The sequence below is a fragment of the Sus scrofa genome, chromosome 14, assembly GCF_054392235.1.
Source record: "Sus scrofa isolate SSC_HxYL_T2T_F1_AM1 chromosome 14, Sscrofa_HxYL_maternal_Yorkshire_Landrace_v2.0, whole genome shotgun sequence".
Lineage (NCBI taxonomy): Eukaryota > Metazoa > Chordata > Mammalia > Artiodactyla > Suidae > Sus > Sus scrofa.
In genome coordinates, this window is record NC_139396.1 from 27852682 (window position 1) to 28110158 (window position 257477).

General features: G+C 48.3%; 7 protein-coding genes and 4 long non-coding RNA genes across 67 annotated transcripts; 5 read left to right on the forward strand and 6 right to left on the reverse strand.

Moving 5' to 3' along the window:
* The first annotated feature begins 3456 nt into the window (after positions 1 to 3456).
* PPP3CC (protein phosphatase 3 catalytic subunit gamma) lies at positions 3457 to 90686 on the forward strand. Of its 25 annotated transcripts, XR_014828286.1 has the most exons (18): positions 3457 to 3814; positions 36681 to 36878; positions 37221 to 37345; positions 45526 to 45637; positions 52532 to 52677; positions 54358 to 54497; positions 57739 to 57816; positions 57903 to 57997; positions 61870 to 61995; positions 62983 to 63054; positions 73044 to 73070; positions 73971 to 74052; positions 74665 to 74762; positions 83354 to 83383; positions 84502 to 84808; positions 86980 to 87118; positions 88899 to 89040; positions 89993 to 90686. XR_014828286.1 is itself a non-coding variant. In XM_003483381.5 (15 exons), the coding sequence occupies exons 1-15, from the start codon at positions 3766 to 3768 to the stop codon at positions 84726 to 84728; spliced, it is 1605 nt and encodes a 534-aa protein (XP_003483429.1). In that variant the 5' UTR covers positions 3457 to 3765; the 3' UTR covers positions 84729 to 90686. The 25 variants fall into 25 exon arrangements, 4 of the variants coding, with proteins under 4 accessions (XP_003483429.1, XP_005657294.1, XP_005657293.1 ...); XR_014828285.1 differs by having other exon boundaries at positions 86980 to 89040; XR_002338570.2 differs by having other exon boundaries at positions 88899 to 90686.
* LOC146396440 (uncharacterized) lies at positions 90662 to 97417 on the reverse strand. The gene is made up of 2 exons (XR_014828314.1): positions 97245 to 97417; positions 90662 to 94987 (listed from the first exon to the last, which is right to left on the reverse strand). It is a non-coding gene; the product is annotated as an uncharacterized LOC146396440 (long non-coding RNA).
* Positions 94353 to 122604, forward strand: SORBS3 (sorbin and SH3 domain containing 3). Of its 8 annotated transcripts, none has more exons than XM_021073000.2 (21): positions 94353 to 94456; positions 99492 to 99648; positions 99917 to 100034; positions 101878 to 102071; positions 103216 to 103279; positions 106679 to 106717; positions 107417 to 107510; positions 109405 to 109495; positions 109747 to 109833; positions 109924 to 109977; positions 110815 to 110901; positions 111401 to 111447; positions 111864 to 111997; positions 112182 to 112234; positions 112376 to 112422; positions 112595 to 112709; positions 115622 to 115747; positions 118057 to 118365; positions 119004 to 119107; positions 120194 to 120300; positions 121782 to 122604. In XM_021073000.2, exons 1-21 carry the CDS (start codon positions 94353 to 94355, stop codon positions 121841 to 121843), a joined length of 2193 nt encoding a protein of 730 aa, XP_020928659.2. In that variant the 3' UTR covers positions 121844 to 122604. The 8 variants fall into 8 exon arrangements, 5 of the variants coding, with proteins under 5 accessions (XP_020928659.2, XP_084853717.1, XP_084853715.1 ...); XR_014828282.1 differs by lacking the exon at positions 94353 to 94456 and adding an exon at positions 96348 to 96767 and having other exon boundaries at positions 112321 to 112422; XR_014828283.1 differs by lacking the exon at positions 94353 to 94456 and adding an exon at positions 96348 to 96767 and having other exon boundaries at positions 99962 to 100034; positions 112321 to 112422.
* Positions 122605 to 125558: 2954 nt separating this feature from the next.
* PDLIM2 (PDZ and LIM domain 2) lies at positions 125559 to 140032 on the forward strand. Of its 6 annotated transcripts, none has more exons than XM_084997619.1 (10): positions 125559 to 125776; positions 127699 to 127793; positions 128531 to 128682; positions 130822 to 130891; positions 130969 to 131120; positions 131244 to 131322; positions 135853 to 135926; positions 136170 to 136315; positions 137877 to 137994; positions 139440 to 140032. In XM_084997619.1, the coding sequence occupies exons 2-10, from the start codon at positions 127701 to 127703 to the stop codon at positions 139615 to 139617; spliced, it is 1062 nt and encodes a 353-aa protein (XP_084853745.1). In that variant the 5' UTR covers positions 125559 to 125776; positions 127699 to 127700; the 3' UTR covers positions 139618 to 140032. The 6 variants fall into 6 exon arrangements, with proteins under 6 accessions (XP_084853745.1, XP_084853744.1, XP_084853747.1 ...); XM_084997618.1 differs by lacking the exon at positions 125559 to 125776 and adding an exon at positions 126223 to 126714; XM_084997621.1 differs by lacking the exon at positions 125559 to 125776 and adding an exon at positions 126223 to 126632 and having other exon boundaries at positions 130590 to 130891.
* Positions 140033 to 140346: 314 nt separating this feature from the next.
* On the reverse strand, positions 140347 to 141162 carry LOC146396441 (uncharacterized). The gene is made up of 3 exons (XR_014828313.1): positions 141046 to 141162; positions 140664 to 140758; positions 140347 to 140474 (listed from the first exon to the last, which is right to left on the reverse strand). It is a non-coding gene; the product is annotated as an uncharacterized LOC146396441 (long non-coding RNA).
* A 439-nt stretch (positions 141163 to 141601) lies between these two features.
* Positions 141602 to 145075, reverse strand: LOC146396442 (uncharacterized). 3 transcript variants are annotated; one of them, XR_014828307.1, is made up of 4 exons: positions 144861 to 145075; positions 144028 to 144343; positions 143913 to 143955; positions 141602 to 143658 (listed from the first exon to the last, which is right to left on the reverse strand). It is a non-coding gene; the product is annotated as an uncharacterized LOC146396442 (long non-coding RNA). The 3 variants fall into 3 exon arrangements; XR_014828308.1 differs by lacking the exon at positions 144861 to 145075 and having other exon boundaries at positions 143372 to 143661; positions 143850 to 143955; positions 144028 to 144232; XR_014828309.1 differs by lacking the exon at positions 144861 to 145075 and having other exon boundaries at positions 143536 to 143661; positions 144028 to 144167.
* Positions 144568 to 150101, forward strand: C14H8orf58 (chromosome 14 C8orf58 homolog). Of its 2 annotated transcripts, none has more exon segments than NM_001444561.1 (7): positions 144568 to 144741; positions 145889 to 146400; positions 146908 to 147087; positions 147195 to 147303; positions 147431 to 147543; positions 147767 to 147849; positions 148378 to 150101. In NM_001444561.1, coding segments are annotated over 7 exon segments (1161 nt in total). In that variant the 5' UTR covers positions 144568 to 144689; the 3' UTR covers positions 148490 to 150101.
* Positions 150102 to 151315: 1214 nt separating this feature from the next.
* On the forward strand, positions 151316 to 165855 carry CCAR2 (cell cycle and apoptosis regulator 2). 9 transcript variants are annotated; one of them, XM_084992907.1, is made up of 21 exons: positions 151316 to 151966; positions 152261 to 152356; positions 152633 to 152724; positions 153133 to 153224; positions 153429 to 153543; positions 153708 to 153837; positions 154020 to 154116; positions 158563 to 158682; positions 160302 to 160524; positions 160616 to 160729; positions 161003 to 161166; positions 161606 to 161777; positions 161864 to 162094; positions 162218 to 162436; positions 163015 to 163159; positions 163295 to 163374; positions 163824 to 163970; positions 164120 to 164231; positions 164324 to 164512; positions 164598 to 164803; positions 165026 to 165855. In XM_084992907.1, the coding sequence occupies exons 2-21, from the start codon at positions 152299 to 152301 to the stop codon at positions 165068 to 165070; spliced, it is 2751 nt and encodes a 916-aa protein (XP_084849033.1). In that variant the 5' UTR covers positions 151316 to 151966; positions 152261 to 152298; the 3' UTR covers positions 165071 to 165855.
* Positions 165856 to 166067: 212 nt separating this feature from the next.
* BIN3 (bridging integrator 3) lies at positions 166068 to 219409 on the reverse strand. 8 transcript variants are annotated; one of them, XM_084997595.1, is made up of 11 exons: positions 218809 to 219409; positions 218260 to 218525; positions 187855 to 187903; positions 180656 to 180696; positions 180196 to 180257; positions 176791 to 176927; positions 176250 to 176290; positions 169863 to 170004; positions 169606 to 169740; positions 167378 to 167575; positions 166068 to 167125 (listed from the first exon to the last, which is right to left on the reverse strand). In XM_084997595.1, exons 1-11 carry the CDS (start codon positions 218821 to 218823, stop codon positions 166730 to 166732), a joined length of 1482 nt encoding a protein of 493 aa, XP_084853721.1. In that variant the 5' UTR covers positions 218824 to 219409; the 3' UTR covers positions 166068 to 166729. The 8 variants fall into 8 exon arrangements, with proteins under 8 accessions (XP_084853721.1, XP_084853724.1, XP_084853722.1 ...); XM_084997598.1 differs by lacking the exon at positions 167378 to 167575 and having other exon boundaries at positions 166068 to 166876; positions 218260 to 218528; positions 218809 to 219076; XM_084997596.1 differs by lacking the exon at positions 218809 to 219409 and having other exon boundaries at positions 218260 to 218625.
* On the reverse strand, positions 200963 to 208125 carry LOC146396443 (uncharacterized). The gene is made up of 2 exons (XR_014828315.1): positions 207210 to 208125; positions 200963 to 205234 (listed from the first exon to the last, which is right to left on the reverse strand). It is a non-coding gene; the product is annotated as an uncharacterized LOC146396443 (long non-coding RNA).
* Positions 219410 to 234938: 15529 nt separating the features above from the next.
* EGR3 (early growth response 3) lies at positions 234939 to 240563 on the reverse strand. Of its 3 annotated transcripts, none has more exons than XM_021072993.2 (2): positions 239987 to 240563; positions 234939 to 238704 (listed from the first exon to the last, which is right to left on the reverse strand). In XM_021072993.2, exons 1-2 carry the CDS (start codon positions 240138 to 240140, stop codon positions 237695 to 237697), a joined length of 1164 nt encoding a protein of 387 aa, XP_020928652.1. In that variant the 5' UTR covers positions 240141 to 240563; the 3' UTR covers positions 234939 to 237694. The 3 variants fall into 3 exon arrangements, with proteins under 3 accessions (XP_020928652.1, XP_020928651.1, XP_084853748.1); XM_021072992.2 differs by lacking the exon at positions 239987 to 240563 and adding an exon at positions 239732 to 239961; XM_084997622.1 differs by lacking the exon at positions 239987 to 240563 and adding an exon at positions 239540 to 239919.
* Positions 240564 to 257477: the final 16914 nt, after the last annotated feature.

The following is a 257477-nucleotide window of genomic DNA, read 5'->3' on the forward strand; positions in this document are numbered from 1 at the left end:
ATACCTAAGAGTAGATTTACTTGGTCATAGAGTAGGTGTATGTTTATTTAATTTTATAAGAAACTCCCAAAGTAGTTATAGCATTTTTCTTTCCCACCAGCAATGTAGGATAGTTCCAGATGCTTCCATCTTTGCCGACTCTTAGTATTGAGTCTTTATCTTTTTTTTTTTTTTTTTTTTTGCTTTTTATGGCTACACTCAAGGCATATGAAGTTTCCCAGGCTAGGGGTCCAATCGGAGCTACAGCTGGCGGCCATAGCCACAGCCACAGCAAAGCCAGATCCAAGGTGCATCTACAACCTTCCTCACAGCTCATGGCAACGCCAGATCCTTAACCCACTGATTGAGGCCAAGGATAGAACCTGTAACCTCATGGTTCCTAGTCAGAGTCATTTCCGCTGTGCATAATGGGAGCTCCATCTCTCTCTCTCTCTCTTTTTTTTTTTTTTATGATTTTAATTTTTTCCATTGTAGCTGGGTGATATCTTAATATGGTTTATTTTACATTTCTCTGATGAATAATAATGTTGAGAATCTTTTCATTGGTCATACATACATCTTCTTTGCTTGATACAGCCAAAGCCCTTTCCAGATAAATCGTACTCATTTATTTCTAACAACTGCATCACCTGTTAAAACTCTTTCCTAATTTTCCGGAGTTCCCATTGTGGCGCAGTGGTTAACGAATCCGACCAGGAAGCATGAGGTTTCAGGTTCAATCCCTGGCCTTGCTCAGTGGGTTAAGGATCCGGCGTTGCCGTGAGCTGTGGTGTAGGTTGCAGAGGTGGCTCAGATCCCCAGTTGCTGCGGCTGTGGTGTAGGCCAGCAGCTATAGCTCCGATTTGACCCCTAGCCTGGGAATCTCCATGTGCTGTGGGAGCGGCCCTAGAAAAGGCAAAAAGACAAAAACAAAACAAAAAAAACAAACCTATTTCCTAATTTTCTATGTGAAAAAAAAGGCATCTTGGAGTTCCCACTGTGGTGCAATAGGAGCTGCAGGGTTTTGGGAGCACTGGGACGCAGATTTAATCCCCAAGCTCCACATAGTGGGTTAAGGATCCAATGTTGCCACAGCTGCGGCTTGGGTCACAACTGTGGCTTGAAGCTGATCCCTGGCCTAGGAACTCCATATGCCATTGGGCAGCGGAAAAAAAATTTCATTTTAATTCTCAAATTTTATTACTTATGAAGTTGAACGTTTTTTATTTAGCGCCTTGCTTTTTTTTTTTTTTTTTTGTCTTTTTTTTTTTTTTTTTTTTTTTTTGCTTTTTAGGGCAGCACCTGCAACACATGGGGGTTCCCAGGCTAGGGGGTCTAATCGGAGCTACAGCTGCCAGTCACAGCCACAGCCACAGCAACACCAGATTCAAGCCACATCTGCAACCTACACCACAGCGCATGGCAACGCCAGATCCTTAACCCACTGAGCGAGGCCAGGGCTCGAACGGGCAACCTCATGATTCCTAGTCAGATTCATTTCCACTGAGCCATAACGGGAACTCCTGTCTTGTATTTCTTTAAATGAATTATTTATTCATGACCTTCGCCCATACTGAATTGTAGAGCTCTTCTGTGGAATAGAGATAGTTCTTTATTTTCCTGGTTTGTGCCTAATTGTGTTTATCTTTTTTGCATAGTCAAACAGCATTCTTTTGTGATTCCTTTTATTACTTTTGAGCTTAGAAAGCTCTGCTCTGAGTTTACTAAGTTGGTTTTGATCTGATAAATACGCTTGTGGGGAGAAGGGATGTCACCATTTATTGGCATCTAATAGCTCTAGAATTGCCACAATTATCCAAGTAGGATAATTTCTTCATTTTTTTCTAGACTTTTTCTTTCATTTCTAACAGGTAACACTTTATCTTGATGCTTTTGAGGCTCCCATTCAAAACAGTTAATTTTTCTGCTACTGCTTTTGAATAATCTGTCTCTTCACATTGGTTTGCAATGTTTTCTTAAACTCTTTGTTTTCAGTCATCTTGTTATGTTCTTCCAGATGAATTTTAGCCTCTGCTACACTGTAGGAACCAATTTGTTTTTGACCTTTAGAAATTTGCCCTGGGAGTTCCTGTCCTGGCGAAGCAGAAACGAATCCGACTAGGAACCATGTGGTTGCAGGTTGGATCCCTGGCCTCACTCAATGCGATAAGAATCCTGCGTTGCCATGAGTTGCTGGCTCAGACCTGATGATGTTGCTGTGGCTGTCCTGTAGGCCTGGCAGCTGCAGCTCCCATTTGACCCCTAGCCTAGGAACTTCCATATGCTGTGACTGTGGCCCTAAAAAGCAAAAAAAAAAAAAAAAAAAAAAAGAAAGAAATTTCCTCTGTTTAATAAAAGTATGGAGCTCTGATTACTTTTTCTTTTTTTGGCTGTACCTAAGGCATGTGGAAGTTCTCAGAACAGGGATCCAACCTGCACCACAATTGCAACCTGTGCCACAGCTGTGGCAACGCTGGATCCTTACCCAGCTGCGCCACACAGGATTTTTTTTTTTTTTTTTTTTTGCTTTTTTAGGGCTACACCTGTGTAAGTTCCCAGGCTAGGGGTCAAACCAGAGCTGTAGCTGCCTATGCCACAGCCACAGCAACCTGGGATCCAAACTGAATCTGTGACCTAAGCAGCCGCTTTTAGCAATGCCAGATCTTTAACCCACTAAGCAAGGCCAGGGATCAAACCCGCATCCTCATGGATACCAGTCGGATTGGTTTCTGCAGCGCCACAAGCGGAACTCCAGTCCTCTCCCTTTCTTATGAGTGGAAAGTAGACGGGGCCCAAAGGAGGGTCTTATCCACCCACTAGGAAAGCGTCTCTTCTCTGCCCCTTATTACTGAATTGGAACTAGGATGGGCGCGAATGGCCTTCTTACTATACCAACTGCTCTTGACAAGTGTGACAACTTAAATCAGGGGTTTAAATGGGTTTGGTGAATGAGGGCTGGAGCGTGGTCAAATGGATAAAGATTCCTAGAGAGAGAGTATGTACGTGTGTGTGCGAGGGGTGGTGTGGATACCCAGAGGACAGGGAAGGAGACCTCCGGTGGGGAAGGTCAGGGAGGTCAAGGGCTCTCTGTAAGGTGGCCCCAGGGGGAACAAGGAGGTGCACAGGTCAATCGAGCCGCTGCTGGCTCGTTCGGGCCGAGTCACAAAATGGCCGCTGCTCCGCTGGGACCTTCGGTGCGGGACAGAGGGGCTGGTGGTAGGTGCTCCAGGCCCAGGCGGCGCAGGCAGCCGAGGACGCAGGGGCAGGGAGGGCAGGCTAGAGAAGGGAAAACCGACTGTCGGAAGCTGGAGGACAGGAAGGAAGAGCGCGTGAGCGCAGGGCGGCCTCGCACACTGAAGTCCTCCCGACGCAGAGTAAAGCCGGGTCGTGGACTCTCCGGGGGTGGGAGGTCAGGCGGCAGCGCGCCCCCTCCGCACCGCGGCGGTGACGGCGGCGCGCGGGCCGCCGGGAAGTCGGGAGGACGCCGGGCGGGAGCGCGCGAGCGCGCGCACGCGGGGCCGGGCCGCTCGCTGCCGCGGCGGCCGGGGTTTCCTTCTTCAGCAGCGGTCGCCAGCGCCCCGGACGCTGTGCCTCAGGAGCGAGCGGCCAGAGGGCCGGCATCCTGTCCGCTGGGCTCGAGGGCGGGCTGCCGGAGCTGCCTCCTTCTGGTGCCTGGGCCGCCCTGAGGAGCGGTGCCAGGCCACGGCGGGCTGACCGGCCCCAGGGAGCCGAGACCGGAGGCGCACGTCTGGCGGTCTCCTGTACCGGGAGGAGGCCGAGGGGACCATGTCCGGGAGGAACCTCCACCTTTCCACCACCGAGCGCGTCATCAAAGGTGCCGAGCGGGCCGGGCCTTCCAGTCAACCCGCGGGAAACGGCCCAGGGCCAGGCGAAGGCTCGGGGCCAGAGGGAGGGAGCCGAGGACAGGAGGCAGGAGGGCGGCGGGGTCCCGGGCAGCGCCCATCCCAGAGGAGGATCCGGAGGGGGTGTGGGAGACGCGAGGTGGGGATCCCCACCCGGGCTACCCCGCGGGGGCGCCGGGCGTTTTCTGTTGCACCTGGACTAGTAGCTAGCTGGAGATTGCTGGTTTATCTCCTGTAGTGTCAGATTTCCAGGCTGGGTGGGGAATTTCTTCTCCTACCACCCTCAATGGGCCTGGATCCTTTTTTTTTTTTTTTTTTTAAAGAAACGATTCCTCTTTTCTGGTCTCTTACCTGGGGAAGCCATCTAGGGCGATGTGGGCAGGGAGTGTAGTAGACTTCCAAATCAGACCTTTCCACCACTTCCCTTCTGTACAGTCAGGTCTTTCTTGCCTCTTCCCCACCCTTTTTTAAAGGATGGATGACATACACCTTTTTTAGCCCACTTTCTCCAGATCTTCACAGGCCACTGCTGTTATTAAAATAAACCGTATCGTGACATAAATACAAATAAATCAATTTTATGATATTTGAAAGCTATCTACAGTTCTCTTGACATGATTTTTGGTGTTTTATTTTCCTTTTGGCCATGGAGGCTTGGAGAATGAGCTTCTCTAATTCAGATGTCCAACTAAAACTAAAGTGTTTCTTACTAATACTTGCAGGGTTTTACATGGTAGCTGTCTCTGCCCTTAAACTAAGAATAGTGGTTTAAACATAACCACTAATTTATGTGCTTCTTTTGTTCAGCCATAAGACTTATTAAGTACAACTCTTCTCTCTGAGTTTCAACACTCTGGTTTGAAAGCACTCTTTTATAAGATGGGAATATACCTAGACCAGGTGTATTAGTGGCCTCTGGATAAAAGGCTGTAAGTTAGTTGTAAGTGGGGAAAACTATTAAAAGACTTTTATTTTTTCGTTTTGGTAATTAGAAAGGAAACCAAGATTGGTGACAAGAAAACATTTTTTTTTTAATTGGAAATTATTGACTGTTCAATGAAGGGAGATAATTTTATTGTTCAGGTTTTTTCCCCCTTAGAAACATAAAGCATCATAAATGTTGATTGTCTACACTATGTAATTTGGGTGTATAATGTAGTCCCCCCCAGGAAGTCATTATCATAAGTGTTGATTATAAATGCTAATTATCTACAGTATATAATATTTACTAAATATAATGGGGTTTTTGAGATTTATCAACTCAGACCTGTCTGGTATCATTAGGGGTTGAAGGAACTTGTTCATGTAACTGACAGCTCTTTAACTGCTTAATTATTTTGGCCATTTAAATGTCAATTTTTATAGTATATAACCCATAAAGAATATAATATATAGTATGTAACTATAGTTATAATATAATATTGTATTAGTATATAATATGTAATATATAACTTTCTTTGAAGACTCAGAATATACTAAACATAACCTTTTTTGATAAATCAAGGTCATCATTATATACATTAATTTTTGTCCTGTGCAGTTAATATGGCCGGTGCATTCTGCTGTATAAGGGTGTTGGCAGTTTCCTCCTGTGCTAAAAAGACTCTTCCCTGCTATACCAGTTTAGTGCTTTTGTCTGTTTTTAGTTTATTTCCTCCAGTACTGTTCTCTATCTGTCAAAATACGCCCTTCTAATCTGTCACTTCTAAGCTGAAGTAGGCAGGGAAACCAGATAAACCAGAATAGTGTGTCAAGTCAGAATAAATAGGATCTGAGTGAAGCTTAGTGGCAGTCCTCAGACCTTCATGAATCTCAAATTCTGATCGCCATTGTAGCATGTAATTTTCACCATAACATGCCATAAGATACAAAGGATACTTTAAAATGACCCTTTCACACTCTTAAAAAGACTGGAGTAAAGTAAAATAAAATGCAGTTAAAATGCAGGTGCTGGCTTATTGCTAGGCATGCCTACAGTTAAGCAAACGTCCTCATGGTCTGTATGATTCAAATTTGGTTTTTGGTGAAATTATATATTACTGACTGTTGTTATAAGAGTACTCTTAAATAAATGAAAGAGAAAATGATTTCAGGCTCTTACAATATGTAGATTTATCTTGTATGTAAAAACTTTGGTATGAGAACCTGAACACAGCAATTTTGGCTTCTTGGTGACTTACATTGCTTTTTTTCTGGGTTTTCCTGAGTTTGAAATATTAAGGTTTATTCTAAGAAAGTAAGGTGTCACTATCTGTACAGCTAAGGTCCATTGTATTGGGTACTAAATCCTGATCTAATGTTATTTTGTCTGGCCAGAGTGGTTTGCATTTATTCATAGCTGGAAATCTTTTTCAGAGGTGAGACCACACCCCAGTTATTTTTGGTTCTGTCATTTCCTGTTAACTTTAAAGTCTCTTTAATTGTTTTGCTTGAGCAAATCTTGGAGAAGAGTAGGTGGGTGGGAGTGATTTGTATTTTAAGTGTCTTTTAAATAGCAAGTTTCCTAAAATGAAGAAGGTCTGAACTGGTGGTTTTACTCCTGCTTCTGAATCTCATTGTGACCTTGCCTTTTTTTTTTTTTTTTTTTAACCTTGCCTCCTTTTTCTTAAATTCTCTCTCTTTTTTCTTTTGTTTTTTTCCTTTTTGCTTCAATTGTCTCATTTGCAAAATAGGGTTAATATTACCTTCTTTGTCAAGCATCTCAGCCATGCAATGAAATAGGAAAAGCTTAAGATAGTATTATGAAACATGATAGTAGTTTGATACTAATCAGCTACTTTACACAAGTGGTTAGTAGAGAAATCATTATTAACATTTAAAAATATATTAGAATTAGAAAGTATATGAAATTACAACATAAGTTAAGAAGCTGTTATCAGAACAATTAAATACCAGAAAAATACCTCTTCTACAATATAAAGGATATCTAGGTGGCATTCTATGGGTAGCATCATAGAGACCAGTAATTGTCTACTACTTTCCTAGCAGCTGGTTTCTTTTCTAGCAGTTGAAGGTATTTATTTTGTGTTTAAAAACATAAAAATTCTTATGATTTCGCTCATTCATTAAATGTTTATGGAGAGCCATCTGCAGTCAACTCCCAGTAGGTGCTCATTTGCTTCTTTGTTTAAAAGCCTCTAGAACAATCCATATGCACTGCGGCATCACTACTGGTATCTAGAGCAGAAAACTAGAAACTCAAATAATTGAATTATGAAAATCTTTCAGCTTTATTTATCTATTTTTTTGTCTTTAGTTTGCGAGTTTCTTCTCCTGTTTGAGGGAATTTTTTTTCTTTGACAGTGATTTTCATAAAAACAGTTTATTCCTTTGGGCTGAATCTTTTCAGAAGCAACAAGGAAATTTCGCTAGGAATTACAGGATGGATGTGTAGAATCCATTGCCTAAGTTTGTTATTTGGGCTTTAACAGAAAACTCAGACTTTTTTTCAGGAAGATGCTGATACAGTTCTCCCATCCTCTTGGAATTCAAATATATTGTATAGTCACAAAATGCACTCTCATTCGTAGCACGCATTGGAAGCTCCTAGTTCTTTAATATCCTGGCACTGAGAATAGTGTGGCTATGACTTTGTTAAAAGGTTTTAGGAAGAGTGGTATGGACAAAACTGGCTATTTCTACAAGTATGTGCTGAACCCCATTTCAGTCTCTGGTACCTATACCTCATTTATTTCCCCTCTTGTCCCATCTCCTTTTCCATATTATGAGAATGAATTTACCAAGGGCTTATGCATTTTTTTCTTTTAAATATAAGCTTAACCTGGTAATTATAAAATTTGAAAGGGAGAAAGGAAGAAAACAAAGCCTTCCTTCCAGAAACCACTGCTCTTAATACTTTTACATGGACTTTTCATGACCCTTGAACAACATGGGTTTGATCTGTGGGGGTCCACTTAAACGTGGATTTTTTTTCAGCAGTAAGTACTAATGGTACTACGTGCCCTTAGGATAGTTGAATCTAAGGATGTGGAACCAAGGACAGGGAGGAAATTTGGGGATAGAGGGACCACCTGTGTATGGACCTACACCACAACTCACCATAACGCCAGATCCTTAACCTACTGAGCAAGGCCGGGGATTGAATCCACAACCTCATGGTTACTGGTTAGATTTGTTTCCACTGCACCACAACAGGAACTCCAAGGACGCCTTAATTAAAACACTTAAAAATTTTTTTTTAAACAGAAATAAGGTGTTCTTTTTTTACCTGTATGGTAATGGTTGTGATTGAAGCTTTAACTATATCAAACATTTGGTAATAAAGCTTTCTTCCATGATGTAACATCACATTTTACTGTAAAGTTAAAAAAAAGAAAAAGAGTTTGGTCATTGGAGAGACAAATACTAAGCACTCATTACTTAAAGTGAATTAAAGATTTAATTAAAAACCTTTTACTAAGCAGTGCTTGGTAATAGAAATAGAGTATCTTTCTTTTTTTAAATTATAGTTGATTTGCAGTGTTTTGCCAATTTCTGCTGTACAGCAAAGTGACTCAGTCATACATATATACATTCTTTTTATGGGGGGGGGTCTTTTTAGGGCTGAACCCATGGCATATAGAGGTTCCCAGGCTAGGAGTCCAGTTTGAGCTGTAACCTTTGGCCTACTCCGGAGCCACAGCAACTCGGGATCCAAGCTGCATCTGCGACCTACACCACAACTCACAGCAATGCCAGATCCTTAACCCACTGAGCGAGGCCAGGGATCAAACCCACATCCTCATGGATCCTAGTGGGGTTCATTAACTGCTGAGCCATGACAGGAACTCCATTTTTTATATGTACTGTTTTCCATCGTGGTCTATCCCAAGAGATTGGATATAGTTCCCTGTGCTGTACAGTAGGACCTTGTGGTTTATCTGTTCTCAATAAAATAGTGTGCATCTACTAACCTCAAATTCCCAGTCCATCCCATTTCCGCCTCCCCCTTGGCAACCACAAGTCTGTTCTCTGTGTCTATGAGTCTGTTTTTTAAATAGGTTCAATTGTGCCATATTTTAGATTCCACATGTAATTGATATCATGTGGTATTTGCCTTTCTCCTTCTGATTTAATTTCACTTAATATGATAATCTCTCATTGCATCCATGTTGCTGCAAATGGCATTATTTCATTCTTTTTTATGGCTGAGTAGTATTCAATTGGATATATGTACTACCACCTCTTCTTCTTCTTCATCTTCTTTTTTTCTTTTTTTTGGTCTTTTTAAGGTTGCACCCTGGGCATAAGGAGGTTCCCAGGCCTGGGGTTGAATTGGAGCTGTGTCTGAGACCTACACCACAGTTCATGATAACACCAGATCTTTTAACCCACTGAGTGAGCCCAGGAGTTTAACCCTTGTCCTCATGGGTACTAGTTGGGCTCATTACTGTTGAGCCACAATGGAAACTCCTGTAGCACATCTTCTTAATCCACTCATCTCTAGATGGACATTGAGGTTGTTTCCCTGTCTAGGCTATTGTGAATAGTGCTGCTGTGAAGAGAGGGGAGCATGTATCTTTTTGAATTGTAGTTTTGTCCAGATGTGTACCCAGGAGTGGGATTGCTGGATCATATGGTAGTTCTATTTTTAGTTTTTTGAGGAACTGCCAAAATGTTTTCCATAGTGGTTGTACCAGTTTACATTCCCACCAACAGTGAAGAAGGGTTCCCTTTGGTCCACACCCTCTCCAGTACTTGTTATTTGTAGACTTAATAATGATGACCATTCTGACCCATGTAAGGTGGTACCTCACTGTAGTATTGATTTGCTTTTCTCTGATAATTAGTGATGCTGAGCATCTTTTCATGTACCTACTGGCTATTTGTATATCTTCTTTAGAGAAATGTCTATTTAGGTCTTTTGCCCATTTTTCAATTGGGATTTTTGTTGTTGTTGTTGAGTATGAATTGTTTGTTTATTTCGGAGATTAAGCCCTTGTTGGATACATCATTTGCAGCTGTTTTCTCCCATTCCCATCATAGAGTTGTCTTTTCTTTTCTTTTCTTTTTTTATGGTTTCCTGTGCTGTGTAAAATCTTGTAAGTTTGATTAGTTTCCATTTGTTTATTTTTGTTTTTTTATTTCTATTGCCTTGGGAGACTGACCTAATAAAATATTTGTATGGTTTATGTCAGGGAATGTTTTGCTTATGTTCTAAGAGTTTTATGATAATCATGTCTTATGTTTACGTCTTTAAGCCATTTTGAGTTTATTTTTGTGCATGGTATGAGAGTGTTCTAGCTTCATAGAAATAGAATATTTTTACATTAAAGTGACATTTTGGGAAAAAGCTAATTTTTAGACTATATCTATGACAGACAAAATTATTCAGCTAAATCTGGTATTCGTAGTCATTTAGGGGCTTTGCTGCTACTTAATTGCTAAAGGACAAATGGAAATAAAGGATATCTTTTTTGGGTTTTTTGTTTTGGTTTGGTTTGGTTTTTTGTTTTTGTCCTCAGCATGGATCAGCTTTGATGTGGGATCTCAGTTCCCAGACCAGGGATTGAACTCAGGTCACAACAGTGGCCTAACTACTCACAAGGAATATCTTTTAATCATTATCATCCTTTGGTGCAATCATTAATAGACTCTAAGACTATTTTAAAGTTTTCATGTCAAATTTTAGCTTCATTTGAAATTGCAGAACTAAGGTCTAAAAATTTCAACCTAACCTAAGTGATATCTGACTTAGTTATCTTTATAAGCTACCTAATTATTCAGATGTATGCAGAGGGAACTTTTAGTTCCCTATATGCAGTTTATTTTGTTGGTAAACTAGATTTTTATCATGAAATCTTTTGGTTTCTTGAGTTTTTCTTTATTATTAGAAGAAGGTATAACTGTGTAACTTGGATCTCTAGGTTGGGTGACAGAAAAGTATGCTGTATTAGCTGACCATGGAAATGTGTATCTTTGATGACCATTAGTAGATTTATTGAATACTAACAATTCATGATGTTTTTGTGCAGTATCTAGACAATGTCAGCCTAAGAGAGTGAAATTCTAAATGAAGTAAACACTAGGAGATAATTTTTAAGAATTCATTCAAGAACTGCCTATGTAATCCTTGCTAAAAATGTTTAGCCTATATCTAGTTATAGTAAATAATCATACAGATCCAATTTATGGGACTTTCCATAAGATAATTGGTCTGAACTCTTCAAAACTATTGAAGTGATGAAAAATTGAAAAGGCAGGAGGACTATTTTAGATGAGAGAAGATGAAGGAGAAATGACGGTTGAGTATAGTGCCAAGCTTGGGTTCGGAAGATAAAAAGCCACAGAGGACATTTTGGGGACAACTGGGGAAATTTCAATATGGAGTATACATTAGATACATCAATGTTAAGTGTCCTGGGAGTGTGATATGGTATTGTGGTTATAAAAGAGAATGTTCTTATTTTTAGGCAATACCTGATGAGATATTTAGGTTAAAATATCCCAGTATCTGCAATTTGTTTTCAAATGGTTCAGGGAAAAAAAAAAAAAGTGTTTTGTCAAGAGAGAAAGCAAAAGTGGTAAAGTGTTTATTATGTTGATTATGGGTAAAGAGCAAATGGATGTTCATGTTACTGTTCTTTCGCTTTTTGATAAGACTTCAGTTTTTCTTTTTCTTTTTTTTTTTTGTCTTTTTGCTATTTCTTTGGGCCGCTTCTGCGGCATATGGAGGTTCCCAGGCTAGGGGTCTAATCGGAGCTGTAGCCACCGGCCTACGCCAGAGCCACAGCAACGCGGGATCCAAGCCGCGTCTGCAACCAACACCACAGCTCACAAAAGGCAACGCCAGATCGTTAACCCACTAAGCAAGGGCAGGGACCGAACCCGCAACTTCATGGTTCCTAGTCGGATTCGTTAACCACTGCGCCACGATGGGAACTCCAGACTTCAGTTTTTCAAAATGTAAAGTTGGAGAGAGAAAAAAGAATACAGTTAAGAAATGCCTCAAATAAGTAGGCTTGGGAAAAGCCCATCATATCCCAGGATTCAGTGGTGTCTTACTGAAGGCAAGCTAAAAAGAACATGAGTTTTAAAGTACATTAAAGTTGTGGAGTGGAGGCAACTTGTTTAGTAGGAAAAGAGGTTGTTGCAGCTTTACAGTGGGGATTGGAAGAACATGCTGAAGTAAGGACAGAGAAGCAAGGTGTACTTGACTAAGGGGGTGAGAGGATGAGTAAACCAGAAGTGTCAGAAAATGGGAAGAGGTTAAATAAAGTGAAGAAAAGGAGGAGAAAGAGGGATTGCTAAAAACTGCTAACAGTTGACAGTGATTCTGTTAAGGAACACAGGGTTCCTGTTGTGGCTCAGTGGGTCATGAATCTGACTAGTACCCATCAGGATGCAGGTTCGATCCCTGGCCTCACTCAGTGGGTTAAGAATCTGGCATTGCTGTGAGCTGTGGTGTAGGTCACAGACGTGGCTAGGATCCTGCATGGCTGTGGCTGTGGAGTAGGCTGGCACCTGTAGTTCCGATTCGATCTAGCCTGGGAACCTCCATATGCTGCAGCTGCAGCCCTTTAAAAAAAAAAAAAAAAAAAGGCAAGAAGATAGCAAGATTATTTTGATGTCTATGTGTTTAAAAAACAAACAACTGAGGCTTAATCGGTTTATGAATATAATTCAAATATTAATCAGAGTGCAGCCACCAGCTTACACCACAGCCATAGCAACACGGGATCCGAGCTGCCGTGTCTGCAACCTATACCACAGCTCATGGCAATGCCAGATCCTCAACCCACTGAGTGACGCCAGGGATCAAACCCTCGTCCTCATGGATGCTAGTTGGGTTCATTAAGCACTGAGCCACATTGGGAACTCTGCTTTAAAATTTTCTTTGAATATTTTTATGTTCTTTATTCATTCTAATTTCTAACTAAAAATTCATTCTAATTCATTCTTTATTCTAAACTGTTCTCTTCAAGTGCAAGAACTGCATACTCTTAGTGCTAAATGCAGTGCCTCACACATAGGTGCTTGGAAAGTGTTTAAGTAAGTGAAAGCATAAGAAGCCTTTTTTAAATTGGAGACAGTGTAGGAAAGAGCACAGGCTCTGCTAATTACTAGTTGTGTGACTTTTGTTATTTTCCTTGCTTCAAGTTTAAAATAGGAGATAACAATACCTACCTCAGAATTTAAAGATTGTATTTCATATTATATTATGTAAAGTGCTTAGCACAGTAGGTGCTTAATAAATGTTAACTATTCTTTATTAAATGAATTCTTCTTGAATTTTGGTGAGATTTGATAGCAGATCTATTTGACTTTAAGCGGCATAGGTGAAATGATAGTTTAAGAGTGTTATGTTTTATATTTTCCAACTTTAATCTCCTTAGCTTTTGAAAGGATTTAAAAGTGCTTAATAAAAATGGTGAAAATTTCCTTTTCTGTAGCGTGGATAGAATTTTGGAAATAATGTATTCATAAACAGATATTTGATGAATTCCTACCTCAAGCAACAAATTTCTGGTCATACTCAGAAGCTTAAATACCATATTGAAAAGTACCCATTATAGCATATGATAGCTTCCCCAAACTGTAACAGAAAATTAGAACTTTGGAGCTTCCTATGACTAATACCACCAGGAAAAGCAGATGACTAAACTGTAGACTATATCTGGTATGAAATTGTTTGCTTCTTTACTCTATAAATTGATAACCCTTTCAAGTTTAAACTTTGACTGTTGATAAGTGGCCTAAAGAGGTAAAACTTAATTTTTTTGTGTGTATATGCCTAGGTACATCTTATTCTTGTGATCTAAGGCTTTGTAGAAGTTTAAAAATAAAATAAGTTGGTTTTGGAGTTCCTGTCGTGCTGCAGCGGAAGTGAATCTAACTAGGAACCATGAGGTTGCGGGTTTGATCCCTGGCCTCGCTCAGTGGGTTAAGGATCTGGCATTGCCGTGAGTTGTGGTGTGGGTCACGGACAAGGCTCAGATCCGGCATTGCTGTGGCTGTGGTGTAACCCAGCAGCTGTAGCTCTGATTAGATCCCTAGCCTGGGAACCTCTATATGCCATGAGTGTGGCCCTAAAAAGAAAAAAAAAAAAAATTAAAAAATAAATTTAAAAAATAGGATGGTTTTAATGAATGACCAAAGTAATAAAGGTAACTGGTGGATTTATTCGTGAAAGCAAGTTCGTTGTTTTTTTACTATTGTACATTGTTTTGTTGAAAACATATGAATGTCACTATAAAGTTATTATTCCTGTCGAACTAATGAATTCTGTGACTCTCAAAAAATGTACGGAGATTTCAAAGAGCTACTTCAGATTATTGAAATAAAATTCTTTGTTTTAGTTGGTTGTGAAAGGATCCGAAGGGTGCATATGACTTTCACTAATAATATTTAATATAAACCTCTTAAGCAGTGTTTAACTGGTTCATGATTAGAAAGGCAGGTGAGTCGATTAGGAAATAAGTCTGCAAAAGTAGGGCAGGCTTGTTGGCTTAAAATAGGAATGGAAGCAGGGTTATTTGTTGTGAACAGAGATAGCTATTTAGGTAAATCCTAGTGTCCCATGAGGGTAAGACCACACAATAATCTAATAACTTATAGGCCAATAACTTTTAAGGTTTATCTTTTATACTTACTGTAGGATTAAAGTGGTCATCATGTGGCTTTTCTCTTTTATGCAGATCCGCCTCAGATGTTAGGCATATGAAAGTCATTTATGTAGTGGATGTATATTGTATCAGTATACTGAATTGAATTTGACCCTGAAAAGGCTGCAGAATTTCTTCAGGGTACTTTAGGAGCTTAGTTTTTAAAGATTTACTAAATTTTTATGTTGATAATTATAGATTCACAGGATGTTGCAAAGAAAGGCACAGGAAAGTCATTTACACCCTCCCTTAGGTCTCTTCCACAATGTCAGCATCCCACATCATGACAGTACTGTACCAAAACCAAGAAGTTGTCTTTGGCACAATCCAGAGGGCTTATCTCAAGTTTAATCAGTTACACGCAGATATTCAGTTGTACCACCACCACAAGACTCTTGTGTAGTTCCTACCCCTTCACAGCTATGGCCATCCCTTTCAGAAACTCATTTTTATAGTTTGGTTATTGTTTTGAATCAATATTGTACATGTATGAATAACTGGGTTACCATGCTGTACAGTAGGGAAATAACTATTAAAAAATTTTTTTAATGTAAAAAAATATCATTAGCTATTGGAGAACTGAAAATTAAAACCACAATGGACTACCACCACACACCCATTATAATGGCTGAAATTAAAAAGACAATTACCAAGTTTGACAAAGATGCGGAGTGATGGGAACTCTCATGCCTTCTCTCTCATGACGGGTATGTAAAGTTGTAGAACTACTTGGGAAAATTACTTGGCAGTTTTTCATATGTTAATTATACATCTGTCATACTTCCCTGGCATCCCACCCTTAGGTATTTACCCAAGAGAAAAGAAAACAAGATTTGTACACAAATGTTGTAACAGCTTTAGTCATAATAGCCAAAACCAGGAAATACTCAACAGGTAAATGGGTAACCATAATACAGTATATCCTCACAGTAGAGTACCACCCACCCAGCAATAAAAAGATACAAACTACTGATATATGCAGCAGCACAGGTGAATCACAAAACCATTGTGCTTATGAAAAATACCAGACTTGACAGATCATTAAATGCTGGGCAGATCATTCATATAAAACTAGAAAGTGGAGTTCCCATCCTGGCTCATTGGAAATGAATCTGACTAGCATCCATGAGGACGCAGGTTCGATCCCTGGCCTCGTTCAGTGGGTTAAGGATCTGGTGTTGCCCTGAGCTGTGGTGTAGGTCACCGATATGGCTTGGATCCCACGTTATTGTGGCTGTAGTGTAGGCCAGCAGCTATAGCTCCAATTCGACCCCTAGCCTGGGAACCTCCATATGCTGCACATGCAGCCCTAAAAATACAAAAAGACAAACAAAACTAGAAAGTGCAGTTTTATCTGTAGTGACAGAAAGCAAATCAGTGGTTGCTTGGTGCTGGAGGCAGAGACCAGGATCTTTGGGGCAAGGGAAATGTTTTATGTCATGATTGTGGTGTGGTTTAATAGAGATATGTCAAAAATTTATCACATTATACACTTTTGCGGATGTATTTTATTGTACCTAAATACCCCTCAATATAGCTTATTTTTTAAAAAGAAGTTATGGAAGCTATACTCCATAGTGCAGATGATTTACTTTGGCTAAAACGAGATTGCAGGTTAATAGGCTACTACAAAATTGAATTGAAAGCTGAAAAGAAGGAAATAAATGAAATGGAGACATCCTTTGAACTAGGGATTAGTAGTTTACTTTAGAAGGATACAATTTACTTTGAAATATGGCCTGGAGGTGAAATGCCTCCTTTTAAAAGTAGGCTTTAAGGGTAAAATTTTTGCACTTTATTGTCAGTTTTAATATGTGGGGGTATTTTTAGTGGGTTTTTTTTTTTTTTTTTTTTTTTTTTTTTTGTGGTTGCAGTCACAGCATGCAGAACTTCCTGGGCCAAAGTTCGAACCTGAGCCACAGCAGTAACCAGAACCATAGCAGTGACAATGCCAGATCCTTAACCTCTGAGCCACCAGGGAAGTCCTTTTTTTTTTTTTTTTTTAGTCCTCTTTTATACTTACTAAATAACTGTAGATCACATATAAAGACAAAAATAAAAATGAACAAAGGATATAATGTTTGTAAATATTTATAAATGAATAAATTCGGGAGTTCCCGTCGTGGGGGAGTGGTTAACGAATCCGACTAGGAACCATGAGGTTGCGGGTTCGGTCCCTGGCCTTGCTCAGTGGGTTAACGATCCGGCGTTGCCATGAGCTGTGTTGTAGGTCGCAGACGTGGCTCGGATCCTGCATTGCTGTGGCTCTGGCATAGGCTGGCAGCTACAGCTCCGATTAGACAGACCCCTTGCCTGGGAACCTCCATATGCCATGGGAGCCGCCCAAGAAATGGCAAAAAAAAAAAAAAATTATTTTCTTTTTTTGGGGGGGGCACATTCGTGGCAATATGGAGGTCCCCAGGCTAGGGGTGGAATAGGAGCTGCAGCTGCTGGCCTATGCCACGGTCACAGCAAGGCAGGATCTGAGCCGCATCTGTAACCTATACCACAGCTCAGGCAGTGGCCCTCTGAGCAAGGCCAGGGATTGAACCCATGTCCTCATGGATGCAAGTCAGGTTCATTAACCACTGAGCCACGACAGCAACTCCTCTTATTAAAAAATTATTTTGGGAGTTCTCATTGTGGCGCAGTGGAAACAAATCTGACTAGAAACCATGAGGTTGCAGGTTTGATCCCTGGCCTTGCTCAGTGGTTAAGGATCCGGCGTTGCCGTGAGCTGTGGTGTAGGTTGCAGACACGGCTTGGATCTGGCGTTGCTGTGGCTGTGGTGTAGGCCAGTGGCTACAGCTCCGATTAGACCCCTAGCCTGGGAACCTCCATGTGCATCATGTGTGGCCTTAAAAAGAAAAAAAAAAATTCTTTTGCATTGAGTACATAGTATTTTGATATAGAGAAATAAAGAGTAGTCTGAAGATTAGCAGAAGGTTGAACATTGATAATACATGAGTGTTATTGCTGTTCTTTTTATTTTTGTAAATTTTATGTTTGAGAATTTCAAAAAAGTTTTAGAATAGCTTGAAAACCTTTGCATTATTTATAGCACTGTAGGAGGCATATTTATCAAGCATAGCTCCATTTTTGAGGCTGTTTAAGGCAAATTAAAGGGTCTTTAATTTGATTTTAATAAACACATAGTATAATACAAATTTGTTAACATTGAATACTTTAGTACCCATGAGTCCCTGAGGAGTTACGGTCAGATCAGTTAATCTATGGTACTGGAACATTATGAGTTAATGTTTTTTTGGTTTTTTTGGTTTTTTTTTTTAAAGAGCTTAGATGGTCTGTAATGTACATTGTGGTGTGGTGTGGTTTGGTTTGGTTCAGTTCACTGTCTGACTCTTAAGTTGTAATTTTTTCTGAACATTTGGGAGCAATTTATGGTTTCTGTTTGAATTTTCACTCTTGGCTTCTGACCATTTGTTAACTAAGCTGGAAGATTTATCATTTAGGGGAACTGATCAATCAAGATGTATACCATTGTTGGATAGGTTGTGAGTGATTATCAAGCTTTGTAGTCATTTTGACCTCTACATACACTGAACCATTTTATTCTTTTTCTTAGATGATCTTTCTTGAATCACCTGTTATGATAATGGCTAATTGCAGCATTTAAGACTCTGGAGACCACACATATGATATCTGTAATAGACAAAACCTCAAACAAGAATTACTTTATTTACTTGTTTGTCTTTTTAGGGCCGCACCCGTGGCATAAGAATTACTTTTAAAATTGGAAATAATGTCCCATAAATCTCACGTCTATTTGAACCTTCTTTTGGTAACCAAGTCTTTTTTTCCCCTTTAATTTGAATAGGGATTATTCACCTTTGTCAGTGTCTTTCAAACATTAGTGTCTTTCAGAATTAGTCCTGCATTTGGTTATTTTTTTGTGATAAAGATCTTGGCAGTACTAAGAATAAAGGGCAGGGTGTTTATTGATGGTCTAGAATCTTGAACCAGCAGAGAGAGAAGAAAATAGCTTAGCAAATAAAGGGCAGGCCGTGCAAAGTGCATGGTAATCAGTGGCTTCTGGCATCTGGGAACTTGTGTTCTGTTGATCTTGGATGTAAAAGGTCTATTCGCATTGTCTTTTGCTTTTGGACCAAAACAGTTGTGGAAATCCTAACTCAGATAGTGTCTGTCCAGAGCAACGATGTTAGTAACAGACATTATTTATTCTCTGTAGTATTAGTAGTTATAAGTACATGATACAGGAGTTCCTGTCGTGGCGCAGTGGTTAACGAATCTGACAAGGAACCATGAAGTTGCAGTTTCGATCCCTGGCCTTGCTCAGTGGGTTAAGGATCCAGCGTTGCCGTGAGCTGTGGTGTAGGTTGCAGACATGGCTCAGATTCCGAGTTACTGTGGCTCTGGCGTAGGCCGATTGGACCCCTAGCCTGGGAACCTCCATATGCCGCAGGAGCGGCCCTAGAAAAGGCAAAAAGACAAAAAAAAAAAACAAAAACAAAAATAAAACAAGTACATGATACATACCTTCTTTTGACGTGTTTCCTCGAGGCTCAATTCTTGATCTTTAGATTGTGGCTGGGAACTTTAGGTGAATGTAAGCAAGAAGCAGAAACTGCTTTTGGATGTTGAGTCTATAGACTTTAGTTATTTTATTATATTAACCAGCCTTATCAGAATGGAAGAGAGTGGAATCTAGTATTAAATTACACAATTAGTTTTATAAGGAGTCAGTTGTTGATTATTCTGGAAGTAAGAATATATTATGAACAGAAAGGACGCTGACAAATCTCCAGGCCTTTGATTTATCCTATAACATGTATTTCACCAATACAAGCTTATTTAAACCTAGAGATAAAATCTTTTTGTAGGCAGCTACTGTGTCAATCTTTGTATATAAACGTGTCTTTAACCTGAAAGATACACAAACATTGAAGCATATTTACTTTTAACACATTTTACATGATTTTACATTTAACGCATTTTACATGACTAACTTAGAAAGGCTGAACTCTTTGTCATATATATATATATATATATATTTTTTTTTTTTTCCTTTTTTGGCCACACCACAGAATGCAGAAATTCCAGGTCAGGGATTAAACCCAAACCACAGCAGTGACAACACCAAATCCTAAAGTACTAGGCCACCAGGGAACTCCCAGATTTTTTTTTCTTTTAAGCCAATTTTAATAAAGCAAAGAGCTTTCACAATAGTTTCGATTTAATTAGAAGTTGGAGAATGCCAAATAGAGCTAATAATTTCTGTAATCCTTCAAAAATCTTTTTAATAAGGTAAAGGATCAAATCTTTGTGTTACCTAATGATCATTTAGTATAAACGCAAAGGTATTGTAGTTGTGAGCTGATGTAAGCCTGATTTCTTCATAAATGTTCTTATTATTCTGGGGTTTGGGAAGTTTTTCAGGGAGGCAGTTTTAGAATTTAAATTGCATTTGGAAGCCTCCTCACATTAAAGAATGCAGACCATTGAATATTCAGAATTCTGTTTCCTATTTTGTTATAAGGTGCCTCTCAAACAATCTTGTTCACGTTAAAAGTTCCCCAGAAGGCCATTTGTAATTCAGTTTTTTTCCTTGGTGAAATTCTACCATTATTGAGTATATTCGTTATCTGAAAATGTAGAGGAAGCAGATAGAGGAGGCACAGAGGAAACAGATTCAGACAGAGAAAAGTCCATGTGACCTGCAATGATTGTTAAGGATGGCACTTTTTTTTTTTTGCTTTTTAGGGCCACACCTGCAGCATATGGAGGTTCCCAGACCAAGGGGTCTAATCAGAGCTATAGGTGCCGGCCTACGCCACAGCCACAGCAACATGGGATCCGAGCCGCATCTGCAGTCTACATCATAGACTTAACCCCCCGAGCAAGGCCAGGGATCAAACCCACAATCTCATGGTTCCTAGTCAGATTCGTTTCTGCTGTGCCACGACAGGAACTCCAAGGATGGCACTTTTTGCAACCACATATCTCCAGAAGACATGAAGTGACATCAAAGATAAGCTATCATCAGTTGAGAGAGCTGACCAGAGCCTTGGCTGTAGGCAGACAGAACTGAGCAAAACACTTCTCAGGAAAGACCTTAGGAAGTTTTAGAAAAATCGACCCAGTGCAGTTTGTCTAAAGGTACTGGTCTAATGGGACCTGAACCTGTCAGACTTTGGGGCTGGCTGGAAGATAGACTTATTAAGTTCTTGTCTGTCCTCTACCTGTGGACTTTCTCTTATAGATAAATGACACTTAAGATACCAACAGATGATAGGAGTGCTATTAATTAGGTAGAAGTCAAATTTCTCTCTCAAACAGTACAATATGGTAAGACAGAGGGCCCAAATATTACATTGGTTCTGAAGTACACAGCAAAATTATTAAAGCTCAGGTAAAGTCACTTTTGTAGACAGAGTGCCCCTGAGCAGGTGGAAGTCAAGTGGTCTCAAATATGCCCGCTGTTACAAATTTATGGGTCTCCAAAGAAACAAGGTCATCTAAAGGATTTACTTGTAGTTAAAGAAAAAAAAAGTTAGGTTTATTTAACTTGTTGCAATAAGCAGAGAGAACCAGAGGAACTAGGGACCTTTTCCATAGGGCAGGCAGTTAGGAAAAACTCCATTTTGGATGCTGTTGGACAAGGGACTAGTGCTGGATTTTAGAGTGGAAGTTTGTAATCTGGACAAGGACTAGTTAGAATTTGTAAACTTGATTACTTGCTAGAACTCATGAAGTTCTACTTTTATTTTTATTTATATATTTTTTTTGTCTTTTTGCTATTTCTTGGGCCGCTCTTGCGGCATATGGAGGTTCCCAGGCTAGGGGTCGAATTGGAGTCATAGCCACCGCCTAGCCACAGCCACAGCAACAAGGGATCCAAGCCGAGTCTGCGACCTAGACCACAGCTTACGGCAACGCCAGATCCCCAACCCACTGAGCAAGGCCAGGGATCGAACCCGCAACCTCATGGTTCCTAGTTGGATTCGTAAACCACTAAGCCACGACAGGTACTCCATGAAGTTCTACTTTTAAATCAGATCTAGTATCTATACAGAGGTATTGTTAAATTGGTCTGCCTGAGGTCTTACCTTGGAACATATGGATCTGAAGGCTTAGGTGTCAAAAAAGAGTTGATGGCCCGTGATGCATGTTGTGGTTTAGTTTGGTTCAGTTTATCTCTTTTATGAATCATAGTACAGTTATAAGTTGTGACTTCTGTTTTGATTCTAATAGGCAGGTCGTATTAGTTTGTGTATTATAAAAATGTATCTATAATTGTTGAAACAGCTTAGGAAAAACCTTTGACTTTGAGAATTGAGTATTAGTTTTCTATTGCTATGTAACAGATTGCTACATACTTAATGGCTTAAAATAATGCCCATTTTTTAGTTCATAGTTCTTGGATCAGAAATATATTCATGGCATTGGAGTTCCCGTCATGACTCAGTGGTTAACGAATCCGACTAGGAGCCATGAGGTTGAGGGTTCGATCCCTGGCCTTGCTCAATGGGTTAGGGATCCGGCGTTGCTGTGAGCTGTGGCATAGGTTGCAGATGCGGCTCGGATCCCGAGTTGCTGTGGCTGTGGTGTAGGCTGGCACCTATAGCTCCGATTAGACCCCTTGGCCTGGGAACCTCCATGTGCCATGGGAGCGGTCCTAGAAATGGCAAAAAAGACCAAAAAAAAAAAAAAAAAAAAGCTGCTAGTGGAGACCTCTACATCCTCCTCTCCTCTTTTCTCTTGGCCTATACTGACTATAATCCTAAAATGTTTCCTCTAAAGTGCAGACTGATATTGGGCCTCAGTGCAATATTTCTCTGCTGAAATACTGATAGTTTTTTGTTTTTATTAATTTCATAAAAACATCTGGATCTTATCATTTTCAATGCTGTGCTTTTTCACTGAGTGTCTGAGATGGTCTTCTCTTTCCCTTGCCATGTAGAACTTTTGTCTTTTTTTTTTTTTTTTTTAACTGATGGTCCCAACAGCCCATTCATTGTTTCGCGCATCGCTTACTCTTGAACGAGGTGAATTATACCTGGGCTAAAATTCCTCAAAGCCTCGCTTAGCTGGGATTATTGACTAGCTACTCTGTTGGAGGACAAGGATTCCAAGAGACCAAGGCAGAAACTGAAAGTCATTTTTCCTGAAGTTTGTTGGTTAAAGCAAATCACTAAGGCTAGGTTGGATTCTAGGGTAAGGGAATTAGACTCCACTTCTTGATAAGTGAGGGTCGAGCTCACATTGTGGAAGAACACATGGAGTGGCAAATTTTGCTGCAGCCATTTTTGGGAAATAAAATCTGCTGCAGGAGTTCTCTGGTGGCCTAGTAGTTAAGGATTCAGCGTTGTCATTGCTGTGGCCTGGGTTTGATCCCTGGCCCAGGAACTTCTACATGCCACGGGTCTGATCCAAAAAAAAAAAATCTGCTACAGAAATGTAACAGTAAAATACCTAAAGTTTAACTGAGATTCCAAAAAATTAGAGATTGGTTAAATAAATGATAACATATAAGTAAGTAAATTATGATATCTACCTGTGAGGAAATATTTTGTGACTTTTTTTTAAAGGTATCTCTGTGTGTACTTGTGCATTAAGATATTGTCTTGGTCAAGGAGTTCCCATCGTGGTGCAGTGGTTAACGAATTCAACTAGGAACCATGAGGTTGCGGGTTCGATCCCTGCCCTTGCTCAATGGGTTAACAATCCGGCATTGCCATGAGCTGTGGTGTAGGTTGCAGACACGGCTCGGATCCCGTGTTGCTGTGGCTCTGGCTTAGGCTGGCGGCTACAGCTCGGATTTGACCCCTAACCTGGGAACCTCCATGTGCCGTGGGAGCGGCCCAAGAAATGGCAAAAAGACAAAAAAAAAAAAAAAAAAAAAAAAAAAAAGATATTGTCGTGGTCAAAATGTTTAGGAGTTCTCTTGTGATTCAGCAGGTGAAGGATCCAGTATTATCACTGTAGCAGCTTGGGCATTGCTGTGGCTTAGTTTCCCCTGGCCCAGAAATTTCCACATGCCACAGGTCAAAACCAAAAAAACCAAATCTTTTTAGTAGCACATAGGACAATACTTAATACAAAGTAGCAGTTTGGTGAAAGTACTTGAGTGAATACCTTGAAGATATTGGTTGAGTTGCCAATCCTTCATAGTTTTTGTTGAGAGTTGTTCTGTGTCTTATTTTCATATGTATTTTAGTTAAAAGTTAATAGGTATTACATCAGGAGTTACTAGTCATTTTAAACTGGAAACCTGACATTTATTTCAAAACAAGTGTTTTTAAGGCATATGCTTTATTTATATCAATGGTTTATTTTCTGCATTTGTATCCTTTCTGTTTATTTAGAGGGACAAATCGAAGTTTTTTAACAACTGGCAAATGAGAAAATATTCAGTTTATATGACTTCTCATATAGCATCCTAACTTATTTTGAAACATTTGGGAAGATATCAACTTTAATGTTTCTCTGTAAAAGGTGAATAGATATTCTCATTTTGTATTAGCTTGGAAATAGGATGACCCATTTAAAAATGGGCTCTGATTTAAAGGTATTGTTAGAGGCATTGGCGACTTTGCTTTTTCCCACTTTTAAATAAAGTTAACAGATTCTGTTTTCAGGGAATGGCCAGAGAATATTTCTGCTCTCATATGCTCTGACACAATTTTGCTACTCTCCATCAATAGGTAGACACTGTTTCTTATTCCTTGACACACTAGGCAGACCTCTAACTGCTCCAACCAGTTGAGTATGGTGTAAATGATACAGTGTAACTTCTAAGGCTTAAATATTAAAAGGGTACAGGTTCCTCCTGGCTTTCTCTTTATTTCTTCGAACTCCTGTAAAGAAGTTCAGCCACATGAAGAAGCCACATGTAGATATTCTCACCCAAGACCTGAGCTTAAGCCTCAGCCAATAGCCAGCAGTAATCACTGGACTACTGAGAGAGTGAGCTTTTGGGTGATTCCAGCTCTTAGGCTGGTGAGTGTCCAGAGGAAGCTCCCAGACGCTTAGAGCAGAGACAAGGCAGCCCCACTGTTTCCACTGTCTGAATTCATGGTTCACAGAATCTCTGAGAGATAATAATAATAATTGTTGTTTCAAGCCATTAAATTTTTTTGGGGGTGGGGAGGGTTTGGCTGGGTCCATAGCATGTGGAAGCTCCCCCACCAGGGATGAAACCCATACCATAGCATCCAAGCCGCTGCAGTGCCAACACTGGATCCTTAATTTGCTGTTGTGTTAGTTTCTGATGTATAGCAAAGTGATTCAGTTTTACATATATTTTATATTCATATTCTTTTCCATTATGGTTTATTATAGGACATTGGATATACTTCTTTGCACTGTACAATAGGACTTTGTTGTTTATTTTACGTATGTTGGCAGCATTCCATTGTATGTATATACACCACATTTTATTTATCCATTCATCTGCCAGTGGACGTTTATGTTGTTTCTGTGTCTTGGCTATTATAAATAAGCTGCTATGAACTTTGTGGTGCATGTATCCTTTTGAATTAGTTTTCTCTGGATATATGCCCAGGAGTTGGATTGCTGGATCATATGGCAACTCTATTTTTAGTTTTTAAAGGAACCTTCATACTGTTTTATGTAGTGTCTGCACCAATTTACATTCCCACCAAGAGTTTTTTTTTTTTTTTTTTTAACTTTTTTCCATGTCATCTCCAGTATTTGTTATTTCTAGACCTTTTAATGATGGCCATTCTGACCAGTGTGAGGTAATACCTCAACGTAGTTTTTTTTTTTTTTTTTTTTTGTCTTTTTGCCATTTCTAGGGCCTCACCCGCAGCATATGGAGGTTCCCAGGCTAGGGGTCCAATCAGAGCTGTAGCCGCCGGCCTACACCTGAGCCACAGCAACTCGGGATCTGAGCCGTGTCTTCGACCTACACCACAGCTCATGGCAATGCCAGATCCTTAACCCACTGAGATAGGCCAGGGATCGAACCCGCAACTTCATGGTTCCTAGTTGGATTCGTTAACTACTGAGCCACGACGGGAACTCCACCTCATTGTAGTTTTGATTTGCATTTCTGTAATAATTAGCAATGTTGAACAGTTTTCACGTGCCTATTGGCCATCTGTATGTCTTTGGAGAAATGTCTAGGTCTTCTGCCCATTTTTTGCCTGGGTTGTTTTGGTTTTTTGTTGTTATTGAGTTATATGGATTGTTTGTATATTTTGGAAATTAAGCCTCTGTCAGTTGCATCATTTGCAACTATTTTCTTCCATTTTGTAGTTTGTCTTTTCATTTTGCTTATGGTTTCCTTTGCTGTGTAAAAGCTTGTATGTTTGATTAGATTCCATTTGTTTATTTTTGCTGTATTTCTGTTGCTGTGGGAGAGTGACCTAGGAAAACATTGGTACAATTTATGTCAGATAATGTTTTGCCTGTTATCTCTTCTAGGAGTTTTATGATATTATGTCTTATGTTTAAGTTGTTAAGTCGTTTTGAGTTTATTTTTGTGTTTGGTGTGAAGGAGTGTTCTAACTTCATTAATTTACATGTGGCTGTCTAGCCTTCCCAATACCACTTGCTGAAGAGACTGTGTTTTCTCCATTGTATATTCTTGCCTCCTTTGTTAAAGCTTAATTGACTACAGGTGTGTGGGTTTATTTCTGGACTCTCTATTCTATATCATTGATCCATATTCTGTTTTTGTGCTAATACCATGCTGTTTTGATTACTGTAGCTTTGTAGTATTGTCTGAAGTCTGGGTTACTAAGTTTTAATGTAATTTGTTGCACAGCAATAGATAAAATTAATACATTCAAGTTCTAGAAGTCTATAATAGAGAAATAAAGATTTGCACAAAGACTTATGAGAATGTTACACTGCAGTATTACTTATAATAGTAGATAAAAAAATTTTTAAAGAAAACAGCCCTAAAAAAAAGAAAACGTTTAAAATATGATGTAGTCCCGGAGTTCCCGTTGTGGCGCAGTGGTGAACGAATCCGACTAGGAACCATGAGGTTGCGGGTTCGATCCCTGCCCTTGCTCCGTGGGTTAACGATCCGGCGTTGCCATGAGCTGTGGTGTAGGTTGCAGACGCGGCTCGGATCCCGCGTTGCTGTGGCTCTGGTGTAGGCCGGTGGCTACAGCTCCGATTCGACCCCTAGCCTGGGAACCTCCATATGCGCGGGTGCGGCCCAAGAAATAGCAACAACAACAACAACAAAAATAAAATCAAATAAAATAAAATATGATGTAGTCCCCTCCAATAAAATTTTAAAAAGATCATGATACACCCATTATTTCCGTACAGAAATTGTTTCTTATATTTTCAAAAAGAAAATTTAAAGAATTATTATAAGTCAATTCTATTATAATGGTTATCATAATTCATTGAATTATATGCTTATATAAAAATGTTTAAGAAAAAAAGGATGTATCTGTTAAAGGACATGCCCAGAATGTATAAGAACTTAACTTTTATCAGTCAATGGAAAATATATCTTGAATAAATTTTTTTTTGCTTTTTAGGGCTGCAGCTGAGGCATATGGAAGTTCTCAGGCTAGGGGTTGAATCAGAGCTACAGCTGCCAGGCTACACCACAACCGCAGCTATGCAGGATCTGAGCTGCATCTGCAACCTATACCACCACTCATGGCAATGCTAGATCTTCCACCAAGGGATGCTGGGAATCAAACCCGCATCTTCAGGGATACTAGTCAGATTCATTTCCACTGCACCACAATGGAAACTCCTTGAATGAGTTTTTAAATAGATGAAAGAATTGATTGATTAGGCATGTCAAAAGAAGATAGCCAGATGGCCAATAAACAAGTGGAAAGGGGCTCAGTATCACTACTCACCAGGAAAGTATAAATTGGAACCACAAAGAGATACAAGTAGACTCTCAGTATAATGGGATAAAATTTAAAAGATGACCAATACTAAGTGTTGACAAGGAGTAATTGGAACCCTCACACCTCACTAATGTGAGTAAAGTGGTATAAGCTTTTGGTGAACTGTTTGGCAATACCCGTGCCTCCCCTAACCCTGCAGTCCTAGTCCTGGGTACATACCCAAGAGAAGGGAGTGCTTACACCCACCATAAGATAGGCAGAAGAATGTTCACAGCAGTGTTATTTATAGTAGCTCAAAATTGGAAAGCTTATCTAGTAACATGTTTTGCTGCCCCAGCCTTATTATTAATGCAGTAGTGCTTAGCATGTAGCTATCTGCTTTTCATTTACTATGTACCGTAATGAAAATTTCTATAGAGTTTTCCCCCATTTTCTAATTTTTAAAACATTTTCCAAATTTTTTTTTTCTTTTTGTCTTTTGTCTTTTGAGGGGCACACCCACGGCATATGGAGGTTCCCAGGCGAGGGGTCCAATCAGAGCTGTTGCCACCAGCCTACACCACAGCCATAGCAAAGCCAGATCCAAGTCACGTCTGCGACCTACACCATAGCTCATGTGCCACGACGGGAACTCCCTCCAAAATGTTTTACAAGTTTTTTAAGGAAAAACTTTTTTTCCTTAAATCAGTTCAATTTTAGAACACCAAAAGAAAGAATTTGTTGTAGTTCCCTTTGTGGTGTAACGGAAACAAATCCCACTAGGAACCATGAGGTTGAGCGTTTGATCCCTGGCCTCAGTCAGTGGGTTAAGGATCTGGCATTGCTGTGAGCTGTGAAGTAGGTTGCAGACGTGGCTTGAATCCTGCGTTGCTATGGCTGTGGTGTAGGCCAGCAGCTGTAGCTCTGATTTGACCCCCTAGCCTGGAAACCTTCATATGCTGCAGATGAGGCCCTAAAAAGCAAAAAAAAAAAAAATAAATAAATAAAGGAAGAAATTTGATGCACAGATTGCCTAGGGCATAAATTATAAAAATGACAACTTTTTGGTCTGCATTCAACCCAAATATTCTTGAATTTCGTTAATTTTTGTTCTAGCTGCACTCGCAGCATATGAAAATTCTTGGGCCAAGGATCAAATTGGAGCCGCAGCTGTGACCTGTGCCATAGCTGTGGCAATGCTGGATCTTCAATCCACTGTACCAGGCCAGGGATCTAACTCTTGCTGCCACAGGGACAGCACCAGATCCTTAACCCATAGTACCGCAGTGGGAACTCTGAGTTTTGTTAATTTTTAACTGCTTTTAGAATCTTACACGTGAATTTACCTATTTGAATAGTGGATTTATTTATTTATTTATGACACTGTGCTGGTTGTTTGCTCAGATTATCTTTTTTATGCTTTTTTTTTTTTTTTTTTTGAGTAAAATACGCTAGGGTAGTGTTGTTCACCATAGCTTTCTGAATGGATGGAAATGTTCTATATTTGTGCTTTCCAATATGGCAGTCACTGGGCACACAAAGTTATTGAGCATTGGAATGTGGTCAGTGCAACTGAGAAACTAAATTTTAAACTTTATTTAACTCTAATTTAAATTTAAGTTTAAATAGTCATATGTGGCTAATGGCTACTTCAGTTTCGACAGTATAGCTAAGGATGAATTGAGAAAAATAGAAGAACTTAGAATGAGATGAAATTAGAGGGAAAATATATTTAACATGATTAACTTAGAGCAGTGGTCCTCAAATTGCACATTAGGCTGCACATTAGAATCACCTGGAGAGGAAGTTCCGTGTTGTGGCTCAGCAGGTTACAAACCCTACTAGTATACACGAGGATGCAGGTTTGATCCCTGGCCTTGCTCTCTGGGTTAAGGATGCAGCATTGCTGTGAGCTGTGGTGTAGCTTGCAGACATAGCTCAGAGCTGTTGTTGTTGTGGCTGTGGTGTGGGCCAGCAGCTGCAGCTCTGATTAGACCCCCTGGCCTGGGAACTTCCATGTGCTGCAATAAATAAATAAATAAATAAATAAATAATCACCTGAAGAGCTTTTTGAAATACCAGTTTCTGGGTCACTAATCTAAAACCAGTTGAAGCCAAATTCCTAGAAATGGATGAGCACATGATATTTTCAGCAGCTTCCTAGGTTATTCTAATGTATAATCAGGGTTAAGAATCAGTAAATTAGAGCAGTGCTTTTTAATGTGCATCTGAGGATCTTGTTAAAATGCAGATTCTGTTTCAGTAGATCTGAGCCAGGGCTATATATTCTGCATTTCTAACAGGCTTCTGGGTGATTTTTCTATTTTTTGATCCTCCAGACTACACTTTAAGTAGGAGAGAACTTTAGGATGAAAGGTTGAGCAGGAGTCTACCATGTCCGAAATGAAAATTTGGTGGCGTAACTGCAGAATTCAACAGTTTTATCTGGCTCAGACTGTTTCTATATGTCTTAACAATGAGAGTACACGTAATATATACCTCAAAGTACTCTGTTGATATTAATGAAGAGGAGTTCCTATCATGGCTCAATGGTAAACAAACCTGGCTAGCATCAGTGAGGATGCGGGTTCCATCTCTGGCCTCGCTCAGTGGGTTAAGGATCCAGTGTTAGTGTGAGCTGTGGTGTAGGTTGCAGACACAGCTTGGATCCTGCATTGCTGTGGCTGTGGCATAGGTCAGTGACTACAGGTCCGATTTGATCCCTAGCCTGGGAACCTCCATATGCCATGGGTGTGATCTAAAAAGACCAAAAAAAAAAAAAAAAAAAATTGATGAAGAACCAGATCGCTTCTGCCAGACAGTGTTTAGGGAAGAGGTTTGGTTTGGTTTAGATAAAATGGTTGGGGAAGAGATTTCTGAAGAGTTAACATTTGAGCAGAGAATTGACAAACTTTAGACTGAGAAAAAATAAAAGATTTAAATAAATTCAGAAATGAAAGAGGAGGTGGTACAACTGATACCAAAGGAATACAGAGGATCTTGAGACTACTGTGAACAGCTATACACTACAAACTGGATAACCCAGAAGAAATGAATGAACTGCTAGAAACATACAATCTACTAAGACTGAATTATGAAGAAGTAGAAAAATCTGAACAGACCAATAATAAATAAGGAGATTGAATCAGTGGTCTAAAACCATCCAAGTAGATGTTAAGTAGGCTGTGGGATTTAAGAGTCTAGAGTTCAAAGGAGAGTTTAGGCTCATCAGTTTTTAGAAGATTTAGGATGAAACTCTTGGCTGTAGTTGTATTTGTACAAACACCTCTCTATAGTGTTGTGTTACAAATCATGTTAATTGCAAAATAAAGTCATTTTTATAATTCTTAGTTTCATTTTTAAAGATAAAATGCTAAATTATTTCCCCCCAATATTTACTGTGAATGTTTATTTATTTTATTTATTTTTTTAGGGCCGTACCCACAGCATATGGAGGTTCCCAGGCTAGGGATCAAATCGGAGCTGTAGCCACTGGCCTATGCCACAACCACAGCAATGCAGGATCCAAGCTGTGTCTGCAACGTACGCCACAGCTCACACTAACACTGGATCCTTAACCCACTGAGCGAGGCCAGGGATGGAACCCGCAACCTTATGGTTCCTAGTCAGATCCAACCTGCATCCTCAGGGATGCTAGTCCTCATGGATGCTAGTCCTCATGGATGCTAGTCAGATTCGTTTCCACTGAGCCACAACGGGAACTCCTTGTTTTGAGACTCTTTAATCCGTTTGTTAACCCTTTCTTGTTGGTTAGGATTGTAGTTTATAAAATAAAAGGCCTACATTGAATATGAAGGAACCACTCCAAGTGACCATATGAAATAACCAATAAAGCAGTAACTTGAGCACTGACACTACTGACATTTTTATTCTTTCATTTAAAAATGCCTAATTTGGATAGTGTAATTTTTTTGAACAAATTAAATGTCTGAAATCACTTTTTAGCTTTGTAATCACTGAGTATCTTTTCTTTGAAATTTGAAATGTTGTGCTGAGAAATGGTTTGGAAAGAGGACAGCTTTATGAATGGAATATTTAAAATGGCAATGCATAGCCACAGAAATAAAGAAGGGAAACTTCCTTGAGTGGTGGTGAGTGGTTTATTTATAATCTGAAAGGATGCAAGAACCAAACCTCTAGGTACTTCATAGTTTAAAGCTTGGATTAGTTGTTAGAAGCTTCAACTTTAGAGTCCAAGTGTTTAGGTTGTATTTTTTATTAGTGAAATCCTGTGTTCCCTTAAAGACAGTTTGAAATTAACTTGTCAGAGATTTGGGTTTAGAAAAAGAGTTATCCACTGTGAAGTGAGTAGTGAAGCCAGCTGAACATTATCTTTTGTATACATTAGACATAATAAAATCTCCAAACTAGTGCTTGAAGACGTATGTATACATAGTAGTCATATTATATATAGTATTTAACTCCACTCTTTTTTTTTTTTTTTTTTTTTTTTTTTCTTTTTGTCTTTTTGTCTTTTTGCTATTTCTTGGGCCGCTCCGGCAGCATATGGAGATTCCCAGGATAGGGGTCGAATCAGAGCTGTAGCCACCAGCCTACACCAGAGCCACAGCAACTCGGGATCCGAGCTGCCTCTGCAACCTACACCACAGCTCACGGCAACGCCGGATCGTCAACCCACTGAGCAAGTGCAGGGACCGAACCCACAACTTCATGGTTCCTAGTCGAATTCGTTAACCACTGCGCCACGACGGGAACTCCTAACTCCAGTCTTATCCTTGTTCCCCTAAGTCCATATTTATCCAAACTAGTGTTACTCAAAAGTGTGGTCTGTGGACCACTGTTAGTCCCTGAATTGTTACTAACTGAAATAAATACAGAGATCGAGCATTTAAAAACTTTCATAGCAGTTTGACATTAGTACAACATCTGTGCATGTGATCATTTTTCTAGTTATTTATTTTTATTGCATTTTACAAAGTATGATTTTCCACATTTTGGTGCTAGGATGGGGAGAGGTTTCCACAGGTAGTTTACAAAGCACTACTCTACATCATCTTTTTTCACTCAGAAATTCTAAACTCCTTGTATCCCTGTGGCCACATAGGAGCTGGGGGAAAGGACATGAGGATCAGTAAACTATGATACTGTATTTTAACTGGTGATGAGAGCGCTGATTATCTGTTCGTTTGTGTTTTTACTTAGAATTCCCTTTAACCATTTTCCTTTAACACCAGTTTTAGTGTGCACAAAAGTCACCTTGGGCACCTGTGCGGATGAAAATGCCAGTGTGGATCTCCAAAGGTCCTGATTCCACAAGTCTGAGGCCCAAGAATTGGAATCAGTTGATTCTGATTCATGTTGTTCCGGGATAGGTTGTTTAAATCAGGATACTTGAGGGTAAAAGGAAGCACTATAATAATTACATCAGGACAAAGAAAATAAACTGGGTTACAGATGGTCACTGTATATCCAGGGCGTATTTTTTTAAATGGAGGTTTAAAGTTTAACTGGAAAGTTTCTACTATTTCCTTTCATTAACAGACATAGCTAGATTTCCTTTCATCTTCTCAGGGCTGTTGCTGTTCCCACTATTGTGAATCAACCTCCACTGTAGTGTTTATAGAACTATCCAGTAAAAGAAGGGAAGAGGAATTCAGGGCTTATAAACGTAGCGAGGGGTAACTTGAAGGGAGATAGGACCCACTCCTTTAAAGCTAAGGCTTCTCTTTTCCTGATTTGAAGGATATTGATTTTAAAAATAACTCTTACTGAAAAACTTGGGACTCTTCTGGAACTTTATGTCATGCATGTTGTCCCAAGTCAATCTTAATTCCACTTAGTGTTCCTGGCTCAGCTGCATCCCATTTCTCTTGTTTTTGCTTTCATCTAAGTGACTTGTTTACTTGTTTTTGATTTTTAAATAAATAGCAACTGAAGCATTCTACCGAAAGAAATAATATCTTTCCAAATTCCTTCCTCAGGAGCTCTTTAGATTATTGTCACCTCTACTTACGTAACTTTTATGATATGTATGAAAAATGGATTTCCTATTTTGTAAAGTGTTCTCAGATTACAACTAACACTGGAGGAAACATTTTTATTAGTAACTAATAGTACGGCTGGTAGAAATTGAATAATATCTGTAGATCTCTTATCTCTCATACTACTTGTTATGATACTTTTTTTGTCTGTTCCAACATATTTGATTTTGCATTATCTCACATTGTTTTTGGTTTTTGACCCATTTCTTTGACTTACAAAGTGGGCAATTAAAAACAAGCAGGGGTTCATTTCATATCTGGGAAAGGGCTGATTAACTAGCTGGAAATTGAGAACAAGAGTTTGAAAACCAAGAGAAGGTAAAATTTAGGTATGAAAGGGTAATGGTTAAATCTTCCATTTTTGGAAATGGAAAAAAAATTATTTTTTTGGATTAAGATTTTAGAGGACCTTGGTGGTTTTCTGAAATCATCTCTAAGAAATTAGATTGAATGTAGCTCTTGATTGAGCCTCACGTAAATTTCTGTAAAGAAAGTTTCTCTAAGGCTTATACTCTTAGTTTTAGTAATTCTTTCTACTTTTTTATTACAGGGATTTTTAAACATTACAACAGAGGAGAAAACAGTATTACAAACTTCAAGTAAACATCACTCACCTTCAACAGTTAACTTATTACCAGTTTTTTTCATCTATACTACTGTCCTCCCATTATTTTGAAGCAAATCCCAAATAGCATAAACTTTTGTCTGAAAATATTTCAGTAGAATCTCTACATTTTTATTGTTTAACACAGCCATAGTGCCAGTACCATTAGTATTTTAGTAAAAGTGTAAGTAAACTTGTTCAGGACTAACCTTCACTGTGTCTTATAGACCCACCAGACCAATAATTAAAAGATTCATCATAATATTTTATTTCTGTTTTACTTTATTTTTATTTTTTAAACTGTACTTGTAACATACAGAAGTTCCTAGGGCCAGGGATTGAACCTGAGCAACAGCAGTGACAACACTGAATTCTTAAAACTTCTAGGCCACCAGGCAACTCCATATCTTTGGTTTATTTTAGATGTAGATTATCCTATTAAAATAGTATATTGATATTCCATGTGAATTACATAAATTAAGACTAATTTGTCCTTCAAATTGAGGTCTTTTCGAGAGTGAAAGAAGGACACTATTAAGTTATGCTAGGAGAGAAGTTGAAATATCTAGTACTGTCTTGAGTAAACTGGCGTCTATATCATCCCCTGTCTCAGGGTAATATTGGCTGTTCGGATAGCTACTATGATTTTTTTTCAATTGGCTTTGAATAGTCAAAATGTGTCAATCATAGCTAAGAGCATTGTGAAACTTACCATAGGACTTTCTTTACCTGGAAATAATACAGAATGGTATATGGCTAGGTCAAATCAAAAAATTTTTAAGTGTCTGTAGTTTTCAACTTTTTTTTTTTTTTTTTTTTTTTTTTTTTTTTTTTTTTTTTGCTACACCTATGGCATATAGGAATTCCCAGGTCAGGGATCAAACCTGCACCACAGGAGTTCCTGGCTTGGTGTGGCAGAGTGGAAACGAATCCGACTAGGAACCGTCAGGTTGCAGATTTGACCCCTGGCCTTGCCCAATGGGTTAAGGATCCAGCGTTGCTATGAGCTGTGGTGTAGGTTGCAGACACGGCTTGGATCTGATGTTGCTGTGGCTGTGGTGTAGGACAGCAGCTGTAGCTCCAATTGGACCCCTGGCCTGGGAACATCCATATACCATGGGTGCAGCCCTAAAAAGCAAGAACAAAACAAAACAAAAACCCTGCACCACAGCAGTGACCCAAGCCACAGCAGTGACAATGCCAAATCCTTAACCCACTGAGCCACTAGAGAAGTCCCTCAGTTTGGTTTTTTTGTTTGTTTGTTTGTTTTTGGTCTTTTGTCTTTTTAGGGCTGTACCCATGACATATGGAGGTTTCCATGCTAGGGGTTGAATCAGAGCTGTAGCTGCCAGCCTATGCCACAGCCACAACAACACCAGATTCCAGCCACGTCTTCGACCTACACCACAGCTCACGGCAACACCAGATCCTAAACCTGCTGAGCAAGGCCAGGGATTGAACCCACATCCTCATAGATACTAGTCGAGAACTCCCTCAACATGGTTCTTAATAACACTTCCATAAAGCTAGAGATGGAATCACCAGACATAAATAACAAATTAAAATAAACCCCTCCTTTAAAATTTATGGTTTATAGACTTGTGGCTATTAGATCACAGGGAATCTAAAGTAGACTACAGGGAATGCCTGATGGCTCAGTGGGTTAAGGATTTGGCATTGTCGCTGCTGTGGCTCGAATCATGGCTGTGCCTCGGGTTCAATCCCTGGCCCACGAACTTCATGCCGTAGATGTGGCCAAAAAGTAAATAAATAACGTAGACTACTTTTAAGGTAGGTAAGCAAAGAGATGGCAGCCAGTTTTAAAATAGCAAAAAAATTTTTCTGTTGAAGTTGCTAATTTACCATGTTATGTATAAACTTTATATCCATTATAAACTGAAGTTAGCTGTTAGCGTTTCCAGATTAGGAAATACAACTAGACCTCCTGTATCTGTTCTTCTCAAGTTTTTGCTCTATTACTATAGTAAGTTATTCTCTGGAAGAGCTCCATCCTGTTAGTGGTATTCCTGTTATCAGTAATATTTTAAGCAACTACTTTTTAATAATAATAATATATACATACATACATAAAAACGTCTATGGGAATTCCCATTGTGGCTCAGTGGTCATGAACCCAACTGATATTCATGAGGATGCAGCTTCAATCCCTGGACTTGTTCAGTGGGTTAAGGATCCAGTGTTGCCATGAGCTGTGGTATAGGTCGCAGGTGCAGCTTGGATCTGGCATTGCTGTGGCTGTGGTATAAGCCTGGAAACTTCTATATGCTGCAAACAAACAAAAACACCTATGATTCCCCTGATCAGGAACTGAGGTCAAACTTCCAAGACATGGTTTCATTAGGTCTGCTCTTTGGAAGAAATAAATGCCCATTTAGCGTTGTGATTTCTTTTCCTTAATTTTTTAAAACCATAGTTTCATTTCTAACACCTTTTCCATAGATGAAAGATACTCATATCGTCTAGTCCTCGTCTCACTCTTAGCTTATTTGCTGAACAACACCTAGTCTTTCATGTTTATATGTAAAACATTATAATTTATACACACACATATATCTTTTAAATACCTTTGACTTAACTGTGGCCTTTAGAAAATTAGAATTGATCATCTATAATATATAGTTATTTAGATTATTTTTTCCCCTTGTGGTTCTGGTGCTGTGGATGTGAAATCATGGTGATGTATTAGGTTTTATTTGTTACATAAAAGAAGTGTGTTTATGGTTATTCTCTATACCATTAACTGTTTAAGTTGTTTTTCTCTCTCCTCCCAGCTGTCCCCTTTCCTCCAACCCAGCGGCTTACTTTGAAGGAAGTATTCGAGAATGGAAAACCTAAAATAGATGTTTTGAAAAACCATTTGGTGAAGGAAGGGCGACTGGAAGAGGAAGTAGCCTTAAAGATAATCAATGATGGGGCTGCCATCCTGAGACAAGAGAAGACTATGATAGAAGTAGATGCTCCAATCACTGGTATGAGAAGTATTTGCATGGTGGTACTTAGATTTGAGCTAATTTGAGAAATGATAGCTACAAATAACCAACTAAAATGTGTGATGATTATTCTGGGAATTGCAAGCAGTCTTAGAATTGTTTAGTATGTTTGTTATTAATTGAAGAAATACAATTTACAATGTCTAATATTTCCAGTAGGACTCTTCAGTATTGGTAGATGGACTGCAGTTATTGAGCAGTCCAGTCAAAAGCTGGAGTGATTTAAGTTAAAAGTTAAACTGCGGTCCTATTGGTGTAATGCCCTTTCTCTTCTGACATCATTTTTCACCTTACCCACCCTACGTCCTTTTTTTTTCCTAGTATGTGGTGACATTCATGGACAATTCTTTGACTTGATGAAGTTGTTTGAAGTTGGAGGTTCACCTAGTAACACACGCTACCTCTTTCTGGGAGACTATGTGGACAGAGGCTATTTCAGTATAGAGGTAAAAATTAAACTACATGTGTTGGAACTATCATATTGTCTTTAAATGTTTTTTCCTTTCCATTCTTCAGTAGAAGAAATTAAAATAAGAACACTGGCAGAATTTATAAACTTTATTACTTTCAATAATTAAAGTGATAGAGATACGTTTTAATTGATATAAAAAATCTATTCGTTTTGTTAACCACTAAAAATCTGGCATATAGAAGGCTTTATTAACCCAGCTTTGCAAATAAGTTAAGTGTTTACTAACCTTTCCTCTTTGTAGATTTTATATAGGCTGTATATAAATGACATAAATGGCTATTTACCCTAAACAGGGTTTGGATTAGCTCACCTTAATTATAAAACCATAAGCTGCTGGGCTACATTTAATACTTAGATTAACTGCCAGTGCTAAATAAGCAGACACTTAGCATATTTTAGGAATAATTTCTGATATTATTGCATTTAGTAAATGCTTGATAAATGTTTATTGAAAGAAAAAAATGATTATGGTTAATGATGTTAATGAAAACTCACAATTTACTTTTATGTATTTTGAGAATTGTTTGATGAAAGGAAAATGGTTAGAATTAAGATAAAGTATAGGCATTTATGTGTAAAAGATAAAACTATTTTAAAACCTAATGTAAGGACTTGAGTACAGTGGAACCACAGCACATTCATATTTAATAACCATTGATTCAGCTGTACATGCTTGGCAAATAAAAGAGAGGTAACATAAAATAGTGCAGGGAATCTAGAGGATAATGAGAGCAAAAGAATGTATGTATGTGCGACTGGGTCACTTTGCTAAAAGTAGGAAAATTGATGGAACACTGTAAACCAACTATTTTGGAAAAAATAAAAATCATTTAAAAACAAAATAATATAGTGCAGGAATCAAATTTATAACTGTGAGGAGTAAGCATGAGATGAGAAATTGAGTCTGCTTGCTGTTCTTGCAGTCTTTAGTTCTGCCTCTCCCTTGTAGTGAGGGACTCTCCTGGTACCAAGTGTGTTTCTGGAGGTTCACAAATTATTGTTCATGCAGCGTCACTCCTAAATACAAGTCAGCTGTATTACCTGATACTCAAGAGAAACAGCTGTGGTTCTAAAGCTGCCAGAAAAGTAAAGGACAAGAGAAATACAGCTTACTTTTTATTTAGATAGGCAGCCTAAATTCATGACTCAGCAACATTCAGTGTTACCTTGCTAGTGTCTCAAATTCATTTAGTGTCATCTGTGAGGATGACAGAAGCTAAGAAAATAAGCTCATTTTCCCTGCTGCTCTGTAAATTCCCAAGATGTCTAAATTGGTACCTAAAAGGGGTAGAGATCATACCTACAGACAATATCATTAAAAGCTTCCCTGTATCTATTCACATACTGTTTCAACAGACAGTATGTCAAAAGTATGGGTGTTTGAAAGTCACTCTAAATGCTTAGTTCTTTGAGTGTTTTAGTAGCATGAGGAGGTTTCAGAGGCTGAAGAGAAAAATACAGTGCTTTTAGTTGGTCATTTTACTTAATGAGACAACTTTTAAAATTATAGTTGTAAATCATATTCTCTTCCATCATGTTCCATCACGAGAGATTGGATATAGTTCCCTATGCAGGACCTCCTTGCTTATCCACTCCAAATGCAATAGTTTGCCTCTTCTAACCCCAAACTCCCAGTCCATCCCACTCACTCCCCCTTCTCCTTGGCAACCACAGGTCTTAAAACAACTTTTAAAATGATAAATATTGTGCCAAATCATCATCTAATTAACTCACACACTTTTTTTTTTTTTTTTCTTTTTGCCATTTCTTGGGCCGCTCCCGCGGCATGTGGAGGTTCCCAGGCTAGGGGTCGAATCGGAGCTGTAGCCACCGGCCTACACCAGAGCCACAGCAACGCGGGATCCGAGCCACGTCTGCAACCTACACCACAGCTCATGGCAACGCCGGATCGTTAACCCGCTGAGCAAGGGCAGGGATCGAACCCGCAACCTCATGGTTCCTAGTCGGATTCATTCACCACTGCGCCACGACGGGAACTCCAACTCACACACTTTAAAAATCATTTCAGCACATCAGTATCTTCACAATACAGACATAGTCTACAATAATTTTAAATATCTTTTTAAAAATTTATTTATTTATTTGTCTTTTTGCCATTTCTTGGGCCGCTCCCACGGCATATGGAGGTTCCCAGGCTAGGGGTCTAATCAGAGCTGTAGCCACCAGCCTGCACCAGAGCCACAGCAACTCGGGATCCGAGCCACGTCTGTGACCTACAACACAGCTCACGGCAACGCCGGATCATTAACCCACTGAGCAACGGCAGGGATCAAACCCGCAACCTCATGGTTCCTAGTCGGATTTGTTAACCACTGCGCCACGACAGGAACTCCATATGTATTTATTTTTGCTTTTTAGGGCTGCACCCATGGCATATGGATGTTCCCAGGCTAGGGGGTGGAATCAGAGCTACAGCTGTCAGCCTGCACCACAGCTCACAGCAATGCCAGATCCCGGACCCACTGAGTGAGGCTGGGGATTGAACCCACATCCTCATGGATACTGTTTGGATTCATTTCCGCTGGCCACAACTTGAACTCCTACAACAATATTTGCACGCACACACCATATTCAGAGTATTTTGCATTACATAATTTTTCCCTCACACATCAACAAATGTTTCCTGAGTGCCAACTTTATGGTAGGCTCTGAGGATAAAATAATGAATAGGATTCATGGTCTCTAAAGGAGCTGACAATCTAATAGAAAAGATACACTTATGAATAGATTGTTCTGTATAATATGAAAATACCTGTTTAATTATTAGCGATATTCTTCTTTTTTTTGTCTTTTGTCTTTTTTGGGGCCGCACCCACGCCATATGGAGGTTCCCAGGCTAGGGGTCTAATCAGAGCTGTAGCTGCCAGCCTATGCCACAGCAATGCAGAATCTGAGCTACATCTGTGACCCACACCACAGCTCATGGCAATGCCGGATCCTTAACCCACTGAGCGAGGCCAGGAATCGAACCCGCAACCCCATGGTTCCTAGTCAGAGTCGCTTCTGCTGTGCCATGACAGGAACTCCAGCAATATTCTTCATATTAGGACTGAGCACATATTTGTATTAGTATCTGACACATAGGCACTCAATGTTTGTTGATTTGATGTTAATAAATCATAGTTTGTATTTAGCTTTATCCAGTTATTTGATGTTTGGCTAACTTAGAGCATTTTTCTGGAATAGCTTAAGAGATGAATGAATCAAAACTTTAAAGTGACAATGCTAAATAGTAACTGAACTGTAGGATATATCTCTTGTTAGTTGAAAGACACTTACTTATAAACCACTAAGATTATAGATTTTTGTAAGCTACAGCTTAGTCCAATATGATACAAATGTATACTTGAACAATAATTTTTATCAATGTCCTTGATAAATGTGATATTTTGTCAAATGGAGGGAAAAAAGGTAATGGAACCCTATTACAATTTTTTGTTATAAATAGTCATTTTGGATAGAAAAATTGGGGAATGCAGTATCTAAAAAAACAAAAACTTTTTTTGGTCTGTTTTTTGCCTTTTGAGGGCTGCTCCCGCGACACATGGAGGTTCCCAGGCTAGGCGTCCAATCGGAGCTATTGCTGCCAGCCTATGCCAGAGCCACAGCAATGAGGGATCCGAGTCACATCTGCAACCCACACCACAGCTCACGGCAATGCCAGATCCTTAACCCACTGAGCAAGGGCAGGGGTCGAACCCACAACCTCATGGTTCCTAGTTGGATTCGTTAACCACTGAGCCATGATGGGAGCTCCAAAAACTTTTATTTTTCTGTTTAAGAAAATTTTTTTTGTGGCCTCACATGCAGCATATGGAAGTTCCCAGGCCAGGGATTGAATCCAAGCCGCAGCCGTGACATATGCCACAGCTGTGGCAATGCTGGATCCTTTAAGCCACTGTGCTGGACAGGGGGGTTGAACCTGTACCTCAGTAGTGACCGAGCTGCTGCAGTCAAATTCTTAACCCATTGTGCCACAGTGGAAACTCCACAAAAACTTTTATGAGATAATTACCTTTAACATTTTGTTGTATTCCTCAGCCTTTTTTCTTCTTTTGTGTGTGTGTGTGTATAATTTTTTTAAAAGAAAGTTGAGATCATTTTGTGCTTTATCTTGTAGTCTTTTTTTTTTTTTTTTTTGGAGTCTTCCCCCACTTGCACTCAACATTATATTGAGAGCATTTTTCTCTATAAAAATTTCTCCAAAAGCATGGTTAATGATATAAATGCCATAACTTATTTCACCATTTTTCTGTTGTTGGAGATAGATTTGTAGCAGGTACTACTTATTGGCTGTCTTTTCTCTCCTTTTTCCCTACTCACAAAGTCCCGTTTTGTTCAGATAAATGGGATTGGGGGTTCAGGGAGAACTTTTAATTTAAGGAAGGGAAGGCCATTATCCCAGTCCCAGGGAATGAATTCTGGTTGGTCTGAACCAGGCATGGCATTCTGTCCCCTGTCACCAGTGATTTGTGTAGGGTAAAAGTGGGATTCTCTTTCACCCAGTGATGTATAAAGGGAGCAGTGTTGTTGCCATGTGTGCTTTTGAAAATTTTTCTTTCCAGATGTAAAGACTCTTGCAAGGTAAAAGTTTTTGGACCCCCATCCCACTATATCATTTGTTCAAGTGTGAGTGTGTGTATTGTAGCGGCTACTTTGTGATCGTGAGGAGGTGCTGCAACTAAGAATGAGAAGCAGACCTGCTATGAATTGCAGATGTAGAGAGGGCATGATTTCTTGTTGAAGATGTTGAACTAGTACACTAAACCTGTACATCTTACCTCCAGACTGCTTCTTTTCTGAGATAATTAAATGTCTTTATAACTTAAACAACAGGTACTATAAGTGGACAACATTGTTTTCCAGTTATTTCCATTCTGCATATTGCTGCAGTTAACATATTTTTGAACACATCTTTAATAGCATTTTTGATATTTCCTTAGGCTGGATTCTTATAACTAAGAGAGCTGGTTGAAAGAATGTGAGCCTTTTTAAGATGTTTGATACCAGTTGCCAAATCATTTTCACAGAACTTTATTTCACTTTTTTTCTTTTCATACTTTAATAATTTCTCTTTCCCTAAGCCTGTTTGAGAGAATCAAGACATGATGGGTTTTTTTTCACCCCAGAGCAAGCACTGATCTTTCCTGAATCAATGTGGGCTTTGATTAGTACAACAAGGATTGAAACAGATGTCACTGATAAAACAGAATAGTAAAGTTTCACTTTTTTCTGAGCCTTTTGATGTTTCTTCTTCATTTCTACCCATTATTGAAGTACTTCCTCTGTGGTAGGGTAAGCTAAATTTTAGTTTCCTTTCACTGATTTTGAAATAAAAGGAAGGATTAAAAGGAACATTTTTAGCATAGAATATGTAATACTAAATGTGCAGAAGCCACCAAAGAGAAAATGTTGTCAGATGTCAATGTGATGTAAATGTTATCAGGTGAGCCACTAATGAACAATTATTGACATATAGAAATGATTCTTGAAGTGGAGTAAGAATTCTTTTCATAGAAATCCCAAAAGTAATTGAGTATCTGGACAGATCTTCTGATGGTCATGACCTTAATTGGCATGTACAAGAATCGCAGGAGTTGCATCCAAATGTATAATATAAGGAAATAAAACTTGAGATTAGAGGCGGAGAACTATATCAACCAAATAACACTGTAGCATGGGTATGCATAGTGCTTTCATATCTCATTACTTCAGAAAGGTTAGTTGGTCATTTCAGGAGGCAGAAATAAAGACCCTAAGGAAAGATATATCATGTTGGGACAGGTAAGTATAGAAAAGACAAAATGCTTTCTGTGTTTATATGTGAATTTAGTGTAATTTTTCCTTGGAATATTTTGCGCAAGTTGATATGTTGACAATGAAAGTCTACCAAAAAAAGAAAAAAGCCATCCAAGTATATTTGTATGTGTCTATTTAGATTTTATGATGTTTATCTTGCAATGTCTGTCTCAAATAAAATGTGTATATTTTTTATCCTATAATTTTATTTTTAAGAAACTATACTGCACATGAACAATGATATGTGAATGACAATAATATTTGTCACAATAATTGAAGAGTTCTACTGGCATTTAATGAGCAGTGTCCAGGAATACAATATATCTTGCAACAAAAAATTGTGCTTGTTAATTGTATCTGTGTTGAGAGACATTGTTAAATTCTGGGGATTTGGAGATGAACAAGCAAAGTCAAGTCCTGTTTTCTAGTAAGAGAGACAGCGTCTTTTTAAAATTGTTTTTTAATTTAATTTTTTTGCAAGCACATGTTGCTGGACTGTAAAACCCCCAGAGGAGAGCAAGATACCTTCAGACACTAGTGCTCTCCTCCATGTTTTCTTTTTTATTTTCATTAAAGTATAATTGACTTACAATGTTGTGCCAATTTCTGGTGTACAGTAAAGTGACCCAGAAATACATATATATACATTTTTTTTCTTATATCTTCTCTCAAGGTCTATCCCAAGAGATTGGATATAGTTCCCTCTGCTGTACAGTAGGACCAAGAGAGACATCTTATATTTTAGTGTCCATGAAAATCAAATCAGGGTAAGGGCTGAGGGGAGACAGGAGTAGCTAATTTAGTTGCAGATCCCCGGAAATCCTAGCTGAAGCAGTAACCTTTGAACAGACACTTGAATGATCTGAGGGAATGAGCCATGCATAGATGGAGGCAAGGAAAGTACATTCCAGGCAGAGGATATACCAAGTATAACCCCCTTTTTCAGTGTCTTTCTGGCTATTTCCTGGCTGTTCTTGAATGTTTGTTTTTCCATATAAATTTTATTATCAACTTGTCTAACTCCATAAAATAGCTTACTGGGTATTTTTATTGGAACTGTGATGAGTTTATAAACTAGAAAGAACTAATCTTTTCATGCTGAATCATCCAGTCTGAGAACAGGGGAATGTCTTTTCATTTGTTCATGACTACTTTTGTGTCTTTTAGGAGTGTTATAAGTTTTTCCTGGTATGAGTTTTGTACATTTCTTGCCAAATTAATTCCTGTGTATTTAACCTTCTTTTCTGCTCTTGTAAATGGAGTTTTGTCTATCATTGTGTCCTTATTGTTTATGTACATGAAAGTACATAACTTTCAGGGTTTTGGGGTGTTTTTTGTTTTTGTTTTTGTTTTTTTGGCTGTGCCTGGGGCATATGGAAGTTCCTAGGCCAGGGATCAAACCCTCACCACAGCGCAACCTCAGCCACTGCGTGACAATGCTAGATGCTTAACCCCCTGAGCCATATGGGAACTCCTGAGATTTTGAATGTTAATTTTATATCCTATCATGTTACTGAATTTTTTATTAGTTTAGTTAGTTGTGTCATTGATTTTTTTGGGAGTTCTTCAGGTATGCCATTATATTATCTGCAAATAGAGATAGTTTTATTTTTTTACTCATTTTTAAGCCTCTAATTGATTTCTTTTGTCTAATTCAATTGGCTAATACTTTTAGTGCAATGTTGAGTAGTGGCAGTAATAATGGATATCCTTGCCTCATTCCTGATTTTTAGTGGAAATATCTCTCATGTTTCTCCATGAAGTAAAATGTAAGTTTGAGAACTAGGGTTTGTATGTAGATGGCCTTGTCATAGAGTTCTAGATATATGGTTAGAACACAGGAACAGAAAGTAAGAAGAGATTCCTATGAAGGCTGCTGTTTTGTGATCTTTCAAATTCTGGGGCAACAGCCAATCTCATTCAAAAGCTGGAATTCTTGGAGTTCCTATTATGGCTCGATGGGTTATGAACCCAACTAGTATCCATGAGTATGTAGGTTCAATCCCTGGCCTCTCAGTGGGTTAAGGATATGGTGTTTGCCATGAGCTGTGGTGTGGCTACTCGGATCTGGCATCGCAGTGACTGTAGTTCTGATTCAACCCCTAGACCAGGAACTCCATATGCTGCAGCTTCAGCCCTAAAGAGGGAAAAAAAAAAAAGCTGCAATTTTTCAGCTGTTTGAACCGAAACTTTGAGTTCAAACTGAACTTTTAATTGTTTCAGCTTGGGAGTAGCAAAGAGATTGTGCCATTACAAGTCATTTGAATTTATATAAACTGTCTTTATGTGTTGTGATCAAAAATAAAAATTTTTTTCCTTGTGTTTGTCTTGTAGTGTGTGCTGTTTTTATGGAGTTTAAAGATTAATCATCCCAAAACATTGTTTCTGCTTCGAGGAAATCATGAATGCAGGCATCTTACAGAATATTTCACCTTCAAACAGGAATGTAAGTATAATCACTTCTCTAGAACTTGTGTAGTTGCCCTTTAGCTAGTCCCAAAGTGAATTAAACACAAAGAAAAAAGAAACTTAGGAAGGAAGGAAGAAATGGACCTCAAATGCTTCCTGTTCTTTTTTTTTTTTTTTTTTTTTTTCTTTTAAGAAGCTACATTCCACCTTTTAAGACATTTGTTTTGAAAATAGTTTTTGAGTTTCCCTCTGCGTAATACATTTGGGATATTTGGAAAACATTAAAAAATCCAGAGAAGATAAAAATTGTCCACAACCACACCACTTTAAAATAATAACTATTATCTCACTATTTGGGATACAGTCTTCTTTTTTTTTTTCTGTATACTTAAAAACTGATCATGGGAGTTCCCGTCTTGGCTCAGTGGTTAACTAGTCCGACTAGGAACCATGAGGTTGCGGGTTCGATCCCTGGCCTTGCTTAGTGGGTTAAGGATCCGGCGTTGCCGTGAGCTGTGGTGTAGGTTGCAGAAGTGGCTCAGATCCCGCATTGCTGTGGCTTCTGGTATAAGCCAGCGGCTACAGTTCCGATTGGACCCCTAGCTTGGGAACCTCCATATGCCGCGGGAGCAGTCCTAGAAATGGCAAAAAGACAAAAAACAAAAAACTGATCATGAAATCATTCAAATATATTTACATCTATATAGTCATTCCTTGATATCCATGGGAATTGGTCCACGACCCCCCCCCCCCATCCCCGCAGATACCAGAATCCACAGATTTGCAAGTCTCATACAAAATGGCTTGGTATTTTCATACAACCTTCCAATATTCTCTTGTATACTTTACATCATCTCTGGATTACTCGTAATATCTAATACAATGTAAACACTATGTAAATAGTTGTAAGTACATTGTTAATGCTATGTATTAGTTACTGCCCTGCTGCAAATTTAAGTTTTATGTGTTGGAACTTTTGGGATTTTTTTTTTTTTTGGGAATATTTTAGATCCACAGTTGGTTGAATCTGTGAATTCAGAACCTGCAGATATGGAAGGCCAACTGTATATGTTTTTAAAATAAAATTGAGCTCTTATTATATGTACTAATTAATAATTGCTCTTTTCACATTGTATAATAGCATTTTTCCATATCATTAACTTTTTTTTTCCTTTTTATGGCTATACAACTGGCATATGAAAGTTCCTGGGCTAGGGGTTGAATTGGAGCTGCAGCTACCAGCCTTCACCAAAGCCATGGCAATGCCAGATCCAAACTATAACTGTGACCTACACTGCAGCTTGCAGCAACACTGAATCCTTAACCCACTGAGTAAGGCCAGGGACTGAACCTGCATCCTTACAGATACTCTGTCGGGTTCTTAACCCACTGAGCCACAACAGGAGCTCCTAATTTTTTTTTTTTTTTCTTTTTTGACTATCCTGCAGCATATGAAGTTCCCAGGCCAGGAATTAGATCCAAGCTATGGTTGTGACCTAAGCCACAGCTGCAGCAACACCGAATCCTTAACACACTATGTCAGGATGGGGGTCGAATCTATGTCCCAGAGCTCCCAAGATGCTGCTGATCCCATTGTGTCACAGTGGGAACTCTTCCTAAATATTTTTAACATGGTTTTAAAATGTTACTTTAATGCTTAGAAGTGTTCCAGGAGGAGTAACCTGGCGCAGTGGTTAACGAATCGGACTAGGAACCATGAGGTTGTGGGTTCGATCCCTGGCTGTGCTCAGTGGGTCAAGGATCCAGCATTGCCATGAGCTGTGGTGTAGGTTGCAGACGCGGCTTGGATCCCACGTTGCTGTTGCTGTGGCTGTGGCGTAGGCCAGCAGCTACAGCTCCGATTAGACCCCTAACCTGGGAACCTCCACATGCTGCAGGAGCAGCCCAAGAAAAAGCAAAAAGACGGAAAAAAAAAGTATTCCAGGAGGGGAGTTCCCATTCTGGCTTAGTGGTAGCCAACCCAACCAGTAACCATGAGGATGTGGGTTCGATCCCTGCCCTTGCTCAGTGGGTTAAGGATCCAGCATTGCCATGAGCTGTAGTGTAGGTCCCAGGTGCAGCTCAGATCCCGAGTTGTTGTGGCTGTGGTATAGGCCAGCAGTTTCAGCTCCGATTCAACCACTAGCCTGAGAACTTCCTTCCATGTGCCGTGGATACGGCCTTGAAAAGCAAAAAAACAAAAACAAAAACAAAACCCCAGGATTTCCCACTCTGGTGCATTGGGTTAAGGATGTGGCATTGCTGCAGCTATGGCATAGGTCACAGCTGTGGGGTTTTTTTGTTTGTTTGTTTGTTTGTTTGTCTTTTTTTTTTTTTTTTTTTGCTATTTATTGGGCCGCTCCCGTGGCATATGGAGGTTCCCAGGCTAGGGGTCTCATCGGAGCTGTGGTCTCCGGCCTACGCCAGAGCCACAGCAACGCTGGATCCAAGCTGCATCTGTAATCTACACCACAGTTCACGGCAACACCGGATCGTTAACCCACTGAGCAAGGGCAGGGACTGAACCCGCAACCTCATGGTTCCTAGTTGAATTCGTTAACCACTGCGCCACGATGGGAACTCCACAGCTGTGGTTTTGATTTGATCCCTGGCCTGGGGAACTTCTACGTGCCATGGGCAGGGCCAAAAAAAAAATAAAAAGAAAGAAAAAAAACTTTATTGCTCATATAATTGATATTTTAACCATGGATTTTTATTTTATTTTATTTTGTTTTGTCTTTTTTTGCTATTTCTTGGGCCGCTCCCGCGGCATATAGAGGTTCCCAGGCTAGGGGTCGAATCGGAGCTGCAGCCTCCGTCCTTCGCCAGAGCCACAGCAACACGGGATCCGAGCCACGTCTGCAACCTACACCACAGCTCACGGCAACGCCGGATCCTTAACCCACTGAGCAAGGGCAGGGATCGAACCTGCAACCTCATGGTTCCTAGTCGGATTCGTTAAACTCTGCGCCACGACAGGAACTCCTGGATTTTTATTTTGTGTCACATTCATATTTCTCTCCAGATTATAGTGTATTTGAAGTTTTATTCCCAAAAGAATATTCGAAGTTGTAAAAAACTTTTAAATTTGGAAAGCAGCTATGCTCCCCACTATACCATCAATGCAGAAACTTTTACATTTGTTATCAGAAACTCAAGGTTTATTCAACACGCCACAAAATCCCTTTACTCACAAGTGGATTACAGTGTAACAGTGTTCTATATGCTCATATTAGCTCTTGTTACCAGTAGCTTTCTGCATTGGAGTTGGCAGTCATGGTGACAGCCTTCCTTCCAATAGAGCCTAAAGGAAAGGTTGTTCTTATTGTAAGAAATTTTAGACTGTGGAACACCTAAACTTTTCCCTCTGAGAGAAAAGTCAGCTACAAGTGGGCAAGATATAGATCATTCCAGGCCCTGGAATTTATTGAAATAAACTCTTTAAATTAGTGAGTAATTAGTCAGGAAGTTTAAAAAGAATTAGATGTACTGTTGGTAAGTGTTTAAATTAGCATAAAGTATTTGAAGAGTAATTTCAAATATCTGTACTTATATTTGTATTTTATAGGAATATCTGTAAAAATTTCTGATCCAGCAATTTGGCTTCTAGGAATTTATCATGCAGATTGTATTTTTTTTTAAAGGCTGCATAACTGTCTAAAATAACACATTTATTATCTCACAGTTACTGTGGGTCAGAAGTCCAGGCACAGTGTGGCTGAATTTGATGCTCAGAGTGTCAGTGATCAGTGAGTCAAAATTAAGGTGTCACCAGGGCTTCAGTTCTCATCTGGAGCTTGGTGTCTTCCAGGGTCGCTAGTTGTTGGCAGTCCTGTGACTCGAGGATTAAGGTCCCAGTTTCCTTCTAGCTGTTGACTAGAGACTGCCCTCTGTTTCTAGCAACTGCTTGCAGTTCCTTGCCACAGAACTGCAAGCAGTCTCTAGAAACTGCTTGGGTAGTTCCCAGCCTGGATATTTGCTTTCTTCCAGACAGAGCAAATGCATCTGTCTTCCTCTTCTGTGAACAGCCAGCTGGAGAAAATACTCGGCTTTTCAGAGGCTCACCTGATTAGGTCAGGCTCACCAGGAGAATCTCCCTTTTGCTGTAATGATGCATAATCATGGGAATCTCAACATTTTTGCAAGTTCCACCCATTCAAAGGAGCACGAATTATACAAAGGTATAGGTCATTGCAGGTCATTTTAGAATTTTGCCTACCACTCTATGTACTCACAACAAAATAATAAAATTTGGATGTAAGGATGTATATTATAGTGTTAACTACCAAAAAAAAAAAAAGAGAGAGAGAGTCAAAATATCAATAAGGAACTGCTTACATAAATATTAGTAGGCATTCCGGCTGTGGAACAATGGGTTGAGGATCTGGTGTTGTCTCTGTGGTGGAATGGGTTCCATCCCAAGACTGGCACAGTGAGTTAAGGATCTGGCCTTGACACAGCCACACACAGCTACAGCATAGGTCACAGCTTCAGCTTGGGTGTGACATCTGGCCTGGAGGTGTGGACAGATGCTGTGGTATGGCCATATGCTGTGGGTGTGGGCAAAAAAAGAAAAAAAAGTGATAATACATCTAAAAAATGGAAGGTTGGGCAGTTGTTGAAAAATCAAGGCAGATCTAGATGTACCGATATAGAGAGATGTTCAAATACATTGTTAGGTGACAGAAAGCATTTGCAGAATATGTATAGTGTGACATCTTTTGTAAATTAAAAATATATAATGTGCAGAAGAAGTTGGTAACAGTGATTACCTGTGGGGAGTTGGATCAGGACTTAATTCAATTTTTTGTCTTCCCATAGGACTGCTTGAGTTATCTTTTTATTGCCATTATATAGTACTATTATAACAGTTTTTTAAACTGGTAGTTTTAAAAGTATCCAATTGGGGCCTAAGCATTTAAAAGGCTCTTTAAAGCATCCTGACTAACTCTGCAGCATGCTACTGGCTAAGAACACCTAGAGGCTTGGAAAGAATCTATTTTTTGCCATTTGAGAACCATTTTATCAAATAGTATAACAATTGGAAATATTTTACATTGTTTTTCTAAGCCAAATATTGGGATATTCCTCATTACACCTCTCTTTCTTTACTTGGGAAAACTAAATAACGCCTATCAAGCAGTTAACAAAGGCCCTGGAATGCTCAATATTTAGCACTAGGTAAGTAATTGTAAATGCCTCTGTTTGAATTAGGATTCAGGGGTTTTTTTAGGTAACATTCTATCTAATTCTTCCTCTGTTTTTTTCAGATTTTTTTTTTTAATGGTAATATAATTGGTTCAGATTGTCTTTAGAAGATGGAGCAGTAGTCTTGGAAAACATTTTAAGTGTCATTTTGCGCTGAATTTCTTATCTCAGGCTTTTATTTGCTTTTCATATGCTTTAATTTAGGCAAATCGGGTTTCTTTTTCTCTTATCTACCAAGATACTCCTGTTTCATTCTAATGCTGCATCATAAATGTAAATAAATCTTGGAACAAGCACACAAATTCAAGTGCAATTTTACATTTCATTCCTATATAAGGAAAGAGCATGTGTGCATTTTGCATGGGTATTTTTACTGATAAACAGATCTTTCTCTTTTTTTAAACTGATATCTCTTAAAGGGCCACAATGGCATTTAGAATCAGCACCTTATAATTACCGTGATGCATTGCTAAGTGATGCTTAGTTCCAAATTATGCAGCTGCAATTTTGTTAATATATCTAAGGGGGGGGCAAGTGGAGACTTTTCTTTTCTTATATCAGTTTTTAAAGTGCTTTGTATTGCAGAGATTTTTTTTTTAATATTTCTTTCAAATCCAGAAATAATTTGAGGATCAAAGTATAGCAGTTCATTTTTGACATATTTATCTCTGCAAAAAACAAGTGAGTTGTTCTCTGGGTTCTATAGGCTTTGACTCATCTTCACAGAATCTTAGAAGAGAAGAAGCTCACAGTTCTGTAGGCTGCCTGCCTGACTTCTGGCCTTCTCTACCAGCATGTACCTCCTTCATTTTTTTTTTTTTTTTAAAGGGCTGCACGTGCAGCATATGGATGTTCCCAGGCTAGGGTTCGAATTGGAGCTACAGCTGCCAGCCTACGCCACAGCCACAGCAATGCTAGATCCTAACTGTGTTTGCAACCTACACCACAGCTCATCCTTAACCCACTGATCGAGGCCAGGGATTGAACCTGTGTCCTCATGGATACTAGACGGGTTCATTACTGCTGAGCCACAATGGAAACTCCACCACGAGGAGGTCTTTTTTTAGACCCAACAAAATATTCAGACTCACAAGAGGCCCATGGGGTGTACTTGGCATCCATCCTAGAAGAGTACAGTCCAGGAAGGGCAGCACCAGGTATCCTTTTTTATGGAGTAGCTTTAATAGGAGTGCATTCAGCTCTCCAGAAGTTTTCTGCCTTTTCTTCTCCTAGTCACAGCTCAGGATGCAAGGAAACAATATCCACATTGAGCAAACTAGGGAGCCACCCTGGCTTAGAAGCCTCATGCTTCACAAGTGCCAGTATCTCTTGTAAAAGCTTTATTGGCATAGTTTCCAGGGTCCCACAAGGGACATTCTTTATGAGTCATGGTACTCAGAAAAGCCCAAAGCTATAGCTTCCACAAGATTATTGGGTAATTTTTACCATAAGCAATGTTGCCTAATAACACAGCTGACATTCACCTTATCAGGTTTCCAGGACAACAGAGCTAGAAAGTTAGTCCAAGGTCACACTTGTCTTTAGAAAAATATGGAGATTTTGTTTGCCCTTTATTGACAACTTTTCAAAACTATCTTTTACAAAGATGATTGTGTTGCCACATAAGTGGCTTTGAAGTAGCTTCATAATCATCTGCCATCAATCCTTCATGTGTGATGAATTTTAACTTTTCTTCCTTTGACCATTTTTCCCACTTTGATAGGTCGAATCAAATATTCTGAACAGGTGTATGATGCATGTATGGATACATTTGATTGTCTTCCTCTTGCTGCCCTCTTAAACCAGCAGTTTCTGTGTGTACACGGAGGGATGTCACCTGAAATTACTTGTTTAGATGATATTCGGAAAGTAAGTAAGCTTTCATTAGTCTCATGGAGTAAATTTGCTTTTTTGTCTGTTACTGTAGTCAACTTACATGTCTTTGTTGCTAAAAATGGTTAAATACAGATAATTAAAAGTAAGAAAATGGAAATCATCTATGATCTTTTTATTGGGCAATAACTGCTATTAACACTTCCCTATATATCTTCCAGAAAATGTGTATAATAATTTTTAATGAAATCTGTGCTTCTGATAACTAGAACCATAACATATTTTGAATATAGACCTGACACTTTAAATTACATAGCAATAAGAAAGGAAGAAAACGAGTTCTCATTCCTATTCTACCATTAATTTTGTAAACTTTACCAAATTACTAAATCTCGTAGATTTTCTCTGTAAAATGAAGAAGTTGAAATGGATGGTCTGAGGACTCTTCCAGCTTTGAAATTCATTGACTTTGGTATTTCAGATGATAGAGATTAATTACTATGTTTCCCTGGCTATTATTTTCAGGATTCTGTATCTTCATAATAAAAAAAAAAAAAGTGATCCATCTTTTTTAACATATATTGTTACCTGTTACCATCTTCTTTTCTCTTTGTATTCTCATACCTCTCTTTTAAACCAAAGAGTTTTCTGTTTGTAAAACTGTTTTCTCTGAAGTAAAGTTACTCTTCTCAGGGTAAGGAGGGAATGTCTCTGTATGCACTGCCTCTCCTGCTGCCTTATTGCTATTAAATAACCAACATTTCTCTTTTACATAGTAAGTCTTGAATTTTACAATTCTGAATTAATTGTATTAATAAAAAGCTCCCCTTTCACTTAGTAGAAGTCCTTTCCTTGGCAATCAGCTATTCTAGTTACTTGTTTTCTCTTGCTTTTCATGCATTAACCAAAACAGCAGTGACTAAAGGCTTGAGTTAATAACATGTTGAAATGCCTCCACTGCATAGAATGGAAGGATGAAAGCCCTTTGCAAAATAAAACTAGCATTCTTTAAAATAAAGAAATCTCCTTTGGAATGAAGTAAACAATGAAAAGAACTATTGCAAAACCCTTCCTGCTCTCATGGTAACATTGGCTCACCTTGGCAGTTGAAAAAACTTTACAGGGTCTTCCTAATTAATTGTAGATTTCTGTAGTGATTGATTTCACATTCAAATTAAATGAGTAATTTAAGATTTTAAGATTTTTCTGGAGTTCCCATCATGGCGCAGCAGAAACGAATCCAACTAGGAACCATGAGGTTGCGGGTTTGATCCCTGGCCTCGCTCAGTGGGTTAAGGATCCAGCATTGCCATGAGCTGTGGTGTAGGTCATAGACACGGCTCGGATCCGGCATTGCTGTTGCTGTGGCGTAGGCTGGTAGAAACAGCTCCAATTAGACCCCTAGCCTGGGAACCTCCATATGCCATGGGGGTGGCCCCCAAAAGGACAAAAGACAAAAAAAAATTTTTTTGTAAGGGGGTCCTTTTCTACTGTAGGGATAGGGATATTTATTAAAATGTATTACCAAAAATGAATAAAAATTATGTATCCAGATTTATGTTTGTTTTCTTCCTAAAGGAAAATTCTTTAGGGGCTTATCACCCACTCTCCTAATAATTCTTGTAGGTGGAAGGGTGTTTTTTTGATCCATACCAGTTTCTAAAAGCTCTTTTGCTTTCATGGTTTTTCTTCTTTTGGCTTTTGCATGTCTTCTAGTTAGACAGGTTTAAAGAACCTCCAGCCTTTGGGCCAGTGTGTGACCTGCTTTGGTCTGACCCCTCAGAGGATTATGGCAATGAAAAGACCTTGGAACACTATACCCACAACACAGTCCGAGGGTGCTCTTATTTTTACAGGTAAACTAATCCTCAGAGTTAGAAAATTAGAAAAAGAAATTGTAATGTATTTTATCAAATTATTTTTAACTACGTATTTTATATCTTGAGTTTGTATAGCTCAGGGACTTATATTTAATTTTATGATTTATAGAATGTAGAAAACTCTGTTTTGTTTTTTATGTTTTATTAAGTATTATACCCTAATAAGTATAATATACTGAACATGATTGAACAGAACATTTTGCAGTGCTTAAATGTCATTGTCTGACTCTAAATGATCTAGTTTTTTTTTTTTCCTTGACATCATCTATTAACTTTTTTAACTTTCTTGGCTTTTCTCACAAAGATTCTGATTCAACAGACATGAGATTAGGGAATCCTGTTATTTTTTTAAAAGCTCTCCAGCGTTTGGAACCACTAGTATAGACAAAGATATAAAAAGAACAGGACATTGTGAACTAAGCCCAGGACATTTCCTGGAACTTGGTCGTTGTCTTAAATCTATGTGTGAGTTTTTATTGTGCTTTGCCACTCCAAAATAGAGAGATTCAGGGAAATTTGAAGCCTAAATTAAAAAAAGAAAAGAGAAAACTGATGCTTTATTCTGTTAAATAGTATCTGTATTTTTTACCTTAAAACTCTGATAATTGCCCTAAGATAATGCAGTAAGAAGCCTCAATTTTGCCAGTTTTAACAATTTTCTAAGTAACCTTTTTTCATTCTGCCAACTTTAGCACTAATGATGAAATCATTTAAATTTTACTTCTCTTTACATTGGTTAAAATAAAGAACATAAGACTTTTTTATTTTAAAAAAACCCCACAAAACTAACAACAACAACAAAACCAAACCTTTTTTATGTTTAACACAATATAAATTGGTACAGTTTCTATGGCAGTCAGCTTAACAATATCTCTCAATTATAAATGTCCGTGGCCTTAATCCAGAAGTTCAACTTCTAAAATGTAAGCCTAGCCTGTATAGTCGAATTCTCATTAGTCACAAATTCTGGTTTGCAAATTTGCCTACTTGCTAATAAGATTTATTTATAACCCCAGAATCAATACCCACAATGCTTTTAGTCACTCACAGACATTCATGTGTATACAGTAATTGAAAATCGAGTACCACATGCTCGTTCCAACTGTTGAACAAGCAGTTTTCTGCCTTTCTTATTTCAGCTCTTATACGGTAAGCAAGTATTCTTTTTGTGGTCTATTTAGTGCAACATTTCCCACATTTTTGTTGGTGTTCTGCTGTTTAAAATGGCCCCAAGCATAATTCTGAAGTGTTGTCTAGGGGTCCTATATGCAGGAAGGCTCTGATATGTTATATAAGCTTCATTCAGGAATGAGTTATGACACTGTTGGCCATGAATCCCATGTTAATGAACCAATAGCATATTATTAAATAAGGTATCTTTACACAGAAACACACATAAACAAGGTTGTATGTTGATTAGTTGTGAAAATGTTGTGACCAGTGGCTCACAGGACTCTAACCCTCTATTTCCCCTAATTCACTAATTCAGTTTTTGTAGTAGCTTTTTAGAACATTGCTACTGCAAATAATGGGAGTCAACTGTATTTGAAAATGTGTAAAAGGCATGTAAAAGGTTATTCGTTGCTGCATTATTTATGATGAAAAATTTTAAACAACCTAAATGTTCAATAGAAGACTAGTTAGATAAATGGTTGTACATCCAGACCATGGAATGTACCAGACAATTCAGTGAGGCTGTTTTGTTTTGTTTTTGGCCGTACCTGCAACATTTGGAAGATCCCAGGCCAGGGATTCAATCTGAGCTACAACAGTGACAATGAACCACCGCAGTGACATTGATGAACCCTTAACCGCTAGGCCACCAGGGAACTCCGAGACTGTTTTTTAGAAATGAAAATAAACCCCTTATATACTGAATGGGATAATCACTAATGTAAAGCGAAAAAAAAAAAAAAAAAAGAGCTACGTGTACCATCTGATAACATTTCCAAAAGGGTAAGGGGTGTGTTTGTGTGTTTATACACGTAGAATTGGTTGAAATTGAATAGTATGTCTCTGAAAAAGCACGCAGAGAAATCAAGAACATTGGTTGCTTCCAGGATAGCTGAAATGTTGAAGTAGTAAGGAAGAAGACATTTCAATATATGACATTTTATATCTTTCAATTTTATGCCACGTGAATGTGCAACCTACTTTATTTTATTTGGCCACGCCCACAGCATACGGAAGTTCCCAGCCGGGCATTGAACCAAAGCTATAACAGTGACAATGAACCATAGCACTGACAATACTGAATCCTTAACCACTAGACACTAGGGAATTCCGCAACCTATTTTTTTTTTTTTTTTTTTTTGTCATTTTGTCTTTTTAGGGCCACACTTGTGGCATTCTGCAACCTATTCTAAAAGTTAATTTTTTGTGGTGAACATAATAAGAAACGAAGATTTAAACACAAATCAAATAATTAACACCTGGGTAATTCCAGGATAATTTTGTTTTCTGCAGTTCTTCCTATCAGATATTTGCCATTCAGAAAGATACTAGTACTGTCGTTCCTGTTACAGCTCAGCAGAAACGAATCTGACTAGCATCCATGAGGACGCAGGTTTGATCCCTGGCCTTGCTCAGTGGGTTAAGGATCTGGCGTTTCCGTGAGCTATTGTGTAGGTTGCAGACGTGACTCGGATCCCGTGTTGTTGTGGCTGTATTGTAGGCCAGCAGCTACAACTCCCATTGAACCCCTATCCTGGGAACCTCCATAGGCCATGGGTGCACCCTAAACACACATACACACACACAAAAGAAAGATATTAGTCCTAAAAGACTATGATAGGAGAGTTGCAAGTATCATACCTTTCATTAGAATAAGGTTGTGTGTAATACTTGCTTTGGTTCCTGAAATAGTCCTGCATAACATCATCTTGGTGTTGATATCATCTGTGAAGCTAACTTTTCTAACAATTTGAAAATTAAAAAGTTTTGGTGTGTTTTTTTATGGGTTAAAAAAATTGAAAGATGAGGAAGCTTTGTTTTTGTCCTGTTGTCTGTTTTTTGCGTACTTGACCTAGAATGAGGTATATCAGTGACATGGAAAAATAAGAGTGATGATTGCTAAGCTATAAATTAAAGTTCAGTGGTGATGAAAATGTATAATTTTGGAACAAATTCAACTCATTTCGTCTTGACTTTTCCCCCTTCCTCCTATTAAAAAATAAATGTTTTAATTCTGGATTTGTTTTCTAATTCTCTTTTTCAGTTACCCTGCAGTTTGTGAATTTTTACAGAACAATAATTTGTTATCAATAATCAGAGCCCATGAAGCCCAAGATGCTGGGTAAGTTATATTAAAATTGTACCAAGCAGCACTGCAGAGTTATTGCCTGTAATATCAAGATAGATGGGCTGTCATCTCTCTTGCAGGTATCGAATGTACAGGAAGAGCCAAACGACGGGCTTTCCATCACTCATAACAATTTTCTCTGCCCCCAATTACCTAGATGTCTATAACAATAAAGGTAAAGGACACCAGCGATATTTGAGTTTGAATTTGTGAGTGGGGAAATGTGAGCTCTAGTTTAATCATATGTATGTGCATAGGTATTTTTTTAAATCTATAAATTTTAAATAATAAAAAGAGAAGTCAACTGAATCAAAGGCCAGTAAACTTGGAATTTAGGCTGCTGCTTGGTTTTCCTGTCCTAAGGCTCTTTGTGAATATAAATAATGATTATAATAGGTCTGATTTGTGCTATTGAATCAAAATATAAGATGAATAAATTACTTCATGAGTTCCTGCTATGACGCAGTGGTTTAAGAATCTGACTGCAGCCACTCGGGTTGCTGCAGAGACATGGGTTAAATTCCCAGCCCAGCACACTGGGTTAAAGGATCCGGTGTTGCCACAGCTGCACCATAGGTCATAGCTGTGGCTTGGATTCAGTCTCTGGCCTGGGAACTTCCATACGCCACGAGTGTAGCCATAAAACAAAAAATTAAAAAAAAAAAAAAAGAATAAATTACTTCAGGTTCTAGTTAGAATAGTCAGTATAAATTATTGGTTTTGGTGAATCTAATTTATTTACAGTAGTACCTTATCAAAATGTCACCATTAGTATTTTAATGTTTGTCTGTTATTTCATGAGAAATGATACAAATAGAATGAAAACTGTACAAAAAGTCAGAAAAATCTTCATTTTAGTCTAAGCCCTGCCAGAAACAAATAGTGTGACTTTAGGTAAATCGCATAATCTTTCTTAGCCTCAGTTTCCCATATAAAAAAAGAGAATTGGGTATACATGTGTCTTTTGATCCAGAAATTCTACTTTTGAGAATTTTAGTCTTTTTTTTTTTTTTAATTTAACTTTTACGATTCCTAGTTCATAAATTTTGTATCAGGTCAGAGTGGTCTACCTAAAAATTTCTTCTGTAACATGCCTCTATGACTATAAAATAATAGAACTTTTAAACAAACATGCCAGAACAAATATATCCAAGTGAGTATTGTCCCTTCAAAGTAGTTACCTTGGGAGGTTATACACTTATTCAGACAATGCTGCCATTGTTCAAGACATTTTTGGAACTCCTCTTTTGGCATTGCCTTCAGAGTCTGCGACAAATTCTTTTGATTATCCTCAATGATGGGAAATCTTCGTCCTTTGAGGGTGGATTTGATTTTTGGAACAGCCAAAAGTCATTCGGAGTCAAGACTGGTGAATAAGGTGAGTGATCAAGCCAGACAATACCATTTGGGTTCAGAAACAAGGTCTGATTATAAGGTAATGAGACTAATTTTTCTTGTGTTGCTTATAAAACGGCTCTGAAGGCAATTCCAAAAGAGGAGTTCCAAAAATGTTTTGAGTAATGGCAGCATCTTTGGATTAAATATATAGTAGGGCAGCAAGGTATATTGATAAGAGCACTAAGCCAGGAGTCAGAAATCCTAATCTAGGAGTTCCCATCGTGGCGCAGTGGTTAAGGAATCCGACTAGGAACCATGAGGTTTCGGGTTTGATCCCTGGCCTCGCTCAGTGGGTTAAGGCTCTGGTGTTGCCGTGAGCTGTGGTGTAGGTTGCAGACGCGGCTCGGATCCTGTGTTGCTGTGGCTGTGGTGTAGGCCAGTGGCTACAGCTCCGATTAGACCCCTAGCCTGGGAACCTCCATATGCCGAGGGAGCGGCCGTAGAAAAGACAAAAACAAACAAACAAACAAACAAAAAAAAGAAAGAAATCCTAATCTAGTCCTGCCTCACTTTTAAAGGCGCAGTTAATAAGATACTTAGCTTCTCTGAGCCTCAGTTTATCTTGGAAATAACTGTCATATAGGGTTATTGAAGATACATTGGAATAATCAATATGAATATTAAAAGCGTTGGTCAAAGTGTGAATTGCTACACTACTGTTACATTTTACTGTTATTGTGCCTGGTGTGATTACATCAGAGGACCACACTCATCTGATATATAAGGTCTGGTGTGTTTGTAGTTGGTGGTTTCTTAAGTCTCATTACTTTATAGTCATATCTTGTACATGCAGTTGGGGAAAGTAGTTTAAAAGAGGTCCACAATATACTTACTGTTTCCTCTGTTTCAAAGTAAACTATGAAATAGCACATCTTATTTCAATCTGATTTGAATTAATTATCTCTGGATGTCCTTAGTGACTTGCTGTCCATTTTAAAAAGGTATTTCTTTTTAAAGTGTCTTCCAGTCTTATGTTTCCTTTTTGCTTCTCATCCTTCTTTTCTGAGTCTTAGCTATCCTCCAATACTCTGCTTCTCCCTAACTCTATTCTTTCTTAATTCCTTTTTCCTAATATTTCCAATGTATTAGAGAGATTTAGTTTTTGTTCTTGTTTCCTCCCTTATCAATGGTATGTGCCACTTGTGTCATTAAATTTCCTCAAGGACAGTTAGTGTCCCTAGTCCTGGTATTTGTGATGAAGACTTTCCCTTCTTACTCGCTTTTTTAACCTTACTATTAAAAATGTCTATTGATGACCTAGTGAATTTATCAGTATGCTAGGCTGAAACATGTCATCTAAATCAGCAATCACTTTATTAGCTTACTAACTGCCAGCTCATTCTTTGCCTCTTTTTAATCTGGTCTTGTTCTTGATTATTCCTTTAGTAAACTTTTAAAGTTACAGTTGATTCTGAGCTTTTTGTTTGCTTTGACATAATTGGTAATGTACTTTACTTTGAAACAATCTTATTTTCCTTGTTTATTTCTAAAGCTTATTGTTGGTGGTGGGCGGAGGAAGAAAACATGGCATCTGAAATAATCTCTGGTGGTACTCAATTTTTCCCCATACAAGTACCTCTTTTCTTAGAAAAACAAGTCTGTCCCTCTTTCCTTCTTCTCTTTCTTCTTCTGTTGCTTTTCTTTCTTGCATACTCTTTCGACTTATCGGCACCAACAGGTATTAGTTCCGGTTACATGAAAGACCTTGAAGTCATGATTTTTAAAGATACCTATTCCTATTTTTGTGTCCACCTCCCACCTCTTTTTCTTGTTTAGATTGAAGAAATTGTTGAATATTTATGTATTCATCTAACCTAAGTAAAATGCATATACATGGAAATAATGGGACCTATACATGGTAGCCAGTGTTAGGTTTTTAAAAGCTAAAAATCTTATTTTCATATATCTTCCTTATAATCTATAATATAATTTTAGACATTCACTGACTTAAATTTTTGAGAATACTTAAATTTTCAATAAGCAAAGAAACAGGAGCCAGGAGATGACCTATATATACGAACTGGTTAATATGAAACATGTATAGAGTATGAGCAATATACTGATGGTGTATAGGAGAGATAGGCACTTTTTTGTTCACATACTGTGTGCAGAGATGATTTAACCTACTTTGAACCTTGTTATGTTGCTCCAAGTTTACCATCTATTTGTATCCCCCACCGTGAATTAATAATTGCTATAAATTATTATAAATTTATAGGAAGTTTATAAAACCCTTTGGCTAATGACTAGCAAAACATGTTGTGTCCATTTAATGAGAAATATTTGCCTCAAAGAAAAGTTGTAATTATAACCATTTGGCCTATAAAGGGAAATTATGATGAAATTTTTCCCTTGTGGAATCTGAGATTCCTTTACTGTCAAGGCCCTTTGAAGTTTCAGAGTTTAGTTTCTTTTGTATTTTTATTATAGAAGTTCTTCAGGTAACTTTGTTCCTTGGGATAATTCTTAAAAGAATGGACTGTATAACATGCTTTAAGATTTTCCATCTGCCCTTAAATACTGCGTCCTGAATTTATAAGTGGAAAGCAAATTCCTGAATTCTGTGTAGTAGGTGCACAGCTGTACAGTGCATACTGGCTGCCATGTCATGTTCGTCTGTGCTCAACTTTCCTTCTTTTTCCTTTTTAGCTGCTGTATTAAAATATGAAAACAATGTCATGAATATTAGGCAGTTTAACTGTTCTCCACACCCATACTGGCTTCCAAACTTTATGGATGTTTTCACATGGTCTTTGCCTTTTGTTGGGGAAAAAGGTAAGAGAACTAAAGCATCTGGACCATCAGTTGTCCTGACCAGTGACTGAGCACCCTTATATTTGCATGAGTCTCCCGATGGTTCAAAAGTGTTTCTCTTAAAAGTTCTCAGAAATGGGGAGTTCCCACTGTGGCTCAGCAGGTTATGAACGCAACTAGTATCCATGAGGATGCGGGTTCAATCCCTGGCCTTACATAGTGGGTTAAGGATCCAGTGTTGCTCTGAGCTGTGGTGTAGTTTGCAGATGTGGGTCTGATCCCGAGTTGCTGTGGCTGTGGTGTAGGCCGGCAGCTGCAGCTCCCATTTGACCCCTAGCCTGGAACTTCCATATGCTGCAGGTGCAGCCCTAAAAAGCAAAAAAAAAAAAAAAAAAAAAGTTATCAGAAATGTTTTCTGTTTTTCATTGTTCTCTACAAAGATTTTTAAGTGGCACTTAATTGATTGAAATCAAAATTCTAGTCTAAATGTCAATTTAAAATAATTGCCCTGCTATGATCAAGATGTTAAAATAAGTAACAATAAAATAAAATAACCATTCCTTCAGTCATTTCTTCAGCAATAAAGAAATTTAATATTGTCCTTAAAATTTTGTTTTTTCGTCTCTACAAATCAGCTGTGCAAGTATGGAATAAGCCTTTTGTACTTGGGACTTGTGGTTTAATTCCTTTGTAAAATGAGAAATCTTTTCATGTGTATTATCAGTGAGGAAAAGGCTCTGGGCAGCAGTCTACTGAAATCAAGTAGTTAAGCAGTAGAATCTTTAAAAACTCCAGACTTTAACTGGAGCAAGTAATCTCCCTAAAATCTATGTTAACCTGAACATCTGTACTTAATGCTGCTAATTATAGCCACTCCAAATAGCAAAATGACAAATCATTTTTACCTATATCTATTTAACATGCATGTTTATTTATATAGCCCCATCATTTTAGAGAAAGTACCTTACTAATTATATAAACTTTGGTTTATTTTGTCTTATCATCTAGTCACAGAGATGCTGGTTAATATTCTCAACATATGCTCCGATGATGAATTGATTTCTGATGATGAAATTGAAGGTAAACTTGCCTTTTCCTTCTTTGAACTAGAAATGAAGATGTTTTGGTCTTGGTCTTTGTTTTGAATAATTTTCTTTGTCTTATTAAAAAAGAATTGTGTTCATTGTAGAAACATAAAATGTGAAAAATACAAGAAACCATAAATTAAAAAAAAAAAGTCACCCATAATCCTACCATCTCATAGATACCACTGTTAACATCTTGATATAAATACTATATTAGTGGAATTCTCTTGTGGTGCAGGGGGTTAAGGATCTAGCACTGTCATTGCAGCATGTTGGGTTCACTACTGTGGCTCGGGTTTGATCCCTGGCCTGGGAACTTCCACATATTGTAGGTGTGGCCAAGAAATAAAATACTGTATTAGCTGAATTTTCCTCCCTCTTTTCTCTTTAGCAAAAATGAAGTCATGACATTATCATTGTAAACATTTGCTGGTTTTTCATAGACTAATTTTTAATGGTTACATAGTTGTCCATGTTGATCATTTTTTGTTTTAACCACTCCGCTGCTGTTGGATATTGGATTTTTTTTCAACTTTTTTCTTTTAAAACCTCACAGTTTTGAAAATCTTTACGGATGAATCTTTGAGTGTTCTTCTGAACAGCTAATATTTATTATTTGCCTTAAATATGCCAAGAGCTGTATAGGTCCTTGCTCTCAATAAACTTATATTCTAGTGGCAGGAAAAACAAACAAACAATAAATATAAGTCAATTGTTGATATATGGTGAATATAGAATATTTCCAACATTAGGAAATTTTATTGGTTATTTCCATAGGATAAATTTCTAGAAATTGAAAATCTATGTCAATTAGTACTTACAATTTTGAACTGAATAGAAAGTCTGTAACAGTTTACATTTTGTATGTGTAGATACAGTACTGTCTCTAATACTATTTATTATAATTTTTATAGTCTGGTGTTTTTTTAATTTAATTTTTTTCTTTTTTTTCTTTTTTTTTGCTTTTTAGGGCACCCCTACAGCATATGGAAGTTCGTGGGCTAGGGGTCGAATTGCAGCTACAGCTACAGCCACAGCCATAGCCACAGCCACAGCAACGTGGGATCCGAGCTGTGCCTGCAACCTGTACCACTGCACCAGAGCTCATGGCAATGCAGGTCCTTAACACACTGAGCAACCTCGTGGTTCCTAGTTGGATTCGTTGCCGTTGGGCCATGACGGGAACTCCCTATTTTTAGTTATATGAACAATTTTTCTTGTGTTTATTGGGCACCTTTATTTCTTTTTTGTGAATTGTCAATTCATATCTTTTGCTCCCTTTTATACTGGACTATGTTTGTTTTTTTCTTCTTATCAGCTTATGATCTTGATATAGTAACATTTTGTAGTGTATGTAACCACATATTTTTTTCCTAGTGTGTTGTGGGAGGTTTGATTTTGAAGATAGGACTTAACCCATCTGAAAATGCACAGGATTCTGAAAAGATAGTAGCACCTTAGCACAAACCTCTGACTGTCTCATTCTCTATGAGCTTATGCCAAGGTGATTCACTCAACTGTTAGGATGAACTGTCTACATAGTGGAGAAAGCCTAGCTTACTTTGAGAATATTGATTAGAGTCTTACACATACTTATGCATCAGATTCCACATTGAAGATGCAGAGCAGATGGAACATAGCTTGTGTTTACCTTTATGAATGGGATAGGAAATCAGTTCAAGGACTAGTTCTTTAGGAAATAGTGCAGCCACGTGGAATTTAAAACAAAAAATTTAAGTTAGGGAAAGATGAAATATGTAAGAAATAGATCTAATAAATTTTATATTTAATCTAAGTGGAAATGGAAATTATTGTAAAAAAAAAAAAAAAGAAAAAAAAAAAAGGGAGTTCCCGTCGTGGCGCAGTGGTTAACGAATCCGACTAGGAACCATGAGGTTGCGGGTTCGGTCCCTGCCCTTGCTCAGTGGGTTAACGATCCGGCGTTGCTGTGAGCTGTTGTGTAGGTTGCAGACTCGGCTCGGATCCCGCGTTGCTGTGGCTCTGGCGTAGGCTGGCGGCTACAGCTCTGCTTCGACCCCTAGCCTGGGAACCTCCATATGCCGCGGGAGCGGCCCAAGAAATAGCAACAGCAACAACAAAAAAAGGCAAAAAGACAAAAAAAAAAAAAAAAAGAAAGAAATTATTGTGAGCTCTTTTGTATGTATTAACTCTATTGTATGTATTCTTAAGGATATGTTTACTAAATTATGCCAAAAATTATATATGGGAATATTTATTGAAGTAACACCTGTAGTAGCAAAAGATTCAAACAATCTAAATATCCCTCAGTGGAGAGCTGGGCAAATCAGTTATGATATATCCACATGATAGATTCTCTACATGGAAGATTATTTCCCTTTTATAAGCCTCCTTTCTTCTTCATTTCTCCTCTAGTTAGGTCCCATTCAGCTTATTGTAACTTGTCATGGAAAATATTTCTGATCTTCTGGACTAGATCCAACAGCCCTGCCATGCTCTTATATCAATGGTGTTAACTGGTTAGCATTTGACAGAATACAATTTTACATTTATTTATGTTGTCACAAGATTAATATATTTATATTGTTACAAATCGCTCAACTATAAACTCACTGAGTGCTGGGACAAAATTTTGCTTACCATTATTGCCTTAAAGCCAGATATTGTGCAGTGTTCATAATAGATAAATATGTTGAAATACATTGAATTGTATGAAGTACAACTATTAAAAAAATAGAGCTATTGGTGTTGATTTGGAAAATGTATTAGATGTTAAGTATAAAAGTGAATGGATAGAATCCTCTCATTCCCATTTTTTACAGGGTGTGAAGGTATAAACTGATACAGGCTTTTACAGTTTTTTTCTGCAAGGAAATGAAGAATAACTTTTCAGGTTAAGCTGGAGAATTGAACGCACTTCTAATTCCATTCCTCCCCGAAACCACACCAAAACTACAATACAATGTTGGTTTTATTTAAGTGACATAAACTAAAGATTTTCACTGAAGTAATGCCACATTAGTTTACATTCTTAACAAACTAGAAAAGCTAGACAAAATATTTCAAAAATTTGCTTCAAAGGCATTCAGAAAGCTAAAAAAGTAATAAAGAATTAGCAAGTAGAGATCTGGAAAAAGGCATAAATCCAGAGAGGTAAGACATTTGGGACTAATTCTCTCCTAAAGACATACATGAATTTCAAAAGAGGAGGCTAAGAGATTGACGAGCCCTCTCGATAGAAGCTAAAAAAGTTGGGACTCGTGGCTTACCAAAGACGAATTGAGTGCTAGTAAGCTTCTGCTCATTAGTTTGGGACCCCTAAAGGTTGCATCCATGTAAGAGTAAGAGTGAACTGGAAATAGAACAGCCTGAAAGGTACCACAGCCTACCTTCAAATCATTTCAGTCTCTGAAATCTGAATAAGGCAGTCCTAAGCATCTGGCAAAAGCAAACCTCTCTAGACTGAGATGGCATTATATAGGACCTTAAATTACTGCAAACAGTCTTTCAAATGTAATGTGTGGCTCACAACTGAAAATAACTAGAACTTTCATTGAGTAATAAAAAGAAAAGGACCTTTGAAGAGCTATAATGACATGAATAAGGACCACCAGAAGGAGTGAAAAAAAAAAAAAAAAACCAACCCCCAGGTTCTCTCAACATTGGCTTTATTAGACAAAACTTTAAAATAACTGTGCCAAAAAATCAAAACATTGCTGCGTTCAAGACCATCGAAGACTAGATTAAAATTTTTGGGAGTTCCTGTTGTGGCGCAGTGGGAAAAAATCCGACTAGGAATAATGAGGTCACAGGTTCCATCCCTGCCCTCACTCAGTGGGTTAGGGATCCAGCATTGTCCTGAGCTGTGGTGTAGGTCACAGACACTGCTTGGATCTGGCATTGCTGTGGCTCTGGCGTAGGCCAGCGGCCACAGCTCCAATTAGACCCCTAGCCTGGGAACCTCAATATGCCACGGGGTTCGGCCCTAAAAAGGACAAAAAAAACAAAACAAACAAAAAAAAAAATTGGGGGAGTTCCCCTTGTAGCTTGGTGGAAACGAATCTAACTAGTCCATGAGGATGTAGGTTTGATCCCTGGCCTTACTCAGTGGGTTAAGGATCCGGCGTTGCCGTGAGCTGTGGTGCAGGTCGCAGACATGGCTCAAATCTGGCGTTGCTGTGGCTGTGGTGTAGGCCGGCAGCTACAGCTCTGATTCAACCCCTAGCCTGGGAACCTCCATATGCCGTGGGTGTGGCCCTAAAAAGACAAAAACAAAAAAGGCAGAGAACTGTGAGTTATAAAAAGGGATATAGCAGAGTTGATAAAATTCCAAAAGAAAATTCTAGGAATGAAAAATAAAACAAAAATTCAACGGATGAATTTATTACAGATTAAATAAAGCTAAATAGAGAGTAAACAAACCAGAATATAGGTCAGAGGAAACAACCTAGTATAAATCACAAAGAGAAAAATAAAATACCAAAAAAAAAGGCAAAAGAGGCATGGAGGGTACAATGAATAGGTATCATCTGTGTGTTTGGAATCCTTGAGAAGAGAGAGAGAAAGGAGTAATACCAGTATTTGAAAAGATATTGGATAAAAGTTCTCTAAAACTGAGAAGTTATGCCATAGATTAAACAAGTCCCCAAAAGTAAAGCAGAATGAATTCAAAGAAAAGAACATCTAAGAAGCACATCATAGTAAAAGTTCTTCAGATGAAAGAAAACAAACTCTAAAGCAGCCAGGGAAAAAAAAAATTACTATCATAACAGAGCAATTAGACAGTAGATTCTTGGAGTTCCCACTGTGGCTCAGTGGGTTAAGAACCCAACTAGTATCCATAAGAGTGTGGGTTTTATTTGTGGTCTTGCTCAGTGGGTTAAGTATCTGGCATTGCCCTCAGCTGTGGTGTAGGTCACAAGTGGGGCTTGGATCCTGTGTGATGTAGGCCAGCAGCTGCAGCTCTGATTCGACCCTAGCCTGGGAACTTCCATATGCTGCATGTGCAACCCTAAAAAGAAAAAAAAAAAGACAGTAGATTCTTTTCTCTTTTTTTTTTAATTGAAGTAAGGTTGATTTAAAAAGACAGTAGATTCTTAATGGAAATAATGGGAGCAAGAAACCATGGAATATCATGTTCAAAGTACTGAAAGATAATAATTGCTATACCTAGAATTCTCAACATAGTAGAAATATCCTTCAAAAATGAAGAAGAAGTAAGCATTTTTCAGGTATCTCTCCCTGTAGTAAATATTCTAAGGGAATTACCAGGAGACCTATGGTAAATGAAATTCTAAAGAATATTATTCAAGCAGAAGGAAATACCAGATGGAAGCTTGGAGATTCAGGAAGAAATAAAGAGAACAAATAGTAGGAAATACGTGTGCTAAATACATCAGCAATTTCATTAAATATAAATGAATGAAAATTGTCAAGTAAGACTTTTTTGGGGCAGCACCCATGCTACCAGATACTTAACCCACTGAGAACACAAAAAAGTTCTGGGGCCAGGCATTGAACCTGCGCCACAGCAGCAACCTGAGCCACAGCAGTGACAATGACAGATCCTTAACCCATTCAGCTACCTGAGAACTCTATTACCATAAAATGTTTTTTAAAAATTTGGAGTTCCTTGGTGGTGCACCAGGTTAAGGATCTGGCAGTTAAGACACTGCTGTGTCTCGGGTAGCAGCTGTGGCACGGGTTTGATGCCTAGCCCGAGAACTTCCACATGCCACAGTCATGAGCAAAACAAAAGACAAACAAATAAAAACACTCTATGATGTTTTATAAGAGATGGATCTAGGTGTTCCCTGGTGGCCTAGTGGGTTAAGGATCTGGTGTTGTGACTGCTAAGGTTTGGGTCACTGCTGTGGCATGGGTTCAGTCCCTGGCTTGAGAACTTTCACATGCTGTGATCATAGCCAAAAAGAGAGAGAGAGAGAGATCTAAAGCAAAAAGATACAGAAAGTTTGAAAGTAAAAGGAGAAGAATAGATATATTATCCAGAATAAATATATTACCTATGTCACAGCTGGGAGTAACGCTGGATCCTTAACCCACTGAGCAAGGCCAGGGATTGAACCCGGATCCTCACAGAGACAACATCAGGTCTTCAGGTCCTTAATCCCCTGAGCCACAATAGGAACTCCTTCTATGCTACCTTAACAACTTTTCTGTATATCTAAAACTATTCTAAAGTAAAAATTTTTAAGTCAATCATCATAATTCACTGCATTACCAAAAAAAAAAAAAAAAGAAAGAAAGAAAAATCATTACTTCACCACGTGTAGGAATGGCATTGGATAAGGTTCATATTTCATTTACAGTAGATCTCTTAAACTAGGCTTACAGAGGTATTATTTAATCTGCCGAATGTATCTATGAAAACTCCTATAGCAAATATATGGGGAAATGTTGATAGCTTTCCTCAGTGATTAGGGACAAGGATACAGTATCTGTATACAATATCATTATTTATAGATAATGTGACTATGTATAAAGAAATTTTAAAGAGTATATAGATTAGGAATTCCCATCATGGCTCAGTGGTTAACGAACATGACTAGTAACCATGAGTTTGCGGGCTTGATCCCTGGCCCCACTCAGTGGGTTAAGGATCCGGCGTTGCCATGAACTGTGATGTAGGTCGCAGACGAGGTTTGGATCCCACATGGCTGAGGCTGTGGTGTAGGGCAACAGCTATAGCTCCCATTAGACCCCTAGCCTGGGAATCTCCATATGCCATGGCTGTGGCCCTAAAAAGACAAAAGACAAAAAGAAAAAAAAAAAAAAACAAATAAAAGAGTCTATAGATTATCAGAATCAAAAAGCCTGTGTAGCAGAGGTACTGGATACTAAGTCAAAAAGCAAAAATAATTCATATTCTATTTACTAGCAACACGCAAAATGAAATTTAAAAATTATGTCATAGACAATGTCATTCCTAACAATAAATCTGACATAGGATATGTGATACTTCTCAGCAAAAAACTGTAAAACATTGCTTGAGAAATTAAAGGACATCTAAACAAATAGGAAGAAATATCTTGTTCATAGATTATTGGAAGACTCAATAGTATAAAGATATGTTATTCCAGATTGATCTATAGAATCAATACAAAATCAAATATTAAAAGTTTGAGGAGTTCCTGTCGTGGCACAGTGGAAACGAATCTGACTGGGAACCATGAGTTTGCGGATTCAATCCCTGGCCTCTCTCAGTGGGTTAAGCATCTGGCATTGCCGTGAGATGTGGTGTTGGTCGCAGGCATGGCTCAGATCCTGTGTTGCTGTGGCTGTGGCATAGGCTGGCTGCTGTAGCTCCAATTGGACCCCTAGCCTGGGAACCTCCATATGCCACTGACGCAGCCCTAAAAAGCTAAATAAATAAATAAATATATAAAAATACATAAATAATAAAAGACAATTTGAGCCTAAAATTTATATAGAGATGCTAAGGATAGTTTCTAAAATAATATGGAAATAGCTAGAGTCTTGAAGAAGAATAAGGTGAGAGGATTTGTTCTATAGGATGTCAGGATTTACTATAAAGCTACGGTAATTAGAATTATTAGTGCAAGAACAGTCGAGCGATGAATCCAGAAATAAATCCACATATATATGGACACTTGATTTACACCAGAGGTGGCACTGCAGAATATTGGGAAAATGATAGTATTGGTATGGTTTATGGATATCCGTTTGAAAAAAAAATTAAACCTGACCCCTGTCATATTCCGAACACAAAAATAAATTCCAGATGGATTAATACATTCAAATATGAAAGGCAAAAAATAAATCTTCTAGTATTTATAATATAGAATGTGTTCATGACCTTGAGGTAGAGAAAAAAATTCTTAAACGGAATACAAAAAGCACTAACAATACAGGAAACTGTTGGACTATATTAAAAATAAGAACTTCTGGAAAAAAAGAAGTACTCGTATTTATCAAAAGACTCTATTAAGAGTGTGACGAGATAAGCTACAGAGTAGGAGGGGATGTTTGCTACACAACCAACAAATGGCTCATTTGCAGAATATATTAAGAACTACAGATGAGTCAGATGAGACGTCACAAAAGAGGATATCCAAATGGCCAATAAAAATATCAAAACTTACTCAACCACATTAGTCATCATGAAAATGCAAATTAAAACTGCAATGGATGATTCTACACACCTACAAAATTGGCTGAAATTAAAGGTGAATAACACCAAGTATTGTCCAGAATGTAGCAACAGGAATGCTCATATACTGCAGTACAAATTAGTATATCCCCTTTAGTAGATAAAGCCAAACAGTTACCAAAAGTTGAAAATGTACATACCCTATAACTGAGCACTCTAATTCTAGGAATATACTTAGCAGAAATATGTGCAGCAGAGAGTAATACACTGGAATATTCATAGCAGCTGAATTCAGAATAGCCAAATATTGGAATCAGCCCAGATGACCGCTGACAGTAAAAAAGATAAATTGTGGCATATTCATATAGCGGAATTATATAAATAACAACAAACTGCAGGAACAGGGAAAACATGGATGAATCTAACAAACATCATGCTGAGTCAAAGAAACCAGACACAAAAATATATTATTTGTTCCAATCCATAAAATTTTTAAAAATTAAAACTAGTGCTTGTGGATACAGGTTTACATGGTAAACTATAAAGAACAGCAAGAAAGTGATTTCAGTAGAAGTCAAGAGAATGCTTTTCTCTGAGAAGAGGGAGACTATAATTTTTAGGAGAGGCCAAAAGGGTGATCTGGGGTGCTGGCAAGGTTCTGTTCATTGACCCAATTGGTTATGTAGTCATTTGATTTTTAATAAATCATTGAGTTATACATTTGCTTTGTGTACTTTTCTGTATGTTTATCATACTTCACAATAAGAGCTTTCTTTTTAGTTATAAGCGTACAAAAATGTGGAGATTTTGGCAGGAATTTTGGAAGCTGGAAAACAAATAAATTAGTGTTACTGACTTGGCTGAGTCAAGAAAACTAAAGCCCAGCTAGCTTAGACTGAGGAATGCTGAGTTCCAGCACAGAATCCTTACAGAGCAAAGGAATTGGTAGCCTACACCAGATGCTAAAATTGGGAACTGTAAGTTGAGGGGAGGAGGGAGACAGGTACTGAGCTAAAATAAGTAAAGTAGGTAAAAGCTGCTGTTTGAAAGGCAGTTTAAAGTTGTAGCTGCCTCTTCTCCAAGACTGGAGGCTAACCTCTAAAAAGTGTAAATGAAAGAATTTTGGACAGGAATATAATTAAGGGCATCAATACTTTGCCCCAAATGTGAATTAAGTGGCCATATGCATTCTCAGTACTGAAACAGAGAATTCCCTAACACACGCCCACCCCAATCACTCTGAATGGAGGGTTCCAAGTTGACAGTCCACCCACCACTCTGAAACTTTCTGATCCATCATTTTTAATCATGAGCAGACACCAAGGATTATGGGATTCCTCAGGAAAGTCTCTTAAGAGAGACAACAGCAAAAACAACAAAAAGCAACTTGAATGAACTGGAGATTCTGAAGAAAATATGAAACTTAAAAAATGGAAAAACTATAATATCTCCAGAAAGATATGTCACTGAATCCATTATGCAAAAACTTGATTTTCTTCTTAAGAGATTTGTAAGCTGTTCATTCTGTTCTTTGTTTTTGTTCATTGGTTTGTTTTCAGCATTATTTGTTCCACAAATAATACATTTTTCTTTGTCTAATTGTATTTTCATGATCTGTGGGGATAGAATATGTTGAAGAATAATGAATGTGAATTAATATAAAACTTTTAAGAAATAAATGACTGGCAAGAAATCTGTAATTTAATATTTTATCATACACCAAAGATATCTCTTCTGAGCTGATTTAGATAATAGCCTGCTTCTCTCATTGCATTTTACTTTGATTTTTTTTTTGTCTTCCATGCAAACTTAAATTTCTCTTCCCATATTTCTATTTTCATCTCCTTGTTTATTGGTGTCTCTTCTCCCTGAAGATCACTACATTTCAAGCTATCAGAAAGGTATCTGACCAAAATGTGCTACAAGCTTAATACTCGCTGTCTGTTCCACCACAGTCTATTAATTAGACTCTTTTAGTTGTAGCTGGGTAATTTCAGACAGGCTCTCCATCCTCCCTTTCTGTTTTAATGTGTATGTTTTCTCTGGACCCTGCTGTAAAATCCTGCAGGATACTGATAGCTGGGGGGTGAGGAGTTTCTGACTTCTGAATGCGGTCACCTGATGCATGCCTGAACCGTGGCTTCTCATGTGTGAGCTGTTTCCTAAATCTTAGATGAGAACAGGCCATAAAATCTTATGTTAACTTTGTTGATGTTGCTTTGTAAAATACGTTACCTATCATCATAATTTGCATTGCACAGTCATCTACTGTAGGAAATAACTCACTAGTTTGTAAATGAGGATTATAGAATGAAAGCAGCTCTCACTGAATTCAGGAGGGCTAGCTGTGTGTTGTGTTTACATGTAGAAAGCAACTGCTCAAATCATCACTTGCCATTTGGCAGGCCAAACCCTGCATCCTAAGGTGGCCCACAGCATTCTCAAAAGAGATCTTTGCTGTAGCAGCTGTCTTTGTTTATGTGTGTGTATTTCATCCTTCACTGTGTTCTACATCTCGGAACCACAAATAAGTTCCTACTTCCATAGATCTGCTCAATCTGTCTTTTTTTGTGGTTCCTCCACTTTTTCTTTCATCTTTTTTCCCTGTCTTCTGGATTATTTTTTTTCTCTTGCTCCTTAGAACTTCCTGGGATTTTTGTTTGTTTAAACAAACCTAGGCCTTGGTTTCTTTTTTAAAAACAACAGTTTCTTTAATTTAGAAAGACACTTCATCTTGCATTTTAAAAAAACTAACCTGCTAACATATCCCTTTAACATACTTATTCTTTGTATTCTCTAAGGAGGCACTACAGTTCGAAAGGAGATCATCAAGAATAAAATCAGAGCCATTGGAAAGATGGCACGGGTCTTTTCAATTCTTCGGTAAGGATAACTCTGTCACTACGTTGTGGGATAAAAGCATTTTGAGAGTAATTTAGAAGGTGATTTCTGAACAGCTCTTTTAGAATTAGAATTTGATTTTAGAACTGTAGGTCTTTGGGTTGTGCACAGATTGAATCAGCCCTACATGGTAAAGTCACTAGAAATGTTCTAGCAAACATTTAATTGGGATGAATTTAGATATTGTGCAGTGAATGCAGTGATTCAGTGTGGATTCTAGAGCCAGATTGCCTGTGTTCCCATCCTGCTCTACATCTCAGCTGTGTCGTCTTGCACCTCATTTTCCTTGTCTGTTAAAAAATCAAAATAGCAGGATCTGCTTTACAAGGTTACTAGGAGGATTAAATAGAATAATTCATGGAAAACATTAGAGCAGCACCTGACTATTAAGTGGCTCTAGTTGAAAACCTGGCTAACTTTAAAATTGGAATATCTACAGAAAACTTCCCTTTCTTTGAGTCAGGGAAGGAGTAGGGCAAAGGAGAACTTGTCCTCCATCTCTGTGCATCTTTTCTTCACCTTTTCCCAGTATCTTTGGGTTGCTGAGTTTTGGACACCCTGGCATTAACCCAGGGCTTTGATCTTCCTTTGCAGGGAAGAGAGTGAGAGTGTGCTGACTCTCAAGGGCCTGACTCCTACTGGTACACTCCCTTTGGGTGTCCTTTCAGGAGGAAAGCAGACCATTGAGACAGGTGAGTATGAAACATGCTCCTTTTGTGGAGGTGTGCGCCTGTTACCTAGCAATCTATGTAAAATTAAAATTTATTTAATTTTATTACCTGAGTTCTCTTGTGGTGCAACAGATTAAGGATCTGGTGTTGCCACTCTAGTGGCTTGGGTCGCTGCTGTGGCTCGGGTTTGATCCCTGGCCCAGGAGCTTCCATATGCCGTGGGCATGCCCCCCCCCAAAAAAACAGAGAAAATTAGAGCTTCTTTCAATGATGATGCTAAAGCAGCTGGATATCATCTCTGGGGGAAAAATGGATCTTGACCCTTCTCTCCACACATAAAAACTAAATCAAAATGAATTATAACTTAAATGTAAAAGGTAAAACAATAAAATTCCTAGAAGAAAATATGGAGAGTAAGCATTGGGGTAGATAAAGGGTCCTTAAATACAACACAAAAAGTTCTAACCTTAAAAAAACTAATGAATGAGTTGTGTTAAAATTAAGAATGTCAGAGTTGGAGGAGTTACCGTCGTGGCGCAGTGGTTAATGAATCTGACTAGGAACCATGAGGTTGTGGGTTCAATCCCTGGCCTCGCTCAGTGGGTTGGGAATCCGGTGTTGCCTTGAGCTGTGGTGTAGGTCGCAGACACTGCTCGGATCCTGAGTTGCTGTGGCTCTGGCATAGGCCAGCGGCTACAGCTCTAATTAGACCCCTAGCCTGGGAACCTCCATGTGCCGCGGGAGCGGCCCTAGAAAAGGCAAAAAGACCAAAAAAAAAAAGAATGTCAGAGTTGGAGTTCCTGTAGTGGCTCAGTGGCAGTGGTTAATGAACCTGACTAGTATCCATGAAGATATGGGTTTGATCCCTGGCCCAGCTCAGTGGGTTCAGGATCCAGCGTTACTGTGAGCTGTGGTGTAGGTCGCAGATGCGGCTTGGGTCTGGTGTTGCTATGGCAGTTCCAATTCAACCCCTAGCCTGGAAACTTCTATATGCTGCAGGTACAGCCCTAAAAAAGAAAAAAAAAAATTAGGAATGTCTATTCGCAAAAACTTGAATAGATTAAGAAAGGGAAAAGGCAAACTATAAACTAGGAAAAGATTTTTGTAGTACATATATCTGACAAAGGACTTATATTCAAATTATATAAGGAACTACAACTGAATAAGAAAAACACGACCAATTTTTTTAAAGGGGGCTAAAGGGAGTTTCCTCTGTGTTGTGTGGGTAAAGGATCTGGTGTTTTCTTTGCAGCAGCGCAGGTTTGATCCCTGGTTAAGTAAGGATCCAGCATTGTGGCAGCCGTGGCGTAGGTCACAGCTGTGGCTTGGGTCCATCCCTGACCCAGGAACATCCATATACCACAGATGCAGCCAAAGAAGAAAAAAAAAAATTGTCAAAAAGATTTTAACAAGTTTTTCACAAGATGGTATCAAAATGGCCAAAAAGCATATGAAAAGATGCTTAAAGTCGTTACTCATCTGGGAAATGGATATCGGAACCACAGTGAGGAGTTCCTGTTGTGACTCAGTGGGAACGAATCTGACTAGTATCCGTAGGCATACAGATTCGGTCCCAGGCCTCGCTCAGTGACCATGAGCTGTGGTGTAGGTCACAGACATGGCTCGGATCTCATGTTGCTGTGGCTGTGGTGTAGGCTGGCAGCTACAGCTCTGATTCAACCCCTAGCCTGGGAACCTCCATATGCCATAGGTGCAGCCCTAAAAAAAAAAAAAAATTTAAAACAAAACCACTTTAGCTTTATTCATAATAGTCCAAAATGGAAAACAACCCACATTTCCATCAATAGTAAGGTAGGAATTCCCTGGTGGCTCAGCTGGTTAAGGATCCAGCATTGTCATTGCAGTGGCTTGGGTCACTGCTGTGGTGCTGGTTCCATCCCTGGCCTAGGAGCTTCTGCATGCCATAGGTGCAGCCAAAAAAATAGTAGGATAGGCGTTACCATCATGGCTCAGCGGTAACAAACCCAACTAGTATCCATGAGGATGCGGTTTGATCCCTGACCTCGCTCAGTGGGTTAAGGATCCAGCATCGCATTGAGCTGTAGTATAGGTCACAGATGTGACTCAGATCTGGTGTTGCTGTGGCTGTGATGCAGCCCAGAAGCTGCAGCTCCAGTTAGACCCCTAGCCTGGGAACTTCCATATGCCACAGGTATGGCCCTTTAAAAAAAAAAAAAAAAAAGTAGGATAAATAAATTGTCTTATATTTATTCAATGGAATATTACTCAGCAGTAAAGTGTAACATTATCAATACATGCAGAAACATGATTGAATATCACACACATCATGATAAACTAAAAAACTACACACAAATGGAGTTCCCGTCATGGAGCAGTAGAAATGAATCCAATTAGGAACCATGAGGTTGCAGGTTCAATCCCTGGCCTCGCTCAGTGGGTTAAGGATCTGACATTGCTGTGAGCTGTGGTATAGGTTGAAGACGAGGCTTGGATCTGGCATTGCTGTGGCTCTGGCGAAGGCCAGCGGCCACAGCTCCAATTAGACCCCTAGCCTGGGAACCTCCATGTGCCACGGGTGTGGCCCTAGAAAAGGCAAAAAAAAAAAAAAAAAGGAACAGGAAAACTAACACTTCTGGGTGGGACCAAATTGAGCAGCAGCTCCCATGGCAGCTGTGGCATATACGGGCCTCTCATCATGATGAGTGTGTCATGGGGCTTCGTCAGCTTCCTTGGAGCCCTGATTCATCCCTGAGGGTCTCAGCCTCACTGCTGCTAGCTCTTATCATGAAGAGAATCCCTCCCTCTGTATGTAAAATCACCTCCATATCCAGTCTACCTTCCTTGACTCACCTCTTTTGGCCATCAGCTGCCTTAAACATTCACATCACAATTGAGTATCTTACACTGCAATGCAGTATTTTTTTCCTTTTACACTTCGATGAATTATGTGCCTACTTAACCTAAACCATGCTGACTCCATGAAATGTTCACACACCCTTCTGAGATAGAAAGTGCTATTCTTGGAGTTCTTGCTGTGGTGCAGCAGGTTAATGATCTGCTTGTTTCTATGGAGATCCCTGGCCCTGCGCACTGGGTTAAGGATCTGGCATTGCTGCAGTTGCGGCGCAGGTTGAAGCTGCAGCTCAGATGCAGTTCCTGGCCCAGGAACTTCCATATGCTGTGGATGCAGCTGAAAAAGAAGGAAGGAAGGAAGGAAGGAAAAGAGAAAGAAAGAAAGAAAGGAAGGAAGGAAGGAAGAAAGAAAGAGAAAGAAAGAGAAAGAAAGAAAGAAAGAAAGAAAGAAAGAAAGAAAGAAAGAAAGAAAGAAAGAAAGAAAGAAAGAAAGAAAGAAAAGAAAGAAAGAAAGAAAAAGAGAAAGAAAGAAAGATTCTCTTCTGAGAAATATATTATTCTCTCCTTGGTCTTGTGGATTTGAAAGTGGCTCCTGCCTGCTCACAACATGGGAATCCCCAAAGTGTTTAAAAACAGTTCCAACACAGGAAGACCCCATGGGGCAGTCAGGAGGAGAACTTGCTCAGAGGGAAGATCTGTCCCACTGGAATGATGCCAAACTATATTTTCAAGATGGATTTATTTCCGCCATCTTTTAGGATAAATTATTTTTCTGCTTTCAAAAAAGGTGGGGGGAGAGAATGGACAGATTAATTAATGGCAAAAGAAGTCAGAGTGGTGCTTCCTCTGGTGGGAGAACATGGACCCAGAAGGGGCGCAGGGTGCTTCTGGAGTAGTGGAAATGTATTGTGTCCCTATCTGGGTGGTAGTTACACAAGTGTACACATATATAAAAATATATTAAGCTGTACACTTCAGATTTGTACACATGTTATGACTCACTTGTGTATGTTGTATACCCTCATGTGGGGGGCTAGAGTTTTTCACTCAGAGAGGGAGTTTGCCTCTTTGCCTGCAGGCCATATCCTACAACAGTGCCACAGTCACCTCCTTACCACAGAGCGTCTGCTCTAAGAATTGTGTGGGTGCTGACTCTATGGAACCCTGGAATGAAAAGAACAATGTTGGTCAGAATAAACAGCCAAGCAAGGGGAAGAGAAATGAGATCAAATCATTGGATGACTATTCCAGGCATGAAAACTGGAGTTGGAGTCCCCCCCTGTGGTGCAACAGAATCAGTGGTGTCTGTGTAGTGCTGGGATGCAGATTCAATCACTGGCCTGACATAGTGGGTTAAGGATCTAGCGTTACCCACTTGGCTCTGAACCCTGGCTGGAGAACTCCATATGCCATGGGGCAGCGAAAAAAGAAAGAAGAAAGAAAACTGGAGTTGAAGCATTGAAAGTTAGAGTTTCACTGCTTTTTTGCCCCCTTGTTTTTTGAATTGTTTCTACTTAACTTTTTCTTTTTCCTTGTCATCCTGACACAGGAATTCTTTGTGTTTTGTGAACGTTCCAGTGCTATTGATTAATAGGAACCACACCTCCTCCCCTCTTTTTATAGGATTGATTTCCTCCTCTTTCAGATTGAATACTGAAATATTAGAGGTTAGCAATTTATAAGGAAGAGAGAACATTTTTTCCTAGGAAGTACATAATTAACTTTCTTCTATAGTTTGATAGAATCAATAAACTGTTTCAGATTGAATTTTTCTCTCAAATGCACAGTTTCTTGTGAGCAAAATGCTTTCCCCCCCTAACTTTGCTGCTAGTCCTGTGAGATATTCCAAGAGCAGCTCTGACAGGGCATTTTAGAGTTGATAGGTAATATGGAGAAAGAAACACTGTGTCCTTAGCATCCTTTCTTGAAAAGTTCCAAAAATTTGCTGATCACAAAGTTGTTATTTTAATCTCAACCAAATTCTTCTAGACCTTGATTGGAAAGAGTAAATCTGCAAATCTGAGATAAGTAACGAAAAGAATTTTATAGATGTGTAATTTGGAGATTTGTTGTTTATGATCCTTGGGTTGCCTTTGTTCTCAGTCCCAAATATATCTAGTTTCTCTTCATTCTTAACTTGAATATGAGTGCTTTAATCAATATAGGATTGTTTATTGATACCTCCCAAGTTGATAGAAATCTTAGGAATGTGTAAGAACAAAACTAAGGTTGCAGCCAACTTTTTAAAGCTGTTATTCTCTCTGATTGGCATGAACTGAGTTTATTTTGTCATTTTCCCATCAGAGCCTCTGTTCGACAGGTTCATTGGCAAAGTGGAACATGAGCTAAAAAGGGCCTTTTATTTTTTATGTAACTTTACTTGGAGAGCTTTCAACCACCAATATCCCATCCCATGCGGCCTTATAGCCTACATTCATTTATGCCCCACCTTGTTCCAAGAGGGATTTGAGTAAGTTACAGCGCACATACAACACAGTGAAGTGAAATAAGTATGCTTGGAAATTGGAGCACAAAAGGAAAACATAACCAGTGAAAGCCAGTAGTCAGCCACAGATTTGACTCCAGGCTTCCTAGTAGCCAAAATGAAGAGGAAAGACTGTAAGATAAAAAACAGGTCAATTATAAATTGGACTACATCAAAAGTTGGAATCATCAATAAAGTGAAAAAGGCAACACACAGCATAGATGAATATATTTACAAATCATACATCTGGTAAGAGACTAGTATCTAGAAAATGCAAAGAACTCTTATAACTGAATAATAAGAAGACAAATAACCCAATTAAAATGGGTAAAATATTGAATAGACACTTTTCCAGAGAACATATAAAATGGCCAATAAGCATATGACAAGGTGTTCAGCATCATTAGACATTACCCTCAATGAGATACTACTTTAAACCCACTAGGATAACTGTAATTAAGAAGACGAATAATAAGTGTTGGTGAGAATGGAGAGAAATTGGGACCTTCTACACTGCTGGTGAAGACGGAAAATGGAGCAGCCCTTTGGAAACCAATCTAGCAAGTTTCCTAGATGATTAAACATAGAGTGAATCTTGCGACCGAGCAGTTCCACTCCTAGTCATATACCCAGAGATATGCAAACATTCATGCAAAAACGTGTAAGCAAATGTTCATAGCAGCTGCTTTGTAATAGGCAGTGTAAACAATACAACTGTCTATCACCTGATGAATGGATAAACAAAATATGGTATATGCATACAATGGAATAGTATTCAGTCATAAAAAGGAATGCTGTAATGATACAATTCTCAACATGAATAAACCTTGAAAATGTTATGCTAAGTGAAAGAAGCCAGTCACTAAAACCACATATTGTATGAGTCCATTTATACGAAATGTCTAGAACAGGCAAATCTGTAGAGACAGTAGATTAGTGGTTGACTGTAAGGTTAAGGGGAAGGGATGAGGGATGGAAATGGCTTTTTTGGAGGGTGATGAAAGTATTCTAACCATAGAATACAATCATTGAATTGTATGACATAACAAGTGAATTTTATTGTGTATGAATTATATTGCAGTAAAGATTTTTTGAAAATTATCCATGAGGATACAGGTTTGATCCCTGGCCTCACTCAGTGGGTTAAGGATCCAACGTTGCCATGAGCTGTGGTGTGTGTAGTTTGCAGACATGGCTCGGATCTGGCATTGCTGTGACTGTGGTGTGGGCCGGCAGTTGCAGCTCCAATTAGACCCCTAGCCTAGGAACTTCCAAATGCCTTGGGTGTGGCCCTAAAAAGCAAAAAGCAAAAAAAAAAAAAAAAAGTTTCTCAGTTTCATATGACTGTTTCTTTTTGTTGTTGTTGTTGTTTTGCCTTTTCTAGGGCCGCTCCCACGGCAGATGGAGGTTCCCAGGCTAGGGGTCTAATCGGAGCTGTAGCCACAGGCCTATGCCAGAGCCACAGCAACGTGGAACCCGAGCCAAGTCTGCAACCTACACCACAGCTCACGGCAACGCCGGGTCCCCAACCCACTGAGCAAGGCCAGGGATCGAACCCGCAACCTCATGGCTCCTAGTCGGAGCCATTAACCACTGCGCCATGACGGGAACTCCGAATATGACCGTTTCTTATAAGGAATCCTCAGTGCAGACTGATATCTCCCCCACCCCCGTCTTTTCTAGGGCCGCAACTGCAGCATATGGAGGTTCCCAGGCTAGGGGTCGAATTGGAGCTGTAGCTGCCGGTCTACACCAGAGCCTCAGCAGCTCTGGATCTGAGCCACATCTGCAACCTACACCACAGCTTACGGCAATGCTGGATCCTTAACCCACTGAGCGAATCCAGGGATCAAACCTGCAACCTCACGGTTCTTAGTTGGATTTGTTAACCACTGAGCCATGACGGGAACTCCAAGACTGATACCTTAATACCCAGTGCAAAAAGCAATTCTAGGAGAACTCAAACAGTGTGGTACTAGTATACATTTTACCACAGATATAGCTTTTAAACTCTAATTAGACCAACATTCTGTATACAATTTCACATATTGCTTTGTTCTCCCGCTTCCTAACAGTTGCTTCAGTGATATGTTCTTTGAAGGCACTATCATTTTGTTGTAAGAGTTTATTTGTTCTCTTTGAGGAGATTTGAGAGGATGTGACATTGCTTTAACACATGCCTATGAATGGTTGACACATGTAAGCACTTGATAAGTTGATTCCAAGTTTCCATTTTTCACATTGTGTTGGGAAGTTAATTTTCACTTCTTCCAGTTTCTCCTCTCTGATTGATATAAAAAGCCCCAGGAACAGCAAACTTAGTGTTCATTCTTCTTCCTTGCCTTCTTTTTAAAAATTAGTATGGGAGGAACTGACAGGGCTGTCCTGATAGGATCTTTCTTACTACAACCTGTAACCTTTTCATGTATTAGGGCTTTTACTATCTTAGAAAGAAAATGCAAGACAGTTTACCTGTTGGTACTAATTTTTAATTTTAGCTTCCTTTTCCATCACTGAAGGAAAATAGCACCTTCTTAGTAATTGGCCTGCTCTCTCACACAGCGAATGGAAGCCATATGGGTTGGAAATGTCAGCCTCTGCTGTGTCTCAGATCCCAGATGGTACATGAATTTGTATTTGGAATTGAATAGCTTTATGCCTTTGGCAGCTTAGCATCCCCCCTCCCCGAAAAGAAATAACCCCTCACTTATAACCCATTTTTCTCTACTTCCAAATACCAGTCTGTTATTCAAAGGCCACCCTTTTTTATTAAGTAATTCTAAAGGACATTTGGACTCCACACAAGTTTACTTGGAAGCATTAAGAAATAGTTTTAAATAACTTTTTTTAATAGGACACAGCAGCAGCTCATTCAACACCATCTGAACTATCACAGACTAAAGAACAGTTGTAATATTGAATGATTTGACTTGACATATTTTGACATGTGAATGCCAGGTTGTAAATTAGCAGCTGGCTATTTAAAATAAGGAAAGCGACATAGCTCTTGGTTTCCTCTAGTCCCCATTGTCTTAGCTATGGATGCCATTAGCTAAAAGGTTCTCATGCCACTTACAATGTTAAAAATAATAGAAACTCCACACTTCATACTCCCCGCCCCATTTAGTTTTTTAAGTGATCCTCTCGCTTCTCTAACTAGTTGACTTTTATTGTGGAAGTGAATAGGCCATAAGGTGGGACCTTGGGATATCTGTGCTGGCAGCAGTGCTGTTGGTTTACTCACTCTTTTTCTGTCTTCATTTTTGCATGCCACTGCTCCTGCCTCTTACAGCCACAGTAGAAGCGGTAGAGGCCCGGGAAGGTATGGCCATATTCCTCTGATAGATGTGATCATGTGTCTGTCTACTAGTTTTAAAAAGCTTTGTCAACAGTTGAAATCTTTTATTATTGCATCACCAGAACTGTAACAGTGAGGATAGGAATAGATATCTCCAGGCATGCTCACAAAGTGTTTCCTTCGTGTCGTGTATTTGTATTAATTTAAATGACCCTCTCCACAGCTAAAGGCCTTTCTGGGCCCTATCAGTTTTAATGCAAGGGCTGAAGCTTAAGCAGCTGGTCATGAGGGGTCAAGTGATATCATCTCATAGCCCTTCTGCATCCAAGAGGCATCCATTTGGTTATCAGAGATTCAAGCCATCCGCCTCTTTATCTAATGATTCCAAAGCATATCAAGAGTGGAGACAAAAGTAGATGGGAATTTGATTTGTTTCTGAAGTTTCCCTAAGTCAGTCAAACTAAATTATCTTTGTCTCTATGAAAGCAAATTTAAAGTAACAAATTGTCTATAAATCTGAGGATAAAAACCATTGGACTTCATAAACTGGTGTCATCAATTTAATTGTTCTGTGAGATAAGGTGGTTCACAATGCGAATGCCTTTCCTTGGTGATACAAAAAGTTCAGTCAGAAAGAAAATATCTAGAATTGATCTTTTAGATGGCTTTTAACTTATGTTCAGCTCCTGGTTGTGCAAGATAAAACACTGTCCTTCTAAGCAAACAGATTCGCTCTTTTGTTACTTTTTTGTGTGGTTGATGTGATGTTTGTGTTAGAGTAACTACTCTGCTTGACTTGTTCTACTGTTCTAGTGTTGCCTTTTTTCTCTCTCACTGAGCACGTTTCTGGCCCATAAGAGACGCTTTCAAATGTACTGGGGCTTTTTGTCAGGTTTACTTTTGCTGTGATTAATTGTATTGAGCTTCAGTGAAAATTACTTTGACAGTTTCAGTGGCCCTTTGGGCTTTAAGGAAGCAGTAGCTTCAGCCAAGGCTAATTGAAATCAAATATTGCCCATTCCTTCACCAGACATGTGCTCCACAGCCACCATTCTATGTTTTTCTCTAGGAGGTTCGTATGCTAAGAACTTAGAGTCCCTTTGCTGTCTAATTGAGCTCCTCCTTTTCCTGTTTTTCTGTAGCCATCAGAGGGTTTTCGCTTCAGCACAGGATCCGCAGTTTTGAAGAAGCCCGAGGTCTGGACCGAATTAATGAGCGGATGCCACCCCGCAAAGATAGCCAATACTTTGATGGGCCAGTGAAATTGGTAACCCCTGTCCAAGCAAACGCCGTGCACAGGAACGACAGGGGGAGAAGAGCCAGTAATGACTCGGAGCCCAGCAGTGGTACAGGAGGATCCAAAACTTAAGAACACATTTTACTTATTTATTATTGGGAAACAAAACAAAAACAACTTAAACCTGGAGGTGCATTTATCCTGTAAGAAAGGTGACCGTTTTGTAAATTCTTTTAATTTATGTTGAATATATATAAAAAGTGCATCTGTTTTGTTTTTCCCTTTTCCCCCTGATTTTTAGGAACTGATCCGATTGCCTGATACATATGTGAAGTCTTGTGCTATAAAGGGGACCGTCCCCTAATAAAAGGGCCTTGGAAACCTCCACCCTGGGTTTCTGACTTGAACAACTAGCCAGCCTTTTCTCTTGTTTTTGGATGCTAAAATCTTTCATTTCAGACTAAGCGCTTTTCAAACACAGAAGGGTTTTTTCTTTTTCCTTTCTATAGGGTACCACTGAAGAAGATCTCTTAAATTTCAGTGGCTAGAATTTCTCTTCTTACGGAAAACTTGATTATAGAACTTCTAAGTGAATAACCCAAATGCAGTGATTTTAAAGGGCCAAGGGAAATGTTTTCCATAATAACCCACTTTTCTCTGGACTCAGTTATTCTGACTGTATTCTAGTACACCAAAATAAAAAATAATGAGGGGTTTTCCTAGAATTACTTAAAATTTGTTCATCTAACCATGAGCATGATTGATTGAAACTTCCCTTAGAACTTTGGAGGTTTCTTAAATGTTGCCACATCCTTTTGCTTTTATTTTTGAACCCTGGGTGACTTAGTCCATCTGCAAAGGAAGCAACAGTTCTAAATATTTTATAAATGCCCTGTGTAGAACCTTGAACGGTCAGACCGTTCTGTGTGTATACCCTTCTGTGTTACTGCACCAGCTCCCACATCTATTCTCCTCAGCATCCATCTGTTTTTCTGTGTCAGCATTTTTGAAACCAACTAGGGTAATGGAAACTGACTAGGTTAGAATGGTCCCCTTGCCAACTGGAAGTCTTGCTGAAGGGCATTGGATGAGTGAGGATTTCCTGTCCATTAATTACTGGGATGTTTCTCCATTTCTCAACACTCATTAGGTTGAATTGTGTGTCAGTCTCTGGCAGCCTGTTTTGGAATATGGAAACAATTGTTCAGATACAATATTTGAATAATCTTCCTTTAGTTTTTCAAATCACAATCAACCCCATCGTGGCTCAGTGGTTAACAAACCCGACTAGTATCCATGAGGACTTGGGTTTGATCCCTGGCCTGCTCAGTGGATTAAGGATCTGGCATTCCTGTGATCTGTGGTGTAGGTCGAAGACACAGCTTGGATCCGGAGTTGCTATGGCTGTGGCATAGGCTGGCACCTGTAGCTCCAAGTCAGCCCCTGGGCTGGGAACTTCCATATGCCATGAGTGTGGCCCTAAAAATACAAGACAAAAAAAAGTGAAGGAAATTTCAGGGATCCTTAGGCTCCCATTTGTGGTTTAGCCTGGTGACAAGTGCCATGTCATAATACTCATTGGTCAGCTTTACATTGAGTGTACATGTCTGGGCGACACCACATCAAAGTGCATACTGTGGGATTAATGTCATTTGGCACAGGTGTCCGGCATTGAGGCAAGTATCTCAGAAAGTAGTAATTTATGTTTGGAGCTTCATGGACACCATTTTCAAAACCGTAATTTCATGAGAAGAATGATTTAGCCCATCTATCTCTGTTTCCTTCTGCCTTGCTAACAATTCCTGATTTGTTTATGACTGAGATCAAAGCATGTGGGGATTAGAATCTGGTGGCATAGTTTGTTCTGTTAATCAAAAAGGTAGGATATTGGGAAGGAGATGGAAGATCTCTTAGCAGTGTGTGAGTAAAACGTTTGAAAGAAAGGAGAAAAAGTCTCAAGCAGTTGTCTTTACTGACCATCATTTCTTTATAACCAAAGAGGAATTCATCACTTGCATATCCTCATACCCCTCCCTCCCCCAAGCCCAGTACAGAAACGGCTGCTGCTTTGGAAATCTCACTAATGTGCAGGTCAGTTCACGGGACAGGTTTGACGGACAGGACTCCCTGATCCCTTTCTCTTTCCATTGAGGCTACTGCTGTACATACACACGCACAAGGAGAAGCCCTGAGCTTCACTCTTAAGGGCTTCACTCAGCAAGGCACATAGTGAAATAGTTATTACAAATCTTTATAAGCAAAAAAATGTTTTAGTGAAAAGGATGATTACTTAATTGGAAATCACCTTCATTGTCTTTTCAAAATGAAGTAGTACGGTAAAGCAGTTTTCCTTGACAGCCATGTGAAAAGATGTATTTTATAGGTATCCTTTGAGCTGTTGAAGGATCCGCTGGAGTACAGAGTTAAGTTGTCATGATTCAAGAAAATTGGAGAGGGCTCACAAGGGCGCAACAACAGCTCTTGAAGGAAGTTAGGTTTGGAGATCCCGTTGAATGCTAAAGGTAAAGGCATTTCGTATGTTCTATTGAAAGCTGGGGTGTATATTTCAGCACTTTAGAAAGTTGTGTGGTGAGTGCGTCTATGACACACGTAGCTTCTTAAAGCCAGACCAGCAATCAGTGTATATATATATATTTGCACCTGTGATTCAGGACAGTTTAGAAGGCATGAATCTTAGGAATATATTGTAATAACAGTATTTGTTCTTCACTTTAGACTTCATTGGAGGGTTTTAACATATCATTTAAGGTTTTAATCTAAACAGTAGCTCTTGAGATGACTGGGTGACCATAGGACTACCTGAGGCCTGATAGTCTGCCTAGGGCCCTCATATCAAACAAACCTTTTAAACTGTCAGCATTCTGCAGTGTTGCTGTTTTCAAAGCCTCTTCTGTTTTTACTAAATCCTCCTCCTGTATGATCTAAAGATACTAAAAATACTTTTCTCTTGTTCTCCTTCACTTGAAGGTCCACAGAGACCTTATGCAACTTCTCTCATCTGGTGGGGGGGTTGGGGTTGACAGGGGACACTTCTCACGTCAGTTCCCTAGACCTATCAGAGGGCCCCTTTGTAAACTTTTCTGAAATAACTTTTTGTTTTTTGAGGGCCGCTTCCAACAGCATATGGAGGTTCCCAGGCTAGGAGTCTAATGTGAGCTGTAGCCACCGGCCTTCACCAGAGCCACAGCAATGCAGGATCCGAGCCATGTCTTTGACCTACACCACAGCTCACAGCAACTCTGGATCCTTAACCCACTGAGCGAGGCCAGGGATCAAACCCACAACCTCATGGTTCCTAGTCAGATTTGTTTCTGTTGGGCCATGACAGGAACTCCCTAAAATACCGTTTTAGAAATGATACTTCCCAAGGAGCAGTTTTCCCAATTTTGTTACGTTTGTATCATATGAATTTTTTTTTTCTTTCTGTCTTTTTCTAGGGCCGCACCTGCAGCATATGGAGGTCCCCAGCCTAGGCTAGGGGTCAAATCAGAGCTACAGCTGCCGGACTACACCACAGTCACTGCAACGCCAGATACGAGCTGAGTCTGTGATCTACACCACAGCTCACTGCAACGCCGGATCCTTAACCCACTGAGCGAGGCCAGGGATTGAACCCGCAACCTCATGGTTCCTAGTCAGATTTGTTAACCACTGAGCCATGACGGGAACTCCCATATCATACAAATTTCAAATTGATTAGATGACAGTTCTTATTAGGAAAAATTTTAAAACTCATCTAATGCAATTTCAATCTCTGTTTTGAATATTTAGTGCAAAAGCAAAACAATAAACTGTGTGTGTGTGTGTGTGTGTTTGTGTGTGTGTGTGTGTGATGGAATACTAAAACAAAAGTAGCCTGTTTTCTTTAAAACCTCAAGGTAACACTTTGAAGATGGGTATAGACATTGCTGATTCTTGCATTTTTTGACTAGCTATTGACCAGCAAAGTGAAAATGGCTTGTCACACTGATGAGCTTGATACGGTTTCTTGCCTAGAGATAGAAGAAGCCAACTCTCCAGGAATATCAGTATTTTTCATGTCCTTTTATCTGTATTTACATTGCCTTTTCTGTTCCTACAGAAGAGTTGCAGTTCAATGAAGCAAACTTTTCTCAATAGCAAAGATTTGCTCTCTTATCTGGATTACTGACTTTCTGACACTGTTCAAAGTCAGAAAAGGTCTTGTTTTGTAAGCAGGATATTATTATTTAATGTCACTATGGAGTAAGGGTGAGATTTCTTACAACTGGATAACTTTGCGGCCTTGGCATTGTCTCCTAGATCATCTTCTGAGTAATTTCAGAACACAGAGTTTGAGGCAGCTGCTTTCTATAAGAAAAATATTATAAACCATGCCTGTGTGAGACACAGCCGAGCTCACTGCTCATGGCCATTACTCAAGATATCTCTCCAGCTTCTCAGAGTGAGTAAGGCTGAAATCTGTTCCCTCTACCTTCCCTTGTTTTATGTAAATATTAAAACTGATCTCCAGAATTTTTGACTACACCATGTCTACAAATATAAAACTCAAGCTCTTGAGAATTAAGTTTGTCCTGCCCAATCTAGGTGACCAGTCAGTTAAAATGGCTTAGGAAGAGCTTGTACCAGATTGACTAGTTCATGGGTTTTCTTTGTATCAATTGTCAAGTTCTTTCCTTCAGCTTTTGTACTGAAAATTATTTCTGCACCCATAAACACTTATTGAGATATCATTCTAGAATCTCCAATGTTTATTATACTTGTTTTAGTAACAGTGGAACCCAAGTGCTTCTTAAAACATTATTCAGCTTTCCCAACACAGGCTGGAGGGTGGGTGAACCCAGAGCCCCAGTTGTGGGGAGAAGGCTCCAGTTTCCTGAATTTGTGGTTATCATCATGGATACCACCTTGTCTGGCACCCAGGTCCACATCTTTTCTGAAAACTGCTGTAAGAGCGAGTACAGGGCAGCCTAGGGAGCCCCAGCAGCAGCAGCAGGAGGGTTCAGTTTACCTGGAGGGCAGTCCCCAAGCGTTGTAATGCCATAGCCTGTCCTCAGCACTGCTGTGATCAAAGGCTCGTAGCAAAGCCCTAAGAGAGCAGATGCTTATAGAGGAAGAAAGTTGTATCGGAAAAACAGGGTTGTTACTCTTGAACAATAGAGCTTCGTGCCATTGACAGAGTGTGAAAGAGGGAACCTGCGTTCCTTTGAAACGTGTGACCTGACCTGCCAGTGTCTAGCCAGCCAAAGTGAATGGGGTCAGAGTTACCTGCCTTCTTCTATGCAGTCACAAAGGTGAAGGTGATCCTGGAGAGTATATTCCCTCCCGGGAGGCCATGGCCTCATGCCCCAGCAACCTTGGCAAGACTTGCTAAAGAACACCTTTGTCCAAGACAGGGTTATCCATCTTCTCCTCTTCTCCACCCTCAAGACAAGTCTGGGTGGCTTAAGATCAAGAAGTGAGGACATGGATGTGGACCATCCCTCTGAGCAGCTCTGAAGGAGGGCCATGCACACTGCCTTCCTGTAAGTTCTTGCCCAGATTCCCTTCACTCCCTTAACATAGCGATCTCCAAGTAACTTCTTTTTTTGCATGTTAAAGTGCATGTGATAACAAAGAGGTCTACTGTAGATTTTGACTTGTGGCAGTAAAGATGTGGTTTTGTCTGTCAGAGAACCTTTCTGAAGATGCCATCAAGAGCACCTGACTTCTCCTTTCTCAGAGCACTGTGACCAGCAGCTATGTTTCCTAACAGAAATGTCATTCAGTGGGCACTTTCCAAAAAAGGGTCCTAAAAGAGGTGGTCAGATGCATGAGACTAGCTGGTGGCGTCATTTTTTAAAGGCTTTTCTGGATGATGGATTATTTGCTTGTACTTAGAGGTTACTTGCTCTTTCCTGCTTTCGGTTATGTTAAAGCAAATGGTGGAAATGTTATTTGTTGGCAGAAATCAGTTAATAAGTCTTTTTTTGGTGTGTGAACGAGAAATTAACTTGTTAAAACTTTCTTACTGTAAATTGGAAGTCATCTTGGAAAAAAAAAAAAGAAGAAGAAGAAAACACTCCTAAAATTAAAGATAACTTTATTGGCTTCCTGTGTCTTTATTTCCTTTATTTCCTAGTGGAGACACTTGTATTTGGCTCTTACCCATTTAGTAATTCCAGAGCTCAAGGGAAAGCCTTAGGTTCCGTGTCTGGTCTGGTCTCTGATAATGCCTAGGAACTGGCCTCTCAAGGAAAGGAAACCCATCACAGTAAAAGGAACCTCTTTTCTTCGCCTCTTCAGCTCCCTAGTTTTAAATCTGCTTTGCTGGCTGTGCTGGTGTTTGTTTCTCCCACTCAGAATCCATTCCCTTGCCCTGGCCTCCTTCCTGGCACTTCGCCCACCACAAACTCACGCTCAAGTCCCAGCTCCTTCCGTGGCTTCTCCAGCAGAGGCCGCTACTCAAAGAAAAGGAAGACAGACATCCCAGAAAACGCTGTCTTTACAAAAGATAAAAATAAGTTTATCATAGCAATTTAATAACTCTGCATGTGGTCCTAATAGTAGACACAGGTGAATTCCATCATGGGAGAAGTGGAAGAAGTCAGAGAGGAGTTGAAATGGAGTTGAACCCCCAAGAAGGGAAGTGTCAGGCCAGCCTTTGGTTCCTCAAGAAAGTAGAAATACCACGAGGTGCTGTGGATCTGTAAGGAAAAATAACACACCTCGGGGCAGGCGGGGGGCTGAGGGGTAGGCTCTTTAGAGATGAAAATGTGTCAGTGAGGGGATCCTATCAGCTTCAGCAGTAGAGGTTGAAAGTCTAAATCAGTTTCACTCTCAGTGCAGCCACAGCAAGGGCCACAGTGCAGTTTACGGGCTGGAAAATGAGCCCACAGTTCTCATTCCAAATAAGCTACATATACATTTGGGGATCTTTCGTATCCCAATAGCATCCTCACTTAGCAGTGTCCTTACACTTCAGCTAAACCTTCAGTAAAATGAGGTAATACTTGCCTTTATTTCAGAGTCATGAAAAAAAATTTTTTTTAGGCCTGGAAATTAAGAACTCAAGTGCAAATTCATATTTACCTCTCACTCCATCTAGGTCCAATCCCTGCTCTATTGCCTGCTGTATGTAATTGCCAGGTCTTTTGGGGGTTTTTTAAATCATAACTTCCAGGTTTTAGAAAGTCGGTTCAATTTTGATACAGTGGATTAGTAATAGTGGTATGTTAGCCTTTTTAATGTTGCTGCAGTTCAAGAGAAGGTTCATCATAGAATTCAAGGAGGTGGAACGACAAGGTCATTCTTTTGTTTGGAAGCCAGCGCTCTGCCTGGCAGTATCCACTGGCCAGAAAACCAGCCCTCTTATCTTCCTTATCTCAGTTTACCTGCTGGGACGGGGTGACGCAGACCTAGTTTTCCAGCTCCTGGTCTGTGTGCCCTGCTTTAAGGCTGAGTTAATTTGGCCGGGTTTTCCCTCTGAGGTCATCATTTATTTATCTTTCCCTCATAAAATCAGCTTTCTGAAGAGCTGACAGCCACTTGCTCTGTCTTTCTGTCCTGAGAACTAAAAGAGGTTCATCCAGTTCAGTCTTTCTCAAAGACACCCCATCTGTGCTTGCCTGCTCATCTATAAAAGGAGGGAGAGAGAACAGTCGTTGGCATGATGTCAGTGGAAAGGCCTCCCCGAAGACAGACTAGGTAATTGGATGGACAGAAGGCTGAGCTCTCTCCCAGCCTCCCGGGTTTGGATGTGCTTGACTCTCAGAACCTTGACTTACGTCACATGTGTGCTATGGAAATATCTGTGTCAGCCAGGCCTGAACCCCTCACTCTCTATCCCATGGGGATCCACTCGCCCTGGCTGCCAGGTCCCAACACTGGCCGCACTTGACCTGTAATGGGTTTCTTTTTTCACTCACAGAGATCCCTGACTTTACAGCAACTGAACCAAAACACTTGGATTAAGCCGAGGGTCTTCCAAGTGTCCCAGTGAGTCACTTATGTTCCCCTTCTCCCACTCCTGTTCCCATGAGTATTTGGCCTGATGAGGACTTTTAGTAGAATTGGCTGGCGACCTTAGCAAGAGCTAGAATCAGGAGAAGGGGACAGAGCCCAGGGGACGAAACAGTCCAGAATTGTGCTCATGTCTTTGATGTGCCTTGGTTTCAGTTCCTCGCTTTAGAATTACTGTGGTCTTCCCTTCTAGAGAAGTCCAGCTCCTCAGAAGGGACAGTGCTTTCTTTGCTAATCCACTCCATCTGCTTGCTCGGTTTCCTTGGTGGGAAGAAAACACTCTTCCGAGAGCACAAATTAAAAACCTGTTGAGAGCCCAAGTAAAGAATATACCAGAGTTCCTTCCTATGGAGAAGAGAGGGATCAGCAGCTGCCCTTCCTTTGTCTAATGTGGGGGGGGAGCAAGGGTGTTGTGCTGAAGCACAGACTCGGGGAGCTCCTTGGCTGCTCTGGGTGGACTGAGTGACATTTGAATACCAGACTCCCAGTACTGGACACAGATACTCCTCAAGAACTGAGAGTTCAGGTTCATGTCTTCTGGGATCCCTGGCTTCCTTTTTCCTGCTGGAGAACACTGAATTCTCACTTACAATAAACAGCTACTTAAGTGCTCTTTCCATTCATCCTTCCTCTTGGTGACAGAAGCTGGGTTCAGAGTGACCTGAGTTCCCCTCCCCCTCTGTGTGAAGAGCCACAGCATCTATTGGTAGGCTCTTGGGTAATCATCCCTTAGTCTGGTGGGCGTGGACAGACCTCTGTTGACAAGGGGGCCATTGGGGGATAATCCAGGGAACGAAAGGAGGTGGCCTCAAGGAGCAGGGTGGGGGTGGGGCACACTGCCAACTGGGATCAGATAGCCAGGGAAAACAGAGCAGTTATGTAACAGTGTTTACTATGGCTCAGGTGGCTCTGAGAAGGCAGAGGCTGCCCCCTGACAAAAGGCCATGCCAGAGATGGGGAAGAGTCACAGGGAGGGAGGTCCCTGTTAGATGATAAGGGAGGAGATAGTGCCTTGGGATAAAAGGAATCTGCTCGGTTGACAACAGCTAGGTCACCCAAGACAGCCTTCCCTATCCTCAGCTTCTCCCTGAGCCATGCCAGCTATCTGCGGGGTCAGGCCAGCAGCAGATAGAGCTGAGGCTGGAGGGAGAAATCAGACACCTGGGTTTTGGCGGAATCTCCAGACTTCAGTACCTTTTCCCCTTTAATCTCTCATTTTTCAAAGGGGTAGGATTCTTCTCCCTAAATATGGGCAGAAAGGGAGGAATCAGTCCAGGTTCCTTATGCTCTATGCTCCCATCCTGTCTTCTGTGAGGCTGGATGGGCACCGGGGAACATGTTGGAGGGATCCTGCCACAGCTCCTCCCAAACACATTGCTGCTTCTGACTCTGGGAGAGAGAGCTATTGCCACTGGTGCCAGGGCAAAGCAGGTTCTGACCTGAGAGAGGAGATCAACCCAGCAGGACATAAGCAGACAGGCAGAAGTCAAAGCAGCTCAGGAGGAAGGCTCAAGTCTCCAGCTGGGCCTTCCCTGCCCCCTCCTACAAAGCTGTTTACCGGATTCCCCATTCCCATAGAGATGAGGCTGCTAGCCAGTCCCCAGCTCCTTGCCCGTGGCTGCCACCTCCTCTTGTGAGAAACAGGAAGTTGGGACCTTTGTCGGCTCAGCTGCACCCTCTACATTAAATATTTATCTTGGAGTCCAGGTCAGAGCCCTAGAGAATAAGAGAAGCTCGCTGCTGGTGAGAGAGGGTATGGCCAGGATTCTTGGAGTTGGAAGAACATCGGCTTCACCATCTTTGGAGAACAAGGAAGAGCATGAAAGAGATGTGGTCCTTAATCAACAGGATGCTGACAGGTGGGAAAAAACAAACAAACAAAAAGTTGGTAACGAGGGAAACAGGCACACATTTTTCCCTGAGGGAGGGAAGAGGGTGATACATAAGGGATGGTGACCTCTGGAGGTTCCCAGGTTAGGGGTAGAATTGGAGCTGCAGCTGCCTGCCTAAGGCACAGCCACAGCAAGGCCAGATCTGAGCCACGTCTGTGACGTACACCACAGCTCACAGCAACTCAGGTCCTTAACCCACTGAGGGGGCTGCCAGGGATCAAACCCAAGTCTTCATGGATACTAGTCGTGTTCGTTAACCACCAAGCCAAGATGGGAACTCCTCCATCTTCTTCTGATGCTGTCCATGGGGAGGGGCTACGTGCACTCAGTGGTGCCACTTCTGCTAGTGCAGCCATTCTGTTCCACGCGGCACTGTGCAGACACTGGAAGCTAGGGGCATGCCTCTCTCTCAGCCTTCTCAACCTAAGCCTCTTCTTCTGCTGTTCCCATGTGAGATCGTTTCCACTTGGTTCACCTGAACGCCAATAGCACTTTTAACTGAAGTGGGAAAAGATGTAGCCGATAGTGTCAGTGATGGCAGGGAATTAAAAAAAAAAAAAATTGTTTTTTAATTATTTTTATTTTGTTTTTTAGGGCTGTACCCGCAGCATATGGACATTCCCAGGCTAGGGGTCCAATCGCAGCTGAAGCCACTGGCCTACGCCAGAGCCACAGCAACACGCAATCCAAGCTGCTTATGCGACCTACACCACAGCTCACAGCAACGCCAGATCCTTAACCCACTGAGCGAGGCCAGGGATCCAGCTCATGTCCTTATGGATGCTAGTCGGGTTTGCTAGCCACTGAACCACAACGGGAACTCCCAAGACTTTTAAATACAATTTAATCCTTCTCCTCTTTCTTCCTTCTCAACTTGTGAGTTGGAAGATGAGCTCGGAAAATACTCTGAAGTACATAGTGGCCTAGAGATACCAATCTTACACCCAGTAGATATGCAATAAATGTTTTCTATTTTCATAATTTATAATTGACCACTACCAAAAGAAATCACAAATTGCCCAAAAATTATTGGCTGTCTGCTTGGTTTGGGGCTTGGGGTCCCAGAGCCAAGCCAAGGACTAAGAAGTACCCCAGAATCTCTCTACTGGCCATAAACACTCCATAAGTGCCCTCACTATTACGAGTCCTATGTGGGCACAGAGCTTAGGCGAGAAGAGGGGATGGTCAGAGAGGTCGGGTTCCCATGGGCACGCGGGCTCTTGGGACCGGTGTCAGAGCAGGGGGAACAGCGGAAAAGCAGCAAGATCAAAACAATACGGTGTATGGGAACACCAAGACCCTGGTAACCCCATCCCCGCCAAAAGGACCCCGCCCTTATCCTCTTCAGGGGCGCGGCAGGCCCAGGGGGCCGCTCCCTTAGGCCGATTTCCTCCAGCGGCTGCCCTCCCGCGGAGGCTTGCACGTGTGTGAGCATCCGCCCGTTGCCTGTGCACGCGCACGTGTGTTGTTTGCACCCGCCTGGACGCGCGCTCACTCAAGAACAAACTCTCTCCCGAAGTGGGGAGGGAGGCGGCGGGGCCTTAACTCGGCCCGCTAGGCCGCTCTGCCAGTGCGGCGCCCTTATCTCGGCCACAGCCTGTCTGCATCCCGGTCCCGTCTCCGAGGCCGCCAGTCCGTATCAGTTGCTGGCTGGGCCCGGGTTCTTTAATCATTCCTGCCCTCTGTCCTGGCTCCGGCGTGCAGCGGCTCCCTTCCCACCCGCTGGAAATGTCGCTGGAAACTCTGAGTGGAGCTTGCCGGCCCCCGCCCGACGCCAGTCCTGCGGTGGGGGCCAGGGGAAGCAGCTGGGAAAGCGGAGCGGGCTCCCCGGGGACACTGGGCGGTCCCTCCCGGCGCCGCCTCGCGACCAGCCCGGCCCCCGGCAAGGTCCTCGGTGTCCCCGCGCCCTGACGGGGGGCACTCGCACGCCCCCGGCCGGCGGGCCCGAGCCCCCGCCCTCCACTCCAGCCCGGCCCGCGGTGCGGATCGCAGCGAGACACACTCCGCCGCCCGCCAGCCAGGGCGCCTCTCACGGTCCTTCCTCCCCGCGCGCGCACTAAGCCCCAGCTCCCGCCCCGTGGATCCCCCTCTTCCTTCTTGGGCGCGCAGCCTAACGGAGCCAGTCCTGACCCGGTCACGAGGGCGAACGGCACGACTCGGACTTCTCCCTGCCCGCCCTCCCCGAGGGTCCGCTGTGGCCGCGCCAGGCAGGAGCCGCGCAGAGATGCTCTTGCCCTCCCGGGCGTCCTCAGTCCCCGCCACCTGCTCGCCTGGGAAGGTAGGTGCCGGGAAGGAGAGGCTGCGGAGAGGAGGCGGGGTGGAGTGCGGGGCCGCTGTCGGGGAAGGGCCGGCGCCCAACACCAGGGGAAGGCAGGGAGCCCCTCCCCCTGGGGTCCTGTCCCAAACTCTGGGGAGGAAAGAGGTGAGATGCCCCCCTCAATCCAGTTAAGGTGAAAATCGAGAAAACCTATTCCTGCCCACATGGACTTGTAGCTGGAAAATACCCTGGAATGCGCCTACCCCAAGCCCCCAAGGTCAGGGCAGTACTTAGAAGGAAGTAGGAATCTGCCAACTATAGCAGGGTGACTTTGCCTTCTCTAGCCCATGGGAGCTGGCTGCGGGGGTGAAGGGCTGCCTGAATTCTGCAGGGACCCCAGGAATTTCCTGGCACCCCCTATCCTCTGCTAGCTGGGAAACCCATTGCCCCCCCACACACACACACCTCACCTCCATCCTCCCTATGAGGTGTTCTTACCGTCTCCTGGTACAGCAGTCAGAAGGAACACTCAGTCCACCCTTCCCCTCCCACCCCTGCATATCCTGGGGAGGCGGGGTGCATTGGGAAGGGTCAGGCTGGGCCACTCAGAATCAGCAGCCCCTGAAAAATCGGGTGGTGTGGGCAAGACCTCCTGCCTGCCCTTTCCTACTAGAGGGCAGTTCTCAGCACAGCAGGGTGAGCCCCAGGGAGAGGGGAGGAGGTGGGGTCAGCTGATGGCCTGCCCAAGCTGACCTTGCAGTTTGGCCTCCAGTGGTCAGCTGGCTTGGGAGGGGTTGCTGCTAGGAACCAGCCTGCCCTAGCCCTCTGGATGGCTCTCTCTCCCCTGCCTCAATTTCCCCTGCAAAGGAAGGGAGAGCAGCAGGAACTGGGGTGTGTCTGCATGTTTTGCTTTTGGTAGGAGTCCTAATTGGATCCAGCTGGTGAGCAGCCCCTCCTCCAGCCTCAGCCCTCCACTCCCCCCACAGCTAGGGGTGGCGACAGAAAAGCTGGGTCCCCACTAGGTCTTTTTGAATGTTAGAAGGAATCTTCTCTCAGACCAGAGTCAGGGAGCTGCCCCCAGCTCAGTGCGTACGCTCCAGCCCCCCGTGGCTTGAGCAAAACCTGGGTACAGCAGTAATCAGAGATCCCATTGAGCCTTCATCCCCTCTGGTCTCTCCCATGCTGTTCGTATGACCCCCCCAGTGCACACCTCGCACCTGCTATTCAGCTGATACCTTTCTGTACTCACACGCCCCCATGCTGCTTGCATGACCCCACCCCGTGGTACGCTCCCCTAAGTCACATCTGCAGCTCTGTGCTTACACTCTACTAGGCACACAGCACCTACAAGGCCCTTGAAGCCCTCCCGTGAGCCCCCAGCCCCACAGGCACACGCAAGCCTTAGCTGAACAAAAATGTCAGCATTGGTCCAGCACCAAAGTGTGGCAGATGTTGGCTCAGCTTCTGGCCCTGTCCAACCGGACAGGTGAGGCAGGGTGGGCTGGGCAGCGCAGCTCTCTGGTAGAAGAGCCCTGTTGGACAGTCCCACTGCCTCCCGGATGCAGGGAGCCCTCTCCTCTGACCCTGCCCTCCCCTCTGACCCAGCTGGCCGGTCAGGCATAGTGCTCCCAGAAAGACCCTCGGTTCAAAAATCAGACTGGATGGAGGTGCTGTCCTGGCTCAGTGAACAAACCCAACCAGTATCCATGAGGATGCGGGTTCGATCCCTGGCCTTGTTCAATGGGTTAAGGATCTGTAAGGATTTGGTGTTGCCGTGAGCTGTGGTGTAGGTCACAGAATTGGCTTGGGTCTGGCGTGGCTGTGGCTGTGGTGTAGGCTGGCAGCTGTAGCTCCGATTTGACCCCTAGCCTAGGAACTTCCATATGCCATGGATGCAGCCCTTGGAAGAAAAACAAAACAAAACAAAACCAAAACCCAGCCTGGAGGTGTAGGAGAAAACGAGTGTGCACTGCGTGCGTGTGTGTGTGTGCACGGCCCTCAGCACTACCTCCCCAGAAGCATGTCTAACTTTGTACTCACCCACTGCTTGACTCTCCACCCCCAGCCCTTACTGGCACTCAGAGCCCTCTGAGGCTTCAGTCTGGGCAAAAAGTCCAAAGAAGGAAGCCGATCCTCCTTTGAGCTCAGGAGGGTCCCTGGGGCCTGGAAATGCCTTCACGCTCTCCCCTCTCTCAGGAACCTTGGCCCTGTGGGACAGTGGGCGGGCGGGCTTGCTGTTGCCCAGGGCCTCGCCCCCAGCCTGAGCCTGAGCCACCCCTTGTGCCCGCTGGCAAGCAGATGCTCACGTGGGGCTTGGGGAGGCAGAGGGAACTGAAACAAAGTCCCAGTGCCCAGGCCTCCTCTGCCAGCTGCCCCAGTTCCCTCTGCCTTCCCTCCTGGGGAGCGGGCCACACTGTGCAGTGAGAGCCCCAGAGGGGCTGGCCAGCAGGTCTGCTCCTGGCCAGCCTCGCCCCCACCCCTCCTCTCCTGGCCTCCCCTCCCCCACTCCCACACGGAGCTCCTGCCCTCGGCCTAACAAGCAGCCCATTGTGCCTCTGGGAGCCGGCACGGGCAGCCTGCAGGCGGGTGCCCACAGTGGCCTGTTTCCTGGGTCCCTGAGCTCCCACCCAGCTGGCCCAGCCCCCTCCCACAGCAGTCATCTCCTCCCCAACCCAAGGTCAAGCCCAGAGGGCACAGGCAGCTGAGACCCAGCCGGGCTTTTCCTTCCTCCTTCCTTCCCCACAGAGAGCACGCAGAGAAGCAGCTGGTCCACACCAAGTCCTCCAGCCTTGACCCGAGCATGCAGGCCCCACCCTGCAGCCTCCCAGCTGGGCTCAGCCTGGATGACTTCATCCCCAGCCACCTTCGGGCCCATGCACCGTCAACCTCCCGGGGGACACGGGTAAGTGAGACATCGAGGGAGAGCTTACTGTGGACTGGTAGTTGAGGGGGGCCTCTTGGGACAGGTGCGGGACAGGAGAATTAAAGGAATTAAAGTGGGGTGGGGGATGGAAGATGGCTCTGGAGAGCCTCACTGGTTTCCCCAAAATGGGTCAGGCTGGCCCTCGAGCCCTCACCACAGGGTATGGCTCTGCGCTCGTAGCCATCCCTCTCTTCCTTCTGTGGAACCTCCTGGGCCTGAGCTGCCGCTCCTGGCCCCTCCCCAACAGGTGCCCGTGATCCGGAATGGTGGCTCCAACACCCTTAATTTCCAGTTCCATGACCCTGCGCCCAGGACCGTGTGCAATGGGTACTTCCCACCGAGGAGAGAGGCTCCCAGGCAGCCAGGTGGGTCTGCTCAGGAAAACCCTGATCCGGGAGCCCCATGGGGGGGTGAGGGGTGTCAGAGCTTCCTGGGCCCTGCGTTGCAGCACCTCCCTGGGGTGAGCTGGAGGGGCGGGAGGGGTTGAGGGCCTCTCGAGGTTCCAGGCCAGTGAGCTCAGCGAACTGCCCCTCGCTGTTAATGTGAACATGCTGGCCTGTGAGAGTGAAACTGCCCATGGAGAAAGCAGGCTGACACATCCCACCCCTCCTTCCCACCCACGCAGGGGAAGGAAGTGTGGGGTGACATCGGTTTAGGGTCCAGGGGACCTCCCGCAGGCCAGGGGATGGCTTGGACTGAGGTGGAGGACTGTGAGCCTATGTCAGCTGTATGGGGCCTGATCCCACGACAGTCCCTAAGGGCTGCTCTGGTCTGTATTCATCAACCCAGCAGAGGGTTGGAAAGGCAGCTCTGGGCACCTGCTGGCTCCTGGGCTCCTGAGTCAGCCCAGCCTGGGCCACAGGGTCTGCAAGATCCCGGGACCTCTGGGGTGCAGGCCCACCCTGAGGGCCCCTCTCCTGAGGAGGGTAGCAGCCTTCTTGTAGCATTCCCTTGAGGCAAGCACTGTGTCAAGCAGTTTATTCATTTAACAAAGTTAAACAAAAATTAACAAATAATTGCTCCTGCTGTGGTGGGTTAAGATCCGACATTGTTTCTATGGCAGCTCAGGTTCGATCCCCGGCCCCATACATTGGGTTAAGGATCTGGCATTACCACAGCTGTGGTGTGGGTTGCAGTTGTGGCTCAGATTTGATCCCTGGTGTGGGAACTTCCATACGCCACGGGTGTGGCCAAAAAACAAACCAAAACAAAAATAAAAGACTGTTAAGCATGTAGAACATTCTGGACACTGTAGACACTGGACAAGCTTTATCTCACATCATCCCTCAATAGCCTGGCAAGGTAAGGTGTGATTATCAACATCTTCCCAGTGAGGAACCTGAGTCTGAGATGTTCAGTCACAGAGGCCGAGCTGAGATTCCCATCTGGTCTATCCTGCCCTGAAGCCCTTATGCTGTTACACTTGGGGGCTGAAAGCTCTGGTGAATGAGTTTCTATCCCTTGCTCCTTCTTCTTCTTTTTTTTTTTAAGGGCCACACCCATGGCATATGGAAGTTCCCAGGCTAGAGGTCAAATGGGAACTACAGCTGCAGCCCTACACCACAGCTCACAGCAACACCAGATCCTTAACCCACTGAGTGAGGCCAGGGACCAAACCAAAGTCCTCATGGATACTAGTCGGGTTAGTTAACCCTGAGCCACAGTGGGAACTCCTGTCCCTTGCCTCTTGACTATGTGTCAGGCCCTGTCCTGAACATGGTCACACACCCTAGGTCTTTGCTATGACCGCTCTCACTGTACAGAAGTGGAAACTGAATCCCTGAGAGGTTGATTGCTACGCCCAAGGTCACACAGCCAGTAGGTCTGGATTCAGGTCTTCCCTCCCAGGACTGGGGTCTCTTCTGCCACCCCTGCTGCCTCCCCAGGCTGTCTCTCTCCAGCATTCTCTACAAGTGATGATTCCAGCTCTCATTCTGAAAACTCATAAGACATCCCTAGCAAAGCAGGGTGGGGTGGGATGGGCACATTTCTCAAAACAAAATCCATTTTCATTCATTTTAACTGAAAAATGAACAGAGGCCTGTAGTCCTGCTGGGGATGGGGACATTCATAGAACGTGTGTCATCAACTCAGACAAACAAGGAGATACTGAAACTTTTGAACCCACAGGGATCAGTGTTCCGAGGAACTAAGGGACAAGCAAGCCCAGGCGCCCTTTGCCCATACTCCCCTGCATGTACCTCACAGACCTTGCTTGGTATCAGACCTGGCCAGCCCCTGGGAGCCGGCCCTCTGGGAACCAGAAGACTCCTGCCTCCCAGCATCCCCAGAACTGGTCAGCCACGTGGACCAAGGACAGCAAACGTCGGGAGAAACGCTGGGTCAAGTATGAGGGCATCGGGCCTGTGGATGAGAGCGGCATGCCTATTGCACCCCGATCTGTGAGTCCAGGGCTGGGGCCCCTAATGGTTGGGACCCAGGGACCCACACCGAGCTCCACCTCTGACCACAAAAGCTGTACGCAAACCATGTCAGACTAAAGCCAGAGTTCAGCCAGGATGGGTTGGGGGGGGCTCAAGAGCCCCATAAAATTATGGCGTTTGAGTTGCACAAGTGGTTTTGGGGGGGATCCAGACTGCCCCCCAGGCTCTCAGTGGTAGAGAGCCACTACTGAAGGGCTGACTGTGGCAGTGGCCTCGGGGCCTGGCATGGGCCTTGTGAAATGGTTGCTGAGTAAGTGACTGGCTGAATGAGGGAGAGTCCTGGGTGAGGAGGCTTCATGGGGCGGCAGGTGTGGGAAGATCGAGGTCCCAGGCTCGGAGGGGCCCTGACCTTCCTCCACCCCCAGGCCTGTCCTGAACCAGCTACCTGCCTCTAGTTCTCCACTTCCTTCCCTGAAACTCAAGTTAGTCATCTACCCTTTGGTCTCCCCGGGGTTGTTTTGTGTCACAGGTGAGGCAGAAAATGTGAAATAGCATTCCCACCCCACCCGCCACCGATGCTGTTACATTTACTTTGCATTACAGAGAAGCACATGCTTTTGGAGAATCATCAGAAATATAGAAAAGCCAAGAGACAAAAATGGGAACCACCCCAAATCTCCCAGCTTAGGGGTCATCACTGGTGGAGATCCCTCAATAACTCTTGTCCAAACGTAATATGCCACATGAAGTTATTATTAGTAAAGAGATCATAACAGGAGTTCCTGTCGTGGCGCAGTGGAAACGAATCCAGTCAGAAACTACGAGGTTTTGGGTTCGATCCCTGGCCTTGATCAGTGGGTTGGGAACTGGCATTGCCGTGAGTTGTGGTGTAGGTCGCAGACACGGCTCACATCCCGTGTTTCTGTAGCTGTGGTATAGGCCGACAGCTGTAGCTCTGATTCGACCCTAGCCTGGGAACCTCCATATGCTGTGGGTGCGGCCCTAAAAAGCAAAAAGCAAAAAAAAAAAAAAAAAAAAAAAAAAAATATCCCAACAGCCCACATACTGAGCTTTCAAGGATGGCCAGGGAAGAGACAGTGAGGAGAGACATCTTCAGTTTGCTCTTGGGAGGGTGGCTTGACTTTGCCTTCTCTGTTCCCAGAGCGTCAACAGCCCCAGGGACTGGTACCGGAGAATGTTCCAGCAAATTCACCGGAAAATGCCAGGTGAGACACCCCTCCAAGGCCCCTCTCTGCCTGCCTGGGCTCAGGCCCCTGGCACTTGGGGAACAAATGAGGGGCAGAAAAGGGAACTTTTCTGCTGAGGAGGTCTCCCCACCCACCCCAGGCTCTGTGGTAAGTGGTTGCTATCCCAGGCCAAAGGGGTGGGCCTCCAGTCTCCTCCCTGTCCTCAGGGACAATGACCACTGTTCCCAGTGTCTTCTGAGGGCCTGAGAGGCCATGATCCACTCATCCATTCGGTCAGTCTCTTAGCCTTCTGTCGGGCACTTACTGTCGTGCTGAGCACTCTTCTAGGTGCTGAAGATAAAACAGGGACCAAAAAAGAATGTCCTTATCCTAGGGAGGCCTAAGACAGAGGGGCACAGACTCTCTGTTATACTCACAGATAAGTATTTAATGTGGCAGACAGAGGTAAGGGCCAGGAGGGAAAGGCCAGGGGAGTGCCCAGGCAGGGAGGCTGCCCCCTCAGGCAGGCCAGTCAGGAAAGGGCCCTGAGAAGTGGCATCTGAGCAGACAGCTAAGGGTGTGAAGGAGCTGGCTCTGCAGGGTGGCAGGAGGAGCCTTGCAGCACGGGGAGCACTAGCGCCGAGCAGGCCAGGCATGGTCAGAGAGGCTGGACCGCAGCAAGAGGGCCCGTGGTGGCAGAGACATCACAAAGGTGATGGGCTAGGGTCACCAAGGGCCTCTGGGGGCCATCATAAGGACTTTGGCTTTAACTCTGCAAGAGCTGGAGAGCCACGGGGATGCTCCTGAGCAGAAGAGTGAGTGCCCTGCTTTGACAGGTGCTGGCTGAAGAGGCTCACTCTGGCTGCCAGGTGGGGAAGAGATGGGGCTGGGTGGAGGCAGGGGACCGGCGGTCAGGAGGTCTGGCTTGAGTCCAGGCTGGAGATGACAGTGTCTTGGACCAGGGCAGTAGCAGCAGGTCTGGCGGGATTCTGGAGGCAGAGTCATGGGAATTTGCTGATGAATTGGATGTGGCATGAAAAGGGCAAGTCAGGAGTTCTCGCTGTAGCACAACAGGATTGGTGGCATCTTGGGAGAGTTTAGATGCAGGTTCAGGTTTGATCCCCGGCCAGGCACAGTGGGTTAAGGATCTGGTGTTGCTGCAGCTGTGGCTTGGATCTGATACCTGGCCTGGGAACTCCATGTGCCATGGGGTGACCAAAAAAAAAAAGAAGAAGAAGAAGAGGGAGTTCCTGTCTTGGCTTAGTGGTTAACGAATCCCACTAGGAACCATAAGGTTGCAGGTTCGATCCCTGGCCTCGCTCAGTGGGTTAAGGTTACAGCATTGCCGTGAGCTGTGGTGTAGGTTGAAGACGCGGCTTGGATCTGGCATTGCTGTGGCTGTGGCATAGGCCGGTGACTACAGCTCTGATTGGACCCCCAGCCTGGGAACTTCCACATGCCACGGGTGCGGCCCTAGAAAAGACAGAAAGACAAAAAAAGAAGAAAAGAAAGCAAAGAGGCAAGTCGAGGGTGACTTTAAACCTGAGGGAGTCGACAGACTTGCTACTTCTAAATGCTTATACATGCAGGGAAGGCTGCGGGAGGTACAGGTCTAAGAGGCATTCAGTTTTACATCCGGTTCATCCAAGCAGCAGTTGATATACTGAAGTTCAGGGGCAAGGTCTGAGCAGCAGATGGAAATACTCACGTAAAGAAGTTTTGACTTAGGAGTTCCCGTCGTGGCGCAGTGGTTAACGATTCTGACTAGGAACCATGAGGTTGCGGATTCGATCCCTGGCCTTGCTCAGTGGTAAGGATCTGGCGTTGCCGTGGCTCTGGCATAGGCTGTTGGCTACAACTCTGATAGACCCCTAGCCTGGGAACCTCCATATGCTGTGGATTCGGCCCTAGAAAAGGCAAAAAGACAAAAAAAAAAAAAAAAAAAAAAAAAAGTTTTGATTTAAATCTCCCCCTGGAGTTCCCGTTGTGGCTCAGAAGGTTACGGACCTGAGTGTATCCATCCCTGGCCTCGCTCAGTGGGTTAAGGATCCAGCATTGCTGTGTAGTAGATGTTGTGGTGTAGGTTGCAGATGCAGCTCAGATCTGGCTGTGGTGTAGGCTGGCAGCTGGAGCTCTGATTTGACCCCTAGCCTGGGAATCTCCATATGCCATGGGTGCAGCCTTAAAAATAAAAATAAAAATAAAAGAAAGCTTCCCCCACATAACTCTGGTATGTTGCTAAGGTTGTGAGCCCCTGGAATAAGAGTGTTTTTTTAAGGCATAGGACAAGACAAGATGACCTAGGAAGGTGGAGAAACAGAGGCCCAGGGGCTGAGCCTTGAAGCACTTGGTTCAAGAGATGAGCAGGGGAGTTCCTGTCATGGCACAGTGGAAATGAAACCGACTAGGAACCATGAGGTTATGGGTTCGATCCCTGGCCCTGCTTAGTGGGTTAAGGATCCAGCTGTGCCATGAGCTGTGGTGTATGTCACAGACACGGCTCAGATCCTGCGGGGTTGTGCCTGTGGCTTAGGCCGGTAGCTGTAGCTCTGATTAGACCCCTAGCCTGGAAACTTCCATATGCTGTGGGTGCGGTCCTAAAAAAAAAAGGAAAAAAAAAAAAGAGAGAGAGAGATGAGCAGGATTCAGCTATGCAGACGGGGAGGTGCAGCCTGAGAGGTAGCAGGAACACCAGAGTGGCCTCCCTGAGGCTGAGTGGAACAGAATTTCAAAAGGAGGAAGTGATCCACTGTGACAGATGCTGCCAGTGGTCAAGTAGGACTGACATTTGATTTGGGGAAGTCACTGGGGTCCTTGATGAAGGCAGCTTAGGCTGAGAGCCTGGGTTGGAGTCAGTGAGGTCGTTATGGTCAGTGGTTTGCTGCAGAGGAGAGCAGAAAAATCCAGGAGCTGGATGAAGATGTGAGGTCCAGAGAGAGGTGTTTAGATTTCTTTTTAAGGTCAGCGCTGTTGTCCTGGGTCTGCGTGCCAAGGGGAGAAAGTCCGTAGCTTTTCCCCAGAAAGTCCCATCACCCTGGGGAGGAGGTCTCTGCAAAGGGGAAGGACAAGCATTTAGGGAAGGCTGCAGAAAGGGAGAGGGGCAGTAGAATTCCCCAGACTGACCTGGTGGGGCAGGTCTGCAGAGGGCAGGGAGAGGGTGTGTGTGGGAATGCAGGGAGGAAGGGGCAGGAGGGTTTGGGCCAGGCTGCTGCCCAGGCTGGCTCGCCCAGGCCCTCTGTCAGCCAGAAGCACTTTCAGGCCCTCTTGAGAACTGCCCTTCTAATTCCTTCCCTCCCTCAGGACATTCTTCAGGCTCTGACTCAGCCCCTCAGCCCCTGCTGTAGGCAGGAGGGGGGCAGGGAGCCACCCCGCAGCTTCACAGGGCACCCTGTGCTCGCCTACTCCCCAGCCCTGACCTGCTCTTTTCTGCTCCCACAGACCTGCAGCTGGACTGGACCTTTGAGGAAGCACCCAAAGGTGAGGAGGTGCAGGTGGCCCGCCCCAGCCTGGCACCTGCATTTGCCCTTCACTGCAGCAGTGCCTGGCTTTGGGGCTTCCTGGTTGGCTTAGTCCAACCTGAGAAGTTTGTATAACCCATCTCTGTGAGCTCCACATCTCCTGGTGGATGATAACTAAGAGCCTCAGCTTCACTGCCCAGTGAATGCTGAGCCCTGGCTGTGATTCCTCTGGGCCCCTCTTTCCTCCCTGTAAAATGGGAACAACACCCCAGGAGATGTCTTAAAGGTTTGGGGAGTTCCCATTCTGGCTGTTCCGGTTATAGACTCCACTAGTAACAGCGAGAATGCAGGTTCGATCCCTGGCCTTGCTCAGTAGCTTAAGAATCTGGCATTGCTGTGAGCTGTGGTGTAGGATGACCTGGATCCTGTGTTGCTATGGCTGTGGTGCAGATCGGGCAGCTGCAGCTCTGATTAGACCCCTAGTCTGGGAACCTCCATATGCCGTGGGTGTGGCCCTAAAAAGCAAAAAAAAAAAAAAGGTTTGATAAATCGTATAAAGCTCTTGGCACCAAACCAGTATTTACAAGTCTGGAGTGTCGCCCCTGGGTGGATATGGGCACCAGAACTTCGATGGTTACCCAGATGTTCTCAACCCCAGATCTCACTTCCTTCCTTGCCCCCACCCCCACCACCCCTGCTTGTTTTCTCCCACTTTCAGTGGCTTCTTCCAGTGCCACCTCGGCAGATTCAAAGCATCCAGGGCCCCAGCAAAGACCTGCGGCTAGGCCAGGCCAGTCGTCGACTCTGAGCGGGTGAGCCATCCTGGGGAAGGGTCTCAGGGCCGCAGAGGTGGGGTGCTGGCTTCCTTGAGGGGACTGGCACCCCCTGGTGGCCACAGCTGGCACAGCCTCGGAGCAGGCCCGCTAGCTCCGGGATGGCTTTGCCCCTTCTCCCCAGTGCTCCAGATACTCCCCTCCCTACCAAAGGGGAATGGCAGGCCGGGGTGGACTTTGCGCCAGTCCTGGTCAGGAATGCCTTTGATGCCTCTGTGGTTGGCAGCTGGAAGATATCACCTCCGGATCCACATACCAGATGGGGTAGGGAGCGGGGCGGTGCTCAGCTAGGCATGGCCACCTTTGGCCATCCATTCTGAAGCCAGAGAGGAAACAAGGGGTGTAGAGGACCCCAAGCTTCCTCTCAGATGTCGCTGAGAGAGGCACACTCCAGAGAGGTCAAGGATGCAGTTCCTTTTCTAGGTGCAAAGCACACAGGCCCAGCCCCTGCTGCCAGGACCCTGTAGGGTCTCAGTCCAACCTTAGGAATCAGGAGCATCTCTGTCACAGAACAATCAGTGAGCTTCTGATTCCTCTATGGGGAGGGGCATGGCCTTAACTAGGCTGTGGCTCCTGGAATCCTCAAGAAGGTAGGCACTAGGAGCTCAAGATTTGGACCCAGAGTTCTGGATTCAAGCCAGTGTGCTGCCACTAGCCATGTGACCTTGTGCAACGGAACCAACCTAAGCCTCACTGGCCCCGTCTGTTACGGGGGGATCAGAGGCTGGTTGTGAAGATCAAAGTACATTGCAAGTCTCCTCAAACTTATTAATATACAAGCTGAATTATGACTTGAGCTCCCTAAATTAAGAGCAGCTTATTCCATTCTCGTTATCACTGTTATTGCTAATGTTATCTTTAAAATGGAGAATAGAGGAGTTCCCGGCATGGCTCATTGAAAACAAATCTGACTAGGAACCATGAGGCTGTGGGTTTGATCCCTGGCCTCGCTCAGTGAGTTAAGGATCTGGCATTGCCATGAGCTGTGGTGTAGGTTGCAGGTGCGGCTCAGATCTGGCGTTGCTGCAGCAGCTATAGCTCTGATTGAACCCCTAGCCTGGGAATCTCCATACGCTGCTAATGCGGCCCTAAAAAGCAAATAATAATAATAAATAAAATAAAATAGAGAATAGAGTCCATAGTTATAGCCTACAGATCCTGACCCACCCGTCAGACATTCCACCATTTGATAAGCTTGGTACAGTGGCTCCACTTGATAAATATTCAAACTCAGCAGAGGCTGGGACGTTTCAGCCAGCAAAGAGGGGAGCCCTGGAGGGGATCTAAGGCAAATGTGACAGATGACATCACCCACCTAGCACCTCAGGGAACTGGGGCCCTCGGAGCAGAAGTAACTTGCCCAGAGCTCCCAGGTCAAGCCAGCAGGCTCTTTCTCTTGCACTAGGTTTTCTCGGGACTAAGATATAATCCCACACCCTTGGGCATGGGTGCAAGGTCACTTGGGCATGGTGCCCATCTGCATTGAAGCTGCACAAACATACACTTGCAGTCACAGGGCAGGCAGAACACAAGTGCGGGCAGCAGGAAAGGAACGGGCCACTCCTGGAGCAGACACGTGTGTCAGCCGTTCTCCTGGGTGTCTCATACATGTTCCCTCACCATACCCTTTAGAAGGTGGGGATCATTCTCTCACAGTATAGGTGCTGAATCAAAGGCTCAACCACAAGGTGACAAAGCTAAATGGTGGGGCTAGGATCTGAACTTGGAGATTATAATGTTTTACTGCTCAACACTGCTTCCACAGCCCGTAGCAGGGAGGGAGGGGGTGCAGCTCCCTCCCCAGGGCTGTGTGCTCACAGATGCCTCAGGTCCCCTAAAAGGAAACTGAAAAGATGTCCTTCCCTTTCTTTAGAAGAAGCTGGGATGTCTCTGAAGAGTTTCTTAGAAGCACCTTCAACTGTAATTCTGGAGCACCCTCCTCCCTGCACCCGACCCCAAATCAGGTAGCCCCCCCAGCACCCACCCAGCATCCTCCCCATGCCGCCCCCGGCACTGGGCTCTTTGGCCAGGCCTGCTGCTGCAATAGACCGGATTTTTGTCAGCCTGGACCTGTGCAGCGAGGAGGGCCTAGAACCCTTAGGAGGGCACTTAGAGGCACAGGGGTGGGACAATGGCCTTTTGAAAGTCTGCTTTTTGTGCCTAGCCAGTGTCCCAGTCGCCCTACTCAAGCTGCTCTCTACCCACCTCCATGCAGGTGCCTAGACGCCGAGAGAAAGTGGACAATGTCTGGACAGAAGAATCTTGGAACCAGTTTCTACAAGAACTAGAGACTGGTCAGAAGGTGAGTGTAGGCCTAGTCCTCAGACACCCCTCAGCTAGTGCATTTTGGGGGAGCGAATCTATACCCTCCGACTCACTCTTCCCACTTTAGCCCAAGAAACCGCTGGTGGATGAGCCTGTTGAGAAGACCTCCCAGCCCATTGAGGTAGGTGCTGCAGGGTAGGTGTATGGGGGGAGACAGCATGTTGGGTGACCAATGAAGAAGATTCGGGGTGGTGCTGGCCCCAGAGACCATGGGCAAAGGCCACAGACCCAGAGCTCTGACCCTCTCCGGTCCTATACAGCTTATTTCTGTATCCCCAGCACCCAGGACAGTGCCTGGCATATAGGAGGCACTGAGTAAGCGTGTGTTCATCAAAGCAAGAGCTGAGAAGCGAGTGGTCAGCGTGGACTGGAATTGTCAGGAAATATTCTTGGAGGTGGAGCCTGGAGGCCAGGCACAGAGAGGGTGCTCAGGATGGGGGAGACACAGGCAAAGGAGAGAGAAAGAATGTGTGTGTGTGTGTGTGTGTATAAAACACTCAGCTGGCTGGAGGGGCAGAGGGAGGGAAGCAGGTTGGATACAGTGAAGCCAGGCTGTGGAAGCCCATAGAGGACTTGATGGGAGAGGAAGTAGGGAGCCAGGGAGGCTCTTGAACAGAGAAGTAACAAAAAATGGTGCCAAGGCACTATCAGGAAGTGCTAGAGGATTAGCATAGGAGTAGTGTAGGGGACAGGTGGGGTGAGCTGGGTCAGCAGGAAGGGCCGGTGAGAGGCTGTGGCAGGGTCCTCCTGACACCCTGAGACACACCTCCTGGCAGGCCCAGAGGGAGGCAGCCTGGCCTGGCCCTGCGCCCTGAGTCTGCCCTTTACCCGAGCACCCTGCGCTTTGTCCTGCTGTCCACTGGGCTTCTCATGTCTGACCTTTGACCAGCGCCCCCCGCGGTGCTCTGCCTCCCCTTCACCCCACCGCTGCCCGAGTCTCTCCCTAACCCGCCCTCAGGTCCTGCTGGAGAGGGAGCTGGCCAAGCTGAGCGCAGAGCTGGACAAGGACCTGCGGGCAATTGAGACCCGGCAGCCGTCCCCCAAGGTACTGGCCTCCCAGTCCCCTCCACGGGCCGCCGGCGTGGGTGGGAGGGGCAGGCGGGTGAGAGCCTCCAGCCACACTCAGCGACCTTGGGTAGACTTCATCTCAGTCTGCTCTCTCCTCCCTAAAATGCAGGGCGTTCACTGTTCCTAGTGACCCCTAGAACCCTCCCCAGGCCAAGTCCACGTCAGCCTGCCCTCCGGGAGGGAGCTGGAGGGGCCCTCCCACCCCGCTCCAGGGAGTTCAGCCCGCAAGAACCCCAACTCCTACCAGGAGCCCATTTCCCGGCCTCCCCTCCCCCTTCCGCACCCGCGGTTCCTCCCCCTGCTCCTCGCTCCTCCCGCGCAGGCGACTCTAGGACCCCGCGTCCCTCCCGCCCCTTCCCTCCCCTCCCTCTCCCCCTCGCGCTCCCTTCCGAGCCGCAAACTTTTCCGGAGGCGGCGGCCTCGGCGGCAGCGGGGACCGGCGTCCCGGGCCCTGACCGCGCCCGTCTCCCGCACAGAGCTCGCAGGCGCCCCGACGGTCCCGGGAGCCGCGGCCTCCAGCGTGGTGAGTGGCGGCAGAGCGGGCCGGGGCGGGAGGGGCGTCGGCGGGGACGTGGCGCGGGGTGGCGGCCGCGGACGAGGAGGGGGCGACGGCGGGAGGAGGGGCCCTGAGCACGGAAAGTGGTCGGCGGATCGCCCCTCGCCACCAGCGGGGCCGTCCCTGGCTTGCGGAGGGGAGCCTACCCCCAGCTCGGGACTTGGGTCGCGAGGGGATCTCGCGCTCTCCCGCCTCCCCGGCGTGGGGCCGCACCCTTTCCCGGCCTTGACCGCTGGGGAAGTAGGACATCCTGCTGAGATCCCGGGACCTGGGAGAGGCCTTGGGAGGAGGCAGCAGGAGATGGGGGGAGACATTTGGGCGGTCGGGGGCCCGGTAGGGTGTGAGGCTCCAGGCAGGTGGCTCACTTGCTGTGTCCTGCGCAGCCCGGCCTCCACCTGGAGCGCCAGCTCCCCGAATGCACTTTACCAGGGTTCCTCCCTGAGCCCCCACAGGATGGCGGATGGAGGAAGCCCCTTCCTAGGTTGTAGAGACTTTGTCTACCCTTCCTCAACCCGAGGTAAGGACCAGATCCTGCTCTTTTTCTCACCCTGACGCCCACCACCACCCACCAGATACACGGGTGCCCCGGCGGCAACCCCATGCCACCGGTTGCTGTCCTCGGCGGGAGGGGGCGCTTTACCCCATCCTAACCCTGCCCCCCAGACATGGCCTTCCCAGGCTGAGGCAGTGCTTCTCCATAGACCCTAGTGCCTCGGAACGAGGGGCCAGCCCAGCCAGGAAGGAAGAGAAGAAGGTAAGGGGTGGGGGGTGGGAGCATCAGGGCCAGGGCGCAAGGAGGGCCTGGGGTGGGTCCCAGCTATCCCCCGTGACCCCTTCCAGAGCTGCAACCTGCATGACTGAGGTAACCCCTCCTCTGCCCTCTCCCCCTGCCCAGAGGAAGGCCGCCAGGCTCAAGTTTGACTTCCAGGCACAGTCCCCTAAGTAAGTGCCCTTCTCTCAGCTCTCCTTCCTTCTGGGGCAGCCTCTGGGAGGACAGGGCTGCAGTGGGCCTCCCCAGAGGGTGGCGGGGACTCTGAGGGTGCTGGACAGGGGCTGAAGGGAAGGGGCACCGGGAGGACCTCAGCTTGCTGAATGTCCTTGTGTTGGCCTTCAGGGAGCTGACTCTGAAGAAGGGTGACATTGTCTACATCCACAAAGAGGTGGACAAGAACTGGCTGGAGGGGGAGCACCATGGCGGGCTGGGTATCTTCCCTGCTAATTACGTGGAGGTGAGCCCGGTAGCAAGCAGGGGCCTGGCTGGGAGGGTGGGTGGGTTTGCAGAGACTTACAGACTGCATAGCCCTCTCACCAACCAGGGCCCCTCTCTGGAGTTGGCTGCTCCCTCACATCTGGCAAGTTTCCTAAGATGTAAAACTGTGAGCTTGGGGCAGGGGCCAAGTCTCAGCCTCATTCATGCCCTCAGGAAATGTTTGTTAAATGAGGGCTAAAGGTGGAGCCCAGCCCATAGGGAAGAACCAAACAACTCTATTCCTGTACAAAGGCCCTGTCAGCATCCCGACTTTCACCACTCAGAATCCATCTCTCGGAATTCCCTTCATGGCACAGTGAGTAAAGAATCCAACTAGGAACCATGAGGTTGCGGGTTCAATCCCTGGCCTCGCTCAGTGGGTTAAGGATCCGGTGTTGCCGTGAGCTGTGGTGTAGGTTGCAGATGCAGCTTGGATCCTGCGTTGCTGTGGCTCTGGAATAGGCTGGCGGCAACAGCTCCCATTAGACCCCTAACCTGGGAACCTCCACATGCCTCTGGTGCAGCCCTAGAAAAGTCAAAAAGACAAAAAAAAAAAAAAAAAAAAGAATCCATCTCTCTCAAGCTGTCTTTGGGAAAAGCCCTCATTGCATCTGGCAGAAGTGTGCGAGTGTTCACAAGTCACATACCTGCCTCTTCTCCTTCCTGTGTCTTACCTCTCTTGTTCCCCTCATTTAACCTGGGAAAGTAATGGATTAACCCCATTCTACAGATGCACTTGCTGAGGTTCAGAGACAAGTTGTTAAATACAAGGTGTAAACTTTGAATCCAGAGACAGGTTCTAGATTTGATCGATACAGAACTATTGGTTCTTTTTGGTATTTGCATCTATTAAGGAATTTCAGATTAATGTGCGGGCATAAAGTTGTTCATAAAATTTCCTTATTAATTTTATTGATCTTTTCAAAGAACCAAATTTTGATTTCATGGCTTTTTCCCCCCTCTATTTTTGCTTTTTTCTTTTTAAGTTTCTTTTTTTTTGTTTGTTTTTTGGCCGCACCCATGGCATGTGGAAATTCCTGGGCCAGGGATCAAACCCATAGCACAGCAGTGACCCAAACCACTGCAGTGACAATGCAAGGTCCTTAACCCACTGTGCCACCAGAGAACTCCTTTTTTTTTTTTTTTTTTTTTTCTTTTTGCTTCTTCTTGGGCCGCTCTGGCGGTGTATGGAGATTCCCAGGCCAGGGGTTGAATCGGAGCCACAACAGCGAGGGATCCGAGCCGCATCTGCATCCTACACCACAGCTCAGAGCAATGCCGGATCCTTAACCCACTGAGCAAGGCCAGGCATTGAACCTGCAACCCCATGGTTCCTAGTCAGATTCATTAACCACTGAGCCACGACGGGAACTCCGAGAACTCCTATTTTTGTTTTTAGTTTCATTCATTTCTGCCTCTTCATTATTTCCTTCCTTCAGCTTGCGTTATGTTCTTCTTGTAGTTTCTTAGATTATTGATTTGGAACCTTTTTCCCCAATGTAATTTAATGCAATAAATTTCTGTTTAAGCACTACTTTAACTGTATCCCACAGATATATAAATATATATATTTATGGCTACACCTGGGCATATGGAAGTTTCCTGGCCAGGAACTTGAACCTGTGCCTCTGCAGCAACCTGAGCTCCTACAGTTGGATCCTTTTTTTTTCTTTAAATTTTAATTTTATTTATTTTTTTCTTTTTTGGCCACCCCATAGCATATGGAGTTCCTGGGTCAGGAATCATATTTGAGCCACAGTTGCGGTGCTGCAGCTGTGCCAACATGGGATCTCTTAACCTATTCTGCTGGGCCAGGGAATCAAACCTGTATCCTGGTGCTGCAGAGATGCCACCAATCCTGTTGCACCATGGCAGGAACTCTAACAGTCAGATTCATAATCCACTGCACCATAGCAAGAACTCTCACAGATTTTGATATTTTGGGGGCTTTTTCCATTCAAGTTGAACTAGTCTCACTTCCTTTGTGACTTTCTCTTTGACCCACGGCTCGAGTTGTTTAATTCAGGCTCTTCATCTCATAGGCATCAATAGGCCTCTTCTACCGTCAGAACGTTGTCCCTGATCCTGAAGTTCCACAGAGTATATACAGTATTTCATGTCATCAGTCATTTACACCTTAGTATGAAATAGTTTATTAGCAACTTGATTTTTCTGAGTAGGGTGAAATGAAGAGAGCATTGGTACTCTGGGCACCTGGTGTGGTAGAAGAGGAGAAAGAAGGTTGCTTGGTTCTCAGCAGTAGTGGAATGGTAGATCCTCACTTTTAGAACAGGTCACCAGGAGTTCTCCTCTGCTTGGAACTCCCTTTTTCTTTCTGTGCTCCAATTTAAACTCTCTCGGAGTTCCCTTTGTGGCTCAACAGAAACACATCTGACTAGGATCCATGAGGATGCAGATCCCATGCCTCAACTTGCTCAGTGGGTTAAGGATCTGGCGTTTCCGTGAGCTGTGGCGTAGGTCACAGATGCAGCTCGGATCCCGCATTGCTGTGGCTATGGTGTAGGCCAGCAGCTGCAGCTCTGATTCAACGCCTAGCCTGGGAACCTCCATGTGCTGTGGGCGTGGCCCTAAAAAAAAAAAAAAAAAAGACAATTTAAACTTTCTCATCTCTGCACTGCCATTGTCCACTCTAGTGATGCCCACTCCATATACCTCTGGTGGAAGTTCTTCCTCCTGGAAGCGTTCTGGGACTAACCATCCCCTTGGCTGTGCACATCTGGCTACCCCCAGGCTTTGTCCGTCTCCTCTCTGGCCTGGGGACAGATCATGCCCATACTACCCTCTCTTTGTGACCTCTACCCTCCCAGGAGCTCCATGTCTGTGCCAGCTGATGCCCAGGCTGAATCTTTCTCCTGACCTCTCTTCCTGCAGGTGCTGCCTGCAGATGAGATCCCCAAGCCCATCAAGCCTCCAACCTACCAGGTGCTGGAGTATGGAGAAGCTGTGGCCCAGTACAACTTCAAGGGGGATCTGGAGGTTGAACTTTCCTTCCGAAAGGTGCGGCCAGGCCAGGCGGGAAGTGAGGGGCAGGGTGGGAGGAGGGGGCAGATGTAGACATAGGTAAATATATGGAGTAAAAAATTTGCATAAAGAATCAAGTGTCCCCATATTCACCTAGTATTTCATATTTTTCCAGTCTCTATGGATATATTTTCCCTTAATTTAGCCCCCCTGTTTTTTTGGTCTCTTTAGGGCTGCATCCACAGCATATGGAGGTTCCCAGGCTAGGGGTCCAATCGCAGCTGTAGCCGCCTGCCTACGCCAGAGCCACAGCAACGCAGGGTCTGAGCCGCCTTTGCAACCTACACCACAGCTCATGGCAACGCCGGATCCTTACCCACTGAGTGAGACCAGGGATCGAACTGCATCTTTGTGGATACTTGTTGGGTTCATTTCCACTGAGCCATGACGGGAATGCCTAGCCCATTTTTTAAAAGTTCAAGAAACTTCCCTTTGCAACGCAGTTGTGGCACAGGCCAGGCTGCAAGTGTAGCGCAGGTTTGATTCCTGGCCCAGGAACTTCCACATGCCATGGGTGTGGCCAAATAAATAAAGTTCAAAACTTCCAGAGTGGTTGCGCTATTTTCAAATTGTAGGTTGGGGAGTTCCCGTCATCGCTCAGTGGTTAACAAACCTGACTAGTAACCATGAGGTTGCATGTTCGATCCCTGGCCTTGCTCAGTGGGTTAGGATCCAGTGTTGCTGTGAGCTGAGGTGTGGGTCACAGACGTGGCTCAGATTCCGTGTGGCTGTGGCTGTGGTGTAGGCTGGCGGCTACAGCTCCGATTAGACCCCGAACCTGGGAACCTCCACATGCCGCAGGTGTAGTCCTAAAAGGGAAAAAAGACAAACAACAACAACAGTAACAACAAATTGTAGGTTGGTGTTGTAGGTTGGTAGGCTTTGAGGATCGTAATCAGCATTTTTAAACAAATAGAATGGAGATCTTAGAATGCTTTGCACATAGAAAGGGTATTTTATGAAACTTTTAGGCAGTTTATGGAGTTCCCATTGTGGCCCAGCAGGTTAAGAACCCGACATAGTCTCTGTGAGGATGCGAGTTGGATCCCTGGCCTCACTCATGGTTTAAGGATCTGGCGTTGCCACAAGCTGCAGCACAGATCGCAGATGTGGCTTAGATCCGACGTTGCTGGGGCTGTGGTGTAGGCCTGCATCTACAACTCTGATTCAGCCCCTAGCGTGGGAACTTCCATATGCCACAGGTGCAGCCGGTAAAAAAGGAAAGAAAACTTTTAGGCAGCTTTGTGTATATGTGTGTGTGTCCTGGATTATCATTGTTTTTGTTTGTTTAATTGTGTGGGGTTTTTTTGGTTTTGGTTTTTTGTTTTTTGTGGGTTTTTTTTTTTTGTCTTTTGCCATTTCTTGGGCCGCTCCTGCAGCATATGGAGGTTCCCAGGCTAGGGGTCGAATTGGAGCTGTAGCTGCCAGCCTACACCAGAGCCACAGTAACGCAGGATCCAAGCCGCGTCTGCAGTCTACACCACAGCTCACGGCAACGCCGGATCTTTTAACCCACTGATCAAGGCCAGGGATCGTACCCGCAATCTCATGGTTCCTAGTCAGATTCGCTAACTGCTGAGCCAAGACGAGAACTCCTGGTTTTGTTTTTTGGCTGCAGCGTGCAGTAGCTCGATGTGGGATCATTTAGTTGCCAGACCAGGGACTGAACTCAGGCTGCAGGGGTGAAAGCACCGAGTCCTAACCACTAGACCATCAGTCCTAATCACTAGACCCTGTACTGGATTGCTGTTAAAACATACATATATTTTTACTACAGATCATGGTCCAGGAAGCTTGAAAAATGTTGTCCTAGAAAGCAGGGAACTGACCTCCCTTGGTTGATTTGGGGGACAGAAGCCGTGAATGACCCTAATAAATGGTTTCCCAGAAGAGCTGGCCCAGGGAGAAGGGGGATAGAGGTGGTTGGATTTGGCAGGGGTGTGGAGGGGGGGAGACCAGCCTTCCCAGGGCATCCGTCAGCATGCAGCCTTGAGGACATGCCAGCTGCTCTCAGGGAATTTATTTTTTGATGCAGTGGTGATAGGATCCCCCAGGGCAGAGGCAGGGAAGGGCCAGTCATGGCACTGGTGGCTGGTGCCCGCCTAGAGCTTCTTACCAGCCTGTTGTTGAGCTGTGTGACCTCTGCATAGCCTGCTGACCCTCTCCCAGCCCGATCCCTCTAAGCAGGATGTTAGGTTTAAAGGAGACCCCCCCCCCAGGTCGGCACCCTCTGTTGTGTCGTGCCCAGAGAGCTCTGCAGACACTAACTCCCTCTCTGCCACCAGGGGGAGCGCATCTGCCTGATCCGCAAGGTGAATGAGCACTGGTACGAGGGCCGTATCTCCGGCACCGGACGCCAGGGCATCTTCCCTGCCAGCTACGTGCAGGTGAGCCGGGAGCCCCGGCTCCGGCTCTGCGAAGATGGCCCCCAGCTGCCTGCGTCCCCCCGCCTGAATGCCACCCGCCTGGCCCATCACCACAGCTCCCCGTTAACGCCGCACAGCCCAGCTGACCCCACCGACTGGGGTGGCCGGACCTCCCCCCGCCGCACTGGCTTCTCCTTCCCTGCCCAGGAGCCCAGACCCCAGACTCAGGTACGATGTCCTGCCTCAGACAACAGAGCTGAGCCTTGCTGCCAACACTGTATCCTCCATTCCTAAGACTCTGAGCTTCAGAGTCCCTCCCAGACTGCCAAGGACAGTTTAGTGGGATGACTGAGCAGAACCTTGTGCTGCAGCCCAGGCAGGCGGGGCTCTCTGGGGGGGACCCCAAAGCCAGTCCAGGCCTCCCGACTTTCCAGAATCCACTCTTGGGATTTACCTGCATCTGCCTCTAGGACAGTGTGTGCCCAGAGTTAGGGGTCTGCCACGTACCTGCTGTAGGACCTTGGGCCAATGAATTACCCTCTCTGAATTTGGGTTCCCTCCCCTGTAGAGGGGGGTTAGGCATTCCCGCTGCAGAGGGCAGTTGGCAGATGGTAGCTGGAGGGTCAATGATAGTCAGTGGTCGTCATGGTGACACAGGCCCCAGGAGAGCGCGTCCACCCCTGCGTGCCTCCATTCACTCAGCAAACAGTTATGGGCAGACCCGGCCAGCGCGCAGGACTCCTCTTGCCGTGGGGTGGTAAGCTAGGACGAGGCAGCCTGGGAGGCTGCTCCCAGTGAAGTGGGTGGGCCCGTTCCCTCCTCCTCCCTCATGCTTGCCTGTCTGCCTTCCCTCCTGTGGACCGCAGAGTCTCAGCACCCCTGGGTCAGCTCTGTCCCATCCCGGAGTCTCCAGCCGTCCCCTGGACCAGGGGACCTCTTCCCTCAACACCACTCAGATACACTGGACCCCGTGAGTACCCTCTGGGGTGCTTGATCAGGGGTGGGGGGCTTCCTGGAAGGCAGTGCTGAGCACATGGACCCCACCCACCCACCCTTCCCCCACAGGGTGGATTTGGTAAATTTCTACCAAGGAGTGCTTGTCCTTTTAGGGCTAATGGGTGATTTTGGGAGGGACGCTTGTCTGCAGTGTTCCTGACCTGTCCCTGCCAGCCCTGAGCCTTAAAGCAATTTTCTCACACTGGGCCCCTCGGCCTCTGTCTCCTCACTGGGTTTCCAGCCCTGAGGTTAGCACGTGTGTGCGCAAAGTGTGGGAACTGGTAGGACAGATTTGAAGGCACTGGGAGCTCAAAGGAGGTGGGGTTTGGGCGATAAGGGGCTTAGAGGGCAGACAGCAGGCCTAGGGAACGATGTGCTAAAGCCAGACACAGTCATCATCCCGGGAGGAGGCGGGGGGCAGAGGCTAATGGGAGCATGGAGGGACTCTGGGAAATCCAGAGGATGTAGCAACCTCGGTTTTATTAATTTACTTATTTTTTGCTTTTTAGGGCCGCACCGGCAGCATATGGAGGTTCCCAGGCTAGGGGTGCAATCGGAGCTGTACTGCTGACCTATGCCACAGCCACAGCAATGCCAGATCCGAGCCGCATCTGGGACCTACACCACAGCATGCTGGAACCGTAACCCACTGAATGAGGCCAGGGATCCAGTCTGTAACCTCATGGTTCCTAGCTGGATTCATTTCCACTGTGCCACAACAGCAACTCCAACTTTGGTCTTATTTGTATTTTTATTTTTAGGGCTGCATATGGAAGTTCCCAGGCTAGGGATCAATTTGGAGCTACTGCTGCCGCCCTACACCACAGCCACAGCAATGTGAAATGGGAGTCGCATCTGCAACCTAAACCACAGCTCAGGGCAACGCCGGATCCTTAACCCACTGAGTGAGGCCAGGGATTGAACTTACATGCTCATGGATACTAGTCAGATTCTTAATCCACTGAGTCACGATGGGAACTCCATAACCTTGGTTTTATTCAGGCCTGGTCTGAAGAAGGGGCGAGGGCTCTGGTGGTTGCTATGATGATGTTTCCTGCAGGTACCGGGCGATGTACCAGTACAGGCCCCAGAACGAGGATGAGCTGGAGCTGCGGGAGGGGGACCGGGTGGATGTCATGCAGCAGTGTGACGATGGCTGGTTTGTGGGTACGTGGGCCTGGTGGGTAGGCTGGGGGCAGGTATATCTCAGGGTTCTAGGTGGATGGGTTGGGGGGCAGGCCAGAAGGGGTATCTCAGGATTCTGGGGGAATGTGGGTGCCTGCCAGTGCTAGTTCAGCAAAGGTTCTCGAGCTGACCAGCCCTCACCTACTTCCAGCCTGGCGCTGGCTGCTTCCCTAAAGCCAGCGCTTTTGTCATCTGCCTTCATTCTCTGAATAGGGGCGAGGCCTGGGAAGAAACCAGAGAAGCTCAGGGTCACTGATGAAGTCAGTTGGACTCAGGGCAGTGGACTTCCCGACCCCCAGGCCTCTACTTCTGGGGCCTGGACCTTCCAAGACCTCTGTCTCCTGAGACACTAAGCTCCTGATGGAAAGGACCATGTCTCACGCCTGTGTATCCCCTGCTCCCTTCTCTACCCCCAAAAGGAGACAGCAAAGAAAGATCCCAGCCCTCAAGGCTGGCCGAAGAGCAGCTCAGGCAAAGGACTAAAGCAGGAAGCCCTAGGTTGGCCTTGGCCTGGTTTAAGGTGACCAACCCAGCAGGCTTCACATGGCCCTTTTTCCCAGAGTGGGCAAGCCATGTCCATGCCTCCGCTTCAGAGGACAGGGCTGTCCTCGGATAGCAGTGGACATCCAGAAGCTCCCGCTCCTCACGCCGCAGGGCCTGAAGGGCTTGGAGGGCTTCTTGGGCAGGAGTGGCCATAGGGGTGGTCCCTTGACCTGGCAGCCCACCCTTTCTCATCTGAATCCCAGCACCTCACGACTGACCAAGCTTCAGACACACCTGGAAGAAGTAGGGGAGCTAGGCCTCTCAGAACAGGGGAAGGAGTTGGGGAGGCAGAGAGGAGAAAGAAGGCAGTTCAGGCAGCAGAAGGGAGGTGACGCCTGGGGGCGAGATGGGCCTGGGCTGCTCAGAAAGAAGCCAGGATGGCCACCTGCAGAGAAAAGAAGCCCTAGGGCTTTACTTTCATTTTATATTCCTGTATCTTCTAGCCTTTCCTCTGCCACCCCAGGACACAGGTTTCTTTGGGGTCGTGGCAGACAGGGAAGCCTCTGCCTAAGCAGCTGAGTGTTTTGGGAGTATCATTCAGCCTGCTCTTAGGCCTTACCTGCCTCACCTCTAAAATGAGGAAGTCATACCAGACCAGTGAGATTCCTCCCGATTTAAGTTCTATGATTCATCCTCCTGCTTTCTTGCTTTCCTGAGGACGGGTGGGGTTGTTCAGTGCTGTGTGCAAAGTTATACACAGATGTTGAGTGCTCAGATTAGCCCATCATTATCGAAATCCGACATGTGGTTTGGCCCCTCCAAGCTTCTGCCACTAGGGGCAGGAGTGAGGCAAAGCAAATCCTCCCGCCCCGGGACCGGGACTCCACCTGCAGTTCTGGACACTGCCAGCAGAGGGCGGGACTCTCGCCTCCACATCTCGGTTTAAAAAAAAGTGGGGAATGCTGTCTTTCCTCTTTCAGGTGTCTCCCGGAGGACTCAGAAATTTGGGACATTCCCTGGAAATTACGTAGCCCCGGTGTGAGTGGTCTCCGTGGCAACACAGAGCCCAGCCAGGATGGGGCGGGGAGCAGTAGCACTTATGGGAGGGAGAGAGGACCCCTCTCTCCCACATCCTCCTCCCCCAGGACCTGAGCTGCTGGCATCTGCTGACAACCCCGGCAGCCTTTCCCGCGGAACCTCCCTCAAAGCCCCCTGGACTGATTCCCACCCACCACTCACACGCATTCCTCTAACAGCCGTTTTATTTCCTGCCCTACCCCACTCCCCAAATATAGAGGTCTGCTTTGAAGTGGAAACTGTTTCCCGGCCTTATTGAGACCAGACCCCCCTCACCCCACCCTGCTATGGCGTTTCCTCTAACAGGGATCGGCTCCCAGCTTCACCCCCGTGGGGTTCCTCTAACAAGGACCAGCTTCCTAACCAAAGGCCGCCTGTGCCCAGAGGGGATTCCTCCCCTTTCTCTCCAGCTTGCCTGCTGCAGTCCCCTTTGCCTTCCTGCCTCCAGCTGAGCCTGGGAGCGAAGTGGGGGATGGATGCAGCACTTTCTCAGCATTGGAGGCTTCCGGGCAAGAGGTCTTGCCCCAAGGCCCCTTCTTCCCTGGGCCTGGGCTGTGCTTATTGTCTTGCTGCTGTTGTGCCCAGGAAGGGTGGGGCCTCCAAGGACTGGCCTGTCCCAAATGTTTTCCAGGGTGGCTGATGTGTGCTGTCCTCCTGCCTGTCCAGCTCCCCCCAACCCCCAAGTCCCCTCTGGAAGAGAATGTAAAATAAATCTGGCTACAGAGACCTTGCTTCCTGTCCTTTCCCTTGGGGGTGGGAGAGGAGGACTCCTGTTTAGGATTATGGGAATTCTTTCTGCAGTAGGCTGGGCTGGGAATCAGGTGGGAGAGTGTGTGAGTGTGTGTGTGCGCGCGTAAGGGGAGGCTGGAAGAGCACCATTATTATCTCTGAAGATTTCAGCCCTTAGGTCTCAGGCAGGATTGGGCAGCCGAGAGGACTGGGCAGCTTCTGGCAGGCAGTGCTGAGAGAACTAACGTCACAGGGACCAGGGTAAAGCGTGACTGTGGGGAGAAACCAGAGATGGGAGCTGAATGTGGCCTTGTTTGTGGGCTGTTTGGTTCTGGAACTGCTGTGGGGTTGCTGAACTGGATGACATTTCTCTTTGTTCTGTTCCTAATGTTTTCCTTCTGTGAGCTCCACTTACACACCAAAGCTCTCGTGTGTGTGTGTATTTACTTTCTTTTTGGGCTGGGTTTCTGAGCAGTCAATCGACTGCAGGAAGCTGGGAGTGGTGGGGCACAGCTAGCCAAGGCAACTCTTCTGGCTCAAGGGCAGAGTCCTGGGGCTTGGTTCCTGCGGGGCCACAGTGGTGGCACAGTCTGAGCCTGGCTGCTCTAACGAGGAAGAAAAGCTCCATCCCTTGGTCGCTGCTGGGAGGTGAGCAGGGCATAAGGTGCTACCCACATGTTAGCTGAAGTAAGCATCCCAACAGGCAGGTTATGAGTCCATTTTACAGGAGGAGAGTCTGAGGCTGAGAAATTAAGTCATCTGGGTCACACCATCATAGAATGCTGGAGTCAGTTCTGATGACTACTGCCGCCTCTGCACAGTCTACCAATGCCTGGGCAGTCCTTGTCCAGAGGCCCTGGAGAAGGAAGGTCAGGCATGAGGTCAGGGGCGGCCCCGGGCGGGGCCTCTCTGATATTCGCCCTGGCAATCCTGTCATCTAGGCCTGTCACTTAGGGCACCGCCATCCAAGGTGGGTGGGAAGAGGTAGTGGTGCCCAGTTCTGTCAGGAGAGGTGGGAGAGGCCTGAGAATGACAGGGCTGTGGCTGGTCCCTGGCAGGTTCCTTGAGCCTGGGTGTGGCCCGGGCCCCACTGGTGGTTAAAGAGGAGCTTGAAGAACAAGACCTACTCTCTCTCCTCCATGCATTGCAGTGCTCACCACAGCCTGCTGCTAAGGTGGCAGGTCCAGCCTATCCTGTGGAAGTGACCATTCTTCAGGAACCTGCTAGCCTGCTCCTGATACCCTCCTAGCTCCTCCCAGCCCGATGCCCTCAAAAGATCTAAGGGCTGAGACTTCCTTTCCTGGAGGCAGAAACCAAATCCACACCCTCTCTTTGGTGGGGCCCCAGAGCCTCTTCAGCAGGTCGCACCCTGCCTGGACATGACCCCTTCTCTGCCTTGACTCGGCACAAGGAGGGAAGAGTGAGGGGAACCAGGGCATCAGAGCCAGAAAGGACCTTAGGTCCTTGGGGATGCTCATCCCAGTGGGGTACGTGACATGCCTGGGGCCACAGAACAGTATGCCCTTCTGATCCAGGGGGTGTGTGCTGAAGTCTGCTGCCTTTGTCTTTTGTGACTGCGTGGGGCAGAAAACCTGCAGATAAGGTGTCCCCGCTGTGGCACAGTGAGCTAAGAATCCCTCCTGCAGCAGCTCAGGTTGATACCGAGGTGTGGGTTTGATCCCTGCAGGGCGCAGTGAGTTAAAGGATATAGCATTGCCACAGGTGAGGCTCAGATTCAATCCCTGGCCTGGCAATGTCCACATGCTGCAGGCGTGGCCATTAAAAAAGAAAGAGGAGAGAAAAGAAGAAAGGAAGAAGAGAGGGAGGAAGGAAAGAAGAAAATCCTGCAGATGAACCTGCAGATTTTTCTAGAGGCTATCCAAGTCTGAGCACAAAGGGGCAAAACTGAGTACCTGCCGCAAATTGGTGAGGTGGGAATGAGTGGCGAGGAAAGGGAAATTAATCCATTCATTCAAACAATATCCTTTCAACGAAATTTAATTGAATGCCTGCTGTGGGCCAGGCCCTGTGCTAGGCTCTAGCAATGGAGCAATGAACCAGACTAGAACCCACCCTGCCCTCCAAGGAAGCACAGCACAGATTTACACCAGGGATGGGAGGGGTGGAGGGGATGGGAAGCAATGCATACAGCAAGAGGGAAAGCTATGCATCATGCCCAGTTTACACAAGGGAAACTGAGGCCCAGAGGGGCTGAGGAACTTGCCTGGGGTCACACAGCCAGGAAGAGGCAGAGCTGGTGTTTGAGGCTAGGTCTGTGTTCTCCCCAGGCAGTGCCTGCCCTAACTGCAGCTTCCTGCTCCCTTGGGGGCTTCCAGTCTAGTTGGGGAGGCAGAACAGGTGAATCAGGCAAAGAGGCCTCACCCGGAGGCCCGGGACTTGTTAGTGGGAGAGTGGCTTACACACAGGGAGGACAGAGGCTGTTGGAGGCGAGGGACAGGGGAGGTAACCGTGCTGGAGACGGGCAGGTCTGGGAGTCCAGAGATGAGACGGCATAGGTAGGCGAGAGAGGTGGTGAGGGCACTCCTTTGCAGAGGGAACCCGGAGGGAATGACTCACACCTGAGGCAGGCAAGTTACAGCTGTGCCCACAGGTGTGCTCCCCTGGAAACAGGCCAGCCTGGCGGAGGGTAAAGTCGAGGAGACCAGTGGGAGATGCGAGAGCGGCTCTGGTGGGCCCCCAGGTCCCCAGGGTGAGGGTTGCCAGGTTTGGCTCTGGGGAAAACCATTTGCCAGATGGTTCTGAGCTGGGGCCTGGGGCCTCTCCTTGGCAAGTTCTCCCCTGATCCCTAGAGTAGGGGTTCCAGGTGGTTGGCAGAGGGCTAGGCACTCGGGACGAGGGCCGGTGGTCGTTGTTGGGAGTGGCTGGCCCCGGGCAGGGCGGCAGAAAGGCTGAGTGGAAGGCAGCCAGGAACGGAAAAGGCCTCAGCCCACAAGAGTGAGGGAGGTCCCGGAGGGCGCCGTGTCACCTCTCTCCCGAGTCTCCATCTCCTCCTGGGCCTGGCTGGTCGACCTGAGTGGAGCAAGCTCGCGGCGCATCTCAAGCAGGGAAGCTCTGCGCAGCCAGAAGAACCGCAGCAGTCCGCGGCTGCCGCCCAGCGAGCGCGCCGGCCGGGCATGAAGGCGGAGGGGCGGCCCCTAGTTTGGGATTTGTGGGTGTCGGGGCTGCATCCGCGCCAGCGTCGGAGCCTGGAGTGGGCGGGGGAGTCGCGCAGACCGCAGACAGACCCGGCCGGCCCGTCCCCTCCCCCGCCCGGCCCCAGGCTGGGGGTAGAGGAGCTTAGGGCCCCTTAGGAGAAGGGGTGGGCGCGGGCGACCTGGGCGAGCTTCGGGGGCGGCAGCCTCAGCTGTCGGCGAAGTGTGGCCCGGCGCCCGTCTCCAGAACTCCTCCCTGCCCTCGGGAAGGTGGGGACACCCCGCAGCCTCTAGGGGGCTCTCGGGAGAGTATCCCCGGGCCTCGAGCCGGCGCCGGCCAGGTGGCAGTGGAGGGGCTGGGCTGCGCGGAGGAGGCGGCCTCCCCGGCCAGGGGCGGCGGCAAGGGCGGCCCCGGGATCACATGGGCGGAGGCAGGTCCCGGAGCCCCGAGCGGGCTCTCCCCAGAGTCGGACAGACCGCGGCGGCGGCGTCTCCTCGCCTCGCTCCTAGCCTTCCTTTCGCTCCCGGGCCTGGCCGCCCAGCCCGACAGGTGAGCGGGAGCCCGGGGAGCGCGCCCACCTGCGCGCCGTCCGCACCGCCGGAGACCTGCCGGGTCCGGCGCCCTCGCTGCCCTGCGCTCCCGCGGCTCGCTCGGCGCCGGGACTTCGCGAACGGCCGCTCCCCGCAGCCTCGTCTGCGGTGGGCGCCTCCCGCGAGCTGGGCTTTCTCGTCCCGGGCGCTCCTCCTCCAGCCCCTCAGCCCACGGGTGCTTTAGCTTCGGAGCTTAGAAGGCGCCAGAACTGGGCGAGCCGGGCCGACGAGCCGGGCACCTCCCGGCGGCCCCCGGCGCGGAGTCCACTGACCGGCTCAAAGGTCTGGGAATCCAAGGCATCTGCGAGCTGCCAGCGCCGACCTGGGGCCCGAGGGAGGGACAGAGACTGGGCCTGGTCAAAAGGTGAAGCCTGCCCTGCGCCCCCTCCCCAGGCCCCGAGACGCGGGCCGTGGTCCCCGAGTGCTTGAGAAATTTGGGCAGCACTTGTAGTCTGCAGGCCTCCCCAGGGGCAGCCCCAGGGTGGGTGCTGGGCAGGGTGGTGGCCCAGCTTGGCACTGCAGCTTCCTGCCTGGGTTGGCTCCTGACTCCAGAGCTCGAGGCTCAGGAAATCCTACGAGGGCCTGATCTGCAGAGACACTCCCTTACCCAGCCGAGGGGCAGTGGATGAGAGGCCCCGTGGCCCCGGCTCCCAGGCAGCATCAATCAGCTCGCCCTGCTGGCCAGTGCCCAGCGGGGTGGGTGTGCCCAGTTCGGCAGATGAGCCGGTCCTTCTTGCTGGAGCCGCTGGGAGGGCAGCAGGCCCCTGGGGGCGGTGGGAAGCCGCGTCTTGCCTACCTGGACCACATTGCCCGGGACCGCAGGCAGCGGGGGAGGCCCCTCTCCTCTGAAGACCCTGGCCCCACCTCGGCCAGCTGCCCCGCCCCCCACCAGCCAACTACTTGAAAGTCTGAGGTGGTGCCACCCCTTTCTGTGCTGTCACTTCTGTTCCTAGAGCAGGGAGGAAGTACCTTGTGCTGTCGGTTTGGGGGACAGGAAGCAAGTGCGAAGGGGACTTAGCCTTGAGGGTGGAGGAGGGGGAAAGGGAGGAAATGCTGATTTTTACCACCTGCCAGCCCTGCCTGCAAGCCCCCGTCTAGCACCCCGACAGCTGCCTCCAGGGAGCCGCTCTGCTGGAGATGGCAGAGGGGGAACTCAGAGTCTGACTTCCCAGGGTGGGGGGAAGTGAAACTGGGGCATGCGGGGCGGGAGTTAGTCACTTCCTCTACCCACCTCCACCCACCCCCAGCCCCTGACTGGCTGCTCTAGGGACCTGTCACCCCCTTCTCCTGCCACCTCACAGCATCCCTTTGGGTGGCAGGCTCCATCTCTCCATCCTTTCTCCTTCAGGTATGGCGCTGACAGTGGATGTGGTGGGGCCGGCGCCCTGGGGCTTCCGCATCTCCGGAGGCAGGGATTTCCACATGCCTATCACAGTGACCAAGGTAAGTGCTAGTTCCAGGAGATCGGGGGGTACTCCCGCTCCCCCGAAGTCAGGGTGGACACCCCCCCCGCCCCCCACCATCCACCCGCTCCTCACAGACACTTCTTTTTTGCTGTGAAGCCAGAGGCCTGCTCCTGGGATTGTTGGCCCTGGGAGGGCTGGGGCCCCATTGCCGTGGGGATGTGGTGGTCACCTCAGGAACAGGCTTCTAGGGTGGGAAGGGAAGGGGAGCTGGGCCAAGGGCAGGGCCTGCTCCTGTCTCCTTGGTCACCAACCCTGAACCTGCTGGCAGCCATTTTGGGTGGTTGCTCCAACAGGAGCCCCGCACTCTTGGCAGCTTTCCCCTGACCCAGGCCCAGGCCAGGCAGTGTTCACGCAGAGGGCCTGCGCGCGGGCAGCACCTGCATGATTTGATTTGCACGGGCAGGGCTCTCTATCCGAAAGTATTTCCAAGCACAGCTCCTGAAATTCTGCCATTACACGTTTGTTCTTAGGGAGGCCCCTTAGGATGCCAGTGCTGGGGTGGGGGCGGGGTGGGGGGCTGCCACTCCAGCTTTCGGAGGGGATTAGCTGGTTAGCTGGGTGGACACTAGTTGGCAGGGAGAGAGATATTAAAGGCGGATGCAGGCCAGCTTGGCTCAAACCAGCCCCTGCGTTTCCTGGGCAGGACCGGAAAATCCCTTCTCCTCCATCCCTACCTAAGGGTCACCTCAGACTCCCTGATCCTCATCCCTACAGGTCACCGAGCGGGGCAAGGCCGAGGCTGCCGACCTCCGGCCTGGTGACATTATTGTGGCCATCAACGGGGAGAGTGCAAAGGGCATGCTTCATGCCGAAGCCCAGAGCAAGATTCGCCAGAGCCCCTCACCCCTGAGGCTGCAGCTGGACCGGTAGGCCCTCCACCTCTGCTGGGCCTGCCAGCATTCTTCCACCAGCTCCCTGCACAGTGGCTGCCCTCAGCCCTGCCCTCCGCTCCACCTGGCCTTCCCAAGCCCTTGGGGCTCATGTGCGAGAAGGTCCCTGTCCCTGGGGCTGCAGCAGGGGGGCTGAGGGATGTCCCTGTATCCAGCTGGATGTGTGGTCATAGGCAGGGCAGGCTGGCATCAGCCACCTGGACGCCCAGGTTTAACTAGTTCCCAGGAGCGTGGGGTACAAGGCGTGGGCATGAAGTGGATTGAAGAGCGGAAAGGTGCCCCTAAGGCTGGGTGTCCAGGGCCTCTGCCTCCAAGAGGGGAGGGGAGGGCCTTTGTTTGGACCCTGAGGGGTGAGGAGTTTGAGGGCTCACGCCTTGTGGAGCCCCTCTGTCGCTCCCCATTGCCTCTCTGGGCCCTGCTGGTGAATGCCGACTCTCAGGCTTCAGCCTGGAGGCCTGACTGGGGGGGTACAGGTATCTCCCCCGGGTGGAGCCTCCCGGTGAGTCACAGGGCAGGAATGCGGGGAGATCCCCAGCCAGGAGAACCCTCTGGGCGGGCCTTGAACCTGAGTCAGGTACCTCCTGCGCCTCTGCCACCGCCCCCACCACCAATCTCTCTGCACCCCCAGGCTCCAGGCCCTCTCCTCCCCCCACCGCCCTGCAGGGCTGCAGAAGCTGGCTCCCTGACACTCTCAAGGCCCTGCCCCCTGCAGTGACTACTTCGTGCCTCTCTGGCACATGAGTGTTTGCAGGAGTGGGACCCAGAGGAGGAGGGTGGAGAGGAGCTCTTGGCATCTGGGAAGGGGACCAACATCCACCAGAAGCCCAATGGGGCGGGGGAGGGGCAGGGAGCTGCTGACACCATCACTTCCTCTCTGGTGCCTCTTAGACGGACGCCCCCACCAGGGAGGGGGGGCCTGGCTGAATACCCCCAGGCCTCCAGCTCCACGTTGGGTAGGTTAAGGATCTTCATTTCTTCTTTCTTTTGCCCAAACCTCTCCTAACCTCAGGCAGTCCCCCTCCCCCAGGAGACCTCTCAGGCACTGGAGGCCCTGTGGCAGGAAGCAGTGCTCTGGGCGGAGCCAAAGCCTGAGCTCCCTTCACTGTCCCCAGGGAGGCTGTGGCTGGTGTGCTGGTGGTGACTGAGGTTCCTGCTGACCTCTCTCCAAGTGGCCAGACATCCAGGAATGGGGTATTGGGTATAGGACAAGGCGGGCTCCTTCCTCACCCTCAGCCAGCCCCCAGCTCTCCAGGGGCCTCCTGTTTGAGGTTCTAGCTCATTCCACGGGGAGGGCTGGGATGGGGGCGGGGGTCCCTGGGGAACTGGAGATGGGGGAGCCTCGGTGATTGGAAGGGAAACTGGGCCGCCTTGTTCTCTAGGTCCTTCAGCTGCCTGCCTGGCAGGAAGGGGGCTGACACCCCCCTGTTTGATGGGGGAGAAACCTTCTGAAGGGGCAGGGAGGGAGCTACCCCAGGGTGGAGCTGGTGGAGGGGACAGGCCTCTGGGGAGAGGGGGCAGCTGGCATGGCTCTTGTTGGCCTTTAGGAATTTGGGCAACTCACACTCCCTCTCTGGGCTTCGGTTTCTCCAGGGGTGAAAGATAGAGTACTGTTTACATGCAGGCAGCAGTCCCCTGCCAAATCCATCTGCAAACAGAGGCTGAGCAGCGACAAGCTCTGCCTGAAATGCCCACCTCCCCTCCACATGAGGGAGAAAGAAAGAAAGAGAGAAAGAAAGAAAAGAAAAGAAGGAAGGATGGAAGGAAGGAAAGAAAAAGAAAGGGCGAGGCCAAGCCAGGGAGGATGGGTGATGATATGAGGAGTTTTTTAATTAAACTGAATTTATCAAACTGTTTGCTGAAATTATGTCCTTTCTACTTTTTAGTGCTGAGTTGTCCTTTCTTTTAAGAAATGCTGGTGGTCATTGATGATGGTTATTTGTTGTAAATTTGGCAAAGTTAAAACTTGGCTCCCTGTGTCCGAATGGCTTGGACATTTTACCGATCTTCAGGACCCACTGTGGGAACAGCTGGAATCTACAGCCCTGACCAGCTTGGCTGGGGCGGGGGGGGGTCCAGGACCCCGGTGACCCTGGCCTCCCTCTGTCCTCGTCTCAGGTCTCGGGCTGCCTCTCCTGGGCAGACCAATGGGGAAAGCTCCATGGAGGTGTTGGCTACTCGCTTTCAGGTAGGATGGTGCCTCCTGCTGGGAGCCCTTCGCCCTGCTCTTCCTGGCCCCGCCCTGCCAGTCCCCTCTCCCCACAGGGCTCCCGGAGGGGGCACACTGACAGCCAGTCCTCCCTGCGGTCTTCCTGCTCCAGCCAGGCTTCCCTCAGCCCCCGGCCGAGCAGCCCCTTCTCCACCCTGCCCCCAACCAGCCCGCATACTCCCGCTGGAGAGGTGGTGACCAGCCACAGGTGAGCTTGCGCTGGCCACCAGGTCCAGGCCAGCCTCTCAAAGTCTCCGTAGCTGGGTTGAGGGGGCCCCGGGTCAGCCTGGGGGCACCCAACGCACACTGTCTGTCCATCTCCCCGTTTCAGTCTCCAGAGCCTGGCACACTCCCCGGGACCCGCCACGGCTGACCACTTGTCCTACGGGGGCCGCCCCGGAAGCCGACAGGTGAGGAGACTGAGGGAAGCAGAGCGCCCCTGGTCCCCGGCGGGATGCTCCTGGTGTCCTGCTGGCGCCCCCTGTCCTGGAGAGGCCGCATTGGCTGGTCCCACCTGGGCAGCGAGGGCCTCCGTCTCCTAGCAACAGGCGCGCTCCTCTCCTGAGCTGGGAGGCCAGTGCTCTGGCAGCGGGTCACACTGGCTGCTCCGGGCCGGCCAGTCCCAGGTGGCCTTCTACCTCTTACACCCCCACTCGCCGCCGCCTCCCCCCTTCCTGTTGGCTTCCTCCCCTCTCTCGTGTTGCTCTTGGGCCAAGACCGAAATAGTTTTGCTGCTGTTGTTGGGAAGATTCCCTTTGGCTCTGGCTGCATCTCTTGAACACATTCCTCCCCATTCCAAGCCCCATGCCCGCCCCCCACTCCCAGCCCTCACCCCCCTTCCTCCTCCTCTGACTCAGCCCCCGAGAACCACCAGAGAACCACCAGCCGGACTGTGGTCCCGACTCACATTGCCCTTGGCTTCCTCCGTCTGTCCCGCCTCCCTGCCCTGCTCCCCCAGACCCCCCTCCAGGTCCCACTGTCCACTAGCGACAGCCAGCCACCCCCACCCTCCCATGGAATTTCTCCTCCCTCTGGTTGGGGAGGTGAGGAGGGAGGTGACTAAGAGTCCTGGGCTACAGCTGCTGGGGGCAGAGTTAGGGGGGGCATGTCCAGGCTTTAGGGTGAAGGGGATGAGGCCCAGCTGCTGAAATCCTACCTCCGGGTTGATTCCGCATTTTAGAAAGCAGAGCCTCTGGAAAAGGCTAGGGAGGGAGTTAGGAACTGGGGGCTCTAGAGGAGGAAGGAGCCGGGTCCTCCAGGGGCTGCGTGGTAGGGCTCTCTGGTGATGGCCGTGGACCCTCCCTGCAGCCCCCCAGGCAATGTGGGCATACAGATGTATGCCTGTGATGAGATCTGGGTCTCTAAAGAATTTAAGATGTAGTTGCAGAGATAAGATAAACACACAAAACAATTTGGGAACAATTAAGCCCCGAACAGTATGGTCTTAATTAAAAAAGCAGGAGGCGTTCTGGGAGGGGACAGCTGAGTGTGGGCTGGGGTGGCTTGAGAAGTCTTGGTCAGGAATCCTGCAGGATGTCAGAGGTAGGATGGGGCAGGTTTTAGAATAGAGCTGGGGAGCTGGGAAAGCAGTGGACCGGCGGGGCCTTCTCTGGGAGAACCCTGGGCTGACACCAGCTGGGAATGAGCTGGGTCTGCCCTGGCCTCCTTCCTCTCGGTATCTGTGACCCCGGCAAGGCAGGGAGGTGGGTGGTACAGGGAAGCTCTCAAACCAGCTGCAGCACCTTGGAACTTGTTAGAACGGCAGAGTCTCAGGCCCCAGCCTCGCCTTCTGAGAGCAGACGCCAGGGTGCCCACAGGGGTGGGGGTGGGGGCACCCATCTGAGTCCTAAGGAGCCCTGGGGTTCTGATGCTCGCTCAGACGTGGGGACCACCCATGGGGTGTAAAGAGGAGCCCTGGGCAGGGTGGCAAGGAGACCTGGGTTAGTTCCACCTCTACTGTGTCACTTTGGACGAAGCCCCCTTCCACTCTCTGGGCCTCGAGTCAGACCCGAAGCTCCGAATTCCCTTCTCTGACCCTGAGGCCCCTGGTCATTCCTTCAGCAAATATTTGTGGAGCAGCTGCTTTGTGTCAGGCACTCTTCTAGACTCTGGGGATGCACGGGTGGAAAAATAGAGAAATTCCTCACCCGGGGAAGCTTGCATTCTGGTCTACAGAGGAGGCTGTAGGACCATCGAGTCCCACTGTTCCCTCTGGGGTGTTACCTTGCACTTGAGCACCTTAATCGCTCTGAAAAGTCCTGTGAGAAAGAAAGTTTACTTTTTTTCATTCCCTAAACTTGTTTAACTGCAGCATTTCTCCTGGCTTCCCCCCTCCCCGCCACTCACTTATTCACATCCCCCAAACACGTTTTGAGAGGCATTGGTCAGAGACAGCTTTTTTTTTTTTTTTTTTTTGTCTTTTTATTTTTAAAATTTTTTTTCTTTTTGCCATTTCTAGGGCCGCTCCCGTGGCATATGGAGGTTCCCAGGCTAGGGGTCGAATCGGAGCCGTAGCCACCGGCCTACGCCAGAGCCACAGCAACGCGGGATCCGAGCCGCGTCTGCAACCTACACCACAGCTCACGGCAACGCCAGATCGTTAACCCACTGAGCAAGGGCAGGGACCAAACCCCCAACCTCATGATTCCTATTCAGATTCGTTAACCACTGCGCCACGACGGGAACTCCTTTTTTTTTTTTTTTTTTTGTCTTTTTGCTATTTCTTTGGGCCGCTCCCGCGGCATATGGAGGTTCCCAGGTTAGGGGTCGAACTGGAGCCGTAGCCACTGGCCTACGCCAGAGCCACAGCAACTCGGGATCCGAGCCATGTCTGCAACCTACACCACAGCTCACAGCAACGCCAGATCGTTAACCCACTGAGCAAGGGCAGGGACCAAACCCGCAACCTCATGGTTCCTAGTTGGATTCGTTAACCGCTGCGCCATGACGGGAACTCCCTTTTTTGTCTTTTTAAAGCTGCACTTGCAGCACATGGAGGTTCCCAGGCTAGGGGTCAAATTGGAGCTATAGCTGCTGGCCTACACCACAGCCACAAGATCCTTAACCCACTGAGCAAGGCCAGGGATCGAACCTGCATCCTCATGGATGCTAGTCAGATTCGTTTCGGCCTAGCCACGACAAGAACTCCTGAGACAGCTCTTGATAGGCAGGTGATAAGCTTTTGGGGACCTGGAGGTGAAAGATCACTTCTATGAAGGCGGTGTCCCTGCGTGACTGGGGGGGGTTCCTCTCCACCCAGGGGAGGTGGTCTGGCAGGAGGAAGGGGGCCGAGGAGCTTACGGATGAGGTGCTCCACCTCAGACTGCTGTGGCCGTGGCCTTGCCTGGCCCCTGGGACATCACCTGTCCTTGCAGAGGCCTTCTGGAAACCTCTCTGGGCAGGCAGAGGCTTTAGTGGGCAGATTGGAAGTGAAAACTGCCTCTCTCCCACTGGCTGGCATGAGCTGGGGCAGCCCTGCCTTCCCTCTGGGCTGGCCAGGGCCCCTGTGCAGGGCACATGCTGGCCTGTCCAGGACGTGAGATGGGACCTGGTTCTTGAGCACCTGGTGCTGGCCATCCTTCCTGCGGGAACAGTCTCACCAGCTGTCGGTCAGTTGACCAACCAGGCACCCAGGAGCCCAGGCATGGACTCCTGGCCCTGCCTCCCACTCCCTAGGTGGCTTAGTCCAGCCACTTTGCCCTTCTGACCCTTAGTCTTCTTACATGTTGAGGCTCAAGAGCAGAAGAATGTCGCTAGAGCAAGAGGGCCAGTGGGGTGAGGGTCTTGCCTTTTTTTTTTTTTTTTTTTTTTTTTTGTCTTTTTAGGGCTGCCCCGTGGCATATGGTGGTTCCCAGGCTAGGGGTCGAATGTGAGCTGCAGCTGCTGGCCTACGCCACAGCCGCAGCCACACCGGATTCAAGTCGCATCTGCGACCTACACCACAGCTCAAGGCAGTACTGGATCCTTAACCCACTGAGTGAGGCCAGGGATTGAACCGTCATCCTCATGGATATTAGTTGAGTTCACTGAGCCGCAACAGGAACTCCCATTTTTTTTTTTTTTTCTTTTTTGCTGTTGTTGGAAGTTCTCAGGCCAGGGATCAACCTGAGCCACAGCAGCAGCAATGCCAGGCTCTTAACCCACTGAACCACCAAGGGAACTCTTTAGACTGTTTTTTTAAGACCGAAGTTTTTGTTTTTAGCTTAAGAACGCAAGCAGTTTTTCTGCTTGATTGATCTCATAATTCACCCCCAACTGTGAATTTTAAAATTGAGGAGGAAACTGCCCTCAGCCTGGTGCACCGTGGCAGCCTGCTTGTCTCTGAGACGCTCTTTCCCCGAGAGGGACGGCACGAACTGAGCAGGGGCTCTGCTCAGGGCCCCAAATGGGCCTGGCTCCCCAAGGCTCCAGGGGCAGGACCAGACCTCCCAGGGCAGCTGACTCAGGGGAGGGCCCAGTGTGCACAGGGAGACACGACCTGCATGTGGCCCCGGCCCTGACTACAAGAGGGGTCCTGGCCCTCTGTTTCCTTTTCCCCCCTGTAAAAGGGTCAGCATACTTTCTCTCTGCTTGTTCTGCCCATCAGGCCCCCATGTGCAACATCTCTGCAAACACACCGTGTGAGGGGGCAGAAGGACACTCTTGATGGCTTTGCAACCTCATCTTCATTCTGCCTCTGGCCCAGTCCCGAGGGCTGTGCGCTCACGCTCCCAGAGCCGCAGTGCTGGCCTCCCTCCCCTTTGGGACCCAGCGAAGGCAGTTGCAGGCAGTGGTCCACGGGCAGGGTAGGGGGCTGCTGGTCACCAAGGGCCGGGGGCCCTCTGGTGTTGGGCCTGCAGAATGGCCGGGCTTAGCCGCCCAGATGGGTGTGCTGGCCCGGCCCCACGCCTGCCCGCCCGCCCTCCCACTGACTCCTCCCCTGGTGCCTCTCCCTCCTGCAGGCCGGCGACTGGGCTGTGCTGGTGCTGCCGCCACAGCCTTCCCCAGGTCCCCGTTCCTCCAGCCCCAGGCTCAGGTACCAGTGGATTTCTGAGATGGGGGGGGGGTGGATCTGGGAGGGCCTGGGAGGGGTGAGAGACAGACCGGCTTCCTGGAGAGGGCTGCGGGTCCTGGGCTGTCTAAGCCTGGTCAGCTTTCCTCTGGCCCCCTAACCCTTTTCCCCATCAGGAACTCTTTCTCTGCCCTCACACCCATCCTAACCCCCCAGCTCCCCAGAAAGGGACCCTCATTCCTGGCTGCTTCTCTCCCATCCCCCCAGCGTGGCCTCGGAAGGGGAAAGCCACCTCCTGAGAGAGGACTCCGAAGTCTTCAAGATGCTGCAAGAAAATCGGGAGGCCCGGGTGGCCCCCCGGCAGTCCAGCTCCTTTCGGCTTTTGCAGGAAGCCCTGGAGGCTGAGGAGAGAGGTGAGACCCAGGGGATGCCGGAGGGGAGGGACGCCCCCCCATACCCCGGCCCCCTGACTGGGCATGTTATTAAATTGGTATTTAAGTGCCCCTCAGAGCAGGCACTGACCTGTGTCAGCCAGAGCCCCCGCACTAAAGGAGCTTACGGTCCAGGAGGGGTTACCAGGGGTGCTGGCTGGGATGACGAGAATGCCAAGGGAGCAATAAAGTTGGTGGTGGGCTTGGATCTCCAGGGAGGGTGTCATGGAGGAAGAAGGGTTTGACTTGGCCTTTGAAGAGAGATGAAAGAAAGATTTAACAAATGGCCTTAAGGTGATGTCGGAGCAGTGTGGAAGTGGAGGCAGAAGCCAGAGGGCAGTGGGCCTGTCCCATGTCCTGCATGGAGGGTGGCCATGGAGGTGAAGTCCTGGCTGTGAAGCCTCGCACACCAGGCTGAGGGGTGTCCCAACCCAGGAGGACTGGTTAAATAACGCCAGACAGTGTGTGAGGTGCCGAAGTGAGCCACAGTGGTACAGACTTTCACCAGCCCTCCAGCTGTTCACTCGACAGGCGTTTAGTGACCCGTCTGATGGCCCAGACATGTGCCATGTGGCAGTTGAAGGCAGTCAGGACCCACATCTGCCCCCAAGGAGCTCTGTTTATTGGGCAGACTGGCTGCCCAGCTCCCAAGAAAGTAGATGGTGCTGCAGGAGAGTGTGTGTGTGTGTGTGTGTGTGTGTGTGTGTGTGTGTGTGTGTGTGTGTGTGTGTGTGTTTGTGTGTGTGTGTGTGTGTGTGTTGAGGGCATTGACCTCACCCAGGGGAGAGATGAAGAGGCCGGCCTGGGCAGTGGTGCAGGGAGGGAGAGGATGGCACAGGTATTTGATGGACAGACTCATCCGTACCTGGTGGCTGGTTCAACTCTGAAGTTTCGCTCCTGAGGGTGTTCAGAGAGGGCAAGGAGAAGGGGGGAAGGTTTGGAGCAAATCCTGTCCATCAGGACCTAGAGGCCTCAGCAGGCCTGGGAATGGGGCACAGGGAGGGGCGGTGGGTGAAGGCAGTGCAGACGGTGACTTTACCCCTGCAGTCTCGGGGTGTCCTGGGGGTCACTTCTGCCCGACAGCATGTGGGCTTCATCTTAGCCTTGTTCCAAGGCTCAGGCACAGTCATGCCCAGTAATGCCCATGAAAGCTCTCTGAGAGCTGTACAGAGGTACCATGGTGCTGTTATTATCCATCATTACCATCTCTTAATATCATCACCACTGGATTATGAGAGGAAGCGTCTGCCTGGCCTGACGTGTCAGACACAGAACAGCTCAGGCAGCCTGAGCTTGGGCTAACTCAGCCTTGAACGTGTTTCCTGCCTTTGACCAGCTTCGGCCAGGGATCTGGCACGATGGCTTCCTTCTCCCCTCACCCTCCTCACACCCACGGTTACTTTCCCGTCTGCTCCTAAGTGCGCCTTTGAGGCTAAGCCTCCTTGGAGCTGTGCTGGAAAAGGTGGGGTGGGCTGAACAAATACAGCCTGGATGCTGCTGCCACCCTGAGCTCTGATGTGTCTGTCTGTTTCCCTCCTGCCAGGTGGCACGCCTGCTTTCCTGCCCAGCCCACTGAGCCCCCAGTCCTCCCTGCCCACCTCCAGGGTGCTGGCCACCCCACCCAAGCTCCACACGTGTGAGAAGTGCAGCACCAGCATCGCGTGAGTGTTGGCGGTGCACCCTGCAGGGCAGGGCCCTGCTGCTCTCGGGAGGGGCCTGTGGGACCCTGTATGTGTGATGGGCACCTCAGGTGTTATTTCAGCCTTCTTAAGATGCCTGTGCTGGCTTCTTCCTGCTGCATCATCTCCTCCTGGATTTCTTCAGCCCCTCCCCAGAGGAGGAAGAAATGCTATTGCTTTATGATTTTTCTCCTAAAATCCCAAAGCCTCTGGAGATCTGCCTCTGGGTGAGGTGCCTCCTTCTGGAAAATGTTGCTTGTACCCCCTCCCCCTCTCCCTTTGGAATGGGATGAATTTTTCCAGAGGTAGATCCAGTTTTCTCAGTGGGTGGCATTATAATGCAGCCACGTTCTCTAGAAAAGTGAACCCTGCCCCCAGGTAAGTTTCTTCCATGCACAAGGGCCAGGGTCAGATGAGTCATTTTAGGCAGATTGCTAGCTTCCATGGGCTTCAGGGTTTCATCGGCAGACCTGCCATGCAGGCCCAAGGAAGGGGTCCAACTTGATGGTCCCAAAGCGTAGCTCCTGGGCCCCCGAGAGGGATTGCAGGGCCTACCTCCAGAGCGTCCTCTCCAGAAGGTCCCTGGCCCCAGAACTTGCATTTCCAATTCATTCTCAGGTGAGGCAATGCTGTGGGTCCTGGCCCCTGGGGCCACACTTTGAGAACCATTGCTCCATTCTCAGTCCAGAAAACCTAGGATGGTGCTTGTCTGCCTTTGTGTGGGGGAAGAACGACTTTTTATTTATTTTATTAATTATTAGTTTCTTCTTTTTAAGGCCACATCTGCAGCACATGGAAATTCCCAGGCTAGGGGTCAAATGTGGTGTAGCTGCCGGCCTATACCACAGCCACAGCAATGTGGGATCCGAGCTGTGTCTGCGACCTACACCATAGCTCACAGCAATGCCAGATCCTTAACGCACTGATTGAGGTCAGGGATGAAACCCATATACTCATGGATACTAGCTGGATTCTTAATCTGCTGAGCCACAGTGGGAACTCCAGGAATGAGTTTTTAAAAATTGGGGTCTTGGGAGTTCCTACTGTGGTGTAACAGGATCGGCGGCATTTTGGGATCACACTGGGATATAGGTTCGATCCCCAGACCAGGCACAGTGGGTTAAGGATCTGGTGTTGCCGCAACTGCGGCTTCGACGGTGACTACGGCTTGGATCTGATTCCTAGCCTGGGAACTCCATATGCCTGGGGATGACCAAAAAAAGGGAAAAAATTGGGGTTCTGGGGGTGCGGGCTGAAGGGTTGTTAAAGTGAGATTCCTGAGGGCAGGCTTGCAGAGGCAAGTGTCTGAGGTTTGGGAGCCTTTCTGGCGCCTGACTCTCGGAATGGGAAGAGTGGCATCCTGCCTGGTGCTCTGTGTCTCTCTCTTGCCCCGCAGGCTAATGGCCGTCTATTCCCTGTCCCCACAGGAACCAGGCTGTGCGCATCCAGGAGGGGCGGTACCGCCATCCCGGCTGCTACACCTGTGCCGACTGCGGGCTGAACTTAAAGATGCGCGGGCACTTCTGGGTGGGGGACGAGCTGTACTGCGAGAAGCATGCCCGCCAGCGCTACTCCGCACCCTCCACCCTCAACTCCCAAGCCTGAGCGCCAGTTGCGTGTTCGGCACCCCTCCAACCCCGCCCCACCGCCCTCTGCTGGCACCTCCGTGCCAGGGCCCAGCCAATAGCAAGTTCCTGTGGAAAGGCCTTGCGGGGTGGGGTGGGTCCCTTTCTCCTCACTGAGTGAGGCCAGAGGCTGGGACCTGTCTGTGCTGTGGGTGAGGGCGGCCTCACCTCACCTCTGCTGGATTCTCTCGCGTCCCCCTGCTGGACAGGCTCTGCACCAAAGTCTGAAGTGGACGCTGCATTGGACATGTTTGTGCAACAGGGGTTCAGCAGGTTCGGACATGGAGATAAGCATCTAGAAGGAGAGGGGTGGGCCAGAGGCTACAGGTATTCACTGTGTAATGTTTTCGACGTATGAGCTCTATAAATATATACTATTCGGTGGACAAAGTAAAGTCGGTGCCCCTCTTTCCTCTCCTTCCCTGCCCCAGCCTCTGGGGATGAGCTTCTCCCCATATTGGGTGGAGAGTCTTTATATATATAACGTTTTCCCTTTTATCTCCCCTTCTCTCAAACCCTCACCCTACCAGATGCTTCGCCACATGACACGCCCTACTGAAGAGGCTTGCCCCTTTTAGCCATGCTCTTCCTGGACCCTTTTGTAAAGATACCTGTTTTATTGGGATGATCCCTGGTAGAGGAATGAGGTTCTCACTGGGAGCCTGCAGAGGGGAAGGGATGCGCAAGGGCCGGCAGCAAACAGGAGATGTCCCCTGAGACCCCTTCCGCCTGTTGCAGACAGCATCTGGCCCTGCCAGCACGGGCTGGGCTGGCACGCTGTGCCTCTCGCTGCTTGACTGGGTGTGGATGCTGCCAGCCCTGCTGAGTTCCCCAGAGCTGGATGGGGGGAGAGAGGGCCACCTCTAGAGGGCCTCCTACACTTGCCCAAGCATGTCTGCACCCCTTTGAAAAAAATCACCCTCAGGAATACTCTTGGACAGGACTGTGAGTTTGCGTTGCCTGGAGAGACAAGCCAGCAGCGCCCCCCCCTCCCCCCCGAGGACTGCCACCCACCAAGGGCTTCACCTTCAAGTCAGGGTTGGTCTGCCGGCCCCTTCCCAGGAAGCTCCAACTGGCTTCACTAGTGGTTGATTTGAAAGCTGGTGCTAGGCTTGCCTGCCCTAGGGATATGTTTCAGTCAGGCAGGGGGCAGTGGTCAACACATCACCCCCAGTTCTAATCTCAGAAGCCATTTCAGAAGGGTGCACAGGTGCCACTGGGTGCTCCAGACCCCTCCCCCATCCACCTCCTCTGTGGCCCCTGTCAGCCTGAAAGAAAAGAGCAAAGCGGGGCTTCAGTGGACATTTTGTGCTACCTGCCTCTTTTTAGAAGGAATCCTGGTAGAGACTGCCTGCGTTGCCTCCTCAGGCACCTTGCTATAATTTACCCCTTGGTGTAATTGTCTCACCTTTTGCCTGGATGGCTGCCTTTATTTTCATAGGAAAGATCAATGCTGGCTGTGGTTCAGGAGTTGTCAGGCCAGAACTGTCTGTTCCCAAGTGGGATGGGCTCCTTGGCGCCACCTAGTGTCAGGTGTAATTACCAGCTGGGGTGAATGCTCACAAAAGGGGACTGTCAATTTTTGGGTCCTGGCGCAGTGGGAGCATGGAAAAACAAAGCACTTTGTTGGCTTTCCTAAAGAGAATTGTCAAGGGCAGTGACTGAGCTTCCATAAATGAATAATGGTATGAGATGGTGAGCACAAAGAATCCGGTGAGTTCAGAGCAGGGGCTATGGGTATGAGAGGATGAACAGGACATGGACCGACGGAGGAGGGAGATGCAGAGTGAGGGGCTGAGTGCAAGTGGAATGCGCAGTTTAGGGCAGCGGCTGAAGGGGATACTGAGATAAGATCAGAAAGATGGGAATCTTGAGTGCCAGAAGATATGGTTTGAACTTCACCTTGAGGCTCTGGGGACACTTGGAAAAAATTCTCAACAGGGAAGTGACAGGGTGGAAAAGGATGAGTTGGCATATTAACATGTTCAGATCCCCATCAGTAACAAACCCTGGTGGACCAGCAGTGTTCTAAAGAACGGAGGACGAATGGGAAGTGGAAACACACGTGAAACACGTAGGCCAGCGAGCTGCCGAAGGCCTTTTGAAGGTTGACTGGGTTCAAGGTAAAATCCACGTGTCTAATTGTGGCAGCCAGCTTTTCTCCCTGGGGCCCAAGGGTTTCGTCATCAGAGCTCGCTACTGCCCCAAAGCCAGCCTGAGCTTGGGGACCAACTTCATTGGAAGAAGGAGTTATTAGCCAATCCTTTTTGTCAGCAGAGAAGCTTGGGGGTAGCCTTTGGTCTCTGCCTCCTGCCTTCAATTTCACCCAAGCCACCTGCTTTGACTCAGACATGCTGGGGTGGGGAGGAGGCACTGCCCCACCGTGTGGCTGCATTTGTCCAGCACAGTGCCCCCTTTCCTTTTTTTCTATATTTGGGGCAATAACTTCAGAAATGATGATAGATTCGAGTTAGAAGGGACCCGAGAGAGCTTCTGATACAGCCCACTTCTATTAGAGATGAGAAAATGACTTTCCCAAGGGGACACCGCTAGATAATTCTCAAGTGCTTTAACTCTGATTCTCATGATTCTGAGGTAGGTACTATTGTCATCCTTGTTTAGATAAAGAAACCGAGGACAGAGAGGATAAGACACTGTCCAAAAGCTCCTAGCAGTAAGGAGAGGGGGCTGAGACTGACTCCTGGGTTTCCGGCTGGCACTGGGGTGCTCTGTCTCCTCCATCACCGGAGGTAACCTTCCAGGCCATAGAGGAGGTCACCACAGCTTGCAGCCACCTCTAGTCTGGCAGGAGCTGCCCCAGGCTCTCAGCTGGGCTGTCGCCCTTCCTCCCACAAGCTCAGTGCTGAGCTTGCAGGAAAGGTGCTTCCTGCAGCTGGAACTTCCTCATGGAGGGTAAGAGGCAGCTGTGTCCCTAGCCTCAGCCTGGAGGATGACTGCTGGGGCCACCTTCTGTCTCAGGAACTCACAGTAGCTGCTCACCCCTCAGGTAGGCAGTGAGGGGTGGCTGTGCAGCCCCTCCCCTTCCTTCATTTAAAGAGAGAAGATTCTCAGATTCCAGAAGTTCTCAGTGGAAATGAATCTGACTTGCATCCATGAAAATGCAAGTTCGATCCCTGGCCTCGCTCAGTGGGTTAAGGATCCAGTGTTGCTGTGAGTTGTGGTGTAGGTTGCAGATGCAGCTCAGATCTGATGTTGCTGTGGCTGTGTTGTAGGCCAGTGGCTACAGCTCTGATTCGACCTCTAGCTTGGGAACCTATGCATGGTTCTATGCATGGGTGCAGCCCTAAAAAATAAAAATAAAAAGTTGGAGATTCTCCTCTAGTAGGACAGTGGAGGGGGTCATGTGGGGCCTCAGGGCCCTCTGGGGTAGCGGAGTAAGTGCCTGGCCCAGCAGGCATGGGGCTGGCAGTCAGGGCAGCAGAGGGCAGATGGGGTGAGCCCTCCCCAACTGTGCACATCTGCATGGAGAGGGTGCTTGGGGTGTGTGTGTGTGTGTGTGTGTGTGGTTTGAGCCCACACAAAGGCTTGTGCTGAGACACCGCATTCCTGCTGGCTGGGCTTCCTGCTCCAGATGCATTCCTGCCCACAGTCACCACAGAGACTGCTTGGAATCTGGCCCCACATTCTCCAAATTCAGGACAAGATGTGGCAAAGGTTCCCTCCCCTTACCTCCCCACCCTCTGACTTTGGAGGGAGGAAGCCACCTGACCCACCAGCCCTCCTCCCTTCGGACTTGCACAAAGCAGTTCCCCCAGGGCCAGTGTGCTCAGTGTCCCTCTCTGTGCCTGGGAAAGAGGAACGGGGGTTGCTGTCCGGGAGGACAGGGCTGGGAGGGGCGGCCCAGAGGACCCACGGCTAGCAGGGCAGGGCTTGGCTTGAAAATCCAGGTGTGAGGAGCAATTCAGGCTCTTGGCTCGCATTCTTCCCAGGGCCTACTTGTAGGCCTGTTCCCCCATCTCACACAGTTACAATCTTGTTTGTGGTTCTCTGATGTCGGCTCCTGCTTGGGGTGTTGAGAAAGGGTGGGAGGGAGGAGGTGGTGGCAACAACTGTCATCTCTCTCCCACTGAAAAGCCACTTGCTCCCAGCCCTAGCCCCCTCCTCCAGAGGCTCAGGTGCAAGTTTGCACGTCCACGAGCTCCCTTATCTCCCTCCCTCAGGGTCATGCCCGGATTTTTCCAGCCTTGTCACCTTCCTCAGGAGGCTGAGGTTTCCTTAGGGGCCACTAGTCCATCTTGTCACAGGCTGTCTCACCTTTAGCAGCTGCCTGGGCTCCCATTGTGGGGGTGGTGGAATCCTATGGACACAAAGAGAGTGGGGTGGGGGTGGGGACAGGGATCCCGCCCCCCACCCCCAAGCTTTAGCGTACCTGGGTGAGGAAAAGAGGTGGGACGAGGAGGGGATCCAGATCTGGCTCAGGACACAGGAGCTCTGCAACTGCTGGAAAGGCTTTCCCTGTGCCAGGACTCACTTCCTCCTTCGATGGAGCCTGGTTTCTGAGTGGCGGAGTGACTTGTCCCAAGGCCCACAGCTGAGAGCGCAGGGACGCGGGGGTCTAGAGCAGCGCTCTTCCCACCGTTGGCACGTGCGCTTCCATTTCCTTCCGTGCTCGCGTCCGGTCGCCGCCGCCCCGCACCCCCGCCCGGCTCCATGTCGGCGGCAGGAAGACAGACCCTGTTTGGGAACTGAGGGCCGGGTGACCCCGGGCCACGAATCCGACAGCATCCCCAGGCAGGAGGGAGCGAAGGACAGCAGATCGGGTCCCGCTCCCCGCCCGCACTAGGGGGCCCCCGGGCCCCTGCCCTCTTGGCGCGCCCACCCCGCGCCGCGCCGCCCGAACACCTGCGCACCCCTCCCCCCGGCCGCCCCTCCCCCACCCCGCTGGGAGGGTCCCCGGGCCGCGCCCAGCCCCGGCCGGACGCGCCAGCCCAGCCGCCAGCCCGACGGCGGCGCGGGGACGCCGGCCGGGATCGTTCGGTCCGGCGGCAGCGGCCACGGCCGGGGCGCCGCGTCGGGGCCAGGATTGGGGCCATGCTGGGCCGGCGGCGCGTCTTCGCCGTGGAGCCGCTCCACGGCGGCCGGGGTGAGTGGCCCACGCCCGGGCCGGCCGGGGCCTCAGGCTAGGAGCCGACTCCCGCTCCCCTTGGGCCCCGGTCGGCGCTCCCCGCCCTACCCCGGCACAGGCCGCCCGAGGCGCCCGACCTCGTTGCGCCCTCCTCGCCGCCTTCCTTAGGAAGGGCTGGGGGACCTCGTCTTGCACGTCGGAGACCCGTGGGCTTTTGGCGTTAAATTGGCCACCACCTCCGTCGCCCCCCTCCTCCGGGTCCACTTCCCTCTAATTCCCCGTCTGGGTCCTTCTCCGTCCTGCCCAGCGAGTAGTTCCGAAAAGCTCCCTCCGCGGCGGCGGACTCCTTTCCAAGGAGCCGCGCAGGAGTGGACTTCCTGGCCGACTTCCTCGCCCAGAGGAGCCTGCATTGGCATCCAGCTCTCCCGAGTGGCCGGCTGTGGCCGGCTGGGAGACGAAGGCGGCCCTCCACCTCTCCAGCCTGAGTTTCTGCATCATTACAGTCGGGGAGCCCAGATCCTAGATCGTAGGAGAACCTGACACAGGCAGGGAGGGCTGTGGGATAGTGAATGGGGGAGCACGCTGCTTCTCCTCTACTCCCCAGCTCCTTTTCTTCCGTTTACACTTTTTTTCTTCTGATTCTTCACAAAATCGCCTCTGTTTCTCACTTAAAAAAAGCAAAAGTCCCAAATGGTTATAGCGATTTTTATTTTTTATTACCCTGCCCTAGGAATGCCAGGGTGGGCTTCCTCTTCCATCCTAATGCCAGTTTGGACTCAGGCTTCTCTCTTTGCACCCCTTCCCCGCTCCCTGAGGCTGCCGCACAGTCATACTCCTCTTTGGGGAGCCACAGAAGAGGCTGAGGCTCCTTAATTTTGGCTCAGAGGTCTTAGGCTGACCCCAGGGGTCTGAGCACAAGGGCTCCCGGAAGACAGTGCCCAACCCCTGGAAGGAAGATATCGCTAAGAATCACTCTGGCAAAGAGAACCCCATCCTAACATCTCCCAGCCAGGGTTGGAGAGAGATCTGGGTGGGGATGTGTCTGACCAGGCTCTTCTTGTCACCACTGGCCCAGGACACTCCTCCCCAGGGAATGCCACAAGCTGCCAGGAATGCTGGGGGTGTTGGGGACAGCCTGCCCAGCCTGATGACACTCTTCTTGCAGATGGGACTGGCGAGGACCTGGCATGTGGCTGTGTAGTGCCTGGAGTCACCAGCACCTACAGACGGATCCCAGACGATGCTCTAGGGTGCTCGGCAGACTCCTGGAATGGGGATGGCAGGCTGAGAGGTCTCAGGAAGCAGGTGCTGCTTCTCAAACCGACCTCCCAGGACTCAGGAGTGGAGATGGCAGTGGGAGAAAGCTCCCTGGCCACCTCACCGGGTCTTTCTCAAGACTCTCTGAACTTTGAGCCCACGGGGAGCCCTAAGCCCCGGGCTCTTGGTGTCACGGAGCCTCCTGCCCACTTTAGCCGGCTTCTGGCCAGCCGGAAGCTGGAGCAGGTGCTGGAGCGGTCCTGCCAGCTCCCGACTTCCCCTGCCAGCTCATCACAACACTGCTGCTGCCTGAAGCCGCTTAGCAAGCCTGAGAGTGAAATGCCCCTTTGTGGAGCAGGGGGACAGGAGACCACCAAGGCAGAGAGTGACCTAGAGGCTGGCCTGGAAAAACCAGAGGTGGTGAGTGCCAACTCTCAAGAATGGGATGGGAGTCTCCACTGTGGCGCAGTGGGATCGGCGGCATCTTGGGAGCACTGGGACACAGGTTCGATCCCTGGCCTGGCACAGTGGGTTAAGGATCCAGCGTTGCCACAGCTGTGGCATAGGTCTTGACTACGGCTTGGATCTGATCCCTGGCCTGGGAACTCCATAGGCCTCGGGGCGGCCAAAAAAGAAAAAAAAGAATGGGATGGAGGATGGAGTCCTCCCCCTCCCCAACTTGCTCTCCTTGGAGCTCTCTCAGGGTGGGGTGTAACTCACCACTAATTGATGGGTTGTGTGAGAACTTCACCTCACCTGGCTCCCAGCTGTATGGAGCTGGACCGGTCCGGGGCCTGCCTGAGTGGCTACTGGGAGGCCAGCTAGGTGTGTGTTCTTCCTCTTATATATCCTGCCCCCATCTGCTGGCCCCTGAGGGTGGGAGGCTGGTTGGGGTCGGAAGTCTCCCCTCTTCACTCTGTGCCACAGGTGGAGGGCTTGGGGCCTGAGGCCTGGGCCTGCCTTCCTGGGCAGGGTCTTCGCTACCTGGAACACCTGTGCCTGGTGTTGGAGCAGATGGCAAGGCTGCAGCAGCTGTGCCTGCAGCTGCAGACTCAGAGGGCCCTGGGGGTGAGTGAGCTGTGGGCGCTCAGGCAAGCAGGCGGGCAGGTGAGTGGGGAGGCGGAGGAGGGGTGGAACCCCCAGAACCAGGATGCCCTTCAGAACAGCTCTGGCCTCCTAGCCAGGCCCTGAGGGCCCATCTCTGCTGTGCACAGGATCCTGAAGAGGAGAAGGAGTCGGCCCTGGCCCCTTCACTCCCACCCTCTCACACCCCAGGCAGTGAGGTACATGGGCCATGGGAGCAACTCAGCCAAACAGAGACAGGTGAGGGGTTTTGTGTCTCCCTCTGTGTCCTGCCTGCCCAGGGCTCCACCAGCAGACCTCCTGAGCCCTGGGCTGGGCGGGTTGCTTCCTGTTTCTGGCCTTGAGTAATCTGCTTCTCTTTCTGAAGGAGCAAAAACAGCTTCACCCCTCAAGGCAGGCGCGCCCAGTGCCAGGCCTCCCAGGCTGTCAGAGGCCCCGGCAGAGCCAGCTCATACCTTTCCATCCTCCCAGGGACACAAGGTAGGGGAGGGATATATGTGGGGCCAGGTGGCAGGATGGGTGGGGATGCGTGGATACCCTGAAGGCTGGAAAATGAGAGGATTCCTGTTTGGAGCAGGTGACTTGTCCTGGCTGTGATGACAACTAACTCTGGGAGCTTGGTCAGGGGTATGTTGTGGGGAGGGGCTCTGGGTGACACCCCCCCCCACCCTCTGCTCAGCGGGATCTCTCCCACTGGAACAAGGTCAAGGTCCTGCTCAACCGGATCCGGTGGAGGAGCCTTCGACCTGCTGAACCCCCTGCCCCTCCTGATGGCCCTGCCCCCAGGTGAGTCCTGGGGCTCAGCCCAGAGTAGGGCAGAGGGAGAAGCCTGATGAACTAGGCTGCTGAGATTACACTGCCACTAGTTTCCTTTGTCCCTGCAAAATCTGAGAGACATAGACTTGGAGAGGGTGCTGGAAGAACCAAAAAGCAGTTAAAGTGCCCCATCTGCAGATAGGAGGATGAGGACTGAGCAGGGGAGGGACGTTGTTTTCCCAAGGCCACATGGTGAGTCAGTGGCAGAGCCAGGACCGGAAGATGGGAAATCCTCATGTCAGCCCAGCAAACCCTCATTCCTCAAGGCTGAAACCTAGGTCACCTCCCCAGGTTTTCCCAGGAGAGCAAGGTAGGGCGTACAGGATTCCGAGGTGGATGCTGGGGGATCGGGGTGGGGGTCTTTACTGAATAATTCTCCAGGGGGAATTATCCATGTCAATGACTATCCCCAGGTTTCTCACGATGCTTGGTCAACTCTGGGGCATCGCTGCCTTTGTTTCTGCCTCCTAGCCTAGTGCCTCCTTTCTTTCCCCACAGGATTGCATCAGGTGACCTCCCTGACAGGCCTCCGTGCCACCCCCTCCGGAAGACCTTTATGCCATCATTAGTGGTTAAGAAGCAACGAGCCAAAAACCTTTCAGTGTGTTGAGACCTCTTGGTGCAGGCAGGGACGTGACCCCGGGTCAGCGGAGTGCAGTGAAGTCCTCCTCCTCGCCCTTTGCCCTGTTGCTGCTTCGGGACACTGCCGGGAAAAGCTGCTGACCTCACCTTCCTCTCTGAGGCGAGGGCTGAGTTTCTCTGAGCAGCCGAGGAGCCCTGGGCCCCTGCGAGGCCTCAGGTGCAGCAGCTCTCAGGCTCCTCCCTGACTGCCAGAAATCCCTGGGCTTAGGCAATGTGAACTTATTTATCTGGCACCCATGGAGTGTGTTTGGCACGGCGATCTATCGGCACCCAGCATGTCGCAGATGTATATTTATGCAAAATGATATATATGTATATATCTGTGGGACTGTCAGTGTTGTGAACTGGCTGGATCCAACTGGATCCAACCATCTTTCTGGAATCATGCACTCAAAGAGTCGGTCTTCCGGGAGTTCCCATCATGGCGCAGGGGAAACGAATCTGACTAGGAACCATGAGGTTACGGGTTCAATCCCTGGCCTCACTCAGTGGGTTCAGGATCCAGTGTTGCCGTGAGCTGGAGCTGAGGTGTAGGTCGCAGACACGGCTTGGATCTGGTGTTGCTATGGCCCTGGCGTAGGCCGGTGGCTACAGCTCTGATTTGACCCCTAGCCTGGAACCTCCATCTGCTGTGGGTGCGACCCTAAAAAAGAACAAAAGAGGGGAAAAAAAAAAGTCAGTCTTCCAGGATGAAGTGACTGCAGAAGGATGGAACTGACCTTCATTCCTGAGCGGACACTTACTGAGCTGGAGTCCTGCCTTCTCATACTGCGTGGGCAGGCCCACCGAAAGTGGGGTCCAGTTGTTAGCTGCTCTAAAGTCAATAAAGATGCAAACTTGGTGGAAAGGAAAGTTTGCTTTATTTTGGAGGCCAGCAACTGGGGAGGAGGGCAGATTCATGTCCGAAGGTTGACTCTCCCCACTGACAACCAGCAGGGAAAGACTATTTTTTTTTCCCCCTCCCCTCATGCCTACACCTGTGGCTTATGGAAGTTCCCGGAGCAGGGCTTGAATCCAAGCCACAGCTGTGGCAGTGCCAGATCCTTTAACTCACTGCCTCAGGCCAGGGGATTGAACCTGTACCTCTGCAGTGAACTGAGCTGCTGCAGTTGAGATCTTAACCCACTGCCTAAGCTTTCTGACAAGAGCTTTTAAAGGGGAGTTTCCGGGGTGTATAGGTGGAGGGAGGGGGCTGGGTGCAGAAACAGTATGGTCAGCTCTGACAGTCATCCTGAAATTGGTCCTGCAGTGTGGACTGACCAGCGTCATCTTAAGTACAGTTAATCTTCAATTCTAGGGTCGGTTTATTCCTATTTCTTTGAAGAGCTAGTTCTTGGAATTGTGGCAGCTTATGTCATGGCTATGGCCTGGTAGTTATGTAGTTAAGTTCTTCCACCTAATGAGGGTTTCAGTATCTAAAAGACAGCTGGAAGGATATGGCTCAGAATATTATCTATAGCCTTTGAGGAGGAACTAAAAGTCCTTGGCTTTCTTTAATGGGTAAACCATTGCTATTTGGCCTTATTTTCCTCTGTCTGTATTTTCTCATGTCTCTGATTAAACTTATCCTTTGGCCAAAGTATTTCTACAGACAAAAGCAGGTGGAAGACATGGTGGGAAAGGACCATGGAGTTCTGCTCTGTTTCACCAGACCAGGACAGAGCAGGGCAGTCCCTTGGCCAAATCTTGGCCCTGAAGACTGCGCCAGGGATGGGAGGGTCAAGACAGCAAGCAGAACAGCAGAGTAATCTTCAAGGTCTCTTCTCAGCTGCTTTACTCCTTACTAGCCTTTCCATATCACAGCTGAAACCAGGGGCCAATACTAGCCATTAGACCTCGACAAAACCCCTAACCTTTCTGAGTTGTACCTTCTCAATCTCCCAAATGGTATAATGATGCCTGCCCTACCAACCTCACAGGCTTGTTATGAGGATAATATGAGATCAAGCTGTTTCAAAGTGCTTCGTGCATGTTAAATGATTAGGAAAGGGTGTTGGAGGGAAGCTAAACAGGAGGGATGATGGGAAGGTAAGAGCATAAGGGGGAACTGGTATTGCTAATGGGTACTAAAATGGCAAGACTTTGAGCAAGTCATTTCATTGGAGTTCCCCAGGTTTCAAATCTGAGAATTAAGACACCAGTTCCAGACCTGCCTGTTCCCCAAGGGTTGATGTAAGAACTAAAGAAAATGACCACAAGACCTCTTTATAAATGTATACCTAATTATCATGGATGTTTATCTTACTAGATTAGGTTCCTAGCTCTTTGTTATTTGAGGATGGGGGGAAGCATAGTCTCCTGCAGGTACCCAGAGGATGGGAAGTGTGTGTGGGTGTGGGTGCCTGGTCAATGGAAGGGTAGGGCTAGGGATGGGGTTTACCCATTGGTTGGGTAAGGCACTGGAACCTCTCCTAGAGATGGCCACTGATTAGGGATCCTCCGCCTTCAGTCAGGAGGAAGTCAACTAGTTCTGTTGCTGCTGCGATCTTGGGGTTTGCCAATGTGGGGGTGGTAGGTGTTCCCTTATGTTTTTTTGGGGGAGGGGGGCTGTCCAGCTCCAGCTGTCTTTGGACTAGGAACCAATTCTCTGAAGCCTGCTTTTCTAATGGGACACTTAAGCGAGGACACCGCCGAGACACGCCTTCCTAACGCGCATCCGACGGGGGAAGGCGCACTTCCGCTCCGCAGTTGGAGCGGGATGGCAGACCGGCGTGGGGGCAGGGAGAGGTCGGTGGAGAGGAGGGAGGGACCATATCCGGGAGAGTGGCAGCTTCCGACCAGTGGTCGCTCTTCCGGAGAGGCGCTTCCGGTGGCGGCGGCAGCAGCGGCTGTGGTGGTTCCGGGTGTCTTTGTCCCCCCGGTGTCGCGGCCCTGGCCCGCAGGTGGGTTGGGGGGCCTTCCGTCGCCCCTCTGCCCCTTCACCTCTCCCCCGGCCGAGGGGCTGCGAGGGCCGGGCCGCGAAGATGCACCGGGCGCAGAAGGGGCCGAGCCCCCCTTCGGACTGCAAGTCCCGTCTCCCTGGCAACGGCCTCGGCCCTGGGGGCGGGCGGGAGGAGGAGAAACCGCGCGCCTTCGTCCTCCCACGGTGGCCGGTCGCTGTCTGGCCGGTAGACCAGGAGCTGGAGGCTGCTGAGGCAGGAGCCGAGGGCCAGGGAGCGCGGGAGCAGGAGGGCGGGCGCGCAGCCGGATTCGCGTCCGGCCGGGCCACGGAGCTGTCTTCCCACCAACCCGTCCGGGAACAACGGGCCGGGCTTCCGGGGAGAGGGCCCACACCATCTCTCCGGCACCAGCCTCCTCCATTTTTCCGGGCCTTGCGTGGAGCTTTTGGCGGATGTATTTGAATGAATGAATGTCACCGGGGCTCTTTCCAACCCCCTACTCTCCCCAACCATCTGAGGGTGGCGTGGCATGGTGAGAGGAGCGCTAAGTTGTCGGAGACCTGGGTGTGAGTCCTGGTTTTGTCCCTACCTGGTTATGTGGCTTTGGGCAAGTCTCAGTCCCTCGAGCCTCAGTTTCCTGTTTTTGAAAGAGCAATACAGTATCACCCACCGCTAGGTTACTGTGAGGGCACACTGGAACATTGTAATTTCTCCATTTCCTGCTCCTCTGTATTCTCTCCATCCATCTTCTCCATTCATTCTCAGTATTCATCTCGCCACTTTCTTTAAGACCCTTAGTTCCTTTTGGGGGGTAGATGGGAATTTTCTCTGTGAGCTGTTAATTTCTTTTCCGATTGAAGGTTTTTTCCCAAGACTCTGAAAGAGGACAGCATTCCCAATGTCCCAGTTTAAGCGCCAGCGGATCAACCCGCTTCCAGGGGGACGCAACTTCTCAGGTGATCACCTTTATCTCTACCTGGCCTCATACTGGGAAGTATGGGCTTTGGAGTTAGTCTTCTTTTAAAATGAGGCTTTTGGGGTTTCCCTGGTGCAGTGCAGTTTGCTGCTGATATTTTTTAGGAAAATAGGAGATGACCAGAGTGGTTGTCAGCGAAACCCTGGGTGGAACTTGCTTGGATCCACTTTGCCCTCTGGGTTTACTGTATCCTCTCGCTGCCTCTAGTACTTTGGATGGTAGGTACTGTTCCTAGATGGCTTCTCTGTCACAATAGGCGCAGCTTCAACATCTCTTCTGGGTCCTCCTCCTGGTTTGCTCACTCCTCCTGTGGCCACAGACCTGTCTCAAAATGCCAGGCATCTTCAGGTAGGTTGGGCATCCTCTCTAGTGAGTTTCAGCACCTGGGGCTACCCCAGAGTGCATGGCTGCCCAGTGCATTCATTCGGACATCACAGTGTTCATCCTTCCTGACACGCCTGTCCTGGGGCAGTCTGGAGGTGACTAGGCACCTCTGACTGGGGAGCCCTAGGTTCTGGCTCTTGGAAAATCTTTAGGGTGCTTCTTAGAATTAAAGAACTGAAAATCCTTCCAGCATGAACCCCCCCACCCCCTTGGGCAGTAGATATGCCTGCTTTTCACGTATGCTTTCTTCCATGGGAAACTCCATGCGGTACTCTAATCGAGCTGGGGTGGGGATGGATAAAGATGAGATGCTAGTGGCAGAGTGTGGACAGGTGCTCCCTGTTACCTTTAAACTGCCCTCATCTCTTACAGGGTGGGGAGAAGCAGCGGGTCTTCACTGGTATTGTTACAAGCTTGCACGACTACTTTGGGGTGGTGGACGAAGAGGTCTTTTTTCAGCTAAGGTAGGCTTGAGGCTGGTCCTCTTCCGGAAATGCTTATTGGATTTAGTTCTGTCACCATGCTGGTGGGTCCCCTCTAAAGCCATTGCTTTGCTTTTTTTATGCGTGGTGTGAGAAATCTTGATGGGAAAGTCCTCATAGAGACAGTCAGGGTGGCTGGGCCAGGGTTTCTCTCCTGACTGGGTCTCCTGGCTTGTGTGCTGGCAGTGTGGTGAAGGGCCGGCTGCCCCAGCTGGGTGAGAAGGTGCTGGTGAAGGCTGCATACAACCCAGGCCAGGCAGTGCCCTGGAATGCTGTCAAGGTGCAAACGCTCTCCAACCAGGTATTCATCTCTCCTTGGCACATGAGTTGGAAAGGGATGGGAGGGAAGCCTCTGTGCCCTGAAAGCTGGTCAGAAACCTTACTTTGGTCAAGGGGGTGGGGCTGCATCTTTCCAAGGTAGGGAGCACATCAGCCATGGGATGCCCTGAATTTCCTGCCCTGCAGCCCCTGCTGAAGTCCCCAGCACCTCCCCTTCTACATGTGGCAGCCCTAGGCCAGAAGCAAGGGATTCTGGGAGCTCAGCCCCAGTTGATCTTCCAGCCTCACCGGATTCCCCCACTTTTTCCTCAGAAGCGTGAGTCCAGTGGCATGGATATTGGGGGTGTGACTTTATGGGGTACTCTGGATGGATGGACTTGTAACTATTAGGTTGCTGCTCTCAGAATAGAAGTGGGTACTTTGTGAACTGGAAGAAAGAGACAGGAAATTTGGGCAAATGTTTAGGGTTTTGAGTTACCAGCCATTTCCTTTCTGCAGCTCTGAGTCTCTTCCAAACATCCCACACACTTCATCTGAGCCACCTGAACAGATTTCCTGCTCGGGGCCCTCACGGACGATTGGATCAGGGCCGAAGGTAAGAGGATGATCAAGCAGGAAAGGTAGTTTATTTTATTTATTTGCCTCTAGGAGAATGTCCCCCCTTTTTTGCCACCTGTTGACACTAACATTGTTTCTGCAGCTAGATCCTAGTCCCTTCACCCCCTGACGCAGGCTGATGCATAGAGATGTATATGCAAATATTGGAACTTTATAAGCTGATTCAGCAAGTGGGGATTTGGTGTAATCTTTCAAAATATCTATCACATTGAACTTTTTTCATATAGAATTTTCCCTTTTAGTTCTAGTCCCTAAGAGTCAGACAGTAAGAGTCAGAACTATCAAGAAAATAGTAATTGTCCAAAAAAAGTACCCTTGTAGTATATTTTTAAAATTGAAGTATAGTTCACATTATCCCAGCAGATTGGGTATTTTTATGTGAGACGATCACCACAATAAGTCTAGTTGGCAGCTGTCACCATACAGAGTTATTAGAATATCCTTGACCACATCCTCTGTGCTGTACATTATATCCCTGTGACTTATAACTGGGATTTTGTACCTTTTAATCACCCTTCACCAATTCTGCGCATTCCCCCCACCCTCGTCCCCTCTGGTGACCACCAGTAATGTTCTCTCTTTATCCATAAGTCTGTTTCTGTGTTTTTTAAAAATGTTTGTTCGTTTTTTTTTTTTTTTTTTTAGTTTCCTGCAGTCATGATTTCTTAATATAAAACATGTTTTTTACATACACCGTATAAGTCAGTGGTGCGTTAGACTGTGTGTGTTGAACTCTGCCCAGAAATCCAGGCCCGTGCCGTGGACATGCAGACATGGCCTTGTGTGGAACAGGCACGATGGATTTGGAGCCTGTGGGGCATCCTAGGCCATCCTGTGTCACCTTTGAGCCGCTAGGGCCTGCCAGCAGCATGCTTCCTCTTCTCTCTGGCTCACATGTTTTTTATGTTGCCTTACTCTCTCCCTAAAAGTTTTTGTTTCTATCTCTAGGAGTTATGCACTGGACTAGCTTTCTTAAGACTCGTTCTGGTTCTTTCTGTTGGTCTTCATTTTAACTTTTTATTATGGAAAATTTCAAGCATACAAGCACAGTTACTTAGAACAGGATGATGAACCCTCATATATCTGTCACCCAGCTTTCACGAGTATCAACACCTGCCATTCTTTTTCATCTACTCCCTTGTACTTGATTTTTTTTTTTTTTAGGTAAAATTTGCACAGGTTGAAGCGCTCATATCTCAAGTGGACAGTTTTTGACAAATGGAAAATGCCACTGTAAATCTCACCCCTTTTAAGATACAGAACATTTCCACCATTCCACAAAGTGTTCTCATGTTTTAATTCCCTTCTGAAAGGAGGACTCTTCTGAGAAGGAAACAACCCACAATCCCAGGGGCCAGGAGATTATTACATGGAAAGGGCTGAGAATGCAGTCCACTGAGCATGGAGTTCCTCAGACAAAAAGTTTAGGCAAAGTGATGTAGCTCAGTTTCTGTGCTGAAGCTAGTGTTCGTTCCCTTTGGATATGTCATCTTGAACTCTTAAGGACTGGGGAAGTTTCGATGGCATAGGATGATTTTCCACAATGTCTCCACTGCCTGAAACACTGTTTCATTCTCAAGGCACTGGTATATATTTTGCATATACTCACAGCTCTTGTCCTGTGCATCTTTGGTCTTTCCAAGTTTCCAAGGACTTTCCACCTGTCACCTTCTGAGTTTACTAAAGGCTTCATTACATAATCACAGCAGGTGCCCTCAGGGATAATGTAGCCCGGGGGAAGCAATGGCTGCTAGTGACTTTCTGCTTTAGATGCAAATTCAGCCTTTCTGTATAGCCAGTTGCATTTAATTGTTCTGGACCTGTGTTCTATTACTTTGGCCATAATGCTTCAGTGTAGTGGCTTCTAGAGAAAGGAGACATGACCACTGACAGGGAGACAATGCCTTCAGTCAGTAGAGAGCATTTGCAGAGTAGGAAGGGGGACAGTAGCAATGAGGTCACCTGGAGGGGAAACAGCCATTTATGATGGAGTCAGCCATGTGAGTGGGTGACTGGAAGCCAAGTTTAATTTTGAACTTCAGGTTTGGGGAGGCAGGGAGCAGTGTCTGCCCTGGACGGCTAATGCTGACCTCCTGAGGTTTTCAGACGAGTGTATTCATCTGGATGTATCATCTCAGTATCGTGCTGAGGTTTCTACAGTGTTTTCTACTGGTCATTCTTTATAACCTGTTCCTGACATTTCACGATAAGGGGAGAAAACTGGCTGCAGAGTTTATAGGATTCAGTGGAACATTCATTTTAACTGGAGGCTGGCAGCATTTACTGGAGAGTTCAGTCACGGGTGAGCTGAAGAGAGTTGTCAAAATGACTTTGGAGCAGCGCTGTTAGGGACACAGAAGCACTGACACCCCACAAGGGCAAGGTTAGAAGGCAGCTTTAGGAAGGAGATGCTCACAAACGAGGAAATTAGCCAGGCAGAAATAAGAGAAGAAAAACTTAGTGTTAAATGTAATCAACTTGCTCAGGGGTGTAAAGAAGAGAAAAGAAGCCAGGCAGGTCTAAAGGGAAAGAGCAGAGACCTGGTAAATAGAATCAGCTCAGCATTACCTCAGCATGAAGAATGGACAGTTGATTTTATTTACCTGTGAGTCATTTTTTTTCCCTCTTATCAGTCTGGCATTTTATAATGGTCTAAAGGTTTTTTCTCTTTTACTGTTTTCATTTATTGCACCCATAACAGTGATACTATAATAAGTGATTTATTATAAAAATGTTTAAAGTAGTACATGCTATTATATAAAATGCTGTAAAAATGCTCTTTCCCATTTAAAATAACCATTTAAAAACATTTTTTAAAAGTACAGTTCATTTGCAATATTATATTAATGTACAACATAGTGATTATAATTATATGCCATTTAAAGTTACATGTGGGCTGTATCCCCTGTAGTGGGCATTACATCTTTGTGTCTTATTTTATTTTGTACATAGTTTGTACCTTTTTTTTTTTTTTGGTCTTTTTCGGGCCGCACTCGCGGCATATGGAGGTTCCCTGGCTAGGGGTCGAATCAGAGCCACAGCTGCCGGCCTACACCACAGCCACAGCCACACAAGATCTGAGCCCCGACTGCGGCCTATACACCACAGCTCACAGCAGCTCCTGATCCTTAACCCACTGCTCAAGGCCAGGGATCGAACCTGCAACCTCATGGTTCCTAGTTGGATTCATTTCTGCTGTGCCACGATGGGAACTCCATAGTTGGTACCTCTTAATCTCCTACCCTTATCCTCCCTGCTCCTTCCCCAAGGTAACCATTCTTAAAAACCTTTAGAAAATAATTTTGAAAAGCAAAATTACTTTCTGCCACTTTTTTTCCTGGGCTCTAGTCTTTATATATATTTTTTATAATTTTAATCTCGGAGTTTAGGTTTTTTAATACATTCTTATTGAATATCTGTTCCATGTTGCAGTATAATCCTCATGATTGTTTTAATGGCTGTACGACTATTTATTTACCATAAAAATTCACTCAGAGCATTGCTAGATATGCATGTGGTTTTCTTAGCTTGAATTTTTTTCTATTATATATAACCTTTTTTCTTTTGAATTAGCTTCCTTGGGATAAATTTTTAAGAGTGAAATTATTGGATCAAAGGGTTTGAGTATTTTTATGACTTTAGTGTGTACTCTTAAGGGTTTGTTATAAGAACTGTCTTTTTTTTTTGGCTACTCCCATGGCATGCAGGTAGTTCCCCGGCCAGGCATCAAACCCATTCCACAACAGTGACCCAAGCCACAGTAGTGACAATGCCAGATTCTTAACTGCTAGGCTACCAGGGAACTCCCAAGAACTGTCTATTTTAATAAAACTTACTTGATAGAACCCATAGCATGGTACTATATATATGTATATAAATATATATGTTTTAAAAAATTAAATTCTTATAATTTCAAAAAATTATATGTTAACTATAACTTACAAAGTTCACGAAAATACAAAAAAAATAGTCATCAGCTTTGTCAGTCAGAGGCATCCACCGGTAATATTTTCTTTTCAGTCTTTTAATGCTTTTTTTGTGTTTGAGGCACACTAATGTATAGTGTCAGATACTATTCTTTTTGTTTAATATATGTGGTTTTCTTTGTTATTAAGAGCATTTAGGAGTTCTCCTGTGGCACAGCAGGTTAAGGATCTGATGTCACTGCAGCCGCTTGGGTTGCTGCTGTGGCGCAGGTTGGATCCCTGGGCCAGGAACTTCTACATCCTGTGGGTACGGCCGAAAAGAAAAAAAGCATTTAAATATCCATTTTAACATCTTTTATAACTATCTCCTATATGGCTTCTTGATCCACTCCATGACTGTTGGGCATTCAGACAGTGTCCAGTTCTTTTTAGGCCTGTGTGTACTGAATCTGTGTAACAGTGTGGTTTCTTCCTTCTGGTGACGGATCCTCCTCCAGCGATGACTATGACTCCAAGAAACGCAAACAGCGGGCTGGCGGAGAGCCTTGGGGTGCTAAGAAACCAAGGCATGACCTGCCTCCTTACCGCGTCCATCTCACTCCCTATACTGTGGACAGGTCAGTGGTGGGGGGGGGGTGGGGGGGGCAGTGAGACTTGCAGCTGGTAGTTTTCTCATGTAAATGAGATCTAGTCTATTTGGGAGTAAGTATATGTGTGTGTTCTCATGACCTTTTTGTTTCGGGGTTTTTTTTGGTTGTTTTTTAATATGACATTTTTTATTTCAAAATCTCAAAATTTGACCAGCATATCACTTCTGACATGGGTTTCCTTGATAGAACTTTATGATTTGATCACCAGAAATGACGCCAGGCTATAATTAAGGCTTGAAATCAAAATCCAGGTACCCAATACCAGTTATAAATCAGGTAGAAGCTATGGGTCATGGGAACCCAGGGACTGGTTTTCCAGGGAAGCTCTGAATTGTTTTTTAAGTGCTACAGCATATTCGAGAACACTGGCCCACAAGCTTACTTGTCACGCCTTTAAGTTGAGTGACAGGTAGATGAGCAGTTACAGATTCCATCCAACAGTGGAGAGGCAGGGATCCAGCTGCTGTTTTAGAGCTAAGCCCCTAAAGCAGAGTCCACCTAAGTTGTAGTTGAGGGGACAGCCTCCTTCCGGAAACCTCCTTGTCAAGATGGCAGGGAAGGAGGGCTGCTGTGGCACTGGTTCCTCTCCCCAGACCCAGGCCAGGCCTCTCAAGTCTGCATGCTGACCCACCTGCCTCCCAAGGTCAGTCTCTGATCCCCACATCATCACCGCTGGATGGGTGAATATAGAGCCCCCTCACATGGTCAGAACATGACTACTAACAATTAGCCACATACAGGTGTGTTTTCTTAAAACACAAATGAAAGCCTGTTGTACATACTGTTTGGTACTTTGCTTTTTCATTTATCTTGGCATTTATTCCATATTAACATTTCTTAGATTGATGTCATTCTTTTTAGCAGCGACACAGTATTCCACTAAATGAATGGACCAGAATTTTATTTAGCCAGTTCTCCACTTTGAGTCTAAACATTGTTGAAATAATAAACATCCTTCTCTGTACATCTATGTGGACAGGTGCAAGCATTTTGAGCTCAGTTCCTAGAAATGGAATAGCTGGCCCAAAAGTCTGTCCACCTTGAAAGATAGGCCAGGTCTCTGAGAGGCTGGATCAGTTGTGTTTTCACAAGGTGGCATGAGGTACTTGTGCCCCAGCCTCTGCCAACGCTGTGTCATCCAGCTCTGTGATCTTTGTCAGTCTGATAGGTGAAAAAGTGACATTCTGATTTGCATTTCTTTCATTATGATGGTGACTGAACATCTTTTAATGAACTTAAGTCTCATTTTTCTAAGGATCTGTTGCTATCCATTTTTCCAGTTTTCTCTTAGATTTGTGAAACTCTGTTAGTAATTTGTGGGTTCCTTTTATATTAAGATGGTGACCCTCTTCTCTCGCATTTTGCAAATATCTTTTTTTTTCCTTCCACAGGTTGACTCTAATTTGCCCTTAGAGGTCATAATATTTTAGTGGTTAAATCTAACCCATCTTTGTTTTTTCAGAGGTGTCTTATTTAGAAAGCTCTCCTTTCTCAGGTTATAACATAGTTTACTCCCCTTTCAGTTCTTTTCCATTTTAAAAATCAAGTCTTTGCTCCATCTGGAATTCCGTGCTTTCTTCTTGCAGCCCCACCTGTGACTTCCTAGAACTCCAGCGCCGTTACCGCAGCCTCCTGGTTCCCTCAGGTTTTCTGGCCGTGCATCTGAGCTGGCTGTCGGCCTTCCCTCTGAGCCAGCCCTTTTCCCTCCACCATCCAAGCCGCATCCAGGCATCTTCTGAGAAGGAGCCAGCTCCAGACGCTGGAGCTGAGCCCACCCCCACGGACAGTGACCCTGCTTACAGTTCCAAGGTGACTTGGCTGGGGTCGTGCCACTTTAGCCCATGGCTGGAGGCTGAGAAGGCTGTCGAGTGTCTCCTTCACGCTGCCCTGCCCTGCACAGGTCCTGCTGCTCTCTTCCCCGGGGCTGGAGGAACTGTATCGTTGCTGCATGCTCTTCGTGGATGACATGGCCGAGCCGAGGGAGACGCCAGAACATCCTCTGAAGCAAATTAAGGTAAGAGCTGGCGTCCAGGAGGCAAGATGCAGTCACTAACGGTGTTCAGCCCTGTCAGGACCACTTATTTCACCAGGAGGATGGCGAGGCTCAGAGATGATCTTCCTCATCAGAAGGGCCTATGTGGGTGGTTTATGGTCAGGGGCAGAGACTGCCCTCCACCCTCCGTGAGGTGCACTCTTCACATCCTGCTGCCTTTGTTCCCCAGCGGTGGCAGGTCACTTCCCAGTAGGTAATTGCTTTCTGTTTCTCCTCCCTGGTCTCTTTTTGCAGTTTTTGCTGGGCCGGAAAGAAGAGGAGGCCGTGCTGGTTGGGGGCGAGTGGTCTCCTTCTCTGGACGGCCTTGACCCCAAGGGTGACCCGCAGGTGCTAGTCCGCACCGCCATCCGCTGCGCACAAGCCCAGACCGGCATCGACTTGAGCGCCTGCACTAAGTGGTGAGTGGCTGCCCCAGCTCTCATCTGCGGCCACCCACTGAGCTGGCGAGACTGGTCAGGAGGCCAGGCTTCTGCTGGGCCTTTCTGACCTGTTAGTTCTCATCTGTTGCCTAGTCCCGCTCATCCTTCCCTCCGGCCCTCACAGTGGTCACCTTGGTCATGGGCAGGGCTGGGGATGCTGAAGCCTCCCAAGGCTTGTCAGTGGTCCTCCCAGCAACACTCTGTGCTCCTTGTTGCTATGGCACCTTGAATAGTAATTATCTGCTTACTTGTGACTCTCCACGGACTAACCATTTCTCAAGGACTTGGTCTATATTGTTTATTTTTGTGTGTTTGGAGCTTGGCATGCAGTGTGTATTTATTACATGCTGATTGGAAACTGAAGCTCCTCTGCGAATGTCATGGGTCAGTACTTCATTCTTCCTCTTGCTGTGAGCAGGTGGCGCTTTGCCGAGTTTCAGTACCTGCAGCCGGGACCCCCAAGGCGGCTCCAGACTGTGGTGGTGTACCTGCCGGATGTCTGGACCATCATGCCTACTTTAGAAGAGTGGGAGGCCCTGTGCCAGCAGAAAGTTGCAGAGACAGCTCCCCCACCCCAGGAGGTGCCAGCGGTGAGGCTGAGCCTTATGAACATGTGGGGAATGTAGGTGTCCTAATGCCTGGACCAGGTGCTCACAGCTCTTGACTTTGGTCATAGGAAACAGAGCCTACAGAACAGGCGGCTGATGCATCAGAGCAAGCAGCAGACACCTCTAAACAGAATGCAGAGAATCCAGAGGTCACTGCACAGCAGGAAATGGACTCTGATCTCCCAGAGGCCCCTCCACCCCCTCTAGAGCCTGCTGTCGTGGCACGCCCTGGTTGTGTAAACCTGTCCCTCCATGGTATCCTGGAGGACCGGAGGCCAAAAGAAAGGCTCTCTTTTGAGGTAGGGTGTGTGTGTGGGGGTGTGTGTGTGTGTGGTGGGGGGTGGGGCAGGGCATATGGGAGGGCAGGGTTTGGAATACTCTCTTTTTTCATGCTCATGGTCCCCTGCGGTCTCTTCCACCAGGTGATGGTGTTGGCTGAGCTATTTCTGGAGATGCTGCAGAGGGATTTTGGCTATAGGATTTATAAGATGCTACTGAGCCTTCCTGAAAAGGTTGTGGCCCCACCTGAAACCGAGAAGGAGGAGGCAGCCAAGGAGGAAGAAGTGGTCAAGGAGGAGGCCAAGGAGTCCAAGGATGAGGTACAGAGTGAGGGCACAGCTGCCGAGTCAGACGCCCCTCCGGTGAGTACCTCCCCCTGCACCCCGCTCGGGCACCAGGGCTGGGGGGCGTGTAGGAACACTGGACAGAAGGGAGCGCTGCGTGGTGGCGCCGCTGTTCTGAGCGCTTTGTGGGTCTCACTGCCCCTTGCTCACTGCTCGCACCTTGTGACCCAAACGTAGGGCCCTCTTTACTCTGCCACGTGGTCACGCAGCCCCTAAGTGAAGGGGAGCATGGCTGATGCAGCAGCACAGAAGTCTCTGTTAGGAGGAGTGCTTGGACAGGTACCGGTGTTTTAACACGAGGGTTAACCAGAACACTGCACTTTCTTAAGCATCTTTAAACCATGTGGGTCTGCTTTTTGCCAAATACCATCAAGTAAACACACTGAGGCTGACGCCTGAGGACAGTCCCAGGGGTCTGGAACCCACCCTGGTCTGCTCCGACCTCCACGATCCCCATGTAACGACTTTTAAATAAGATGTTGCACAGGAGCCTTTGATGCAGCGCCCGAACCTGGCTGTTGCTCAGATGTTTACTACTGTTTCTGTCAGAAGTTACAGGGGCAGCTCTTCTCATCATCCTGGTCTGCTTCTTCTAGAAGGAAGACGGACTTTTGCCCAAACCCCCATCTTCTGGGGGAGAAGAAGAAGAGAAGCCCCGGGGCGAGGCATCCGAGGACCTCTGTGAGATGGCCCTCGACCCCGAACTGCTGCTTCTGAGGGACGACGGGGAGGAGGAGTTCGGTAAGTGCGGTGCTGGCCCCAGACGGCGGCTTCCTGGCTCTGGGGCTCTGCTGCGCGCTGTCTGGTCTGACCGTGGAGCCAGTTTGGGTCCGTGGGGGTCCCCGCTCCAGGCTCATCTCAGGCTTTCTGTAGCAGGAGCCAAGCTCGAGGATTCCGAGGTCCGGTCAGTTGCCTCAAACCAGTCAGAGATGGAGTTCTCTTCTCTTCAGGATATGGTGAGACCTTCTGTGCCCCTCCGGGCTTCAGTGACAGGGACACTTAGCATGGCCTCTGACTCGCTCCCGGAGAGGAATGCTTTTACTCAATGACTTCTGGCATCTTCTCGGTGACGAAAGACAGAAGGTGGTGCTTGACTCATGGGGTGGCATGTGCGCGGGATCCAGGAGAATGCTTCAGTCTTTCCATTAGGGTGGGTTGGAGCGAGCTGACCGGTCTCGGAGCACATAAGGTTCCTCTGTGAGAGCCTCTGGGGCAAAAGCGCCCCAAAGAGGCCTGTGGTTACAGGCACAGGGACCTACCCAGCCTGGCCAGGTCTCCAACTGGAAGGCGGGTCTGGGTGTATCTGTCGGCCAAGCTGCTTTGTTTTTGAAAGGGCTTCGATTTGGGCTGATTTAGCATGAAGAGCACTGTTTGTAAATCCAGTTCATCCTTGTTTCCCCTGCAGCCCAAGGAGCTGGACCCCTCTGCTGTGCTCCCCCTGGACTGTCTTCTTGCTTTCGTCTTCTTCGATGCCAACTGGTGTGGCTACTTGCACCGGCGAGACCTGGAGAGGATCCTCCTCACCCTTGGGCTCCGACTCAGCGCAGAGCAGGTGCTGCCTTGTGCCCCTGGTCCCCTCAGACGCCTCGCCCAACAGCTGTGGGTGCAGCTCGGGATGCTCTGGTCTTGGGTTCTTGCACGTCCTGGGGGAGGGCTGGCACCTTCTCATCCACGGACATCTTGGGTGTGTATTTCCTGCAGGCCAAACAGCTGGTCAGCAGGGTGGTGACCCAGAACATCTGCCAGTACCGGAGCCTTCAGTACAGCCGCCCAGAGGGCCCAGACGGGGGGCTCCCTGAGGAAGCTCTCTTCGGTGCGTCCTGTGGTCTCTGGGCACCCGGGGACGGTGGAGCAGGCTGCTCTCTCCCGGGATCCGGGCGCTGAGTCTTCTCATGGCCCTTCTAGGAAACCTGGACCTGCTACCTCCTCCTGGGAAGAGCGCAAAGCCGGGGGCCGCCCCTGTGGAGCACAAGGGCCTGGTGTCCCACAACGGCAGCCTCATCGACGTGGGGAACCTGCTGCAGCGCGCGGAGCAGCAGGACAGCGGGCGGCTCTACCTGGAGAACAAGATTCACACACTGGAGCTGAAGCTGGGTGAGTGGCCCACCCCTTAGCCCCAGGCCTCTCAGCCCCTGCTCCATCCTTAGCTGAGGGCGGTCTTTCCCGTCTTCCCCGCCAGAGGAGAGCCATAACCGTTTCTCAGCCACTGAAGTGACGAACAAGACACTGGCAGCGGAAATGCAGGAGCTGCGGACCCGGCTGGCTGAGGCTGAGGAGGCGGCCCGGACAGCTGAGCGACAGAAGAACCAGCTTCAGCGGCTGCTGCAGGAGTTCCGAAGGCGCCTGACCCCCCTGCAGCTGGAGATGCAGCGAATGGTTGAGAAGGTGAGCCTCCTGGGCGGGTTGTGAGGCTGGGGTCAGGACGCAGCTCGGCGGCCCCTCTGGCCGCGTCCAGGTTGACCCCACCTTCGCCTCCATGGGCTAGTTTCTTATGGTGCCTGTCAGTCAGCAGCTGGCTGCCTGGAGCCTCCCTGGAGGAAGGGTTGGTGTCCTGGGATCTTGGTCCTTCCTCCTTCCTCCTGATCCTTGTTACATCTGTTCACACAGGCAGACAGCTGGGTAGAGAAGGAGGAGCCAGCCCCCAGCAACTGAGAGGCCTGGTGCGGAAGCGGCTGTCCTGTGACATCAACGATGGAGCCTGCTGATGTTAGAGCCCTTTTGGTTCCAGAAAGAAGCTGGAGCAGGACCTGGGAGCCATAGGCAGGGGTGGCTGACCCCTGTGCCCAGCCTCTGCGGAGGGGCTCGGGCCGGCAGGGCGGGGTCTGCCGTGTGGGACGGATGAGTGAGGAAGCCGGTTCCACCTGCAGCTAGATCCAGCATCCTCTGCGCCCTCCAGTGTCATTTCGCGCCCCCACCTTGGGATTCCTCTGGGGCCCTTTCGTCTCGTGCTGACTTTTTCCTGTCCTCTCCCAGTTTAGAATAAGACAGGGGAGGAAGAGGCTTTTCGTGTCTGTCGTAAGGTCTGATGCCAATAAACTGAAGAAACAGGCGCGGATGTGGCTGGGGTAAGAGCCCCTTCCTCTGGATGCACAGTCCTGCCGGGTCACAGGAGCAGGTTCCTGGGGGAAGGGGCTCCCTTGGCCATCGCAGGAGTGGGGTCAGCAGCGCTAGCGAGCGCTCAGTGTTGGGCCGTGTTTGCCAGTGAACACTGTGTTCCAGCCACCCCAGACGTGCCAGAAGAAACCAGCACCGCACCCCTCCCCCGGCTCCTCGTGTTCAGAATGTGGTATTGGCTCTGGCCCAAACCTTTTCCCCTGTTCCCCATAAGTCTCACCTTTTTCCATAATCCGTGATTTCAGTTTGACTTTGTATATAAAGTTGGTTTTTTTTTTTTTTTTTTGGCTTTTTGTTTTTTAAATAAACCAAAGTCAAAAACAGACCACATGTCCTCCATAGCTCTCTCCTGCTCCTCTTCCAGGTCTGCCTGTGCTCCCTGCTCCTCCTGGCCCTCGCCCAGCCTCTGGGCTCCCTGGCCTGGTGGTCAGGAGGTGGGGTCCTGCCCGCTCCCCAGGGGGGAGATTGGCCCTGAGAAAGCCCTGGGGTGGAGCTTCCCTCCTCTCCTTAGTTTCAGCACAATAATATAAGGAAATTTTATTGAAAACTTTACTTGGAAAAATAAAATTCCCAATAATCAGGTGAGACACAAACCCCACTGTTCTTGCTTTGAGGCCTGTGAATCAGTCAGTGACATATTGCCTGGTAGGGTATTTACACTCACTGAGCCCTGGTTTCCTAGGGAACCTATAAAACTAGACGCATAGGGCTGAGAGCGCCACTGTCCTGCTGCGGGGCTGGGAGACCACGGCTCTCACTGTTCCCAGGGCAATGTCACAGGCTTCTCCCAGCAAAGGGGAGTCTGAGGTGGAAAGGCAATGAGGGTGGGTGACTCCCCCAGGTGGCCCTTCTGGAGGTAGATGTGACCCCAACTGTGCAAGCCAGGCTAAGACCTCAAGGGAGCAAAGCCCATGCTCTGGCCCTAGGTTTGGATGCACTTTGGACAGTTCCTTAGGAACTAAGACAGTCTACACTGCTTACCTGTCTGGGCTCTTGCTACGGGTGGGGAGACGGCAGCCTGCTTGGGGTTCCTGGTGCCAGGCTCATTCCCAAGGGCTGGGGAGGTGGAGTGGGAGTCGTTGCCATCCCCAAACTTCTCCCAGGGAAGGGCCCTTTGCTGGCTGACGCCCGAGCCTAAGTTTGAGAAGGGCAGACTAGCGGCTGACTCGTGTGCCGGGGGTCCTCTGAGGCCTGGGCTCAGTCATCGGCCACGATGGAGAGGGCCCTGAGCTCGCTCAGCCTGGCCTCGTTCTCCCGCTCCCGCTGCTCGTCAGTGTGGCCAGGCTGGTCGAGCTGCTGGGTCAGGTCTCCAAAGATCTTGTGCATTTCCGAGTAGTACACGACCTGGAATGGGAGGTGAGAGGAGGGTGGCAGGTGCTGGGCTCCGGGGCACCAAGCCCCCCATACCACACCCCTGGGCAGCTGGCCTGCTGCTGTCCCCTCCAGCAGAGCACAGGGCCGAGTGAAGGGGCTGGATTCCACTTTGCCCTCCACCACCACCCTTCCCCTCAGGCCATCTCCCAGACCTGCAGGGCAGCCAAAGCCCCAAGCCCTTCCGGAACACTCACTGCCCACTCCTGGGTGGTGGTATGCCTGCGGGAAGGGAGCAACAGGTCCTCGGTGAGGTGGAGGTGGGGCTCTGCCCTCTGAGCTTAACAAGCAGCTGAGGGGTGAGGGCTGGGGGGGCGGCGATTAGGGAGTCAGGCAGTGTGACGGGGGCTGCTTTACAGAGGCTAGGAGAAGCTTATGGCCACGGGACGGGGGCACTGCAGCTCCCAAAGCCCTGGGAGGCAGTCTTAGATGTAAAGGTGAGGGACTTCCTGTTGTGGCTCAGTGGCAACGAACCTGACTGGTACCCATGAGGTTGCAGGTTTGATCCCTGGCCTCGCTCAGTGGCTTAAGGATCTGGCGTTGCCCTGAGCTGCAGCGTAGGTCACAGGTGCGGCTCAGATCCCCCGTTGCTGTGGCTGTGGTGTAGGCTGACAGCTGCGACTCTGAGTGGACCCCCTTGATTGGGAGCTTCCATATGCCGCATGTGTAGCCCTAAACAGACAGGAGGAAAAAAAAAGAAAAAAAGGTGAGAGAGGTGACATGGTCCTAACCTCTGTGCCTTCCCAACTCATCCCATCGTTCATCACTGCCTAAGCTGCAGAGCCAGGAAAGCAGGGCCCAGAGGCCAGGCTCATTTCCAGGTTTCCTTGTGCGCAGGCACCAGAGGTGGGATGGCGAGGCCCACGGGAGTGAGGCGGCTCGCTGAGCAGGTGCAGGGCAGGGCTTTGCGAGGGCAGGAGCCATTTCTTGCTCAGTCTTTACCTCATGACTAAACAAAAGTGTGCACTTAGAAGAAAGTATTCCACACTATCAAACAAACAGCCCTAGATTTTACCATCTCCAGCTCCAAGTTGTCTCTGGGAAGAAGGAACTTTCCTTCTCTAGAAACTTCGAGTGCTATTAATGGAAAGCAAGGCCATGTCTTCCACACTCGCACAGCTAGGTTTCCACTGGGCTGAAGGGGAGCTGAGTCAAGGTCTCCAAATGTTGTCACCTGAGGGGATGGGGGCTGGGCTGGTGCTGGGGAGGGAAGAGGATGGCCCACCTCCCCCAGCTCTCTGCCCTGAGCTGCACCGCCAGGCTGAGTCACTAGGAATGCTCACTTCTCCAGTGACTAATGGCAGCAGCAGCCACGGGAGGGGGAGGCTGGCATGGATGAAGCAGTAAACAACCCCCCAACCCTCTGCCTGGTTATAGGGCATCCCAGACTCCCAACCTGGGCACCCTGGGGCTTCCTCCTGTGCTCTGAGCAACAGGGTGGAGGGGGCAGGGCAGGTGGCTGGGGGGCTGGGAACAGCACGGTGACAGCACAGAGAGCGAAGGCATGGGTCTCCGTAAACACATTCCCTCCCCAGCCCAGGGTGAAGCTGCTGGAAGGAAGCCCGTACCTCCAGGGGCAGTGCTGTGGGGGCGAGTGTGGGAACATTCCACACCCCTACGCACTAAGCTCTGCCTCGTTTTCCCTGAGACACTGGGGACACGGTCACTAACAAGTCCTAGCTCCAACATCAATCCTGCGAAGGGTTCCTGATCCCAAGTGTGCAGCCCCATGGGTTTTGGTGTTCTCCAGAGACGCAGCTGGGAGCTAGCAATCAGGGTTTTCCTAGAATCTGTGACCGTGGACTCTGCAAGAACGACAGTGTCCACTGGAGGGCGCCAGATACCCAGGCCAAGCGCAGAGGTGGGCTGGAGGTGTATGGGGACGTTGAGCCTTCCAGGTGGGGAAGGCGGCAGGATGCTGCGCACCTGCAGCCCCCTGCCAGAGGGGTGTGGGTGTGGGTCCCATGAGGAGGAGAGACCTCTTGGTTTTGGCACCTCAAGTCTTTCTCTTTTACAAACAGGGAGAGTAGAGTAATCTCTGCTAATGGCTTGAATGGGGTTGGGGGAGGGCAGGAGCGACACCTGACCCCACACTGTCCTTACACCCTGGAGTAGGAGGAGGCAGGGTCTTGGCCTCAGTGCTACTGCTGCGTCCCACCCACGTCCAGCCTCAGCCCAGCCTGCCTTTCCACTGGAAGATGCACTACAGCCTGGTGCCCAGGCGGGGGCGCTGAGCAAGGCTCTCTCCAGGATTTAGGGACCCCCTCCAAGGGGTCTAGTCTTCCATCAAAAGAAAAGGGCTGACTAGGGAAGGGAGCGGGATGCAGGGTCGTCAGAAAAGAGCCGTCACCCTTGGCCCCTGTCCTCATCCTTGACACCAGGCAAAGGGTGAGGTGCTGGGGGCGCAGCTGGTTTTTCCTGCTGCAGAGGGCGAGTGGAAGAGCTCTCCACTCCCATCCTAAGGCTGGGATTTAACCAAAGCAGCCAGTAGGAACCAACACAGGAATCCCACCCAACAACCGGGGAGCCCTCAGGGGTGGGTGCTGGGGGCAGGGACGGCGATGTCCTTCGCAGAGGGTGGCAAAGCCACCTCAGGTGTGGGGAGTGGGGCTGGGCAGGCATGAGATGGGTCTTCAAAGCCGGTGACTGTCTCCCCAGGGAAGAGCGGCTGGGCCATCCTGGGGGGCAGGGCAGGGCCTTACCTGTGCGCGGATCAGGGACTCGAAGCTGGGTTGGAAGTAGTCCAGGCGGCTGTTGTAGAACCGTGGCATCTCATCCAGGAGCTGCTTGTTCTTGGCCTCAAAGTCGTCCCGCACGGGCCGGAGCTCTTCCCGGGCCTGGGGGGCAGACCCTGGGTGTCGCAGCTCTTTCTGGCTAGCCCAGCGTCTCCCGGGGAAGGAGGAACTTGCTGCCTGGTACCCCGTGGCCCTGTCCACCCCCAGCCCCTTCTCCCTGGTACCTGGTGGAGCTTGGCCAGCACCGGCCCCGTCTTCTCCTTCTCCTCATACTTCTCCACCTTGGCCTGCAGCCTCCTGTAGTCCTGCAAGGCCTGCTCCCGCCGTTTCACCGCCATGTTGAGGCTCGGGAAGACACTGCCAAACCTGCCAGACACGGCTGGGTTGGAGACGGGCAGTTCCTGGGAGCTGCAGGCAGGCAGCTCGTTGCTCATTCAAAAATACATGTTGGGAGTTCCCTTCGTGGCGCAGCGAAAACAAATCCGACTAGGAACCATGAGGTTGCAGGTTCGATCCCTGGCCTCACTCAGTGGGTTAAGGATCCAGTGTTGCCGTGAGCTGGAGCTGTGGTGTAGGTCACAGATGCGGCTCAGATCTGGCGTTGCTGTGGCTGTGGGGTAGGCTGGCGGCAACAGCTCCCATTAGACCCCTGGCCTGGGAACCTCCATATCCTGAGGGTGTGGCCCTGAAAAGACAAAAAGACAAAAACAAAAAACAACAAAAGACATGTTGAGCGCCTACCAAGCTCCAGCCCCTCTTGTAGGTCTTGAGAAGCTCACTGTGAAGGAGACAGATGAGGCCCTGGGTCCCGTGGGGCATGTGCTGAGAATGCTACTTTGGGGTGAGGCCAGGGGAAGGGGGAACAGGGCCAGGGCCACTTCACTGGCCTGGGTAAGACTCAGAGGGTCATGAAAGCACGATGCCACTTAGACTGCCACTTCCCTCGGCCCCTGTCTGTGTGACCCTGCCCCACATTTCTGAGACCTGTAACATAACAGGGGGGAGCCGAAGACTCCTTGGATCTTTTTTCTTGGACCAAAAATGATTCAGGTTTTAATTAGCATCCGGCATCTCAGAAAAAAAAGACAGATGACCTGGCAGAACCAGGAGAGCTCCCTGGACAATCTCAAGGGAACAGGGGTAGACAGTGCTCAGGAAGCCTTTAGAACAGACAGAGGCGGCTCCCCTGGGAGGGGCCTGGACCCAGGGGTGTTGCAGGAGCGGGGCGGGGCTGGCCGCACAGAGGGCTGGTATCTGAGAAGCGTGCAGATCAAGCTTCTGCCCAACATCTTCCCTCACAAAAGTGAGAGAACTGAAGCCAGAGAGATGACATAGCCTGTCCTAGCTCCCAGGCAGGCAATGATGGTCAGCAGAGAACTCGTGTCCCTGCTCCCCATCTGACACCTCTGCACCATGTCATGCGGCCACCAGCAGGTGACAGAACTGCAATCAAAACCTTCTGTATTTTTTTCTTGGCCGCACCTGCACCATGCAGAAGTTCTCGGGTCACTGATCAAACCTGAGCCACAGCAGCGACCACGCCAAATCCTTAACCACTAGGTCACCAGGGAACTACCAAACCTCCCGTATTACTCAGCCGTAAAAAAAGAATGAAATAATGCCATTTGCAGCAACATGGGTGGACCTAGAGATTATCGCACTAAGTGAAGTAAGTCAGAGAAAGACAAATAGCATATGATATCACTTCCATGAGGAATCTAAAATGATACAAAAGATCTTATTTACAAAACAGACACAGATTCACAGACAGTGAAAACAAACGAATGGTTACCAAAGGGGGGATAAATTAGGAGCTTGTGATTAATAGATACACACCGCTATATATAAAAGAGAGAAACAAGGCCCTACTGTAGAGCACAGGCAACTATGTCCACTGTCTTATAATAACTTGTAATGGAAAGGAATCTGCAAAAGAATATATATGTGTGTGTGTAACTGAATCATTTTGCTGTACACCTGAAACTAACACAATGTAGTAAACCAACTCTATTTCCATAAACCACCACCACCACCTCCTGCTCCGGGCCTACTGCACCAGCTCTGTGGGAAAAGCAGGAATCCTCATGTTCTCCTGCTGAAATAGCCAAACTGTCAAACCAGTTGTTTGAGAAGAATGACTCAAGAGCGCCTCGACAATACCAGGGCTAAAAGAACCACCGGGAGATGCTAGATTGGCCGTTCAGACAGGGCCGCAGCAGAGCTTCCGGCGTTTCTGGCCCCTGTGGGCATGATCTTTGTGACTGGGAAGGGCGACACGACCTTGAGGTGGACCCAGGGCGGGACCACATCCCAGGCAGAGATGCTGCATTTTCCTTGTTTAATGGGTGTGGGAAGGGGCCAGACAAACCGCAAGCAGGTTTTCTACAACTGGACAGGAAAAGATGGGGCAGCTTCCTTGAACGTGAAGCCTGAGGGGCGCGAGTGTCCATCGCACAGCTGGGAGCCTGAGAAGCGACTGGAGATCCAGCCTGGCCGGGATGACAGCGCCACAGCTGTTCAGGGGGTTGAGCAGCACAGAGTGGGGATCTCTGGGCCAGGAGCATCCCAGAGAAGATGACGACGGGGTGGGATAAAGGCGCTGCACATCTAGAGTCCACACGCCACGAGAGAAGGAAAGACTTCTGCCAGAGAAGAGAGAACATACACTTGACTGAAGCACCAAACGCCCCCAGCAAAGCTATAGACCCAGGCAGAAGATTTTGATGAAGCAAAGGGAGAGGCCACTAAAGTGGATTCTTCTAACTTACTGGGGTCTATAGTGGGCTCACTACGTAGGTGGAGGTGCTACTGTGGGGCCAGAGCATCCGCTCTCCAAATCCTCCATCGTGGCCACCCCCCCCCCACCAAAACCCAAATTAATACCTGAACGACTGATGTGCCAGGCAGAAGATGTAGGCCTACTCTGCGCTGTGCACACTGGACCAGCCACCTCTAGGACACGTCCCACTGGGACAGGGCAGACCATGATCATCGGGAGGAGCTGGACTCACTTCGCTGCTCTGGCCTCGGGCGGTGCACTTGCGAGGGGCGCCCCTCTCCCTCCTGGCCCAGAGGCATGTGGCTCAAGGCAGCAGCGTTGGTTGGGTCTGAGAAGCTATCACATCACCTCCCTCTGCCCCTTAACTAGACAAGGGCCACTAGTAGCTTCCCTGATTCTCGGCTGGGTGGCCCCAGTGCCTGGGCCTCTGGCTGCCCAGAGAGATGCTGGGTAAGGGCCAGCACAGCAACAGAACAAGGACAGGAGGCCTCACCTTTGGCCCAGGGCCATCACCTTGGCTCACATGCTCAGGAAGGAGGCCACCGCAATGAAGGAAGCCACGTGTGCGGGGTGGCCTGCGGCTCAGGACAGGTCTCCCGGCCCAGGTCGGGCAAGTCATGCCTCTGACCCCAGCAGCACGCGTACCTGTGTCCTAACCCTCTTCTCCCAGCTGTCAACCAGGCTTTATTTCCAGGGCCAGGGGTGGATAGACCGGGAAGGCTGACTGAATGCAGGGACTTGGGAGCAAAAGCCAAGCCCAGGCCGGGTCCTGAGCAGAGGAGGAAGGCATGGAGCCAGGGCCGACAGATTTCCGGGCAACCTCAGGGGATGGGTGTGTCTACGGGACACTACCTTCAGCCTTCTGGAAGCAAGACCACCTGTCCTCTGCCGGGAGGAAGTGGCTGCAGCCGGAACTGATCCCAGCTGCTCTGTGAGACGCTCCAGGAAAAGCATTTCTTCACCATGATAACTCCCACTTCTCACAATAGTCAAACTCAGAGGCCGCGGAGCGCCCAGCTCGCTCAGTTCATTGCTGTGAGTAGGAATCCCTTACCGCCTGGGTGGCTGTGGGAACCCCAGGGGCAGGAGACACACCCTTCTGACCTTAAGCAGGGCAACTGAGGTCTGCACGGAAGATCAGACTGTAATCAAAGGTGGCTGACGACAGCGGGGGCCTCTGTAACTCCTGGCTCAGGTCACCGCCCCACTGAGGCCCCCTCCTCTTTTTCGACTTAGTGGTAACAGGAAGAACTGTTCTGTTCTTAGCAGTTTTTACTTGGCAGTAACAGTAAGAGCTCTGCGGCTGTTGCTGGGTGGGAGAGGAGCTCCAGGCCGCAGGACCCCCTCGTGTGCTGCCTCTCCCCTGGCTGCAGGGAGGGAGGACAAGCACAGGCTGATCCAGTGACTGGACCCTCCCAGATGTGCCCCTGGGACCCTACAGGGAACCTGACTTTGCCTGACACGATGGGGGGACCAGCTCTCCCCGAGGTGCCAAGCCTGCCCTTTGGCTGGGCTGCCACTAAGAAATAAGGCTGTGGGTCAGAGCCGCCTGCTCTGTGCCCGGCGTTCCCCTGGAAATCAGGGGCAAGGAGTCCCTCGGCCAGGACCCCAGGAGGCACCCTGCCCCCGCACACAGCCCGTGACATCCCCCGCCCTGCTCCCGAGCGGGGCTCTGCCATTTTGCAAGTTCAACTCAGAGGGACTCAGAGGCGAGGCCTGGCCGAGGCTGGGCTGCCCTCCCGCCTCCTCACACTGCCCCGGTTGTTATTCTGGCCCCTTTTCTCGAGATTGCATCCTGGCTTCCACACCACATTCTGAGCTCCTAAAGTCTGAATCAGATCTACCCTCAAAGGGAGGACCGGGCTGGGCCTAGCCCAGGCGCTCGCTGCAGCTCTGCTGTCTCTGGCTTGTCCTAAGCCTGGACAACAAACACCTCCCCTGGGGGAGCGTGGGGTGAAGAGGCAGCGAGAGGCGGAGGGAAAGGGGGGAGGGAGGCCGGCTGGGAGGTGGGCTGGGAGCAGCCGGCCCTGGTGGGGAATGCCTGCCATTCCTCAATCTGTGCCCACACAGCCGGGATCTTCCACCCACCAGGAAGGGGAAATTGAAAGCATCCCCATCCGACCATGTGAACGCGGCCCAGAGATGGGGGGATTAGAGGCCGAGCCCCCTGGGGGGAGGCTGGGGGCGGCCGGGTGGCCATGTGGTGATATTCCTCATCAGGGGACAGGAAAGCTGCAGGTTCCTGTTTCCGGTGCTGGGGTCCCGGGGAGCGTTTCTCCTGGCAAGAGGCGGCAACAGGCAGTGCCGGCCTGGTGTGGTTGCAGGAGATCGCATGTCGCCACGGGATGCAGGGAAGCCAGCCGGGCAGGCGGGCGGGCTGGGGGGCTCACGCAGAGGTCAGCGGATCTGCAGCGGAGGTGGTGCCCGCCCCCTCAGCCACTCGCCCACCTTCCTGGCAGGTGGTGGGCTGCTGGGTGGTGGGAAGCAGCCGGGATTTCTCTCCATTTGGCTCCAGAAGCCAGGCATCAGATTTCGAGGCCGCCTCGTTGGTTGTGAAATCGAGGCAGGAGTCAGTCCCCCAGTTCTGCAGGCTGGTGTCCCCTGCCTAGCTCTGCCAGCCAGGGGTGTCCACGGCAGCCTCCGTGGCAGCCCCCTGGACTGCCGTGGGCAGGGGCCGCTCTGAACCCTCAGGCCTGGAGTCCGGGTCAGAGAGCCACAAGCAGCAAGCCCCTTCCAGCACCACCCCGCTGAGCTACCAGCCTCCTCAGTGCCCGGCTCCTCATGTGACCTGTGCCCTGGGGCTGAGGAGAGGAGGAGTGGGGCAAAATCCCTGTGGGCTGGGTTCAGCCTCCCAGCCATGGCTGAGCCTCCAGACAGCCCAGCTCAGAAAGAGCTTCCCCAACCCCACCTCTTGGACCCAAACAGGGAACAAGAGCTCAACAACTCCATCACCAGGGCCGGAGGATCCAAACCTGCTCTCTTCATCTCCCTCCAGGCCCTGATCCAGGCCGAATAGTAATTAGCAGAGACTCATTACCCAGGCCCTGGCGAGGCAACTGCTAGGGACCACCACAGACGAGGTAATAGAGTGCAGCTGCCGGGCTGGAGCGGGAGCCTTTCTAGGTCAGGCCGGGCTGGGAGAGGCCAGGGAGGAAGACAAAGTGATTCGGAAGCTTCAAGGCAATGTTCCTGCCCGTGCCCCCACCCCACCCCCCGGCCCCCCTGTTTTATTGCCTGCCCCCGCCAGGGGACCCGGGGAATAGGCCTGTCTGATCACTGACCAGCGCCCGCGGACAGAAGACGCGTCTCACAGAAGAGTTTCTGACCCCGACAGGTCAGGAGTCAGGGGACCTTCCCAGGCGGGACCCTGCTGCTGCTCCCTTCCCCGTGTGCGGCCGCCCCCACATTTCAAAAGCCGAGTGCTGCAGGCAGCTGCTCTCCCAATCCGGCTGAGCGAGATGAAAGGCCTCGCTCATCCCCACGGAGGGCTGCCAAGATCTCTGCTAGCTTAACTCGGCAAGCCCTGCTCCCGTGGGTCCTCAACCGGGAACAAAGGGACAACCGCGGAGTGACCACAGGAGTGCCGCTGGCCTCCGTGGCGCATCAGAAGGGCCCTGCCATCACTGAGCACCTGGCGAGGTGGGTGCTCTGGGCTACCACGAGTGTCAGTCCCGGGACACAGATCGGGCAGCTGATGTCCCCTGGCAGGTCTCGTCTGCCCCTCGTGAGTCTGGGGCCAGGTTGCTAAAATGATATTCGGTCCCCAAGTGGCTGGGTGACCTGCCTTTCCAGTAAGTGCCCCAAGGCCCGTGATCCCCCGACTTTTACTCACTTTTTTAAGGGCTCAATCACGGTCTTTTGTATCTGGTTCACCTGTCAAAAGAAAAACGCAATGGTATCAAAACTGGGGGGAGTCAGATTCTTTCCAAAAGGTGAGGCTCCAAGTTCCTGGGAAGAGAAGGATGTCCTGCCAAGGGCCCCCTGAGAGTCCTGGGCAGGGAAGGGACACCCCTAACTGCCCTGGAGTGACGCAGAGATGACGACCGGGGAGCCTGAAGGGTGCGAGGAACAACACCCAGGTCAGTCATCCTGCCAGCTGCTGTGTGCCGAGGCCGACGACAGCCTGGCTCAGCGAGGAGGCTGGGCGGGCAGACCCAGGTGTCCCTCACAGCCTCACAGTGGGTGAGGCGAGCTCATGGGTGCCCTGAAACCCCCAGGCTGGGGCAGGAGGCCAGAAAAGTTCCCAGGGTGGGGCACACAGGCCTCAGGTGGCTGAGGGCACCCAGAGAGGAGGCTGATCCTCCTTAAGGACCCCATGGGGTGCTCCACCCAGAAAGAAGCCTCGAGAAGGAGGAGACCAAGACCCCAGTCACCTTTTCCTGGTTGAAGGCATCCATCCGCTTCATGGCCGTGTCCAGGGCTGTCACCATGTTCAGAAAGTCCTGGTCTTGCTCGCAGAGGGGGTTGGAGAGCAAGTCCAAGGATATTTTCACAGCGGATTTGGACATGGCTATGAGAAGTCAAAGCTTAGTGAACAGATGAAGGCTTCAAGGTCCTGTCCTCAGGACTCCCTGTCCTCCCGGGGGGCGGGGGGCAGAGGCCTGCACTCAGAAGACCTCCACCCCCAGCACAGGCCACAAAAACTACGCAGTTCCAACAGAGTTGTGGGACGCTGGTCCGTACTGCATAGTGTGCATTCCTGATGCCGTTAATGTCCATCTGAGGCTGTTCTGGGTAGTTCCTTTGAGCAGATTTACCTGTTGTCATGATTTAATTTGCTAAACTCTGGCTTACGACAGAATCACTAGGGTGGGAAGCTTTAAGAAATGCATGTTTATGGAGCTCCTGTTGTGGCTCAGCCCCAACTAGTACCCATGAGGATGCAAGTTCGATCCCTGGCCTTGCTCAATGGGTTAAGGATCTGGCGTTGTGGTGAACTGTGGTGTAGGTCACAGACAAAACTCCAATCTGGCGCTGCTGTGGCTGTGGCATAGGCTGGCAGTTGTGGCTCCGATTCCACTCCTGGGAACCTCCACATGCTGTGGGTACTGCCCTAAAGATTAAAAAAAAAAGAGAGAAGAAAAGAAATGGATTTTTCTAGCTCACAAGACTTATTTCAGTAAGTCTGGAATCCAGGAATATGCATTAAAAATAAATAAATCAATCTCCAGGTGGTTTGGACATGAAGCTTGGTTTGGGACTTCCTCACAGAAAGAGTAACAGGGTAGCTACACCAGGGAGGCGAACTTGCCACACAGGGTTAGAGACAAGATTTAGGTTTTGTGGGCCACAAGGGTTTCTGCTGCAACAACTCAACTCTGCCACAGGCGATACCCAAAGAATGTGTGGTGTGTTCCAGTAAAACTTTACGGCCAAAACTAAGCTGGATTTGGTGTGGTGAGGCATCCTGTTGGCAGCTTTGGCGTTCTTGGTTTTGTAGAAGTTTCAGGTCTCCACTACTGGCAAACAAAATCCTAGAGGGGCGGGAAGAGGCTGGAGAGAGGCCATGTTTGCTCCAGAGTGTCTGTACCAGCTTCGCAGTCTCAGGGGAAAACCGGTTTTTGAGGGTATTTCTTACTATTTCATGTCATTAAATTTAAGACGCTGCCAACTGTAAGACACACCATTATTGTATAAACCATTAAGAAAGAAAACAAAATGGTGCCAATTAGAGCAGGATACACTATCAAGTGTTACAGTGCCTCGATTTCTCTTGTATCTGGAAGTGTGCTGCAGTCCGCCAGCCAAAGGGAAGAACATAAAAGACGACTGGAAATGTAAACTTCCCAGAGATGTTGAAGCATTGGAGGGAAAAAACCTCAAGATCTCGAAAGTGAGTTTGTGGGCAAGCTCTCATGGAACAGACAGCATAATGAAAAGACAAAAAAGCCTGGACAAAACTGGAAATATTTTTGAAAAATTTCTTCCTTTTTTTTTTTTTAGCTTTTTAGGGCTGCATTCGCGGCATATGGAGGTTCCCAGGCTAGGGGTCCAATTGGAGCTACAGGCACCGGCCTACACCACAGCCACAGCAACTCGAGATCCAAGCAAGTCTGCGACCTTCACCACAGCTCACAGCAACGACAGATCCTTAACCCACAGAGCAAGGCCAGAGATCGAACTCGCAACCTCGTGGTTCCTAGTCAGATTCGTTTCCACTACGCCATGACAGGAACTCCTCTTCCACTCTTTTTTTTTTTTTGGGCCTTTTTAGGGCTGCACCCATGGCGTATGGAGGTTCCCAGGCTGGGGGTCCAATTGGACCTACAGCCATCAGCCTACGGCACAGCAACGCCAGATCCAAGCCACGTCTGTGATCTACACCACAGCTCACGGCAACACTGGATCCTTAACCTGCTGAGTGGGACCAGGGATCAAACCCACAACCTCGTGGTTCCTAGTCGGATTGGTTTCCACTGCAACACAATGGGAACTCCCTCTTCCACTCATTTTAATAGCTGAGGAAAAACTACCCAAAAGCTTAGGGTTTGGGAGGGTAGGCTTTTCAATTTTCCTTTTCTTTCCTAAAGTTGTCACATCTTCATGCTATTGTCTCTGCTAGAACCATGCGAAGTCCATCAATAGGCAGTGTCCGTGGGGTGGCATTGGGCCTGATCCCCCACCCCCAGACACCACTGGCCTCTGTGAACGGAGCAAGGCGCTGTGGCCTCCATGCTCCTCCTCAGCTCACACCCCTCCTGCTGCCTCTACAGGAACAGGGGGTGGGCGTGATAGGCCCAGCACAATCTGGGATGCTGCGAGACTTGGAACCTTGGAGAGCATGAGGTTCTGGGATCCTTCGTGGGTCTCTGGAGCCCTAATGCAACCTTGGAGGGGAGGGTCAACAAGGACCCGGCAGGCACCCATTTGTTTTATTTTGAACCCACAGCCTCAGCAGCAGCTAAGGAGTTTCTAAGACCACGAAAGGGATAATGTGATTCCCCTCAAGTGCCTGGAGCAGTGGTTTTCAACGTGGGGCTCCTGGAACAGCTGCATCTGCACTGCCTGGGAACTCGTTAGAATCAAAGATTTTTATCACCCAGAGCTGATGAATCAGAGTCTGGGGGTGGGCCGGGTGAGCCGCACAGCAGCGAGCCCTCAGCGACTCTGAAGCACCAACCACCAGCCTGTGAGGCTCCCTGGTCTGGACTAGGGGGCATGGGCACCACTGCTTCTGCTCACACTCCACTTCCGACTGGGGGCAGAAGCAGCCCCTTCATCCCGATTTCCTTGTTACAAACCTACACTCTCTACAGCCAGCCTGTACATCATGGATGACGTTCTCGTCCTTCCATTCGTGCTCTGAGAGTGCAGTTGTGTGCAAAAGCAAAAGGAAAGGAGGCACAGGTCACAGCTCCTCCCTGCAGGAAAGGCCGTGGGGAGCCTCAAAGAAAGATGGAATCCAGACCCAGAACCAACTACAAAACAAACAACGGACGGGCTCAAAATCAGACCCGCGGCTCGCAACACCCAGTTTGGAGATGCCAGGGACTAGGAGCAGGGGCGGTTACGGCCAGACCTGCCCCCACCCTCTGGATGAACCCTGGCGGGGGCTGCAATGGCACAGGCCACAGGAGCTGCCCTTCACCCACTGGTGGCTGCTGCTCCAGGGAAAGGGCTACGTGGTGATCCGCTAAGTGAAGAGTGACCTCAGGCCACTTCTCAGGGACATCTACGGGGCACTCACTTCAAAGCCAGACCTAAAGGGACTGAGCGAGGAGGATGCCCACCTCTGAACACCGCTGCCCCTCCCCGGGCCTGGGGGTCGGGTCACCTACCCAGGTCAGCATCCGTGCTCTTCTTCAGGTCCTTCTGCAGCCGCTTGGTCTGCTCCTCCAGCCTGCAAGGGAGGGGCACGGGTCTGGGGACCTGGCATTGCCCACCTGCTTCTGCCCCATCTGTCTGCCCACCTGAGCCGTACCTCATATTCAGGGTTACCCGCCAGGGTTGGGGGGCTGCCCCGTGAGGATATTCCCACTGAATGAAGGGCCGCTGAGAGCTGGTGCAAGGCCATGACCCCAATGGCGAGTTAGTAACTATCACACACCCACCACTCAGGGGAGAATTCTGGTGAAATGCGCTGCCCTCCGCTCCCAGGATGCTCACGGGGCAGAGGAGGAGCCCATGATGGATGCTCAGTGGATGAGGCAGTGCAGGAAGCAGACCGGGCACAAGGCTCTTTTCCTTCCCGAGCGGCAGCACACCCCCACCCCCACCCCCGTGGGGTTTGACACTCACTGCTGCAGTTTTCCATACTCCCTTTCAAAGTCTCTCTCCACCTGTAAGGAGAGAGATAACTCAATCGCTGGAGGAATGACAGCAGGCTGGAAAAAATCTACCAGTCACAAGAAACTCCCTCCATGCCCTCCTCCAGTCTGCAGAAAACAACACGGTCCTATCCATACAAGCACCAGCACATCATTCACGACACAGGATTCCTGTGTTCCCAATTAACTGATTTAGGGTGAAAGACTCTCCTCCCAGATGGGCCAGGCAGGCAGGTACCAGCGGATCGCGGCTCTGTTCTTCCACCACGGCGGCAGGGAGCAGGGCTGGGCTGTGCTCCTGCGTCTCCCCTCCCCTGGGGGGTTAGGCAAGGTGCTCAGAGTGTGGCTGAAACTCTCTGGGGAGGAGGCGGGGCACTGAGGAAAGCCAGCAGGTTAGAGTTTAGTCCTGTCCCTGCCACTCAGCAGCTCTGGAGCGGGAACCGGTCACCTCCCCTCCCAGCCCTGGTTTCCCCCCAAGTCCCGAACCTGCTAGGTTCTGTGTCAAGAGAGACCAGGCCTCTGTGTTCAGTGCACTGGGATGTACCCATTGCCAAAAGGATCATTATCCATGCAGGCGAGGCTCTTTAGATTCCGCATTATTATCAGGTTTCCCTGATATATATATATATATATATATATTAGGGCTGCACCCACGGCATATGGAAGTTCCAAGGATAGCTGCCAGCCAGCTTACACCACAGCTACAGCCACGGCAGATCTGATTTGTGTCTGCGACCTACACCACAGCTCACAGCAACACCAGATCCTTAACCCACTGAGTGAGACCAGGGATCAAACCCAGTCCTCATGGATACTAGTTAGGTTCTTAACCTGCTGAGCCATAACAGAAACTCCTTCCCTAATACTTAAACCAAGTAGCTATGAGCCCTGAACCAATTCTGCCGCCTCCACGACAGGTGCAGTCAGCAAAGTCGTTTGCACTTCTAGAGCCTGAATCTCCCCATCTGTAAAGTGGGGCCAGGCAGTGGTCTCAGGAAGTGGCCTGTGGAGTCCTGCAGTCCGAGGGCTGATAGGAGGGACTGAGCCCCAGCCTCTCCTTCAGAGGCTGTATGCCTCCCCCTGTGGCTTGTTGAGGCAGAGCCAGCTCACAGGCACAGAGTGCTCGCCACCCGCCCCTCTGACCTGCTTCCCCTCCACCACCCACCTGGCAGGCCGGTGTACTGATGGCCCTCACTGCACTGAGGTCCCGGGGACTGAGGAGGGGTGGTCTGTGCGAGATCACACTGCTAGCAGGCAGCAGGCCTGGGTCTGAACACAGGCCAGGTGACCTAGATCCCAGGCCTGTGCCCTTGACCGTCATTCTACCAAAGGGGGAGAAAGCAGTAGCTGACGAACCAAAGCCATGACCTCCGAGGGAACCTTCTTGCTGCTGCCCCGAGAGACTCCTGCTGGGGAGAGTCCGAAATCCTGTCCCTCCCTCATGCTCCAGGTCGGAGGTGAAGGAGTACAAATTTGCAGAAATCATCAAAGCCCCGTTGCCCCTTCATCAACAGGGCCCAGAATGAGTTTTCTAAAGCCCTGTTGGCCTCATGCTCCACGTTCGGGTTCAGGAAAATTCAACACAGTTGTAGACTGGCAGAACATCATTCAGGCCAACTTTTTCACAGGATTATTTCACAGGACAAGTGAGGAGAAGAGGCTGGGGTGGGGAAGTGATTTACATAAGAATGCAGGGCTACTTCGCAGGGGGGCAGGGCTAGAATTCAGACTCCTAGTTCAGGCCTTTAAAACACAAATAAACAAAGACTCCCCCCAAAACTACATTCATTAATCTCACAAACACTTACTGAGTACCCCTTAAGTGCAATACGTTCTGCCAGGTGTTCTGGATATACTTGTGAATGAGACAGACATAAGGCCTTGGTAAGGGAGATAAACACCCCCCACCCCCACAACAGGACTGTGGGGAGACCCACTGAAGGCAGGGAAGGGCACAGTGAGGCCCCAGGCAGAGGACCTACTTAGCGCAGGTCCTCCTGTATGGAGACACCTTGCCTTCTGCATTTGGCTTGCTTTCTTCTTTCTTTTTAAATTTTAGGGCCTCACCCGCGGCATATGCAGGTTCCCAGGCTAGGGAGCCAATCAGAGCTACAGCTGCTGGCCTACACCACAGCCAGCCATTGCAACATCAGATCCGACCCACATCTGTGACCTACACCACAGCTCACGGCAACACCAGATCCTTAACCCACTGAGCGAGGCCAGGGATCGAACCTGTGTCCTCATGGATGCTAGTCAGATTCATCACTTCTGCTGCTGAGCCATGACAGGAACTCTGCCTTCCGCACTTGAACTGTACAACTTAGAAGCAGGAAGGCACAGTCTTTCCCTTACTTTTTGACCCTAACATCTGGGATCTTCTACAAAGCTGTGAAGTACAGTTCATCACTGGTGCCCCAGCCTCTGCCCTACAATTTTTTCCTCTCTCTTCAACAGACCTACTCCTTCTCTAAATGGGAACCCAACATTTTCATCATCACTCTTCTTCCAATCTACCAAAAGATTCTCTTAAAAAAACACTGATGGAGTCCCCTCTGCCGGTCAAGGATCCAGCACTGCCACTGCTGTGGCTTGGGTGGCTGCTGTGCTGCAGGTTTGATCCCTGGCCAGGGAACTTCCGCATACCAAGGGTATAGCCAAAAAAAAAGAAAGAAGGAATTCATAATTCACTCCCACTAAAGTGCTTGTGCCTGATAAAAGATTAGTGTTACCTGCCTCAGGGGATCTGTAATTAGACAGGAATCAGAGTCTTAGCAGAAGGTCTAAATGGACTCCCCTGCGACAGCAGGTGGGAGGTTTGTTCTGGAGCATAGGGGCTTCTCCCCACCAGTCAGAGTCCACACTAAAGTTGATCTAATCCTTTCTCCAACAGAACTTCAGGGGAAGATGGCAGAGGCAAATGCGCAGAGACAGAGTATATGAACTCGGAGGCTAGATTAGAAACATTACCAACATTTTGAGCCTCAGTTTCTTTTCCAGTAAAATGGGATAATTTCATTTGGTCTCACCCCATGAGGACTTCAGGTGGCGGAGAAGGCAGCTGGGCTTGTCTGCAGGATTAATGAGCAGTGGGTGTGGCTCGCAGAGCATGGTGCCTAGCCCACGCACGGGGTCTCCTTGCTCCCCTCCTCTGCACTAGGTGCTGAGAGGATGGGGGGGTCTGTAAACCTCTGGCAGAGAGGAGGTTGGCTGGCAGCTGGAATAAAGCTGGAGCCCTGCTCCTGGGGCTGCACCGGGGCATCTCTGCATGGCGCCCACCTCCTTTCTTGCTTCCTAGGATGTGACGGCTGAGCAGCCTTCACATCTTACAGGTAGTTTTTGCCAGAATGATGAAATTGAAATTAAGGACGCCCTGGCCAGAGTCCAGCTCTCGTGAAGATCAAGAGCACAGAGTAGGTGCCTGGGGAGGGGAGGGAGGCAAGGGCTCTCTTGCACAATCTCTGGTGTGCTGCGTGTGGGATGTCAGCAAACACCTGGGCTCCCTGGCTGCCAGTGCTGGGACTTGCACGGAGAAGGACCGCAGCTTTCCAACTGGCTGTCTCCCCCTGGAAGTGGACAAGTGTGTCAGGGTGGGAACTCGATTCGTCCACTCTCTGTGCTCAAGGCCATCTGATGGCCTAAGAGAAGTTCAGGAATGCTTTAGCTCCTCTGCCTCCGGGGTCAGCTGGGGGCTGCTTCCATAGATCCTTGGTCCTGAGGTCTCTCTCCTCCACTGGGGAAAGATCTGAGAGGCACAGCACTGGGATTCTAGGCCCTCAAAGGATGGCTAAGGGGATTAAGGGACAGACTGAAGTCTCATTCCAAGGTATATCCATTCTGAGCCAAAAACAAAAGATCTGAACAGCTTTGGATGCTTGATGCCTTTGCCAAAAAGGCAACTGGAGCCCAGTCAACAATGCAAGTGTAAACACATGTGCGCGACTGTGTGCAGGTCAGGGTGGGCCGGGTCAGGCTGGCGAGGTCAGTGCGGGGAGGATCAAGCACCAAGACCGCCTCGGCTGCCCCTGCACTCACGGAGGCCCGGGGTGGCAGGAGGGGCTGTGCTACTTACAGCCTGTCCCCAGGGCCTAGGCCAGGATGGCACCTGGCAGGAGCTCGGTGGTTGTTAAGTGAGTAGAGGGCTAAGTCCCCACCCGCTTGTGCTCATGGTAAAGGGAAGGAGCCCAACTGGCAGGGCTGGCATTAGTTTTGTTTTGTTTTGTTTTAATTTTTTGGCTGAGCCCACGGCATGCAGAGGTTCCCAGGCCAGGGACTGAACCTGTGCCACAGCAATGACAAAGCTGGATCCTTAACCCACTGAGCCACCAGGGAACTCGGGGCCTGGCTTTAATCTTGGAACTAAGCTGAGCCAGATGGGAGTTGAGGCAGAGGGAGCCCTGGGGCTTCTGAGGAGCTCTTCTTCCAGGGCTGCTCGAGGTGGAAAGCAGCCTCCCTCTGGTTGTTACAAAGGATCCCTCCACTTTGCACGTGAAAACCTTTCTCAAGTGAAGGCTCGACCTGCCAGCACTCCCGTCTGCCTTGACTTCCTGGAGTGCCCGTGTGGCTGGCAATCTAGGTGTGTGCGAGACCCAGGGAGACAGACCCTGGCTTCAAAGAGCCAAGCCTTCCATCATCCCGATTACGGAGGGAGGTGCAGCTTCTCTTTATGGATGGGGCAGCGGGAGGGGACCAAGTAGGTGAAGATGGGGAGGTGGGGGAGTGCTTGTCCTTCCACGTCCATCCCAGTGGTCAGTGCTTGCAGAGAACGCGCCCTTCCAGCCAACGCCTTGACACTTCTGGAGTCTGCGTTAATAACCTGGGCCCAGGAGAACAGGGAGGGCAAAGGCACAATGCTGTCTTTGTGTCTGACAGTTGGGTCCCTTGAGCCAAAAACCTCCTGAAACTCCCTGAAGATAACATGAGCATTTCTTCCCATGACTGGGGTGCCACGGCTTCCAATAACCCAGGCAGCCACATCTGCTGCCCTCCCTGAAAGTGCCTAGACAGGAAAAACAGAGTGCGTCACCAGCGTTCGGGGGCAGCTGCCGGAGATGCTGAGACAACCGCACAGCCTCAGCCTGCCTGGGGGCCAGGAGGGGGCTTATGGGGTTGGGGGAGACTCTGAAGAGGCAGGGTCTTGCTACACATGCTTCAGTGCCTCTGGGGAGTCAAGGAAGCGAAGGACTCTATTCAAGCTGTAGGCTGGCTCCGATTCCGCGTGAGAGCTCAGTGGCCCAGCCTACCGTTTCTTTTCACTGGGGAATCTGGCTGCTTAGGACACGCTGTGTCCTTGGTGGATTAGAAAGAGTCAAGTCAGCGCTCTTCTCATCATGTTGTTAACATTTATAGAGGGCTCACTACGCGCCAGGCCCTGTGTTAAGTGCTTCATATGCACTTAGATGCAGAACATGTTGGCGACACGGGTACTAGCAGCAACCTCACTTTACCAAGGAGAAAACAAAGGCTCAGGGAGGTTGAACTTGCGTTAGGGTCACAGACAGCAAGGGGCAAGGCCAGGAGGGGAATCCAAGGAGGGAGCCTTCCAAACCCAGCTTCTTAACCACTCCTCGATGCCTGGCCTGTCTGGAAGAGCTGATGCCATGAGTTAGAGGACTACAGTTCCATCCCCAACAAGACGGATGTGAGGAAGCGAAGAGGGAGGCCACCGGGCCATCTATAGGCACTGGGTGTGTACATCTGCCCTTCCCCTGTGGAGTCCTGGCCACTAACTTCTCAGAGTAAAGGACCCAGAGAGCTTTCCAATAGCAAATTCAGGCAAAGATGCTAGTCACTGCATCCTAGCCTCTACTTCTTTTGAGGAGAACAAAAGCTATTTTGATAAAGGTTGGGGTGTTAGGAGAAATTTTTGTTTGTTGGTTGGTTTTTTGGTAGTGAGTGCTGGGAATTAAAGACCCTTCTGGAAACCACTTCCCTTTCAGATCTGCCCTGGATTAAACTCTGGAGACTGGGAGCCACACCCTCCCACTTCCTGGAGCAGGCTGGAGCCTGCCCAGATGCTTGGCGCTTCAGCTGCAAGCCTGCACAGCTGGTCAGCCTCTGCATGGGAGGTCAGCTCTGAGTCTGTCCTCCTCCTGCCTTTGCTTGAAAAAAAGGAGGGCTCTTTTAACATGAACCCATTTCCCTTTAAGTGACCTACCTTTGGATTTCCCAAAGATAGAGCCACTGTTCAGATGTGTGCTGGACTTCCCTTCCTGCCAAAGCCAGTTCTGAGTCCTGGGCCAAGGAAGGCCAAGGTTATTAAGACAAGAATTGTCAGCGGCTAGGATGACAGACAAGGGCCTCCACCAGGCTGACAGCGCCGGGCTTTCTGGAGCTGTCACGGTGAGAGACACTGTACAGATACAGTCTCCCGTGGTAAACCCTCACTCAGATTTGTGGGTGAGGAGCTGAGAGGCCACACTTGACCAGAAGGCCACAACCTCAGGAGGGCCTTGCAGCCTGAGTGGGGTCACATGAAGCAATGTAAAGAATACCGAACAGAGCCTCGAACTCGAATTCTACTCCCAGTTGTGTCAGAATAGGTTTATGACCTTAGTCACTGCAACTCCTTGGGCCTTGGTGTCCTCATTAGGAAAACTCAGGAGGCTGGAATGGATGACCTCTCAGGGTTTCCAGCTCTAATTTTCTAAGAATCTAGATTCTCTTCTCTTCCCATTGTGGAGATAAAATAGGGATAAAAACTGGGGGCTTACAAGGAGGTAGAATTTAATCACGACTCCTGCTGAGTGGCTCCAGGTCCTGGCTAAGAATGCGTTTAGCAGCAGAGAGAAAGGGACCTGGACATCATGGGAAAGTCTCCCGGCCTTTAACACCGCCTGAGGGGGCCTATGCTGCAGGAACCCTTTCTGCAAACTGCAGACGGCCACGCCAGGTCCCAGTAATGAATGGGCTGTTCAGAAGCAGGGTGTCTGTCCGTCCTCACCCACCTCTTTCACCTGCCCCTGGAGGAGAAGCGGCCCAGGCTGATCTGAGGGAAGAAAGTGTCCCAGGACAGGAGGTCCTGCAAGCCCCCGTCCGGGCGAGGTTCTACAGCAGCACGACTGGGAGTAACAGGCCCAGGGCCTGCCTCCCCAGCCCTACGCAGCACTGAGCCAGAGCTCCGGTTCTAAGCAAAGGCCACCGGAGTCTTGGAAAGAACTGGTTACTCACTGTTTTGGGGACAATCTGTTTCTTGGGCTGCCCAATCTTAAAAGGAATCCTGTAAGAGAAAGAGACAAGGAGGGGTGTTAGGAGAAATGGGGGCAAGATGTGGCTGAAAAGACTGGATGAGTATGGGCCACTTCTCTCCGGAGGGTAGTGAGGAGTGGCCAGGCCCGGGCTCCAGGAGAATAGTCCTCCAGGGACAGTGTCAGATGGGGTGGCCCGAGCATCTTTCCTACTAATAGTGTGTTGTTTAAATACACTGCAAAGGTCAAGGCAGGAAAGACGAGATACTGCACAAATAAAAGTCACCACAAAGTCTGTGGCTTGAGGCTCAACTGGATAGCTGTCATCCTGGAAAATGCGCCTTTAAAAAAACACCACAAACCCCACTATCACCTGCATTAGGTGTTTCCCTACTTTTTGAGAGAGAGACAAACGGTGGAGGGCTTCTTGTGTGCCAGGGAAGAGGTGACAAATTGTAGGAGCAGCAAGGACTAGCCAGGCTGGGTTACTTTCTGCGAGAACTGACAATACCTAAATGAGGCTAGCTTGCAGAAGACTGAATCAAGCCCAAGTCTGCCTTGAACTTGCTGGGAAGCTCTGCAGCTCAGGATCCCTTCTTGGAACAAGAAGACAGCTTGGCATAATGGAAGGAAGGTCATGGCCTAGGAACCTAACCCCGAGCGCTAATCCTGCCTCCCTCTTGGCAGGTAATGACGGTGCTGGGACTTAATTTCCTGGTGAAATGAGGGGGTTAAACTGGATAATCTAGAAGCTTCCTTCAAGTGCTGCAAATTTTATACTCTTACAATTCTGAGAAGAATAACCAGGCTAGAAAGCAACCACAGTGCATCCCAACAGCCGAGGAGACGCAGGCTTCTCCTGGACCAGGTGGGAGTGAGTTTTGCACCCCTGGCTGGGATCAGCTCAGGGACAAGCTCTAGGGGTGCAGGCTAGGACTCCCCCCTTTTTTTTCTAAAGGGCTGCACCTGAGGCATATAGAAATTCCCAGGCTAGGGGTCAAATTGGAGCTGCAACTGCCAGCCTACGCCAGAGCCACAGCAACTCAGGATCCCAGCCACGTCTGCGACCTACACCAAAGCTCACAGCAATGCCGGATCCTTAACCCACTGCGCAGGCCAGGGGTGGACCCCACATCCTCAAGGATACTAGTCAGGTTCATTACCGCTGAGCTACAACAGGAACTCCACGGACCCCTCTCACTGCTCTCTTTCCAGTGCTCAGGACCAGCCGACCTTCCATTCAAACCTCCCGCTGCACTGCTGCCCCCACCCCCTCCACCAGGCCCCTCCCTTCACGCCCCCCTTTCCCAGAGCCTGGCTTCTCTTGGCTCACACTGACCAATACTGCTGCTAAACCTGATGGTATAATTAACCACCGATAATAACCCCAGACAACAATCTGGTTGAGAGGATGGGCCAGCCTGAGTCACAGCGGTTTAAATTTAATTTCTGGAGGACATCCTGTTTATTGTTAACCAAGCCCCGTAATTTGGGAGCGTTAACCCTTTGGGGGCTGGTGGATTCACGTGGCTTCTGTAAACAAATAATTTCTGGCTCTATAATTACCAGGGGGAACGGTAAGCCTTGAAACCAAAAAGGAAAGAAAAAAATGAAATTGCTGTTTCCCTTTCACAGACCTAAGGAGGAAAGGTTAAGGGGAGAGGCGCACCTTAGCCCTCGCGCCCTCCCCTTGGTACTCGTCCCCAAATCAGGGATTTGAGTTGACTGACACAATGGTTTTGGACAGCGAGCAAGTGCCCTCAAGGACCATTTTGGTGACAGTGCAAATGAGGTCCTGGTGGCATTGTGAAAAGATTGATCCTGTTCTGTGTGAGGCACGCTGCCATATAAAAAGCTCTAGACCAGCAATCAGAAACCCTGGTCTCTGCCTTTGACTCATTTCTTGAACAAACTATAAAAAAAAAAAAAGTTGGACAAGACGGCCCTTTCAGCTTATCGCAAACGTGAATTCTAAACTGATTCTCCATTCCAAGAACATGGGCAGCAGGATGAAAATGCTAAAGACTCTTCAGAGCAGACTTCAAAGTGATTCTAACTTGGAGTCTAGTACTACAGATTAGATACAAAGAAATTGGGAATTTAGATTCCATTATTTGTGGTGCCACAGCCTCTCCCTAAATCTTAATTTAGAATCTCGGTATTTTTGGAACTGCAAGTTACCATAGAAATTTTTCCAGTTCAACCCTCTCATTTTATAGATGAGGAAGCAGATCTGGAGGGTTCAGTGACAAGCCCAGGGTCATTCAACGACAAGACCCAGAACAATCAAGGCTGTGACGACTTTTTTATTTTAAATTTTAATTAAAATAAAAAAAATTTTTTTGGTCTTTTTACGGCTGCATCTGCGGCATATTGAGCGTCCCAGGCTAGGGGCTGACTTGGAGCTGCAGCCGCTGGCTTACACCACAGTCACAGCAACGCAGGATCCGAGCTGCATCTGCAACCTACACCACAGCTCATGGCAACACCAGATCCTTAACCCATTGAGCGAGGCCAGGGATTGAACCCACGTCCTCACAGATGCTAGTCGGATTTGTTCACTGCTGAGCCACAACAGGAACTCCAAGGCTGTGACTTCTTGTCCAGTTTCTCTCTACTTAGAGTTTAATACTCTTTCACATGAATTTCTTACATGTATTTGAAACAAACAAACAAAAAAAACCATTTGATCAAAACACCTAATCTTATTTATGTTTGTCTTTTGTCCTTTTAGGGACACACCTGAGGCATATGGAGGTTCCCAGGCTAGGGGTCTAATTGGAGCTGCAGCTGTCGGCCTACGCCAGAGCCACAGCAACATCAGATCTGAGCCACATGTGTAACCTACACCACAGGATCCTTAACCCACTGAGGAAGGCCAGGGGTCGAACTTGCAACCTCATGGTTCCTAGTTGGATTCATTTCTGCTGTGCCACTACGGGAACTCCCCAAACACCTAATTTTAAATTCTGTGTAATTTAGAAACGGTTCAGTTAAGAGACTGGATGGAGTTCCCTGGTGGCTCAGCAGGTTAAGGATCTGGCATTGTCACCGCTGTGGTGCAGGTTTAATCCCTGGCCCAGGAACCTCTGCATGCCACTGGTGTGACCCCCTCCCCCAAAAAGAGAGATTGGAAATGAAAGAGGACAGCGATATCGGGAGGAGGCTGGTGCTGAACTGGGCGCTTCTGCACAAATGAGAGATTGCATGAACAATGTAGATGGAACTAGGTCTTTCTCTGTAATTCCACTGCAGCTCCTGACAACCATCTATAACTTTATCATAAGATTTTGATATTCTGATTCTTTTCTAACTGATCTCTTCCAAAGCCATCTCCCTGTCGGCTAGAAGAATGGCCTTAAAAAAAAAAAAAAAAAAAAAAAAAGACAGCTTTTAATTGTAAAAGTTTCAGATTTACAGAACAGTTGTAAGGGTAGTACACTATCTCCATATACCCCACACTCGTTTCGCTTATCATTAACATTTCCTACTAGTAAGCCATCCTTGTCACAGTTAATCCATACTGAAATATTAAAGCCTATACTTTAATCAGATTCTCTTAGTTTTGACTTAAAGTCCAGCATTTGTCTACTGTTTTCTCATGGCTAGACTGGGGAGTGGGTCTGGGGAGGAGGAAGTAAAGTGCCATTCTCACCACATCACACTCTGGGCAAAAGCTAGCACCTTGCCTTGTTATTGTTGAGGTGAACCTCAGTCACCTGGTGGAAGGAGCCTTTCCCCAGGATTCTCCACTTACAGTCGCTCCTCACCCCCTCCCACACTCCCACCCCTCTCTGGAAGGAAGCCAGTAGGCACAGCCCACACTCAGGGAGTGGGAGTTATCCTCCACCTCTTTCTGGGCAGAGCTTTGCCTAAGCTATTTGGGATTCTGCATGGGAGATTTCTCTTCATTTATTCATTTATATCAGTATAAACACATAGATAGTTATTTTATATGGGTTGTAATCCAATGCTACTTCATTCTGTTGCTCAAACTGTTCCAGCTTTGGCCACTGGGAGCTCCTTCTGACATACATCTGTGGGGGGGGGGGTGTGTGTGTGTTTGGTTTAGTGCTTTCTTATTTTCTGGACTACAGATGCTCCAGGCTCACTTTGTACATTTCCTGCTCCAGCCCTAGAACTGCGGAGGAAGTTCCTAAACCAGCAGCCACCATGCCTCTATAATATGGTCTCAACCTTCCTTTCAGTTTCCCTTCCCGTTTACCCAATACAACTACCCTGACTCAGCCAAGTGGCTATGCATTTATTTGCCAAATTCAGACTCCTTATAAGTAACTTCCTTCCCAAAACATGTTTTAGGGCCAACATGTCACGAATAATTTCATCAGGACAAAAAGCATAAAATGGTGACTGTCCAGGACAACTGGGACATATGGCCCCCTCACCCATAGGAACAACTGTCCCGTCTCCTGGCGGCATCAGAGCTGTTCTGAACCTTGCTTATTTTCTTCCAAATGTCTATGACTTTATTTGGCCATTTAAAAATATTTTACCGGAGTTCCCGTCGTGGCGCAGTGGTTAACGAATCTGACTAGGAACCATGAGGTTGCGGGTTCGGTCCCTGCCCTTGCTTAGTGGGTTAACGATCCGGCGTTGCCGTGAGCTGTGGTGTAGGTTGCAGACGCGGCTTGGATCCTGCGTTGCTGTGGCTCTGGCGTAGGCTGTCCGCTACAGCTCCGATTCGACCCCTAGCCTGGGAACCTCCATGTGCCGTGGGAGCGGCCCAAAGAAATAGCAAAAAAAAAAAGACCAAAAAATAAATAAATAAACAATAAAAAAAATAAAAATATTTTACCTTGTACAGTTAATTACAGTTCATCTCTTTAAAAAGCAAAACATGCTCATCAGAAAAAGCGTGAGAAATACAGAAAACTCTAAAAGAGAGAGAAAAGGAGAGAGGAAAAAGAAGAGAAGAAAAAGGAAAAAAACAAACACCCCAAATAGCCCACAGTCTCATATCAAAAAGATAACCAAGGTTAATATTTTGGTGTTGATTATTTTTTACACATTTGCAGGAAGAAAAAAACCTGGAGCAAATGTGCTGAATGTTAGTACTGGTTAATTCTGGGTGGTGAGAATATGATTACTGTTTTCTTCTTTGCACTTTCCCTATTTTTCAAATGAACTAAAAAAAACCCAAAAAACAAAAAAAAAACCCTTAAGTTTTTCCCTTTACTATAAAAATAACACCTGATGAGTGTCAAAAACTTGGAAAACCACAAGGGACACACACACACACACACACACATTCCCAAAGAGAAAAAGCAATGCCCCAAATCTCAGTGTATACACATATACATGGACGTATGTATAGTATATCAACACTCACACAACTTTTAAAAAGCGAAAGCAACATGTATTATGAGTATTCTTATGTGCCAATACATGGGCTTCATCCGCCTGACTTTTGCATTAATCAACTGTACCACTGGTTTTATTTTTGGAACCCATACTGCTTACTGAATGTCATTTTAACTATTTCAAATTTTTCTTCTATTATAAACAAAAACAAGTGGCTAAATCTTTGGGCACATCAAGGATTAGTCACATAGGATAAATCCTTTGTATTAGTATTGCTGGGTCAAAGGATGTATGTGGGTTCAAGGCTTTAATTCATTTGCCAAATTGCTCCAGAGATAAAATGAAACATTTACATTTATTAAAGCATTGAAATAGTTTACATTTTGCCACCAGCCCTTTGGCTGGTATATCAGGATTTTTTTTTTTTTTTCTCCTGGCTTAGTGTTCACCTTTCCCTTTTGTACCTGTGTGTGTTTAATGCAACAGGAGCTTTTAATTAGTATGAAGTCAAATTGACCAAATCTATTTTCCCGCCATGATGTCTTCTTTCAGTGTCATACTGAGAAAGACCTGCCTCTTCCATCCCAACATAGAAAAATTCATCTGTATTTATTACCCTTACTATTTCCTTCTATTAATCCAAGTTTTGCTCTTATCAAAGTTATACATGTATACAGTTTAACAAGGTTACAACATATGCTAAGTAAAACATTAGCTTCTAGGACCCCCAATCTCACTTGCCTGAGATGAGCACTTTCCATTCTGCTGGGTGGTCATTGTTTGTTTTTTCTTTTTAGGGCCAAACCTGCAGTATATTAAGGGTCCAATCAGAGCTTCAGTTGCCAGCCTATGCCACAGTCACAGTAACAAGGGATCCGAGCCACATCTGTAATCTATGCCACATCTTGCAGCAACGCAGATCCTTAACCCACTGAGCAAGGCCAGGGATTAAACCTACATCATCATGGATACTATGTCAGGTTCTTAACCTGCTGAGTCACAACAGGAACTCCTGGGTTTTTTTGTTTGTTTTTGATACATACCTTTGCATTACTAAATAAAAATGTGTGCATTGCAGAAATAAAAACAAAAATAAACAAATGGAAACTAACCAAACTTAACGAGCTTTTGCACAGCAAAGGAAACCATAAACAAACTGAAAAGACAACCTATAGGATGGGAGAAAATATTTGCAAACAACTTGACCCACAAAGGCTTAATTTCCAAAATATACAAATAGCTCATACAACTCAACAACAAGAAAACCCCACAAACAACTCAATGGGCAGAAGAACTAAATAAACATTTCTCCAAAAAAGACATACAAATGGTCAATAAGCACATGAAAAGATGCTCAGAATCACCAATTATTAGGAAAATGCAAATAAAACTACAATGAGATACCAACCTACACAGGTAAGAATGGCCGTCATCAAAAAGTCTACAAATAAATGCTGAAGAGGATGTAGAGGAAGAGAGAACTCTCCTACCCTGTTGGTGGGATGTAAGTTGGTGCAGTCCCTATGAAAAACAGTACGGAAGTGCCTCAAAAAAACTAAAAACAGAGCTACCATATGATCCATCAATCCCATTCCTGGGCATATATCCAGATAAAAATCATAATTCAAAAATATACATGCATCCCAGTGCTCACTGCAGCATTATTCACAATAGCCAAGACATGGAAGCAACCTAAAAGTCCACTGACAAATGAATGGATAAAGATGTGGTACATATATACAATGGAATACTACTCAGCCATTAAAAAGAAAAAAAGATGCCATTTGTAGCAACATGGATAGAACTAGAGATTATCATATTAAGTGAAGTAAGCCAGACAAGGACAAATAGCATATATCACATATATGGAATCTAAAATATGACACAAATGGACCTACGTATGAAACAGCAAGACCCACAGACATAGAGAACAGACTTGTGGCTGCCAAAGGGGAGGAGGAAGGAGAGAGATGGACTGGAGTTTGGGGTTAGCAAATGCAAACTATTATACATAGAGTGGATAAACAACAAGGTCCTATTGTATAGCACAGGGAACCAGGGAACTATATTTAATACCCTGAGATAAACCGTAATAGAAAAGCATAAAAAAGAATATATGTATATACATATATATAACTGAATCACTTTGCTGTACAGCAGAAATTAACACACTGTATGTAAATCAACTATCCTTCAATAAAAAAAAAATTTTAAGGGTAAAAACAGAGAAAAATGTGTGCATTGACACTTGATTGTTAGGTTTTAGGCCCTAGCTATTGACTTTTTATTTTGGAAGGGGAAGATTTAACTAAACAAACACACCTCTTTTGAGTCTTTATCCCTATTATCCAAAGGCACATTTGCAACTCTGTCTTCTCAAAAGAGTTACACTGATTTGGTTAGACCAATACGAAATCAAAGATTAGGAGCTAATGTGATTTGTTTTCCTTCCTGCATGTGGCAGCCAGCAGACTGTGCAGCCTCAGCCAAACCTTCAGGAGACAGCAGAGTTCCCAAGCCAACCCCCACCCACCTCAGCTAAGCCACTCCCAAATTCCTGACAATCAGAAACTGGTATGGTTGTTGGGAGGCACCAAGTTGTGGGGTAATCTGTTACACGGCAATACAGAACTAAGAATACTGCATAAGTTTTTGCCTTCCCTAAAAATAATTTTTAGGGAGATCCCACCGTGGCGCAGCGGAACAGAACCTGACTAGTATCCATGAGGATGTGGGTTCGATCCCTGGCCTCGTCAGTAGGTTGGGGAGCCAGCATTGCTGTGAGCTGTGGTGGAGGTGGCAGACGAGGCTTGGATCTGGCGTTGCTGTGGCTGTGGTGTAGACCACCAGCTACAGCTCTGATTCGACCCCTAGCCTGGGAACCTCCATATGCAATGGGTACGGCCTTAAAAAAGAAAATAATTTTTACTTTTCTTTCCCATGCTTGATTTTCTATGTATTCCTAATCATACCTCAGTTGCCTAACACACTCCCAACACATTTCACTAGGATCAGGTGTTCCATCATCGTCCCTTCCAGAAACAGTCTCTACTGGAGCCTTTGACTTGCTCAGGCCTGGACTGGCTGCCTCCACCTTTGCTGTACAGCCACCATCCTCACAGGGCTTCCTTCCTCTTCTAAGATTTTTTTCCACCTGGATTCCATGTCTTCCTCTTTCTTGGTTTACATCTCATTTGTGTGGAGAGAAAGAGTGAGCGAGATCATTTCTGAGACTCTGCACAGGCCAAGCCCATTTTATTCTATCTTTACACTAGTTTGACTAGGTATAGAATTATAAGCTGGATAGGAGTTCTTCTAGAATCTTAAAGGCACAAAACGTTTTCACTGTCTCCTCACATCCTGGTACTGCTGTAGTGGTAAGGTCTGAAGCCACTCTGATTCCTGAACTTTGGCCTGCCCTCCCACCCCCTTTTGGCTATGACTGTGGTATTCGGAAGTTTCCAGGCAGGGGATCGAACCCGAGCCACAGCAGCGACAACATGGGATCCTGAACTGCTGGGCCACAGGGAAATCCTGACCTTTTGGTTTTCTTCATGCGAGCTTCAAGGATCACATGTTTGTCCCCTGTGGTGTAAAATTTCACAATGAGGTACCCTGTGGGTTGGTTTTCACCCATTGTGCTGGGGGAGTCACAGGACTCCTTCAATTTGGCAATTTATAATCTTTGGTTCTGGGAGTAAAGAAAACTTTGTTGTTGTTGTTGACCCCTCCCCCCAAGCATTCATTTTCTCTATTTTTTTTATTTCTGAAACTCTTGCAATTCTGATGCCGACCCTCCCTGGCTAGTCCTCTAATTTCTCTATTTTTTTCAATGTTTTCTTATCTTCCAATATTTCTAAAGTTTTCCATTTCTGCTCTGATGTTTTTAACTTTCAACAGCTCTTCTTAATTTTCAGGATGTTCTTTTCTTTGTGGTATCCTGTTTTTTATTTTTATCTTTTTTAACTTTCTTGGACGCCATCTCTCTCTGAGAATCTTCATGATAGCTCAAGAAAAAGTTTCTTCTTCCTTTAAAGCCTCAGTTTCCCTTCAAGTTGCTTTTTTGGTTTGCTTTGGTCTTCATTTTTCATATTAAACATGTCCCTTGGATGAGTGGTGGTAACTCTTGGCTGTCTTCTTGAATATAACACTGGAGACAAAAAAGCTGACAAGAACCTGTGAGTATAACAGACAGAATGACGTCTGTGGTCTGTCGTACAGGATGATCTGGCAGTGAAGTTTGGTTGGGGATCCCTGATACCAGCATCTAGTCTTTTTTCTGGGGGAGGTAAACTTCCCTAGAGAAGATTCTTCCATTCTCCTGTGTTGGGAATAAAGGCCCAGCTCACTGTCTTGGGAGCTCAATGAGTAGAAGAGGCCTTGAGTCTGGGGAACTGGGGTTGGGGGTTGGGTCAGTGCTCCAGGCACGTTTATCCACTTCAACCTCCTCTGAAGCCCTGTCCTCACCTGCGCTTGAAGTGGGCCTGGGTTTTGTGGGCCTGAAGCTTATACGACTTTGCATGCTCTTTTTAAGAAGAGATTATGAAATTACAAATATAAAAATAGACCTGAAAGTGAATGTTTATTTAGACAGAGAAAAAGAGCATGATAAATTACAAGTTATGAAAGCTGACAAATAACATGAACATCAGAAAATCAAGAATAACCTCATATTTGAATTAATCATCCACTTGACACACCTTTATATTCATTTCTCTGTATTTTGTTGGCTGCACAGTCTATGATTGCCTTTTCATGGGACACAGAGTTGGTAAATCATTTTCTTAGAGAGAAAAGAAAGATAATTTAGCCTTTTCTCTAGAAGGGTTGATTGAAATTTGTTTTCTGTTACTGACAGTTTAGAAAAGCTTTTTTCCCCCCTGCTTATTGGTAATATATAAATATAACAGAAATTTTCAGATTGTTATAAAATTAGGAAAATCTCATGTTTCTTTCATAAATAAACTGTAAGATTTCAGGGCACATTTCAAATTTTCTTGCACAGTGACTAATCTTAAATGCTCCCTGAATTAATGAGAATAATCAGTTTGTCATTGATGTCCTTGTAGGAGGACATATCATGAGTCTTATGTTATCTTCGTTGTCTTTCATGCTAAATCTGCTAAGAATTTAAATGTTTTAGCAATGTGTTCACATGATTTGCTCCTCCTCTTCAGTAACTAGATTATCAAATAATCACCACTCCTATTGAAAATTGGTCTTATTCTCTTAATGAATTACTAGCTTTCAGTACAATGTGACAATGTTTTGCTACACTTTACTTGATTTCAGGATAATATCTATTGATTTCATTGCTCACCTCTGTCACTTTTGCTTTGTGTTCTATTTTTTATCCAATTTTTCTCTTTGTTATAAAACAAATTTAAAGAGGATCCAAAAAGATACCTATTAGGAGTTCCCGTCGTGGCGCAGTGGTTAACGAATCCGACTAGGAACCATGAGGTTGTGGGTTCGGTCCCTGCCCTTGCTCAGTGGGTTAAGGATCCAGTGTTGCCGTGAGCTGTGGTGTAGGTTGCAGACGCGGCTCGGATCCTGTGTTGCTGTGGCTCTGGCGTAGGCCGGTGGCTATAGCTCCGATTCGACCCCTAGCCTGGGAACCTCCATATGCCAAGGGAGCGGCCCAAGAAATAGCAAAAAGACAAAACAAAAAACAAAAAAACAAAAAACAAAAAGGTACCTATTTGTGCACTTCTAACTCAGGACTCCATAATTTCTCATGTCATTAAAGTTTTTCAAAAAATATCTGTCAAATTGAGGTCAAAACAGCACACTCCCAACTCAACAACCCTCCTCAATAGTCCCATTCCAAGAAAGGTCTATTCTACTCCAAAGCTGCCTGACATGAAGGGTCGTATAAAGAAGAAAAAGGATGGGAGGAAGGGGTAAATTAGGAGGATGGGAATAACATATACACACCACTGCATATAAAATAGATTATTAACAAAGAGCTTTTGTCTAGCACAGGGAAATCTACTCAACAGTATGGAATAACCCATATGGGGAAAAAGAATGGATGTGTGTGTGTGTATTTTATATATATATATAATTTATATATATATGTAATTTATATATATATATAATTTATATATATATGTAATTTATATATATATATAATTTATATATATATGTAATTTATATATATATAATTTATATATATATAATTTATATATATATATAATTTATATATATATATAAATTACATATATATATATAATTGATTCACTCTGTTGTACACCTGAAACTAATGCATCATAAGTCAACTATACTCCAATAAAATTTTTTAAAAAAGGAAGGAGGACAGGAAGGTAGGGGTTTTCTTAAGTGAGTGTAGTATAAATACATTTATGAAGTTTACAGAAACACAGGATCATGTGGACACATGGTTAGGGTTCCTTCCAGGGCCTTGGATGAGGTCCATGCAAGCAAGGGGTCCTGAAGCTTAAGCTTTACTAGTTTCACACAGTAAATCCACCTCTGTGTGCCCAGCAGAGAATCTCCCTGCTCCCCTCTCCGGGGGGTGGGGGCCCTTGGTCCTTCCACAAGGGCGAGACGGGGACAGTCGCTGGTGAAGTGGGGCTGGGGAAGAGATGGCATGGCTCGCGACTAATTTATAAACAGCTTTCAAACAGTCCTCCTGATCCCAGTGTTTGCTTCACCCCCACTGACGGGGGTACCTAGGGCCAGTGGTTCCTGAAACTCTGAGGATTCTGTGATGAAAGCTCTTGGTTTTCCTAAAGGCCAGTTTACAATCTGGCTTTCTGGGAACTGCTAACTCAGTTACCCCAAGTAACTACAATCCAGGCCCCAAATGCTGTCACTGCCTCTTCTATTCTCCCTGAATTTATAGATTTTATGTTCAAAAAAAAAAAAAAAATCACGGAGTTCCTGTCGTGGCGCAATGGTTAACAAATCCAATTAGGAACCCTGATCCCTGGCCTTGCTTAGTGGGTTGGGGATCTGGCATTGCCGTGGGCTGTGGTGTAGGTCAGACGCGGCTCGGATACCGTGTTGCTGTGGCTCTGGCGTAGGCTGGCGGCTGCAGCTCTGATTAGACCCCTAGCCTGGGAACCTCCACATGCTGCGGGAGCGGCCCAAGAAATGGCAAAAAGACCAAAAAAAAAAAAAAAAAAAAATCAAATCACTTTACTGTGCTTATTGCAGGATTTATGAGGGAGAAACATTTATTCGAATTCTTAGTCTATTTTAAAAATGGGTTATCTTTTTTCTTTAAACTGTTGAATTGGAAGAGTTATTATTTTTTTAAATAGAAGTATAGTTGACTTACACTGTTGTGTTAGTTTCTGGTGTACATCAAAGTGATTCAGTTATACATGTATGTACATTCTTGTTCATATTCTTTTCCACTACGGTTTATTTCAGGATACTGAATATACTTCTCTGTGCTATACAGTAGGACTTAGAGTTCTTTGTATATGCTGGGTGCAAGTCCCTAAGTCTAATAAGATAGATGATTTGCAAGTATTTTCTTTCATTTGTGAGTTTTTTCACTCCCCCCACCCCCACTTTTTTTGCTTTTTAGAGCCATACCCGCGGCATATGGAAGTTCCCAGGCTAGGGGTCAAATGGGAGCTACAGCTGCCAGCCTACGCCACAGCTCACGGCAATGCCGGATCCTTAACCCACTGAATGAGGCCAGGGATTGAACCCGAGTCCTCATGGATCTTAGATTCGTTAACCACTGAGCCATGACCAGAACTCCAAGGGTTATTTTCATATAGTCTTTCACATTTATTTTGTTAGATATTAACATCCCAATGTAACACTTATATGTGAAATTTTTGGCATTACACATCTTAGGTGCATTCCATGGAATTTCATATTTTTGGCTATAGTACAAATGGATTCTCTTTTTCATTTTATCCTCCTGATACCCAGGAAAGCTACTGGATGTTAAATATTTACCCCACAATCAGTCACCATATCTACATACTTAACCTATACAGCCCAAGAAATTTGGTGGGGGGTAAAAAGAAACACAAAAAACAAAAAATTGGGTTCCAAATAGACAGTCATATCATTTGAAAATAACTGCAAAATACCCCTCTTCTTCCCCCATATTTGATACAAATTTCTTGTTCCTTGTTACATTAGCTAGAAATTGTAGAAAAATGTCTCTGACTTTAGTAAGAATGCTTTGAGTCTGATCTTCCACTGTTAAAAATAAGGAGGGCTCCCGGTTTCAGCCAGGAAGCCTCCCAAGAGTAAAGAAATATTTTTCTGTTCCTAGTTTACTGAGAGACACAAAGACTGAATTTCTGAATTACATCGATGCCTTTTCAACACGCGTTTAGTTGACCAGTTGGTTCTCCTACAACCTAGTGCTGTGACCAACTGTGCAAATGCTTGTCCTAAGACTGAGCCATCCGTTCATTACTGAAGTCAACTCCGCTTGGTAAAAGGTACATGCTAATTAACTCTGGTGTGCATACATTTTGCTTTCTGATCGTGACATATCAGCACCTCAAGCGCAGAGACTGAATCTTGCGCTTCTTTCCAACTCCTGCAAGTGCTGTACTAGGCACAGTGCTATTTTCAACCTTTTACTGAATGAACAGTCAGTAACTAGGTATTAAGGGCCTCCTCCACGCCTAGCACTATGTGAGGTTCTAGGGACATCAGGATGAATAAGGCAGATTCATTCTATGATCTCATGGAGCTTGGAGTCTGGTTTTCTGCACACAGTAAGCAGGGAATGAATGATTAAATGGATGAGTAAAATGAGTCCACTGCCCCAAGGGCCCTATAAAATGCCATAATTTAGGGTTCCTGAAAAACCTACTCTTAGATGAGGCTATATAAAAGACAAAGGAAGGTAATGCCATTGTCCCTGGTCTCTCGATCCTTGCCTGGCCAAAATACCACCGAAAGAGGAATCACCAGCCACAAGTACCAGCTGGAGTCAAGGGAAAGTGCATTCAGTGGAAACTGAGACAAACGGAGCTGGCCTTTGGCAGTGGCAGTAAAGCCTGGTGACGTTATCAGAGCAGGGGTCAAGGGAAGACATTTTCAAGGGCTTGAGTGGAAAGACGGGTGGAGGAGAGCCTGCTGGGTTTATTCTCAGGCTGCCAAATAGCAAAGGTGCTCCACTCTGCCACAGAAATATCCAGAAAACTGGGGCGGGTGCCCTGATGGAGGGATCAGATTCTCTGCCACTGAGGGGGTGAAAGATGGCGAGAGGAAAGAGCACAGCAACTGCACACCAACCGGCTCCTCTGCCTCTTCTCGGTGACCATCCCCCACCCCCAACTTCATCCTGTGAACAGGAACGCGGGGACACCCTCAGAAGCAGCTGCTTTGGAAAGTGTGTGGCAAGAGTGACAGCATCACAGCAGCTCCGAGGATGGAGCTGCCCTGGCATAGCCGGGCTGATGGGGCATGGGGGTTCACTGGGCTCCGGACTTCAGTTCCTCCTCCTCCCGAGAGCTTTCCTCGGGGTCTCCCCTTGGAATCGGGTACATAGGCAGAGTCTCTTGCTCCCCAGAGAATCCTGATGTTCTGGAAGCCATCAGGCAGGCTGTGAGCTCCCGGCCCCGGACCAGAGTTCCCGACTTGGTTCCACTTGCCATGCCATAAATGTGAGCACCAGAGGGCAGGAGCAAGGGTATTTTGGTCTCAGCAACAAAATGGAGAAAACATGACTCTCAGCCCTACCCTTCCCCAACCCTCAACAGGCCCCACCTCAAAAAGAAAAAAAAGTTCTATGTGTACAGAGGGGAAGGGGGGGAAAAAAGGTTCTATTTTCTTTCACAATAAAGAAAAGTCAACAGGATGTTCTCCAAAGCTACAAATATACTTTTTCAAACAGTAAATATCTCCATTAGCAGCATGATGCCAGCTGGCTAATTCTGTCTGCCTCAGTAAAACCTTTCCCAAAAAACTCCTGCTCTTGTGTAACGTCTATTTACAAAACCAGCTCTTGTGCATTTTCAATTTGCTAGGTTTCTCAATCTTTTGTTTCCCCACCCCCTCCACTGCAGAGGCAGAGATGAGAGGCAGGCCCAGATGGCAGCTGGGTGGGGATCCCCTGGTCACCCCAGCAGATCCCTCGGGCCCCGCCTTCTTCAGAGAGTCTTCCACTTCCATGACCGAGAAGAGCTTAAAAACCTACACCCTCTTCCCTGGCCTTTGCTTGGCCTCCAGAATTTGTTTCCACCGAGACTGAACGGGCCTGGGCCTAGGCCTGGCTGGGGGTGGAGAGAACCAGGCAATGATTCAGTCTACCCCACCCTGTATCTTTCTGATATCTCCAGTTGGGCAAAGATGACAGGGTTTTTTTTTTTTTTTGGTGGGGGGGGGGCAGGGGAGAGAGGTGAGAATGAAGGGAGAGCAGAGCAAAGAGTAGGCGGCAGTTGATAGTGGCTGAAATCCTGGCTCCCCGGGGAGTGGTCTGGGCCTGAGTCACTGTCTCGGCAAGAGCAGGAAGGTGGGCGAAAGGCAGCAGCTTCTGCAGGCTGGAAGGATGAGCCCCCCTCCTCCCAGCCTTCTGTCACCCTAGCCTTCTCTGGTCTGAGGCCCCCCAAGGCTACCAGCACCTTGACAATGGGAGAGAGCGTGCGGCGGGCCAGGCCAGGGCTTAGGGGGAGTCAGCTGGCTCCGGTGCGGCAGCTGCTTGTTGGATGCCATCCTCTCTGAAGGGCCAGTTGGCTGCGGTGCCAAGGGCCGAGGCAAGTTCAGTCCCGGCAAGGACGTGAGAGACCGTGTCAGGAGGGGAAATGGGCAGAGCTGTGACTGACCCATTTCCAGCGCCTACGGTCGGCCACAGCCTCTCCGGCCCCACCTTAGTCCTTCCCCTAAATTAGCCGGATCCCAAACCAGAGCACGGAGAACACGAGCCTCGCTGGCCGCCAGTCCGAGGAGGTATGTGTGTGTTTAAAAATAAAAGGCATGACTCTGTGACTTGGCTGATCTGTCACTTGGACCAGAACACTCACCCAGCTCAGCTGTGATCCCTCCTTCCCCATGCTCCCTGGGCTGACCTCTGAGAAGGAAAGACAGACCGAATCCCAGAAATGTCGGGGGAGACAGCCCATTAAAGCAGCCATTTATTGAGCAGCTACTATTGCCGGTTTCCGTGCTAGGTGCTTCCTAGCTTGTCAGCTCATTCAAAGCGGTGCCCTCCCACAGTTCACTCAAGAGACAGTGCCCTGGGTAAGGGGATGTGCCCCGGAGTCAGACTGCCTGGGCTCAAGATCTGCCAGCTGTGAGATGTGCACAAGCTACCTCATCTTCCTGTGTCTCAGTTTCCTTGTCTATAAAATAGGGTCAGAGTGTACCTATCTTAGAGAGTCACCTTAAAAGCTAGATGACTTTAATGGTTCCTGGCCTAGTGTAAGCAGCCTGTAAGTATCTGTCGTAAAGGTCGTAGCGGTGGTATTTTGATGATGATGATCAAACGGAGGCCCAGAGGGGAGACCTGAACAAGGTTACACAGAGAAAAGTATGGCCCGGAAACCTGACATGTTCCGGGAGCAGGCGGCAGTTCCACGTCACAAGGCACCACTACCAGGCCCAAGTTAACATATTTGCTTGAAACTGAGTGGTAACTTCCTCCTGAGTAGTGAAAGAATTTGTGGCAGACGTTTGGAGGCTGATGGAGCATCAAAAGGTCAAGAAGAGAGAGGAAGGAAGGCAATTCGGGGAAGAAGTTTGGATTGGTGGGGGCAGCTCTTTAAAAACTTCTCATATTTGATGGACAAATAACTACCTATTCTCATTCTAATTTAAGACAGGAAGAGGTAGAAAGTGGGATTTCCCAGTTCATAAAAGGGAATCATAAGGCATTTGGAGGTGAAAGGTTTGTCCCGCTTATGGAACAAGCCAGAGAGAAGCCTTCGATGGGTTCACAGTGGCTGAGACGCAGACTCTGAGAGACACCAGACCAGCTGGTTAGCTTCTGAGGCACTAGCTTTAATTTCATTCTTACTTCCGTCCCTTACCAACCAGGATTTTTTTTTTTTTTCTTTTTAGGGCCACACCCGCAGCATATGGAGGTTCCCAGACTAGGAGTCAAATTAGAGCTGTAGCTGCCGGCCTATGCCACAGCCACAGGAACGCCAGATCTGAGCCCTGTCTGCAACCTACACTACAGCTCATGGCACTTCTGGACCCTTAACTCACTGAGGGGGCCAGGGATCGAACCCGCAACCTCATGGATACTAGTTGGGTTCATTTCTGAGCCACAACGGGAACTCCCCAAACCAGGAATCTTAAAAAGAGCTTTCATGCTACCTTTTCCCCTTATCTGTTAAGGGGCTGGCCCCTAGAAAGCAGGAGGAGGAGGGCTGGATGCAAACTCACCTAGAGACCCACCTCCCTAGGTCATCTCCAGCTTTGTGGCCACAGGAGGCAGTAATTCTCTATGAGGTCAGCCTTGGCCCTGATGCTGGTCAAGAATTACAGAAATACTGTAACCACGCAGAAAAGTATCAAGCATACACAGTAAGTACTCATGTATCTACCACCTAGCGTTGCCAACTTCCTACACTGAGCCATACTTGCTTCAGATCGTATTCTTCAAGCAGTACAACAGCAACGATCCTGCTAAAGCTCCGAGTGTTCCAGCCTGATTCCATTTCCTCCCCTCCTTCCCTGTTATCCTCCAGGTAACCACTACCCCGGACTTAGGGTTTATTCTCATACTTTTACTACATTAGTTTGAATCCATAAGCACAATATATTGTCTTACAAGTCTAGATGATACAAATAGCACAATACTGAATGTATCATTTTGAAACCAGCTTTTAGATTCAGCTTTATGTTTCTGAGATCTGCCCCTGTAGATACACACACAGCTCTCCTTCACTCATTTTCATCACTACATATTTCACTGTGTCATGATACCATGTTTTATTTTCCCATTCTTCAGAGGCTGGACCTCTGCAAACAAAGAAGCCGTGACCACTCCTGTGCAGGTCTGCTGCTGTGCAGGTGGAGAAGTTTCTCTGTGTGAGGGCTAGGCCTGTCTCCTACTGTGTGAGGTGTTGCAAACTCTCAGAGCCATTTTTGTGTCGCTCCTCTGCCCACCTCCACCCCATGCAGTGGCTGCCGGTTCCCACCGCTCCTCATCCTCCAATACTTGGCATTGCCAGACGCAATTTACCATTCTTGCCAGTCCAATGGCGGTGAAATGGCATCTCATTTCTCATTGTTGGTTTAATCTGCTCCTCCCTGACTACAAATAAATGGAACATCTTGGTTTAGGCTTTTGTCCACTTGGGTTTTCTTTTCTATAAGGTGACTCGTGGTTTTCAAATCTATGGAATAAGTTCTTATAAAGGACCAGCCTGGGTTCTTCTGTATGTATTATAACCCCTGACAAACAACCAAATTAACAAACAACACTCTCTCTACCTGGCTGGATTCGCAGAGGTAAATTTCTACTCTAAATATTTTTAACGAACTCCCGGATAAGTGTTTTTCAAAATAGGTTGTATGTAGAATACTCATCACTCACCATTTACACTGCTATGCATTATTCCATCATAAACATATCTCAAAATCCATCATGAAATCAACTAAAGTGGGTCATTCTTTAAAAAACAAAATGGAAGGCGCTCCCATCGTGGCTCAGCAGTTAACGAACCCGACCAGCACCCATGAGGTACGGGCTCAGTCCCCGGCCTGGCTCAGTGGGTTAAGCATGTGGCATTGTGTGAGCTGTGGTGTAGGTTGCAAACAAAGCCTGGATCCCATGTTACTCTGGCTGTGGCGTAGGCCGGAGACCACAGCTCCACTTTGACCCCTAGCCTGGGCACCTCCACATGCTGTGAGTGCGGCCCTAAAAAGACCCAAAAAAAAAAAAAAAAAAAGCATATATATATATATAACATCATAGAAAGAATCTCTGTACACATGCAATGTGAAACATGTCAAGTATGTGTGTGAGCATGCATATCCATTGAAATGAAAGGCATTTCTGACTGCAAATTGTGGTAAAAAAATTTTGGAAGCTACTATCCAAGTTAGTCCCCCTACCAGGATCCATTCTTTCTCTTTTCTGAGTTATCTTGCAGACCACTGCCAAATTAACCTAAATCACTGCTTTTGCCCTGCCACTTCCCTGCTCAAAAACCTTCAATTTCCAAAAGCCTAGGCTCAATTTCAATTCCTCAGCGTGGCAATGAAAGCACTTACAATGTGGCCCCAACTAGAGTGCCAGCTCTCATCCACAAAGCCTCTACCCAAGTCACTATTTACTAAACCCAGGCTGGCTTCCTGACTGTCCGCCCCCAACGCTTTTTTTTTTTTTTTGGTTTTTTTAGGGCTACACCCATGGCATATGGGTTCCCGGGCTAGGGGTTGAATTGGAACTGCAGCTGCCGGCCTACACAACAACGTCAGACTGGAGCCATGTCTGTGACCAACACTGCAGCTCACGGCAACGCCAGATCCTTAACTCACTGAGCAGGGCCAGGGATCAAACCCGTGTCCTCATGGATACAACGAGAACTCTGGCCCCCAACACTCTTGATGCATTCTATCTCCGCACACCTTTTCCACACCATCCTTCTAGCCGGAACCCCCTCCTCTTTCATTCCCCACAGCAACAGGACACCTTTCAGGTTCAGTTAAAATCATACCCTGTTTGAAGGCTTTTTTGATGATGCCACACAGATGTCTAGTGATCCACTGTCATTCCTGTGGACCCCTGTCACTTTCCATATGCTGGTCAAGACAAGGATTGATTTGTGTGTGTGTGTGTGTGTGGCCACGGCCACAGCATATGGAAGTTCCTGGGCCAAGGAACAGCAATGCCGGTTCCTTTAACCCACTGCACCAGGCTGGGGATTGAACCTGCACCTCTGCAGAGATGTGAGGCACTGCAGTCGGATTCTTAACCCACTGTGCTACAGTGGGAACTCCAAAGATGGATTCTTAAAGCCTTTTGAATATCCTCCAACATTTGGCACAGGTCCATGTACATTAAAAAAATGCTCAATATGCAGAGTTCCTGTCTCGGCTTAGTGGAAACGAATCTGACTAGCATCCATGAAGACGCAGGTTCAATCCTTGGCCTTGCTCAGTGGGTTAAGGATCCAGTGTTGCCATGAGCTGCGGTAGAGGTTGCAGACATGGCTCGGATCTGGCATTGCTGTGGCTGTGGCCTAGGCCAGTGGTTACAGCTCTGATTTGACCCCTAGCCTGGGAACCTCCATATGCCACGGGTGCAGCCCTAAAAAGACCAAATAAATAAATAAATAAATAAAGTTCAATATGCATTAAATCCACAAAGATTCACTGAGGACTATCTACATGCGACAAACTATACTGGGCTCTATTTAAATGCATTAGCCACCAGAACAATGGATTTAGGAAAACAACTTTAATAGCGTAATTGCCAATTTGAAAGTTACCTCAATAGATTTACTTAAACAGTATAATACTTAAGGAAACCTTTTTTTTTTTTTTTTTTTTTTTTGTCTTTTTGCTATTTCTTGGGCTGCTCCTGCGGCATATGGAGGTTCCCAGGCTAGGGATCGAATCACAGCTGCAGTTGCAGCTGAAGCCTACGCCACAGTCACTGCAACACCGGTTCTGAGCTGCATTTATGATCAATGCCGCAGCTTGCAGCAACGCTGGATCCTTAACTCACTGAGCAGGGCCAGGGATTGAACCTGCATCCTCACACAGACAATATCAGTTCTTAACCCACTGAGCCACAGTGAGGACTCCAAGAAAACATCCTTGACTAAGAAGTTGTAGAATTCAATATACTTGACTCTTTTCAACTACTCTTTCCAAAGTCCCTTCACCTCTTTTTTTTTTTTTTTGTCTTTTTAGGGCTACACCTGAGGCATATGGAGGTTTCCAGGCCAGGGGTTGAATTGGAGCTACAGTTGTTGGCCCACGCCACAGCCACAGCAACACGGGATCCTAGCTGCGTCTGCAACCTACACCACAGCTCGAAGCAATGTGGGATCCTTAACCCATGGAGGGAGGACAGGGATCGAACTTGCATCTTCATGGATGCTAGTCTGTTAACCACTGAGCCACGACGGGAACTCCCCTCACCTCTTATTGTAAACAGCTCTTTGAAGGAAACCACCCTCTGCAGGAAGCCCCCTTTCTTGCTATGTTAGCAAAATTACACTGTAACTAATCTTTAAACCAGGCACCCCCATGGCTCAAGTACACCTTTCAAATCGTTTCGTCATAGGATACTTTGCCTAAGTTGTCACTTCTATCTGTAGGTCAAAGAAGCAGAAATGAATAAGTAATTAACAGGTACCGTGATCTCTTCCCTAGCTTCTTCCCTTTCAGCAAGCAATCTCCCGAACAAACCGTATGACCAAACCATGTGAACAAGACAATCTAGAGGAAGATCACAGAGTCAACAAGGCTGCCCAAGGAGGGGGATGGCAATGACTCGGACCCCCGATCTCAAGGATTAGCTGATATTACTTCCCGTTTCCCTTTAAAAGCTTTGGTGGCCAAGAAGAATCTTTGGACACGCTTTTTGCAAGACGCTGAGTCTACCAACTCCCCAGATTGCCAGCATTCTGACTAAAGGCACCTTTCCTTTCCACCATTTGTGAGTACTGACTTTGTAAGCAGCCAGCAGAGACTAGATTCAATAACACTGTTACAAACAGCTAAAATAAGAGTTTTACACTGTGCCCCAAATGATGCTGAACATAATCTCCCAGCGCCCTGTCTTCTAGGCATTACCATGCTCTTCGCTGAGAAGGAAGAAGCTTGGGGAGAGCGTGGCCTGACCACAAGTCACAGCAGTGAGTGGTAAGGCCGCCCCAGGCAGGGAAGCCCCACGGTAGGAAGAAGCTGAAATGGTCCAGAATAGCTGCAGGCCTGCAGGACGGAGGGCTTCCTCTGTCACGTCATGTATGTTGTGTGTGCTAACTTTCTGTACTCCCCAATCTGCTTGCACCCACATGGCCTAGCAAAGTCAAACACCTTCCTGTGGGATCCAGTCAGCTTGGGAATGGTCCTCCGCTTTCCTAAAGTCCCTATTTAAGCACAGCGAACACTCAAAAGATGCAGGTTTCGGTTCTAGTTCTTCCAGGTCCTCCCTGAGGGAATCAAGTAAGCAAGCTGTCAAAGGGAGATAAATCAGGCCTCAACTGCAAACTTCAAAGGGTAGATGTGAGGATGAAATCCAATAATGGGTGGGAACGTAATTTGCAAATAGTTATACAAATGTAAGCCAGAGGGAAAAGAGACTCCGCTGAGAAAATGTTTGCACTGTCCTTTCTTTATATTCCATCCATTTAACGATTACTGCTTAGGTGCCCACTACGTGCAAGACTGTATGTGTACACACAGATGAAGTCTGTGGGTCCTGCTCTCTTGGCTTTTATGTGGGAGGGAGGTGCACGTTTGTGGTGTGTGGACAGTGTGGAAGTGCTACAGGAGAAGCACCACGGAGTTTGAGAATAAAGGAGCTTGGGCAGGGGGTGGGCAGGGAAGAGAACAGAGACAGCCCTGCCCAGGGAGTCTGAAAGTCATGTCCTATTTTTTTTTTTTTTTTTTTGGCTGCACCCAGGGATCAAATCTGAGCCACAGCTGCAACCTATACCACAGCTGCAGCAATGCTGGATCTTTAACCCACTGCACTAGGCCAGGGAATCAAACCTGTGCCACTGCAGAGACAACTCAGGACCCTTAATCTGCTGTGCCATAGCAGGAACTCCTGGAAACTACTTCTTTATGTTAACAAGAGGACACTGAGAGGCTCTTGGCTTCAGGAAGTGGCCTGTAGATTTTGCACTTTTCTTTTTTCTTTTCTTTCTTTCTCTCTTTTTTTTTTTTTTTTTTTTTGTCTTTTTAGGGCTGAACCCGCAGCACATGGAGGTTCCCAGGCTAGGGGTAGAATCAGAGCTGCAGCTGCCAGCCTACGCCATAGCCACACTAGATCTGAGCTGTGTCTGTGACCTACACCCTAGCTCACGGCAATGCCGGATCTTTAACCCACTGAGCAAGGCCAGGGATCAAACTTGCATCCTCATGGATACTAGTCAGATTCATTCCTGAGCCACGACAGGAACTCCCATGCACAGTTTTATCTTCAAACTTTTCCTGAGCGAAGGCAAGTCAGTAAAGAGGAACAGAGTCCTGTTCACACATTCAGTAAACGTTTACTGATTTCTGGGAACAGTGCTAGGGATAGAATGGTGACCAAGAGACAATTTCTGTTTTCAACAGCTCACACGCTGGTGGGCTGACTGCAAAGTAAGTCAACAATTCCAGTACAGATGCTAATCAGGGTCAGAGGAAGGGTGCCCCCACTCTGCTGGGCAGGGTGTGGAGGGCCATTCAGGGAAGACTCTCAGGGGAGGTGAAGCCTGCCCTGACTCTTTAAGGATGAGTGGATGCTGGCCTGGTGGACAGGAGGTGGAGTGGAGTGGGGGTAAAGGGCATCTCAGTCAGAGGGGACAGCACGTACATACAAAGGAGCAGGGTCAAGCAGGAGAAACTTGGACACGGGAATGATCAGGGGACAGCCAGATCCAGAAAGCCTCTATAAACTATGGCCCAGAGTTAGGCCTTTATCTTGAAAATGATGGGGTGGGTATTCAAGGTGAGAATGGGAAAAAAGGAAAAAAGAAAAATAGGATGCTCCCTGAGGAATATCAATAATTAAGGGGCAGACAGAGGTAGAAGAGCCCAGAAGGGTCAGGGGGGAAAAAAAAAACCCTATCCGCAGTTTCCATTCTTTTCACAACAGACTTGGGTGACAAAGCGTCAGTTGGGATTATCCAATTCCATGTTATGGTTGGAGAAAACAAGACAGAGAAAGGCTCAGTGCCCGACCAGACCACACTGTGAATGAGGGAACTATAACCTGAACTCAGCACTCCAACTCCTACCAAATTTATCTGCTCTGACTTTAATTTCCTTTCTATGAGTCAAACCCCCAAATCTCTAGGTACAGGATGACTTTTCCCAGTAGTGTTCCTTTTTCCTTGTCATTGAAGCCTAAGATCAGCATCAAGGAGCATGGTTCCAAGGCAGACTTCACTCCTAGAGATAGCTAAGCAAGATTAAGTTCACTGTCTGTAATTCAACTTAATACTCCCTCCATGCCATAATAAAAACGCGCACGTGCGCGCGTGCACACACATGCTTGTGCACACACACACACACACAGGAAGGAGGTGGGGAAAGCAGAAGCACTTGGCTTGGGGCCAAGAGATAGATCATCAAATGTCTTCTCCCAAGCAGGATCCACCACTGGGCCTTCTTGCTAAAGGGCAGATAGGTAGATGGGTGGATGAGTAGATGGTGCAGGAAGGAAACAGGGGCCCACTAAACAAACAGGGAGTGGGCGGGCTGCATGCACAGAGGAAGCAGAGAACAATGACCTCTCACTCTTCATGCAAAGTCCACAGTGTGCAAAGGGCACCAATACTGGACAATTTCTCACTGTGACATTTTGAAAGCCCAGCCTAGCCCAGAACAATGGTTACCCTCTGGGGACCATGGGCTGCGTGCCCCTAGGCCTTATTCAGTGATAGCTGGCAGATCCCATGGGCTTAGTGAACTTGACCTGGGGCATCAGCCTCCCAAGACGGCTGTACTATACGTCACTCTGGTCTCTTCCCCCACTGAGCATTCCGATCTTGGATGAATGGATGGATTCATTCTGGGAGCAGGAAAACCACTCCAGGAGTGAATCAGAAGGACCCAGCCCAGGTCCCCTTGCCAGCCATTGAGCCAGGAACTGAGTGTGATTGTGCACCCAGGCGCTGGTGCTGTTCCCCTCTCAGGGAGAGGGGGTCATGGTCCACGCAAGAGATGACGTAGAAGCCATCAAGAGAGGAAGAAGAAAGAATCTCAGCCTTGAGGAACAAAGCCACCCTTTTGGTTGTGACCCTCGGTCCAAGAAGGTGCCAAGATGTGTGTGTACTGGTAAATGAATTCTACTGGATAAAAATCTCAGCTTTGGCTGAACAGTACTTGTCAATTTCAATTCTCTCCAGCCTGACACACTTCAGGAAATAGGCTACTAGTCTTTCCGAAAAAAGCTTTCTGCAAGGCAGGTGGAAACAATGAGCCACAGATAACCCAGAGAATCCTTTACCTTTAGTGGTCTCTGCTCTCCTCTTCTCCCAGTTTGTGAAGAAAAGGTTAATTCATGTTAAGAGTTGCTAATGCCAATCTAAGCAATATAAAGCACCTGTCCTTTCTGCTGTTCTCCTTAAGAAATTAGGCAAGAGAACTCTGAGATTCAAGATGCATCAGACAAGAAGGCATCTACATCACAAGGTCAGGGGATCCAGGCTGTCCCTTTAAGGAGGTAATTCCTCTAGAAAAAGGAAATTGAAGGACTGCCACTTTGCCCATAGCTAACTAGGTTATAACAAGATGGGAAAGTTAGCTTTTTAAGGCTCCAGCCCCCTATTGGCATCCTGGAGCAAAGGAGGAGGGAGGAAGAGCAGCTCCTGCTGGGGCTTGTTAGGGGATTGCTCGAGGCTGCCCTCCATGTGCTGGTGCTGTCTGTCTGTCAATCTTCCTCTAAGAAGCATGGGGAAGCGGGGGAGACAGAATGGCTTACATTTTACATTAGAGAGCTGTCCTTGACACTGACTGACATTAGCTGCTTGTGGCCAGAGCTTAGTCTCCACTGATGGCCAAAGGTGAGTCTGCAGGAACCTTCCTGAATGATATTCTACTATCTTCGCTCATTCCCAGTTCTTGTGCACTTACTTTTCGTAGAGAAACAGGCTAGACTTCGCGGAGAGTGGCAAACTTTTCCTATGCTAATGGGACCTGAATTCCAAAAGGGTTGATTCATCTGATACCTCTTCAGAGGTCAATGCATTTATACACGCACATTGTAGGTGGATCCTCTGAGGTTTGGGATTGTGGATATGCAGGCCCTTGGGCCTGAAGGTAAAATCCTTTGGGCAAATTGAGTTTTACTAAAGAAATAAACCATTAAACATTATGAAGTGTTGATTTTACAAGCCAAGTATCACATATCACATTGTTCCAAAGCAACATACCTGCCAGCTCTGGAGTTGTGCCTCTACTACTCTTTAGACTCCCTGGCTTCTTTACTCCTGGCCTAATAGTTCCCATAACGTTTAAGCTTACTTACGTTTATTTGAGAGAAAGCAGAGTGGGTAATGGCTTTAGAAACAATTAAAATTAATCCCATCCCATACTGGGACTCCGGGTGTATAACTCTGGCTCCTTCCAAAAGAAAAGCAAGTTTTGCCTCTGGAAGTCTTAGTGAGGCAAAAACTACTCATCTGAAAGCTAGTGGGTTTTGATTCGTGAACTGGGCCCAGAGAGAGGGCCATGACTCTGGGGTTGATGGGAGCGGTGGAGAGACGTCCACGGTGGGGAAAGAAGTGGATATTTCGGTGAGTAGGGCACAGGGAAGAAGTCCCTCATTTCACGTTGGTGAGAGAACACGGATGGGACCGGCTCCTTGAAACAGGAGTCGGGTAGCAGACTCGGGATCTCAGGCTAAGGGGTCCCCGCCCCACCTCCTGGTGAGTCCTGCCGAGAGATGGAGCTTCTGAAAGCACTGGAGGAAAGTCCTAGAACGACCCTAGAGCAGGGGCCAGTCGGGCAATGCTCTGGGACGGAGGGTCCGCGGGCAGCGCGGGCCAAGGAACTCAACTCAGACGGACTCAGGGCAAAGCGCATTGCGGGCCGGGGGCTCCGGCGAACCCGCCGCCTGGGCCTCACTCACCAGCTCATGGTCCCGAACCTGGCCCTGCAGCCGGGGTCCTCAGCCGCAACTCTGTCCTGGGGGATCACTTCCGGATTTAACCAGTTTCCAGGAAGTGACGTGAGCCCCGCCCCTTCTGCCCGGAAGAGGCTCTCGGGAGGGGCGGGGCCCGGCGCGTTAACCCTTCTGCTGCCGCGTACTTCCGCGGAGTTGCCCTAGCCCGCGACCCTCACGCGTAGGTTTAGGGGATCCCGAAAGGCTCAGCCAGTGGCGAGGGCAGGAGGACCCCGGGAGCCATTTCTGCCTTAAACGCGGACTTGTACAATTCTCTTCCGCTGACCACACGTGTCGCCTAGCCGGGTATTGCCTTAGTTTTTCAGTCTGTAAAGAGATTTCTCAGCCAGGGACAGTAACAGTAATTATCGGGGGGGGGGGGGGGGTAAGGAGCGATGGAGGAGGGGGTGTGAGGGAGACCCACATTCTCATTATTATCTTTTGTATCGTTTACATTTTGTACCCGGTGCATGGTTACCTGATACAAACAAAAAAACAAATGGATCTTTTCGCTCCTCCAAGATGGCACAGGGCTCTGAAAAGAAATGGAATAGGTGCTTTCCAGGTTGGAATGTTTGGTGGATTTACTCAGCAGAAGACAAAGAGTAAGGGTTGCTCCTAGTCTTCCAGCCTTGCCTCCGCGCTCCCCACTACAGAACTTTGATGTGAAGGGTCTCATTCTTTCTACTCAATCTTTTAACATTCATTGAGCTTCTACCATGTGTCAGCACTATGCTAACTTCAAGGATACAACCATGAGAAAGCATGGAAACCTGCCCTTATGCCCTCTCAGAGTTACTTACCTGGAGGGAGAAGTAAACAGGCAATTAGGTAATAAAGTATGATGGGAAAGACTAGGACACCGTGGCAGCCTGTAAGGGGGCCACCTAAAAGGCACAGGGGGTTTTAGTGAGGGCTTTTAGGAGGAGTCAATATGCAAGCCACATCCTGAAGGCAAATCAGGCTTGTGCCAGGTGAGTCTGAGGGGAAGGCCGGGGAGGGTCCAGGCAGAGGGTACCTATCGCGGCTGAGAAGAGGACTGAGTTCCAGGCAAGTAGCTCACTTGCCTTGGGTCTTCCAAAGTCCCTCCTAAGCTGGTCTGGACCACGTTAGCCTCTTCACCCCCCTAAACCTCCCTGCCTTAGAGAGTGGCAGGCAGTGAGGCTGGGTGGGTAACTGCTGGGTCCCCAAAGGCCTTCTCTCTCGGAATTCTCCCCCTTCAAAGGGGCTCTAGTGTTTTAGGGGCCGCTTGGCGAGTAGCTAAGCCAATGAATTAGAACACAAGACCTGGATGCTTTGTTCTGCCCACCCAGGGCAGGGTGGAGGGGCTTGGCTTGTGGGAAAGGGGGACTCAGAAGATGGTCCACAGGAGGTAGTCTTTCATTTATATTTTCTGTTCCCATTCCTGGGGGCCTAGAGTGTGACTCAATAGAGATTTTCCATTGGAGGATGGGCCCCCAAGCTCATCACACAGATCAGCTTCATCACCATGTCATCCCTCAGGAAACAGACCAAAGTGAGCAGTAAAGCAGCCTTGAAGAGTAAAGAGGAGACAGAGAAGTCACCCAAGAGTGGGCAGGGGAGGGACAGTCCTTGCTGCTTTGCACAGGGTATGGTGGATGGACGGAGGATGCTGTGTGTTTATGAGCCTCCTGGAATTTCAGCACCTGTGGATGGCTCCCCCACCTGCTTCCTCTTTTCCCCATCCTCTCTCTCCTTGTTATTGCCCCAGAGTGCTAGAGAATGTCCACATATTAGCCTAGGCAACCGCCATATCCCAGGGGAGTTCTGTTTCAGGAAACCACATCCTGCTGGCCAAGAATGATGAGTTCTGGACTAGGAATTTGGGGAGTGGCGTTGTCTCTGCAGCAGCTCAGGTTGCTGAGGAGGCATGGATTCAATCTCCAGCCTGGTGCAGTGGGTTAAGGATCTTGCGTTGCTGCAGCTGTAGCATATGCTATGGCTGTGGCTTGGATTCAGTTCCTGCCCCGGAAACTTCCATGTGCTTTGAGTGCAGCCCAAAAAAAAAAAAAAAAAAAAAAAATCTGGAGGAGTCCTGGGCTCTTGTTCTTTGATCCTACAGTTGACCTCAGACACGTCACATCTCTCTGGGCCTTGGTCTCTTCATCTAGAGGATGGATCACATCACCAAGTACCAAAGTTGCCAGTATTTTGAGATTCCAAGTTAACTACTGACTCCAGAAGCCCTCAGGAAACAGGAGAGTGGGGAAGGCAAGTGAGATGGGGTCTGAACAGAGAGGCAAGACCAGAGAGGTGAGCAGGTGGGAGGAAGCATTGCTACCTTGGGATGAAGCCAAACGTATACTTTGGGGAGATGGGAGAGGGATGGAGTGGGAGTTTGGGATTAGCAGATACACAGAGTGGATAAACTTGGTGTTCCCATCGTGCTGCAGTGGTTAACGAATCTGACTAGTAACCATGAGGTTGCGGGTTCAATCCCTGGCCTCGCTCAGTGGGTTAAGGATCTGGCGTTGCTGTGAGCTGTGGTGTAGGTTGCAGATGCGGCTCGGATCCTGCGTTGCTGTGGCTCTGGCGTAGGCTGGCAGCTACAGCTCTGATTAGACCCCTAGCCTGGGAACCTCCACATGCCACGGGTGCGGCCATAGAAAAGGCAAAAAGACAAAAAACAAAAACAAAACAAACAAAAAAAATAGGCTCCTACTATATAGCACAGGAAACTCTATTCAGTGTTCTGTGATAAACCATGATGGAAAAGAATTTTTTTTTTTTTGGATGCTTTATTTATTTATTTATTTATTTTTTGTCTTTTCTAGGGCCGCTTCTGGTGCATATGGCGGTTCACCAGGTTAGGGGTCTAATGGGAGCTGTAGCCGCTGGTCTACACCACAGCCACAGCAACTCAGGATCCAAGCTGTGTCTTCGACCTACACCACGGCTCACGGCAACACCATGATCTTCAACCCGCTGAGTGAGGCCAGGGATCGAACCCACAACCTCATGGTTCCTAGTCGGATTCGTTAACCACTGTGCCACGACGGGAACTCCGGAAAAGAATTTTTAAAAAAGAATTTCTAAGTAAAACTGAATCATTTTGCTGTATAGCTGAAATTAACACAATTGTCAATCACCTATATTTCAATAAATAAATAATAGAAAGTAAAAGGGGAAAACATGTACCTTCTGGAAGGGAAGGATTCCACCTGAGGCCCTACTGGGGCTCTGCTTCTCATCTTCAACCCCAAACCTTCCACGTAGACAGCAGGACCTTGGAGGAGACTGGCAAGCAGACTGGCCTCCCAGGAGTCTGTCAGGGGAGCACCTGCTCCGAGCTGGGCCCCATTTCCTTACCTGTGGCTCACTGGCTCAGCTTGGCGTGCGATGGGCTGAGGGTGGAGGCTGGGCTGGGGCAGGCAGCCTGCTCTCCTCTGGACCCACAAGCTTCCCTCCGTGAGCATGGTGTGCCATGTGGCATTGATCCCGGGGGGAGCTGAACTCAAAGAAGCACAAACACCAACCACTGTTGTGGAAAGTTCAGCTGCAGGGTCTCCAGACCCGGGGTTGGGAGCTGTGTCTCTCTCTTCTGTGACCAATGCACCATTCAGGCCGACCCTGACCTTCTGGGGGTGGAGTGGGAGAGAATATGAGCAAATTCGGTTTCTGAGTGGAGGAGCTTTGGGTGCTCCTGGTTTCAAGCCCGGTAACTACTGCTCCCTCCCCAGAAGTCTGAGCTAGAAGTTAAAACTTCCCTGTTCAGGTGGCAGGGATCTGCTTTAGTGGCCAAAGCTATTTACTAGAGGGCAAACAGCTGAAGAACCAGCTCTGCCATCAGACCACAGACTTCTCTCTGGAGCTTTTCATGCAGAAGTTGGTAATCAGGTGCTTCCCATTGACTCTCACCTCTGAGGTTTTCATACGTGCCCTCTCTCAAATTCCCCACACAGAGGTCTAGGGCTGATCTAACTCCTCTCCATGCCAGCCTCTAGGCAGCTAAGAGTAAGGATTCTAGAATGGATCTGAGCCGTTAGGGGCTTCATGAGAACAAGGCTGAGACTGAGGGAACCAAGTATGAAGGAGCCAAATTGATGGGCTGAGCTCCCTTGTAGCCCTGAAGGTCTTTGTATCTCAGGGAGGCTCCTGCTGCAGAAATTAAGCAGCAGGTTTCTACATAGTTTCACTCCCTGCTTCTTCCTATTCTGCACCTGTGCAGCAAGATGCCTCAGAACAACAGAATTCTCTGGGCGGTCATAGGCCAAGGACATGGGAGAGGAGTGAGGGTGGGAGAAGATGGAGGGTCTCAGAGTGAGACTTTCCAGTGGTGGGGAGCCCACATGGATGGTCAAAGGTCAGGGTGAAGTGGCAAACTAGAAGCTGGGATGGCAAGCAGAGGTCAGGGCCAGGAAGAGCTGTCTGGATCCTGGCTCTGCCTCCGAGTGGCTTGAGGGAGTCTCTTCTCTCCTCAGGGCCTCATCTTCCTTGACAGTAAGAGTCTGATTAGATCTCAGACTGCTTGTTGCTGGCTGCCTGGAGTGCTCTGTTGAGGATTCTGGGAAATCTTCTATTGATGGGGAAAGTCTGTGATTGATTAGCAATGTCTGCCATGGATGAATAAAGGGAATGGGATCGTATACATTCCTCTTTATTATTTTGTTATTTTTATGCATTAATGGAGCACTCATGATGTGCCAAGCACTATTCTAAGCAGTTCACATTTAATCTTTACAACAACGCTACAGGGTAGGTAGGTATTATTATTATTAATAATATTATTAGCATGAAGGACAGTCAGTAAGTAGCAAAATGGAGATTCCAACATGGGCAACCCCCCCCACCAACCCTTAAGCCTTTTTGCCACTATGGAATACCAGCTCTTGTTGATGATTCCTGACAATCTATGATTCTGTTGAGAAAAAAATGGGGTCAGAAGATAGAAGGATCCAGGAGATGCACAAACACTGAATGGCCAGGTTGGGGTAGAGGGCGGGTGAGCACATGATCAGGCGCCTAACAAGAGATCTGACCCTGGGCCTCAGCCTGGGAGCTTTTATATACTTCCTCCAGTTTGGCACACTCAGGACCAGCAGGTGGCAGCACCTGGCAGGGTGAGAGGAAAGGGCAGCTCCTGACTTGGCATGGGAGTCCTTCAGGGATCAAACAACCCAGATAGCGAGGAAAGCACGAACGAATGAGAGTGTGGAGGAAGGCTAGCCAAGGGCCCCGAGGAGGAGGAGGGACCCAGTCTCAGACCCATAGGGAGCTGCCATGGCCAAAGATTTAGTTCCACCCGCAGAGCGAGCCTCTCAGCTTGCATTTCATGGTGCCTGCTGTGGGCTTTTTTTTCCTCCACTCTGGGAGAATGACTAACTTTAAGGACTAAAAAAAAAGTGTTTTGATTACACTGCCTTTTTACCAACTGGGAGCATTAGTCACCGAGGATTGCTGCAGATAACGGGGAAGGCAAGCAGCATCCCCCTCCTCCCCCTCCTGCTCCCTGATTAGCTCACAGAAGCCAGGGAGGAGACGCTAGTGAGAGAAGGAGAGTGCACAGGAGGGAAAACAGTCCCCCCCACGGCATTGCCCCAGGCATCAGTCCAAGGGATGCTCAGCCACACCTGGGCGCCCCCTGATCGCTTGCCCCACAGTAGGAGGCGCCCATTGGAAAGAGAACCAGCTGGAGGAGCACCAGGCCCACTGCTCCCAGGGGCTGAGTTGGCTTTGGGTGGCCTGTTCCTCCAGGTGGGTCCAGAGTCCACCAAGAGGAAGTCCCCGAGGATGTGGCTCCCAAGGTGGGGTTTGGTGGCTGAAAAGGATGAGGAAGAGCACCGTGGAGCCATGACGGCTGTGATGTGGGGCTGGTACCCAGCCCATAGTGGGGCCAGGAACTGCCTTGGCCTGGGGGCCTCAGAGCTCAGACTGGGGTTGAGAAATCCCTGTAGGTGGGGATGGTACCCAGTTTCCATGCCCCATGCTTCAGCACTCTCCCTTCCTCTCCCTCCCCAAGGGGGTGGTATCTAGGCCTTTGGCCTCACCTTTCTACTCTAAGTGGCCTTTTCTGCCCCTGCAGTGGTGCTGCTGGGGCAGGAGAGCTAAGGTGCTCTCCTGGTCTGGCCTGTTGGCCAGGGTGCCAGAGATGGGAGCTCGGTGTCTGCTCGGGGAAGGCAGTGAAACCGGGAGGGATGGCCCTGGGCTGCAACAGGGACAGGCCAGCCCTGTGAGTCCTGTTCTCTCAGCCCAGCCCTGCAGCCCATTCCCCTGACAGTGTCACTCCACCCTGGGAAGAAGTCACTTCTCTGAGTGGCCTTCGACTAGTAGCCACTCACGGAGGTCTGTGGGAAGGATTCTAAGAATTAGGACAAATTAGCCTTGGACTGACTCTAACAGTAAAGAAAAAGAAACAGTTTTATTTATACATCTCTCAAGATCAAAGTACTTCATCTTGATTTTGCTCTTGCAGATTCTCTTTTAAAAATAAAACATCCACAGTGTCTGGTGTTCACTGATCTCAAAAAGCATATATGGCATCACCTTAGAACAAATGGGGTTAAAAGAAGGAGAAGGCCTGGGAAAAGTCACCCTCAACCCCCAAGGCCATCACTGCAAAGGGGGCTGTCCGGGCACCAGGGTCACTATGTGGTTTGTCCCTCCAGCCCCAGCCTGTCTCATCAGGCTTTGCTTTCCTGAGCATGTTACGACTGGCCTCTGGATGCTCCGAGGCCCCATTGTCTGCCCTCTGACGTTCCCCACAGTAATAACTATCATTGTCAAGTCTTATTGGCACTGGGCTAAGCATTTGGCCCAGTTATTAGATTGTTATTAGATAACGATTTTTTAAAAAAAGATTTTACTCTTAAAAAAAACTTTTCAGGGCTGCACCCACGGCATGTGGAGGTTCCCAGGCTAGGGGTCGAATAAGAGCTGCAACTGCCAGCCTACGCCACAGCCACAGCAATGCCAGATCCCAGCTGTGTCTGTAACCCACACCACAGCTCATGGCAACGCCGGATCCTTAACCCACTGAGCAAGGCCAGGGATCAAACCTGTATCCTCACTATGTTTGGTTTTTAACCTGCTGAGCCACAAGGAGAACTCCCAGATAATGTTTTCCACAGTGACTTGGTGAGGCAGCTCCTCTTTTGACCGCCTTTTTATAGATGAGGAAACTGAGGCTGAACCAATTGCCTAAGATCATAGGGTGGGCCAAGTGAGAAGGTCAGGTGTTCGTTGTTTATTTTTAAAATATTTTGGCCCTGCCCTCGGCATGTGGAAGTTCCCAGGCCAGGGGTAGAACCTACTCCATAGCAGTGAACCAAGCCATGCAGTGATAACATCAGATCATTAACTCGCTGAGCCATCAGGGAACTCTGAACAACAGGTGTTTAAACCCAAGCTGTGTAAACTCCCTCGGAGTAGAAAAGAAAGTAGCAAAAGAGGAGGGAGCTGGCATTTTGGGGAGACTCACTCTCGCGTGTCATCTCCTTTGCTGCCTCCCTAAAGGAGGACAATGGGGCTTGGAGGGCGTGGCCACAGGAAAACCTGTGCTGAAGGTCAAGTGGAAGTCCTAGCTGCAAAGCTCATTCTCCAGTCCCGGTGCCTGCAGAGGTCAGCTTGCAGCCGGGGGAGGGGTACCTCTGGGGGCAGTGTGAGGGAACAGGCTTTCAGATTATGGGTGATAGAGTGGCCTCTGAACTTTGTCCCCTGGCTGGGGTCGCCGCCCATTCCCAGCTGAAGCCCAGGGCATCCCAGGTGGGCACAGCCCCCAGGGGAGCATGGCTTTCCTGGGGAATCCTTGCGGGGTCCCACGCGTGGCAAGGAGCAGATCTCCAGGGTGGGAGGTTTGCCCTAGCCTGACCTCACTCCAGCCCTGGCTGCCCAGCGTCCGCCCCCTGCTGCGTGGCCGAGACAGCCCCCAGACACCGGCAGGGCAGGTGGCAATTATCCCTGGGCACTGATTACACCGCAGGACCGGCCAGAGCCCCAAATAGCCGGGCAGCTCAGCCCTGCACAGGGAGTGGGGGAGGAGAAGGGTCCTCCGGGAAGAAGGGGGCAGGACTGGGGGGAGGTGCGGGGGGGGGGTGGTGGTGGATGTGTTTGGAAGGACTGTGGGGTTGGGGGAGGAGTTCACCTCTGGGCTTCCAGCCTTGGGGCGGGAGAGGGCCCTCAAAGAAAGCAATGAGGTCCCCACTGCCACAGGAAGCCTGTCCCCTCACACTGCCCCCATAGGTAGCCCTCCCCATGCCCCAGAGCCATCAGATGGGGCGGCCGCCATCCCTCCAGCCTTCCTGAGGGCAAATCTGGTTGAGGTGAGAAGATGGCATCAGCATGAGCAGGGATGTAGAGGGTCTCACAGCTACATGGCAGGAACCAGGGTCCCCGGGAGGCCAGGCCAGCTGCCGTGCTCCAGCCCTGGCCCCCTGCACCTCTGCACTGATCAGGGAAAATCTCTCTAAAGAAGGCACACAGCGGAGGAAAGGGAGGATGAGCGAGTGGTGGGGAGGGAGTCGGTGGCACCAGTTCCCCAAACCCCGAAGGCCAGGCCAAGGTCTGTGTGCAGCACAGTCTCAGACCCTCCTTCAGCCTCAGCACCCCTGCACCTTCCCCAGCCCCATGGACTGCCCTCAGGGTGAGCTTCAACCTGACATAAAGATGGGCAGCTGCAGGCTGGAGCCCGGAGCTGGGGCTGGAGCCCTTGGGATGGGGCGCCCTGTGAGAGGCACCCCCCACATCTAACTGCTCTCCCTCTGCCCCAGCTGCTGCCTCTGGGCCTCTCTGAGGCGTCACAGATGGCTTGAGACCTGCAAGGCCAGCATCTCTCCAGAGCGAGTCCTGGGGTGCGGGGCAGGAAGAACTCGGTTTCTCAGGCATATCCTGGGCTGCACCCTAAGGCACTCGGGTGCAAGGAGCAGCAGTTTCCTCTGAGGGCCTCTCTGATCCGCCGCCCCTCACCCTGGATCTGGCATCTTTAGAGGCTTGCTTGGTGCAACAGCACAAGGGCCCAGAATGGCTGAACGGGAGGAGGTATTGGATGGAAACAAAATAGAGGAAGAGAAATACCCTGCCCAGCATGTACCCGATTCCCCGTCTTATGCAAGTGCACACTCCTCTGTGTTGGTCCTCCCCTCAGCCACTTTGAGAGGTTGCCACTATTGCAGCCTCTCTTCCTGGCAGGCAAGGGAGGGGGCCGAGATGCTGGTCCCTCCTCCACGCCCAGAAGCTACAGCTGAGGGAAAACCAGGGCAGAGTTCCTCCCAATATTTGCCACGTTGGGGCCAAGACTGGGCAGAAACCCGGTTTCCCAGAAGTCTCTGATTGTGTGTGGGTCTCCTGGACCCACTGTGCCCAGCATCTGTGCTCCTTCCCTCCAACCCCGGGGACCCAGCACCGATCTGGCAGCACCTGCTTGAAAGGCACCCGTGAGTCCTCCAGACTCAGGTCAGAGAAGGAGGCTGTCACTGGCTCCAAACCACCTCTCCCAGCAACTCTGCTAATCCAAATAAGATAGGGAAAAGGCAGTGGGAGGAAATGATAGTTTCATGGTTATTTTCAGAAAGGAAACAAAAAAAAAAAATGCAAACAGGAGCACACCCTGCATTTTGGTACAAAATCTAGGAGCCTTGGGGAAAAGAACCTACAGTTCTTCCTTCTCGTCTTCTCACCAGATGCTGGGGAGGGGCTGCCGGGGCTGGTGGGGACCTTGGGCTTCGGGGCAAGGGAGGTGAGGGGCTTGGGGAGGAGCCCACAAAGACCCTTCTGACAAAGGCAGGCCCGGGGAAGCTGAGGCATCTCTGTCTTGTGGGCAGACAGGGGCCCACCCTTTGGGGGTGGAGGAGTTGGAGGGATAGGGTGGAGGAGCGAGTGGAGAACTGGGAAATTCTGGAGCTGATGCTTGTAAAGTGCAGTGGTGTGTGTAGGATTGGTGGGCTGGGAGGGTGTGTTCTAGGAGCACAGCGCAGAAAGAGAGATCGAGAGGGGGAGGCAGAGCAGGAGCGACTGTGCTTGCGGGAGAATTGAGTGAGGCCGCTGCCTGCATGTGTGTGCGGGGCACACACGGAAGGGAGAGCCCCACCACCAGCTCCAGAAGGCTGCGTGAACAGAGGGTCTTCCTGTCCCCAGAGGGAAACTGGGCTTTGCTCCTTAACCGCAGGGTTTCCCTGGACGATGTGGGGGGTGTGCAGAGGGAAGTGGTGACTTGAACCTGGGGAGGTGGGGAGGGGGGTCTGGAGACCTGTTCTTGGGGATTTTATTGGATTTGTTGGGAGACGCCTGTAAAAAAGTCTGCAGAGACCCAAGGGTCAGGGGATGTGGGTGGGAGAGAGCTGATGAGAAAGAGCCGGTGCCCGGAGAATGGGGACCAAGTGAACTAAGGCACCCAAGCGGTTACAGAGGAGATGCTGTTCTCAGAGCAGGGCTGAGAAAGCACTGAGTGTGAGCAGACCCAAGAGGACCAGAAGAGGGCCTTGGAAAGTCGGTTGAGCCGGTGTCCTGCCTGGGGCAGGCGAGGTGTTATTATCCCCATTTTACAGATGTGTCACCTGAGCCCCAGAGAAGCCAGCTGCTGTGTGAAGCGCTCCATGAGTACTCAGAGAAGGCGCGGGGTGGGGGAGAGATGGGCAGGAAGGGAACTTGGGCCATCTGTTGGGGGGTTGGGTTTCATGGGCGATGGGGGGGGGTCTACAGCGCTGTCAGAGGAGGACCCACCAGGTATTGTTCTGGGGAAGAAGGCGGGGGCTGAATACCAGGAAAATCTGAGTCCGGGGAGACCCGTGGACCTTGGAGTCCACTTTCATGGAAGGGATGAGTCCTCCCTTCCAGCCTGCTAAACCAGACAGAGCCCTGGGACCTGGGAGGGCTGGGGAGGAGATGGAGCCCATGACTCAACTCATCCAACACAGGCTTGACCCAGGGGCAGTTGGGAAACTCAGCAGATGCTCCAGTGGGGTGAGGGATGGAATAAGTAGGTGATGTTGCGATAAGGGAGAAAGGGTGTGTCGGCAGGGAGGGGTGGCTGGTTCCGGGCACCCTGTTAGGGAAGAGGATGGGGAGGAGGCTTTGGGGTTAGGCACGAAGTTCTAGAACCTCCTGAGAGACCTTTCCTGGGACAAGGTCCTGGCAGGAGGGGCAGAGGCTCAGGTGTGGGTTTGGGGCCAAAATCTCCAATGGAGGACTCCCAGCAGGACGAGACCCTGAGGCAGAGCTGCCAAGCCCATCAGCAGGGCAGTGGTTCCTCCCAGGAGCCGGCCACCCTTCAGGGCCTTCCTGTCCCTGGGCGGGAGGTTGATCCAGCCATGCACCCCAGGCCACTGCTGAGAGCATCTGGATTGAATGGGAGCCCAAACCAGGGGACCTCACTCAATGTCTGTGTCCACACATTCTGCAGGGAAATCAGGGAGAAAAAAGGGTTAGAAAAGACATTCCCCAAACAATCACAGCCATGGAACATTCTCCCACCGCCATTCAGGCCAGAAGGAACTATAGTGAAGGGGCCTGGGGGCCACAGAGAGGCCAAAGCTTCTGAGCAGCAGGAAGCAGGATTGTTAAGCTTGGGCTCTGGGGAGTTCCCATCATGGCTCAGTACAAACCTGACTAGTATCCATGACGACTCGGGTTCCATCCCTGGCCTCGTTCAGTGGGTTAAAGATCCGGCGTTGCCATGAGCTGTGGTGTAGGTCACAGATGTATCTTGGATCTGGCGTTACTGTGGCTGTGGTGTAGGCCAGCAGCTGCAGATCTGATTCGACCTCTAGCCTGGGAACTTCCATATGCCCTGGGTGTGGCTCTAAAAATGCAAAAAATAAAAAAAAGCCTCCTTCCAGCATCTGGGATGGGATGGCTCTTTTTCATAATTTTACTTTGCAGGGGATCCGCTAAACAGCCTGGTGGAGAGTAGGGGTACTCCACTCTACAGATGGGAGAACAGAGGCTCAGCCAAGTTCTGAGATTGACTTCTGGTCAAACACAGAGAGGCAAGGCCGGGGTTGACACTACAGCTCTGGTCTTTTGGCTGAAAGGCCTGAGCTCTTCCACCAGCAGCAAAGGAGAAGCAGGTGGGCGGGGTGATGGGGGCTCAGAACTGTGGAAGCAGAGCTCACAGTGCCCAAAGGGACGAGGGCATGGTTGGCGGGCTTTGCTTCCAGCTTAGCATCCCAGGTCCTGGGCTGAGGACCAGGCAGAGAGGGCTGCATGGACCAAGCAGAATCCAAAGATGGAGCCCCCATTCCAACCCCTCCCCCAGCCCCAGAAAAGTCTGCCCTGTAGCAGGAAGAAGCAACCAGAATGTAACACAGGGACATGTCATTTGGGTTGGACAACCTCCACCAAGCCAGCTGGGCCTGCTCCAGAGATGCCAAGCTGCTCTGCTGTTTCCGGGGGCCTGTGGGCCACTGGGATTTTTCTCTTCCTCCTTGAGGCAAAAAGGACAGGGGAGTAAACAGCCCTATAGGCCATATACTCCTATACGGGAGTAAACAGCCCTATAGTAAACAGCCCTCTCACCTATAGGTGAGAATCCCAGGTAGACCTGGAGTCCAATGCGGCAATTCACGATAGACTTCAGCACAACACTTGGCAGGTAGGAAGTGCTCGGTATCTTTGTGGCTTCGTTATTATTACAAGAGCTGGAAGAGAACTCTCTAAGATGCCCCAGAAAGTTTCCTCCCACTCCCACCCCCACCCCCCACCTCCGCCTCCCCTGCCTCCCACTAGACTCTGATGAGGAGACTTGCTATCGGGAACCACCCTCCACGACCCCAGGCCCAGGGGATTGACATCGTCTGCTTCTTTCTGTCTTTCTTTCTTCCTTCCTTCCTTCCTTCCTTCCTTCCTTTCTTTTCTTTCTCTCTCTCTTTCTTTCTTTTTCTTTCTTCTTTCCTTCTTTCCTTTCCCTTCCTCCTTCCCTTCTTTCTTTCCTTCTTTCTTTCTTTCTTTCCTTCTTTCCTTTTCTTTCTTCTTTCTTTCTTTCTTTCTTTCTTTCTTTCTTTCTTTCTTTCTCTTTCTTTCTTTTTCTTTCTTTTTCTTTCTCCTATCTTGCCTGCCTGCCAGCCTGCCTTCTTGTCTGCCTGCCTGCCTGTCCGTCTTGTTAGGGCCGCACCCATGGCATATGGAAGTTCCCAGGCTAGGGGTCAAATGGCAGCTGCAGCTGCCGGTCTATACCATAGCCACAGCAATGTGGGATCCGAGCCACGACTGCGACGTACACCACAGCTCACGGCAACGCCGGATCCTTAACCCACTGAGCAAGGCCAGGGATCAAGCCTGCATCTTCCTGGATACTAGTCAGGCTCATTACCACCAAGCCACAATGGGAACTCCAAAACTGTCCGTCTCTGTGTCTGCCTCTCCCTTGGCAGAATGGAAGATCCTTGAGGGCAGGGACCATGTCCTGGGCGTGTTTGTATTGCCTGTTCCTCCCCTCCCCTCCCCAGGGCAGGCACTGGGCCTGGCTTAATACAGTTTTGCTAAATCGGTGGATAAATGAATGCGATGCAGAGAAGTTCTGGATGATGCCAAGTTGCCACGAAAGACAGAGACTGAGGGGGGCTTTTGGAAAGACATGAAGTGGAGCACCAAAAAAAGGCAGAGGGAAGACACATTTCTCCTCTGGAATGAAACCGCTTAGACTAGCATATAGAAAGGATGCTCCAAGACTAAGATTTGCAACACTGCGGGGAAACGGAGCTTGTGGCAGGGGAGACTGTAGATGAAATGATTTCAAGACCATCCCCTCTTGCATGGTCAAGGCTGGGACAGGGGTGAGAATATGACCATCTTGGAGGAAGCCGGCCTTCTGCCAGCTCTTCGCCAAGGCAGGAAACATGGCCAATCCAGCCACAGATGAAGGAGGGAGCTGGCTTTCAGGAGCAGTTTCTGAGACATAAGGCCAAGGGAGATTCCCATTCTGAGGCTGGGCAGCAGGAAGAGTCAGCCGTCTTATTAGGACCTTGGCACCAAGGCAAATGTCAACAGCAAGCGTAAGGGTTCGTTCTCAGGCTGTGGTTCTCGAAGGAGGCTGTTCTGTCTCTCCTTGGATGAGCTGGAGTTTAGGGACCATCGCGGGCCTCTGAGAAGACATGGAGGAAAGGTTAAGAAGCCTGCAGCCAGGGTGATGAGGAAGCCAAGCAGAGAAAGTGGGGTTTGAAGGCCGACAGGAGAGGCAGCCTGGGCAGAGGGAGAGGGCGCCTGTCCCACGGCCCCTCAGCCCAGGGCCAGGTCATGGCTGTCCCTGGAGATCGGGAGAGGCCCTCTCTGACCATCCGTCTTTGGAGTTTGTTTACTTTCTCTGTGATCTGGGCCCTCTGCCTTTCCAACTGCTTCCTCTGGCGGATCCCTTTCCTCGCTTGCTTCCAATCACTCAGCGCCACGTGATTCCTTGAAAAGTCCCAGAACACCACGGTCAGGATCTTGACACTCGCTGCCCCCTCTGCCTGGCGCTGTGGCCCAGAGGTCCAGGCGTGGCCAGCTCCATCACTTCTGGTGTCCGTGCACAAAGGACCCTTCCCCCTGAGGCTGCCCTGTGCCATCCAACGTGTTACTGTAACCTGCAAGCCACCACTCCCCATTCTTACTCTGCTGCATTTTTCCCCATGACACATAGCATAATGTGACAGCAGACGATTCTGCCTGTTTGTTTTTACCCGTGTCTGCCCTGGTGAAGAGGGTCTTGGAAAATGGAGGGATTTTTGCTGTCGCCGTTCACCACCGTATCCTTCAACACATATGTATGTACATAAAGCCATCAGCCCCCTTTCTAGGGGACCCTCCACTGAGAGTCTGGATCTGAAATCCTGGCTCTGCCTTTACTGGATGTGGGATTTTGGGCAAATCATGGGACTTCTGGAGGCCTCTATTTCCTGACCTGAAAAGGAGTACATTGGACTAAGTGGCCTCTCAAGGTCCCCTGTGACTCTACAAAATCTAGGGGAAGCTGCCCAAGGGGGCAGGATGCTGTAAGGACCCCGACATTCCCGATTCTCTCATAGAACACCACTGCCGTCAAAACCCTGGGTGGCGCTTCTGCTCCTGAACTAGGGTTGGGTGGAGGCAGTGCCACAAGCCCTGGGGCTGGAAGCTGAGAACTGGCCAGAAGGTTGAGGTCAGGGACTGGATGACTAAGAACAAGCCTCAGATCCGGGGTGAGGGATGATCAGGGAAGAGCTGGGGCTGCTGCGTTTTATTTAAATCTCTGATAAGGATCAGGAAGCAGGCAACAGCCCAATGACACATTAACTAACTTTGCAGATGATACTGGATCAGGAAGGTGTTACATCCACCCAACCAAGTGAGAGAGACAAAAGGAGCTGGGAAGGAGTCAGGAACCAGGCCAGGAAATGGCCACAATGAGCAGTAGCTGTGGCCAAGAGGGGACAGGACTCATGTCCTCTGGGTAGATCGGGGAAGGGGGCATTGGGGGGGTAGAGCAGACCCATTTTAAGAACACAGATGTCCAGTGGGGGGCTGGGGTTGGGTGTGGTCGTGAGGATGGCAAGGGCCTCTGGCTGGTAGAGACAGAGCCCTCTTTCTCACATCTGTGTTTGCAGGATGGGGAGAGGGGGCAGGGCAAGGGACGAGAAAGATAAGCAACCTTTATGGAGCATCCACACTGACCCAGGCACGATATACGTCACCTCATTTGACTCCCCCAGGGGCCGTGATCAGACAAGCGGAAAGTGAGGTCCAGAGAGACTAAAAACATGCCGACAGTCACACTGCAAGAAAGTGGCCGAGCTGGGACTCAGATCTAGAATAGAGGTGACGGAGATGATTCCAAAGCAGGTAAAGGGCCCCAAAGGAGAAGCCGGAGTAGCTGCTGGGTTATCAAACTGCCTCTCAATTTGCAGGGCAGAGGCCCAAGTAAGTACCAAGAACTCGCAAGAAAGCTTTTCTTAGTACTCTGGTGTTGCACAGGAAACAGAAATTTTCTACCTTCCTGCTCGGGTGGCTTGGCCTTCCTAAGCTGTGGGGAGGAAGGGAATAAGAAAGAATGGAAGACCTTTAGGCACCTGGACCACCTGGAGGGGCACAACGCTCGGGAGTAAAAGTGCCAGAGCTCTAGCAACCCATCCTTGAGAAGAAGCCAGCCTTCCTTCCCAGTTCTGTTCTACTCACTAATCTCTTTGCCTTTGATGGAAACCAAGACCTGATCCCTCCCGGGCAGGTGGTCAACCCCTGGGGTGAGTCACCCCAGAGAATGCAGGTCCACAGACAAGGGTAACTTCCCCATGGAGGGTAGGGGTGTCCCCAGCCTCAGGGAGGCAGGTCATCTCTTTTCCTCCAGGGAGCTGAGAGGTGGAAGAATTTCTGAGCTTCTACCTAGGAACTTGGTGGGTAACCCCAAAGGGAATTCAAGTCTGCTGCTAGCTGGGTCCAAAAAGAGCATCTGTTTCTGGTTGGGTCATGATGCCACTATGAAAGGTCCAGGGGGAAGATGACTGTGGGGCCTGGGCAGGCCTCCTGGGGAGGGCCAGCCCAAAGAACTAGTGATGGCACTCCACGCAGAAGGAGAGCATCATTGCAGCAGCAATGCGCCTGGAGGATGTAGTCTTGGAGCCCCCAGGAATGAGTGAAGGAGACTGCAGAAGTAGGGTAGGGTGCCTGAGCTCCAGGAAATATACTTCCAGGCCCAGCGAGTGCCTTCTTCATCCAGAAACCTGGAGACCAGAGCAGGATCTCAGCAAACCAGCCCCACATTTAGTTGAGTAGCTGGCGCCATCTAGAACCTTGTAGATTCTTGTGTGTAGCTTTGTGGCCATGATCTGTTTGCATTATTTCCTTAGTAAGATTGCTCCAAAACCTTCCTTTTAGCCATCGCGTGCTTGCCAGAAATGGTGTTTTGACACCCAGGTCAGGGGGCAGAGGAGTGCTGTGCCCCTGGTGGCTAGCAGGGGTGGAGGCAGGGATGGCTCCAGGTCCATGCCCCAGATGAAGCATGATGAGGATGAGGAATGAGGATCCCAGGCAGGAGAGTCAAGGTTGGGTCCCTTCCTGCTTGGGCCTGTGCATGTCAGAGACTTTAGTGCAAGCTGGGGAAAGGCCCACAGCATGTGCCCCAACCACGGCCCACCTCTTCTCTTGCACAGGGCTGTGACAATAATCATCGTGGAAAATATTAGCGATGGTATAGATGGGAAGCTTCAACCAAAAGGAGTGGTGGAATTTCAAAAGCTGGGATGCCGGGGGAAGCTAATGAGGCCAGACACGTTCCCGGCCTTGGCAGAAGTCTGACAGGGGCAGGGGGTGACTATGTCCTCAGGGCTATGCTGCTGTGACCAAGGGGCTCCCAGGGTCACTCAGATCTTTCCTCTTCTTCTGGAGACCTCCTTCCTTTCTGCATAAAGAGTGGGTTTTCTAGAAAGATGCACGGGATAGGTTTAAGATTATGACCTATTTTTAGAACCTCCCGGTGCCTTCTCGAAAGTCATGTCCCTCTAGTCGTTAAGTTTTTGCCAGTATGATTGCTAGTCTTTGGGACATACGGAGGCCTCCTACTTTCCCCAGGTTTATTATCCCAGGACACCAGGGGAGCCAATCAAGGCAGGAAAACGCAGCTCATAAAACCCTCCTCTTTGGCAACAAATTCTGGATTAGCAAAAGGGGATCAGTAATGACCGGCCATAAGCTATTGTCTTCATTCACCAGAATCCACCTTCTCATTCCTTTTTATGTACTTGTGAATAATACACACACACACACACACACACACACACACACTCACTTATCACCACCACCACATAAAAATATATGCTATTCCTTGCCCTCAGCTCTTACAAAGTATCTCATTTGTACCCAAACCCGGTTCACTGAGTGCAATATTGTAAAGAGTTATCAGCCTCAGTACGCCACTCCTGAGGGGTGTGTGTGTGTGTGTGTGTGTGTGTGTGTGTGTGTGGTTCTTTCATTCACCTCTACACTTTTACATCTGATTTGGCTCCTGGGCCTCTTCTTCGCCAACCCTCCACTGATTCCTTCTCATGATGGCCACGTCCAGGCCTTTCCTCTACCGTCTTCCCACCTCACCCCTAAGTTTCAGGGTTGAGTCTCCTCTCACCTGTTTACAAAACCCAGGCAGGTTGGGTTGCCAGTGTGATGCTATCTGGGGCAGTCTTATCTAGCTCCAAAGCGTGAATCAGAGATTACACCACCCAGGGCTGGTGCCAGCCAGGCGGCTGCCATATTGCCAAGTAACCCAGTGGTTAAACCAGGTTGGGTTGAGTAATATGCACCAATGGGAAGTGAGTCTGTTAATCAGGCAGCATAGTACACTGCTGACGAAAGTGTCACTCTGAGGGCTGGGTCTGCTTGGAAAAGGTGCAGGTGGGGCTGAGTGCTAACCGTGAAGACATCCAGTGATGCTATCTCCCTCGGATAATATTCACTTGAAAACACATAGAAACCTGGAAGGGGAGATCTAGTTTAGCAAGGAGACGGATATGACATGCTCCATCCCTGGGACTTTTTGGCCATCTTGGACTCCCTCTCAGGGGCTACCTCCTCATGGCTATACACAAAGTTGCAGATGGGAGCGTTAAAGTGTCATGACACGAGAGAAGGGAATTCCAGATGGCAGCCAGTGACCTAGAACCGTGTGGATGAGAAAATTTCGGATTGCATACCGCATTCTCCTTATTGATCTCTCACTTCAAAAGCATTCTTTTCGAGGGTCACAGCCCAACTCCTCCACTCGGGTCTGCCCTCGACATCACATCAACTATATCACAGCAACTCTAGCCAACCAGAAATACCACCCACATTTTCCACTAGGATGGACCTGCATGGAGGGGTCGGGGGTATGACAAGAGCAGTTTCCGAGCAGGGACACCACAGTACACTTCTATCACAGTATGGCTGGCCTGGCTGGCAGCTCAGGTGTTGAGGCGCTGCCCCCGAGTCACGATGTCCTGCTATGCCGACACAGCTCTGCATCATCGTACACTAAGCCCCTAAACGTTGCTGAGGCAGATCACATGCAAAATGCATGGCAGAGAAACCCAAGTGAGTGTTTTAGAGGGCAGGCAAGAGAGAAAGACTGTTCTAGAACACGGCTTACAGGGATAAATAAAGGACTCTAAAAACTGTGGGAAATAAGGGGAAGGGAGCAGGCTAGAGACGTGGACAGAAGAGGTAGAGGGTACATATCTCTTTAAGAGAAATGGAGAAAGCTCTGGGGCTGGCAAAGAAAGCCAGTTAGGGCAAAGGAAGGTTCTGGAGAAGAAAGCTCACAGAGTAGGGAAGTATCACTTCTAGGAGGGGTAAAATCATAAGATGAGCGGGATTACTGCTATATAAAATGGTCCCTGTGTTCTTTTTTCTAAGCATTGAACACTTGGGTGGTTCATAAGAGCTGTGTTTTCAACCAGGACCACCTTTCTCAGGCAGCTGTGAATAGTGAGGCCTGGAGAAGCCTGTCCAAGGGGAACTGACTTGCAGAGCCTGTAAACCTGATTTTTTTGCCAATTATTTGATCACAAAAGAGCTACTCATCTCTTTGGGTATCTTGCTAACCCTCAAGAACCCTTCGCAATTCTCCACCTGTTTTTCAGGCTTTGAAAGCTCTGGCAGGGGCACTATTCACTGTGGCTGCAGAGATCCTCCTGGGCCCTGTTCTGGTGCTCCCTGCGACCATTAGATAAATAGTTCATAAACCAGGAGATTCCCTTCCCTTCCAACCTCAAATACCCACTGGAGAGGAGGATTCTAGAAGGTTCCAGTCACTAGCCCCGATTCCCCTGCTCTTTCTGGGAGTTTGAAGCTCCCAGAAGCATGGAAGAGAATCCTTAGAACCACAGTGGAATTCTCTTAGAACCACAGTAAACACTCAACACTGAATTTGAAACACCAGAACCCGCACAAAATTCTGAACAACTTCTAATAATGCCAGATTCCACATTTCCACGATGAGGGGTTTCAGAGCAAGAATCACAAAACGAGGCATAAGAACCTATCCAACCACCAGCCAAAAACAAAACAAGACAAAAACCAGGCCAAACCAAAACTTTATGCTATGAAAACAAGAAATAAAATAAGGAGATTTATAGGCCGGCTGATTGTCAGCAAACACAATATATTTACTGTATTAGCATTTGCTCACAGTGCAAATGGTACAACATTACACCATTTCAATATTTCGGTTTTTAAAAATGCTGTTTTCATTAACTATATTATATTGGCATAACAATGTGACAAAGGAGCAAATGAAATGTTGGTGAAGAATTTCACCTTTTCACAATATCAAGCATATTTTTTTAACCTTAGTATAAGGTACTATAAATCCAAGAAATAAAAACATCCACAAAATATATTACATCTGGTTTGTCTTTTTCTAAGTACTCAACTTTATACAAAAGTCTTTCAAAAAATATCATTCCCCATAGGTTTTCCTGTTTAAAACCTGATTTTTTTTCTCTCAGTTCACATAAGTTAGAGTGCATTTTCTTTTGTTGTGTTTTTTTAAAACATGCAGACATATAAAAAATCTGGATAGCACAACCTTTTGGCAACAAAGTTATTTTTCTCTTAGTTTAGCTTAAACGTCTGAGAACAGTTTTATTAAAACAAAGGAAAACTCAGAGTTATCATGCAGTGACATGCATATACCAGAAGGAGCAAGGAAAAAATATTAAAGGATATCTGATTCCTCCTTCTAGCTTTGAAGTGACCAAAATTTTTGTTTTTAATAATCATCACATTATAAAAAGTATTCAGCAAAATACTGTCTCTGCAAAGAAAGATTTTACCTTTCAGCTGAAAAAATATGGGCCCTCCCAGCAAACTTCATCCACTTCTTTCTCCTTCTACAAAAAGTCCAAGTACCTGGAAATCCACAACACCCCTGCTCTTTGATTTTTTTTTTTTCCCTTTTCACTAGACTCCTTTTAGTATTATTTATCCACCACCAAACAAAACAAAACAAAAACACACACACAAAAAAAAAAAAAGAAAGAAAGAAAACCATGGTGCTTTCTTCTTAAAAAAAAAAAAAAAAAGTGGGAAACGCATAAAGTGACTTTAAAAACAGGCATTCTGTAAACTCCAGACCTTTGCTTCTTCTCTCCGGGCAGCTTACTGACCACAGGAGAAATAACGCTAACAGAGCACAGTACATTCAGACAAGACTTCTGGAAGCTGTGTCAGAGAGCAACCTTCCCTACTACTCCACTTCCAAAGAGTCACCCCTGTGTGGAGGAGGCTGGGGAGGAGGGGGTGCCTGAGAAGAGGTGAGGTAGGGCGGGGAGAAGGTGAGACTGGGCTATGGAAAAGAAATGCCTCATTCATTCAACAACATGGATTAATGCAAACATCCCCAGAGCTTTGAAAAAAATTTGGACAGAGATGTGTGTATATGTGTGTCCACGGATGCATATATACATACACACACAGACACAGAGATGTAGATAGAATCTCATCAGTTAAATTTTGCATAAAAATACATTTAAAGCTGTATATGCCTACACATTCTCTTTATTCCGGTGCACTGCACTGGAGAGCCAAGTATCTTAGAGATTTTATTTTGCTAGAAATACATACTGTGCGTATGTTATATATGTATATATATGTGTGTGTGTACACACACATAAATAATACATGTATACACACACACACACACACACACACACATATCCTATACATAAATTTGAATTCTACCTGTTGTGTTGGTGATGAAAAAGGGCAAAAAAAAAAAAAAAAAAAAAAAGGCTGCTTTCCCATCAATGGTGGGAAGAGAAATGGGTATGTGAGGGAGATAAAATTAAAAGCTGGTGAAATGGGGTGGCTGGTTGAGGCCTGCCTTTTGGGAAAAAGATTTGGAAAGAGATGGGGAAAGCCGGAGAGGGGAGAAGGGAGAGGAACCGGGAGAGGAAAGGGCAGAGGGCAAACTCATGAACAGAGATTTGAAAAAGTGGGGCTGAGGAAGTACATTTCTAAAAAGGCAGGTTCAGTGATGGCTGTTCCTTCTCCCCGCAGATCAAACTGCCCTGAGGCCTTGAAAGGGAAGCGCTCGGAAAAGGAGGGATTCTGAGGGGCCAAACCCTAAGCGGCGGTATCAGCACCGCGGTGGCGGCATCCGAGGCATTTCTGTAAGAAACATTATTTCCGAGCAGATGGAAGACCGTCTCGTCCCGCCACATGCAGGCCCCCAGCCTGGGACATTCCCCCAGCGGCCTGGGGACCCGATATGCGGAAGAGTTTGGGGTGGACACAGCCCCGTTCAGCTCAAGAGTCTCACACACACGCGCGCGCGCGCGCACACACACACACATACGGAAACACACACACGCACACATACACTCACGCGAGCACGCACACTCGCGCGCATCCCCGCACGCAGGCGCGCGTGCGTGCGGCGGGCAGCAAGCTCTGCGCTTTGGTGCGCTCCTTACCCCCTCCCCCTCTCGGGTCTTCGAAGGGGAACCGAGGGAGACGCGGGGGGAACCTTGAGGTGCTCGGGTCCAGCGAGGCTTGGGCCGGCCCCGCTTTCAGTCCCCCGCAGGTCCTTGGCCGGCCCGGCGGCCCCTGGATCAAGACGATCCGAACTGAACAAAGCGGGCTAGACGCCACCTTTCCGCCCCCACGCCTTGGCTAAGGGGGGGCAGCGAGGGGAAGGCACCTCCTGCCCTGACCCCCGCTCGTTGGCCGGTGTGAAAGGGTGGAAACCGGGGACAGCGAAGGGAAACAAGGGGCCTTACGTCCATGGAGAGGCCAGGGCGCGGCCCCTGCGCCTCCGTGGCTAGCTTTCTGGCTGCTTTCAGGCGAGCAGCCGGGAGACACTGAAGGGGAAATGTGGGATCTGGGGGCCGGAGCCTCAGGCGCAGGTGGTGACCACAGGAGCCAGGGATACCGGGGCCGCCGAGGACGCAGAAGGCGCACCCCCCTTCTCTGCCTTCTTCTCCTTTTGCTTGAGGTGGATCTTGGCGTGGCGTTTGCGCTCGTCGCTGCGCGCAAACTTGCGCCCACAGAACTCGCAGGCAAAGGGCTTCTCGCCCGTATGCGTGCGGATGTGAGTGGTAAGGTGGTCGCTGCGGCTGAAGCTCCGCATGCAGATCCGACACTGAAAGGGCTTGTGGCCCGTGTGGATGCGCAGGTGCCGGGTCAGCTCGTCCGAGCGGCTGAAACGGCGGTCGCAGCCCTCCGCCGGGCACGCGTGGGGCCTCTCGTGGAGCGGGGTCTTGCTGGGTCGGTTGGGGTACTTGCGGGGCCGGATAGGCTTGAGCGTGAGCGGCGGCTGGGGCAGGCTGCCAAAGCCCGGGTGGATCTGCTTGTCTTTGAATGCCTTGATGGTCTCCAAGGGGGTAATAGGGGGCGGGTTGACCCGGATGGGGTCCATGCCCTGGAAAGGCTTGTGCTCCGGAATGGAGCCCATGTCGTTGGGGTGGTGGTATAGGTTGTAGTCAGGAATCATGGGGAAGAGATTGCTGTCCAAGGCCGGTTTGGCCGATTGGTAATCCTGCGGGGAATAGGCGAGCCCGGGGTTGCCTTGGGGGTCGTGGAAAGACACAGGCTCCGAGTAGAGATCACTGCAGTTAGAATAGGGGGGCAGCGCCGGATACATGGCCTCCACTTCGCCCTGAGGCGGCTGCACCATGCTGGCCGTAGAGGTCTGCGTGCTGAGCGCCCCTGAGGCCGGGGGCACCCCCAATATGCCGGCGCTCATGAGGCTAATGATGTTGTCCTGGCACCAGTTGGAAGGGGAGTCGAAGGCGAACTTTCCCAAGTAGGTCACGGTCTTGTTGCCGGGGGCTGGCTGGAAGGAGCCCGAATAAGAGAGTTCCGGGTTGGGCTTCTCGTTGGTCAGACCGATGTCCATCACATTCTCTGCGGAGAGCGGGGGAGAGAGGGGAGGGGTGAGTGAAGCCGAGTCGGCTCCCGGGCCAGGGTGCCCAGGTCTTTGCCCAGGTGTGGAGGGTGCGGCCGGGTGGAGTGCGCAGCGCATGGGGTAAGAGGAAAGCTGCGCCCGGCGCAAAGCGGGCGGTGCCGCGCTCCCGGGCGCAACCTGGATACAGCAAAATACTACGGATCGGGGTGTGGAGTGGCTGCTGCACACATACCGCACACGCCGCGCACACACACGTACCACACACATACACATACACAGGCGCGCGCGCGAGAAGCATTGTTGTTATTCCTGAGGTGGGGCTGGCAGGTAGCTGCAGCTACAGGTAGTTTCAGACCCGGAGTGCGTGTGGCTCTCGCTCTCTAGCACACGCAACTCGGCCTCTTCCCCTAGCCCTGTCCGCGCCGGACGCCGCGCCTTTCCTGCCCCGACGAAGCCCCCCGTGCGCTCTGCGCCCAGGTCGCTGACCCAGAGCGCTCCGACGCTTTGTCCTCGGCGCATAGACGGGTGCTGCCCGCAAAAGGAGCTCTCCCGCCGCCTCCCCTAGCCCCAGTCTCCTCCGGGCCTGAAGGAGCTTTCGGCTCTTGCGGGAGGGGGAAAGCCCAGCCTCAGCTAAGCGAGAGTGGAGGGCGGTGGAAAACCGGCCAGTGTCTCCATGACGGGAGTGGCCGCTCTTCCCAAGCTCCTCCGCCCGGGGATCGAGCCCGTGGAAGCCCCCGCATGGGTGGCCCCCCACCTTCTCCCCTACCCGCCGTCCCCACATCCCCACACCCCCACGGCTTCGCTGAACGCCCTGGAAAGGCAGCGTCGCAGTACCTCTCCCACCGCGGGGACTCCACGCCGCACATGGCTCCATCCCGGGTGGGAGGCTGAGGGAGTAAGGGGGGAGAGCGCGGGTGAAAGGGACGTTGGGCTCCTCCCGAGAAAGGGGGCGACAGCACTACGCCTTGCGCGCAGCCCGGCGATCGCGCCCCCTAAGTGGAGAACCCCAGAGCCGCTCGCACCTACCTCCCTTCGGTCGGCGGCTGCCCCCACCCGGGAGAACCGAAGCCTCTACCGTGGCGTAGCCAACCGAGCCTTCCCGATCAGGGAGGGCGGGAGGAGTGGGTGGGAAAAGCAACTCGCCCCCCGGAAAATTCCCAGCGCGCCCCCCATCTCTCCATCCATCCATCCATCCATCTATCTATCTCTAGCTCGCTCCCTCCTCCTCTTCCTCTCTCCCTTTCCTTCCTCGCTGCCTCGCCGCCTCCCCGCCGCCCTTACCTGTAGCCATCTGATTGTAATGGGCTACCGAGTCGGTGCTGCCAGAAAAGAGGTTGAGCGCGCTGGGGATCTCCTCGGGGTACAGATTGTCAGGCAGTTGGTTTAACAAACTGCTCATGGTCACCGGCAGCTTCTCGGCGAGTTTGCCGGTCATAGCACTCCCGAGCTGCCGCCGCCGCCACCGCCGCCACCGCCGCCGCTCGCTCCTAACGCAGCTTCCAGGCAAGCGGCATCCGAGAGGCGATCCGTGGTGCAGGGGAAAAGCATGCGAGAGGGAAAGTTCGGGGGGAGGGGGGAGGGAAGAGGGGAAGGGGTGGGCCTGGGGAGGGGATCTTCTCTTTTTGGGGGGTGGGTGGGAGAGAGGGCAAAGGAGGGTAATCCTCTTGGTGTCTCAGCTGGTGTCGTAGAGGCTTGGTCGTGGGGGGGGGGCGTGTGCGGCGGGTGGACGGGGGCTGAGCTGGGGGGGGGGGATCTCGGCCCAAGGGGGTCGGACGCGGCCTCAGTATTGATATCACAAACAGACGCGCGCCCGCGGCCCCCCCGCCCCCCGATCCACCACCGCCGCCACCGCCGCCGCCGCCGCCTCTGCCGCTGCTGCTGCCGCTGCTACCACCACCACCAGCCCCGCCGCTTCCTAGCAAGCTCACTGCTGCCCAAAAGCTCCCAGCCAGGGAACTCCACCAGCCTATTTATCTGAGCCCCGGGAAAGCTCCGTGACGTAGCTGCCCATATATGGACAGACAAAGCCCAGCCGAAGGGGCGCGACGTCACAATGGAAGCTCCTCACAATGGAACATTAGAAAGCAGGAAGCGGGCCGCAGCCAACGTGCGGCGCCCGCACCGCTCGCGGATCTTAAAAAAAAACAGAGAGAGAGAGAGAAACAGTAGAGAAGAAAGAAGGAAAATTCGAGAGGAGAGAGGAAAGAGCGATGTAACTGTACGGAAAGCGTAAAGCGCGCCGCGCCGGGTTGAAAGACCAATAGCCGCGTGTATGTTTATTTGATGTCTGCACTAGGAGAGCGCGCTTGTAGGACTGGGGGCCGCAGAGGTGGCGTTGTTTCCAAGTGGCCTCCAGCACCCCCAGCAGGAAGAAAGAGAATTGAAAACACCCGGCGGGGTCTCTTCACTGCCCGGGAACTTCTGGGGAACCCGGAAGGTGTGCGCACCGACCCTGCCCCGCCGCTCTTCTCGCGCCCAGGATCCTGCCCGGGGCTGGGAAAAAGTCCCTCTGAGGAGGAGTCTAGCGGGTCAGGGATCTCTGGTCCAGTGTCCCAGGAAATTTTGTGCCACCCTCCCTGTGATTCGCCGCCCACACTCCTGCTGCTCCTCGGGCCCCTGACCCTGTGCCGACACCCAGCTGAGCGCAGTGGTGGGGAGGTTCGTAGCTGCAGAGCGACTGCGCGGGAGGCGAGAACCTCGAATATTTGGGGTCGAGGATGTGCAGTTTTGGTGACGAAGAAGGAGGAATGAAGTTGAGGGGGTAGGAAACACGTGCACCAAATCCTCCACAAATTTCCTCACGGTTCCAAAGCACCCCCTTTGGCCACGGGATGGCAGGAGGGCTCAGCAGGCCCAGGCGCAGACTCAGTCTATTGCTGCCTGCGAAGGGCCCGCCGCGGAGTTGCGGCAGGAGTCTGCTGAACCCACAGTCTCTGAGCCACAGCGGCGACCTCCCCTAGTCTCTACCTTCCCCCTCGCCTTCCACAGGGCTGTTCCCATTGCTGACTGCCAGCGCCCTGCTGTCAAGGGCCGCCTGTTTGCCGACCCCGAAAGCTGTCACCTCCCCGAGCAGCAGCAGCAGCAAATCCCGGGGGCGGCTGATATGTTCCCCGAGGCCTGCTCCTGGAGCGCGCGCGGCCGGGCCGCGGGAGAGGGGGAGGAGAGGAGGGGAGCGTGGGGGAGCGACCCCGAATCACACCGGCTCGGCGTGGGAGGTTTCCCCCGTCGGTGGCCGTGTGGGCGTGGTGAATCCCGCGGCCCTCGCTGGGGAGTCGGGGATGGGGGAACGTGCATTTCTCAGGGGTAGTGGGAGTGTTGACAAGGAAGAGGAGAGGATCCCCGGGCCTCACTCCGTGGGAGGGCCACGCGGGCCGGGGACTGTGGGAGGAACTCCCGAGCTGCACATTGTCGTGGGGGTGGATGACAACCTCGCTCTCCTCCCCGCCACAGCACTCAGTAGAGAACTAGGGGTGGGAGGGCCCGGTCTCCCCCGGATCTCCTCTGCTTCTTAGGAAAGAAGGGATTCCCGTCGCCCGCGAGCCCCTCTCCCCCGCCCCTGCTGCCGCTCCCACCAGGCTCCCCACACCTATAGCCGAGAGGCTCTGAGCCCCCGGGTTCTCCTCCGCCCGCGCGGCGCGGGGAGGGAACGCTCTGCAGCGGTCCCCGGCTCCGGCCGGAATCAGGGCATGCAGCGCCTCCCGCCCCCGGCTCCCTCCCAAAGGGGGGGGGGGCAATTGGCCGGCCTGGGGCCGTGGGCGGCTGTGTGAGCCTGGCTGGGCGCGGGAGGGGCCCTGGCGGCTGCAGGGAGGGTCGCGGGGCGGCGGGCCAGGCCGGGAAGAGCCATACAAGGAGCGGATCCGGTGACGCGCCGGCCGCGCCCCTTCTCCTTCTCGATTTGGCTGCCGATTCCGGTCCCCGGATTTGCATATTTTGGCATCCAGTGGAAAAGGAAAGAAGAACGGAACCCGCAGCCTTTAAAGGAACCGCACAGGCTGTAGCGTCACCTAGGGAGGCGGCCTGGGGGTTGTGAAAAATTAGCCAGCGGCTCGGGCCTCTGGCCGCGGAGCCAGGCAGCGGGGGAGAGGCGGGGAGCGGCGGCCACCGGCGAGCTTCGGCCGCTCCAGTCCCAATCCTGGCCCCTCCGCGGCGCTTCCTGCTCCGCGTGCATCCAGAGGTGGGGGTCTCTACGGGTTCTGGTCCGGGGCCAGGAGATGTCGCGAGGTCCGAGGCCTTTAGGCGAGCCGCAGGCCCCCATAGTGACTGCAGTGCCCATGTTTCCCCGCGCAAGGCACAGCTCCGCCTGCGGGGGTGGCAGGGAGGAAATGAGCGCCCTCCTGGCGGCCCGGCTCAACTCCTACTGTGGTCCCTACCATGATTATGCACCCCCTCCCACCTGTTGAGACCTCTCCCCAGGATTGGAAGAGAATGAGGAGCTGGAAATCCCAGTCCCGTTCGACCAGGGCCCACGTTAGCAAAGGCAGAGGCAGTGGGAGCATTTGAAAGCTTCCAGGGCACCAAAGACTGTAGAGTGTAGCCAGTCCAGAGTTGGCTTGCAAACTCTTTTAGGTGAGCTGGACCTGTTGCATCCAAGGAGAAGAGCAAGTAGTAGGGTTTGCAGGCCTGCTCCAAGCCTGCTTGCTTGTTGGTGAGGTTGGATAGGAGTCTTTTGGGACATGATGCCTGCCCCCTCCTTCCTGCTTGCCCTTGACCTAGAATGGGAGGCATCAATTCAATTAAATAAGTATTCATTACAACTTCAGAGTGATCTCGGGCAAATTTCTGCATTTCTTTCTTAGCCTCAGTTTTCTTGTCTGTAAATTGGGATAATAATAGTACTGATCCCCTAAGGAAGAATTCAATTAGATAATCCTCATAGAGTACTTTTGCTAGACTCCAGGAACCACTCAAAAAATGGCAGTTATTATCAGTAAACCATCTTCTCCCCCACTGTACCATGTGACATACTTTCCCCTGGTGTGTCTTAGGAGTGAGTGTAGTTGATATTAGGAATAAAAAGGGTCAGGTATGAAACTCCATCCCATATCAGTGTGATCATGTGCAAGAAGTCCTATTTGTGTGCCAGGCACCTGCTGTGTCGTTGGAGGGATGGTTAATGAATGGCCCCCACTCTGTAAGATCCCAGACAAGGATTGAGCCCTCAATAGCTGATGGTGGCATAAAGCAGGATACAAAGAAGTCCCTTAGTTGCTCTTTAACACTCTGGAGCATCCTTCTAGACTCTTACAGAAGGTGGCTGTGGCTCCAGGATGGGGTGGGGGATTTAAGTGCCTTTCCTCCCCTCCTCTGCCCTGGAAGGAGCCATGCTGGGGAAGGCCTGCCTCTACAAGCCTAGGTCCTCACTGCCTGGCTGCTGTTCGGGTTGCAGCCTGAGCAGGTGTCCCATCAACCTGGATGATGTCGGCAGGTGGAGATCAGTGTTCTGTGGCAGGAGGGGACAACCCCGGGTATGGAGTTGGGGAGGGGGATTGGAGTGGCGGATTGTAGACTAAGAGCATTCTCCCTTCTGGTTGCCAAGTCTTGAATTCAGTGTAGAGAAAAAAAGTTTTTCTCCTCCCCTCTCTCTTTCTTTCCTCTCTCCCTCCTGAACAGGGGCTGAGAGTGATCGTCTGTTTTATTGGCAGGCTCAGGTGAGATTGCCAAGGGCCTAATTACCTGAACTCCAAGCCCTGAACTTGTTGGGGAGCGAGTAGGCACTGGTTTAGGGCGTCCTCACCCTGGAGATGGTGAAAGGCAGGCCCTGCCCCTTTGCAACTGGGCCAAGGCCACCCAGCCCCCACTCCTCTCTCCTGGGGAATCCAGCTAACCTCACTTGCTGCACCTGTGGGGGCAGTGGGTGTGTCTGTCTTGGTGAACGGGTGGAAGAAGGAGGGCGCGTGGCCCTACAAAGCCATAGCAGGAAAAGGCCAGGTTGGCACTCTGTTTTGCTCCTTAGTTCTGCAGTCACCTCTGCCCTCTGATCTTGAGCTCCTTTTTGCTAAAGCTACTCAGTCCTTCTTGCCTGTCTTACCAGAGGGAAACCCCCAATTAGTTCAAACCAGGTGGTTGATGATTTAATGCACTACCAGTCTCAGAGGGTATTTGTCTTTTAACAGAAGATGCTTGCAAAAGGGAAATCTATACCCCAAAGGAATTAAGCCTAGTGCTTAGCACTGTGCCTGCCTGGAAAATGGTAGAAACTCATAAATGCTGCTGGGTAAGGTCTCATTGTGGGATGTCGGGTCCAGTGACAAAGAATGGGATGTTTGGGGTACAGAGAGAGTCTGGGGTTCCTCAAGTCACACCAGGCACCCACCACGGTGGGAATGCTCCTGGATAACTGTTCCCTTAAGGGCTCTAAGTTGTTTTCCATTGGGGGAGCCCCTCAGGGTGTTCGCAGGAGACAGACAGGTCATTGGGGCAATTTTCCTGGCCAACCCTCCCTGGTGTTCTAGGGGTCACTGTCATTCTTCAGTAATGACAGCCAGCTCTGAGGTGAGGTGGCTTTGGCCTAGATGTTTGCAGAAGGAACTCGACACCCGACTTTCGAGGGTAGTGGTTCTAGTTACGAACATTGTGTGGGGCCCTCCAGAGGCTTCGGGCTTGCGGAGCTTCTGTACCCACAAAAGATTGGGTGATGGGGGACCATGGACATATGTCATCTAATTCATTCTTTACAACAATCCTGTGAAGAAGTTTTAGGGATGCCCCCCAACATTTTTAAAGTGAAAGATCTAGGGTGTTGGAAAGAGTCCAAGTAGTTAGTTGGAGGATACTTGGCCAGGAAGTCACTGAGCTGAAGTTTGAACTCAGGACCTTGTGATTCCAAAGCTACTGCTCCTTTCTTTTTCCTTTTTTCTGTTTTTGGCCGCACCTACAACACACGGAGGTTCTCAGGCTAGGGACTGAACCCTCGCCACAGCAACAACCACAGCCACAGCAGTGATTGTCAGATCCCCAACCTGCTGAGCCACCAAGGAACTTCCCCAAAGCCACTGCTCTTAATTCCAGCCTTTGTCCCTATTATGGCTGTCTGGGCAAAGAAAGGAGGTGGCAGGTGTGGTTAAGAGGAAGGATAGGTATAAACCTGTGGAGAAGGCAATGAATGGAAGAAAGGCTAGTTGGATCTTGCTTCCTAGCACCCCTGGAACCCAGCAGGAGCCCCCGCCCAGGGGAGAGTAGGGGGTGCTGTGCACAGGGAGGTCAAGGAGGAGCAGTGTTTCTGCCAGGACTCCCAACAGGTGGAATAGCATCTGTGCCATTCTGAGCTTGGGTCCCACTGCCCTAGGTTGTCTCCAAGATCACAGACTCCTTGCCAAGCCAATCACACACTTCCATCTCCAACATCTGCTGTGCCTACACTCAGACTAACTCATTATAATCATTTTGAATCAGGGTATTTCTGATTACTCTTCATGCAGTTTTGGGGAGAGTCTGGTGCTCAAAAGGAGAAAAATCTTATAGCAAAGTAGCACTTGCTAGGGGGCGGGCAAAGTGGTCCTGGAGACCCCTTCTTGGAAGTCCAAGGCAGTAACTGCCGCTGGGGTCCAGACGATGAGAATTCAGGGCTGGGGCAGGGAGAGGAGACAGGTCTTAGATAAAAGGTGAGACTTGTGAAAAGTTTGCTGTATGAGTAAATGGAAAGTAGGAGTGCCATGGCCTGGGAATCAGGACTTCTGAGTCCCACCATCAATTATCTATGTGACTTTGGACCTGGCCTTCTGGTACAGACTGGACTAGATAACCTACCTCTGAACTCCTCCCAGCTCTGTTGATCCATGGGCCTTGGATTCTATTGCAGAAAGGGTTGGGAGGGGACTGGTCAAGTTTGGGCTTCTGGGACCCTCGGAGAGGAGGGAGAATGGGTCAGGGGATGAGGGCTTGGAGTGGGAGTTTGGTGTCTTAGTTCAGGGGTCCCTGGAGGGTAAGTGAAGTCATGTGCTCAGAGAGCCTGTCATTGCCCCTGGGGGCCACTGTGGGACAGCCCCCTTCTCAGTCTCTGCAGAAAGGCTCTGGGGAGATGAGGCTTTTTGGAAAGAGGAACTTTGTCATTTGAAATGAACCAGAAATGGGGTGAGTATAGGGGGGAGTGGTGGCAGGGCGGGGGAGGGAATGAGAGAGATAAAAGGAGGGAGAGGTGAGAGCATATATGACAGCAGGTCTCCCACCGCACACACACACACACAACCAGCCTCCTGCTGGCTGCAGCCTTCACCCATGGGACAGGCCGGGGATCCAAGAGGTTGGCAGGTTCCTCTCCTCCCTGCCCCAGAAGGAAAGCCTTTGGGGAATCAGAGAGAGCTGTGGTCTCTAGATCCTGGTGTCTCTCATCAGCTCCCAGCCTCACTCCCTTCCTCAGCCTAAAACATGTGGGCCCTTTGCCTCATCCATCAAAGAGAGGACTTGGGGGCAGACTTTTGGTGTTGTCTTTGCTGTTCTATGCAGTTAAAAACCTGAGATGTGGAGAAAAGCAGTTAATGACTCTTTGGGGTCCTCTTTCAGCAGGTGGCCGAGGCAGGGCTTCCTGACCTTGGTTATGCCGTAAGCTCTCCTAGAAAATGAAACTTTTTGCAACCACTGGTAAGTAAAGCACTGATATCGCCCTTGGCTCACCCCGTCACTCTGCTTGCTGAACAGTACTGATCAGCTGGAACCCACTGGAAGTCTGCCCATCAGCCTGACTGATGGCATGAGTTTTTCCGCTAGGGTTCAGATAGGCAAAGGAGAGGCAGCATGATATATTTCTTTCTCTCTGCAGAATTATTTGGGCCATTCAGAATTACATGGCTACAGATCACCAAGAAAATTACTGGACGACGAGAGATGGTGTCTGAGCTCCCTGGGGGCAGGGACGGAGTTTTACTCCTCTGTTCCCCCAGTACACCCCCTGCCTCTCCCCAGCAGGTGCCCCATAAGTGGTTGTCGACCCAAGTCAAGTGTCCACATGGGTGATTCTGAAACATGGCTGATCTGAGGAGCTGGGGATCCACTGTGCCCTTCCCACCTGGTCCTTGCATTTTACCGCTCCAGCACCCGCTCCCCCGACCCCCATACAGCATGGGAAGCCCCTCATCCAAAATTCCTTTCTCACTGGGTGGAGGTGGACACTCCTGGGTCTGGGACTTGGCTCTCTTGTTCCAATGAGACAGACATCCGGGGAGCACTTCCTGTGGGGGGGGTGTGTGTGTCAGACTTGAGACTGCTGTCTGTCAGGCAGCAGGCAGTTTAGAGGGAAGTGAGGAATGAGGCTGAAGTAGAAACGATCATACACAAGATGGGATCAGTTCCCAAAGGAGGTGTGGGCAGGGGGTTCAGTGGCGGAAGGACCACTGGGGCTTGCAAGAGGACATGTTCACAAAGAGGGAGAGAGGGAGTCCTGACTGGGGTGGGGAGGCTTGATCAAGGCCTTGAGGGTAGGATGAGACCCCTGAGGGTGGAGGGGAGGAAGGGGGAGTGAGGAGCAGAGGAGGAGTTGTGATTTCCCCCCAGACTTTCATGTTAACATTTTTTCATCTCTGAAACTGGAACCCATTAGCACTGTCCTTCCAGGCCTTCTCTGGCCTGATTATAGTTTGCTTGTGGGTGAAGGAGGAATCTGAGGCAGAGAAGGGAGACAGCTCTGAGACTGGATCTGCGAGATGCCATCAGACATTAGTGCATCTACTAGAATGCAGGCTCCAGGAGGGCAAAGGCCTGGGTCTGGGCCTGCACTGCTGTATCCCCAGCGGGAACTTGGCTTATAAAGGGGGACGAGGGGTGTGTGTGTGTGTGTGTGTGTGCGTGTGTGTGCTCCATCAGTGTTTGTTGGAGAATGAATGTCCCACTTGAGATGCTGTTAGCAGGAACAGGAAAGGGGTGGAATCCAGGAGGAAGGAGGAGCCTGAGGAGTCCAAGACAACATGGGTCCCAGGCCGGGGGGGGGGGGGGGGGGGGGGGGGGGGGGTAGGATTCATCAGACATAAACTCAAGTGGTAATAGCCCCGTTAATTGAGTGGTAATGATCCTTGGCATTTTTCATCTTCAAAGCCAGGAACAAACTGTAATTAATACTCCCGCCACCCGGGGGCAGGGTGGGGGGTGGTGTGGAAAAATCTGAGCTGTGGCCCCTCAGCCGGGGACACTGAGGCACTGGCGGAGAAAGTGCGGTTAGGAGAGTAGATGCAAAGGCCAGCAGAGCCCGGCATCTGCGGAGGTGCCTTGAGCACCGCAGGGAGTGGCCCCCTCCCACAGCCAGGCAGCTGGGGAGCCAAGGTCATGAGTGGGGTGCGGTGGGGGGCACGGGAGACCCGCGCAGGGCCAGAGAAAGAAGTCTCTCGGCCGCGGGCCTGGCGGAGGGTGGCAGTGGTCCATACTCTTTGCGGGTGGCTTGGCGGCCGAGAGCCGGCACGGCCTCGGTTCTCCGCGCTCTGGAGGGACGCGCGGAGCATGAGAGGGGACTTGCGGGTCCCTCGAGCCCAGTGGCCGGACCGCGCGCTGCACACTCAGCCTGAGTCACCGGCGGCTCCGAAACGCTTCCCGGCTTCCTCACTGCAGTCTGGCTGGCCCGCGCCCGGAGGGAGTTTTTCATTAGGGTGATTACCCCGCCATCATTAAGAGCCGGTAAAGATCACCCGGGCACCGAGGGCGCGCAGCGGCCTCTAACTGCAGCCCGGGTTCGCAAGCCCCAACTCCGACTGCCAAGGCAGGGGTGGGGGTGGGGGCGCCGCTCTGTCTCCTTGGCCACCAGTTCAAACTACCCGCACGGCCCCAATGCCATCCCGCACCTCGCCACCTAGCCTCGCCGTTTTCTCTGGACCAAGATGCCCTTGAGGGCATTCCTTCAGTTAAATCAACACCTATCAGAAAGCCTTTCCTCTTGGAGTTCCCGTCTCGTGGCTCCGTGGTTAACAAATCCGACTAGGAACCATGAGGTTGCAGGTTTGATCCTTGGCCTCGCTCAGTGGTTTAAGGATCCTGAGTTGCACTGAGCTGTGGTGTAGGTCACAAAGGAGGCGTGGATTCTGCGTGGCTGTGGCGTAGGCTGGCGGCTACAGCTCCGATTTTTAGCCTGGGAACCTCCATATGCTGCCGGTCTGGCCCTGGAAAAAGACCAAAAAAAAAAAAAGTCCTTGGGTGTTCCTGTCATGGCTCAGTGGTTGGCGAGTCCAACTGGGAGCCATGGGGTTGAGGGTTTGATCCCTGGCCTCACTCAGTGGGTTGGGGATCCGTCATTGCCGTGAGCTGAGCTATGATGTGGGTGGAGGATGCAGCTCAGATCTGGAGTTGCTGTGGCTCCGTAGTGGTTGTGGCTCCGATTGGAACCCTAGTCTGGGAGCCTCTGCGTGCTGTGGGTGCGGCCCTGGAAAAGACATAAAGACAAAAAAAAAAAAAAAAAAAAAAAGGAAAGCCTTTCTTCTGATACCCCAAACAGCAGGTGATAAACCAAACACCACTACCTTTTACACTTAGATGTGTAATCATTTGATGAATGTCTGCCTCCCACCTTCCTGCCTCACTCACTCTCACATACATACACACTTGCACACTCATTCTCTCTCCCTCTCTCACACACACAGAGCAACAGCTGTATGGGTACATGAAAGTCCCCATAAGGCAATAGACTTCTTCTCCCCAGGCTGTGGCTGTGAAGCCAGAGCACAGTCAGCCATTCCCTAGTTTCAATGGAGGGTTGGCTCAGTGCTAAGGATTGAAGGGCCTACAAAAGAAACCTAGAGGGTCTCTGTCCATCCCTCAGCCCCCTGGGGGAAAGCTGTTCTGTGTGGTGGGAGAGTATGGACAGACCCAGAGACTATCAGGAGGAGGCCTGTGACTGTGAGGCCTGTAGGGGAGGGGCCACTTCTGATTTTGCAGTGTATTCCCATGATATAGCCCCTCTCAGCCCACTCCATCCCCACCTGCCACTCATGTCTGGTGTATAGCAGACCATGACACTTATTTATTTTATTTTTTAGGGCCGCACCCTCAGCATATGGAAGTTCCCAAGCTAGAGGTCAAATAGGAGCTGCAGCCACCAGCCTACACCACAGCCATGGCAACTGGGGATCTGAGCCTCGTCTGTGACCTACACCACAGCTCATGGCAACGCCAGATCCTTAACTCACTGAACAAGGCCAGGAATCGAACCCTTATCTTCATGGACACTGGTCAGGTTCATTTCCTCTGCGCCACAACAGGAACTGAGGCCTCAGCATTTTTGAATTAAGGAGTCCCCACTAGGCAAGAGAACTGTTTGATGACTGCCCCTCCCTCCTGATTGCCTTCAACATTTGACAGATATCTCATGTGCACCTACTGTGTGTCTGGCATTGGAAATACAGCTGTGATAGAAAGACTCCATGGGGAGACTCCAGGCCTAACGAGGATAGAGGGGATGGGCAATAAGAAAAGACACACGACGTGGTGGTAAGTGATTCGAGAAAAAGGACATTCAGGGGAGAGAGCGATGGGAAGTGCATGTTGAGATCCTGTGTGTGTAGTCCTTGCATTTGGAACTAGCGCTAGTGCCATGGACTAAAGCACTGAATCAGAATTTGTGGGTCTGTGCTGTTAGTCTAGCTAATTTATTGGATGTCATTTGCAAATTTCTGTGTAAATAAGATCTTTGTTCAAAAAAATTACATCAAAGTCCCCTAAGGAAAGTCAGGTCTCTGACCTGTGCCTTGGCCCTTTGCCCCTGGAATAGGCCCTCTTCTCGGGTCCCTCTCCCACCTGCCACCAGGTGGCCTGAGAGAAAATTCTGATGGGGCCTGAGGACCAGTTCTTTTCAGAAGCCTCTGGGGAAGGGATGGCAGAGGGCTAAGGGTGACTGGGGCTGAGGTACCCCAGCCCACAATCTCAGAGCCTCACTGCCTCTCGAAGAAACCTTCTCTTGGATGAGCAGGACTGCTTCTAGACCCCAAATGAAAGAAAAAGTTGCTGCAATGGAAACTCGAGCTAACCTCTCCTCTTGCCCCACTTCCCTCCCGCGGTCACACTTCCGGCAGCCACCACAGGGTATTTTGGGTTCGAAAACAGAGCGTCAGATCTATTTGAGCAACTTTTTTTTTTCCATCGGAGTAGAAGCCCAGGGACCTGTGGCCACCCTGGGCTCGGCCACTTCCCCAGGGAACTGACGTGTTTCCCCTTCTCCACCAAAGACCAATTTAGCAATTCAGACTGGCCACTTTTAGCTTCTCCTTTCCCTGGCCCGGCAGCAGGCGAGGACCCAGAGGTAGGGGGGCTGGGAGGAGGGTGTGTGTCTGAGTGCCTTCCTTGTGGACTTCAGGAGAAGGCCTGTACCCCTCCTCTGCCAGAACCTCCTCCTTAACCTTCTCCAGCCCCCCCACCCCAAACACACACACACACACACCCTCCACAGACACAGCCACAAAGGCTGCATCAAGAGACTGCAAAGTGAGAGCTGGGGTTAGGACCGGTCTAGTTCTCGGTTTAATCCAAAGGGTGGTACGTCTGTGCCACCAGCGAGGCGGTGTGTATGTGGGTTGTGAATGAAGCGGGTGTGCATATAGGGAGACTGAGTATGCATGCAAATCCTATGTTTGCCACCGCCTGGGCTGAACAGTGCATGTGCATGCAGCTTGCATGGATGTCTAGAAAGAGCTTGGCAGAGTCAAAACCCTGGGGTGTCTAGCGGGTGCATACACCATGTGATTTTGTGTGGGCTGGTGTATTTACAGTATGTGTGCGCAGGATGCATAAAATAGAGGTGTGTATAAGTGTGTGTGTGTACGTCTGTGTACGTGTGGACTGGCAGTGCCCGGTTCTTGGGGTTGAGGCGGGAGGAAGACAGGCGAGTTCTGGACAGGGGTGACCAGCGTCCTTGTGGGCACATGCAGGTGGCGTCTGTGGGTCAGGCTTGGAGGGCAAGGTAGTGAGTGACCCACAGGTGTGAGGGTGTCCCTGTGGGGGTGTGGGCGAGAGACCAGCCAGCTTCGGTCTTCATGGGATGCCTTTACTGCAGGACTCAGCTCCTGTCAGGCCCCTCTCCTCAGGCCCCGTTTCCCCTCCGCAGGCTGCTCCATCCCCTCTCCTTGTTAGCCCTCTTCATCCTGTGTTCTCCGAGCTTCTGCAGGCCTCACAGTCACAGGCCTCCTGACAGTCTCTGGGTCTGTCCACACTCTCTCCCACTGTATAGACGAGCTCCCCCCCGGGGGCTGGAGGGTGGACAGAGACCTTATAGGTTTCTTTTGTAGTCCCTTCAATCCTTAGCACTCAGCTGGCCCTCCATTAATACCAGGGAGCGGCTGGCTGTGCGCTGGCCTCACAGCCACAGCCTGGGGGAAGGAATCTATTGCCTTATGGTGACTTGAATGTACATACCCAGCTGTTTCTGTGTGTGTGTGTGTGTGTGCGTGTGTGTGAGAGAGAGAGAGAGAGAGTGTGCAACGTGTGAGTATGTAGGAGTGTGTGATGTCCGAGTGTGAGTGTGTGTGTGTGTGTGTGTGTGGTGTTTGGATTCCTTCACAGCACTGCCCAGGCTTGCCCTTTTGCCTAGGCCCTGAAGGAAGCCCGCTCTGCCTGCTGTCTGCTTCTTTCATGAAACTGGAAATGAAAGTTGGACTCAGGGCCCTTCTGTGCCCCCCTTTTCTGACCGGTTCAGCCTCTTGCCTTTGAATCTCTGCTTCCTGCCCAGCTGACTCGTGTCCATGGGGTAAACTCCAGCTCCTAAGGGGCAAAGAGGGTGCTTCTGTGTCCTGGTCTCATTCAGAGCAGGTCAGAAGATTTCCCTCTGTGCCTGGGTACAGACCCAGGGCCCATGTGCCCTCTGTCCTCCCTCCACTCGGGTCCCTGGTCTCCTCAGGCCTGGCTCTGGGGAGGGTGAGCTCTGCTCGCCGGCTCCTGGATCTGGCGAAACCCCAGATCTCCTGCTCCCCACATTTGCAAACTCTTCCCTAACTTGGACCTCCTTATAGGGTTTTCTGGCTCCTGTAGCCACATACATTTGCCCCTTTTTTATTCTTAATCCCAAAGATGCTCACTCTATCCTGTTTCTGGTGGCTTCCACTCACCCCGCCCCCACCAGCCTGCCCCTGGCCAAAGAGACAGTGGTAGGGGTTTTCTCTCCCATGCCCTGAATGACTACATAGAGTTGTGGACTATTCAGCTAGAGGGGGGCCTCAGAGAATATCCATCCCAAACTATTTTCTAGATGAGGAAGCAGAGGTCCAGAGAGGGCAGCCGACATCCTCAGGGTCACACAGCAGTGAATGGGATCGCAGGTGCTAAAATCAGCTTTTGACTCCTGGTCAGTGGTTCTTTCCATGACATCAGGCCAGATGTCCACGTCTTTCCTATTTCCTTCTCTTTCTGATTCATTCTCTTCCTTTTCTACTGAAATATTTCCTTTTTTCCCCCTCTTTGAAACACCTTCTCTGCCTTAAGCAGGATGGCTTATATCTGGTAGTATCAAGGTGGTACTCAGAGCGAAGGCCCTGTCCTGGCATGGTTTTCATCAGTCCTCTCAAAAGATTTTTCTCCTTCCTGGTCCTTCATCCCTCGGATCGCCAGGGACGCTGTCCTTTCTTTTCCTTGAGCCAGCTTCTTCACTTCTGTTTCTCCTTCCAAGTTCTCAGGAGGCAGATGGGACCCTCAAGGAATTGCCTCCTTACTCTAACCATAATTTCCTGGTCTCTGAAATGGAGTCAAGGGTCTCTGCAGGGGAAATACAGTATTTGTGTGTGTGTGTGTGTGTATGTACACCTCATGTGTCTCCCAGCAGCTCCTGGGGGAAATGGGGAAAGTTAATTACTGTCAGGATGAAAGGTGCTGTGGGATAATTGCAGGTAATATCAGGACAGCCGGGAGGGTGGGGCTGAAGGCCCTGAGGCTTCCTGGGGGTGGCAGGCAGCCCCCAGCCCCACTCCTGCAAATGGATTAGATACCTGGAGAGGCGGAGGGAAGGCACATTCTGAGTGAAGGGTCTTTGTCTTTACAGAGAAGTGCTTGTTAGTTGCTAAGGAACTGGGTTGTCTTTCCTGATCCAAGCCTCCCCATGTTGTGCTGAGCTTGGGAGGGGGATGTGGGCTGGGGCTTGAGGCTCCCTTCGCAGTTGGCCCTTTCCCCGGAGCTTCCGTCAGCTAATGGGTCATTCAGGAAGGGCTCTTATGGGGTGGGGGGACACACTTCCCCATTACTGTCAGCCTCACTGCTTGCTCCAGCCGAGCTGGGGAGCAGAGCAGGTGAGGTGCAGGCAGAGACGGGGAGGAAAACACACATTTACTGAACAGCCTGCATACCAGGCACTGCGCCGGGCGCCTTTCTTGCCATCTCATTTAACCATTGCAACAGATCTTCAAGGAAGGCACTTTTTTTTTTTTCCCCATTATACTGTTTTTTGCAGTTGAAACACAGATCTAGAATAATTGAGTTGCCCGTGGTCATAGGGCTATCAAGTGGTAGAGTTTTTGTGAATTTAGGTGGGCTAAGTGAAAAAAGCTTTTTTTTTTTTTTTTTTTTTTTTTGCTTTTTAAGCCCACACTTTCAGCATATGGAAGTTCCCAGGCTAGGGGTCACATCAGAGCTGCAGCTGCCAGCCTACACCACAGCCACAGAAACTTTGGATCCGAGATGCATCTTTGACCTACATCACAGGTCATGAAACGCCCGATCCTTAACCCAGGGATCAAACTGCAACCTCATGGTTCCTAGTTGGATTAGTTTCTGCTGCACCACGAGGAGAACTCCTAGTTACCCTTTTTAAATTACACCAGCTTGAAGTTCCCGTTGTGGCTCAGTGGAAGTGAATCTGACTAGCATCCATGAGGACACAGGTTCGATCTGGCGTGGCTGTGGCTCTGGTGTAGACCAGTGGCTACAGCTCCGATGCGATGCCTAGCCTGGGAACCCCCGTATGCTGTGGGTGTGGCCCTAAAAAGACAAAAAAAATTTACACCACCTTGTGCATCTAGCAGGCTTTCTTCCTATCTCCGGGGTGCTCAGCTGGAACCCCTGAACCCACCACCACCACCACCACCACTGGGATATCTCATCCGTCATCGTTTGCTATGTCTCTCCCTCCTTTTCCATCTCTCTTTCAGCAGTTATTACACAGGCAACATTCTGGGAGGGAGAGGGGGTGATTCAAAGGATCGAGGGTGCTCAACTGTAGGGGTATTTGCCTTGCACAGGTAAAGGGGGTGGTAGTGGCCTTGAACTGGGCCAGGTCATTGCTGGGAGTGTCCAGGAGTTGGCCTTCCCTACAAATCACACTTGGTCTAGAATAGTGGAAGCTGGGGGAGGGAAGATGTTTGGGGGAGACAACCTCTCCCCCCCTTAAGTTCCTTTGGAACTTCCAGACTTCCTTCTTGGCCCACCCAACTTCTAACTAAACAGAAGTTCTGGCCTTTGTTTTATGTAGCCCGGAGAGTAAAATTAGAGTACTGTTTGCCTCTGAGTATTAAGGGTGGGAAGGCTTGAGTTAACACCAGCTTCTACCATTACTAGTTACAGAACAGGGAGTAGGTTCCTTAATGTATCAGAATGTCAGTTTCCTCATCTACGAAATGAGAATCACAACACCTACGCTACTAGGTGGTTGTGACAATCAGATGAGAGACTGTGGATGAAGGCCCTGGCTGGCGGCGCAGCCGGGCAGGAATGCCCTAAATGAGATGCCACGCGTCAGGCCTTTGGTACGGTGCCTGGTATGCAGACAGTGCTCCACAAATGGCATCTGATGATGATGATGATGGTATCAGTTCTCAGTCCCTGTAAAGGAGTCACCACTACGCCCTTTCTCCTCTCTTCTGAGCTGCTTCGTTGGCCCTCTCAAAGCCATCTACCTGCTCATTTTGCGTCTTGTTGGAGGAGGCAGTGACAAGAAAAGGGGCAAGAGGCCTCAAGCCTTCTGCAGGCAGAGAGCTGAGTTGGGTGGGCTTCCCCAAGGTCTCCTGGCCTCCAGCTTTCCCCTCCTGACCACTGGGAGCTCCTTCTCTGTGGTTTCCAGGGACGCCTGGCAGTGCTGGCTTCAGCCTAGAGCCTGGGCCAGCTTTGTTCTTCTTTCACGTTTTGGGGCCAGGAAGGTGGGGGTCTCTCCAGGAGCTGAGCTAAAAGCCCAAAACACCAGGGGAAAAGAAAGGAGGGAGCGGGGAGGAAGGAAAGCAAGCCGATAATTTCCTCGAAGGATAAACATCCGATTTTTTTTTCCCTCACCCAAAATAAACATGCTAGCCACAAGGAATTAAAAGCAGAAGAGGGGAGGATGTGTCCGATTTGGGGCTGCTCTAGGAAGCTGACCTGCTATTTAGGTTGGCCTTGGGCACCCACCGGAGCTGCCAATTACACCCTGGGCCTGATGGGGTGGGGGCTGCGGGGAGAAGGGCCCAGGGAGAGGGAGGGTCACACACACCCAGAGAGTCTCATCCAGGGCTGGCTTCCATGACACTGCAACTGGACCCTTCCTTTAGCTACTTATTTTTGGGGGGGAGGGGGAGGAATCGAACTCACACCAAAGCTGTAACCAGAACTTTGGCTGCTTCTTGTGGCGCTGCTGATAAGCCTGCCTGGTGGCCTAGAAGGGTATGGGGGGAGTTCCCACCACCAGGCTGGCGTCAAAGGCCCTTCTACAGAACAAGAGCTTGGTGTCCATCGCCCAGGTAGGGAACTGAATCTGGGAGGAGGTGTGGGGGTGGGGAGGGCGCGGCATCGTCCAATTCCCAGCCTATCACCAACTCCGTCTCCCACCTCCTGGCCGTCTCCAGCTCCCACCACGGACATCTTCCCGCTCGTCACGGGTGTGCCCAGCTGGGCTGAGGGGTCGGCCCCTTGCCTTTCACTC

Coding starts and splice junctions, on each gene's coding strand:
- PPP3CC (XM_003483381.5), top strand. CDS start 3,766: ATGTCCGGGAGGAACCTCCACCTTTCCACCACCGAGCGCGTCATCAAA. Junction 3,815..36,680: donor CACCGAGCGCGTCATCAAAG/GTGCCGAGCGGG, acceptor CTCTCCTCCCAG/CTGTCCCCTTTCCTCCAACC. Junction 74,763..83,353: donor AAAGCAGACCATTGAGACAG/GTGAGTATGAAA, acceptor TGCCTCTTACAG/CCACAGTAGAAGCGGTAGAG.
- SORBS3 (XM_021073000.2), top strand. CDS start 94,353: ATGGCCAGGATTCTTGGAGTTGGAAGAACATCGGCTTCACCATCTTTG. Junction 109,496..109,746: donor TGCACCCGACCCCAAATCAG/GTAGCCCCCCCA, acceptor ACCTCCATGCAG/GTGCCTAGACGCCGAGAGAA. Junction 109,978..110,814: donor AGACCTCCCAGCCCATTGAG/GTAGGTGCTGCA, acceptor ACCCGCCCTCAG/GTCCTGCTGGAGAGGGAGCT.
- PDLIM2 (XM_084997619.1), top strand. CDS start 127,701: ATGGCGCTGACAGTGGATGTGGTGGGGCCGGCGCCCTGGGGCTTCCGC. Junction 128,683..130,821: donor CTGAGGCTGCAGCTGGACCG/GTAGGCCCTCCA, acceptor TCCTCGTCTCAG/GTCTCGGGCTGCCTCTCCTG. Junction 137,995..139,439: donor AAGTGCAGCACCAGCATCGC/GTGAGTGTTGGC, acceptor CTGTCCCCACAG/GAACCAGGCTGTGCGCATCC.
- CCAR2 (XM_084992904.1), top strand. CDS start 152,299: ATGTCCCAGTTTAAGCGCCAGCGGATCAACCCGCTTCCAGGGGGACGC. Junction 153,544..153,707: donor TGCAAACGCTCTCCAACCAG/GTATTCATCTCT, acceptor CCTGCCCTGCAG/CCCCTGCTGAAGTCCCCAGC. Junction 160,730..161,002: donor ATCCTCTGAAGCAAATTAAG/GTAAGAGCTGGC, acceptor CTCTTTTTGCAG/TTTTTGCTGGGCCGGAAAGA.
- BIN3 (XM_084997595.1), bottom strand. Junction 187,904..218,259: donor GCTGAGCCAGTGAGCCACAG/GTAAGGAAATGG, acceptor TTTCTCTTACAG/GATTCCTTTTAAGATTGGGC. Junction 169,741..169,862: donor TGCTGGCCAAGCTCCACCAG/GTACCAGGGAGA, acceptor TCTGCCCCCCAG/GCCCGGGAAGAGCTCCGGCC.
- EGR3 (XM_021072992.2), bottom strand. CDS start 239,894: ATGGATGGATGGAGAGATGGGGGGCGCGCTGGGAATTTTCCGGGGGGC. Junction 238,705..239,731: donor CAGCCGCCGACCGAAGGGAG/GTAGGTGCGAGC, acceptor CGCTCTCCGCAG/AGAATGTGATGGACATCGGT.